General features: G+C 38.2%; 5 protein-coding genes across 18 annotated transcripts; 4 read left to right on the top strand and 1 right to left on the bottom strand.

The window, feature by feature from the left end:
- Positions 1-1212: 1212 nt before the first annotated feature.
- On the top strand, positions 1213-3346 carry tmem167b (transmembrane protein 167B). Its single transcript, XM_051676465.1, has 3 exons — positions 1213-1331; positions 1876-2007; positions 2178-3346. Exons 1-3 carry the CDS (start codon positions 1322-1324, stop codon positions 2258-2260), a joined length of 225 nt encoding a protein of 74 aa, XP_051532425.1. The 5' UTR covers positions 1213-1321; the 3' UTR covers positions 2261-3346.
- An 8557-nt stretch (positions 3347-11903) lies between these two features.
- On the top strand, positions 11904-57198 carry LOC127428240 (mitogen-activated protein kinase 14B-like). 5 transcript variants are annotated; one of them, XR_007895065.1, is made up of 13 exons: positions 11904-12297; positions 22270-22399; positions 39133-39191; positions 43591-43702; positions 46163-46192; positions 46790-46837; positions 47054-47168; positions 48003-48074; positions 50140-50219; positions 51544-51646; positions 52679-52757; positions 52878-53051; positions 55027-57198. XR_007895065.1 is itself a non-coding variant. In XM_051676453.1 (13 exons), exons 1-13 carry the CDS (start codon positions 12285-12287, stop codon positions 55092-55094), a joined length of 1005 nt encoding a protein of 334 aa, XP_051532413.1. In that variant the 5' UTR covers positions 11911-12284; the 3' UTR covers positions 55095-57198. The 5 variants fall into 5 exon arrangements, 4 of the variants coding, with proteins under 4 accessions (XP_051532411.1, XP_051532413.1, XP_051532410.1 ...); XM_051676453.1 differs by lacking the exon at positions 50140-50219 and adding an exon at positions 17141-17165 and having other exon boundaries at positions 11911-12297; positions 51567-51646; XM_051676451.1 differs by lacking the exon at positions 51544-51646 and having other exon boundaries at positions 11908-12297.
- Positions 57199-59456: 2258 nt separating this feature from the next.
- LOC127428235 (SRSF protein kinase 1-like) lies at positions 59457-108758 on the top strand. Of its 4 annotated transcripts, XM_051676443.1 has the most exons (16): positions 59457-59834; positions 60822-60876; positions 92199-92317; positions 93283-93391; positions 93512-93599; positions 93863-93950; positions 95828-95934; positions 96300-96465; positions 99625-99650; positions 99872-100076; positions 100711-101112; positions 102781-102881; positions 104248-104355; positions 104750-104819; positions 106834-106926; positions 107303-108758. In XM_051676443.1, exons 1-16 carry the CDS (start codon positions 59822-59824, stop codon positions 107485-107487), a joined length of 1935 nt encoding a protein of 644 aa, XP_051532403.1. In that variant the 5' UTR covers positions 59457-59821; the 3' UTR covers positions 107488-108758. The 4 variants fall into 4 exon arrangements, with proteins under 4 accessions (XP_051532403.1, XP_051532404.1, XP_051532401.1 ...); XM_051676444.1 differs by lacking the exons at positions 59457-59834; positions 60822-60876 and adding an exon at positions 65966-66149 and having other exon boundaries at positions 100711-100929; XM_051676441.1 differs by lacking the exons at positions 59457-59834; positions 60822-60876 and adding an exon at positions 65966-66149.
- Positions 108759-110693: 1935 nt separating this feature from the next.
- Positions 110694-116589, bottom strand: lhfpl5a (LHFPL tetraspan subfamily member 5a). The gene is made up of 3 exons (XM_051676466.1): positions 116172-116589; positions 113376-113615; positions 110694-111015 (listed from the first exon to the last, which is right to left on the bottom strand). The coding sequence occupies exons 1-3, from the start codon at positions 116581-116583 to the stop codon at positions 111005-111007; spliced, it is 663 nt and encodes a 220-aa protein (XP_051532426.1). The 5' UTR covers positions 116584-116589; the 3' UTR covers positions 110694-111004.
- An 11462-nt stretch (positions 116590-128051) lies between these two features.
- On the top strand, positions 128052-254983 carry kif21b (kinesin family member 21B). 7 transcript variants are annotated; one of them, XR_007895062.1, is made up of 35 exons: positions 128052-128402; positions 173076-173298; positions 174431-174613; positions 177654-177803; positions 178095-178229; positions 178543-178710; positions 183282-183397; positions 187444-187639; positions 188617-188806; positions 194462-194525; positions 194645-194869; positions 195813-195954; positions 200211-200349; positions 200444-200632; positions 200897-201096; positions 202930-203037; positions 205380-205681; positions 206129-206282; positions 208881-209084; positions 209240-209341; positions 209815-209980; positions 210879-210939; positions 211034-211082; positions 211306-211505; positions 211662-211736; positions 212976-213089; positions 231072-231208; positions 236589-236769; positions 236926-237090; positions 237366-237483; positions 239130-239300; positions 242368-242567; positions 245038-245173; positions 249122-249153; positions 249669-254983. XR_007895062.1 is itself a non-coding variant. In XM_051676433.1 (34 exons), exons 1-33 carry the CDS (start codon positions 128362-128364, stop codon positions 245135-245137), a joined length of 4965 nt encoding a protein of 1654 aa, XP_051532393.1. In that variant the 5' UTR covers positions 128052-128361; the 3' UTR covers positions 245138-245173; positions 249669-254983. The 7 variants fall into 7 exon arrangements, 6 of the variants coding, with proteins under 6 accessions (XP_051532393.1, XP_051532397.1, XP_051532396.1 ...); XM_051676433.1 differs by lacking the exon at positions 249122-249153 and having other exon boundaries at positions 206132-206282; XM_051676437.1 differs by lacking the exons at positions 245038-245173; positions 249122-249153 and adding an exon at positions 221360-221398 and having other exon boundaries at positions 206132-206282.
- Positions 254984-256781: the final 1798 nt, after the last annotated feature.

Genomic DNA, 256781 nt, shown 5'->3' with positions numbered 1-256781 from the left:
ATTACACACAATCATACCCCAAACATGAATTTTAAGCCACCATGTTTTATTTTTGTTTTTGTTTTTTAAAGTATGTTGCTAACAAGTAGCTAGATAAGAGAACAAAATGTCCAAGTATCTTTAAGTAATTTTAACTACAGACCTTATTTTACTCATAACTTGAAAAAATGCATTACAAAAACCCATAGGAAATTTTGAGGGAACCCATGGCGAATTACCTTTCCGGGTTCGCCCACAATTTGACGTTACAGTTGAACAGCTCTATTCAGCATAATATGCAAGCACCAAATCTGGGTTTAGATGCAATAAATTAAATCCTGTTCAATCATAAGTAGATGCATTCAGCACTGAAAGCAACAATGTTTACAAAGATGTGTAACGTGTAGCCTACAGATCTGTTAAAGGGATATTTCACCTAAAAATGAAAATACTCTCATAATTTACTCACCCTCATGCATTCTTTCTTATGCTGAACACAAACAAAGATTTTTTAAATAATTTTTCAGCTCTGTAGATTCAATTTGGACCTTTTTAAGGTCCAAAAAGCGCATAAAGGCAGCATAAAGTAATCCGAACGACTCCAGTGGTTAACTCCATGTCTTCAGAAACAATATGGTAGGTGTGGGTGAGAAACAGATCAATATTTAATTCCTTTTGTACTATAAATTCTCCTCCCTGTACAGTAGGTGGCGATATGCATGAAGAATGCAAATCGGCAAAAACAAAAGAAGAATGTGAAAGTGAAAGTGGAGATTGATAGTAAATATTTATTTGTTTCTTACCCACACTTATCATATCGCTTCTGAAGACATGGAGTTAACCACTGGAGTTGTATGCTTTATTTTTTTGCTGCCTTTTTGTGCATTTGGAGTTTACAATTTTTGGTACCCATTCACTTGCATGGTGAGGACCAACAGAGCTGAGATATTCTTCTAAAGATCTTGTGTCCTGCAGAAAGTCATACACATCTGGGGTGGCATGAGGGTGAGTAAATGGTGAGAAAACGTTCATTTTGGGGGGAACTATTCCTTTAAAATCTCAACAAACAAAAAGATTGATTAGAGTTACCTACAAGAGCACATCCTAAATTCAAAACTTCACTGTGTAAAAGTTGCCTATGAGGGTATTCTGGGGGGAAAAAAAGGCATCTCTGTTTGGTAAATTCACATGTTGTAAAGACTCTTCGTTTGTAGGGTAATTTTCCGTATTTCCGCATGTTCCCGGAAGACAGTGTAGTTAATGCGGAACTGATGAAGAGCGTAAATAAAACATCAGTTGCGACTTGCGCCTCATCTCAACGCGGGATATAAAAGCTTTGAAAATGACAAACGGTATGTTAATAAATTGGCGTATTTTGACATAAACTGCCTGAAGCTTTAGCAAGAGGACTCTCGCGACAAGTAATTGAGAAATGTTGACAGTCAGATAAGCTGTGGCGTATATGTGGACGTGGCTCTCAACATCACCGCAAGCTTCCAATGGGATATAAAGAGCCTGATATCCTAATCTAATTTAAGACAAAGTGTTCATTTCAGTTACCTTTATACTTATCATCATTTAACATTGGCAGGAGTGAATATTGGGAGGAACACTTATAGTAGACAGCACTTAATATATGGTAGGATCGCACTACTTAAAAATGCACCTGGTGAACTCATTCTGTGTATAGTTTACCTGCTATAGAAAATTCAAACCTAAACTGGTCTCACCCCTGTGTCTTTAAAAATGTATTTATAAGGGGACTCAAATAAGAAGGTATTTCATTATGGTAACTCATATAATTGCTGCAGACAGACATGCCTGTTCACATTTGCTATGGAGTCTTAGTGTACTCATTTGCTCATGTCACTTTAAATTTGTTTTGTTTGTTTACAGTATACTCTTTCGACGGTATTCTTGTATTTGGAGTTCTTTTCATTTGCACATGTGCATATCTGAAGAAGGTCCCTCGCCTAAATAACTGGCTCTTGTCTGAGAAAAAAGGGGTTTGGGGAGTATTTTACAAAGGTGAGTAATCTGTTGAATAGTTCATTGGACAATGTCTATAATGACAAATAATATTAGACGATAATAACAAGATCAGTGTTATTGTCTGCAGTTATGTTTTTGCATGTTTTGTGTGTTGGATGTACTTTTTCTTGATGTTATTTTGTGTCTGCGTTTTATCATCTCCATAGCTGCGGTAATAGGCACACGGCTCCATATTGCTGTGGCAGCATCCTGTTTGTGTATGGCGTTTTACCTGATTTTTCTGAAATGATCTGGAAGGATTGGATCAGTCTTATGGACATTGGACTATGGAATGCCAAGAGAAATGTAGTACTGGCAAGAGTTGCGAGCTACTGGTGAAGATGCACAGAGACCCTATTCCACCTGGCCCAATGTTGGTGATAGGCTGCAGTTTAGCACTGATGTAAGACCTGATTCTTTTTTTTTTTTTTTTTTTTTTTTTTTTTTAAGTTAAGATTGGATTTGGGAAATGTGGTCTTAGTTAAACGAGTAATTGCTGCTGGAAATGTTGAGGAAAAATACTTTCAAAGTTAAGGACATCCTACTTTGAGATTCAGAATTCACATGTATACAAAGTACTATCTGTTTGTTATGCTCTTCTCTCAAACATGCACAATTATTGCTTGGGCTTATAGGGGCAGAGTGAAGAAGGTAGAATGTTATCTTGTACAATTATTGAAGTGAAATTCTCATGGGTTTTTTTTTTTTTTTTTTTCTGTTTTGTACAAAAACTGGCATATTTAGAAAGAGCCTCATTCTTGTATAGAAGAGTTACCATTGTTTGCAACATGTAAAATTAACAAAAACATTTTACAAAGTTTAATGGACAAATGTAAACACACACAAAAAAAAGGCAAACTGAAAATGAAGCCTGAAGGGATTCAGTCTGGTATGCTAATGTTCTTCTAACACTTGTATAACATCTTTTTTGATACCACGTAAGTACCGAGGTACTTTAATTTTATAAGTAAACCGTCTTGACATTCCCCATATGATTTTATTGTAAAGGCATGTGTTTAATTGGTTTGGTAATCATTGTGTAAATACTCTGTCACAGATTCCAGCTGGACTTAAATAGAGATAAATCACAATAAACATAGATATCACCCTTTCTAAATGGACATGCGTTTATAGTATATATAGAATATATTATATTATTGACCAAAAAAATAAATTACACTACATATTAAGTCTTTAACATCATTATCTGATTTTTTTTTTTTTCCTTATGTTGGTACAGTTGTATCATTACACAAAAGTGTACATGCCAAGATGTTCTTTTGTATTCATGATGTGTTTTGTCATATAAAATATGCAGGCTCCTCTGTCATTTAAAGATCTCATTCTTTTTTTTGCATTACAAGCTATCATGATGTCATCTTATTATAAATTGGTATTATTCTGAATATCAAACTAATGCCAAACATTAAACTAAATTTTCTGCACTAACAAATTGTAGAAAGAGAACACCAAAATTCTGTGTTTATATTTGTTTTTAAATTTCACAGGGAATGCTCCCAGATCTGTATAATAATAGTCCTGTTCTCGGCCATAAGGCTGCTGCAGGTGATTTAGCCTGAAAAGCTTCCAGCATTTCTCACTGTAATTACATTTTGACTTGTCAAAACTCCAATTTTAGGTATTTGTAAGTCAATTGTGGCAAGTAATAATTCACATTCAAGATACAGTTGTGGCCAAAAACATTGGCACCCTTGGTAAATATGAGCAAAGAAGGTTGTGAAAAATATGTCTTTATTGTTTATCCTTTTGATTTTTCATTCAAAATATTCACAAAACTCAAGCTAAATTCCCATAGTCATCCCATCACAATGGGTAAGACCAAAGACTACAGTTATGATATGTGACAAAATGCTGTTGAGCTTCACAAAACGGGAAGTGGCTATAAGAAAATTAAAGCATTGAAAATACCACTCGATGAGGATGGTTCGAGTGGCCAAAAATTCTCCAAGGATCACAGTTGGAGAATTGCAGAAATTAGTTGGGTCTTGGGGTCAGAAAGTCTCCAAAACTACAATCAGACATCACCGACATCACAAGTTGTTTGGAAGGGTTTCAAGAAAAAAGCCTCTGCTCTCATCCAACAACAAACTCAAGCGTCTTCAGTTTGCCAGTCACTACTGGAACTTCAAATGGGACCGGGTTCTATGGTCAGATAAAACAAAAATAGAGCTTTTTGGCAGCAAACACCAGAGATCGGTTTGATGCACACAGAGAGGTAGTCATATGGAAAAGTACCTCATGCCTATGGTTAAATGTGGTGGATTTTTAATGGTGTGGGGCTGTTTTTATGCCAGAGGTCCTGGACATCTTGTATGGATACATGGCATCATGGACTCTATCAAATCCCAACAGATAAAAATAAAAAAAATCAAAACCTGACTGCCTCTGCCAGAAAGCTTAAAATGGGCCGTGGTTGGATCTTCCAGCAGGACAATGATCCAAAAAACAAACATCAAAATCAACACAAAAAATGGTTTACTGAGCACAAATTCAAGGTTCTGCCATGGCCATCCCAGTCCCCTGAACTGAAGCCAGTAGAAAACATGTGGAGTGAACTGAAGAGGAGGGTCCACCAGCGTGGACCTCTGATTATGAAGGATCTGGAGAGATTCTGTATGGAGGAATGGTCTCAGATCACTTGTCATGTGTTCTCCAACCTCATTAGGCATTATAGGAGAAGACTCAGAGCTGTTATCTTGGTGAAGGGAGGTTGCACAAAGTATTGAATAAAAGGGTGCCAATAATTGTGCCACACTTATATTTGACAAAAATATTTGTTTTTTGATAAAACTTGTGTTGTGTTTGCAATTGTTTGATATCCATTAGAGGACAGATTTTTGTGAATATTTTGAATGAAAGTTCAAAAGGATAAACAATAAAGACATATTTTTTGCAGCCTTCTTTGCTCATATTTACCAAGGGTGCCAAAATGTTTGGCCACAACTGTATCTGTGAGTAACTCTTAGGGAGTTAGAAGTCCTCAGGAGGACTTCTAAGCTGTCTTGGGTTTAGGAGCTACTTTTAGCATTAAAATGCTTCATGAATTACTCTTAGATTAAAATTTGACAAGTCCTAAAATTAGGAGACACGCCCCTAATTTTTAAGAGTTGCTCCTAAATGCGTTAGGAGCTACTATTAGCTTTAATATCTTTTTGTGAGCCAAAAAAATAGCCAAACTATGATCTGTAATTATTTCATTTACAATCAGTGTTTTGATAGAAAGAGATCTAATGTTTAGTAGCCCTACCTTTATATGATGTTTATCTTCAATTTTTTTTTGTTTTTTCCAAGTTTGACCTTAATACATTTTTTTCTAAACGATTTAGTGAGAGTTTTGTGTTTGGTAGTTCGGGGAACAGACACAGTCTCTATGTGATATCTAGGTGATACAGCATCGTGTGATAACTTTTATTTTTCTTTTTTTTTTGTCTTTACAAGTACAGTTATTCCATAAGGCTAATTTAAATTTCATCATACCTGTTTACTGTGTTTTGATCTCCATTCTCTTCTCCAAAGAGTTAATTGAAAAGGCCAACTAGTTATTTCCGGTATAATGATGCTAAATTTGTAGATAATTAAAAAATGTCAAATTCCCTCATGTTACACAGGTCACGTAGCATCTGACAACACTTACAGTATGTGATAGGAATTGTTCACTCAGAAATGAAAATTCTGTAATCATTTACTCACCCTCTTGTTGTTCCAAACCTTCATGACATCTTTCTTATGTGGAAAACAACAGGAGGAATTTTAAAGGATGTCCCGTTTGCTGACTTCAATACATGGCAGCTAATAGTGACTCTAAAGCTTAAAAAAGGACCCTTCAGTGTCCTTTTGTGAATGAGCTTCTCTCATGCACTCATGAATGTGCAAAGGAGAGCTATGATGGAAATTAAGATTTCATTCCAAAATAACACATTTCGGATTGTTTCTCACTAATATATCATATGGGCTCAGAAGACTTGGAATATGACACACAAGAGGCATTAGCTAGTTTTATGACAATTTTGGGTCCTTTTTAAGCTTTTTGAAGTCCCACTAAATAGGGTCTAGCAACACCGTCTAAGATAAGCTATATTTTTACTCCACTGACGGTTAAGTTTAGGGTTTAGGAGTTAATCAAATTTGCATTCCTCTTCAATGTATTACTTACATTACAGCTAAAAAAAAAAAAAAAAAACATCACTTTTGGCACCCCTCTGTGGGCATTTCACCTGGAAACTGGAGCTCACTCATGCGGTTACATTCAAAAACACTTCCTGCTTCAAACACTGGGGGTAGTGCTTCAGATTGAGGTAAGCACAGACCGACTTTAGCTCAAGAAAAGTCAACCTTCTGTTTCTGAATTCAGTGTGAGCTGGTGATCATGAGATTCATATACGCTACATCCAGAGATTTGCTCTAGAAGTACTGTATACACAAAAACAATGGATATCTGAACACCAAGGATCTGTGGACCTGTCTGCATTTGACACAGCAGCACAAAATAATTGTTGGCCAGCTGTGGAGAAAGCAAGCAAGAATGGACGGCAAAAGTGCCTACTTCAAATAAAACTAAAATGTCTCAAAATATAAAGCTTTATTTTTATATTGCAAATTTAAAAGTGTGGATTTTTGTTTGAATCAGGAAACGCTTGAATGTTCTTTAGATGCTACATTTTGGAAGAATCAGTGGGAAAAGCAGATTTGGGCCCGTATTCACAAAAAATGTTATCTTACCACTAGGAATTCTCTAAAGAGTTCCTAACTAAGAGTTTTTGCTTAAAAGCTATTCACAAAACTTCTAAGAGCAAGTTTTACTACGGAAATCTTAATTTAAGAGCAAGACTGAGTTGACCTTGTTGCTATGGATGACATCACATTTTATGAGCACGTTCTTTTAAATCGCCCAAAGTGATTGGTAGACAGAGAAGCACTATTTCTCAGCAAATTCCTTATAGACAGATAGCTGAATATATATATCAAATATAATATGAGATAGATAGGTAGATAGATAAGTTAATGAATATTTGTTCATGCTGTGTTGGTGCAATGAATCAAGCGCGTGTCCCGTCTACTGTCTCAACTACACTGGTGAGCCCCGCGATGGCCGTGAATGCCGCCTTTTTTCTCTGCCGCGAGCGCGCATCCTCAAGAAAACATATGAATTGTCGGAGGATGGGCGGTCGGGAGAGTGCATATTGTTTGATAGATGATTCTGCAGACGGATGACAGAAATTCCCAATTCATATTGATTCGCGCACATGACCCTCGGCTGTGCGCGTCGTCTGCGCATGCGCTGGCCATTGACCGCACTGAAAGGCTGTGTCTCCTTTGGAAGGCTGCGTCCTCCGGAGGTCACATTTGTCGGCCGCATACGTCATCGAGGCTGTCTCGTTTCAGAAAAGCGAGTAGGACACTTCAAATGAGACCTTCTTTCACGGGAATTCGGAGGATGCATGAGGTGTATCCTTCATGGGCACTCACACAACCCACAATTCTTTGCTTCAACGGAAATGTCTAAAAAACATTAACGCCAATTTGCCCGTAAATATGATGTTCAAACGCAAGTAATGTTAATTCCCAAGTTGAAGTCCCTCAGTAGATGGGTGCAGAGTATATAATATGTATAATTATATTAATATATAATTAAAATAAAGTATTAGACAAAATGTACACCTGTAAAAATCTATTTTCTTTTCTCTTTATATCTTTATAACTCTCCTAAAATTTACCTCATACATTCCCTTCTAAAGGGACTTTGTTACCATCTCACTCCAAGCACTCGCGCTTGTTAAAGAGTGGCATGCTGTCATAGCAACCATGTTACATTCAGTTTCCATTTGTCCTATGAAGGCCGTCTCGTTTAAACGAGGCTTGTTTAAAGGAGGACGCTCGGTATACTGCAGCCTTCAAAGGATGCGTCCTACCTAGTACGCAGCCTTCAAAACGAGACACAGCCAAAGAGTGTCACAAAGCAGTTGTAGTGCGCATGTGTCGAACGTGTTCCTATTCGTTCGCGGTCAGAAAAGTATACTCATAAAGGTAACGCAGTCGACCAGGCGCGAGGCGATCTGGAACACGCAAAAACGAAGTATCTGCCTTTAGGGATTTAAAAGTCCTCAGAAGGACTTCTAAGCTGTCGTGGGTTAACTTTAGGAGCTACTAAACTTCATGAATTACTCTGATGAAAAGTTTAGGAGTCCAAAAATTAGGAGTGACACACCCCTAATTATTAAGAGTTGCTCCTAAATTTCAGCATTAAGAGCTACTTTTAGCCTTAAGATTTATATATATATATATATATATATATATATATATATATATATATATATATATATATATGGGCCCAGGGGCTGTATGTATAAAACTTCTCAGAAATGCTCTTAAGAATAGTCTTAAGTGTCAAAAAAATCTAAGCAAAGAGTAGGACTTGTGTAAGAGAAGGAGCTTTTAATAAAGGTGCTAAAAGCAACTTTCAGCAAAGACTAAGACTGATTCTTAAGTGCTGACTGAGGTGACACTTAAGTGTTGTGAAATAAGGACTACAAAATGGCCGCCCTCAAACAGTGAATAAGCCAATAGTGAGCCTGCAAGGGTGATATGTTCCAGCTGGTATGACACCATTCATTCATTCATGGTTCAATACAACACATTATAAAACAATGTTTTGATAATAAGTAATTTTTCTGTTGATTAATTATTTGATTAATCAAATGAGAAAGCCAAATCTAATTTCCTGTATTTTAAACATTATTCCACATATTGCTGAATGTTGTCCTTAAACAATATGTAAATTGAAGGCAACATAAAAAAATTCAAAATGCAAAATCTTGCAATATAATCACATATGCTTTTCATGTTATCAAAACAACATTTTTCCACAATTTTAATATAGATGGACAATTTAAATCACACAATGAAATGGTAATAAAACACACTGTTGTAATCCCATTACAGCTACATGTAAGATTTCTGTTAAACACGGTTCCATTTTGGGGGAACTTTGACGTTCAACATATCAGCAATATTTTATCATAGCACAGTATTTGGTTGAGCGGCATTGGCGCACACTCCATGAAGTAAGCCTATTTTTTGTTTGTTTGTTTTTTTGGCCTATGTGAAGTAATAATAATGACTCGCTTGCTGTTTTGGACAAGTTGTTTTGCAAAATGGAAATGGAAATTTGTATGACTTTGAGTTTATAATATTTACAAATAAGAATAAATCAGTAAAATGTAAGTTATGAGCTGGGGTTAAACATCTCTCAAGCACATTAAACCGCAGAAGGAATCTGCACCTGAAACCCCACACAAAACTATGAGCTTATTAATTGTTTTATATAGTGTTTGTGTTTGGGCTATTTTTAGATGCAACTCTGTACCATTTTTAAATGTCTTTTTTCCCATAGAAACACATTTTCACTACTGTAAAGTGGTGTCACTGATGGAGGTTGCAGTGCTAGTGCAAAGATATTCAGCTAATCATAATTGAATTAATTGTTGATTATTTTCATCATTGATTTTTAAAATTTAAGTGATATTAAGATTTCATTAACCCTTGTGCGGCAATTTAAAAAAGTTACTCAGAGGTCCTTAGAGGACAAAAATGTCTGCATCAAAAAACTGCCATAATAATATTATATATTAATATTATTTCCACTTTCAGTGAGTTAATTTTTTTAACCAACATCAGTCCTGATCATAACTACCAAATATTCATTCATTTTCAGGATTTTAACCCTTTAAATATCAGTTTGTTTATACAATGTCACTATTGTTTTTTATGAAAAAAAAAAAAAAACATACAAAAAAAAAAAAAAACACACAGAAATATTAATTATTTTCCATATACTAAATGCTAAGCTTTTGGATTATCACAGTCTGGGATATGTCAGTGATTAGCAACAACATTGATTTTGATGCATTATTATTTTTTGTGCAGTGTCAATTAAAAAAAAAAAAAAAACTCACACTCAGTACCTTTGAGGACAAAAATGTCAGCGTCAAAAAACTGCCATAAAAATATTATATATTAATATTATTTTCCACCTTCACTGACTTAGATTTTTTAACCAACATCAGTCCTGATCATAACTACCAAATATTCATTCATTTTCAGGATTTTAACCCTTTAAATGCCAGTTTGTTTACGTAATGCCATTGTTGTTTCACACACACACACACACACACACACACACACACACACACACATACGTTTCTCAAAACACACATACAAAACACACTCTGACATCCATACCAACACACCCAGACAATTTTAGCTGCATCATTTATTCAATTGGCCTGCAGTGCTCTATAATACAGCAAATAGAAAATAGGAAAAAAGCATGTATTTGCTCCATAGGCTAAACATGAGAAAAATGGTGCCATCTGGTGGAAAATATTAAACATTAAAATTTTGAAGCCAGGGCTCTGGAATGAAAGCATAATATCATAGAATTCATGATTTTATGCTTTATTGGCACTGGGATCAAATATTTTTTATGGGTTTCAATGGGTAAATTTTTGTCCTTAAGGTCCTGAGTGTAACTATTTTGTGAACACAGTATATTATAGATGTATTATAGGAACTGAGGTTGAAATATCAAAATTCCCCCAAAAATACACACCTTTGGCAAAATTTATGACGTTGGCATTAACACAGCCAAAATTATTGAGAAAACAAAAATGAAAAATACACAAATGTCCAGAAGGTTGCACAAGGGTTAATTAGTTATTGCAGCCCTCTCAAAGTTTAGGTATGTAGCCCATCACATTTTTCAAATGCTTAATTCAAAACGAGTATCAATGTATTCATTAAATGAAAAAATGTGCTGCAATTAAAAAATAATATTGAAATTCCACTTTCATAAGTCCAGCACATTGTTCCTTTGTTGTAGAGTGTGTTGTCTCCATGGAACACAGTCATTGCACTACTTCTAACTAGGTTAGGATACCTCTCCAGCACTCTTAAACAGTTTAGGAGCTGAGACCAAGTCTTAACACTTATGAACCTTTATGAATCGCACTTATTCTTTAGTCTAGGAATAAGAGTAAAATTCTTAGAATTTTGACACACTTAAGACTAAAATGTTACTCTAAGCAGCTTTATACATATGGCCCCAGGTTTTTAGTTTGGTAGCAACCAACCAGCAGGGGTCACATTAAGTACTCTTAATTAAGACGTTAAGTACTCTTTGCAGGAAGGCCTTAAAGGAGTAGTTCACCCAAAAGTGAACATTCTCTCAGCTTTCTTTCTTCTACAGAACACAAACAAAGATTTTCAGAAGAATATCTCAGCTCTGTAGGTCCAGACATTGCAAGTGAATGTTGACCAATACTTTAAAGCTCCAAAAAGCACATAAAGGCTGCATAAAAGTATTCCATAAGACTCAAGTGATTTAATCCATATCTTCTGAAGCAATCCAATCAATTTTGGGTGACCGAAATGTAACTCATTTTTCACTATAAATCTTGACATCAGCAGTCTCCTTGGCGATTATGATTTCAAGCTCGATTACACTTCCTAGCGCTATCTAGCGCTCTGCGTATGCATCAAGCACTAAGTGCAATCAAGCTTTAAATCATGATCAATGATTATTAGTTAGCAATATTTGCCACCTCACCTGTTTATTTTTGCTGTTTAATATGTGTAGTCTTTTCTGCTTTCATTTTCTTTATCCTCTTAATTTTATCTTTAAGAGATTATATATTTAATTATGTTTCAGCTGAATCTACCTCACTTGCGATATACATATCATCTGCACTTGAAATAAAAATAAAAAATGGTAAGTTTTTGCCCCAAAAAAGAAAGAAAATAGCCGCTTCATGTCTCGCGAGATTTGCTGCGAAGTCCCGAGAGTTCCTTTTGTACAGTGACGTCAGCCGTGTTCGTCAGAGGAGAACCTGTAACACGAGAAAAAAAAAAAAAAGAGAGAGAGAGAGAGAGAGAATTCCGCATAAGAAATCTTACGCTTCGCCACCCAGCGACTCATCAAGGATCAGAGTTTGAACTTCTGCACGATCTTCAGCCATTGCACCTATGCATTTCACCGATGTCGTTCGATACATGGGGATAAGGTCGTGAACCTAGAGGCTGCGCTTTTGTTTTGTTCATATCAAAGCACTGTGATCAAGAACAGCACAGAAGTTTCCACTCCTCCACAGGAATGTCCCAAAAGGAGAGACCCACTTTTTACCGACAGGAGCTCAATAAGACCATATGGGAGGTGCCGGAGCGGTACCAGAGTTTATCACCCGTGGGTTCTGGAGCTTATGGATCCGTATGGTAAATATCTGTGTTAGATGTAGTACGTAAAGATATTGCATAACAAGATCTGACTGCTCGAACGTTCGGGCCTCTTGCGTTTGTTTGTAGAGTCATGTTGCTGCACTGCTTGCAAAAGATTTGAGCCTAAATGTACTATTTGCGAAGGGCGAGTGTTTTTGCACCAGAGGAGAAATACGTGCAACTGCACTGAAAGTCAAATACTGTTTGTTTTCTGCACTAATATGTAAAGAATGTGTCTGTCTCAAAACCTAGTGAACTGCCTACTAGACAGCATCTTTGGGCTTACACTTCTGTACATGCATAAACCCAGTGAATTGAAATGTGAAATAATCTGAAAAGGAAAATGGGTGGACAGGTTTATCACGAAGTGGTCTAGTGAGAAGTCTACTTTCGTTTTCAGATTAAAGTTACAGTGCATGTAGAGTTATCACTTGTAAATGGACAGAAGCAAAGGCCATACACATTGTACATGCTACAGGAGTCTGACCATGAGGACAAAATGATGTCATTCTCTGCTCTGACTCATACTTCCAGGATTAGGTGGTCTCCTCACCACTGAGCTGGTTAGTCATGCTTGTCTGGACTCAAACGTGTTGTAAATATTACATAAACTACTCCAAAAGGTATATTAATATATTGTGAATGCAAATTTTCATAGTCGATGACTGGGTGTTATTGCCCAGAACTGTAAATCAATGCATCATTACTTTGCAATGAGTGTGTTTGTGTGTGTGTGTGTGTGTGTGTGTGTGTGTGTGTGTGTGTGTGTGTGTGTGTGGTTCCTTAAAGAAATAGTTCAACCTGAAATGAAAAATTTCTCATCATTTTCTCACCCTCATGCAATCCCAGTTGTGTATGACTTATTTTCTTCTGCTGAACAAAAATGAAGATTTTAGAATATCTCAGCTCTGTAGGTCCAAACAATGCAAGTGAATGGGTACCTATATTTTGAAGCTAAACAAGCACATAAAGGCAGCATAAAAGTAATCCATACAACTTCAGTGGTTAAATCTATGTCTTCAGAAGCAATATGATAGGTGTGGGTGAGAAACAGATCAATATTTAAGTCATTTTTTTACTCTAAATTTCCCTCCCTGCCCAGTAGGTAGCGATATGCACAAAGAATACAAATTGCCAAAAACAAAATAACTCTTAGGTGAGAAGAGCGCATAGGAGTGCTGTTTGAAAGTGGAGATTTATGATCAGAGAATTTTCATTTTGGGGTGAACTGTTCCTTTAAGAGAAAAATCTTTGGCATGTGGCTTAGGGACTTTCATGGAGGAAAAGCCCACATTGCTTTGAATGTTAACATCAAGGACGAGCCTCAGAAAACATGCCTGGTTCTAATTGTCTGGGGTCTTCCTAATACCATAATTTTCCTGGACAGTCCCTAAAAATGTGGGTGGATCCTGTCCTAGCGGTGTCCTCTTTTTGGGATATAATAGTCATTCTGTGTTTGTTCCCAGGACATCTAAGCCTGGTAAATCAAGCAGTTCAATTGTGTTCAACGTAAATCATTCACCTACGCGGTACCAGGCATGCAGGAAACACTCTTTCTGTCAAGCTTAAAAAAAAAAAAAAACCCAGTTTCTATAACCCTACACTGAGTATTGCCAAATTACAGTCCTCCTACCGTGCATAGGCATATTGCAGAGTTCTATGATGTATTTGATTTATAATGTAGCCACTTGTACAACTGTAATGTTGTTCAGTTGACATGTTTAAACCTGTTTGGACTGTCAGAGATGTTTTCTGTTGGAGCAGCTGAGGGATTTCTCTATGAGATGCCCAGAAACTTCATGAAACTCCAGATTGAATGTTTGCATACATCCAATATGTCATGCTGTTGTGTTCACACAAGGTCCTGTTGTTCAAATGAATAGATCTGAACTCTGCTGGAAGGCTCTAACTGTAACACTGCTGGCTTTTCAAGGGTCAAAGAGAAAATCTGTACGTAAAACAGAATCAGACTGTGCATAAACTTTATTTTTTATTTGGTTGAAAGAAGAATTGTGTTTAAGTATATCTGTCAAGAACATGATGTACAATCTAAACAGCACATTCAAAGCACGTGTTTTATATAGTCAGTTTTTTTTCTTCTTCTTCACTGGTTTATTCCAAGCTATTTGTGATCTGATGCAGGGCACATGGTGTGCAGTAATTGACTGATGGGAAACTCCTTTGGCCTACTTTGGTCTTGTTTTGCTGGGGTTTGTTTTGCTTTCTTGGGTACAGGTTGTTCATGATCTTGCCAAGGTCGCAATGAAGACATAACTGTGCCTCCCTTGCTTATTGTTTGATAGTTAAAGAAGGAGTATTCTGGGTTCAAAACAAGGTAAGCTCAATGGACAGCATTTGTGACATGTTGAAGATTACACGGACAATAATTTGGACTCATCCCTCAGTTTGTAAAGAACAACAAAAAAGTCTACGGGGCAAATGTGCAGTATCTAAAATTGTCTAAATAGTCTTTATAGCAGTGGTACTAGTCTAGACAGACTATTAACATATGGTTATGTATTTCTGTTCTCTGGGTGGATTTCTCTGTATGTACACAGTCCCTTTCTGTTAGGTCTGGGTATAAATATTGATTTTCCAATGCATTGCGATCTTCGTTTTAACGATTTAAATGGATTCTTAAATCAAAAGATAATTTTTTTTTTTTTTTTTGCTGTATGCAGCAACCCTCTGCAATGTGAGTAAATCACTCACAAATGCAACCGAATTGCGACCTAAAAAAGTCTGTGATTAGCCACTGGAAGGTAAATTTTCAGATTTCACTCACCAGTGATTGAGGTGTGTAGTGGCGAAGAAGTTCAGCACCATGAACCTTTCACTGTGTGCTAAGAGTAAAAGTTTGATTTGACTTGTTCTGTGTTAAATGTGTCCAAAGACGAGATTCACGCAATTCATTTGTCATTAAAGAGGCCATATTATGCTTTTTGGGATTTTACCTTTCCTTTAGTGTGTAATATAGCTGTTTGTGCATGTAAAATGTTTGCAAAGTTACAAAGTATGAAGTCGACGCAAAAGGGAGCTATTCTCTCTCACAGACAACAATGCTCAAGAACTACAAGAAACGGCTGGATTGTAGTTCAGCCATTTCTTCCGTAAAGTATCTACGTCACTATGTAACACATCTGCATAATGCTAAGGGCTGCTTTGGCCCACCCGCCAGGATGAGTTGGTCGAGAAGATGCTGTTTTCTTCACTGCAAAAGCAAAACCTCTTTGTTTGGACTTCCAAAGGCAGACGAATTGAAGAATCAGTGGTTAAAATGAATTTGAATTATTTAGCAGTACAATCACAACCAATGCCGAATTTTCAAGATGGTTACTCATGAAAGATGGTGCAGTTCCCACTTTGTTGGGACATTCTGGTGCTTCAGTGTCACAACCTGTTAGTATGTTTGATTATTTGTGGATTTATCTGCTACCGAGAGTTCAGATGCAGAGTTTTATGTTGTAGCTACGGTGTACACCCAGTGCACAGCTGTAGGCCTCTGCTAACCTGCTAGCTAATGTTATTGTGTTGAAATAGTTTTGCTAATCAGCTGCGGGCCCACTTTTACCTACAGTTGTGTAGAATTATGCAGATTGTTTCTCGCTCTTACTGTCATAAATGGTGTTCAAGTGTGGAGATGGATTTATTTTTACAAACAGTCATTTTACATCTGCAATCCACGGTAGTGCTCGGCTAACTTGCTATGTAATGTTATTGTTTTGGTAAGGGTTTACTATTTAGCTGTGGCCTGGCTTTTACCTAAAACTGTGTAACAAAATGGTCAATCTCAATCTCATTTTAGTTCTCATTTGCGTTGTTATTTACATGTTGTTTTAAAATTGGTTTCACTCGTGCTAAGATATGTAATAATTTGTGTGACTGCGTGTACTGTACCGAAGCCCCTGTATCCGTTCGTTTCAGCCAAATACATGTACGATTGCAGCCCTAATATATATATATATATATATATATAATATACACATGCACACACAGATCAGCCACAACATTAAAACCACCTGCCTAAAATAGGTCCCCCTCGCTAAAACAGCGGCAACCCGCATCTCAGAATAGCATCCTTCTCACCACAATTGTTCAGAGCGGTTAACTGAGTTACTGTAGACTTTGTCAGTTCGAACCAGTCTGGCCATTTTCTGTTTACCTCTCTCATCAACAAAGCATTTCCATCCACAAAACTGCCACTCGCTGTATATTTTTTGTTTTTGGCACCATTCCGAGTAAACTCTAAAGACTGTTGTGTGTGAAAATCCCAGGAGATCAGCAGTTATACAAATACTGAAACCAGCCCGTCTGGCACCAACAATCATGCCACGGTCGAAATCACTGAGATACATTTTTTTTCACATTCTGATGGTTGATGTGAACATTAACTGAAACTCCTGACCCATACCTAAATGATTTTATGCACTGCACTGCTGCCACACGATTGGTTGATTAGATAATCGTATGGATGATTGTTGGTACCAGACTGGCTGGTTTGACTATTTAACTGCTGATCTTCTGGGATTTTCAAATGCAACAGTCTCTAGTATTTACTTCGAATGGTGCCAGAAACAAAAAACATCCAGTGAGCGGCAGTTCTGTGGACGGAAGGTAAACCGAGAATGGCCAGACTGATTAGAACTGACAAAGTCTACAGTAACTCAGATAACTGCTCTGTACAACATGAGGGGACCTACACAATATTAGGCAAGTGGTTTTAATGTTATGGCTGATCGGTGTGTAAATATATACTATACAATATATAATCAGGACATTAATAATGTGAAAAATTACTATTACAATTTGATTTTGGTTTTTTTTGTTTTGTTTTTTTCAGAACTTCTTAAACTCCAGATACTCAGGTGACATTTCACCCCACGCTTCCTGTAGCCCTTTCCATAGATGTGGCTGTCTTGTCGGGCACTTCTCACACACCTTACAGTCTAGCTGATCCCATAAAAGCTCAATTACCTGTTGTCCACTGTCTGTGTTTCTTTGCCCACTCTAACCTTTTCTTTTTGTTTTTCTCTTTCAAAAGTGGCTTTTTCTTTGCAATTCTTCCCATAAGGCCTGCACCCCTGAGTCTTCTCTTTACTGTTGTACATGAAACTGGTGTTGAGCGGGTAGAATTCAATGAAGCTGTCAGCTGAGGACATGTGAGGCGTCTTATTTCTCAAACTAGAGACTCTGATGTACTTTTCCTTTTTAGTTGTATCTAGCCCTTCCACATCTCTTTCTGTCCTTTTTAGAGCCAGTTGTCCTTTGTCTTTGAAGACTGTAGTGTACACCTTTGCATGAAATCTTCAGTTTTTTGGCATTTCAAGCATTGTATAGCCTTCATTTCCTCAAAACAATGATTGACTTATGAGTTTCTAGAGAAAGCTGTTTCTTCTTTGCCATTTTTGACCTAATATTGACCTTAAGACATGGCAGTCTATTGCATAATGTGACAACTCAAAAACAAACACAAAGACAATGTTAAGCTTCATTTAACAAACCAAATAGCTTTCAACTGTGTATGATGTAATGGCAAGTGATTTTCTAGTACCAAATTATCAATTTAGCATGATTACTCAAGGATCAAATATATATACTGTGTGTGTGTGTGTGTGTGTGTGTGTGTGTGTGTATATGTATATATATATATATGTATATTAATTGAAGTCAGAAGTTTACATACACTTAGGTTGAAGTCACTAAAGCTTTTTTTTTTTTTTTTTGGGTGATTTTCTCCCCAATTTGGAATGCCCAATTCCCAATGTGCTTTAGGTCCTCGTGGTGGCGTAGTGACTCGTCTCAATCTGGGTGGCAGAGGATGAATCTCAGTTGCCTCTGCGTCTGAGACCGTCAATCCCTGCGTCTTATCACGTGGCTTGTTGTGTGCGTTACCGCAGAAACGCAGCTCATGTGGAGGCTTCATGCTATTCTCCGCGGCATCCACGCACAACTCACCACGTGCCCCACTGTGAGTAAGAACCACATTATAGCGACCACGAGGAGGTTAATAATTTAATTATAATTGTATTTATTGATCACATGTTATACGTTTGCACATATACAGTGAAATTCTTTTTTTTTCACATATCCCAGCTAAGCTGGGGTCAGAGTGCAGGGTCAGCCATGATACAGCGCCCCTGGAGCAGACAGGGTCAAGGGCCTTGCTCAAGGGCCCAACAGTGGCATCTTGGCAGTGCTGGGGCTTGAACCCCCAACCTTCTGATCAGTAACCCAGAGCCTTGACCGCTGAGCCACCACTGCCCTGGTTACCCCATGTGACTCTCCCCTCCCTAGCAACCGGGCCAATTTGGTTGCTTTGGAGACCTGGCTGGAGTCACTCAGCACACCCTGGATTCGAACTCATGACTCCAGGGGTGGTAGTCAGCGTCAGTACTCGCTGAGCTACCCAGGCCCCCTAAAACTAATTTTTTAACCACTTCACAGGTTTCATAATAGCAAACTATAGTTTTGGCAAGTCATTTAGGACATCTACTTTGTGCATGACACAAGTAATTTTTCGACATAACCTGAAAGGCTGCTCAGCATCACCACACGTTTTGGGTAGTCTTCCACAAGCTTCTCACAATAAGTTGCTGGAATTTTGGCCCATTCCACCAGACAGAGTCAGGTTTTTAGGCCTCCTTGCTCGCACAAACTGTTTCAGTTCTGCCCACACATTTTCTATCGGATTGAGGTCAGAGTTTTGTGATGGCCACTCTAATACCTTGACTTTTTTATCCTTAATCCATTTTGCCACAACTTTAGAGGTATGCCAAAATTTAAGATCTTTGTCCCCATGTGCAATTGCAAACTGTAGCCTGGCATTTTTATGGCAGTTTTGGAGCAGTGGCTTCTTCCTTGTTGATCAGCCTTTCAGGTTATGTCGATATAGGACTCAGTTACTGTGGATATAGATACTTGTCTACCTGTTTCCTCCAGCTTCTTCACAAGGTCCTTTGCTGTTGTTCTGGGATTGATTTGCACTTTTCGCACCAAACTATATTCATCTCTAGGAGACCGAATGCATCTCCTTCCTGAGTGGTATGATGGCTGCGTGGTACCATGGTGTTTAAAAATTACTCATGTCATGCACAAAGTAGATGTCCTAAATGACTTTTAGTGTGCTAATATTAATTCTGTGAAGTGGTTAAAAAATTAGTTTTAATGACTTCAACCTAAGTTTATGGAAACTTCTGACTTCAACTGCATATACTGTATTTAATTATAAAACAGTATATAATACAACAGCATATTGATTCCATGTAATATTTTGATGGGACTTACATTCATCACTTGCAGTGAGACCAAGCGCACCTGAAGTTAAAGGGATAGTTCACCCAAAACTGAAAATTCTCTCATCATTTACTCGCTCTCATGCCATCCCAGATGTGTATGAGTTTTATTCTTCTGCAGAAGACAAATGGAGATTTTTAGGACATTATCTCAGCTATGCTGGTCCATACAATGCAAGTGAATGGTGGCCAGAACTCTGAAGGTCCAAGTATTACATAAAGGCATCATAAAAAAATAATCCATACGACTCCAGTGGTTTAATCAATGTCTTCTGAAGCGATCCAATCAGTTTTGCGTTAGAACAGACCGAAATATAACTCCTTTTTCACTTATAAATCATTCCATTGCTGTCTAGGCAAGATCATGATTTCAAGCTTGATTACACTTCCTAGTGCGTCACACATGCGCTGAGGGCTAGATGGTGCTATAGGAAGTGTAATCAAGCTTTAAATCATGATCGCCAAGGAGAATGCTGTCAAGATTTAAAGAAAATGAATTAAAGTTCTGTCTGTTGTCACCCAAAACTGATTGGATCGCCTCAGAAGATATTGATTAAACCTTTGTGATATTTGGAGATTGCAGAACAGGCTGCCATGGTTACTGCACTTCTGTTGTTCCAAAGATCATTTGGAAAACGAAATCGGGGATGGGGAAATTTTGGCTGGAAAGTTTTCTTGTTAATGGAGCAGAACTTTGCATTGTGTGGGGTTTTAAATTTGTAAGAATAATTAGTGATGTTTTCTAGAGCCCGACCGATATGGGATTTTTGAGACCGATACCGATTTTAGAGGGGGAAAATTCACCGATTACTGATATGGTGGCTGATATAGTTAATTTTTGAGCTGCAATGAAAACAGACCTTTTCTATGTGGGTTGTGCACTGATTTTGCACTGATATGACTGCAAAGGTACTCAGAAGGCTGCTTTCTTAAATATTTTTATCAAAGAATATTTGACATTATTATTATACATTGTCAACAAATTCTAGAAATGAACACTGAGAAAATAAAGAATAAATAAAAATACAATAAACAGCTTAAAAAACATTAGTACTGTATGTTCAGTATCAGTCAGTTGCTGACCATTTAAATAAAGATTAAATAAAAATAATTTTAGGGGTAGGTTGTAAAACAACAAGCATTTATACCTGCTGAGTCGAGAAAAACAGCGGCAGCGGTGTTACACTGTATTCTGCTATACAAGTTCAGGGGAAACTTTCAGTGGTGGAAAACCAGACTTTTAAATATTCCATTTTGTAAATGCAATGACTGTAATTGTTCGGTTGAAGGGGGTACCAAACTGTGAATCCTGAACAAAACAGTTTGGTGAATACATGTTTACAACTTAGCTTCCACTCAGCTGACAAGCAATGAAAGTAGCTACGTGGTTAGCTAGTTAGCTATAAGCTTGTTGTCACGGAGAGTAAAAGATGGACCAGCATTGTGTCTCACCAACTAGGTAACAACATATTGTGAAATCAAGACTCAGCAGACACAATCCACCACCGCACTGTTGTCTGCTGAGCTGCAAAAAGATGCTCTGATGTTTACCTTTCAATCTGCTACATTACTTAATGCACTGACAAACTATAGCTGGCTAACATAACAAACAGATTTGATAAACATGCGTGATATGGTTGTCAGGGACAGGGTTAATGTTATATTGAAAAGGGAAAATGATGGGGTCATTGTTTATTAACTTTCCAGTATGTATTTCACAAACTAGTTAGCAACAAACCGAGAAGACTCCGCTTAACTCCGCCCTGTCCACAGATCCACCGTCAGCTCAGCTCTGTAAACAATGGAGTCGGAGCACGCTCTGCTGGACAAACTACGTTATGACACCAATTCTAAAGCATTGTTTTCTGCATTATATGTTCTGAAAACAGTTTTCATATCTGCGCATTTCGGTAAACATATATGGCGATACTGATGTATCGGTGAAAGGCTAATATCGGCCGACCGATATATATCGGTTGGGCACTAATGTTTTCTAAGGCAAGCACTATTAACGCTATTACTATTGTTGATACATAGGTTGGAGTTATTTCTGGACTGCTTGTGCATTGGACATCAATGATATCTTAAATTGTGCAGCTTGTTCAGTAGAGGTGCACTTTGGTTTTCGAAGCCATTAGATTGCTAATCTAGTAATCACCCTGTGGATGATAAAACTGACAAAGCAACCAGAGCAATGCCTGTTGACAAAAATATCATTGTGTCTTTGGGGCTCTTTTGATTTGGGCCAGTAAGTGACTTAAGCTTCATATTCTGCCTTTAAATCCTCAAAAAGTTGGTCCCATTCACTTTTATTGTGAGTGCCCCGTTGTAACATCGATTTCTGCTTTTTTCTAAAGAAAAAGAGGGATGAGTCTATATATATATAGAGAGAGAGAGAGAGAATATGTATATATGTATGTGTGTGTGTATAATGTTTTTTTTTTTTGTTTTTTTTTTGTGGAAATCAAAAAATATGCCACAAATGCTCTTCATTTAGTGCTAATTTATTAACACTATTAATTATTCTGTATTAATCCCGGAATATCCCTTAAACAAAACTTTCCTCCCATTTTACATTGGTATACTCATGAAATTTGCAGCTAAATCTGAAAATCTCCAGCAATCTTGTGGTCTGCGATGTTGATAAAATCCATAACAAGCTGTTCTTTTTCCACAGCTCAGCATATGACGAAAAGTCAGGCCTGAAGGTTGCGGTGAAGAAGCTGTCTCGGCCGTTCCAGTCCATCATCCATGCCAAACGCACGTACAGAGAACTCCGGCTGCTCAAACACATGAAACACGAGAATGTAAGGATTCTTTTTTTCTGCACAATTACTGCAATGAACCCCTCCCTCACTCTGATTTAAACATGTTCAAATATGTTCAATATAATATTATATAGTATTATGAATGAGAGGTGTACCAGTTCTGTGGGCGAAGATTCAGTGTTAGCAGCATGCATACTATTAACCCAGTTAACTGTCTGAGGCGGTCCGCAATAGTAAGCATACTTGGTCCTGACTCATTGAGCCGTGGAGCTCATACTGGTGACACAGGTTCGAGTCTGGCCTGCAACATTTTCTGATCCCCTTCCTACGGTGGCTGTGAAGTGCAAAACAAAACAACAAATCTAAAAACTCAATGGCAAATCCAAGAGACAAAATAACAATTCAGGAACAAAACAGCAAATAATAAAACACAATGGCAAATCTGATAACAAAAGAGAAAATCAGAAAACACAACAGCGTATCTGAAAACACAACGGCAATTCAGAAAACACAACAGCAATTCAGTCGAAACGGAAAGGGTAGGTTCCATAGCTTCTCACCTGATTGGCCGTGTGAATGAGACCTAGTCTCACTGATTATATACTGTAAAAATCCATGCCAAAATGTCACTGACTGAAAAACAAAATCATTTGGAGTGTTTTCTCTCTTGGGAAAACAGTAACTTTATAACACAGAGTTAAAACAGCGAGCGGGAAAAGTTAGTTTTAGGTACTATGTTCATATAAGCTCTGGTCTCATGGTTCATCAGTGCATAAGGGACAGTCTTAAAATCCACAAACTTGCATTTTCTAACTTAGAAAACAGTAAAAAAAACAAAAAAAAAAAGGTTAAAATCTAAATTATAAAGGTTCCTGTTGCTGCCAATGGATAGATTTTCCAAGTATATCAAATTACAGTTGAAGTCAGATGTTTACATACACCTTAGCCAAATACATTTAAACTCAGTTTTTCACAATTCCTGACATTTAATCGTAGAAAACTTTCCCTGTCTTAGGTCAGTTAGGATCACTATTTTATTTTAAGAATGTGAAATGTCAGAATAATAGTAGAGAGAATGATTTATTTCAGCTTTTATTTCTTTCATCACATTCCCAGTGGGGCAGAAGTTTAACACTTTGTTAGTATTTGGTAGTATTGCCTTTAAATTGTTTAACTTGGGTCAAATGTTTTGGGTAGCCTTCCACAAGCTTCTCACAATAAGTTGCTGGAATTTTGGCCCATTTCTCCAGACAGAAGTGGTGTTACTGAGTCAGGTTTGTAGGCCTCCTTGCTCGCACATGCTTTTTCAGATCTGCCCACAAATTTTCTATCGAATTGAGGTCAGGTCTTTGTGATGGCCACTCCAATACCTTGACTTTGTTGTCCTTAAGCCATTTTGCCACAACTTTGGAGGTATGCTTGTGGTCATTGTCCATTTGGAATACCCATTTGCGACCGAGCTTTAACTTTATGGCTGATGTCTTGAGATGTTGCTTCAATATATCCACATAATTTTCCTTCCTTATGATGCCATCTATTTTGTGAAGTGCACCAGTCCCTCCTGCAGCAAAGCATCCCCACATGATGCTGCCACCCCCATGCTTCACGGTTGGGATTGTATTCTTCGGCTTGCAAGCCTCACCCTTTTTTCTCCAAACGTAACAATGGTCATTATGGCCAAACAGTTAAATTTTTGTTTCATTAGACCAGAGGACATTTCTCCAAAAAAGTAATATCTTTGTCCCCATGTGTACTTGCAAACTGTTGTCTGGCTTTTTTATGGCAGTTTTGGAACAGTGGCTTCTTCCTTGCTGAGCAGCTTTTCAGGTTATGTCCATATAAAGGACTCGTTTTAATGTGGATATAGATACTTGTCTACCTATTTCTTCCAGCATCTTCACAAGGTGCTTTGCTGTTGTTCTGGGATTGATTTGCACTTTTCACAACAAACTACGTTCATCTCTATGAGACAGAATGCGTCTCCTTCCTGAGTGGTATGATGGCTGTGTGGTCCCACTTGTGTACTATTGTTTGTACAGATGAACGTGGTACCTTCAGGCGTTTGGAAATTACTCCCAAGGCTGAACCAGACTTGTGGAGGTCCACAATTTTTTTCTGAGGTCTTGGCTGATTTCTTTTGATTTTCTCATGATGTCAAGCAAAGAGGCACTGAGTTTGAAGGTAGGCCTTAAAATACATCAACAGGTACACCTCCAATTCAGTACACCTCTATCAGAAGCTAATTCTCTAAAGGCTTGACATCATTTTCTGGAATTTTCCAAGCTGCTTAAAGGCACAGTTAACTTAGTGTATGTAAATTTATGACCCACTGGAATTGTGATATAGTAATTAAAAGTGAAACAATCTGTCTGTAAACAATTGTTGGAAAAATTACTTGTGTCATGCACAAAGTAGATGTCCTAAAAGACTTGCCAAATCTATAGTTTGCTAATATGAAATCTGTGGAGTGGTTAAAAAATGAGTTTTAATGACTTCAACCTAAGTGTATTTAAACTTCTGACTTCAACTGTATATGGATACAGTATTCAATTATTTTAGAAAAAACACCACTAAAATTCATTAAGATGTAATTTTTACATACAAAGGTTGTAGCAGGCTGTCAGTGGTGTAAATGACTAACTTACATTGTTTTTTTTATTTTGTATTTTTTTTTATTTAAAAAAATAATTGAATACTGTAAATGTATAATTCCACATCCTGGAAAAATCTCACAAAGAGAAATCAGCATATCTAATTGCAGACTTCTACAAACTTAACAATATACAAATTATATCTTGGTAAAATTTCAGCAAATTTTTTTTCTAAAATAATTGAACACTACTCATAATTGGTAGTGTAACATTGGTTAGTGGAGTGGAAGAGAGGAGACGCAGGAGTAACTTTTCAGTCTTTTATTGGTAGACACTAGAGTGGAACAAATGGCATACAAGGAATCAATCTAGGAAACATGCTGGAGTGGAACAAATCTCTTACAAGGAATCACACAAGGAAATGTGCTGGAGTGGAACTCTACAAAGTAACAACTCAACATAACAATACATAACCTACTAGTAACAATTTAAGAACTGACAAAGGAAGGAACAAACTAGAGGGTATTTATACACAAAGGTGCTGATGAAGGAATGGAGAACAGGTGAGGAGGATTGGGAACAGATGGCAGTGATGAGGGCAGTGCATAATGGGAAATGTAGTTGGGGAAAACTGAAGACAGAAGACAAAAACTATATCAAAATAAGAGTCCTTGGAACAGAACGGTGAATAACTGTGACAGGTAGTGGTACATCAGAAAATTTGAAGCCAATACCGATCTGATTTCTTTTTTTTTTATAGTGCCCTTTGCCACACTTTTGCAAGTTATAATGTGCAGTTTTATGTTTATGCCCCACACAGTTAAATTACGGTAACACTTTACAAAAAGATTCCATTTGTTAACATTATTTAACAACATTACTGTAGTTAACATGAACTAATGAACTTCATGTTAGTTACAACATATACTATTACATTTTTAAAATCAAAAGTTGTATTAGTTAACATTAGTTAATGTACTATGAACTAACAATGAACAATTGTAATTTTATTAACTAACATTACAATTAATAAAGTCTGTAAAAATGTATTGTTCATTGTTTGTTCAGGACACCTGTTAACTAATGTTAACGAATGGAACCTTTGTATAAAGTTACCAAAATTACATTAAAATTACATTATTTGTGAATTGCTAACATTTATTTGTTTTGAAACAGTTATGAATAGTTCTGTTGTCAATATCATAAGGTCATTGTGACATACTTGTAAGCAGTAAAACCATGAGAGCATCACACACAGCAGAGATACGTTCAAAAATAAGAAAAATATATCCATTACAAGCTCTAAAACTGCTCCAGTGAGAAATCATTAATATCTATGATTTGTTTACTATCTTTGGCGTTTTTGCTAATTATTATTTATCACTAATTATGTAGCAAATGCGTGAAGATCTGGTGCCATTATGGTTAAAATGTAATTGCTGTGATTATTGGTAATGTGACCAACATTAATCTGATTTAAATTGGGATTCTCACAGAATAGCGCTTAGATGAGTGACTGATGAGATATTAAGTGCACCTGGAGAGCGCGCATGTTTGATTGACACCGCGAGTGAGCATATTGAAGGGAGTGAAGCTGAAAGTGCTCATGATTGCTTAAACAGTCTCTATTGTTCAACACAACATCTGATTGTCATGACTCACATTACATTGTGTTGTAACAAGTTCAAGGAATGAGGAAGCGGGAGTCATAGATAAATGTATTATTAACAACTCAACTCAACGACTTGATCAACGGGAGGAGGCGCAATGCCGTTTTTGGGGTAGCCGACGGATTTACCAGCTGACATTCACAGCATGCTGCACACCACCGTTGAACATCCCCATGAATGCCAGGCCAATAGAAACAGGCCATGAGATGGCTTAGTGTTTTCCCCTGTCCCAAGTGACCTGCCATCATATTATGATGAGCCGCCTGGAATAACATTTCCCGATGGCTCTTTGGTACCAACAACTGGGTTGTATCTTCCTTTGTGTGAGTGTCCTGTGTCACACTATACAACCGATCTTTTATTATTGAAAAATATGGATAAGTGAGTGTGATGCCTGGCTGAAGACATTGAGCATCAATCACTATCACTCGGTCAGACACGTGCCTCAGAGTTTCATCGCGACTGCTGTAGCTGGAAATCCCCTACCGGAATTCCCTACGGGTGGGGGAGGATGACACCTCCCCTTACCCAGCGTCAGCCTGACACGGAGCAGCTGCAGACGGCCCAAGCCACGCCTTCCCAGCCAGCGCTTTGCACATCCCACACCGATTCACTTTCTCACAGGACCCATCTGCACACAACCCCTTCAATAATGATCGAAAAGCCTGTCAATTAGTTCCCAAAATTAGCGGATGTTTGAGGCGAGGACTAGCCACCGCCTCAATATTATGCTTTTGTCCCCGGAATATTACTGTGATGGTCACTATAGGATAATCATGAATATCCCCGTGCACACACTTCACTTTCACCCATTTATTTGCCTCCAATGCCCCATTTTGAACCAAGCATTGATGAATGGAGGTTTGATTACAACCTGAATCCTCCAAGGCTCAGTATGTACCCCCTTAATATTCACGGATATTTGGTACGTCCCTGCTCAATCGGGGGCGGTCTGTGGGGTGTCGGGGATCTGGATCAAGGCTCCCACCTCCTTTACGGGGCACTGCTCTCGGACAAGACCCGGCTCCCCACAACTCTAGCAGACCGGCCCAAGCCTCCCACCCACACTCCTGGCAGCGGACTCCTTCACCTGAGACTAAGAGAGGGGAGAGATGGGGTTTGTTGGAGCAGGGAACCCCCATGACTGGGGAGCCGGTCTTGGGGGAATGTTTCCCTGTTTCCGGGAAAACGGGACAGGACGGAAGGAAAAAGAGGGGAAGAGCGAACAGGAGAGGAGACTCTCCTACGCTGCCAGATGGTCTTCCGCCAGCTGGACCACTTCGTCCAGCGACGCCGCTCAGTGGCACTGGACCCACTCGGACTTCCCCTTCGGCAACCGGGAGACGAACTGCTCCAACACCACCAGGTTGATGACATCATTGGTGTCGCTGTCCTCCTTGGCCAGCACCCACCGCCGGCAGGGCAAACAGGTGGCCGACCTCGCTCAGAATCAAGGAGCAGAGGCGCTGGCGGTGTTCTTCTGGGCTGCTACCGGGCTTCCCCGGTCAGCAGCGGCAGAAGATGGACTGCCCACTGTTTTGGTGGCCATTTCAGAGCATTGGCGGTATGCTTGAAGAGCTCAAGGTATGCCTCCAGATCATCTTGATGCCCCATCTTGGTGAGCATCACGTGGGGGTGCACTGCTGCCGGGGACGCAGTGGCCGCCCCCTCCTGGGGTACTGCGCTCTGCAGCACCTGCCAGTCCTCCTCCTGGGCCCTAAGGAGCACCTCAAAACGCTGCTGCTGCTCTTTCCAAAGATCAGTGAGGGCTTGGTGTTGGCCCTGGTGGATGCTGGCAAGGGAATGGAAGACTTCCTCCAGCGACAACGACTCCATGACAGCGTATCCTCCTTCCTCTAATCCCAGGTTTTGGCACCAGTTTAACAAATTCAAGGAATGAGGAAGCGGGAGACAGCGAATACAACTCAAAGGTAAATTAATAACATTTGCTTGAATGCGCAATGGTGTAGCTTCAGATGAATCACTCAACAGGTTCTCTAATGGAAACGGCAGCGGCCAACACACATAGCTTGACAGCTGAGCTCTCTCTCCCTCACCCTCTCCCTCACCCGCCCCTTTTTATTCCCCCCGTCTCTCACTGCGAACGTAAAAACAGCAATTACCAGCAATTCATCTCCAGTGAAAACCCTTACCGCTTCCTCTCTCCCCAGACGAACGCTCGACTACGTCCTCGCCTCCACACACGCATGCTCATATTTGTATACGCTTGTTTATTTGGATAATTCATTTTTATACCTGTTTGCAGTCTTTTTATCCTCTCAGTGCTCACAGTGCAACGAGTCAGAATTACTACTGTAATGACTCTAGAAAATGGGCAACATAATATTCATACACGTGTAATTCTTACACATTTTTAAAACCAAACCTGCAGATTCATCTGAATAACAGCATGTCTGAAAGTTTAAACTCTTGAATACTTAAAATTGCCAACAATTCACCCTCCAGAGGCCACACTGTCATGCATCATGGGCTGAGAAACTGCTCATTCATTAGAGTAGCAGTGTATGTGTAATTCCCTGCGTGCTGCAAAAAAGATCGGCCCTGATTCTAGGCACGATCGGCCAATTGCCGATCACAGACTTAAGACGAAGACTGGCCAATTTAGATCGGTGGCCGATCGATCCGTGCACCCCTAATAAATTGGCATGCTGGCTTCAAATGTAGAAAGTGAGACATCACGCTGGTAGTCTACAGCAACCTTTAGAATGAGAAAATGCTTTTTTAATAACAGTGTTTGTTATGTTAGATCATGCAAGTCAATTGAATGAACGCTTGAACACAAGTGTTTTAGCGCAGTTGGTGGAATTTTTAGATGGTCCCTTACACACCGTAGATGAACATCGTACCTAAAACTATCTTTTCCTGCTCGCTGTTTTTGCTCTCTGTGTTATAAAGTGACCCAATACTGTTTTACTGCGTGACAAACCACTCACAATTTTCAGTAATTGAGCATTTGGAATTAATTTTGAAATAATCGCTCAAGGTTGCAGAGACCAGTCCTGAGGATAGGACTAGGTATTCTCCACACAGCAAATCAGTTGAGAAGCAATGGTACCTACCCTTTCTGTTTTGACTGAATTGCTGTTGTGTTTTCTGTCTTGCCGTTGTTTTGTTTCTGGATTTGATGTTGTGTTTTTTCTGATTTGTTGTTGTTTCTGAATTGTTATTTTGTCTTTGGATTTGCCGTTGTGTTTTTAGATTTGTTGTTTTGTTTTGCACTTCACGGCCACCATACCTTCCTCCCTATCTTTACCCTCTGATTTCTTGTTCCCTCTCTACTATGTCTAGTAAATAAAAAAAGCAGTTGCCTCACCAAATCAAAACTCGCCTGTCCAACAGAATCTGCATACTGCTCTTTTCTTTTACACATGATCTGATACTTCCTCTCCTTCCTCTTTCACAATGATTAAAGTTAGCACACATCCTTTGACAGCACAGATCACAGTGGGGGATTCGTCTGTGTATTATGAAACTCTATTGATTGCTGTCTGTGAGCTAACGAGGGTGTGGGGAATGATGGTGCATGGTTACTGCATAATGTGTTCCTTATTTTGATTGAATTATTTCCCTTTTTTGAGCAGCTCTGTGACAGATAATAAGATAATTATCTGGCCTTTGGTTTGAAATGGCTTGCATCGGTTTGGATAACACTGACATGACCTTTTGCCCAAGGTCAAAAGAGAATTAAAGAGCTGGTTGTTGTTTTCGAGGCTGGCATATGGCAGTTCCACTGAAGTGCCGATCTTATTTGCTTGCTGTTGTCAAGGCACTCAACGTGTTTTTGCATAGAAGAAAAGAAGTCCTTGCATTTTTTTGCCTTGTGGCCAGAGTACAGAGCCCTGTTTGTGCGTGGGTGTAACTCTATGCTGGATCAGAGCCACCCACTTCTCACTCTCTCATACAAGTCTTTACTGGATGCTTGCACATTCACAATCCCTAGTACTATGTAGGCCTATTTCTTACAGATGTTAGCGTTTAATAACTTTCAAATGTCTGAACAGATTGGCTCATCAGAAATCGATCATCCCTATTCATTTTACAAACAACTGAAGTATCTGGCAGACGGCGTCGATCCAAGATTGTAATAAAAAAACAAGCTGTTCTTTCCTAGCATTTTTGAATATCAAAGGGGACCCATCTGGACTATTTTGAAGTTTTTTTTTTGTGCATATAACTTGCATTACACAGACGTCTTTTACCATTGTCATCTTTATTGCACCACTTTTAAAAGTTACAATTCAGAAACGGAGATGCCATTCAGTTTCATTCAGCTGCTCTGCTTGCTGTTCTTGCACCCATCTGCGCTATTTTAAATTGTTGGTTTATGTAAACTAGCACTAGCTGGATGTCTTTATTCATCGTGCTATGGACTGTGTATGTGCGAATATCAGCGTGGACTGCTTGTGAACCATTCATAATACGATTCAAGTGTTGCAAAGGAACTGTTATTGAAGAACTGGGCAGTTAAAAACACTTGGACTTGACTGCAAAATCGTGAGTAAACAGTTTAATTCATGAATATTTCATATTTCATGACTGTTTGATAGTTATGTTGCTGATGTGCTTGAGTGAACAGTGTAATATACATGGATGAAATGTGTTGGATGTGCGTTGTGTGTAAACCATGAAATGAAGTTTTATAAAGTTGTGGAGAGCTTGTTTATTCTCTTCCGATTGAGTTTCAAATATGGCTGAATTTTAGGGGCTGCAGGATGTTAGCCAATCAGAACAGTGGGCGTTTACATTGAAGATTAAAGGAGACGCTGAGGCCAAAACCAGACAGAAGCAGGGTGGAAAATGTTCATTTAGCTATTATTAAACTATGACAGTTTTGGTGCAAAAAACTTTACTGACATTATCAGTGGACCTCAGGGAAGATAATAAAATTATTTTAAAAAATCAGAGATAGACCGATAACACTTTTTCCTCTTCCGATTCCGATATCGGGAATCTCGGTATCGGCCGATCCCAATCCGATACCAGTGTTGTCTTTTGCATAATCAGTTTAGAATATCTTTACATTATTGTGTGGAACTAATTGGGTGTGCTCTTTAATATGTAAAGAAACACAAACCTCTAACTACACATTATTTCAATATAAATGTATAGCTTATTAAGAAACACTTTATTATTAACTAGTATACTGGATAATGTAGCAGCAAAATTAACAGTAATTCCAGTATAAGTAGAAAAGAAGCCTTTTTTCTTTTTTTTTTTTTTTGCAAAATATTTTCAACTTGTATCTGGACTTTTAAAGGATTCAGATCTCTTTTTTTTTGTTCAGTTTAGTTGTAAGATATCAGCTCACTTTTCATTCACGGTTATTTTTTTGGAACCCATTCAACTTAAATATTATTATAATTTGTAAACAAATGATAATAATAGTAATATATCTCAATCATGCACCTTTTGTCACGGATCCACCGGTCTCTCTCTCTCTTTTTTCCTCACTGCCATCACAGCGCTCTCTCTCCCCTGAGTTCTGATTACACACACCTGCACATCATTAGTGGCTAATCAAGGACTGCATATATACCCCCGCTTTCACACACAGTCTTTGTCTGTTTTCATCGATAGTGGCTGTGTCTCGTTTGGAAGGCTGCATCCTCCCGAGGTCACATTTGTCGGCCGCATACGTCATCGAGGTGTATTTGTTTGGTTTTTTTGTCTTTTTCTTAATTTTTATCTATTATCAATGCCTTTTATGTATATGCACTTACATTTATACAACTGTTAACCTTTTTTGCATTCCCAATAAAAACAAATAAAATAATAAAAAAAAAAAATGAAACGAGACAGCCTCGATGTCGTATGCGGCTGACAAATGCGACCTCCGGAGGATGCATCCTTCCAAATGAGCCATTATCTCTGAGACTCCAGACCTTTCTACTATGTCAAACATACCTGTGTCTTCATTATTGCCTGCAAGTATCATAAGATTGTTGGGAGTAATCTGTTCATCATGTCTATACCCTGTGTGGATATTACTCACCTGCTGTTTGCCACTCTGCTCAACTGGATTTACTTGCAATGTTTACATCACTGTTTCAATCATCTGTTCAATAAACCCTGCTACTGAGTTCATACCTCTGCCTCCATAACACCTTTAACTTTTAAACCCTCATGCTTTTATTTTGACATTCTGAACTCTCCAGGAAGTCCTGTATGTGTCTGTTTGTAGGAAAGTTCACAGTAGTTTAATTCTCTTCTTATTCAAATTCTGGTAAAAATGCACCTCCGGTGCCGTTCTAAATGCAAATAAGTGAACCAAACTATTGAGCATCTACATCTGAGATGTTGTTCGTGAGTAGCACTCAAGGCCAAAAATAGCCGCGAGTGTGTGTGTAAACAGAGCAGCGCCATTCACTGACGCGCTGGAGCTGCGTGTGCATTTTATATATTTACTTATAAAACACAGCCTTTTGTGATTCACAGAGCTATCGCATGTCTTCAAGTGGCTTTGAATAAAATGCACAAGTCATATGAACTACTTTAATTGTGTTTTAATGGTTCTTTTATGTCAATTTTTGAGCTTGACAGTAACGAACGTGACTAACACACAGTATCAGATTTGGATTGGGCTCGTCGGACCGATACCTGATCCGTTTAAAAACGTCAGTATCGGAGCCGATACCAATCCAGGTATCAGATCGGTGCATCCCTAAAAAAAATATAATTTCATTACCCCTTTAAAAAAAGAAGAAAAATCTTGTTAATTCAAATGATCTAGTAATGGTTTTTTGGGGTTTTCCCCATCTAAGGTGCATGAGCAGAAGAGTTGAACATCGGTAAACTGAAGCGCTTTACTAGTTGCCAGTTAATCATCTTACTCAAACGCATACTTTATAGGCTACATATGAGATTAATCAGCTATATCCACAACATACTGAAGATATGTTAGGGATAGGGGTGTATTAAGGATTTATTAAGGGGTCTATTTTGTGATAACAACCAGCTCACTGTACATTATCCTGCTTATTACACGGCTACTAACTAAATAAATAAATACATGGAAATAAAATGTTAATTTACATTTAAATTATGTAATAATGTGAGAAGAAATAAAACGCTGAACAACTGACATCCATCTCTGGTTTGCATTGGAGTTCTGTTGGAGTTTATTTTGTAATTTAATGACTGTCTGACTGCTCATTATCCAGTTTATTAAAAGAATACTTCCCAAATAAATAAATGCACATGAAGCATTGATTTGAGTTGAAAATATTTTATTAGCTTATTTGTAGAGATCGCAGAGTGATCCGACAAGAAGTAAAGATGCCTCACAATACCTTGATGAGTGGTCTGATATGTGGATATGCGGCTGTGGTTGTTGTAAATTTGGGTTAAAATTAACACTGCTCGCATGTCATGTTCCATGTCTTCTGAAGGCATGCAATAGGTTTTATGAGAAAGAACACGAAATGTAAGTCATTTTTCAGTGAAAATCTTGACATCCATTGCACATTCATCAGCGCTATGATAGAAGCTTGTTCAAAGTGGCTTGGGCGTTTAGTAGTTGTACAAACTGAGGGAAATTATTTGTTTTGCTCAATGACAGAATTTCACAGATGGTGTTCATAGAGATTAATTTGTATTGCACCAAGAACATTCCCCTTTTTTAATTTTTTTATTTATTTTTTTTATTAACATTTTTATTGATTCATAAACTTATCACAAAGAAAAAACCACAACATATATATATAATGAATAACATTTAACATTAAACCCCCACTATTACACCAATGACCAAATGCCTGAGACCGAATGCATAATAATAAAACATAATCTTGGGTAGTCCTAGCCCACCTTTGTGAATCGGCCTACGTAACTTATTGAAATGTAATCTGGGATGTTTGCCATTCCAAATGAAGGACTTCGCAATGCTATCAGATTGCTTGAAATAAGAGAGGGGGACAACTACAGGGAGAGATTGTAACAGGTAGTTAAATTTTGGAATACAATTCATTTTAATAACATTAACCTTCCCAATCATAGATAAATGTAATGAAGCCCACCTGCCCACATCGCTTGAAAACCTTTTTATTAAGGGGTCAAAATGAACTCTAACTAAATCAGACAGATTTGCTGGGAATAAAATGCCCAAATACTTAATGTCCTGTTTAGGCCACTGGAAGGTGCCCGGCTTGAAAGCCATTACTGGGCAGTACGTTGTCAGGGCCAAAGCTTCAGATTTAGACCAATTGACTCTTAGAAAATGAATTAATAATTCTGTGGAGGCAAGGCATAGATCTAATGGGGTCAGAGACGAATAATAAAATATCAGCATAAAGCAAATGCATATTCGCCATACCTCCCGCCACCACCCCTGGAAAATCATCTTCCCTTCTTATTGCAGCTGCTAATGGATCCAGGGCAAGACAGAACAATAATGGGGAAAGAGGGCAACCCTGCCTGGTGCCCCTATCCAGAATAAAATGATCGGAAATTAATCCATTTGTTTGTATCACCACTACCTGGTGTCTATAAAGTAACTTAATCCATCGTATAAAAGACCAAGATTTTTACACATCCTGTGAAGTGTCAGTGTTGCTCTAGGGGGCTTGCACACTTTTGCTTCACTGTGATCAAGGACTGAGTCCATCAATAGATTAAAGTCTCCTCCCAACATTATATCATGAGGGGTGCCAGCGGCTTGCAACATCCCTTCAAGATCTATAAAAAAAGCCCTGATCATCAGCGTTAGGTGCGTAAATATTAGCCAAAATCAACCTTTTCCCCTGAATTTCTGCTAAAACAATAATGACTAATTTATCTTTACTCTGTTTGAGACATTTGAATTGCAGATGTTTACTTATCAATGTAATGACTCCCCTACTCTTACTTGAGCCTGCACTAAAGAAAACATGCCCACCCCATATCCTCACAAATTTTTCAGCTTCCTGCGGGGAAAGATCCGTTTCTTGAAGAAACACTATATCATATTTCTTGCGTTTAATAAGAGAAATAACCTTCATTCTTTTTATGGGGTGCCCCAACCCATTCACATTCCACATGGAGAGAGACAATCCACTCATATTAACATTTGACATTTTGACATATGAGAAAAAATTTATTGTGTGTCAAAAATAAAGTTATAAAGACCACATTCCAACATTAGTGCAACAATCAAACCCCAAACTTCCCTCCGAACCAAACAAACAGAAAAAAGAAAAACATGCGCATTAACCCCGCACACGACAGCGCCAACCGGTGTCCACCCCTCTAAACTCAAACAGTCCATGTACGCCTACGAGAGCCCCCGCGACAACTTTGCCATCAGATTGCTCAAGTCCGGTGTTTCTATACAAATTTTGTGAGACAGAATTACATAACAGAAGAAAATCTATTAAACAAACTCCAGCCAATAGGCAGAATAAACACAAAGAATGTGTAGATTCATCCGCATAACTGCCCCGAAGGTGTGTTCCTCCCCAAAACAAACTCCAGCCTCTAGCAGAACCAGCACACACACACAAAAAAAGCCATTCAGTTTCCTTGGACAGTCAAATGAATGTTCAGTGTGCCGGTTGTTTCATGAGTGCATTAGATGACCTAATCATTCCAATGACCTGCAAAAAAATACTCCACAAAACAAACTCCAGCCAATAAGTGGCATAAGCACAAAGAACGTGCAGATTCATCCACAAACTTTCCCGAAGGAGTGTTACTACACAAAACAAACTCCAGCCGCTAGGCAGAACCAGCATAAAAATAAACAAAAAAGGTGCCCAGCTTCCTCGGACAGTCAAGTGAATGTTCAGCGAGTCAGGTCCACTCGGCTGCAACGTGAGAATCACACAATAACTTACTCAGTCCATTGACTTTATGAAGGACATAGCTTGCTGTGGGCATGTAAATTGTTTGGGCCATCCTTAGTATCTATTCTCAATTTGGCCGGGAACATCAGTGCAAAAGCGACCTTCCATTCTTGCATTCCTTGAATCGATCATGTTTCTCTCTTGTCAAATTCGCAAAGTCTGGGAACAAGAAAATGCTGTGGTTCTTCCAAGAAAGCCTTCCTTTATTCCTTGCCTCACGTAACACGAGATCTTTATTGGATGATCTCAGAAATTTGGCCAGAATTTTTCGTGGCCTGTCTCCCTCTGCGGATCTCCGAGCCGGAACTTTGTGAGCTCGCTCGATTTCCAGCTTATGGCCTGTTATGTCTAGCAGACTCGGGAAGAGCTTGTCTAGGAATTTCACCATATCTCGGCCTTCTTCGTTCTCAGGAATTCCAACAATTTGGACTTTGTTTCACCGGTTACGATTCTCAAGGTCTTCCAACTTTTCCCAAACGCACTCCAAGTCTGTCTTGGTCGCTAGCGGGTTAGCAGCTAATTCCCTCTCTGATGACTCCAGATAATCGATCCGTTTCTCAACATCCCCCATTCTTGTATCCAACTCAGAGAACTTTGTCTCCATGGAAATGATTGATTGACGAATTACTGCAATATCCTCCAAGTCAGCAACGACCTTCGCCAACATTGCTGACATGCTCAACAGTTGACGCTGGATCTTTCCCACCGCACCAGCCAAACTGAGTCCCCGGTCTGTGGCCTTGTCAGGGGCATCAGCTTGAGCACATAAGTGTCTTTTAACCGGTGTCGAATCTCACCAGTTTATGACACAAAAAGTATTAAAAACTAGCAAAGTGCACAGAGCTCGCCATTCACACGTCCGACCCTCGCATGGCACCACGCAACTCTCCAGAACATTCCTTTAACCATAGGTTGCCAGAGGTCAACTGTTCTTGCAATTTGTATTCTGCATGTCACTTTGCATTGTTAACCAAGTTTGACCAAGAAGCACAATGTTACTCCTAGATAGCACTAATGCATTGACAGTGCAACTAGTACGAAATCCACCCACTCTTGGTGCAGAGCAAGAGATAAAGTTGATACCCACTCTTGGTGCAGAGCAAGAGATAAAGGTGATACCCACACAAAATTGTACATGTGAGGATGTACAGTGGAAGCATCAAATTTAACATTGTGTGATCATTTTCCACTAAAGAACCACATTGGGCCACATGCATACAAACATCAAGAAAACACTGATAGTCATCACGGAAGCTTTTTTCCTTGCCCTATTGAGCTGTTCAGGTTGTAGTCCAAAAACCCTGAAGAGAATTAGCATTTTCAAGCCATGGGATCCCTTAGGATTTTTTATGGGTTTTTATAATGACAATTTAGGATTTATAAGTAGATTAAGGTTTGTAGTAAACTTTACTTGAAGATGCATGGACCTTTTGTTCTAAAACATATGTTTTGCTCTTCAACAAAAAGTACACACAGTCATACCTTAAACATGAATTTTGAAGCTGCATTGAAACAACATACTTTTAAAGAAAACACACAGTGGTTTCAAAATTTACATTTGAGGTATGAAAGTGTAATTTATGTTGTTGAACAAAACTTCCACGTATCTTCTAGTAATGTTTACCACAGACCTTATTTTACGCATAAATCCAAAACTGCCATTCTAAAAATGTCCAGAAGGAACCCATGGAGAATTTGGCCACAAATTGACTTCACGGCTGAACAGGTCTATAGCCTGCATTGATAGTATTTGGACTTTTGTTTTTATGCATAGTCTGTCATTTTAGAAGTATTGTTTACTTTTTTCAATTAGTTTTTTTTCTCCCAGTTTAATATGAAGGGACAACTATAACTACATCATTTGTAGGTTGAAACCTCTGAAATATTTAACCACTGTGGCTGTGTGGCACAGTCAAAGCATTGACTCAACAAATGGCATGAGTTTCAGGCGGTACTATGTCCGACCAATAGTAAATGGGGGTGTTCATGAAACTTGTTTATCATCATTATTATTATTTTCATTGATGCAACTGGCATAGAAATTACACACTTCAGCTTTAAATGAATAAAAATAATAATAATATTGAATATTAATAATAATTAATTGTTTATATAGCACCTTTCTTACAAGAAATTAAGTGCTACACATGTCAGAGTATAAAAAGATAAACAAGTAAAAAAAAAAAAACTCAAAACAATACAAATAAACTGAAAAACAACAAGAATTAATTTAGAATAAAAAAAAAAATGTAAAGTAGCAAAATACTAAAAAAAAAAAAAAAAATGTAATGCAATGACTAAAAAGACTTAAAATATATTAATCAAAAGCTAACCTAAAAATATAACTGAAGGCTTTTTTTTTAATGAATAGGAAGGAAATGGGATGACAACCATACATTTTAATGCTATATGTTTGCATCACAATTCATTCAGTGTATTTTACATCACACCTCCAGTTGCACATTTAAATTTTTTCCTTTAGCAGATGCTTTTATCCAAAGTAACTTAAAGTGAGTTAAAATAATGAGTAATAATGACTAATGATAAAAATAAAATATGACTTTAATAAGTTAAAGTTGTAGAAATGCATGCTCACAAAACAGAGCCAGATTCCAGGATGTGATCTTTTTGTTTTAATACAACAATGATTTACCCTGATTGTTTTGTTTCAGGTAATCGGCCTCCTCAATGTTTTCTCACCCTCCACCAGCCTAGAAGAATTCAATGACGTGTGAGTATTTGCCATTCCACCACATCTGAAACATGTGAAAACAAATTGCGACTCTTGGATGCTCTTCAGGCTCCAGAGATGTAGTTGTCAACTGATCTTATTTATAATCAGATTTCTCTGATGAATCTTTTATTCTCCTCTGTACCCATTCCAAGAAATCTTGTGAAAGGTTGATAGGGGATTTTTGTGTGACATTATAGTTGCTTGTATTTCAGAGATGCTCAATCTCCAATTCCAGTTCCTGGGCAAAGTGACAGGGAAAGGCCGCCATAAAAAATAATAAAAAAATCACAGCAGACACACATTTATGAATGAAGCCTGGTCCACATGGTATGATTTTGGTCTTGAATTTGAGGTCTGAGAAAAACTTGGGAATTGTATCTGTAATGCAGAATCAGCATGGTCGCAGATGGCCGATAAAGTGCCTTTTCGACTCATTTTAGCCTCTGGTGATAAGGCTGGGTGTTGATACAGATTTCCCGATTTGATTCCCATTTACAAGCTCTCGATTACAATTGAATTTCTATTTGATTAGATTCTGTTTATTTTGGGTATATTTCATAATGTCCATCTTGCTTGCATCTAAAAGAAATGTTGGTAACACTTTATAATAATATTCCATTCATTAAAGGGATAGTTCACCCAAAAATGAAAATTCTCTCATCATTTACTCACCCTCATGCCATCCCAGATGTTTGACTTTCTTTCTTCAGCAGAACACAAATGAAGTTTTTAGAAGAATATTTCAGCTCTGTAGGTCCATACAATGCAAGTGAATGGTTGGCAACATTTTTAAGCTTCAAAAATCACATAAGTCAGCATAAAAGTAATCCATATAACTCCAGTGGTTAAATCAATATCTTCAAAAATGATATGATGATAGGTGTGGGTGAAATATTCTTCTAAAAGAAAGAAGTCGTTCACACTTGGAATGGCATGAGGGTGAGTAAAACATTTGAGAATTTTCATTTTTGAGTGAACTATCCCTTTAACATTAGTTAATGCATTAGGTATCATAACTTAACAATGAACTATACATATTTTTTTTTACAGTATTTATTAATCTTTGTTTATGTTAGTTAATAAAAGTAGACTTGTTCATAGTTAGTTCATATTAACTAATGTTGTTAACTAATATTAACAAATGGAACTTTATTGTAAAGTGTTACTGAAATTCTTTCTAATATAGCTAATGCTGTTAATTCTGACCTTCTAACTTGGTACATTACGAAAATATTGTAAAACAATTATTTCATCATTAGGTTTTCATCACGTCGGTCACATTTTAGATTTTTAAAATGAACAAATTCCATGTATTCCATCAATTCTATAAACATGCCTTGAAATTGCATACATAGTGCAAAATTTTGTCGCATATATGAGTGATTTACTTAGAGTTGTGCATGGAGTAAAAGAACGATCTTGGCATTTAAGAATGATATCAGAATTGTTCAAATGAAGGTCGTAATTAATCGGAAAATCACTATCTGACGAATTTCAGAAATTTTGGGATGTAGTCCTGCAGTGTGACTGCTCCTACGACGACTGATGTAGAACCTATTGGGAACATATCCGGTCATATTGTGCAATCTGATGTGCAGTAAAGGACAAGAAAACAAATCGCACAGTGTGCACTGGGCTTTAGGTGCAGCTGCCAACTGTGTTTTCCCATCTAATTATTTAGTGTGTTGGTGTCATTGTCCAAGCATGCATTGCTCAATAAAAGCTTAAAGGAATAGTTCTGTAATAATTTACTCGCACTAATGTCATTCCAAACCCATTCCAAACCTGTCTTCTGAAGGTGTAGGGTTGGTTTTTGGTAAGAAACAAACCAGAATTCAAGTTATTTTAAGTGAAAATCTTAACGTTCAGTGCAATTTACCTTTAGAAGACTTGGAATATGATGCTCAAGTCACATGTTAGGGCTGCATAATTAACTGGAAAAATTATCGAGACAAAAGTTACAGCTGCTGCAATAAACTAATCATGAAAAGTGTCATTACAGTATTCCATTTAATGTACTCCCGTTGCGTCAAAGTTTTCAATTTACAACATCGTTTTTGGTCCGTTGTTTGCATGAATGCATTGGCAAATTAGTGTTTAAATGAGTCTAAAGGAAATTGTTTTATTCAGCTAACACTTTTGAAAAGACCTTGGCCCGAATCAGTTTGAGTTTTTAGCAAAGATAGATCTTTTTTGCGATTTAACACTTTTTATTGATTCCCACAAATGAAACAGAACAAAGCAAAACATATATACATAGAATCAACTTTTAACCTCCATTTATCCCTGTGGTCAAAGCCTGAGATACACACATTTATACAAACAAACAAAGAATAAAAAAGATACAAATAAACGACCATAATTTGACCATAAGCATGTTTCTCTCCACATGGTTCTCACTAAGAGTCTTCCAGAAATGTCAAGTATTTGTCCCATTTCTTACCATAGACGTCTAATCTACCAAGCTGTTTATATGACATCTTTTCAAATGCCACCACCCTGCCCAATTCGATGAACCATTTTTTAAATGAGGGAGCGCCTTTTAACTTCTATCCTCTAAGAATTATCTGTCTTCCAATCATTACACTAGTTTGGACCCAGCTTTTTGTATATTTGTCAACTACTTTAATAACCACCCCATCACCCGATATACATAGTCTGAGGCAGAATGAAATTTAAGTGAGCAAAGATAGATCTTAAAAACCTTATATAGATTTTTAATCACAATACCTTTAATTTCAACTTGTTTTTCACCATTAAAAGCCATGGACACTGGCATGCCATTAAATCACAAACAAGCTAACAAACAAAAATGAGTCTCCTGAAACACTGATGGTTTGCCCATTGTGTGTTGAAAGACATGTAAAATCTGGTAACATTCAAATGTCTTGCATTGTCAGAGTGATAGTTGAAAAGCAGCCCTGGTTACTTCCAGCAGAGTTCTTCTGCTACAGGATTGGTGAAGAACATCGTGGCCATGCACGTGTTGGGAATACCCGCAGTTACCATGGCAACAGGACTTTATCCGCTCAGCATAATTTCCTTACAGTACGTGGGCAATAATCTGCAAACTCTTATTGCCTCACAAAACCCTCTCTTAAAACATTCAACACATACAAAAGAGAGTGAATTATAGACAAGATTGCCTTGTTAAGGTATGTTTTGAAGGCTTTTGACACTAAGCTTTACATCTTATTAAACCCCGGGTTTAGCTTAGCTTTAAACTGTCTTTTGAAGCCATTTCCCACTCTTCCCATATCTTTGTTTTTGATGTCAAAGATTGTATATCAAATCAAACTCTATGGTATTTTGGTGCAAATTCATCACTTTGCCACTTCGTAGGAGCTAGCCAATTAGGCAGACACGGACAACAGTCCATATCGTTGGATGTTACGGTCTCGTATACTGCCAAAATGTTGACCCAAGTCTCAGTAGAGCACATTTCAATCAAGCGAGAGAGCCAACTGAGGTCACAACTGCAGGGAGAGAGAGAAAGAGGTAGAGAGAGAGAGAGAGAGAGAGAGAGAGCGAGTTTCCTTCAAACAACAACTCCAGTGTGAAGTTGTGTTCGGCTGTAAGGAGAGTGGAAACAGGAGCTGGTAGGTTACATACATGCACACACACACTCAGGACGAAGGGCAGCACTGTTCTGCATATCAGTGTCAACCTTTTGCACAAGAACTGCAAGATGCATGCAAACTAGAACTAAGAATACTATAATGCTCCTTTAAATACCCCTGCCTCCAAAATCTCCTACAGAATGAGAGGGAGCAAACCAGTTGGGGCAAGAGGGAAGGGCACATTTGGCAAGAGATAATTTTGAAACGCATATATGCGTACAGTTGCAATGCACACACTCAGTGTCAACTGTGCCATTCTTTATGCACTCACCATAAGTGCTCACCTTTATTGGAATGCATTTACACCATCATTTAGTTGTTGTACCCAAAGTGTTTGTCTTAAGTGTTACGAGAGCGCAGCGCAGCAAGGCGTTCATGCTTGTTAAGTTTAATGATTGTGCTCATGGTTGGGTCAGCCGGGAGCCATTTGGATTCCTTTCACAGTTCAGCAGAGCTGTTAGCAGGCAACATTGTGCCCAGCTGGCCCCACACCAGAAACATTCCAGTGTTCCCATTTGTGGGGCTGCAGGCTGATTGGTTGTGCTGGATGCCACTCAGGACTAATAGCCACTCCCCTTTTTCCTTCTGTGTTAGTGCTCTATGCTAGTATTTATCCAGTGGTCTGGTTGCAATGATGGTTTGAGTGTGAAAAATATACTATAGTACTATAGTAAAGGCCTACTTGAAATTTAGCTGTTTTTTTCCTTTAGAAAGTTGAAAAAGTTGATTTGCAACATTGAAGTTGCTGTGTCATGATGACTTGCTTTTTTGAACAGGTACTTGGTGACTCACCTCATGGGCGCAGACCTCAACAATATCGTCAAGTGTCAGAAGTTGACAGACGATCACGTCCAATTCCTCATTTACCAGATCCTACGAGGATTGAAGGTTAGGCCCCGCCCACTCGTACATTTTTTTGCCAAGCTGTACTGGCTTGATTTAAAGGAATAGTTCACCCAAAAAATGAAAATTCAGAATGTCGTTCCAAACCCATATGACAAAAAAGCAGATGTTTTAAAGAATGTTGCAATCCCTGACTTCCATACAATGACAGTTGATAGTGTATCACTTTAAAGCTTTCTTTCAGGCTGCTGTTGATTATTCTACTGTACAAATACAGTAATTCAGTCTTTCTGATGTTATTTTAAGAGAGAACCTTGCAGTGTTCTTAATACTTTCATCTAGAGTATGACGGAGGTCTCCGTTCTGCTGTTAAAGGAATAGTTCACCCAAAAATGAAAATTCTCTCATCATTTACCAACCCTCATGCCATCCCAGATGTGTATGACTTTCTTTCCTCAACTGAACACAAAGAAATATTTTTAGAAGAATATCTCAGTTATGTAGGTCCATACAATGCAAGTGAATGGTGACCAAAACTTTGAAGTTCTAAAAAGTACATAAAGGCAGCATAAACGTAATCCATATACGACTCCAGTGGTTTAATCCATGCCTGCTGAAATGATCTAATCAGATTTGGGTAAAAACAAACCAAAATATAACTCCTTTTTCACTGTACATCTTGCCATTGCAGTCTCTAGACACAATCATGATTTCAAGCTCGATTATACTTCCTAGTGCTTGATGCGTGCGCAGAGCGCTAGATGCCGCTATGAAGTGTAATCGAGCTTGAAGTCATGATCGCCAAGGAGTCTGCTGATGATGAGATTTATATGGAAAAAAGAGTTATATTTTGGTCTGTTCTCACCCCAACTCTATTGGATCGCTTCAGAAGACATGGATTAAACCACTGGAGTAGTATGGACTACTTTCATGCTGCCTTTATATCCTTTTTGGAGCTTCAGTGCTTTGGTCACTATTCACTTGCATTGTATGGATTTACAGAGCTGAGATATTCTTCTATTCTTCTTTTGTTTTCAGCTCAATTTTAAAATTGAGTGAACCATTCCTTTAAGTGTGGTTCATTTAGATGTACCCCCTGCATGTACATTTGAAGTCAGAAGTTTACATACACTAAGTTAACTGTGCCTTTAAGCAGCTTGGAAAATTCCAGAAAATGTTGTCAAGCCTATAGGCAATTAGCCAATTAGCTTATGATAGGCTAATTGGAGTCAATTGGAGGTGTACCTGTGGGTGTATTTTAAGGCATACCTTCAAACTCGGTGACTCTTTTCTTGAAATCATGGGAAAATCAAAAGAAATCAGCCAAGACTTCAGAAAAAAGATTGTGGACCTCCACAAGTCTGGTTCATCCTTGGGAGCAATTTCCAAATGCCTGAAGGTACCACATTCATCTGTACAAACAAACAGTATGCAAGTATAAACACCATGGGACCATGCTGGAGGAAACAGGTAGACAAGTATCTATATCCACAGTAAAACGAGTCCTATATCGACATAACCTGAAAGGATGCTCAGCAAGGAAGAAGCCACTGCTCCAAAACCACCATAAAAAAGCCAGACTACAGTTTGCAAGTGCACATGGGGACAAAGATCTTACTTTTTAGAGAAATGTCCTCTGGTCTGACGAAACAAAAATTTAACTGTTTGATCATAATAACCATTATTATGTTTGGAGGAAAAAGGGTGAGGCTTGCAAGCTGAAGAACACCATCCTAACCGTGAAGCATGGGGGTGGCAGCATCATGTGGGGATGCTTTGCTGCTGAAGGGACTGGTGCACTTCACAAAATAGATGGCATCATGAGGAAGGAAAATTATGTGGATATATTGAAGCAGCATCTCAAGACATCAGCCAGGAAGTTAAAGCTTGGTCGCAAATGGGTTTTCCAAATGGACAATGACCCCAAGCATACCTCCAAAGTTGTGGCAAAATGGCTTAAGCACAACAAAGTCAAGGTATTGAAGTGGCCATCACAAAGTCCTGACCTCGATTTGATAGAAATTTGTGGGCTGAAAAAAACTGAAAAAGCGTGTGCGAGCAAGGAGGCCTACAAACCTGACTCAGTTACACCAGTTCTGTCTGCAGAAATGGGCCAAAATTCCAGCAACTTATTGTGAGAAGCTTGTGGAAGGCTACCCAAAACGTTTGACCCAAGTTAAACAATTTAAAGGCAATGCTACCAAATACTAACAACATGTATGTAACTTTCTGCCCCACTGGGAATGTGATGAAAGAAATAAAAGCTGAAATAAATCATTCTCTCTACTATTATTCTGACATTTTACATTCTTAAAATAAAGTAGTGATCCTAACTGACCTAAGACAGGGAATGTTTTCTACAATTAAATGTCAGGAATTGTGAAAAACTGAGTTTAAATGTATTTTGCTAAGGCGTATGTAAACTTCTGACTTCAGCTGTTGTTGCCTTTTCATTGATTTTTGTGTTTGATTTAAGTGAGTTCATCTGTCTTTCTCTCTCCACAGTACATTCACTCAGCAGGCATCATCCACAGGGTAAGTACACCATGCTTTCTCTCTATAAGATTTATTATTTATCATTAATGTGGGGTATTACTTGTCTCTTGTGCCATTTCAGGTCAGGCAGTGTTATGTTTTGGAAGCTAACAAGATATTTATTGTAAATGCCTCAATAAAAAAAAAAAAAAAGAGCTTCTGGGAAGTCTTGCCTATATAGTTATTACAAAATTCATTTAAAAGATTAATTTATTTCCTCAGATTACTGACTGGATCATCAAGATTAGTGTGGAGATTCAAAATCAGCACACCACGATGAAGGAAAAACTAATTTTATTCACACTTACAGAGCTATCCATCAGTGTGGAAATTAGTTTTTCTCATTAGTACAGAGCATGGGTTTTATTGCTGATTTTGCTCAGGGAAACACATTTGGTTTTAGGGTTTCGTCTGCACTACTGCTTGTGCAAACAGGCCTTTACGGGTTCTAATCAAGGTTTTTTGAGTGGCGACCTCAATTTGGTTCACATGATTACTTTTAGTAGTGTTTCTGAAAGGAATTTGTAGTAAAACCTTATGCAAATTCAATGCGCACCACTCATTTGGTCTGTCTGCTCAACTTTTCCTATTGTACAGGATCTTAAACCCAGTAACTTGGCTGTAAATGAAGACTGTGAGCTTAAGGTAAGTACATGTTTATCAGAGCATGCACTGTTTATCAAAATCTGCCATCATCTGATGCTTTTTCCACTGTCACATCTGAAATTATTATCCCCTGTTGACCAACACTTAGGTTTATAGTTGGGCAAACACTAAGGCACACACAGGGTAATAGGAGTGCTGATAAGTCTCAACTAGTTTATGGCTAATGTCGGAGCTGATATCTGAAAAATGTTGCAGATTCTGGACTTTGGGCTGGCACGACTTACAGACGATGAGATGACGGGATATGTAGCCACCCGATGGTACCGTGCCCCAGAGATCATGCTCAACTGGATGCACTACAACATGACAGGTCAGGATTACCCAGAATCCTCACTTGTATTCTTTTGCGTTCTTGTAATATCTCTTTTTAATTTAAAGTCAACATTAAATGGCATTCACAAAACTTTTAAATTCCATAATGTGTAATATTTAGACGTGAAACAGAACAATCAGTGCAAAACAATGTAGGGTGGGACTTGATTTCATTCATCAGGATTTGACTGGATCATAAAAATTGCATTATGATATTACTGGTTAAAAAAAATTCCACATCAATAGAAAAGTTGCTTTAGAAATGAATCAAGTTATTGCATTGCAACAATTGCTCAACATTGTTGAATTCTTGATTCTGACATTTAACTAATACATTTTTAAAATCTAAAGTTGTTTTTGTTAACATTAGTTAATGCAATATGAACTACCATTAACTAACAATGAACAATTGTAATTTTATTAGCTAATAGTAACAAAGCTTAATAAATGGTGTAATAAATATATTGTTCATTGTTAGTTAATGATACCTAATGCATTAACTAATGTTAACAAATGGCACTTTATTGTAAAGTGTTACCCAAAGTTTCAAATACCTTTTAGAACTTAATGGGTTTCATTTTAAATGAAAACCTTAAACACGTGGTAACGGTATAACAACATAAATGAAATAATGCACCATTGAATTATTACAACAAATGTATGCCCACCACACAATGTGGCTGCATTATCACCTAATTCAATTATCCTTCGTCAGTTCCTTACTTGAAATATTACGAATTTTTCTTTAGAACAAATGGCACTGATCAGAAGAAAGTAAATACATTCATGCTGTTTCTATGAATGAGAACAGTATTTATGTTTTGTATTGTAGTGGACATCTGGTCAGTTGGCTGCATAATGGCTGAGCTCCTCACTGGACGGACCCTGTTTCCCGGCACTGATCGTATCCTTTGCCCCCTCCATTCAACTAGTGCCCAAAATCTCTCTTTCTGGAAATACCCTCTGGTGATCTGATATTTTTGGCATGTATTGCACACACACACACACACACACTCCCTTTCTCCAATCTAAAAGTGTGAAAAAGACACCCACGCGTCTCAGTCAGTTCTTATGCATATGGGGCAGTGATCCCGAGGGGAATGAGTCAGCTAGTGTCAGCACCACAGCCTTCCAGTGAGTCACCCAGCCTGCTGGTACTGTTGGCAAAAACATGAACTTTGCTGAATCTTAGAGCACAAAGTTTGTGGCTCCGGTACGCACTGCTCATGGAATCTTAATATATTATTGTTTCTGTTCTAATGAACATGGTCTTTGAATAAAACCCCCTGTAAAAAATATATCTACACGTACAGACACACACATTCATACCACATTAAATGGGGTCTAGGCCATTTGAAAGAGAAAATATGTGGTCCAAAGGAAATCTCTGCAGAAGAATAGATTAGGATAAACTAGCTGTTATGCTTTCAAAATGTGCAGATAAATCTGTTTTTTGTGTGCTTTTTGTTTTTTCTGTGTGTGTGCAAGTGTTTGTGTGTGTGTATAACTTAATGGGAGTGATGACATATTAGTTAAAACTGTGCGTGTGGTAGGTGGCACATTGTCAAATGCTCAGTGTGTTCCCACTAAACTAAGGAATAGTCTCCCCCCCAACCCCCATCCCCATGTATTTTGTTTTGCGTCCAATTCAAACCTGGCACAATGCATGTTGAGCCGCCAAGTTTAAAAATCTGGAAGTGCGAATGAGATTTAAGGGCAAGAGTTTTAGTAAATAGCTATTTTAGTTGTGTCTGTTCTTTATAAAAAGCTTGTATATGGCTTCAGAAGACTTGGAATATAGCACACAAGTCATATGGACTTCTTTATGGTGCTTTTTGGAGCTTGATAACATCACTTTCAAAGCTTTAAAATTCAACAAAATTTTGCCTTTTGTGTTTTTCACATAAGAAAGAAAATACAAACAGGTTTGGAATGACAAGGTGAGTAAAAGATGACAGCATTTTTGGCTGAACTATTCCTTTAAATACACAAACTCTGTTTCTCTGATTTTAAAGCGTATGACTCTCAAAGACATTCATACATACAGTAAGTCATGTGATGTTCTGTGCTTCTGTTCTATGGCTTGCTGCACTGAAGCTTGTACTTACTGTATTTTTTTATATGTTGGCTTGCCACGTTCTTGCATGTTTCTATCTGAACTGCATTCTTGAATTGCCCTGATCTGTCATCTGTCTTCTTACATCACCGTTGAGTCTTCTAACAGTGATGCCCCATTAACCATCCTCATCCCACCACTAACCTTTACATGATTATTTGTGCTTGTTCAATAACATGCACAGGTGCCAGATGTGGATAGAAGTCACTGTGGATCTGGCCTATAAAAATCACTCACTGACTATATTGTTAATCACAGTTGTCATACACATGCGATTTTTAAACATAATCACAAGTAGTTTCACTGCTAAGGTTTTGTGTAATAAGGCTCCTTGATGGCACTTTTGACTGATTACAGTCACGCTTGGATGTCGTAGTGTGCAGGGTGACCGTACCCCCGTCACAAAGCTTATCTGCCTGACACGCTATTGCATTCACTTACTTTCATGTGCTGATCCATGCTAGTGTACTCCAATCAGGTAAGTCTGATTGCACTATTGAATTAGCCTGCAACCTGTTTAGCTCAATGTGACGATATACAGCTTTTCAAGACTTGTTATTCATGCCAGAAATGAATCACAAATCTGTGATTATTTGTGGCCGTTTGCGCCATACAAGACCCCCTGAAATCCATGGCTTGATGCTGTCAAGTTTTCTTTCCAGTGTTGACATATTACCTATTGAAACAGGAAGTCTGGGAGGGACAAATTGTAACCTTTTTTTAAATGGCCAACAGGCTTTAGTTACGTCAATGCCATGAACCATAGTTTGCTATTTGCTAGTCGGTTGCAGGTGGTATGCCTGCTTTCATAGTCACCCCATTCCCTGCGTTTTCCTTTATTTTGCTTTTAAAGATATTGATCAGTTGAAGCTTATCATGATGCTCGTCGGAACCCCAGGGCCAGAGCTCTTGATGAAAATATCTTCGGAGTCTGTGAGTTTTTTTTGTTGTGCCTGAGTTTGACTCCCTCTGTGTTGCAATGACAGCCTAGTGATCTATTCTGCTTGCTTCAGTCATTCCGACCACACTTCATATTCATGTCACATCTTTTTTATTCTTTTTTTACTGGCATGAACTACTCATGTATGCTAGTTATGCAGTCAGCACATTAATATAGTCAAATAGCTGGCAGATGATTTTGCAAGGTTCTGCTGAAGATCTACATGTGTGTACTGAGTGCATACCAATGCCTTTCACGATCCTGTTGTTGTCCAAAGGTCTCCTGTGTCCTATACTTCCTGTTGCATTTCCTGTTGTTTCTGTCTTAAAGGGATAATTTACCCAACTCATTGATCATGTCGTTCCAACCCTATATATCTTGTTTTTTCAGTGGAACACAAAAGGAGAAATATTTAACAGAATGTCCAAGCTGCTCTTTTCCATGTAATGAAAGTGGATGAGAACCAGGACAGCCTTGAATTGTCCTTTTTGGTTGAACTATCACTTTAATCCTGGATTTATTAAAGGAATAATTAAAATTCTCTCATCATTTACTCACCCTCATGCCATCCCAGATGTGTATGACTTTCTTTCTTCTGCAGAACACAAATTAAGATTTGTAGAAGAATATTTCAGCTCTATAGGTCCATACAATGCAAGTGAGTGGTGGCCAGAACTTTGAAGCTTCAAAAAGCACATAAAGGCAGCATAAGAGTAATCCATACAACTCCAGTGGTTAAATCCATGTCTTTAGAAGCAACATGGTAGGTGTGGTAGACGAACAGATCAATATTTAATTCCTTTAATTCCTAATAAATCTCCATCTTTGACCAGGTGGCAATATGCATGAAAAATGCAGATTGCCAAACAAAAGAAGAAGAATATGAACCTGGAGATTTAACCACTGGAATCGTATGGATTGCTTTTATGCTGTGTTCATATGCTTTTTGGAGCTTCAAAGTGCTGGTCACCATTCACTTGAATTGAATGGACCTACAGAACTGAAATATTCTTCTAAAAATCTTAATTTATGTTCTGCAGAATAAAGAAAGTCGAACACATCTGGGATGGCCTGTTGGTGAGTAAATGATGAGAGAATTTTCATTTTTGGGTGAACTATTTCTTTAACCTGCTTTTGTCTGATATAGCATTGCTTGCATCTTTTCCCCCCTACCATGTCCCCACTCCTGTCCTGTTTTTCCTTCTCAAGCTGCAGCGTTAAATAAAAGCAATTCCGAAGATGTTAAATCAGCTGTATGGTTGAAGTGTCTTTTTTTATTTTATACACTCAATGTGAGTGTATTCTATTTATTGTAAGGCCCTTGACCTGGGTTCCCCAAGATATAAACCAGCTTCAGCAGATAATGCGACTCACAGGGACCCCTCCAGCCTCTCTAATAAGCAGGATGCCAAGCCACGAGGTGAGCAAGGACCTGCCCAAAACCATCCTCATCTGGCCATCTACGGCACTCTGGAATGAGTGGCCACTGGCCAAATTTCACAAAATGGATGCTTTCTATTTGTCCTGGGGTGTTCCTTATTTTCCAATCCCTCCCACCACCTCTCCAAACTACTACCAGCTTTTTGTTGGAGACACATCTTTGACCTAATTTCTACCCACCGCAATTCCACAGTACACTTCAAGGCTTTTAGATGAATGCCACCACTCATTTTAAACATAGACATGTAGTGAGCATGAACTATTTAATCTCTAACATACAATGTAGAATCTTCTATGTGGTACAAAATACCACAGAGGTCCACTGGAAAACCCAAAATACTGATTGAAACAACTGATGAGAAAATGATTCCATTCAGTGGCTGAACATGAACTATGAAGAAATATCAGGTGTTTGTGGCCTTTATGGATGGTAGGAACAGAAGTTTACAGTGGCCCCAAAAAGTATTTGGACACTTTAGCCACATTTAAAATGTATGCATGTAAATGCTTTACAAATCAATCCAACTGGCATTTGCAAAAACATTACGCTCATCAATTTTCAAGGCCATATTTGCGATTACATTTACCCAGCTGGTCCCAAGATCATAGTTAAAGTGGATTTATGATGTCAATTCCTCTTATGTTCACACTGGTGTCCTAGAAGAGTAACCATTGTAGTTCCTCAAATTAACTATGGACATGTTCCACAAAGTTTATACTTTTTTTAAACAGTATGTCTATTGTTTATTTATTATTTAAAACAAGGGTTGCTTAATGTTTTCATTTGCTAACTACCCTAAAATATTTTATCTAATACCATGACATACACCCAAATAAATTTTTGGGGCCAATGTATATCCATGTTTTCTTTACCTCACTGACCTGGTCCTTTTTGCCATCTCTTTTTACCAGATTATGTCCCATAGATGATGCACAATCTGAGAAGTTTAAGCTCTTGTCTCTTTAATCATACAGTATATGCAAACCGTAAATATTGTTTTTCCTTCAAAAGGCAAGGAACTACATCAACTCCCTGCAACATATGCCCAAGAGGAACTTTGCAGATGTGTTTATTGGTGCAAACCCATTAGGTAACAATTTTTTGTACTGTTCTACACCACTTGTGGCTGATGAAACATTTTGTTACTAGTTGAACATTCTTGCTTTGAAAAATGTACTTCATTGTTTGTGGATGTGTTTGATCTGGTTAGCTGTGGACCTGCTGGAGAAGATGCTGGTTCTGGACACAGATAAACGTATCACTGCGTCAGAGGCTCTTGCGCACCCGTACTTCACCCAGTATCACGACCCAGATGACGAGCCAGAGGCAGAGCCCTACGATCAGAGCTTCGAGAGTCGTGAGCTTGAGATCGAGGAATGGAAACGTAAGCTTACAGATTGAAGCATGCATAGTCGATGGATTTACTTGCTGCCACTCATGTGGTCTGCTTGAGAACATTGAGAACAAGTTAAGACCGGTGCAGACTGTACAATTTTGGCCACAATTTTGCCCTTTTTTTCTGGAATCGTAAAAGATTGTTTTTGTTTAAGGGCAAAATCAGCAGTCTATAAGTTTGATCACTTAAGGCGCGGTCACATTTAACTTTGCATGGCAAAATTCCGTGGCCGAAATACAGTCATCTCAATGGGAATCCCGGGATTGTGAAATTCGACTTCTGCTTGCGGATTTCACATGGAGTTCAAGTTTTGTGAACTTTGACAGGCGAATTTGCTGCGCTGACCAATAGGAAGTTGCTTGGTTTGGCAGTGACCTCTGTTTGGGGGGTGCTTTTTACACAGCTACACTGAATATTCATAATGGACAAGGATATCATTTTAGCAGCGAGTTTCGTTTTAAATTCCCTCTCACAGATTGTGAAGTACAGCATTAAAACGAGGCTGCTTTTTGCTGGTTTCAAACGTGCTCAACGTCCACCCATGCCTTCTCTGCCACAGAATTTCGGTGGAGGGTCTGTCTGCCTCTGGCAAGACTACTACAAGACACGCCCACTACAAGTTACGACCCCTTCAAATAACCAGCGAAATGCTCAAGTCTTGCAACAGTTGGCTGTCACATTTATACTCTGTGTTTGTTGTGTTTATTGGAGTCCTGCAGCAGCCCTACACCTATCCATACCACTAAACCTGACAACAAAGATTAAAAAATGAAAAGTTTGTAAAATTATATCACAACTTAAAAGTTCTATTAAATAGAATCATACCGCCTTATAACTTAATGGCGACAGTGAGGGGAACTGTGATGGAAATAAAGAGAAGGAGCTAGCGGTATGCTAAGCTAATTGGCTAAGTGGTTAGCTTGAGAGCTAAGTGGAAAAAAACAGAAAAGAAAAATGTCTAATTTCACCATTTATATCTTTGGTTTAATAATATGATGTGTCACATGTAATTTGAAAGTTATTCTTTGTTATATATACACCGTTAACGTTAATTTAAATTATTATTTTTTTTTTTAATGAATGGCTTTCCACTACACTATGATCAAACTGACCTCAAGTTTGCTTTGAAAAATGAGCCATCTTTGATCTGGTTTTTTTTGTTTGTTTTTTGCTTGTTTTTTCGGCCACAACTGATTCTTGATACTTCAATCTCATTTTTTTTTCTTTTCCAGGCAGAATATTTTCAACATTAGCACTAGGGCTTGCTTTGGTTTGTGCGGTACCATTTGAATGTTGCATTTCATTTAGGATGTCAGAACAGAACACAATTAATTGCCCAGATAACGCTGTCAATCATGACTCAAGTTGTTGCCAATATGCATATTGTACTGTCAAGACATTTAAAGCCGAAGCATGTCATTACTATGCCACCAAACAGAATTGCAAATATAAACTTTGTTTTCAAAACAGATTTCTGAATATGCCCCCATCTGCCATTGGTCAAACAAAGAGAGTCCCGGCCCCCAACTCATGCCATTGGTTGAGTGACGTTGTTGGAGCGGGTCGCTCAAAACAAACAGCAGTTTTCAAAGTGCCACTGAAAGACAGTGCTTACAGTTTTCGATAAACGTACCCTATGAATGGCTTACAAATAGTTGTCTGCATATTAAGCTGGAATATTAGAAAGTATTTTAACACAGAAAAAGTTACATTCTTCAGCTTTAATGTTGCACAGTGTGCCTTGGCTTTCACGCAAGATCTCACTGGGGTCATATCTTACAATATGACGAGCAAAAATTGGACTTAAAAGAATTGCACAGGTATACAGGGCCCTTTGGCGGTTGCATTTGTTCTTTGCATCAGGGTTTCCTGATGACTTTCATAATGCTGTCATAGAATTTCGTGTATTACGTAAACTACAGAATTATCATGGGTAGCTCACAATGAGTTTCTGTCCCCGCAGGGCTCACATATGAGGAGGTGATCAGCTTCGAGCCTCCCGTGTTCGATGGAGACGAGATGGAATCATGAGGAGCCACCCTTTCTGGTCGACTCGCTAGATCTTCATCCACACAGGGAAAAGACATTCAAGTGCCTGCCATTATGAAGTGCTGGCTTCCTTGTGTTCTCTGAGACCGCTTATCCATGCCTTTATACACTCTGTCAAATGAAGGAAACAAAACACACATGCAAAGTTCTTCACTTGAATTTCAAAAAAGGACACCGAGATTGTAATATTTTGTGCACCGTTTTCTTTATATCTTTATATCTTTATTTTCTTCCCCAAAATTAACTATTTTTATGGCCAGACCACTTTCAAATAAGAGTTTAGAAGATAAAAATATGTATTCTCACATATCAGTCAGATGAATATCAGCATTTTAAGCTTGCGGTTTCATTTTTAATACTCTCTTTCTGGGGAAGGAAAACATTTACCTTGACTCCAAACTCTGCTTGATGCCTATATATTGCAAATGGCCAGACAAACTCGAGTGCTGTCAAAATGCTACGTTTTAGATGTGTAAATAAAATGGCACAGCTGTAAATAAAAAATGATGTGTGCCAACAGTTTTATTTAGGATTTGCAGTAAAGTACACCATTACCATCTGGTCTCAGAATGTGACGTGTAATTGAAGTAGCAAAAACGATCTAACAAGTGAATCCAATCAGCTAAAGAGAATATTTTTTCCTATTTAGTGCTCCGTGTAGAATGTAAATGAGAAGGGTATGTCAATGCAGGGTGGTTCTCCCAACTGAGTCTCTGTCCTAGATAATGGTGGATGACAGGATCAGTAATAAATGCTGATTGAATTAATGTAACCAAGTTTGCTCTGAAATATCTTAGAAAATATTAAGAGAAAATCACTTGGTGTGAGTGTGATAAAATGTTAAAATGTAAAAGTTTTTGACAAACTTTTTGACATGAAAATGTTACGAGTGAATCTCAGAAAACTGTCCAGGAACATTATATTTATGACAATTAAGCATGCCGCAAAAAACAAAATCTCATCACTTTACTGCTGAAAAGAAGAATAATCTACCATTTAAATTTGGAGGTATTTCTAAATCATGGTGGTACTTGTACTGCCTTTAATGTATGGTGATTTAAATAAAATGTAATTTTATTACAGTAATTTTAACTGTATTACAGTAATGAGAATTATTATTGAAAATAATGGGACTTGCACAAAAGAAAAAATCTGGACACATTAGAGTAACAAACATTTATGGTTCTTGGGAAATTTGTGCTTGATTGTCATGCAATTGTAATTTTATATTTAATCTGGGGTGAAATGTGACCTGACCAGACGTCGTCTTGACCAGTTTCGTGAGATTCACCCTTATATCTCTCTCAAATACAGAGGTCTCTGCCTTTTTTCCCCCAGTGAGTGCACTCCATGTTACAGGGCAGCTGGTAATCTAGCTAGACTGAAGTGCGGTTTCTTTATCATTTTGTTCCTTAATTTATTATTTATGAAAGTTGAGAGTAATCGGTTTTAAATGGAGATCAAGAATCTAACAGGAAGTTTGTATCATCAGGACAATTCTTTGAGCATTGCTGCGTTATAGTCCATGAAAAACAGTCCCCCATACAGCCTGAGAGTACATGCTTGTGAAAACGAAAGAACCTGAGCCAATACTCTGTTCCATTGCGTGTGGTGATCCTAATTTAACATCCCAGATTAAAAGACTCGCAGAAGTAAAAGACAGAATTTAACTTATTATTGGTTCAATTGTTTGTGTTCTCTTTTCCACTGTATATTATCACTTAATTTTATGCAGCAATATTGTTTGTGTTGAGCATGTATCGTATGTAAGGCAGTGTGTTTCTGTTGCACATTTACAGTGAAAATGTGTCAATAGATAATGTGGTGCATCCAGCAGTAAAATCCATTAATTGTGATTTAATTTTTCATGGAAAAGAGATCATCTTGTCTCTCTTTAGTGCATACAACCAGTTTTTCCTTATTCAGCCATGATAAGCAATTACAGGATGTGGTCTGTAAACAACCATTGCTATACAGGAATAGAGGCAGTTATTTTTCACAATATGCATTCTTTGATATAACTCTTGCAAATCAAGTAGATTGGTGGTTTTTAATTCATTCTCAACAATAAAATTTTTGAAAGAGACTGTGGCATGTTGCATTAGTTCAAAGTAATTTTTAACAAATACTGCACTCAAGTGGTTGATTCTCTCAGAGTGAAGCATATTTCATAATGGTTGTGAAAAGAAATTCATTGCATGGTACACTCCAAAAAATATTTGTATTTTTAGGATTTACGTATTTAAATTTCTTAAAATTACATCAAATAGAATTGTGTAATTTTGAACCAAATTAAATTAACAAAACTTAAAAGACGTAGGTTTTCTACATTTTATTTTATTAAAGAGTACTTGGTTCAATTTGATGCAATTTTGCTAAAGGGATAGTACACCCAAAAATGAAAATTCTCTCAACGTTTATTCACCCTCATGCCATCCTAGAAGTGTATGATTTTTTTTCTTCAGCAGAACACAAACAGATATTTATAGAAGAATATCTCAGCTCTGTAGGTCCATACAATGCAAGTGAATGGTGACCAAAACTTTAAAAAGCACATAAAGGAAGTATAAAATTAATCCATGTCTTCTGCAGCCATCCAATAGGTTTTGGGTGAGAACAGACCAAAATGTAACTCCTTTGTCACTGTATCTTGCCAATGAGAGAATTTTCATTTGTTGGGTGAACTATTCAAGAAATTAAAATGTGTAAATCTGTGTGTGTGTGTGTGTATTACAAATCGAGTCCAGTGAACATTTCTTAGTTTATTTTTGAATGTCAATTTCTGTATAGCCTTGGCTTTTTGCTCCTGTATTGACAGGTTCATTATCAATGGACAGACTTACACAGTTTCCCCATGGTATGGCATTTTTCTGCAAGACACTGCTTCATTGATAATGCATGTTGTTTTGGTGATCGCACACTTGAAATTCTGTGCAGTGGTGGAATCTTTGAAGCACTCCTTCAACAACGGGCTGAAATGGTCTGCTACTGCAAATGGCACATTATGTTGGACCACTGCAACAGCCACCTTCAGCTCTCCTTGTCTGCAACAGAAAGGGTTAATTAAAGCACTAAATCAGAAGCATTCCATGCAACATAAGTGTTTTTTTATTTATTATTAATATAACCTACAATGTTAAGAAAATTCAGCTAACATTACCACCAGTCTTTTGGTTTTCATATGTACCATGTACCTTGGCCTCTTGTGCTGTCATGCCACCAACAGAAGCTGGAGCATAAAACTGTGCAATGCCGCTTGTTGACTGAAGTACCTGTTCTTTGGCCTGATGCCCTTTACTTTTTATATGCCTGTTCACGTCTGTCACACCTTGATGGGCACATGAGTTCTCCTGTCTGCAAACAGCACCAGTAGTAGGAGCTGGTGGTGCCTATGGTGATGATGGCCATTTGGTTGACAACTCACTTTTAAAAGTACACCAAGTGGCTGCTCCACTTAATGCTTTCTTCTTCCCTGTCTTGTCCACTGTCTTCTCTATGGTCTCTTCTACTTTCTCCCCTACTGTCTCCCTTGCTGTCTTCTCCACCGTCTCCTCCTCTGATCTGGCAACCTTTTTAGGGGGCTGACCCTTTGGTGCCCAGAATGAAATAATACTCTTTTGCTTTTTTTCCTGACATCTTTGAAACAGACAAATGCAATGATTAATGTATGCATTGCCAGGATATAAAACATTACTGAAATGATAGCCAGAGCTTTCTGCTTTAAGAGATGTAGTCTTAACATAGCTGAAAAAGAGTATTAATACAGTAGAATTTGAAATAAAATAATGAAATACATCTCTTGTCCTGTCCTTAGTTTCAGGTAGCCTCTAGTGCTTTCCTTAGTTTCAGATAGCCAAAGCAAAGCTAAAGCTTCTGGTTGCAAAGCAGTTGTAAAGTTTTTGACTGTATCAATAATAATTTAGCACGAATTTGGCTATATTCCCCAACATCAGCTCTCACTATCTTTGATCACAGGCAAGTGATTTCGTCCAGGAATTGTAAAATCAAAATGCAAAAAAAAAAAAAAAAAAAAAAATGAAGGGGTTACCTACCGCATTCATCGGATCTTGCTCTTCCAAGTTCCACTCCGTGTGTGTGTGTGTGTGTGTGTGTGTGTGTGTGTGTGTGTGTGTGTGTGTGTGTGCATCCATGTTGCCTGGTAACGAACGTGCTTGCAGCGGGATCACGTAATTTACCCGGAAACAACTAATTCTAATTTCTGATTGGCTGGTAGGTGGCATAACTCTGTATAACTCGAGACAGCTATGAACTCGGCAGAGAACTTTGTTCCGTATGCCCTTTATCTACTGCTCTGTTTGTCCTCGGTGTGAGAGAACACTCCAAACGATTTAATAAACGTGCGATCTGAACGAATCACACTGAATCGCGATTCAATTCAAACCGTTTTGCTCAGCCATTCGGCCAACTCACTGAGAAGAATCGACTCAAAAGAATGATTCAGTCGAGAATCGGGCATTGCTTGTTCTGATTTCACACAGCCGACAGAAATACAGACACAATTAATGATTGCTGATTAAATATTCTTAGGTAAATGTTTATCAGGTCAGCACAGTGCGTACAGCCGGACAGCTGTAGGCGCCACTGTCTAAGGACGAGGGCGATACAGAGTTGTTCAGTTGTTTGGGAAGTTTTGTGCGCATGCGCGGACCGTTACATTTGCGTGAATGTGAGCGCTTAGCCGGTGCAGCATGGAAAGGAAAGGTAAGCATCAAAATTACATAACTGCAGTCCTTCACAACAACACATATGAAAATAGCACTCATATAAACACGAATAAACACTGCACATTGCTTAAGGCGTGTCCTTATTGTCGGACATACGCTCTGTAAGATGTGCCAGTGTTTGGTAATGGAGACAAAAGCCCATGTGTGTTTAGCTGCTGCTAATATATAGCGGTACTGAAGCGTTACAAGAACATCTCGTATTGCACTTGAAATTTCATATACACGCAACGTTTCTTGCTTATATATGACACTTTTGGTATATTTCTGATTGTAGTTTTAGTTTGTTGAGGTCATAATTGTTTATTTCATGTAGTCATTTGTGAGTCTCTGCTAGCTAAACATATGTATTACGGTACATCTGTAACAATAAAACGCTTATAACAATGAAATTGAATCGGTGCTGTGGTAATAACGTTCTCCTTTTTACTGTTGTTTGTGTAAACAAAGTGCTGGCTGCATAAAATGTGAAAAATTTAACACGCACAGAAATTTAAAGTATTAAAATTTTTACAGTATTAAAGTATTTCACGTTCCTTACAAAAAACTTACCATTGTAACCATAATTTCTGCCTCAAATACTATAAGTTGCTATTAGCTGCTAATAGCTACTAGTTGTTGTTGTTGGGTTAAATTAGTTAAATTAATGTGGGGTCTCCTTCAAACATAAGAAACTTTAAGAATATTTCTCTCTTTCCCCCCATGTCTTTTGTTGAGTAGTAGTAATACTAACTGTAGTAACTGATATTTTCGAGATTATGACTCCCATGGTAACTTTAAAGGTTTTATAGCAGAATAAAATCAAAATGTGGTCCTACACTGGTCTCTACAAGTGAAAGGTAAGTTTATTTCAGCAGTTATTTACTTGTTAGAAGACTTACAAGACTAGGTGCAGAAATGTATATAATCAAGTAAATATTTAGTGGGAAAAGTGCTAAAGTTAAACAGATTTGTTGTTCTCTGACAGTACTTGCACTTCAGGCGAGGAAGAAAAGGACCAAACCCAAGAAACCTGGCAAAAAGTGAGTATTTTTTTAGTTTAAGCTTGAACTCATGGTATATTGAGAGAGGTGAGATGTGACAGGAAGCATTATCTGTTTCAGTTACGTTTATCATAAGATATTTAAAGTAAAAGGATTAAATCATAGCCTGTTTCAGTATCTAATTTTCCAAACAGTTTGTGTATCTTCTGGAGACAGGATAGGTGTTTTATAACATGAATTGTAATTTGATCATTCTTAATTCTTTGTATTTTGCTCTTCAACTACAAAGGTGAGTCACACAGATATTGAATGCTGTGTTTAAAAGACTTTTTAGAGTCCTCCTTTCTGACCTGTCAACACTCTGTGCCTCACAACATACACAGAAATGCATGAAGGCTGCGCCAGTTTCCCTCATGTAACAGAGTAAACATGGGGCGAGCCAGAACATTTGCCCTAGAAATAAACTGATATTTGGGTCTTTAAGGGTGTGTTCCCACTTGGCGGGTTTGGTTTGATTAAAACGAACTCTGGTGCGATTGCTCTGTTAGAGTGTGTTCACACTTGTAGTTTGGTTCTCTTGGTCCGGACCAAAAACGTAAATGATACATTTAGTACTGGTTCACTTAGCGTTCACACTGGCATTTTTAACACCGAACCTAAAGATACAAAACAAAAGGCATAAGGATAAGGTCTCAACTTGATTGGACAGCTTTTATGACATATATTTTGCAACGGAACTTGCCGAACATCCAAAACAATGCTGGCTGCTGGGCGAAATGCTCTCGTTGGATTTATGTATATATGGTGGTATTTTTACCAGCTGAGAACAAAGGAAGAGCTAATAAAATGTGTAAAGGAGTCAAAACAGCACCAGAAATTCCTCCGTTGCACACACAAATAAAGATATGCTGCAAGGATGGCTGACGTTGGTTCCGACGCCTGTACCGAACTGTAATGGGCAGCATGGCTCCTATGATGAGAAGAATCAGGTATGCTTGAGGTCAGTATTAAAGGCAAATTACTTCCTGTCCAAAGATGTCTAAACGGACCAATAACAGGATGTGATGTCACAAGATGCGACCCTAAAAATCACGTGATTTGATAACATGAAAAGAGCGGTGTATGCAAAACAAAATGAGCAGAGGGCAAACATGGAGCAATGAGGAGGTATAGTTCCTTATTAACATTTGGTCTGTCAAGCATATTTCCAGTATACTGGAAAAAATGCACAAAAATGCTCAAGTTTTCAAAATGTTCAGTGATAGGTTAAGGAAAAGTGGGTCCAACGAGCACATTTAGCCCAGCAGCCAGCATTGTTTTGGATGTTCGGCAAGTTCCGTCGCAAAATATATGTCATAAAAGCTGTCCAATCAGGTTGTGACCTTATCCTTTTGTTTTGTATCTTTAGGTTTGGTGATAAAAATGCCAGTGTGAACGCTAAGCGAACCAGGACTAAATGTATCATTTTCTTTTTTGGTCCAGACCAAGAGAATCAAGAGAACCGAACTACAAGTGTAAACACACTAAAACTTCTGGGCACACAAAGTGAACCGGGGGCGGGGGGATATTCACCCTTCAGTTGTGGTTTATTTGTGCATTGGTGAACATTGAGGGTGTAACATAATTAGCTCATAATGGGAGAGCATGTGATTTTCGGTCAGGGTTTGACAATTCAGTGTGCTAGGTCTATATTATAAGAAAAACATTTGCCATTTTAGGCAAGCCATATCCAAACTTATTAGGCTATAAAGATCTCTGGAAAAATGTATACTAAATGGTGAATCATTCAGTGATTAAATATTTCTGAATATTGACTGTTGTCCTTTGCAACACGTTATAACTGACCGCTCAATCCTGCATAGCTGTATAGATGTGAGGCAGATTAAAACTAGCGTTGACATCAGAGTATGAAATGAACTTTTTTGCCCACCAGCCACAGCCCCTTTGTGTCTAACAACATTTCTTACAGGTCGCCCGCCACAGTGGCGGGTGAATGAGCAAAATTACTGCGCAACTGCGTATTAAATACCTGCATTTAACTGGTTCTTATTTCATACCCTGGTTGACATTAAACACATTTGTCACAGAGAAGTTCCTTTTAAAAGTGGATTCAGTAATTTGTGGCTTATTTAAATTTTTTTACACATTAACAAATGAATTGTGTTTTTGTGAAGAGTGATCTGAATGGTGTACACTCACATGAGATAAAGACTGGTGCGGGTCACCCCTTCAGTGTGTTTCGCCATGTTGAAATGACATAGTCTGCTGTGTTTCACTAAACATTGAAGAAGAAAATCCTTGTGCTCATTGGCTGCCGCCTATGTAGATACGCATGTCTATGCTTAGTGCAGTGATGTTTGGTGATGCAAAAGAACACAATGGAGCATACTTATTATCATGCTTTAGAAGCAGAGGTAACAGGAGATTCAGTCGCTGTACTGCCGAAGAAGCGAAAAATGTCCGAAGTAAGAAGACAGAAAGACCGGCAAAGGCAAAAAACTAGAGTAAACATCAGTACGGCATACACAAGGTGGAAAGATTTGATGACGGTGAAAAACATGAGTAGTGATGCTGATGTTGCTTCTTTTTTGTTGGACAGGTTAGACATTATTAATTGTTTAGACCGCTCTCTAAAATAGTATCAGTGGAATTTACAGAAAACTCATACAAGTTTCCCTCGAACTTTTTAAAATTACGTGTGTAGTCAACATATGTTAGTAATGGACAGTTTTCAGCTGTATTTACAAACGCAACCGGAAAGCAATGTGTAATTTTATTTTATTTATCACATCTACAGTAATGGCAGCCCATCTACCTCCACCTCTATGAAATGGCATATGGCTTAATTCGTTTAGAAGCTTGGCACAGCGATTGTTGTGGATTTTGAGTCAACCATGACGTTGGTTTGCTTGGAAACAGTATTCAAATACAGTATTCATAGGCATGCTAAATTTGATCATCAAAAACAATTCTAATCTTTCCTTTACCATAGCATTCTGTATCGCTAGATAATTGAGGTTTATTTCACGCTAATCTAATAAAGGTCTTTTATAATAATAAATTGTCTTTAGAAATAACGTGAAACGTAGACAGTCTCCAAAGATTATTGATATGAGGGACAATAATAATCTGTCCTTAACTGTAGAAGCCTGTTTGCTTGAATTCTGACGTTTGTTTTTAGGCAAAGCAATTATATTGTAGTAGTAATGAATAACTTCAGATATTAACTCAAACTCCGACATTTTCCAGATGCAAATGATATTCCAAAGCTGGCGGGAGCAGCAGAGACAGTCATGCTTATCCACATCGATAGATGGCAGTACAGCATCTAACACCACTGCCGTGTATGTACTTAAAGTACATGAAGAAGAGCAATGCTAATGCTAGCTAGAGAACTACTGAATGCCCCTTTAAACACAAGCTGCATCTGAAATCGCATAAGGTCAGAGTATGTACTGCATTTGATGGACTCATTTCTCAGCTGGTAAAAAAGTATGTTCTTTTGGTATGCATGCGAGTAGTATGAATTGATTCCAGACATACTTCATCCGGGAGTGTGGGCATTGTCTCATGACCTGACTATATGACATAATAACAACAACCGTGGAAATAGTCTACTGTGGTTTTGTTAAACAAGCACCATTTAAGCATAATGAGCAGTTTTCTCAGTATCTATATCACTTACAGTTGAATAGAGCCACCATCGGATGCGGCTGCAGTTATGAACTTGAGCCATATTAACAGTTAGCACTCGTGCTTCTAACATGTTGAGCTGTGGTACTCATGTCAGTGATGCAGATTTTAGGCCGGCCTACCATGTGTCCCGATCCCATTCTCCCCTATCTACCCCGAATAAGTTCCTGTCTCACCTTCACAATGTAAATCTTATGAAGAGGCAAAAGCAAAAAAATGAATTGAAAAATGTTAAAAAGTCCCTTAATAATCAAACCCTAAAATGGGGACCAGTGGCAATAATTAAAAATTGTAGAAATCCTTATCTTGGTACAGAAACCATTGTGAAACCATCTGTGAGAGATCCTCTCTAAATTTGGCGCAACACTAGCCGATTTTTACAGTGATTTTTAGGTGTGAGTTTTATTTACATATTCGCCAGCCAGGCGGAGGGAGAAGAAGCGCGCTTTAGCGTCTGCCAATGGGAGGTCGTTAATCTCTTAATCGTCGGGACTCCCTGCTCAGTTCATTTTTACAGCTATGGGAAAAAAGAATCCGACATGACAGAAAAAAATGCTTCTGTCACTCTTGTGTTCTCGTCAAGTGACCAATGAGCTGCTTCTTTTACTGAAGAACTGACAAGTCAAGCTGATCTGAATGTTTTCATTGCACTCGGCTGCATATAATCACAAACGCTGATTATAATACATAGCGTTTCTGTCACCGAGCATTTTTCCTGCATTTTTCTCCTTCACTAAAATCACTAATGAAATCAGAAAACAGAGGAACAACAATCTGTTTATATTTAGAATAATTTCTTTGCTCATTGAAACCTGCATATGAACATAACGTTCTACGGCAAGCCTTCTCTGACTGAAGAGAGAGATCTCATCCAAACAATCTGCATGTGTGACACCATTGGCCAAAGTCGAGTTGTTTAGAGCCTTGCTAGTGTGACGGCAACTTAATATAGCTTCTAAGGTCTGTGCATCCATGTGTGTGCTTGTTTCTCTTGGTCTCTTTAAAACTGGACAACTGAGCGTCTGCCCTGAAGTGAGTTGTTACGTAAGAGTGCTTTGTGACAGCTATCAAGACTGATGTGTTTTATTTTCTCATACACACACACTTTTATATACAGAACGCTAAGGTGAACCGTGTGAAGAAGGGAACATGCCCTCTGGGATCTGTCAGTGTCTTTGAAATATGATGTGATAAACTGACTCTTTGCCTAGGCCCCTCAGCAGGACGTATGAGAGGTTCATGACCAGATCAGTTTTATTCTCTTTAAATCTCTACATAGGCAGTCATCTACTTGCCCCCCCCCCGCTTGGCAGGAGTGAGTAATGATTCGCTTATAAGCCGCCTCCTCCGCTCTTGTTTCTCTTGCCTTTCCCCTCCCTTCTGTGCTGCCTTGTTTTCCAACTCAGTAGTGTTCGATCAGTAGTGTTGGGGTGACCAGTGAGCAGAGAGCATGCAAACGTGCTCTGGGAGATGTGGAGAGGACAAAGTCTGAGCTGCGTTTCAATTCTGGCTCTTACTGCACCATCCTGCACTATTATCTCCTCTGCCATGTGGCTATTTGACTGGATCGTCTCGCTCAACACAGCCGTGGTTAAAATTGCCAGTGGTCTAAGGTGCAAGTGAGTGTCTCTGTGTGTGTGTGTGTGTGTGTGTGTGCGCGCGTGCGGACAACAAGTGGAAGCTGAGGTGGGACTGCTGACTTATTGATGTTTGATTCATTTTTAATCAGGCCACTGATGCGTTCTTCAGGGTGCACGTTAGATCAGTCCTTGTGGAGTGTCTGAAGCCAACAAGAGATATGCGTTTGCCCTGAGGAGTTGGTTCTGCAGGACAAAAAGAGATTTGTTGTCCTGTAAAGACCCCTCACTGCTGGTGTGATGCATGCATGCTTAGATGCAAGAAAAGACAAACTTCTCAACATTATTGACTGCCCTTTTCCATCATGCATCCTGCAGAGGTGGGACTCGACCTTTGTTGGTCCTGTATAGACTCCTCCCGCGTGGTGTGATGCATGCATGAGGTGAATGCATGTGTGTTTGCTGAGTTGGGAAGTTCATCCCCCCAGTGTATATTCCCTGCCCATCACTGTATGAAACTCCCGGTGCAGTGCTGGAAGACTAAACGGCTGTTATCGCAGTTCTAGCTGCATTGTTTTTGTCTAGCTGTGCGGGTACTCATTATGTAAGATGTATCGTCCATGATTGCAGCACAGTGGGTCTGGAGGACTGCGGATTGAGTATGTAGCTCTCTGCACCGGCTGCGTGAAACCAAATCAGGTCACAGGGTAGTGTTGTCACGGTACCAAAATTTCAGTAGTCGGGACCGATACCGGTTCTTGATACCAATTTCGATACCACAGCAAAAATATGCTAGTATTATAATGTGCTATTGAACACACCAGTTTAGTTATTTTTAATTTAATAATTATTTTAATAGTTATAGTTTATTATTATTTTCCAGAACTTTTTTAAAAGTTTAATTTAATTTCATCATCAAAATGGTGTCTAATTAATTAATTGTTAAAACTTTTAACAAGTGAAAATTTTCAACATGTCATTGGATTAAAAAAATATATATTTTTGCCAAACTTTTGTTCAACAGTCTTGCTTGTGATATTTTGATGAATTATTATTATTATTATTATTATTATTACAGTGAATATTACATTTTACTATACAGTTATAATATATTTTTATTCAATTTCAGGCATCTAGATTTTATTTTGAATCGTGCTTTAATTATGGCGTGTGGTTTTTGCCGCAAGTTTCACTTTTCCGGATAAACAGTTTATCACGGCCCAGTGTGATCATTGAAGACTTAAGTCACGTCTGAAATCTCATCTCTTTACACTGGCCTTTGAGTCTGACAAATGAAATGTAGGACACCGTTTTGGACTGTTTGTATTTAGACTACTGGTGTTTCTGTATGTGGTTACTTTGAAATGTTAATGTTTTAAATTGTATTACTGTGAAGCACTTTGGTCAACTCTGTTGTTTTAAATGCGATATAAATAAAGCTGAGCCGAGATTAAAGCGCAAGTGCTGTGATTTTAATTATATAAATATATATTTTACATGTGCTGCATGGTTCACAATGGATAAGTGCTCTGCTCTCATCTGATACAAAGTAAATTATTCTTAATGTCTGTGGAGTTTATAGTGGATGAGCGGTCAGATTTATTTAGGTACGCAGCTCATCCACGGTAAGATTGCAGCCTTTAGCGGTTTAATAAATCACACTAGGGCATGTCACGATTTTAATTTGATTAATTGTCCATTTCAGTGTACAAGGAGTAACAGAGCACACGTTTAAATAAGCCTGTGAGCATTTTAAAGCTGTCGTGTGTCAGTCATACTACGCGCTGGTATTGGATAGAGTCGGTGCTTGGTACTGCAGAAACACTGATATCGTTACATCTTTTTTTTTTTAGTATCGACTTGGTACCATAGTATCGGTACTTTTGACAACACTATCACAGAATTCTAAGCAGCTGAGCACCATGCAGATGCTGCACTGGTCTGTTTTGCAGCAGCAGGGTGGTTCCTGTCTTGAGTTATTTGATCGATAAACTAAAGATATGTCAAATCTTTAAAAGTTTTTAAAAGCATTTCTGACAACAACAGAGTAATTATTATTTAGTATTGTTCTGTAATTATCATAGAGGCTTTGGGGTGTCTTGTGCCAGTAAGCAACCACCCTGAACACCCAACAGCCTTCCATTAGAATTTGTAAGAATATTATGAGATGTCAAATTCGAGACTTGTTCACCATACGCTTGTCACATACGCTTTCTCTCTTTCAAAACCCTCATATTTCTTTCTTGGCACACAAAACATATTTATCAATTATAATTATGGTCACATGGTCAAACAAATTTATGCTTTGGTTTAGGTATTGGGTTTGGGTTATGTGTTAAAATTACGATATATCTCACGATCGCGCGTTCTGAACCTGAAAGGTTCGCTTTCCTTGTCGTACAGAAAAGGACATTTTTACAATACTATCATGGTTAGGTTAAGGGTCTGGGTAAAGTGTTACACTTCTTTGTCAGGTTTACCTTTGCACAGACTTTTTTTTTTTTTTAACAAGGGAGAAACGAAACATCAGGGTCTACACTAGTGAAGCGAATGTGATTGGTTGATGTATAAGTTGTACGTTTTTGTATGAACAAACTTGCACAATTTCTTAAGAATTTGCCACCTCATGAGAATTCGTAAGAATAGTACGAGATCGGGTTTGAAAAACACAACAACAACTCGCTACCAATCGATCAGAAGACCTTAGCAACCACAACAACCACCCACAATGTCCAACTATGCTTATGGTGAGTTTTGCACGTACAAGAACCACTCAAATTTTCTTCTAAAATTTTTAAAATATAGTAGTAGTCACTCTTTTAGAACTTTCAGTATACCGATATAAAACTTAAGAGCCATTCACGCAGGTTGTGTTCTTGCTTTCAAAAACAGCTAGACAGAGCACAGGGGTCTCAAAGTTGAAGTACTTTTAACTTGACACAGCATCTAAAAATGCAATGCTTAAGGTGAAAAACGCTGACAAAAACAACAAGACTTGATACAAAGAATGACACATTTACTGTAAATTTAGATACATTTAAATAGACCAACAATTAAAAGATTTTTCAGATGGAATACAAGAACATTTCCTGTGTAAATGGCCCCTTTGAGTCATGAAATGCATACACTCCTGTGAAATGCACACATACTGTACATACACTAATCAGAAGAGACTGATGTTCTGTCATCATGCTCTCTGATAACCTCTCTCTCTCTGGTTGGCACCGATTGCATAACAGATCAGTTTTAATCTAGTAGGACTGGTGATGCTTGAAGTAAAGGGCAGCTCTCTGTCAGCAAGCTAATTCAGCAGCATCAGTCTTAATATGTCACCCTATTCTGAAACAAAAGCTTTACTTGTTCAGCATACTGCAGAGTGGCACAGACAGAATACAGTAGAGTAAGCTGTTCTTTCTTTGGTTATGCATTGCAGTAAGAAGTTATACTGTATGAGCAGGGCTCAACAGTAAGGATTTTTCTTGCTGGCCCGGACGGGCCAGTTGTTCAGATTTTTACTTGCCGTGCTGACATTTTCCCTGGCCCCACCAAAAAAAATGATACATTATATTTTTAGCAATATATTTTTATATAAAGTTGTTTTTGCATATCGATAACTTGAAATTATACAGCAATAATGTAACTTAATGACTTCATGTATATATCATATGCACTTTTGCTGGAAAGCTTTTGCTACAAAATATTATTTATTGGTTTTTATTCTTAAATGAATGTTTATATTCTATATTATTCTTAATGATGTTTATAAGACTACAACAAGACAATCTCGCAATTTCGATTAAAAACAAGTCTGTTAGCCAGCTAGATAATGTTACCTTGGTGTCAATTTTAATTGTCTGAAAATAACAATGTGGCTATTATCCATGTTTGAAATTAGCCAAGGCCATTCTTACATTGAAAAAGAGTTTTTGTTTGCACCAGAGAATAAAATTTCTTGTTCTAGTGCTTGTATTTTCTGCATGTGTTTGAATAGAAGTGAATGTAGCACAAAGTGTAGTGCCACCGCACATTTAGGCATGATGCGCAGCCATTTTTTGTTTTGTTTTTTGTTAGAAGATATAGTCCCAGACATGTAAACTTTTAATAGGATTTGACAAGGTTAAAAGGTTGCCTCCTATGGGTATAACGGTGAGGTGAGGTGAACAGGTGTTTCACATTATGGCTGTTTCTATATTGTGTATTTTAGCACGGCTGGTATGCAGTATTAGCCAATCAGCATTTATGAGTGTAACTATCTGTTTTATAATGTATCATGACAGTCTGATATATTTTCTCAAACATAATATAAAGAGTGCTTAGGGCCTGTCTTGAAATCATATTTAAAGATTTAATATGTGGCCAGTGGCAAACCGATTATGTGCTTAAGTGTACGTGGTATTAGTTGGTTAATAAACTGTGAATGCTGATCTGCCTGTTTTGCAGTGGAACAACATGAAGAAATGTGGTTGAGTTTCATAATAGCAGGTTATGAAAAGAATTATCAAAGCAACTGTGTGACCTAAATTTGTTTGCCTTTTTAATTGCTGTATGCAGTTTAGTGCTTTTCCTCATTGCTAAGCTGTAATAAGAAAATAGATAATTTTCAAACCCACCTATGTTTTGATTGCACAAATAAGTATAACCAACTTTTAGGTCTCACAACGAAGAAAGTAGATAAGTGAAGTCTTGCTGTTTTGAAGGCCATGGAGCTGCCTTTGAAACATTGATGAAGTTGTTAGGAGATCTGGAAAAAGGTAGACTTTGGCAAAGATCTGAATCTTCCTGGTGTTGTTCCAGAAGTTTTAGGAACTGTCAAATGTAGGTTTAGAAATGTTGCTTCAGAAATAGAAGAATGCCCTAATAAAATGTAAAAAAAAAAAAAAAAAAAATGGTGCAACTCAAGACACTTCTAAAGTCATGCTGTCCTACCAAATTGAGTAACCTGACAAGAAGGATTTGTCAGAACCAGTTGCCAGCTACAACACTGCCAGAGCTCTTTGCCTCCTATAGAAGAATCATATAAACACTAGGGATGTGCAGAACGACTAATTTCATTGACATTTAAACATACGTTTTGGATTCAACTAGTCGATTAGTCTTAAAAGAAACCCTCAGAAAACAGTAAAAAAAAAAAAAAACGTTTATGCGACCCATTTAAAATACTTAATCTATTCCAATAGCCAAATTCGACACTAAATTCCACTGAAAAAGGACATTTATCTGTGACGTGCTTGCCTTAATTTATGATCATTGTACATTAAATATAGAACATGACAAGCATTCACTCAATCAACGTTAGTGAGTACAGGCATATTTATTGAAAACAATTGAATGAATAGTGCAGGACCAATAGAAACCCCAATAGCCCGTTCTAAATGGAATTCCCCAAGTAAAAGTTACTTAACATAACATTTTTTTAAAATAATTAACAGGTAAGCCTAATCTATGGGAGAAAAAATGTGCTGAAAAGTAGCACTTATTTCATGTTTTTTAGTAAAAATAATAAAAAAATATAATGGCATACCTTGCCTAAAATAGTAATTTTCTTTGGCTGCTTACTCGGAGCATTGTTTTATTTATTTATTTATATATTTTTTGGATTTTTTGGAATGCCCTATTCCCAATGTGCTTTTAAGTCCTTGTGGTTGCGTAGTGATTCGCCTCAGTCCGGGTGGTGGAGGATGAATCCTAGTTGTCTCCGCGTCTGAGATCGTCAACCCGCGCATCTTGTCACGTGGCTTGTTGAGCGCGTTGCCACGGAGACATAGCGCGTGTGGAGGCTTCACGCCATCCACCGCGGCAACCACGCTCAACTCACCACGCGCCCCACCGAGAACGAACCACATTATTGCGATCACGAGGAGGTTACCCCATGTGACTCTACCCTCCCTAGCAACCGGGCCAATTTGTTTGCTTAGGAGACCTGGCTGGAGTCACTCAGCACGCCCTGGGATTCGAACTAGCGAACTCCAGGGGTGGTAGCCAGCGTCTTTACAACTGAGCTACCCAGGTCCCCGGAGCATTGATTTTTGATGAGCAAAATTAACATGTCAACATGGTCCGGTGAAAGACGTGACCTGACTCACTTGAGACGATTAAAAAAAACGCTTTGCGGGAAAATAACTTGCAAGCATGCACAGATTTAAAGAAGACTCAAATATGAAAATATCCACAGAGACATGCAAGCCAACTTTTTGGAAATCCGCTTTTTGCACCACCACCAAAGTAATTTCCATAGCTACTTTGCTCATCTTGCAAGAGGACATTTTCCTGCGCAAGCCGCGAGTGAGAGGGGGAAGAAGCATGCATGGCATGAGGTGAAGTGTCCAGGAACCTGTTTGGAAACAGTGATTTTTATTTAATTTTTTTTTTTTTTTGCAATTCCATTTGGTGCTGCTAGTGGTGCAGAAAGTACACACCTCACCTTTTGTTATACTTTTGAATTTGCCAGATGTAATGGGATGACTTAACATTTTCTTCCAAAATGTTTTGTGTTCTGATGAGAATTAGAGAAGATGGAGTAGTTGGGCTCTTGGGTCTAAAAGCAAACTTGGCCCAAACCAAATTGTCAAGCATTGTCAAGCATGATGGGGGCAGCACTGTGCTCTCCTTTATATTAGGAGGAATTGGAAAGCTTGTTGCCTTCAAGGGCCAAATGGATGGAGCCAAATACAGGTAAATCCTTGAGGAGAACCTGTTCAGTTAGCCAGAGATCTGCATTTAGGGAAAATATTTTATTTTCAACAGGACAGTATGGCTTTGCAAAGGCAAAATGCAGTAACTATTTTAACCCTCCAATGGTCTTCATAAATGAGCCCTACCTCTGGTCCTCCCAGTCTGTTTTGATCGGAAAGAGCAAAAGTGTAACTTTTTGTTTTTGTGGGGTTTTTTTTGTTTTGTTTTTTTATGATAATGATGCCATTTCTTCTTCCCTGAAGTAATAACAATAAAATTATGCACATCTTTTGGGATTTTATGCTATTTTGATCTTATTTACATGTAAATTTCTCCATTAATTTGCATATGCAAATTTATGAAACTTTAGTACTATAAACATACACTTTGTTGAAGTTGAAACGTGGAAAAAATATGAGAATGTGACATTGGAGGCAGATTGGTGCTATGTGGTGAACAAAATATAAATAACATGACTTGAAAATCGTGTCGTGGCAATTATAGCCAGTAGATGGCTGCAGTGTTCTATGCAGCCACCTACTGTGTAGTCTGATTGGTTGTTGTAACATTATTTTATATTAAAAAAATATAAGATATATTATAACGTATAAGTTATGCATTTGGATATACATTTAGACATTATCAAACTATTGTCAAATTTTAGCATTTTAAATTTGATTTGAAGTGTCAGTTTTTGCTGTTGACAGAAATGAACTGCAAAATTGTGAAAATGTCAGAGTAAACATTATGCAATTTCCAACTTTCGTTAGTCAAAATGTATTTTGCAAATATTTTCAAGTCAGTGAGTTGAACAGCAATAATGAACAACAATAAAAACAGTAAGAATAGTAAAGAAAGATGCAATGTCTTTATGCATTCATGCAACCGTGGCAGTGTGTAGTTATGAAGGCATGTACCTTGCAGATGGATTTTTTGATTATTTTTTGTTATTTATTTTTTTTTGCTCAACATTCTGGTTTTAATGTCTCTTGGGAGACAGTCCCCAAACCTTTATTCCTGTGTGTCTTATGTTGTGTGTTCTGCCTCCTGGCTGTTATTGTATCACCCATTTATTTCTGTGTGTGTGTGTTGTTGTTGTCTCACCCCCTCATTTCTGAGTGTGTTTGTTTAGCATTGTGGCTGATTTATTGGTTTTATTGTAAAAAAAAAAAAAAAACCAATGCTCTGTGTTATGGTCTTTCACATTCATTTTCATTGGTTGGTCAATTTTGACCGCTAAGACAAAAAGTGTTGCTTTTTTTGTTACGACCACTTAGACATATCGAATCATGCCTAAATTGTTTTTGTATGTCCAGATGGCAAGTGGCGGAAACGTCACCAAGTCTCGACCACTCAGATAAAGGAAACCATTTTTATTAAATCAGCAAAAGTGATTCCGGTCAAAAATGACATTAGACCATTGGAGGGTTAAACAAGTTTACAGCTCAAATAAAACTCTAGTTTTAATAGAAGAATACATGTAAGTTCTGTCTTTTAAGCTCTCCAAAAATTGGCCCCATTCACTTCCATTAGAAGTGCCTCACTAATCTCAATTTATTTTTATTTATTTTTTTAGAAAAGGAGGGACTAGTAGAAATATATATCTTTTTTGTGTGTGGTAATCAACTCTATGCCACAAATGCTGTCAGTTGAGCTTAACGTGCATTAAATCTTGAATATTCCTTTAAAGGAATTATATCTTGCTTTATTTACATGATTTTTTATTTATTTAGTTTTTTAGTAGACAGAATTTAGAGGTTAAGAGAATTTCAGAATTAAGAAGTCTTCTTAATTTTACTTAATCTAAATAGCTTATTGTAACAATAATGGCTGCTTGACATTTTAAATAGGCCATGACATGCCTTTTATTTAAATATGTTCCTTGAGGTTCACTTATGGTATTAGTGAAGACATTTGTAAAAAATTATAATTTTCCACCCTCATTTTGACCCTGTGTTTTGATGCTGCTTCTCCTTTAAGACTTGACGGTAAACGGCCACTGTTATGATTGGCTCTCTGCTCTTGACTTAACTGCTCTTTCCTTGCCATCTCACTGCTCACCAATAATGTGCGGGGTACAGAAGTGAGAAGGTAAAGTAAGTGTTGATGTTTTGTGGATGATGTGGTCAGATACAATTGTCTACCATAGTGTGACATCACAATGTGGAGGAAGTAGAGAACGAGTCCTTTTGGTAGCTTGGTTCAACAAATGCATTAATTATTCTCAGTAATAATGTCATTTCAAAACAGGTGGAGCATTCACAAAGGCCAACGCTGAATAGAAATTAACAAACTCTCAATGTCTAATGAACTTTCAGCACATGTACACACACCTGTTTGCACAATAATGCTATCGTTTATGTAATTCATTGTGCTCCATTTCTGGACGTCTATCATAGCCGGACCATAACAATGGATAATATACGTAATCCCCACTCTTGACTTCTTGCCAATAAAGTGAAAAGGGCACACAAATTATTCCAAGCTTTTTCAAACAGATGTTCCTAAGTCAGTCCTTCTGTAGGCAGCCGATGGAAGAAGCAGCATCTGGGACTGGAGCGCTTTGAGAGTGGTTTCTGATCATAACATTGCTGTTTTAGGGGACTTTTACACGACAACGTTTTCATCTAAAAACGGAAAACTTTTTATGCGTTTTGGCTGTTCGTTTACACGACAACGGCGTTTTGGGGCCTGAAAACGCAAACTTTTGAAAACGGGTTACATGGGTACAGCGTTTTTAGTCGTTTTCGCGGATCCGTGTGAACGGGAATCGTTTTGACAACGTTGTCGTCTGAAACTTTTCAAAAGCGCAAAGGAAAAACGTTTCCGTTTTAGTGCATTGTTGTTGTGTAAACATACCCTTAGACAAAACTTTAGTTTAGTTAGGGATGTGATTTTTCTTGTTTCAAAGGGGGGCGTGACCAAAACAAATTGAGAACCACCGGATTAGTCCATATCAGCATCCTCCCACATATCTCCATCTTGTGGGAAGCCCTTGATGATTTTCTTTGAAATTACTAAGTGGAGAGAGAGTGTATAATGCTCTCTGGTTTAGTACCGGTCTTGACCTGTCTTCATATAAATGATAACACTTTTCACTGAAATGGTGCTGCTGGTGCTTGTGCCAAAGCAGGTGCTAACAGACTACAAACACATTACATGTTTTGTTGAAGGTGAAGTGTTTCATTTCTGCGCTAATAAGAAAAATAATGATACTCCCCCATCTTCCAATGTTCACATAACAAATAATTCCACCCCAGCCTCATACCATTGATTGAACCAGTGTTGCGATGTCACACTAGTCAGGATGCTCATACAAGCATAGCAATGTTTTAATGGGAACAGTGTCACTCTTTTCGGGGAATCAACCTAAAATTGGCTTACTTACAGTTGTCTCTTCATATTAAGCTAGAATAGTAGCAGGTATTTTAACGCTGTAAAAATCACACTTCAAAAACATGACCTTGAGTCTCCTCGCATATTTCAGTTTGATTACTGTAAAGCCAATAATTTTTCCCTTTTCTGAAAGCTGCTTTTGCTCTTCAAGTTTCTGGAGAGAGTGTAGAGCCACTCAAATAATGAATGGAGTTCTTTCATTTTAGATTTTGCTCAGTCAATTAGCTCTTATATAGCAGTGTACGTCTCGGAGGGATGTTAGAGATAAGAGTAATTGATTGCGCTGAGTGCTCTTTTACACACTGTCTCTCCCAGCCATGACTCAGTGCTGCTTACCTGCCAAAACTTATAAGGTTGTAAAGAGGCTTGTTTTGAGTGCAGAGACCTATCTGACGAGTAAATCAGTGTCCGTCAAACCCGCCTTCTTGTGAACTGGCTGCCTTTTCCTGCTGTAATTAGAGAGGGAGAGAGAGAGTGGATGGGATGAAAGAGAGTGTGACAGCCGAATGTACCGTGTTATGAAGGAGAAATGAGGAGGTGACAGTGTTTTTCACCTGCAATGCAGTGCTGGCTTTCCCTAGCCAATCGGAGCACATGGCTCTGAGGAAAGAGGCGGGCTGTTGTTGCTGACAGCAGCGGAGGAAAAGAGAGAGAGAGAGAGAGATAAAGGGAGTGAGTGAGTGAATGCTCCTCAGCATTCAGCCTCAGTGTGCATGTGTGTGTGCGCACTGATGTGGCCTTCCTCTGCCTCTGGTACATGGCTCTGTCTCTAGCCTACCAGCCCCGGTCACCTTCATTAGCACTGTCTCTCATGGGCATCCGAGCATCCTGTAGGTAAGAGACAAACTTGTACTTCTGTGTGTGTCCATTGTATTTCCTTACTGTGTGTTTTTGGGTATGTGCCGTGCCATGAGAATGAATAATTCAATTTGGGTATGTTCATGTAGATCTTGCTTGTGTTGAGTGAGAAATACCTGTTAAGAAGCTGTAAAGGCAACAAATATTTTATATACCTGTATTTACTGGTAGAAAAACTGTCTCAACTATATATATATATATTATTATTATTATTATTATTATTATTATTATTATTATATATATATATTTTTTTTTAACTACGTTATAGTGTTTCCTAATCGGTGCACACTGAAAGCAACGTAAAAAGTAGTATTTACCGAACCAAAACTGAACACAAACCAAATTTAAACTATTGCACCCAATGTTTAGTTATATCACACAAATATCAGTGTTGCAGATATGCATGAATCTCTCTGAGCTGATCCAACTCATCTTATCCTAGCAACACCAAGGTCATGGTTTTGTTTCTTAACAAACATACTAATGAAAATGTATACCTTGAAGTCAAGTTACTTAGGATAATCATCAGCCAAATGCATAAATTGAAATGTAGATGTAAATCTCAAAAGACATTCAAGCTTGTCTTTTAAGGTGCTACTAAGTGTAGGGTGGAGAAATTCTGGATGAAGTTTTTGGATTAAATCCAGCCTTTTTGGAAAGCCTGACTTGGATAAACTCTGACAGAAAGGGTTATGAAAGAAGTGAGCAAGATGTGTTGAATGCATGCTGTGCTTCAGGCTTCTGAATGGGAGCCCTACGATGTTGATGCTGCTCAGCCCCTTACCGTTTTTGCACCTTTCCCTTCATCTAGATTTGTAAGCGGTCAAGATGGACTCACCCTCACATGTACAATTCAATCAGTGCAGGATTTTTTAGTGTGTGATTCTGCTGCACTTCAATAGAAAACCACTATAAAGGTAGTGTTTGAAATTGGCAAGTTCCTCTACTGTGCACATCCTCCATGCAATCAGGAGTTTTTTTATCCAAGCCAAACCACAGGTGGGAGAGACCACACAGTTAATGAAATAGGTACTAAATGAGATTTAAACAACCTTCCTCTGCAATGCAGTCTGCATGCCCGTGAAAACAATGGTAGCACTGAGATTTTCAGATGTTTCTTGATGATAATGGAAGAGAGGAGATTGTTTTGATGCATGTGTGAGTTCTCTGACACAAGACAAGAGAATGTCAGACATGTTGTTGGTTTGTGTGGGTTGGAGAAGTTCTGAAGGCTGAGCTATGTACTAAGATTGAATTTAACCTTCTGTGTGCCAAATGTATCTCCCTCCTACTCAAAACGCTCATACACAGATGCACACAAACCCCTTGTTTTTCCCTTGCTGAATGTTATGAAGGACGTCTTGCATCAAGAGGCTGGAGAGGTGAAGTTTTGGTTTAGATAATAGCCCTTGCTTGTTGCTAAGGATTAATGCTTTTAATAGAATCCTCCCTCACTGAAAAATAACAAAATTAAAGAAGGAACTAAGGAAATGTGATTGACAGTCTGGACCGCATGATAAGGATATATCTTTCTGCAAACTCTGACCAATTTTTTGTGTAAAAAATCTTGCAAGCTTAGTCAAATTCAGGTTTGACTTGTTCTTTTTTGGAAATGCTACCAACCTGATACCTTTTAAACACTACTTTGTTTCCTGAACTTTTTGTGTGTGTGTCTGTGTATTTATTATGGGTGTAAATCGGCAGTTTCATCACGATACGATCTTGTATCGATTCTCTTCGATGTTTGCCAATACCTCAATGTCTGCAACGATACGATTTCGATTCAAGGGCCTGTGATCTATATTACGATATTATGTGCCTATTTTGCACAATTACATATATTGTATAAAAAAATGCATCCAAAATATAATTTTAATATTTTATTGAGCTCTCTGAAAAGTGCAAATCCAGTATCCACATTGGGACATGGACAACAAAATAAGATGCTTCAGTAAAAAAAATTAAAAAATGTATATATATAAAAAATAAAAAAAATAGTCATACAATCACATAAGTGATCATCAATCGTTTGATGACAGCTCATTGCCATGTGGAATGAGGTAAATACTACAGTGACAATTTGTCATCTCTACAACAGTCAAGCAAGTCTTTCAATCCAAAATATCCACGACAGGAGAGTATGTGCTATCCCTGTTTTTTCTTAGCTACAGCTTCCACGGTTGTATTGAAAAATTCTGTTACAGTTTACTCTGATAAGGGTGTTGATGTGAAAAGTCTTGTAATTGATGTGGGTGCAGAGCAGGTGTTTTCTCTTTACCTCATGAGCTCTGTTCAGAATATCGGGGCTCTTTAACCGTTTGACATGGTTTAATTTCTAAAGTGCTATAAAAGTGAAAATGCTCATGTAGAATTCAAAGAGCCATGATATTGAGGGAAGCCCGATTTAATCACTCATGTGAGCCCTGTTAACGTGCGCGCACAGATTTAGAGCTTATAAAGCAAGATGGATATCATGAGGTTGCTGCATCGCATGACGGAAATGAGTACGGATGTGGCTGGCATTAGAGCATTAAAAATAAAGGTGCGTCTTAAAAATATATGCATCGATCTTTACGCGTTTTATAGATGACATTGCATCGTTTGTTAATTAAACGATGCATAGATCCAGATCAATGGATCGTTACACCTAGTTTCATGGTATAAAAAGACGGTCATCAAACCGTTGACATTTATAATTCACGGTATTGCATTTGTGGTATTACTTAGATGTTTTTTTCTAAAATCCAATTAAAGGAATGAAAGTTTCCATTGTAAATATCAGTTAATTTAAGAGTCAATCAGCCATGTCTATGCCATGCCTAGCCTAAAATAGTCATTTTCTAGGCCACTTACTCAGAGCATTCATTTTTGATGAGCAAAATTAACACGTCAGTATGGTCTGGTGAAAGATGCATTATCCTGCATTTGAAAAAGCTAGCACGGTGGGATAATAACATGCAAGCATGCACGAATTTAAAGAAGTCTCAAATGGGAAAACGTACATAGCAACTTGCAAGCCAACTTTCCTGAAATCTGCTTCCCGCACCATCACCGTGTCCGAAGAGATTTCCAGAGATTCTTTGCTTGTCTTCTGAGAGGACATTTTCCTGCGAGCGCCACGAGTGAAAGAGGGAAGAAGCGTGCATGGCCTAAGGTGAAATGAAACTCTGTATATATCCGCTCCATACAGTTGAAGTCAGGAGTTTACATAAATATTAGCCAAATACATTTAAACTCAGTTTTTCACAATTCCTGACATTTAATCGTAGAAAACATTCCCTGTTTTAGGTCAGTTAGGATCACTATTTTTTTATTTTCATTTATTTATTTTTTTACCCCCTTTTCTCCCAATTTGGAATGCCCAATTCCCACTACTTAGTAGGTCCTCGTGGTGGTGCGCACAATTTACCAAGTGCCCCATTGAGCGCGAGAACCACTAATTGCAACCACGAGGAGGTTACCCCATGTGACTCTACCTTCCCTAGCAACCGGGTCAATTTGGTTGCTTAGGAGACTTGGCTGGAGTCACTCAGCACACCCTGGATTCGAACTTGTGACTCCAGGGGTGGTAGTCGGCGTCAATACTGAGCTACCCAGGCCCCTGATCACTACTTTATTTTAGGAATGTGAAATATCAGAATAATAGTAGAGAGAATTATTTCAGCTTTTATTTCATCACATTCCGAGTAGGTCAGAAGTTTACATACTCTTTGTTAGTATTTGGTAGCATTGCCTTTAAATTGTTTAACTTGGGTCAAACATTTTGGGTAGCCTTCCACAAGCTTCTCACAGCAAGTTGCTGGAATTTTGGCCCATTCCTCCAGACAGACAGAGGTTTGTAGACCTCCTTGCTCGCACACGCTTTTTCAGTTCTGCCCACAAATTTTTTTATCTGATTGATCAGGGCTATCAGGGCTTTGTAATGGCCACTTCAATACCTTGACTTTGTTGTCCTTAAGCCATTTTGCCACAACTTTGGAGGTATGCTTGAGGTCATTGTCCATTTGGAAGACCCATTTCGACCGAGCTTTAACTTCCTGGCTGATGTCTTGAGATATTGCTTCAATATATCCACATAATTTTCCTTCATGATGCCATCTATTTTGTGAGGTGCGCCAGTCCCTCCTGCAGCAAAGCACCCCCACAACATGATGGTGCCCCCCCCCATTCTTCATGGTTGGCATGGTGTTCTTCGGCTTGCAAGCCTCACCCTTTTAACAAAACGATGGTTATTATGGCCAAACAGTTCAATTTTTGTTTCATCAGACCAGAACACATTTCCCCAAAAAGTAAGATCTTTGTCCCCATGTGCACTTGCAAACTGTAGTCTGGCTTTTTTATGGCAGTTTTGGAACAGTGGCTTCTTCCTTGCTGAGCAGCCTTTCAGGTTATGTCGATATAGGACTCGTTTTACTGTGGATATGGATACTTGTCTACCTGTTTACTCCAGCACCTTCAAAAGGTCTTTTGCTGTTGTTCTGGGATTGATTTGCACTTCTTGCACCAGACTACGTTCATCTCTAGGAGACAGAATGCATCTCTCCTTCCTGAGTGGTTTGATGACTGCGTGGTCCCATGGTGTTTATACTTGCGTACTATTGTTTGTACAGATGAACGTGGTACCTTCAGGCATTTGGAAAGTGCTTCCAAGGATGAATTAGACTTGTGGAGGTCTTTTTTTTCTGAGGTCTTGGCTGATTTCTTTTGATTTTCTCATGATGTCAAGCAAAGAGGCACTGAGTTTGAAGGTAGGCCTTAAAATACATCCACAGGTACACCTCCAATTGACTCCAATTAGCCTATCAGAAGCTAATTGGCTAATTGCCTAAAGGCTTGACATCATTTTTTGTAATTTTCCAAGCTACTTAAAGGTTAACTTAGTGCATGTAAACTTCTGACCCAATGGAATTGTGATAGTCAATTAAAAGTGAAACATTTAATTGTCTAAAATTGTCTGTAAACAATTGTTGGAAAAATTACTCATGTCAACGACTTGCCAAAACTGTAGTTTGCTAATATGAAATCTGTGGAGTGGTTAAAAAATTAGTTTTAATGATTTCAACCTAAGTGTTTGTAAGCTTCTGACTTCAACTGTATATCTTCTTTTTTAATAATTGTATTAATAATTATACAGTATTTAAAATGTAACATTAACATGACAGTAATTTAAGTGCAGCCTTTGTAAAAAAAAAAAAATATAAAGCCAAACATAAATGTTTTAAAATGTTGAACAGTGGGGGCCTGGGTAGATCAGTGGTAAAAGACGCTGGCTACCACCCCTGGAGTTCGCTAGTTCGAATCCCAGGGTGTGCTGAGTGACTCCAGTCAGGTCTCCTAAGCAACCAAATTAGCCCGGTTTCTAGGGTGGGTAGAGTCACATGGGGTAACCTCCTCGTGATCACTATAATGTGGTTCGTTCTCGGTGGGGCGTGTGGTGAGTTGAGCGCGGATGGCGTGAAGCCTCCACATGCACTATGTCTCCGTGGCAACGCGCACAAGCCACGTGATAAGATGCGCGGGTTGATGGTCTCAGACACGGAGGCAACTGGGATTCATCCTCCGCCACCCGGATTGGGGCGAATCACTACGACACATCGATATATATATATATATACAGTGTGTGTGTGTGTGTGTGTGTATATATATATATATATATATATATATATATAGATATAGATATTAGTATATATAAGTGGGAGGTTGACTAATTGAAATAACTAGTCCCTTAGTTATCAAGTTAATTAGAGAGGCTAAACACTTCTGATGTTACTAATAACACTTTGTAAATGAAAATCAGTGTCATTATGCAGGCCCTCAGTGTTTCAGGATTTTCAATCCTGTTTACCAATAAAAATAGTACATCCTGTCCACTTCTGTAGACATCCACGAATTCGCTGCTTGCATTCCAATCTTCAGCTGAGAGCATTTCTTCAACATCAATGACCATCCATCATTTAGAGAGACTCAGCAGTACAATGAGGCTTTTACCCAGTTATAAATGATATGCTGATGATTGACCTTGTTTAATGGTGCTTTTAGACAGCTGTTCCATCGGGATTTGAAATTGGTGAGAATTTATCAGAAAGAAGTTATTGAGTTGGGCTATTGGGTCTTTGTGCCACTCATCTGAGTGCCTTTACCAGCTCATCATTGAGAGTTTTCAAAGCATAACTTTGTATTGATAAACGATAAGGCTAATATGTGCGTGAGCGTTTATGTAAATGCATGTGTGATAAATGTATGCATCTTGAATGTTTGTGAAAATTGTCATCACTTACCCTCATGTTGTTCCAGACTCGTATGACTTTCTCAGAGAACATAAGCTTTAGGCAGCTATCATTACATCTTTTTTTTTTTTCATACAATATAAAGTGAATGGTGACTGACAAACTGGATTTTGCTATGTTAAACCTATGAAACAAAATGTATGATTTAAAATAAAAATGACAGGGATTCGTTTTTGTAAAAAATAATAAAGATTTTCTAATTGATTGTGATATTTCATTTGAACGATCTCAGAATCCATTCTTAATATCCATATACACTCACTGGCCACTTTATTAGGTACACCTGTACATCTACTTATTCATGCGATTATCTAATCAGCCAATCGTGTGGCAGCAATGTAATATATAAAATCATGCAGATCTGGGTCAGGAGCTTCATCTTCATGAACCAGCCCATCTGGCATCAACAATCATGCCATGGTCCAAATCACTGAGACCCCATTCTGATGGTTTATGTGAACATTAACTGAAGCTCTTGACCCGTATCTGCATGATTTTATGCACTGCACTGCTGCCACATGATTGGCTGATTAGATAATTGCATGGATGATTGTTGGTGCCAGACAGGCTGGTTTGAGTATTTCTGTAACTGCTGATCTCCTGGGATTTTCAAGTTTCCCAAACCCCTTCTGCAATGCAGTGCCCTTTCCACCCCACCACAGTCTTCCATTAATGAAAAAGATTGTCCAGCCCCCAACAGTGGCTTTCAGTGGTTTTTAGCCAGGTTTAGAGTGCAGCATTGGGGTCGTGTCCACTAAAGTTATAGAAAGCAGCTCCAGTTGAAGGCCGCGACTGGATCTTCGAGTGACACATCTCTGTGAGTTAACAAAACCCCATGTGAAAACATGAGACGTGTGTGAACAGTGCAGTGTAGCTCTTACATTATGTGACGTGACTGACAACTAGTTGTCCAATCCAGTTTCGTTCACACAGCACAGGTTTACCCAAAATATGTTTGTGAGTAGAGCCCGACCGATATGGGATTTTTGAGACCAATAACGATTTTAGAGAGGGAAAATTCACCGATTACCGATATGGTAGCTGAAATATTAAATGTTTGAGCTGAAATGAAAACAGACCTTTTTTCTATGTGGATTTTGCACCGATATGACTATGCAGAAGTACTCAGAAGGCTGCTTTCTTAAATATTTTTATCAAAGAATATTTGACATTATTATTATACATTTGTCAACAAATTCTAGAAATGAACACTGAGAAAATAAAGAATAAATAAAAATACAATAAATAGCTTAATAAACATCTGTACTGTATGTTTAGTATCAGTCAATTGCTGACCATTTAAATAAAGAATAAATAAAAATACAATAAATAGCTAAATAAACATCAGTACTGTTTAGTATCGGTCAAATGCTGACCATTAAAATAAAGAATAAATAAAATAAAATAAATAGCTAAATAAACATCAGTACTGTATGTTTAGTGTCAGCCAAATGCTGACCATTAAAATAAAGAATAAATAAAAATAAAATAAATAGCTAAATAAACATCAGTACTGTTTAGTATCAGTCAAATGCTGACCATTAAAATAAAGAATAAATAAAAAATAAATAAACAGCACATGCTGACTATATTAATACTGCCGAGTCAAGAGATAAACAGCTGTGTTACACCGTATTCTGGTATACAAGTTCAGGGGAAACTTTCAACGGTGGAAAACCAGACTTTTAAATATTACATTTTTTAAATGTAATGACTGGAATTGTTCGGTTGAAGGGGGTACCAAACTGTGAATCCTAAACAAAACAGTTTGGTGAATACATGTTTACACAATAGCTTCCACTCAGCTGACAAGCAAAGAAAGTAGCTACATGATTAGCTAGTTAGCTATAAGCTCGTTGTCACGGAGAGTAAAAGATGGACCAGCATTGCGTCTCACCAACTAGGTAACAACATAGCGTGAAATCAACACTCAACAGACACAATCAGACACAATCCACCACCGCACCGTTGTCTGCTGAGCTGCAAAAAGATGCTCTGATGTTTACCTTTCAATCTGCTATATTACTTAATGCACTGACAAACTATAGCTGGCTAACAGCAAACAGACATGAGTGACATGGTTGTCAGGGACAAGGTTAATGTTATATTAGTTATATTGAAAAGGAAAAATGATGGGGTCATTGTTTATGTTTCCAGTATGTATTTCACAAACTAGTTAACAACTTACCGGGATGACACCACTGAACTCCGACCTGTCTGCAGAGCCACCGTCAGTTCAGAGTCAGCTCTGTAAACAATGGAGTCGGAGCGCGCTCTGCTGGACAAACTACGTAATGACACCAATTCTAAGCATTGTTTTCTGCATTATATGTTCTGAAAAAAAGTTTTCATATCGGCGCATATCGGTAAAATATATGCCGATACCAATATATCGGTTAAAGGCTACCGATATATTGGTCGGGCACTAGTTGTGAGTCATGAAGGTGGCCAGTGTTTACACGTTTCTGCAAATGGCATACTTATAATTGTTTCTGCAGCTGACCCCAAAATAATCCCACTTATTACATGGCTATTGATTTGAATTTAAATTATTTCATTATATGGGAGGAAAGAGATCGTAGAGTAATACTAGAGAGCAAAGTAACATAGCAATCATGGAGAATGGTTTCTGGAACAACAGTTGGTTAAAGAGTTTAGCTGTCATTTTACAAAAATATTTGACTGCAGAAATCTGACCAATTAGAATCAAGTATTCCAAAGAGCAATGTAATGAACTGAGATAGAAGAAAGTATTTTAACATCTTGAACTGCCTGTGTGCTCTTTACTGGGAACAGTGGCTGATAATGTAAAACAATGATGGTGCTGTGGTGAAGTCTTTAACTCGAGCCTTAGCTATGTGCCTTGTCTCATTAATTATGTCTGCGAGGATGAATCTTCTGAGCATTAAATACTGTCTGCTCTCAGATTGCAGCTCTCATCGTTATCTTTTAATGAAAGAATGTTTTTGAGTTGTACTTTAACTTATTTTAATAATGTAGGAACTTTATATAAGAAAACGTCATCTTGTCGTCCTGTTCCAACAAAGCAGATATTCAAGGCAGAGACTCTTAAATGGATAGTTAACCCCAAAGAGAAAATTCTGTCATCATTTACTCTCCCTCATGTTGCTCCAAACCTGTAAAAAAAATGTTTTTAATCCGTGGAACACAAAAGGAGATTTTAGGCATTATGTTGGTCTTTGCTACTATTCACATTCATTGCATTTCTTTCATTTTCTCCATACAATGAAAGTGAATGGTGACTGAGGCTAACATTCTGCCTAACATCTCCTTTTGTGTTCCATGGAAAAAATAAAGAAATACAGTGCAGGTTTGGAGCAAGATTGTTTGTACATGAGCTCTTTATGAAGTTCTAAGATTTTGGAGAGGACAATAATAGCAGAATTTGTAAATCTTAGGGATTTAAGTAGATGTTTGCCATGTGGCTAAATTTGTCGCTGATGGAACCTTCATTATTGAAATACTCACTAGTGCACAAAATTGAAGCAGATGGAGATAACAGTTTCTCAATTAAAAGTTTTTTGTTAATGAGAACTATCTGTCTAATGTGACGTTGCCATTGTCAGATGGTGGAACATCTACCTGATAGTCTGGGGTTTGTGGAGAAAAAAAACTGAGCATTTTCCGCTGCAGTGTTTTTTTTTCTTCTTTTTTTTGTCTTTTTTTAATCTTTTCTTCCCAATTTGGAATGCCCAATTCCCAATGCGCGCTCTAAGTCCTCATGGTGGCGTAGTGACTCAATCCGGGTGGCCGAGGACGAATCTCATTTGCCTCCATGTCTGAGACCGTCAATCCGCGCATCTTATCACGTGGCTTGTTGAGCACGTTACCGCGGAGACCTAGCGCGTGTGGAGGCTTCACTCTATTCTCCGCGGCATCCACACACAACTCACCATGCGCCCCACTGAGAGCGAAAACCACATTATAGCAAGGATAACCCAACGTGACTCTACCCACCCTAGCAACCATGCCAATTGGTTGCTTAGGAAGCACTGACTGGAGTCACTCAGCATGCCCTGGATTCGAACTTGCGACTCCAGGTGTGGTAGTCAGCGTCTTTACTTGCTGAGCTGCCCAGGCCCCATGTTATGTTCTTTTTAAAAGTGCCAGACTGTTCTATTTAACAGCAAATATATTTTTCATAATTCTTGCAGGTGCATAGTATAACTTCCCCTTCAGTCTGTTTAGTTTGGCCACATCTTGGCATGTAGCTATTTCAAATTTTAATACCATGGTAAATCAACAGTAATGAACCTAAAGTGGGGTCCGCCTCAGGTAAAACATGTATAATAGCTTGCTGCATTTGATCTGTTACTACTTCAAGCATGTTGTGTGAAGTGTTTATAAGCCATATTGAAAATTACGTATTCAAAAAGGTTTTTCACTGTTTTGAAAGTGTCCTTGTCAAGGCTTAGGTTTTTTTGGACTTGATTAAAACTTCTAAGCTACGGTTCTGAGCCTAGCTTAAGATGCAGAAAATTGCCAATTGCTTCAGAGAGATTATGCTACAGTGCGAGGCTAGCTCATCAGCGTAAAGCTGCACATCTAATTGCATTGATGCTCTCTGCTGGTGTAGCCAACAATGGAATTGACATGGCGAAAAGTATGAAAACATGTTGAAAACAGATTTTGCTCAAGGACCAAGATTTTACTTTGGCCATGAGGTGGCAACCCAAACAGTACCATACTTGTTTATATAGTCTATTACACAACATTACCTTGCATTACTGGCAATAGAAACAAGATACAGAGCTGACCTCAAAACATAACGACGGTGACAATCAACTGATAATGTTTTTGGTCATTCATTTTTAATTTTGAGCAGAAAATAAAGTTCAGACTTCACAAAACAAGAAGCTACCAAACATAAAATCAACAATAAAAATGTTGATGACACATTATAATGTGTCACACATCTTCCACAGTTTTAGCGATAAATGCCTTGAGAGTTATTAATACTAAAAAATGTATAACCTTTCTTATATGCTAAAATGAGAACTTTTCTGACCCATGATTTATATATTTATTTTCATTTCTTCGATTATTTATATTTATCTTATGTATAAATTTGTGTTTGTATTTTATTACATTTATTACATTTTATTTTTATTTACTTTATTTCCTTCACCTGTACTTGTCTTTATGACTCAGTGATTGTATTCATACATTGTTCGATCTGTGTAAGTGTGTGTCTTATTGAACATTTATATTGAACCTTGTGTGGACTTTTCAGACGATCCCTTACCACACCCTCCACAGTGTTTGCATGTTTTTTGTACAATGTGTGGACCTTTCAGACGGGCTTAATTTATATCAATGTTAAATTAACGATCTGGAACGATTTTGCTGTGGCGCCATCTGACCAACCTAAATACACGACAAATCACGTATTGATTCGATACGGGGTGCATCATTACATCTTGACTTTAAATACAGGACGATCCTGTTTTCACAGGACTGATGGCTAGATCATTAATTTTTACATGCTTGAATTTGAGTACAAAATGTAGTATTTATTTAATATTTTCAAGTTAACTCACTTAGTTTCCTCTATATTTACTTCACCACAAAATTCCATGCTCTCAGTTGCCAACAGTTAACTGCATAAAGCACATTGTGATCTGCAGAAACAGAGATATTTATTCTGGTTGTTTTTTTTGTTGTTTTTTTTTTCCCATCACTTTCGAGAATTAGGGCATGCAACCTGTCCATGTTGGCATCTGCCTAATTTGCCGCACTTTCACAAAACGACAGATGCATTGGCTCTACAATTATGTAGACTTTGATTGAACACACAGCTTTTGACTTCAAGGGATAATTCCCCATGTGACTTTTCTTTCCTCTTTGAAACACAAAAGGAGATGTTATGCAGAATATTATACTCAGTCAGCATTCACATTCGTTGCATCTTTTTCTATCCCCCCTACCCATTTTTGAGTCAACCATCCCTTTTAAATAACAAATCTATGACAAGCTATATGGAAAGCATTTTCTTCCTTTTTTAAAGCTGATAAGCCTATTTATTTTGCTATCCTAACTTTGCACAATTATATGGTTAGTGGTTTTTGTGTTATTTGCATTTAGAATTTATTTATTTTTTATCCCTGCTGTCTGTGACCCACCAGTTGAAAATCACTGAACTAGATATTTAGATACCATGCAGGGTAGTGGATCACAAATTTAGGGTATATTTAATCATTTTTGTTTTTTACTCTGAATCTTGACACAAAATTTTTATGATATGCACATATCACAGCTTTTCAGCAGCCATATTCACACCGAATGCTTTAAGATCTCACTCAGCTTGACACCTATTAATATTTCCTGCAGGACTCCCACTGAGCTAGTGTTCGGAGCTAGAGTGAACCTCAGAAGACAGACTAACTAATTCTGCAATGTTACAGTAGTACCTTTAGTGTAGCATCTGCACTTATTTAAATGTTTCATAAATGTCACACATTAGTGAGGCCCAGTGGATATCCATAGAAGTTATGGTACAATATCAAGACAATGATGGTATTATATTGAAAATATAGCAAACCTCCCAAAGGATTTTCAATTATAGTCATTAACTGCATATTAAAAGGCATTGTGTAACATTTGCCTGCCTGCCCATTACTAGTACGTCTAGAATAAGATGTGTGAAGACAATTGCAGGGGTGTAAAAAGTACTCAGAATTTATACTAAAGTGAAAGTATGGATACTGAGAGAAAATTTTACTCAATTAAATGACCATATATCTAGCCAATAGTATTCATATTAAATTGTACTTATGTATTAAAAAAGTAACTTTTTTTCCTAGCTAGAATGAAATCGAGAGGAGATTGTGTGAGAGAGTATGTTGTTGAATTAGATTGGTTTGTGAAGTCGCCTTATTACTGTCTTCGATGACTGTCATATTTCTACCTCAGTGGCATTCACAACTGCCGTCTGCCTTCAAGTGGACCTAGGAAGCATGTACCTCCGAGTGTGGCGTTCGTTACAACGACGTCACACATTCAAGTGTGAAACAAAATACAGAAGAAGAAAAACTCAAACAAATACACAATGAATGACAGCAAAAGCTCTTTTTCTGTTGTACCAGTGAATACAAATAAATGAATACACTTGCATCAGTTATTCACAACATATACTGGCAGCCAAAAGTTTGGAATAATGTACAGTGGCATTCAACTGATCACAATGTATAGTCAGGACATTAATAATGTGAAAAATTACTATTACAGTTTGAAAAAAACAATTCAGAACTTCTTAAATTACTTCAAAGAATCCTCATCAAAAAATCCTCCACGTGCAGCAATGACAGCTTTGCAGATCCTTTGTATTCTAGCTGTCAGTTTGTCCAGATACTCAGGTGACATTTCACCCCACGCTTCCTGTAGCACTTGCCATGGATGTGGCTGTCTTGTCGGGCACTTCTCACACACCTTACAGTCTAGCTGATCCCATAAAAGCTCAATGGGGTTAATATCCATAACACTCTTTTCCAATTATCTGTTGTCCAATGTCTGTTTCTTTGCCCACTCTAACCTTTTCTTTTTGTTTTTCTCTTTCAAAAGTGGCTTTTTCTTAGCAAATCTTCCCATAAGGCCTGCACCCCTGAGTCTTCTCTTTACTGTTGTACATGAAACTGGTGTTGAGCGGGTAGAATTCAATGAAGCTGTCAGCTGAGGACATGTGAGGCGTCTTATTTCTCAAACTAGAGACTCTGATGTACTTATCCTCTTGTTTAGTTGTACATTTGGCCTTCCACATCTCTTTCTGTCCTTGTTAGAGCCCGTTGTCCTTTGTCTTTGAAGACTGTAGTGTACACCTTTGCATGAAGTTTTCAGTTTTTTTTGGCAGTTTCAAGCATTGTATAGCCTTCATTCCTTAAAACAATGATTGACTGACGAGTTTCTAGAGAAAGCTGTTTCTTTTTTGCCATTTTTGACCTAATATTGACTTTAAGACATGCCAGTCTATTGCATAATGTGGCAACTCTTGCTGATATATTGGCAAGTGATTTTTCTAGTACCAAATTAGCAATTTGGCATGAGGTGTTGGAGTGATGGCTGCTGGAAATGGCCTATCTAGATTTGATCAAAAATGACTTTTTTCAAATAGTGATGGTGGTGTTTTTTTTACATCAGTAATGTCCTGACTATACTTTGTGATCAGTTGAATGCCACTTTGGTGAATTAAAGTACCAATTTCCTTCCGAAACGGCAAAATCTGTCCATTATTCCAAACATTTGGCCACCAGTGAAATAAATATAATATGTGTATATATAATATGTGTATATATATATATATGCAACGTGTTCTAATCTGTAGAAGTAGCAGGCGTTTAGAATAAAGTTTAGGACAAAACCATCAGTGTTTCTCACTTTGTGCTCAGTTTTGAATGAATACATCTCATTTAGTCTGGTAGTCACATACGATCTAGTCGCACAAATATTTTAACATATCTGAAGCTCAAATCGGATCTGAAACTTGGCCTCTGCAGATGGTCGGAGCTCCACACAGCCTACTTGCGACACTCCATTTGAACGACTGACCTCTGGTTTGTCGGATGCAGTGAAACGACGGGTTCAATCCAGTAAGACGAAATAAAATGATCTGCAAAAATGTAACGAGAAGTTTAAATAAAATTGTAAGGAGTACATTTATTTGGAAATGTAATTAAGTAAAAGTACAAGTATTCAGTTTTAAATTGTACTCTAGTTAAGTAGAAATCCCCAAAATAATACTTTAGTACAATACTTAAGTATTTTTACTCAATTACTTTACAACCCTGGACAGTTGGCTGTGGGTGGTGGTTGTTACTCCACCGTTGTTGCATCTGTTTTCTAACAATAAAGTTTGTTCCTCCAGGCCTGAGCCCCACCCGAGGGGAGCCGCACAGCAGCCTGACTCCTCTCTACAGGAGCAAGATGAAGAGATCTTGGGCTCTGATGATGAGGAGCAGGAGGACCCTAATGATTACTGCAAGGGTAGGAGTCCTATGCTAATAACAATGCTGGTCAGTCAGACACAGAGATGATTCATGGGTGCAATAAAAACACATCAGATACATGCACAGTATTGTAAGCAGGGTCTAAATTTAAAATAATTCTTACCACCCATGAAATGACATATATTTACCTGTTTTTCCTTGCATATTTGTGACAAACAGTGCATGCCATAGTGTCACTCGCACAATCCTACAAACTAGTCTCGCTGAGAAAATGTACCTGTTAAATAATTGCTTTTCCACCATCGGGCCGAGCGATTCTGAGCATGAAAGGTAATGTTTCCAGTAGCATTTCCACTTAAGCACGGTTCCATTTGGTACAATTATGAACTGTTCATGGCCTGGATTCCTCTGCACGGTTAGCTAGCCATGCTCAGGACAAAGAACTATGCTGGTGAAATGCTTTTAGTAACGTGTCGACTCACAATTGTTCATTTGCTCAGTCAGTCCGTTCTAATCCTGATTTTGGACAAAGAATTTGTAACCGTGTCAACAAGCCCGGATCTGTACTGAGTGGCACAGTTCTGCAACAAGAACCATTCAGCCCGTTGCTGGAAATGTTCCTATAAAGATATCACTAAAGATCCATTATGATTTTGTACCTCATATTTTTGTTTTGGGGACTTAATATGAGAAATAACCCACATATACGCCACTGCATGGAGGTCCAGAGAAGAGATAATTTTAGGCGTCCTAGGTAAACTCGTGATTTCACTAAGGAAAGAAGATGTGTATGTATTTGACTTCAATCATTGATGCAAGGGTCAGATTATCAGTCTTATAGTTTGATTTAAACAATTTATGTGGTTTTCTGCTTTATTTACTTGCCAAAGCAATTTTTACTCTCATTTGGTGCTTGCCTTATGTTATTTTGGACCCTTAATGTTACATTTTGATGCTTTTCAGTTGGTTTTGTTTTCTAATGGCTAACAAATTGTTTTTTAGGTGGTTATCACTATGTAAAAATAGGTGACCTGTTCAATGGACGTTACCACGTAATCCGCAAGCTGGGATGGGGTCATTTTTCCACAGTTTGGCTTGCTTGGGATACACAGTATGTTCACCTTGTTTGTCGTTTTTTTTTTTTTTTTTTTCATGTTTCTGCTGTATCATTCTTGTTATGGATGTGTTTTATGTATGTGAACATAAAGATTATGTATTGTTTTGGTTACAGAGGGAAGCGCTTTGTGGCAATGAAAGTGGTTAAGAGTGCAGAGCACTACACTGAAACAGCGCTTGATGAGATCAAGCTCTTGAGAGCGGTGAGCTACCCCTGACACGAGCGCTGCCATAGAAACCATAATGATAAATTATTTGTGAGACCATTTAGTGTTGCATGAATCTGAGAATATGAAACTCAGGTTTACCACATGGCCTGGGGAAAGCAATTTCCTCGAATGAGAGTGCTGTCAAGGTTTATTTTGTAATAAACCAAAGAAAATGGTTTTGAAATTGAGTGTCTCGCATATTAAAGTGTCTAAGGCCTGAGAGTTATTTTTTTCCTATCCCCATCTGATCAATTCAGGTCAGAAACACAGACCAGAATGATCCCAGCAGGGAGAAAGTGGTGCAGTTATTGGATGACTTCAAGATCTCGGGTGTCAATGGAAATCGTATCCTTGTCATCACAATTTCATTCTGTTTTCTCTGTTGCTGTACTATGTATCGCAGTGTTTCCTGGGAGGTTAGGATCATTTTAGGATGGGATATTTTACAGAGTTGTGAGCTTGCAGTTAGCCAGATAAATTTAAAGGGCCAGAAACCCCAAAATAAAACTAAGACAACATGTGTTTCCTTTGAATTTCCTGTACTGGCTGCAGAAACAGAGTGTGGCCAGTGCAGTCCTAACCAAGAACAAATGACTCTTATGAACGGGTTCTTTTAAAGGGATAGTTTACCCAAAAATGATAATTCTCTCACAATTTACTCAACCTCATGCTATCCCAGACGTGTATGATTTTCTTTCTTCAGCAGAACACAAACGAAGATTTTTTAGAAGAATATGTCAGCTATGTAGGTCCATACAATGCAAGTGAATGGTGATCAGACCTTTTGAAGCTCCAAAAATCACAAAGGAAACATAGAAGTAATCCAAATGACTGCAGTGGTTAAATCTATATCTTCAGAAGCGATCTGTGTAAGAATTTATCAAGTCCTTTTTTACTCTGAATCTTCACTTTTACAAGTCACATGTGGTGCCTGTTTAGTTTCACTTTCACATCTGAGAGTGAGAGTTAAAGTGTAGATTTTAGGTTAAAAAAAAAAAAAACTTAAATATTGTTCTGTTTCTCACCCATACCTATTTTATCGCTTCTGAAGATATGGATTTAAACACTGGAGTCATACAGATTACTTCTGTGTTTCCTTTGTGATTTTGGGGGTTACAAAGTTCTGGTCACCCATTCATTTGCACTGTAAGGACCAATAGAGCGGAGATATTTTTCTAAAAATCTTCGTTTGTGTTCTGCTGAAGAAAATAAGCCCTAAAAATCTGTGATGGTATTAGGGTAATATAGAGTAAATGATAAGAGAACTTCTATTTTGGGGTGACCTATCATTTTAGGACTCCCAAACTCACTGGATTGAGCTTGTATTGAATCCACCACAGAATCCGTCAGAGAGGTTACTGAATTAACATCTGACTACAAGTCAACTTTCATTAATATCTGGCTCGATATGAACCCATAACTTTAACTGTGTTAAGGTTCGTGAGACTTAAAGGAATCGTTCACCCAAACATTTTAATTCTTTCCTTATTTACTCACCCTAATGTTGATCCAAAACTCAAAAATAGTTTTTAATTCGAATATGCTGGCGACATCGTTGTGACCAAACGTCATGACGTCATGTTGCACGTTTGGTAACGAGACTTGATAAGAACTAATGAGACTTGATTTGAAAGGATAAAACAGCTCAAAGTTTGTTCTGTTCATCACACAATGATCATACTGATTCAGAAGACTTGGAAAATAGTGCATGAGTGGTATTGATTACTTTTACTGTTGTTTTATGGTGTTTTTGTCTTTTTTTGAGCTTGACAGACCGGAGTCACTTTTCACTTGTATTATGGCAAATAAACCCTGTGAAGACTTTTTTAAATGTCATCTTTTGTGTTCAGAAGAAAAAAGAAAGTCATGTGGGTTTGGAGCTACATTAGGGTGAGTACATAATGATAGATATTTAATATTGGGGTGAATTACTGTATTCCTTTAATTCAGTATAATCATTGACTGGTTCAACTGACTGATTTGTACTGACTGGTGCAAATTCACTTTTTTGTCATATATAGTAAAAAAAATATTACACATTTTTGAAAGAATGTTTGATAGTGATGTGTATCGCACGGTTGTCATTTTGCAAATAATGCCTCCATACTTGTCTATATAGATCAACAGCTCACAATGAGCAGGAGTTCTTGGCTCGTGTTCCTAAAGGAACAGGGTGTTTATTCTCCTGGGACCATCTTTTTTCCTTTACTGTGCTCTGTCAGATGTGTGCATGGTGTTTGAAGTTCTCGGTCACCATCTGCTGAAGTGGATTATTAAATCCAACTACCAGGGCCTACCGCTGCCGTGTGTCAAGAGCATAATTCGACAGGTACGCTTCTATATGCTGATGATAGAATTTAGTTTTCTCTATAGCCATTGTACATGAATTAACTTCATGGATGGGTCGTCATTGTCTTCAGGTTAAGTATGCCTTTTTGTTACTTCGATTTCTTTTGATATTACAGTACATTCAATTGCTTAAGTACTACATACAGGCACGTTACCAGTCAAAAGTTTGGAAACACCTACTGTTTCTTTATTATTCCTATTTTCTACATTTTAAAATATTAGTGAAGTCATCTAAGCTATAAAGTAGCACACAGTGTCGCATTTGAATTATGGCTGCTGCTTTTCCTTCATAATCCAGTCCAACAACAGCATAAATCTCTTCCCATCTCTGTTTTCTCTATGTAGGTCTTGCAAGGCCTGGATTACCTGCACACCAAGTGTAAAATCATTCACACAGATATAAAGCCAGAGAACATCCTGATGGACGTGAATGAGGCGTATGTTAAGAGACTGGCCGCGGAAGCCACGGATTGGCAGAAATCTGGAGCTCCGCCCCCTTCTGGCTCTGCAGGTGATGGCAGGCGGAAACTCTCCTCTCAAATATGCAACAGCAGAACATTTAGATGATTTACAATTTTCCCACGGTCATGGAAAACCGGAAAATATCATGGAATATTTCAATTGTGATTTTCTATGCGGTCACAGAAATTTATATTTTTATTCTATTTCTACTTAATTTCTACTCTTAAATATTTAATCTAGAAATTCCTTTTTGTTAGTGCAATCTTTATAAAAAATAAATAAATAAAGGCCATTTCCAGTCATCACAGACGACATGAAATTCATGGAAATTCAAAGTGTGGGAAATTAAAAAGTAGAAAAATTGTGCGCTTCCAACATAGCAGCAAACTAAAAGAGTAAATCTCTTTATACTGATATTAATGCACATTCTGTTTAACAGTGTGTGGAGATATATATATATATATATATACACACACACACACACACACATACAGTTGTGCTCAAAAGTTTGCATACCCTTGGAGAATTGGTAATATATGTACCATTTTTAAAGAAAACATGAGTGAGCAGGCAAACCACATTTCTTTTATTTCTTAAGGGATTCATATTCAGCTGTAGGTTATAACAGAATGGCACAATCATAAAACAAAACATGGCAACAAAGAAAAAATTAAATGACCCCTGTTCAAAAGTCTGCATACCCTTAGTTCTTAATACTGTGTATTTCCCCCTTTAGCATCAATGACACCGTGCAGTCTTTTGTAATAGTTGTCTTTGAGGCCCCAAATTCTTGCAGGTGGTATAGCTGCCCATTTGTCTTGGCAAAATGCCTCCAGTTCATGCAACGTCTTTGATCGTCTTGCATGAACAGCACGTTTGAGATCTCCCCAGAGTGGCTCGATGATATTAAGGTCAGGAGACTGTGATGGCCACTCCAGAACCTTCACCTTTTTCTGCTGTAACCACTGGAGGGTCAACTTGGCCTTGTGCTTAGGGTCATTGTCGTGCTGGAATGTCCAAGAGTGTCCCATGCGCAGCTTTCGTGCAGAAGAATGCAAATTGTCTGCCAGTATTTTCTGATAACATGCTGCATTCATGTTGCCATCAATTTTCACAAGATTCCCCGTGCCTTTAGAGCTCACACACCCCCAAAACATCAGTGAGCCACCACCATGCTTCACAGTGGGGATGGTATTCTTTTCACTATAGGCCTTGTTGACCCCTCTCTAAACATAGCGCTTATGGTTGTGACCATAAAGCTCTATTTTGGTCTCGTCACTCCAAATTACAGTGTGCCAGAAGCTGTGAGGCGTGTCAAGGTGTTGTCGGGCATATTGTAACCGGGCTTTTTTGTGGCATTGCCGCAGTAAAGGCTTCTTTCTGGCAACTCGACCATGCAGCTCATTTTTGTTCAAGTATCGTCGTATTGTGCTCCTTGAAGCAACCACACCGTCTTTTTCCAGAGCAGCTTGTATTTCTCCTGAGGTTACCTGTGGGTTTTTCTTTGTATCCCAAACAGTTCTTCTGGCAGTTGTGGCTGAAATCTTTCTTGGTCTACCTGACCTTGGCTTGGTATCAAGAGATCCCCGAATTTTCCACTTCTTAATAAGTGATTGAACAGTACTGACTGGCATTTTCAAGGCTTTGGATATCTTTTTATATCCTTTTCCATCTTTATAAATTTCCATTACCTTGTTACGCAGGTCTTTTGACAGTTCTTTTCTGCTCCCCATGGCTCAGTATCTAGCCTGCTCAGTGCATCCAAGTGAGAGCTAACAAACTCATTGACTATTTATACACAGACACTAATTGCAATTTAAAAAGCCACAGGTGTGGGAAATTAACCTTAAATTGCCGTTTAAACCTGTGTGTGTCACCTTGTGTGTCTGTAACAAGGCCAAACAATCAAGGGTATGTAAACTTTTGATCAGGGCCATTTGGGTGATTTCTGTTATCATTATGGTTTAAAAAGGAGCCAAACAACTATGTGATAATAAATGGCTTCATATGATCACTATCCTTAAATAAAAGACAGTTTTTTTGCATGATCAGTCCTATTTTCAAAATCAATGCCAAAATTTCACAATTTCTGCCAGGGTATGCAAACTTGTGAGCACAACTGTGTGTGTGTGTGTGTGTATGTATGTATGTATGTATATATATATATATATAAGTTTTGCTCCAAAAATAACATAAAGGCAGCATAAAAGTAATCCATAAGATTCCAGTGGTTAAATCCATGTCTTCTCAAGCGATCTAACCTATTTTGGGTGAGAACAGACCAAAATATAACTCCTTTTTCCATTTAAATCTTAACATCAGCAGTCTCTTTGGCAATCATGATTTCAAGCTCGATTACACTTCTAGTGCTATCTAGTGCTCTTTGCATGCGTCAAGCAGTAGGAAGTGTAAATGAGCTTGAAATCGTGATCGTGCCTAGAGACTGCACTTGCAAGATATACAGTGAAAAGGTAGTTATATTTTGGTTTGTTCTCACCCAAAAAGCACTTAGATTGCTTAAGAGACATGGATTAAAACACTGGAATCTTATAGATTACTTTTATGCTGCCTTTGTGTGCTTTTTGGAGCTTCAAAGTTCTGACCACCATTCACTTGCATTTTATGGACCTACAGAGTTTACATATTCTACAAAAATCTTTGTGTTCTGCAGAAGAAAGTAAGTCAAACACATCTTGGATTGCATGAGGGTGAATAAATGATGAGTTTTCATTTTTGTGTGAATACCCCTTTTAGGCTGGGTTCAGATAGCCTATGAATATTCTGCTGTAAGCAGTATCTCTTAGTTGCTATTTTTGCTTGGTTTGAAAATAAACCATAAAAAGGAAATGTGGTGAATAGTATGATGATATTTTACATAAAATGTTATGAGGCTATTATTAGACAATGTGCTGTATCCAGGCCGACAAAGCGTATAAAACTGACTTTGTAACTTGATTTGGCATTATGGGTAGAGCACTTATCCATTGATGCAATATGTAAAGTGACGTGAAGTCTGCGGGGATGCTTCTAAATGGAGAGCAGTGACTCATATAGTTTGCCAAACAAGTGAAGGATGATAAATTCCCACAGTTTGAGTCTCTCTGGAGAACCTCACGTGCACTGTCTATGAACTCTCTGCTTCTGTGACGTTGATCTTGCACAGAAGTGTACTGATTTTTTTTTCTTTGAATCTTTTTTTCCATTACAGTCAGTACAGCTCCAGCCCCTAAACAAGTAAGTTTCCTTAGGAAATCTGCTTGATGAATTTGTGTATGTTTTTTACTGTAGCGTTTTGAAATTTAAATTACCAAAAAAAAAAGTGTGACAGCACTTAGTGATGTGTTAGCTCTGTGTGATTATGCATTTTGTGAGCTGTATTTAACATTCATGCATGAAAGTAAAATAATGGAAGTTTGTTATTGGTCTGAGAAATGGTCTGCTTCTCTCTCCTTCAGATGGCAAAAATGTCAAAGAACAAGAAGAAAAAGATGAAGAAGAAACAGAAGCGTCAGGCTGAACTCCTAGAGAAGAGAATCCTGGAGATAGAGGGACTGGAGAAAGGCCCAGAGGAAGGAGAAGAGGAGGAGGAGGAGGAAGAAACGGAGACCCCCGACAGCACCCCATCAGTCCCCATTACCAAGACAGCTGAGGCCTCACTTGGTGAGCAATGACAATGTGATTACTGTATATTGAACCCAAACACTTGATTATTAGTGTTTTTTGCTATGGTAAACATCAGTATTATTTCTCATCAATGGGGTTTACATTTCTGCATGTAATTTTTCTCACAACGTTTGTGCATCAGACATTAATAATACCTCAAATTGTGTGGCTTGTTGAGGAGAGGTATGCTGTTATATTTGCCTGTTGGATAAAAAGCAGTGAAAAAAATCCCATAGACCTTCATTAAAGGAGAGACCTGAACCCTATCTAGGGACCATGGCCCAGTTGCAAGAAACAGCTTTGTAATGTCAAGTTTTGCATGTGCAAACACCAACTAAATCTAGTTTAGTGAGCAGTTGTTAATTATGCTGTTGTGATTAGATGATACCCAAAGTACATTTTATGACTAAAAGATTTCTTGAATATTGCAGAATTCTTGCTTCTCTTCCCTGGGCGTAATGTACCCAGCCTCTCGGTGGTTTTAAAAAACAATCATGCTTCAAGCTTCTGTCATCATCAATTATAACTGGTGTGGTAGTGCTTCAAAGTCTACTGCATCACGATATATTAGAGAGTATTTTAACTCGGAGGATCGAAGTCGAAAACTTTTATACTGGCCCTGTTTCCCCAGATGCCGTCGCAGATGGTTGGTCTGAGCCCAGAGGTGCCGTCAACGGTCACAGCCAGGGCCCTGAGGAAGAGCAGACCCCAGATCTTCAGATGAAGGACGACACCCCCCTGAACCCTTACGACAGCAGCACGGAGGGGTCCGAGCCTCCTAACCCTTACCCAGCATGCAACGGCACAGAAGAAAAAGATTCCAGTCCTCCGTTCCCTGCTGCCACAGACGGTAATGGACCTTTGAATTGTGGCATGGTTGAGTCACAGTGTCCTAGAGTGCAGGATCCAGAAGGCCCCACGGCAGAGCTGAACGGCTGCAGCTCTGCTGAGGGCCCTAGAGCGGAGATGGGCCTCACCATGGAGGTGGACCCCAACACGCAGGTGGCCCCAGAGGAGGAGAGCCTGAAGGACGGTCAGTGTGGAGCTCCTGCTGGAGGAGTGAACCCTCCCTCTGATCCTCTGTGTGCTCCTTACTAACCTCCACCCGCCTCTGTCCTGCTCTTTCTCTCTCTTTATGCGTGTTGTCCCTATTGAGTCACTGTTGTTTGAACAGGAATCTCCAACACACACCACAGCTTGATTTTGATGTTGAATAATGTACAAGAAAGGGATAGTTAACTTCACATAAAACTGTCTAACAAATTGATAATAGCTTTGGAATTAACAGTGTTCGCACAGGTTTTTCGTCTTGGAAAACTTCCATGTCAGACAATTTCCAAATTGTGATTTCCAGACTTGGAAAAGTCATTGAAATTAATTCAGTTTTAGAAAGGCATGGAGATTTTAGAAGGAAATATGCATTTTTCTAGTTATACTCAGCTCTAAGATATTTCATCAGCTAGAAAAAAAAATATGTAAGCATTATCTTTCATTATTAGTAATTATCATTCTTAAGTAATCTTGAACAGCTAGATAATGTCATGGGAAAATCATGGATTTTCATTGTACAAAGGATGTGGGAACCCTGAATAAAAACAAAAAGAAAAAACAGGGAACTGTTCCTTTCTGTGTTATGTTGACATTCAGGGTCAAAAATTAAGGGGGCTTTGGGAAAAAGTGCCTCTGAATGACAAAAATGCCCCCATAATTTAAAATGTGTGGGCAAAAAATGCATTCATAATGAATTCCTAATGAAATTAGTTTATTTGTAACATCTGATATACAGGAGGTCTTAATATTCTATTCTAGGTCTAGTTATGCATGTTATCTCTTGTTAATGTTAATTGAACTGGTTAAATTTAAGTGTTTAACCTAAAAGGATGTCTCACACCATATTTTTTATATACTGTAGTTAAAAAAATTGTCCACTTAAAGGTAAAAAATGCCTCTAAGAATCAAATGCACAGGGCAAAAATTGACTCATAATTGTAAAGTTAATTTCTGACATGGTGACATCCATTCGAATCAACTTTAACAGTTGCTTATCACACCATGTCCTAATCAGGCGCAACATTAGCAGCAAGCGATTAATAACAGTCTTATAAATAAGAGTTTTCCTGCTAACCAGCTGTGACGGACAACCTGACATTTTGTCAAATGTTAGTTTTGTATTTCAGCAACATTGCCCTTGTTAGCCCCACCCACTGTGAAATCTCATTGGTCTAAAATCCCACTCTACATAGCTGTATATTAATAGTCAAATATGTTTTGATTGGTTAAGACATGGTGTAACTAATAAGTAACTAATATTTACTGATCTAGTAATTGATGATTCATCAAATAATAATAATTCTGTTGATCTGGATACACTTCTTATTTCTGGAAAGCTTAATTCACAAGAGTTTAAAGTCCTTGTCATGGGATTGCATATTTCAAGTTTCCTTCAGTTAAATCAGGAAGACCTTTTGTTTAAGCACGTAAATGCAGGTGTTTTGGCTTTATTGTAATGGGCTTATTTGTCATGGCAGATATTGATTATTAGAGAGCTGCTGTATTAGACACAATGTCCTACAATGCTTTATAAATCAGAAGAATGAATTGAACTTGCTGGTCAGCAGACACTTCAGGATGTGCATGTGTGTGTTTTATTGATTCAAAAACCCATCTCTCTCTTCTTCAATATTGACCTGTTGTACTGCAGCTAAGATTGCGGTGGGGAACCTGCTGGTGAATCCCCTGGAGCCTCTAAATGCTGACAAGATCCAGGTGAAAATCGCTGACCTGGGTAATGCCTGCTGGGTGGTGAGTGTGACATTGTCCTTGCACTTCCAACAGACATAACTCGAAGTGTTTTCTTGCACATATTAGGCTGATTGTACACTCACCTTTACTTTATTAGGTACACCTGTACATCTACTTATTCATGCGATTATCTAATCAGCCAATCATGTGGCAGCTGTGTAATGTATAAAATCATGCAGATGTGGGTCAGGAGCTCCAGTTAATGTTCACATCAACCATCAGAATGGGGAAAAAATTTGATTTTGACAGTGGCATGATTGTTGGTGCTTGACGGGCTGGTTTGAGCATTTCTGTAACTGCTGATCTCCTGGGATTTTCACGCACAACAGTCACTAGAGTTTACTCAGAATGGTGTGAAAAACAACCAGTGAGCAGCAGTTCTGTGGATGAAAATGTCTTGTTGATTAGAGAGGTCAATGGAGAACAGCCAGAGTGGTTTGAGCAGACAGAAAGGCTACGGTAACTCAATTAAACCCTTTGTATAATTGTAGTGAGCAGAATAGCATCTCAGAAAGCACAACATGTCGAACTTTGAGGCAGATGGGCTACAACAGCAGAAGACCAAGCTGGGTTCCACTTCTGTCAGCCAAGAACAGAAAGCTGAGGCTGTAGTGGGCCTACCATCTGTGTACCCCAGCAGAAATCCAGATTTGTCAGAGCAGGCGACGTTTTTCCAGTCGTTTAACGTCCAGTTTTGGTGAGCCTGTACCCAGTGCAGCCTCAGTTTCCTGTTTTAAGCTGACAGTAGTGGTACCTGGAAGGGTCTTCTGCTGCTGTAGCCCATCCGCCTCTATGTTCTACCTGTTGTATGTTCAGAAATGCTTTTCTGCATAGAGCTGTTGTAACGTGTGTTTATTTGGGTTACTGTCACCTTCCTGCCAGCTTGGACCAGTCTGGCCATTCTCCTCTGACCTCTGTCATTAACAAGCTGTATTTGCCCACAGAACTGCAGCTCACTGGATGCTTTTTGTTTTTCGCACCATTCTCTTTACACTCTAGAGGCTGTTGTGCGTAAAAATTCCAGGAGATCAACAGTTACAGAAATACTCAAACCAACCCATCTGGCACCAACAATCATGCCACGTTTCCGCATGATTTTATACATTACACTGCTGCCACACGATTGGCTGATTAGATAATCGCATGAATAAGTAGATGTACAGGTGTACCTAATAAAGTGGTGAGCGTACGTTAGACATACAATAATGTGTGGTAAGATTCAGATGTGGTCTTAAATTGAGGAAATCAATGCATTAAAGGAATTAATTTATTATCAGTTTAATGCCCATGAGGATATTGTCAGCATGTCTCACTCTTGTATAAGCATTTGGTTCCGCTTTATGTAACTCTTGTTTATCCTATTCAGCACAAACACTTCACAGACGATATTCAGACACGACAGTATCGCTCTCTGGAGGTGTTGATTGGGGCAGGATATGGCACCCCTGCAGACATCTGGAGCACAGCATGCATGGTGCGTTTAAAGACTGAGAGACTTAGCTCTGGGCTTTTGACAAGAACTGACTTTTCCATTTTTAGTAATGCTGCAGAAACAAAAAGTCTGTTTTAGATTATTTTGGTGTAAGAGAAATCACCACCAATGACATGCAGTCCCAAAAAATCACAGTTTCGAGTTTATATCTGTTCCAAAACCTAGTGAGCTGCCTTGCTGTCTACTGCCTACATTGGCAGCTGCCTTCTGAAGGCTAGGGTATACTTTATTTTTCGACATGCCATTTATGTCTCGCACACGGTCGAGTGCTCAGCCTTTTGAACGCTGCCTACCACCTAGGGAATTTGATGATTTTAGGATTGTGTTGTCCACACAGATAAGTGTTGTCTCTGAGTCAAAGTGTGTATCTCTGCAGGCATTTGAGCTGGCGACGGGGGATTACCTGTTCGAGCCTCATTCTGGAGAGGATTATTCCAGAGATGAAGGTAATTATTCTTCAACAGGCTCTGTTTCTGGCTGCGTCCGAAACTTGAGGCAGCGGCCCAGTCAGTCAGTGACTTCTCTGGCAACGTTTCCTCCTAGATACCTCCTAAGTAAACTGACAGGCAGCATAGCATGATGTCAAATTATCTAAAACAAATTCCAAGGTAACAACGTCATGTCTAATGATCTATAGCAAATTTATGTAAGCAAGTAAGTTATTAGACATAAAGAAAATATTTTATGACTACTATGTTTGTTTCTTGCCAGAAATGGAGTTATAAGAAAAAAAGAAAAATAAAAAATGGGCATTTGATGGCTTAGTAATCTTATTAAACAGGATTTTATGCGAAGAGTAGTTCACCCAAAAATTTTCATTTTCTCATCAGTTGCCCTCATGTCTTCTCAAACTCGATTCACTTGTTCTGTGGAACACAAACAAAGGTTTTTTTCGAATGATGGATGGGGTGTTTTTGACCATAAAATGTAATTCAGTGGGGTCCAAAACTTTCAAGTTCCAAAAAGTACATAAAGGCATCTTAAAAGTGGAGTGGTTTAATCCATGTCTTCTGAAGAGATATGATAGCTTTGGTTGAGAAACAAAGCAAAAATTCAGTCCTTATTTACCAAAAAGCTTCACTTCCACCTAGCTCTCCTATGCATGTTCATGAGAGAAGCTCGCTCCTAACGTGTACGCGATATAACCAGAAGTTCTCATGTTTCAATGCAACCACTTCTTAACCGCAGTTTAAAATTCACGTTATCAGTTGTGTTGTGGTGCTTGGAAGTGAACAGCCCCTGATCAGTCAGGTTTTATATTAAAGCCTCAATGATGATGACTCAATCTAGGCCCAGCAAAATGCCTTTTTTTCCCTCTCTCTCTCTCTCTCTCTCTCTCTCATTAAATATGTTAAGAATTTCATTGTAAAATGGATAATTCTGGTCCTGGATGCAGGTTAGTCTATACAGCATTCCAATCATACTAAAATATGTGATATACACTCACTGAGCACTTTAATAGGAACATTATGGTCCTAATAAAGTTCCCAGTGTGGTCTTCTGCTGTTGTAGTCCATCCGCTTCAAGGTTCTACGTGTTGTGCATTCTGAGATGCTATTCTGCTCACTACAATTATACAGAGGGGTTATCGGAGTTACTGTAGCCTTTTTGTCTGCTCAAACCAGTCTGGCCATTTTCCTTTGACCTCTCTCATCAAGGCATTTCCATCCGCAGAACTGCTGCACACTGGATGTTTTCTTTCTTTTTGGCACCATTGAGTAAATTCGAGAGACTGAAAATCCCAGGAGATCAGCAGTTACAGAAATACTCAAACCAACCTGTCTTTCACCAACAATCAAACCATGGTTGAAGTCACTGAGATCAAATTTTTTACCCATTATGATGGTTGATGTGGACATTAACTGAAGCTCCTGACCCACATGTGCTTGGTTTTATGCATTTCACTGCTGCCACACGATTGGCTGATTAGAGAATTGCCTGAATAAGTAGGTGTACAGGTGTACCTAATGAAGTACAGGTGAGTGTAGTAGTGAAACACCTGCTTAGTTAGGCTTACATCTTCTATCGGAAGAAACAGTACTCACTAAATTCACATTGTCCTAAGTATTTTTATTATGTAGTACCATTTTATTAATGCAATAATGCACTAGAGACTGTCATATTTTAGGTGTGTGCCTAACAACACCATTTAGCCATGACCATATCCACAATGTTGCATGGCCTCTTGTAACATATTTCATCATTATAATGTTTGGTTCATAATTCTATTGCAAACAAGGTATCTAGTATTTTGCAAGATACAATATGAATTTAAACTGTTATTCACTAAAAACAAATGTCCTCTAGAAAGAACAAAAATGAATTTGTGGATCCCAGGAGGCTAGACCTCAAATTTAGTAGGCCAGTTGGTTTCAGTGTTTCCGTCTTGTTGCTCAGTTTAATGACAGAAGTTGTCTTGCCATCCACTAGATATTTATCTATCTTTCCTTTCCTGAACAGATCACATTGCATTGATTATTGAGCTGCTGGGGAAGATTCCTCGTAAACTCATCCTGAATGGCAAATATTCCAAGGAATTCTTCACCAAGAAAGGTACAGCATGAGTAATTGCTCAGCTAATGTTCATTTCACAAACTTGATAAACTTGCTTGCAGTCCAGTATGCTTGCATGAATGTTATAGCTTGAATAATGAGGTATGTCAGTCGCTCCCATTGTTGGTATGTCCATTACATTTTTCAGTGTGTGTGCCTGTAGCCCATATATCCTCTCCTGTTTGTTGCCTGCTGTCCATTTTAAAACAGATTTATCTGCCTCTAAAGTCTGATTGGATGAGCCATGTTTTAAGCCATTATACATACAGTAAAATAGCAGATGTTCTCACAGCTTGCTTGGCAACTGAAAACAACATTGTTTCATATTTCCTTTTTTTCTGAAAATGAAAAAAAAGTGTGTCTATTTTTTTATTAGGTGACCTGAGGCACATCACTAAGCTCAAACCGTGGGGTTTGATGGACGTGCTGGTAGAGAAATACGAATGGGCACAAGAGGAGGCCCAGAATTTCTCTGACTTCCTCCTTCCAATGTTGGACCTCATCCCGGAGAAAAGAGCCACCGCTGCAGAGTGCCTCCGTCATTCCTGGATCACCTCCTAGTGGACAAAGGACTCCAAAACACACACACTCACACACAATGTTCTTTGGAACTCCTGAATGCTCGCCAGCAACCGATGCTGTCTTAAAGAGCCATACCTGGTGTCATGGCAAATATTAGCTGCAAGCTGCGAGAAGGTCCGGTCAAGCAGATCTAATCAGAATCCTGTTCTTATATTGTTGTCCTTTTTTATGTAATGGGTATAATTTGAGTGTGCTGTCATCTCAATGGTTTGTGCTCATGCTGATTTATTCTAATAGATCTAATCAATTTTGTATCAATTTCCATCATATCAGGATTATTTGAAACATTTCAGATTTGCTTTCAGAATCTCCCCAAGTCCCTAGGCTTCCACTATCCATTTTCTTAGAGCAGGAGTATTCAGTTAATATTACTTAGGACTCATCAGCTGATTGTAGTGTTTCTTTACTGTATGGAAACCATAAAAAATGATTGTTGATCTTTAATATCGCCGCAAGATGGTTGTAGATCAAATGTCTTAATGAAGAGGGAACTCTGAACAGTTTCCACACACGATTGGACATTATTGAAGTTCTGAGTCTGTTTTTATGTTTGTTTGTTTGTTTTAGAACTCTACTTAATGAATGTGCAATGCTAAGCAAGAGAAACATACTCATGCACTTTTACCAAAAACGACTAAAGTAAATAAAACGAAAGAAATGCTAATGTTTCATCCATGTTTCCTTGCAGTACATCTTGCAAGATCTTTAAAGTTCTATTAAAGATTGAAATAACTAATTTTGTAACATTAATCATGTAGTATAATTGATGAAAAATGGACACCAGGGAGGATTCATATTGGTATCAGTGTTTCCTTAACAACATCAGTGAGAAAATCTCAAATATTGTACATACTCATACCAAAGAGTTTGATCTTCACAGGTTCAGTGTTGTACAGTCTTAAGTCCCATTGTTCGTGTACAGTTTTGCCAAGGCTTTTTGAATGAAACTGCAATGATCTGTGCATTTTTTGAGCATTCACAGTGTTGCTTTAAGCAATATATCATTGGTTTTTATTTTCAGAGAGGGTGAAGCGAACACCGCTCTAGTTGAACTTGAATGGCTTTAAAAGGCCTTTGATTTCTCTTTTGGATTAGTTGGTTTCATTTGACCTTTTGTGATACTACAAACACATCCTCTGCTTCTCTGCTCTCTCTCTCCATTTTTAAGAATGTCTCTGCTTTTGATTTTTTCAGCACTGAACTAAAAGGTTTTCTGTAGTAACTACAAATAAAGATTTGGAAATGGCAAATGGCTTGTGAATCTCTGTGTTGATACTTGTCTTGATTCTAACACTGTGTACTAACCAGATGCAACATATTTCTCTAGTGAATATTCATTTTTCGAGCTTTGTTCTGAAATATTTAATTGACTAGATATTGCCTTTTGTAAGCACTTGTGTAGAGTATGACTTGACCGCAAGCCTGTGTGATCACTCAAAAACGTCATTACCCTTGCTTTAAATTTGAGAGTTTTTACAAGAAATGTAATGTCTTTCATTCCGGTTAAGTAGGTTTCATTGAGCCAACATCATTTAGTTGGATTAAGTCAAATCGGTGTACTAAATTAGATTTAACTACATTTCATTTGGTTCATTGAACTCAGTTTATTAAAGGAATATTCCAGGTTCAATATAAGTTAAGCACGATAGCATATGTGGCATAATGTTGATTACCACAAAAAGTTAGGACTTGCCCCTCCTTGTCTTTAATAAAAAGTTACAATGAGGCACTTAAAATGGAAGTGAATGGGGCTAATTTTTTTACTTTAAAATACTACATTTTTCAAAAGTATAGCCACAAGACATAATAGGTGTGTAAACATGATTTTAGTGTGATAAAATAACTTTTCTGTGTGATGTTATAGCCAACTTTAGAACTTGGTTGCCATGACGATGTAATGTCAACAAACCCTAAAATGATAATTTAAACAACTTTAGAGCTCAAATGATACACAAGTTTTAACAGAAGAATTAATGTAAGGGCTTTTATAAAATTATAAGCTTCAAATTTCTGCCTGTAAACCCTCCAAAAATTGGCCCCATTCTCTTCCATTTTAAGTGCCTCACTGTCACCTAAATTAATGCTTTTTTTTTAAAGAAAAGGAGGGACAAGTTGAAATTATTTTTTGTGGTTATCAACATTATGCCACAATTACTGTCAACTGAGCGTAACGTATTGAACCCAGAATATTCCTTTAAGGTTTTATTCAGTTAATTCTCTTATGTTGGTCCAACTTGATTTAAGTAATCATTATTATATGCCAGGTCAGCAAGTGAAAGGACAGTGAAACTGTTGCACAGTCAATTTAATTGCAACTGCTTATAGAGCTAAGCAGCCCTCAAATCAAGTATTACTTGAAAGTGCAAGTCTGTCCTCAACCTAAACACAAGTGACTCTCTTACAGACTCTCTTTTTAAATACCAATATAACCGAATATTAAATCTTAACAAATCTCATATTCTCATCTTACTCAAAAATGCATAAAATAACACTTAATTTCAACACTTGTTCTTCTATCCAGTCCCATGCAAAGCATGCTGGGAAATTGAAATCCCCTGCCCTGTTTTATCAATGCTACAATAACACCACAATATGTAGTCCCAACTCAAATGGATTAAGTAAACTTCAGTTTTACAAATGTAAATGTATTGAATGCAATAAAATCAAGATGTAACAAAATGTTCTAGAATTGTGTTGCTTTAGTTAATTTTAAGTAGGTAAACTGAAAAAGCAGCAAAAATCCTTTTTTGGGTGAATAGCATTAGTTCATCTGTATTAGAGGGTCTTATTGGAGACATCTGTGCACTGGTAAGTGTAATCTTAAAAAGTGCGCCACTGGGATGTTAACATAGAGCAATACGTTTTCCTACTGCCAGGGGGAATCAGCTCTTTGCAGTTTATTTTTGCTTTATTCATTTCAGGTTACAAGAATGCATTGCACACAGCAACAGTGATACGTTAACACCAGTGGCGTAGCCAAAATTAGACCCAGGCCCATCCAGAATATTACAGATTATTCTTTGACTTCAAATATATACATGTATTTATAAAATAATTTTAATGAATTATGATTTCTGAAAGTGTGAAAGAGCTGTTTGAATGCACTGCCTTTCATGTTGTTAAGGATAATTTGGTGAAAAAAAAAAGGAAAAAAAAAAAAGAATTTGGAGTGAACATTTGGCCCATCCATTTTTATTGAGGCCCACCCAAAAGTAATTTCCTGGCTACGCCCTTGGTTAACACATAAGTTGCTCCTAACAAATTACCTTCATTTGGCCTCGGTTTCACAAAGTATAAAATAATCAGATTGATACACTTTACATATATTAGAAATAGTGCTTAGAAATAGTGAAGTTACTTGAGTTATCTCTTAGGTGGCAATTACTTTTACAAACGCTGTGGTGAATTAAAATACTTATTGTCCTGCATATTTCAGAGTCGGTGGCCTGAAAGTGGCCTGTATCCCCATAGGGTCCATTGTGTAGTTCAGGGGCCTTCATGCTTCCTCTAAAAAGAAAGAGATCCATCAATCTATATTAGTTTTTGAACAACGTTTTGGCATTGCATAAGGAAAATAAGAACAAGAATAACATGATAAATACTGTTTTGCAGATTTGTTGCAAGTGAACAGGCATGCAACAGAAAGGCACAAATTACACACAAATCCATCACAGCTGAATTTATTTATATATATTTATTTATTTTACTAACACTGCATGTTTCAAATGAGCTCTTTTTTATTACCTGTCTAGAGCACCACCAATTTTAATGGTCATTATACCGAGCAGAAAGCTTCCACACCTCTCTTAGGTGTATTTAGTATTTTGCAGGTCTCTTTGCACATTGTTAGTTTTACACAGCAGACGATTTATGAACTTATTGTTTATTAAAAGACAGAAGAACATCACACCCTTGAGATTGCTGAAAGCGTTTCTTCTCGGTGGAATGATGAAGGGTAGGACATGAGTTACTTTATAAGCATAACACCCTCTGCTCTCTCTCTCTCTCTCTCTCTCTCTTTAAATAAAGAAATAGTAAATACTGCAAAGTAGAACATTTCAAATACATTGCATTATGCACTGTGCTGCATTAAACTGCCGTTTAATCATTATTTTTGCTATGTAAGTTAAAAAATACACTCATAACTCCTCTTTAAAAGTTTTAATAAGCTGGCCCATTTTACCAGTATCACCCTGTCCCACTTTCCCAATGTGCCTCTGGTAAAGTCGGACAGAAGAAAAATGATTCCATAAACAATATCTTTAAATTACTTGGAATTTTTTCAACATTTTCTTATACACTTTCACATCGTAAATCATTATATGTAACATTTAGTGAAATGAGCTCTGCTACGCATTCCGATGTAACAACATCAACTTAAAACCTCAAAAAGTGAATCGTTTACTTCCCAAAGATTAGTTTAGAAATGATTTTTAACCATTTAGGGCAATACATATTGATATAATGTGGATCAAGCTTTACTGTCCCACTTTACCCATATTCACCCTATGACATGCCCAAAGAACGATGAACTTGAAAGTTTAAATAGTAAAGTGTAGTGCCAGAACGCTGTTCCGAACCTTTCCTGCCCAGTTTAAAGTCGGCATGAAATGAAAATTCAGCCTATCTATTTTCTAAATGCATGTTGTTGATCTTATTGTGAACGATTCATCCATGCATATGTTTTATTTATTTATTTTTTATTTTGACCTTGTAATCTTTAATCAAAGTGTAATAACTCGACAGACTTTTCTCTGGTGATGTATGCAGGACTTCTCCAGTCATTTAGTCCGCTAAACCCTGCCCCTTTCTTACACTGTAAATACCACAACCTTGCGTAGAGTTGAACGAAGTGTCAATCGCAGGTTGGTGAAGCTGGCAAGGTGTATTTTTGCCTGCTTTCCTTCAAAACTATCGTTCCTTAACCCAACGGATTATGGGTTACAGGTCAGCTGGCTTGAATTTACATTTCGAATGAGGAGGAATAATGGCGAATTCACAGTTGAGGTGATCACTAATGAATACAACGCTTCGGATGCCTCTGGAGTTTATTTATATATTTGAATGCAGTTATCTTGGGATGCACAGCACACGTGTTTTTTTCCCTTTATATTTAGTGTATTGTGATTCAAAACGTTAAAAAATCTTTTACTATTTAATCGTTTTTCAACAGCTACAGCCTCTTCGTAAGCAAAGACCATGATGTGCTCATGCGTTCATGTTGTCAGTTTGATAATACATGTGTTGAGATCGCTGCTCAATTTCACCGATAACTGGCTCTGACTCGAGTACCACGGTGGTGGGGGTGTGTGTGTCCGCTGCAACCTCACATTCAGATCTGCCTCCGTTCCGCTATGCAACTCTTTCACCCAGAAATACGTCAGAATACGGAAGTAAAGTCGGTCACGACTTCCGTTTCATGCCGACTTTAACCCCTGGTAATTATGCTGCCTTCATGTGCTATTGGAATTATCGTAAATATGAGTTTAATTCAAACAGAACCCTGATGTAGAGAGTGTTAAATTAAATAATAAATTAACAGGGAAGTAGAGATGGTAAAATAAATAATTTATAATAAGCTCAGCCTTTATTCATTTTTTTAATGCCTGATAGAAAAGTATCTACCTTTGTAGAGCAATACAATACTTTAGGCAATTGCAGAATAGTCCCATTAGTCACATATACACTTCAGAAAATTGAGTACACAACTATTTCTGGGCTTAAAAGATACAAAAACCAAATCAATGCGGAACATTGTATCTCAAAAGGAATACAATGTGGCCCCCTATGCACTTCTTAAAGCCCGATGTGGCCTCTTTGCCAAAATAGTTGCCCACCCCTGCTCTAAACCAATGGGCATCTCTCACCTTTCTTCTCCTCCGCCTGGAAGTCCTCTGGCAGCAGTTTGTCTTGCCGGTTGCCCAGCACGAATGCCAGGAAGGAGAGAGTGAGGGAGTCCATAATGCTGATAATGGCCAGGATGTATGCCCAGCGTACTGTGCAGTTACCCAGTGTGTACTTGTCTGTCCGCTGACCACACATCCGCTTCACCTCTTCTGAGTCCCACCCGTCTGGATAGATCATGCATCCTATGACCATGCAAGTTGCTGAGGAGAGAGGAAAGCTTTGTCAGCTAAAGACAATAAAAGGTGCCACCTGTTTAAATATAGACTGAATTCTAATCAATCACATCTTGTAAGCAAACTCCTATATGCTCAACTAAGGGAGTATAGTTTTGTTGCAATAATCAAACATTAGGCTACTACAGTAATTAGCTTTTTTCGTCTTCTATTTTATTTATTTATTTATTTATTTATTTATTTATTTTGGTGAATTCTAACCTCCAAAGAAACAGTTCACCCAAAAATGAAAATTCTCTCATCATTTATTCACCCTCGTGCCATCCCAGACATGTATGCCATTTTTCTTATGCAGAACACAAATAAAGATTTTTAGAATAATATCTCAGCTCTGTTGATCCATTAAATGCAAGTGAATGGTGGCCAGAACTTTGAAGGTCCAAAAACCACTTAAAGGCAAAGTAATCCATACGACTCCAGTGGTTTAATCCATGCCTTCTGAAGTGATATCATAGGTGTGGTAAAGAAACAGATCAATATTTATGTTCTTTTTTACTATAAATTCTCCTCCCTGCCCAGAAGGTGGCGATATGCACAAATATTTTGAATCACCAAAAACAGAAGAAAAAGAAAGTGAAAGTTGAGATTTATAAAACAAATTGAATTAAATATTGATCTGTTTCTCACTCACACTTATCATATCACTTCTGAAGTCATGGATTTAACCTCTGGGGTCTTATTGATTACTTTTATGCTGCCTTAACGTGCTCTTGGAGCCTCAAAGTTCTGGCCACCATTCACTTGCATTGTATGGACCTACAGAGCTGAAATATTCTTCTTAAAATCTTTGTTTGTGTTCTGCAGAAAAAAAAAAAAATCATACACATCTGGGATAGCGTGAGGGTGAGTAAATGATGATACATTTTTCATTTTTGGGGTAACTATCCCTTTAATAGACCAGTACTTTTTACATTTGATACTTAAGTACATTTGAAAGCAAATACTTTTATACTTTTACTCAAGTGGAAATTTAAAAGGAGTAATTTCACTTTTACTGGAGTAATATTTCATCAGTGTATTAGTGTACTTTGTCCACCACTGCATAAAAGTAATCCATACGACTCCATTGGTTACATCCATGACCTCAGTAGCAATATGATAGGTGTAGGCGAGATAAATATCAATATTTAAGTCCTTTTTTAATATAGTAAATCTCCATTTTCACCTTCACATTCTTCTTTTGTTTTTGCCAATTTGCATTCTTTGTGCAAATCATCTCCTGCTGGGTAGGGAGGATAATCTATAGTAAAAAAGGACTTAGATATTGATCTGTTACTCATCAACACCTATCATATCGCTTCTAAAGACATGGATTTAACCACAGGAGTTGTATGGATTACTTTCATGCTGCCTTTATGTCCTTTTTGGAGCTTCAAAGTTCTGGCCACCATTCACTCACATTGAATGGACCTACAGAGCTAAGATATTCTACTAAAGAAAAAGAAAGAAAGTCATACCCTTCTGGGCTGGCATAAGGGTGAGTAAATGATGAGAGAATTTTCATTTTTGGGAAAACTATCCCTTTATGGCAAGGGTCAAATAATGTGTTGTGTTACTTAAAAAAACAAACAAAACAAAAAATTAACTGGAATAACAAGTGTGACAACTAGTCCTACTCTCCTCTACATCATTGGCAAAAATTCTCTTCAGCTACCAGAAATACACTTTGCATTGAGACTGTTGACTGGCAACTTGAGCCATACTTATCTCATCATTTATTATTCATATGACAGTATACTCTGTACAGGGCAGCTGGTGCTGCTGTGGGTATAGCTTTACACACACACTCTCACTTTCCAACTCACTTTCTTTTAATGAGCAAGCGTAACAATTTAAATGCATTGTTATGTAAGATGATGAGATGTCAGAGGGTTATCTATGTCAACATCAATAACTGCATTAGATAGGGCAACATTTAAAGATATTATATTTCACAGCAAAGCAACATGTTTGCTGTTTGCACAAACGGTGTATAGCTCTTAACTGGAGCTTTTTTGTCTCTCTTTACAGGTATGTTCAAATGATAAAAGGATATTTACTACACTAAATCCCCCCATATTACATACTGTAAAGCAGCATGCATTCTCAAGAAGATGTGGAACTATCCAGGGTGCTGAAGTCTTGAGCAGCCTCATGTCAGGAGTTTAAGGTCTGATATGAAACTTGATTTCTTTGTCCGCCCGCATTGTAATTCTGGGAGGCAGCAAGTTTAGAATATCTGTGGTGACTGACACTTTATAATTTTACACTTACAACTTACAATTACAACACAACTTACAAAACTGTTTTACAGCTCATATAATACACAAGTTTTAACAGAAGAATCACAGTAAGTGCTTTTATAAAATTATCAGCTTTATATTTCTGCCTTAAACCCTCCAAAAATTGGCCCCATTCACTTCCATTGTAAGTGCCTAACTGTAACCTTGATTTTTAAAAGAAAAGAAAGGAATGAGTTGAAATGATTTTTTGTGGTGATCAACATTATGTTAAAGAAAAGAAAATTAGTATGGTGTCACTCACCAGCTGCCAGCTGCATCCACGCACAGATCTTATACACGCTGCCTGAATTGCAGAAGAAGAATAAACTAAAGCAAACAATAGTTCCCACGATTAGTAGCAAAGAAATCCCAACGAAGAACATGGCGGTTTTAAAGGCACCAGAAGGAATGGATCCAAAGTCCAGGGCACTGCCTTTACACACCAGCTCTCCTGTGATGGGATTCCCAATACAATAGTGAAAAAGCCCAAAGTAACCCGACTGAGGTGTATCGACACTGTCTCCAATCCAGTAGGGCTGAATGAACACCACCACACAAATGATGGCAAAGCAGATAGTGAAGATTGTCCACAGCACACCAACGGCCCTCGCGTTTCTCACATAGTTTGTATGATAGATCTTGGCGGCCTCTTGGGCAGACAACATTTTAGTCATGTTTGCTGGAGATGGTGGTCTACCCGAGGGTGGGTGTTCAGTAAATGAATGATCAGAAAGTAGCCAACTGACAACTATTGGGAGAAACGTAGAAAACTTCCTACCTTGTTTAGTCGAAACATGCAAAATTAGTAATCAAACAACCAAAAGTCTTCCATGAATCACACCACTACTTAAAACAAAGATCAGATTATGTTTGTTTCTTCCATAAAAGGGAAAAGTAGCCACACAGACAGCAAACGTCTCCTTATTTCTTCGAGGAACTGTACTACGAATGGTCAGATCTGGTTCCTGAGAGTTGCGTGAGATAACCTAACCCAGAGTTATAGTAACCTGAGTCTCCATCCGCTTCTCAGAACAAAATAACAGGTCAAATGTATCCTCCAACTGTGCCCATTAGATTCAACCAATGAGTAAGTTTGAAAGCTGATGAAAGTGGTAACTTCATTCTCAAAGACATTCGCTGATGCTGTGAGATCATGAGATTATTAATTAATGTAGGTGTACAGTTACTTCCTTGCTGTACCTCAAAACCTTGAGAAATGACTCCTGTGCCATAAAGGGATAGTTCACCCAAAAATGAAAATTCGCTCATCATTTCCTCATCCTCATGCCATCCCAGATGTGTATTACTTTCTTTCTTCAGCAGAACACAAACTAAGATTTTTAGAAGAATATCTCAGCTCTGTAGGTCCATACAATGTAAGTGAATGGTGACCAGACCTTTGCAGCTCCAAAAATCACATAAAGGAAACAGAAGTAATTCATAAGACTCCAGTGGTTAAATCCATATCTTCAGAAGCGATATAAAATGTGTGGGTGAGAAACAGATCAAAATTTAACTCTAAATCTGCACTTTCACTTTTACATCTGAAAGTCACATTTGGTGCCTGTTTAGTGAAAGTGGAGATTTAGAGTATAAAAGGACTTCAATATTTTTCTGTTTCTCACCCACACGTATTATATCGCTTCTGAGATATAGATTTAACCACTGGGGTCATATGGATTACTTTTATGTTTCCTTTATGTGATTTTTGGAGCTAAAAAAGTCTGGTCACCATTTACTTGCATTGTATGGACCTCCAAAGCAGAGATATTTTTCTAAAAATCTTTGTTTGTGTTCTGATAAAGAAAGAAAGTCACACACATTTGGGATGGCATGAGGGTGAGTAAATGATGAGAGAATTTTCATTTTTGGGTCTCTCTATCTTATCTGTATCTCTTTCTCTCTGTCTATCTGTCTATCACAAATCTAATATAAGAATTGCCGGCAAGTGCATGATTTATCCAATAGGAGGCACTGTGATATAATAAAAACAGCAACCCTGCAAGCAACTTGAAGAAACAAGAAGAGTTTAAAGTGGGAATCTCATGCAGTTTCTTTTTGATCACCAATTTACTATAATAACTGGCCCTATTATTCTATTAAAGTCATCTCCTGTGTTCAGAGTTCAGACAGAGTTTTATTAATGCTACTGTTTAACATTCTGTATACAGCTATTGTGTGGCAAATCAGATTAGGCCTGCTTTTAGTGAAATTATATATGCAAGGTACTAAACAATCACCCTGTCAGTTTTAACAATCGTTCCCGTACCATTTCTATAAAAAATGACAGATGGGGACAAATAACCTTGACATTTAGGAGGGAATAATGTCACCATCCCTATCACCTGTCCCTGTGGTGCATAATTGCCCAATAATTCATGATTAAAATATATGAATCAAAGGTGCTGGGACAATAGCACAATACAGTGACCCCCTGGGGTTGAATGTGGAAATCAAAGAAGCGCTCAACTGCCCAATTCAGCTGTTCCCCTGCTTTTGTCATGAATAGCCGCCAGACGCACGTCAAGTGATGGACAGAACATGCCATCTGCTGCTCTTGATAGCATTTAGTAGAACAGAGAAACGTCACTTATTTTATTATATTTTGCTGCTGACTCTCAGACCAGTGAAAGCACTGATGAATTCGAGTGAATAACACAACAACATAGTAAGCATCCCAATGAGAAGAGACTGCTGTATGATATATTAAATGTACTTGGCAGCATTTTGATGATGGTAATGTGATTTCCCTTTGGGACATTTTGAACCTAAAAGCAATAAAATGTAAGCATCATAACAAAGTATGTAAATACATTAATGTTATTAGACGCATCTAATGTTATTTATAGGCTAGGCATAAAATGCAATGCTCGTTTTTTTCAATAATAAGTAACAGGGGGTTCACTCTGTCTCTCTATCCACCAAGGGGTCCTTGGCCTGAAAAGGTTGAAGACTGCTGGACTAATTTACAAATCCCTGACCCCCAAATGCAGAACTCACCCTGCACCATTTGTACTATGGACATGAAGGATGTCTCAAATTGTGTGGCTTGTTAAGGAGAGGTTTGCTATTACTTTCTAAGTGACCTGACTTATGATTTTACCCAGCAGACAATAAAACAGGTGGGGGAAAACCCCTATAGATTAGACTTACATTGAAGGAGGAACCTGAGCCATATCTACTAGGGACTCTAGCAACCGATAGCAACGTGCTAAAGGCACTCAGAACAACTTAGCAACTGCATAGCAACACCGTGGCTGGCAACCACTCAGAACACATGCATTTGCGTTTCAGAAATCGTAACAATTTACTTCATAGATTGCACTGAAACACTACAGTAAAGCCTACATCAGCCAATCAGGAGGTTTTAAATCACCCTGTGGTCATTTATGGTGTGGTCTTTATACAATGTGGCCCAACAGCTGGTGTCCATGAGTGAAATGTATTTACAGTAATGAGCCCTGCTCTTCACCAGCAGCGTTCTATAATGATTTGACCCCTGTTGCTTTGGGGTCCCTAAGAGCTTTGTCAATGTTTCCTTGAATAAGCCAGTGAAATCCAGTTAAAGCTGTTTATGTCTATTTATAAATCTTCCATTTATCTTTAAGAATCAGGTATGTGAGAGCAGAGATTTATAGGCAGTTATTCAGAGTGTTTCACCCGTGGCTTAAGACAGATGCTCATCTCATGATGTTGTTCGCCTCAGGTGGAAGTGAGGCTGGTCTATTCACACTGCACCACTTTGTCGTCATCCTGAATGATAGACTGCACAAAAGCCTTTTTTGTTGTGGGGACAGGGGCTCTACTTATGTTTTTAAAATCGTTTCAATGAAAAGAAGGCATAAGATACTCTTAAAAATAAACTATTATGTATCTGTTACAAAACGGTTGATCAATAGGCTCATGCTCAAAAAGGTCTCATACGATGTATAACTCTTGTAAGTTGAGTCTTAAATATACTATTGTACAACTTTAAAATTGTATAATGCATAATAACACATGATTGGGGTCCAATCCATCATTTGTTTTAAGGTATTATTTGGAATTATTATTTCGGGTTCAACACAAGTTAAGCTCTGTCGACAGCATTTGTGGCATAATGTTGATTACTACAAAAAAACAAAAACAACAACAAAATTTTTTTTATTTGTCCCTCCTTTTCTTAAAAAAGAAAAAAGAAAAGAAAAATTGGAGGTTAGAGTGAGGCACTTATAATGGCAGTGAATGGGGCCAATTTTTGGAGGGTTTTATGGCAGAAATGTGAAGCTTATCATTTTATGAAATCACTTACATTCATTGTTTGTTAAAACGTGTGTAATATTTGAGCTGTAAAATTATCTAAATCTAAATTTATGCGGTCGTTTTAAGGTTTTAGAGTATTAACGACGATTACGTCGTCATGGCAATGATGTTGTAAATTGGATATTACTTAACACAGAAAAGCTTAGTAAGCGATTTTATCACACTAAAACCATGCTAACATGCATATTATTAATGTCTTGTGGCCATCCTTTTGTAACAGCAAGTATTTTAATGTTTAAGGATTTGCCCCATTCACTTCCATTATAAGTGCCTCATTGCTTTTTTTTTTTTTTTGAAGAAAAAGAGGAACAAGAAAAAATAACTTTTTTTCTCATTTTATCCCCCTTTTTCTCCCAATTTGGAATGCCCAGTTCCCACTACTTAGTAGGTCCTTGTGGTGGCGCGGTTCCTCACCTCAATCCGGGTGGCGGAGGACAAGTCTCAGTTGCCACCGCTTCTGAGATCAAGCCGCACATCTTATCACGTGGCTCGCTGTGCATGACACTGCAGATACTCACAGCATGTGGAGACTCATGCTACTCTCCGCGATCCACGCACAACTTACCATGTGCTCCACTGAGAGTGAGAACCACTAATCGTGACCACGAGGAGGTTACCCCGTGTGACTCTACCCTCCCTAGCAACCGGGCCAATTTGGTTGCTTAGGAGACCTGGTTGGAGTCACTCAGCACACCCTGGATTTGAACTTGCGACTCCAGGGGTGGTAGTCAGCGTCAATACTTGCTGAGCTACCCAGGCCCCCGACAAAATTACTTTTTGTGGTAATCAACATTATGCTACAAATGCTGTTGATTGAACTTAACTTGTATTGAACTCGGAATACTCCTTTAAAGTAATCTTTAAATGGATTACCACAGATAGGGAAATTCAAGGGATATTGTACAGTCATTTGGTCATCATCACATTATAAATCCAGATAGGGTGATAATGGTCTTGTATAACTTATTACATGGCCACTTACCAAATAAAAAAATAAATGCCTACTTATTCCTTGGCTACTTACGAAATAAATAAATGAAATAAATAAATAAATAAATAAATGGAAACATTGATTTGAATTAGTTTAATTTTGTTAGAGGAAAAGGAGCATGAAGTGATCCAACAAACATAAAACTAGCACTGTAGGAAATGAATTCCCTAGGACAACGGTTATTCGACAAAAATATTTGGACACAGAAGGTCATGATTTACCAATCAGAATGAAGTATTCCAGAGAGCCACTTAATAATATAATGATTATTATATGATCTAACCACAGTTATAATCACCATTATGGGGTTATCATTATTTACATGAACAGTGATTATAAGGCATTATGAATGCATTTAAGGCATAGGTTATGCAAAAATTGAAATTCTGTCATAATTTACTCTCCTTCATGTTGTTAGGCAAAATGTTAGACTCAGTCGCTATTCACTTTCATTACATCTTTTTCCATAAAAAAGTTTTGAAACAATAAGTGAGTGAGCAAATGGTTACAGAATATTTTATTTTTGGTTCCACAAAAAAATGTTAACTGAATTCACCGAAAAGTAAATTGCCTTTCCTGTCATGTGCACTAATGTGGTTCCAAGTGGTCCAGGCTTGTCTACTCTTTTTACCCATCCCAGACAAAAGAATCCTCCCATCCCTTGCTCTGTGACCTCACTGTCATCCCCTCTACACATCAGATCTCTCTGTCCGTCATGTGGCACTAACATTATCAATAACCATGTCACTGGGGCAAGTCCCACAGGTGATGCTCAACCCCACTACCCCGGCAGAAACCAGGCCCAGCGTGAAGAGAGAGGTAGGGTGAAACAGCACGCGACACAGAATGGAGGCCCCCCGAAGAGGCACTCTTTTGACCACCAGACCGCCCCGACCATTGACTTCCTCTTCACCCAACTGTGCGCTCATCAAGTTCTTTGCCTCAGTGACAATCTTTGCCTTTGTCAGCACTAGATGGGGTAATTATTTACCTCCTTTATGAAATCCATCCATTTGTCTCCTTCACAAACCAGTGATTAGCAGGGCAAGCTAATAAAAATTGTATTTACTATTCTTGAAGTGTCCAACGGGCATGTCTCATCTATTCAGGGTCGGTAGTGCTCGTAAAAACAGTGATAACTTGAAACTGAACCTGCAAATATCCTGATAATATTTGTTTGTATATACAGATGTGAGTCAGCCATCTCAATCACGAACAGAATCAACACAGTTTGTACTTCTTTCAGGCTCTTGCACTGGCTATTGTGTGCAAATTTGCAATATTTGAAGGACTAATTTTTCTCTCAATGAGCAGGATGATACTTTATAGAGAAAATGGAGGAATAGACATTTTATCTCTTTTTTCTTTCCAAAAAAAAAAAACAAAACAAAACAAAAATTTAATTCGTTAATTCTTAAGAAAACATGCCATTTTTATATTACCATTCTTTACATATATGGGTTGATATTGTAATAGGGCTTTAGCCTAAACACTCTCACTGCGAAATCGTAAGGATTCATACGACTTTTCTAAATTTGGCTAATTCGTATGATACCGTACGACTGCACTCATATGAATTCGTATGAATTTCACTACAGCCAGTTACGTCGCTGGACATCGTTTCCATCTAATAAGCGATAATTACTTGCTTCTATCACACAACAGCTTCCTATCATGTCTGCACACTCTACTGATCGGTTAGGTTCAGACAAGGGGTTTGGGTAAGGGCATAATATTAATAAGCATGTCCTTAATGCCTCGTGCGGGAAACTCGCGCTTACGCGATGATTTGCACGTCATGAAATCGTACAAATTCATAGGAACGAACTCGTTCGAAATCATACGAAATTGCCAACTTGTAAAATATGTACAAATTTTCACAAGACTGGGTTGGCTTTAGCAGATCTAAATGTTCCTCCTCAGTTTTCATCATTTGTAAACAATAGCCCTTAAATGTTAAAATGATCATTATGATTTGTTTTGTTTTTTTCTTCCAAGAAAGGTTGCTCAAAACTTGTTTGTTAGTTAAGAGTTTAAGTCATGTTTGTTCTTCAGCCAGATCTTATGAAGGAATTTATGGCCAGACCTTAAAAAATTATAATTCAATATGCAGTATACCCAGTGACTATTTTAATATATATTTTTATGTAACATGTTACTTGCGATGAAAGTGCTAGCTAAGATGAATACAGAAAAAATGTTGGCCCCTGCCAAGTTTTCATCTGGATAATCTGGCCCCCGCAAGAAAGTAGTTTGTTGTAAGCATGACTTTTCACACATCACCAGATCAAGGCGACAGTATCAGATGCTAACCTGGGCTCTTTGGCAAACCCCTTTCCACAAAGATGGTGGTGTTACAAGGGGGAGGATGGATGCAATTTGGGGATGGCTGAGGGAGTCTGTATGTCAACGTGTGTGTGGGTGGATGTGTGTGTTCTTTGTGTAGCCCAAAGGCACAGACACACACACACACACACACACACAAACACACACACATTAGCAGACTGACCTAGATGAAGTCAGAGCTGTCGGCTGTCGACTCTGTGCCTGGCCGTTCCCTACCCAAATTTGCGGCTGCTGTATTCACAGGATAGAAACAAACATGGACTGTGGCTAATCTGCCCCCCTTCACACACACAAATATATGCAAACCGAGTCAACCATACTGCTCCTGGCTATTGTATGGACGCTTTTGTCTGGCGGTTCAGACCGCGGTGTGGGCCAACCATTAGAGTGAAGTGAGTCGGGACTCATCAAACAAGTGCTAATGTAAACCCACTGCAAAAGCTTTACTGCAATGACACACCAGTAACAATGTGTCTAGAAATATTAACAAAATATCTGCTAAAACTGAGGAAAAATGCACAAGACTCCTGTGTTAACCTGTGGGAAAATATGAGTTAGCAAAAACAGACTGCATAATCATATTCAATTCCAGATAATGGAAAAGGTTTCTTAAAGAATGTGAAATCAAGTCAGCTTATGACCTCAAATCTAAATATAGCAAACTGTGAAAAGGGGATTGTGGAAACATCAAAGAAAAATGAAAATGCTTATCACGTTTTCTGTCACTCAGTTGTGGGGCTATCAATTTCTCCTTCTTGCTGGGCGGAAATGCTCTGATTGTGTATAATTTCTATTTTGTCTTATTGCCTTTGATCTGTTCTGTCATTTTAGAGAATTTCCCACGTCAATGATTTTGTGTGATTGAACTGATTAATTATCCAATTTAAAAGGTTTCAAAATCTGAAAGACATAGCTGAGGGTTATATATATATATATATATATATATATATATATATATATATATATATATATATATATATATATATATAACATATATAATATATATATACAGTATGTATATACACTGGCGGCCAAAAGTTTGGAATAATGTACAAATTTTGCTGTTTCGGAAGGAATTTGGTAGGTTAATTCACCAAAGTGGCATTCAACTGATCACAAAGTATAGTCAGGACATTACTGATGTAAACAACAGCACCATCACTATTTGATCAAATCTAGACAGACATTGTGTGAAAAATGGCATTATGTGATGTTTTAAACCTCACAGCATGTTAATTTCATAAAAATGCCCTGAATAACACTTACATAAGCAAACAATCTGGGAGAGGGGTTTTGCTCTGCAAGATTTTTGGGCTGGCAGCTGAAATTTTTCACATTCAAATTTAAAAGCTGCCTGTTCACACATACAGTGGACTAATTTCATAAAAAGGGTCTCATTTTACAGACAACCCCCTAAATTCTAAATTTTAAGAAATGATTGCAATAATTAATAAATTTGTATATGTTTACAATTTTTTGATTAACATATATATATATATATATATATATATATATATATATATATATATATATATATATATATATTTAATAAATCATTTTTTTTATGTCTAAAGTTTAAAAGCATGCCATTTCAGTTCTGTGTCCTCAATTTTCAAGCAAAAATTCTTATTTTATTCCACTGGATAGCAGCAAAAAATATATTTTTTTTCCTCTATCACCTTCCTTCACATTATACTGATCTGAAATGTAGGTGGTGCTCTAAAGCATTTTAGCCCTCATCCATAGACAACAAGTCTTTTTTTGAAGTGCTGAGAGCTTCCACACAATTTTTTTGAATATCTTGGCTTCTGAGTCATCTAGAAGCCCAATCTAGGTGTAATTGGAAAGCAGAGAATCCCAGCTTTACAATAATGTTTAACATTTCATCTTCTATAGATGAGAACCTATTTTGCTGATGATTTGTATCTCATACTTTTTCTACCGAACTTGATATTTTGTTCGAATTTGTTTTGACACAACATTGGATTATTCACCCAAGCAAGCTAACAAACATGTAAACAAGTAATTTCTTTAACTCATTTTAAAGCTAACAACCCAAGGTAAGATTTGATATAAAGTTTGAGGCTATTTGGGTCTTACAGATCAGTGGTCAGGAAAGAAAATAGACGTTTGCATTTTATGCCTTACCGAAATAAAATTTCACATTGTGATGTTTTTTAAATATATTTCAAACTGTGGTAAAATGAAGTATACAGTCACCTTCCTGAGAATGAGAGCTTTCATTTGATATATGGCTTGTCTATTTAAGTGCTATGTAAAGGAATTTTATATTCATTAAAAAAGTTCTACAACACAACCTCTAGGTGGGCCCGATTTGTGACACAAATGTTTTCAGGCCTTATTTTGTTATTTTATGTAACTAAATGCAAAAGTGAAAACTTTTCTCTGAAAAGTTCAGATTCTAAGCTTTCAAATGATACCACATATGCCTAACTTAAGCATCCAGGGTCTTCTGTGTTTTAATTGTTAAAATGGCTTGCCTTTAGCGCCTCCCCAAGGACCCGCCGTCGGGTCTGCAGAGTTTAAGAGGTAAACATTCATCTCCTTTAAGATATGATGGAACATTATGTGAATGATCTGATACTTTGTAGGTTTAATCCTATAAAATGTTTAGATAACTGTTTTGAATAGGGCTCATAATGCCTCTTATATACTTTGGATAGTGGGTGGCTGCCCTGCAATATGCAACATGCTTTAATATATATGACACAGATCCTATATGTTTTAAGTGCTATTTGTACAGTACTGCATGTGATCCTTCTGCAGGGAAACTAATCCTCATGGGAAAATGGCACTCTTGTGAAATATTTAGTGGTCATTTGTAAGAAGTGCAGTTCCCGCATCATAGAAAATCTGCTACAGTACATGTGCTCCCATGACAGCTCCTTCATTGCTTTGAGCTCTTTTTAGTACAGTAAAGATTGATGGTACAAGCCTGAACTATTTGGTTTCTCTTTGGGGACAAAGAAACACAATTCTTCATACAGTATGTCTCTAGTTTTGTTAAAAATGTAATTATATAAATCATGGTTTTGTTCCTCACACTCTATATTTTCCTGACAAAGTTCACTGTTCAAGTTTTGAAGATTTTCTCTGTATTTCCTAATCTTAACGTGCTATAAATCATGCCCCTTGAACCTTTTTTTTCAACCCCGAGACATTTGTCAGCCATTAAAGGAGTAGTTCACCCAAAAATGAACATTCTTTCATCATTTACTTACCCTCATGCCATCCCAGATGTGTATGACTTTCTTTCTTCTGCTGAACACGAACAACATTTTTTAGAAAAACATCTTAGCTCTGTTGGTTCATTTAATGTAAGTGAATGGTGGCCAGACCTTTGAAGCTCAAAAAGCACATAAAGGTAGCATGAAAGTAATCCATATGACTCCAGTAGTTAAATCCATGTCTTCAGAAGTGATATGATAGGTGTGTGTAAGAAAAATCAACATTTAAGTCCTTTTTTTTTTCTTTTTCTTTTTTTTTTACAATAAATGTCCACTTTCACTCTCACAGTCTTCTTCTTTTGTTTTTGGTGATTCAAATTCTTTGTGCATATGCCATCTACTGGGCATTGAGGAGAATATATAGTCAAAAAGGACTTAAATGTTGATCTGTTTCTCCACCCACACCTGTAATATCACTTCAAAAAACATGGATTAAACCACTGGAGTCATATGGAATACTTTTATACTCCCTTTATGTGCTTTTTGGAGCTTCAAAGCTCTGGCCACTGTTCACTTGCATTGTATGGACCTACAGAGCTGAGATATTTTTCTAAAAATCTTCATTTGTTTTCTGCAGAAGAAAGAGGGTGAATAAATTATGAAAGAATTTTCATTTTTGGGTACACTTTTTCCTTTAAATGTGTTTCAGACGAACGAATCGTTCTTTTGAGCTGGTACTATTTTCAATGATTCAGTCAAACCGATTAGCAAAGTTTATTATTATTATTATTATTATTATTATTATTATTTTAAACTAATGTGGATGATATGTTGCAACAATGAACAATTAAATATTTGACATACATTTCTATTAATCTTTTTTGAGTATGCAGGAAAACATCCTTTGACATTAAATACAGCTAAATACAACCTAATGTACACAACTTAACATGGTGATAACAGCAGTATACAAAATATTCACTTAACAACAAAAGGAACACGTTAAACAAGTTCTCAGAACCCTTCAGAAACTACTCGTGTCAAATGAATCACTGAATCGCTTTTGAAGAGGTTCAGTGGCAGGGACCGTTCAAACGAACCAAATCATTAAAATGAATCGGACCTCTCAACGTTTCAAATGTGTCGACTGAAGTTACCGCTGTGTCTGTTTTAAAAGGTTAAGCCGCCGCTGAACTCTAATTGGACTTATTTCCATCTGTGGGCGGATGCAGCAGGTATGTGTGGTCGGGAGGCGTGCCAATCATCTTGGAATGTGCACGCCCACTCTTCTCTGAAAGTGCTGCACATTCAGTTTGCGAGGACGCTCTGTGTGTTGTTTCGGATGTACCACACATACACATGACAGGATACAGGCTCGGAGCCAGGCGACAGAAGACAATATGTCAGTTTTGGTCATGTTTTATGCGATGAGTATATTACTGCCATGGTTTTTAGCAGTGTTACAGAGGTGAGCGGCAATGTATGGCTGCGTAGCGCTGTTTGACGGACCGTAGCGGCTGCGCTTATGTTAACGCACAACAATCCTTTTAGTTCGCACTTAAACTTTGTGAGAACTTTGCGGCATCTCTTCTCATTTTGACTGGCGAGGTGAGACAGCGCGAAGCATGGCGACACAAAACGACTGCTCTGTCAAGGTCTCTTTAAGGTAAGCCAGACTGTCTAATCTGCCGACTGTGGCAACATGCAACCAGCATTTCCCATTGTTTGTAGTGTATAATTCGACTTACAGTGTCATTCATGCTTTAAGTACCATGCAATATATAACTGCATTTAAAACAAAGACATACAGGGCTGTTGCAATCTATGGGTGTGTGCTGCGCAAGGTAACCCCGGGTGGACACTCACACATAGATAAAACTCACAGAATGTGTAGCATAGTAGACAATCGTCAATAGTGTTGTTAAACACAGACTCCTGTGCACGAACTATAGTTACACTTCAGGGGCATGCTTAATTACCTCAAAATGCACAATTGTACATACGTTACAGTTTGGTTTGGCTTGGTTCGTCTCTATGCATTGTAGATGAGTCTGGAGAAGGGTGCATTGAATTGCTTAATGAGTTTTGCATAACTGCTGAAGGACATCAAGTGATGCAGGAATGTCTGCAAGGTGATAATGACACAGAGACGCGCGCGCGCGCTCACTCTCTCTCTATTGTTTATTTTCTTTGTTAATACATCGCAGTATAGGTCGGTATAGGTCAATATTTGATAGAGGCACCATGACGCTGCCTGTCTTCGCCTCCATCTGCAATGAGCATCAGAATTGCCAATCACATTATTGCTATTACTCAAGAGCGGTGAGCTCGTACAATTGAATCGCGTGTCAGCAGTCAGGAGAAGCGAACAGCGAAGGGCTGCAGCATGACTCGAGGCGGTGGTCTGACTGAGCATTGTCTGGCAACCTGGAGAAAGCAGAGCAGTTTAGAGAAGCAAATCAAGTGTTTGGTGTGTTATATCCATACAGTCCCATTTTCATTCTGTGAGCACCTCCTGTGAGCTGCATGCAGTTCCCCTTGTTTTGATTTAAAGGGCCAAATGGAAGTACTGTTTGCAGAAATGAATAAAAACATTGAAGTGGCTCTTTTGTGTTTTCTGATATTAGGAGCTGAGTCTGCAGGTGCATGCTACTGATTTTTGATGCACAGGTTGTATAGTGAGGGTGCTTTACTTTGGCTGCTGCTTACTCTGGGTCACCTGCAGATGGGAGGGGGAGCATTAAATCAATGAATGAAGTAAACCCACATGTTCTGTGGAGCATCACAAAGACAGACTGTTATTTAAAGCCATATTTAATCTACACACCAGAGGGTTGTGTGAATGTAGTTACAGTGCTTTTAAGGCAGCACTGTATTAATTAGGGTTGCCAATACAGGTTCAATACAGGGCATTTCGCCATCTGATCAGGGTCCCGCTCAAGCGTCTTCCTGCTGAAATACAGGACAATAGGCTTCCCGTATGGGACATCTTCATTTCTGTCGAAATACGGGACGTCCCGGCTAATACGGGACAGTTGGCAACCCTAGTATTAATATTCCTCAAACAAGGATCACTGTTATTATTGCTCATTATATTTATGATTAGAGAATAAACCCTGAACCCTAAGTATTACAGTTCGGCACATAAAGGTGCATTCACACTGACTGCAATTTGCAGCAAGAGGTCAACTGGAAGTCATTTATTTTTCAATGACCTTTGGCAATGCAACAGAGCTGAGCAGAGTTCAACTTGATGAGCAGCAACATGATGCGGTGACCAGGGGCGGACTGGCCATAGGGAAAACCAGGAGTTTTCCTGGTGGGCCGGCCACGAAACGGGGCCGAACGGGCGGTGATAAGCTGAAACGGGCTGCCGTGTTATGTCGAATGGGCCACAACTGGCTGAAGAGGGCCGCAAAACAGCGCCGCGGTATGCTGAAGGGGGCCGTGACAACAGCCCCCCAGACTCAGCTCCTAATACCAAAAAAAAAAACACAAGAGCCACTAAATTTTTTTTATTAATTTCTGCAAACAGCACTTCCATTTACGATGCAACAGAGCTGAGCAGAGTTCAATTTGATGAGCAGCAACACAATGCGGTGACCAGGGGCAAACTGTCCATTGGGAGAACTGGGACTTTTCCCGGTGGGCCGGCCAAGAAACGGGGCCGAACGGGCGGCGATAAGCTGAAACAGGCTGCCGTGTTATGTCAAATGGGCCACGACTGGCTGAAGAGGGCCGAAAAACGATGCTGCGATTTGCTGAAGGGGGCCGTGATATGCAGAAAAGGACAGTGAAACAGCCCCCAAGACTCGGCTCCTAATACCAGAAGACACAAAAGAGCCACTTAAATTATTTTTTTTTTTAAATGCTTTTGGCATCAAAAGCAGATAATAACTGGATTATATCAAATCTCATGTAAGTGTGGTTTTCTTGCTTTGTCTGATTTGTTTTAAATAAGCGTATTTTTGGGAGTTATCAGCATTTTGGTGTGCATATAAATTGGCCAGAAATTGGCCGCCTAATACGTAGGATAATGTGGTCGAGTAGAAACACCTATTAACAGTACGTAGACTTAGCTTACTCCAGTGATTTAATTGCAGTCAGTGTGAACTCACCTTAACTTATCTCACATTAGCTCTACAGATATGTGGCAGTGGGGGCGTGGTCAATTATCCATCTGGAGAGAGAGAGAAAGCGGTAAGGGCGCTTGCACCTGAGCTAAATTATGTCTAACACCTGTCTCTAATTACAGTGAGCACGGGGAGAACGGCATAAAAGAGCCACACCGCCAGCAGACCAGAGAGAGAGAGCGAGCCTGGGTCCAGAAAGTGATTGTTGTGAAGCTGAAGAGATTATTGTGAACTAAGAACTTATTATTGTGAAGCTAAGAATTTATTATTGTGGAACTGAAGAGAATAGTGTGTGAAGCTGTGAGCGCTGAAGTGTGGTCATTAAAATCCTTACCTGTGAGTGGAGCAACCTGCCTCCCGTGTCCTTCTTATCGACTGCCGTTACAGAATAGTACCTCAAATTGTGTGGCTTGTTAATCGTTCGTTGTTGTTCTTTTTGTTTTTTTTATAATCTATATACTTTTTGAGAAATTTAAGATAAAAAATTAAAAATCTCCCATTGACTTTCATTGTTGAAATTTTTGCCATTGTAAATCTTGCCTTTTCGTGTTGTCTGCGTGTGTCAGGAATCTACTAAAGAGAATCACAAAGCAGCTAATGCATTGAACGCAGCCGTACTGTACAGGCCCACGGTCAATGGGGTATCCTTTGAAAGGCTAGAATGCTTGACCGCATGCAAGACGTACCTGCAGACGAAAAAATAAAGCATTTCCTAGGCTTCACACTGTATAGACTGTGTTGCATTATGTCTTGATTTCTGTGTTTAGTCGACAGAAAACAAGATGTGTGCTGAGTGTCATGACAGCACCAAAGCAGCTCTGTGGTGTTTCATGTACACAGAGCCCAAGCCTGAAACCTTATCTAAAAATTTAAATGCAAATGTATGTATAGTTGCATTTGCTGTATTACAATTGTCTTTTTCTACTTATGTTTGAAGAAGTGAAACAGTATTGGCAAATTATGCTTCATTAAGCAATGGCACTCTTGTGTAGACCTCTTGGGGAGCTTGAGATTTTCAGCACTATAAAATCAGAAATAGGAAGCAGAAAAATCCTCAAGAAATGGCATCTCTTGCATAATTGGAATCTCTTTTATGGAATTTCCCATCAGAATCAGTGGATTAGGGCAGGAGGGGTATGATTTGGCTGGGTTGTGGAGAAATAGTAGACATCAGCCAATCAAATTGTCCATTTTACGGACCCAGGAATTTGCAAAGGCCCACACAAGTTGGCAGGCAATTGGTTTCCAGACCTGTAAAGCAAGTCCACATGCCTCTTAACAAGTTTGTTTTTCAGGAAGTCCTTACCAGTAACTTCAGGATTTATAGTATTGCGAATATGAATTGCACTGCTTTACCAGTATGTCACTGCATTGCTTTTCTCTGTGAAATATCTACTTCACCAGTACTACTGACAGACGAAATGTCCTAGCCACAGTGAGAATGTGTGACCAAATGTCCTCAGTTCTTCAGTAGCAAGCTCAGCTTCTCATGAGTTGACTCTTTTTCTACCTCATTTCCTCTTAATCACCATTAAAGTGTGGTTGAGAGATGGATTGTGTTTGCATCTCTGTGTGTGTGTGCTGTCCCCTGGGTTGTATGTCATCTGTAGGCCATCGTTCTTTGCCTCCACCCTCTTGGTGTAGACAAACGAGACTTTCCCCAGAAATGTTGAGTCAACAGTGCTGTTAAAATTAAACACAAAGTGAAATTTGTTTTGCTGATGATTTTTTTGACTGATAAAAGAAGGTTATCCATAGTGAGGAGGCAGGCTGTCTGTAGATGTATGGGTCTGGTAGGGATGCCTTCAGGCTTTTGAGATAGGCTAATGCATGTTTGATGATGTCACCGGGAATCTTCCAAAAGCTGTAATCATTTTTAAGAATTTTTCCTCCTTTTGCTTTGAACCAAACTATTGATTCGCCGTAATGAAATTTCTGGACACACTGGGCCCGAAACCCAAAATGCTAATTTAAATTGGGATGATATGAACTTTAGCTAGCTTATTTTATAAAACCTGGATCATTTTAAATGCATGCTGCTTTTTCATGTCAAGCTTTCTATTATCGGATCTGTTAAAATAGTGTTTCTACTCTTATTTTAGGTCAAGATATTTGGCCTATTTTGGTTTATCCCTAAACCAAACTCAAGCATAATGGCTGCTAGATAACTTTTATGTGGCTGCATTTGACAATTTGAGAAGCGCATGACCTGTATATGTGTATGTTTTCTATTGACATGGCCTGATCTTTTCTCAAGGGTCTGGCTGAGAATGCAGAGGATGTTGGGGGGTCTTGCTTTAACAGTTGAGCTTTCTGGGAACCAGACACATAATTGCCTCATTATTCATGGGAATAGCTTCCCCCTTTTAAGACTTTGGAGCAAAACGTTTTGGACCTTTTAAGATTCATGGATTTCACAGAAGCTACATGGTGGCCAAATGGAGGTCGTCTCTGTGACGTTCTCATTGGGTTTATTGAATGTTTTCTGACCTTAGAAAGGCAGTAGTTGCATTACTTCCAAGTAGGCACTGAACATTATTTTGATCCGGCCGGTTATCCATTCATTGAACTATGCTAAAGAGGAACTGTAAAAGCTAAATTGCAGTGTTCTTTGTAAAGGTGATCTTGTAACTGCCTGTTTTGTTTCTGTCATGCTGTATAGACTAATTCCTATACTCAAATGTATGGGCCTTTTCTCTGTTTTCAATTGGGATATAAAGAATGGGGGTTATCTAGATGGGGCTTGTTTGGTTAAGCTGCACTTAATTAATGTTGCAGATCACACGATTAAGTCGATAAGCTAATTTAGGAACTCAGTGATGCACTCAAGTCTGAAAAAGGGCTAAACCATTTTGCCGAATGGGTGCTCATCTTTATTTATTTATTTATTTATTTTTTTTGGATTTTTCCCCTTTTTCACCCAATTTGGAATGCCCAATTCCCAGTGTGCTTTTAAGTCCTCGTGGTTGCGTAGTGATTCGCCTCAATCCGGGTGGCGGAGGACGAATCCCAGTTGCCTCCGCGTCTGAGACCATCAACCCGCGCATCTTATCACGTGGCTTGTTGAGCACGTTGCCACGGAGACATAGCGCGTGTGGAGGCTTCACGCCATCCACCACGGCATCCGCGCTCAACTCACCACGCATCCCACCGAGAACGAACCACATCATAGCGACCACGAGGAGGTTATCCCATGTGACTCTACCCTCCCTAGCTACTGGGCCAATTTGGTTGCTTAGGGGACCTGGCTGGAGTCACTCAGCACACACTGGGATTCGAACTAGCGAACTCCAGGGGTGGTAGCCAGCGTATTTTACCACTGAGCTACCCAGGCCCCCCAGTGCTCATCTTTTAAGTTTCAAGATTTGATCTGGTTTCAGGGAGTAGCATCTTGTTGATTGTGCACTTAAATTTGAGTTATTATGGACAGTGCTTACAATGACAGTCGCCACAGCCACATGGGCTGTAGCTTTTTCAATCTGTCGCTGTTTCTCTACTTCCTGTTGGTAAAATGTTTAGGCCTGTCTTGCTCACCCTGGGGAGGACGGGTGGGGTCCCGTGAGCCTTAAACTCATATTTTGCCCCAAACCACAATATGCACTAACATTCCCTTGGCATACACAGACCTTGTCATCACATGCACCTAACTGCCTGTCAAAAAAGTCCTTTCATTCAGCTAATAGCACTCAAATTCTTAAATTAAAGTTGTCAGGAAATAATTGCATGCTATTTTGAGAAAATCTCACTATGTGTGTGTTGTCATTAGGACTGCATGATTATCCTCTTGCGACCCCGCCATGTGTAGTGACTGCACTTGTGTGGACGTTGTATTTTGGCTTATATGCAACGCATAATTTAAATTCATTTAAACTGACTGATCTCAGTTCAGAAGACTCTGGGCTGTCAGTAAAGGGTTAAACTTTTGATCCGATCACATGTGGTCAGGGGCCACAACATTGTTTACACTTGGTCGCTTAAATGCGTCTCCTTTGACCACATGTGATCGGATTTGGAGGGGAGGGAATCTGTTTCATGAAGACATACTGTACATCAATCATGTAGGGCTTTACTGGTTGTTTAGATCAGTGTTACTATCAGAAATAATTAATAATTATTTCTTTAGTTATTAATATTTAAATTAATTAATTTAATCTAACTCATTAAAACCTCATATGGGGCTCCAGTAAATGTAGTGCGCTACATTTAGGAGCGGGTTTGGTTATTAGCAATAATTAATAATATCAAAGATAATTGTTAATGGTTAACATCGATGAAACGTTAATTAAAATTAACACTAGCTTATTGATCATTCAAATTCAACAATCATCAAAGATAATTATCAATTATCAAAAATCAACAGAATATTAATAAGGATTAACATTGATGGGGCACCACCCTGGAATCAGGGACTAATAACCAGATAGTATAACAGTCTCAATATTAGATTGTTGCTTAGGAAAATCGACATCCGAAGAATATAGATTTTCGGGAAAAAAAACAATGAATGAAGGTTTGAATCAGAGCACTGACATCCCGTCAGCATGACACAGGCGTATGCAAAACAAACCAAAACACTTCTCTTCATAATATAAACAAAGTTTATTTATGCAGTAATATCAATTAATAATTAATACAATGCAGTCAAACTTCCGACTTACAACTACTAACTAAACAGTGATATGATTAGATATGGAAATCAAAATAATCCTATAACACATGAGGGTGTGAATGTTTGTGAGAGGTCGCGTGTGTGTGTGTGTGTGTGTGTGTGTGTGTGTGTGTGTGTGTGTGTGTGTGTGTATATGTGTGTGTGGTTAGTACGAGAGAGAGAAAGAGAGAGAATAAAGTGACGGCCCTAAAGCCGATTTCGCAATCGTGGGAGAGAAAGCAGCTGTTATTTTATCATTCAGAGACGCGTGGACGGCTCGTAAACAGTCCCGCATTCTTTGATTCTTTAATGGATAAACTCAGTTTGCCGGTCTCACCTGCGATGGTGGAAATGCACAACAGCCCACTGTGGTTGGACCACGATACAACAAATCTCATTCGTGATAATTAATACCCTGAGTATTAATAATGAGCGGACATGGCAGTCCGTAAACTGTACAAGCAAAAACCTTGAAACACAAGAATAACACACTATAATATTCTATCTCTGCCCAGACGTAAACCTCTTACTTGAATTGTATGAGGATGTAGAATGTGTGTTCATCCGTCCTTTAACTCCGACCCGGTTCCTTGAGGCTCGGGTGATGACGGGAGGCCGTTTCCTCGCTCTGTTGGTGGGCACGGCTGCTGATTCTCGGCGGGCTGACGGAGAACTCAGAAATGTCAACTTGATTGAAGATGGAAGAGAAATCTTTAATCTCTTCACTTCTGCAGGCAAACGGATGAAGATGCAGATTGCTCGGTGGTCTTCTTCGGATCCATTAGAGTGTTCGGTTGAACACAGAGTAATCTCAACTCGTCCAGCGAGATGGAGATTGTATGGCCACAGTTTCAAGTCGGATGTTACTTCCTTGTGCCACGAAGCTGCACCTGAGAGCAGCGATGAGCTGCGTCTACACCCGGCAAGCAAAGTTGCTGGAAGCAAATCCCAGAAGCATTTCAGAGGTGATGATGTCATAGTGGAGGGACGTTCTGTTGTGTGCCTCATCCAGTAGGAGTTGAGAGTTCGATCCTTTAGTGAGCAAGGCTTCATGGGATTTGTAGTCTGTTTTGGACTCCCTTTGTTTGATTTTGGCTCGATTTTTATCAGTAAGATTTGCGACTTGGTATGTGGGGGCTTGAGTTAGGTTTTTACGACTGTGTTAGGCCTGCCTTTGTCTTCTATCTGAATACATGAGGCCCAACAATCACTGTGTCAGTGTGTTACTGCATGACATTAAAGTGCAACAAAGTCAGAAAAGGCAAAGAACATGCTGCATTCATCTTGCCATCAATTTTCATAAGATTCCCCGTGCCTTTAGAGCTCACGCACCCCCAAAACATCAGTGAGCCACCACCATGCTTCACAGTGGGGATGGTATTCTTTTCACTATAGGCCTTGTTGACCCCTCTCTAAACGTAGCACTTATGGTAGTGACCATAAAGCTCTATTTTGGTCTCATCACTCCAAATTACAGTGTGCCAGAAGCTGTGAGGCGTGTCAAGGTGTTGTCGGCATATTGTAACCGGGCTTTTTTGTGGCATTGGTGCAGTAAAGGCTTCTTTCTGGCAACTCGACCATGCAGCTCATTTTTGTTCAAGTATCGTCGTATTGTGCTCCTTGAAACAACCACACCGTCTTTTCCAGAGCAGCCTGTATTTCTCCTGAGGTTACCTGTGGGTTTTTCTTTTGTATCCCGAACAATTCTTCTGGCAGTTGTGGCTGAAATCTTTCTTGGTCTACCTGACCTTGTCTTGGTATCAAGTGATCCCCGAATTTTCCACTTCTTAATAAGTGATTGAACAGTACTCACTGGCATTTTCAAGGCTTTGGATATCTTTTTATATCCTTTTCCATCTTTATAAAGTTCCATTACCTTGTTACGCAGGTCTTTTGACAGTTCTTTTCTGTTCCCCATGGCTCAGTATTTAGCCTGCTCAGTGCATCCATGTGAGAGCTAACAAACTCATTGACTATTTATACACAGACACTAATTGCAATTTAAAAAGCCACATGTGTGGGAAATTAACCTTTTAATTGTCATTTAAACCTGTGTGTGTCACCTTGTGTGTCTGTAACAAGGCCAAACAATCAAGGGTATGTAAACTTTTGATCAGGGCCATTTGGGTGATTTCTGTTACCATTATGATTTAAAAAGGAGCCAAACAACTATGTGATGATAAATGGCTTCATATGTTCACTATCCTTAAATAAAAGAAAAAGAAAATTTCACAATTTCTGCCAGGGTATGCAAACTTTTGAGCACAACTGTGTGTATGTATGTATGTGTATATATATATATATATATATATATTAGTTTACATGCAGAATCTGATACTGATTATGATTAATAGGGCAAACAATGTGTAAAGATATAAACTGTTTAAAAGTTCAATTGTTTCAAATCAAAGTTTTCTTGTAATATCTGATATTTAATTTGAGCTGATTTTTTTTATTGTTATCAGCGTTTTGTTGTACATGTAAATCAGTGAATGCACAAAAAATCCTGTAGCTCAACAGGCTATCAGTGCTAAGGTCACAAGTTCGATTCCCAGGGACCATATACTGATAAAATGTATAGCTTGAATGCACAGCAAGTTCCTCTGCAATTACACTTAAATGTACAAAAATAGCTGCTGTTTCACTTTCCACAGGAAATTGTTAATTCTAAAGTTATTTTTACAGTCTTTGACAGCATTAAGTTCAATGCACTTCACAGGAAGTGATAACTGTGGAGCTTAGAGGTATGTTTCTGTGACCTAGTTGTGACACTAGTCTCAGTTTCTTGCAGGCAGGAAGATGTGGGATTAAATGCACACAGTAGCCAACTCTGCACAAAACACCAGCAGCCAGTGAAACCACCTTTCATGTTTGCTTGAGGGCGTCCCTTTAAAACCCCTTCCAGAGCCATCTACCCTGTTTCACTGAAATGAGGTGGAGACAGTCAGTGAAAGAGAGAGAGAGAGAGAGAGAGAGAGAGAGAGAGAGAGAGAGAGAGAGAGAGAGAGAGAGAGAGAGAGAGAGAGAGAGAGAGAGAGAGAGAGAGAGAGAGAGTCAATTGATAATGTGTTTCTGGGTGAATTAGATGCTGTTTATTGGAACATCGTCCTCTTTGAAAGAAAAGCCTGGTTGTGTTTCAGATGAAAAGGGGAAGAGACTTGGAGGGAGATGGAGTAGGGTAAAAGAGAAAAGGAGAGCGAGAGAGCAACAGAGTGGGCAAGAGAAAGCAGGAAGTGTCTTTTTCTTTACCAGTGTCAAAGGGCTGCATAGGAAAATCAACATTAGCTCTCAGTGTAAGCACACAGAGGTCAATTTATTAATTTTTTGTGTGTGATAGCTTGTTGTGCTGTGTGTGTGTCTTGAGGGCACTGATAAAGAGCTATGTATGTCACAGACTCTCGCACAGTGCAATGTCATTGTGCCATAGAGTAAAGTCATTACACAAAGCCACTATGTTTTGTCTTCAGGATATTTAACACATCAGATGCTCTCAGACAGAGCATGCATAAACGGGACAATATTATAGGGATAGTTCAGTCAATTCTGTCATCATTTACTTGCTCTCATACATCCAAACCCATATGGCTTCTTTCCTGATATGCAGAAAGGAGGTGATTTGAAGAATGTTAATGATTCTCTGTTACATAAAAAGTAGCATAGATGCTCTCAAATTTGATTTGCGGTTGAGCATTATAAACTTTACGAGTGAAGCAGACTGATCTCATAGTGAGATCGGAAACAGTAGGTTGACTTTTCATTAGGGCTGTGTATTGATACAGATTTCCCGATCAAATTCGATTCCGTTTCACAAGCCCTCGATTCGATTCCAGTTTCGATTCAGTATCAATTCATATAGGTATATTTCATTTATAATGTCCCTTTTGCTTATAGATAAAAGAAATTCTAGCTAATGCTGTCAATTATACAGGGGACCTTTTAACTAGGTTAATTAGGAAAATATGTAACTAAATATTTATTACTTTTTCATCATTTTGGTCACATTTTGGCTTTTTAAAATGAACAAATATATTCAGTCAATAAATAAGATATTATATTTCATATATAATTTTTGTTAGATATTTATTGTTAAATTGCATAATTTGTACTACTTACAAGTATTTACATTTCTGTAAACAGCTCCTTTAAATGAGTGCATGTTAACTAGTGAGGACTTAAATGACTTTACCTCATCTGTACGATGCATGATTAGAATGAAATGGTTTTTTTTTGTAGTTGTTTTTGATCAACAACTGACTTTAAAGAACAGAAAGGGTATTAAACGAGACAGAATTCAGTGACAAATGGGTTGCATGGATCTCGTCCTTGAACACACATTACACGGAACAACTTGTACTCTCAACACACTGCTAAAGGATCTCACTGCTGAACACTTCACGACTGAACTACACAATTACTGGTGAGTGAAATGTAATTATTTACCAGTCAGTTGCCAAATATATACGCTTTAGTTGCATAGCGCAAAATTTGGTTGCAAATGCGAGTGATTTCCTCTTACTGTAGTAGAGGTTTGCGCATTGAGTGAAAGATCGATCTTGGGATAGTTTAAATTTGTGGTCAACCGATATATCGGCGAGGCTGATAAATCGCCCGATATTCTGACTTTTTTAATTATCGGCACCGGCCGATACATTTTCCCATTTGGCCGATTTGTTTCTTGAGGGCGCTGAAAATCGACTGCTTGCATGTGAAGTGACTGAGACATGTAAACGACCAGTCACGGTTCGTTTTGTTGTTTTGTGCCATCGTATTGGTACAATAATAGGCCGGTGTGCAACACAGTGCCATTTAAACGGTCCGCATATTAGAGCCGCGGCAGAAGCATTTGAGCTCATAATGTTAAAGTGCTTACCTGTTTCATTCACCTTCTCTCTCCTCAACAGTTCCCTGTAACTTCTAACTGTCTTATCGAATGATAAAAAGGCAAATATCAATAAAACTAATATCATATACCGTCTTCAAATATGCGCATATCTCGTTAAAACAAACTTGAGCAGATCCAGCATCCTGTGGAGTGCTCAGAAATCTTCCTCTTAAGCACATATTCTTACAGTCTCTCCTCAACAGTTCCCTGTAAACTTTTTCTAATGATAAAAGGCAAATATCAATAAAACGTCTATTATATACCATCTGCAAATATGCAGATATCTCGTTTAAACAGAACCTCATGAAAATCCAGTGTTTTCTTCCATTCAAGCGCTCATCTAATATCTTCCACTGAAGTGCGTATTCTATCAGCCAGAATCAAAAACTTCAGGATCAGGATCAAAAGTTCCTCTGATACACAAATCATGATGGTCACTCCGTGACAATCCAAGCAGGCATTCCAGGCCATTTAAACTGCCAGGAGATTGCTTCTCATGCTGGATCCACACGAGCGCATGAGTGCAACTTCGATGTAAAAGCGCTTCACGTGTGCTATAAGTAAATGTCTTGTTCACTATGCACTGTATGTGCAGTTGGTTTGATTTGGCATTTTTTGGAAAATGCAATTGCTAACATGGAGATGCCATTCATGGTTGCTGGACTACTGTGTGTACTGTTATTTCCTTCATAATGTATTCACAATTTCTTCATGTGCAAATAAATTACTAAAATTTGATGACTAAACAGTAATCAGAAGAAACTGCAATCTACCATTTAAAATACAATATTATTTTTGTTAGATTATTTTTACAAAGTAAAATTTTTGTGTGAAATTGGGTAAATATAGTGCTAAATAAAAGTTTATTCATTTTTTAAGCAATTTTAATGTTTATGTTATTTACTGTATTAAATTGTGTGATATATAGGCAGTGTATCAGCCTATTGGCCACCCTAATCTCTGGATATCGGCATCGGCCATTTAAAAAAAAACATATTGGTCGACCACTAGTTTAAATGAAGATCGCAATTAATCCTAAAAAACAATATTTTTAACCACCCCTACTTTTCATTTGCTAAAATCGGTGTGTGTTTACTGAAATGTGAAACACTGCCCCCAGTTGCCAAAGCTGTAAGTGTTGTTTGATGTATGGGCACATTTAAGCTCCATTTTCTGTTTGTAATCTCCACGGTGGTGCACCTAAAGCGAGTTGTGAAGCAAGTTTTTTTATTTATTTTTTTATTTATTTTTTTTAGCTGTAATGGTTGTAATACAGTGAAGAGGAAAGCATATTTTATAAACTCTACCCCCAAACCAAACCTAAACCTAACCATCAGTGGAGTAAAAATGTAATTTTAGAGGTAAAAATGCAACCTCAGAATCACGCTTATCACTAATTAAGCTAACGTGATTACTTCCTGGTTTCAACATGGGATCTGAACCTTGGTCTCCAACTCTGCTGATGCAACATGCTTCCGGTCGCGCCACAAGGGAAGTTAAACACATTGGAGCCCATTCGAAAGTCTCTGAATGTCACACTTCCCATGTGATCATGTTAAGTGAAGATGTGTTGCATCAAGTTTGATATCAGTGATGGCAAACTCCATTGCGTCTCTTCTATTTAGTAACCAATATTGACACCCCAATTTTGAATATGTAGAAGTGTGAATGAGGCTTGAGAGCTGCAACAAAGGGAAAGTTTTCAGTGCATAGCAACTTAAATGGTCATCTGTTATTCACACAAATCTTTCGAATGGCTTCAGAAGACTTAGAATAAAAAATAAAAATAAATAAGAATCATATAAACAACTTTAATTGTAGTTTTGTTGGTGCTTTTTTTTTTTTTTTACCCTTTTTGAGCTTAACAGTCCTTCGTCACTATATGGTTTTGTTAATAGTGATTGATCTTTTTGAAATGTGTTAATGTGAAGCAGAGGTATTTGTGTGTGGATGTGAGTGTGCTTGCAGTGTGCATACAACTATAAAAAAGTTTAATTGGGATCAAGGGAGCATGGCATAAGCAATTCCCAGTTTATTCTCACTCGTCAAGTTTAATCTTATCACAATTGTAAAATAATTAACCTAGAGGACTAATAATCATATTTGGATTTTGTATTTCTGAACTTTTTGCTGCCAGAAGCCCTTTCTGCTCCTTGCACTTAAATGAGTAAAGGTTCCGAAAAAAAAAAAAAAAAAAAAATTGATATATAAATACACATACATGGGCTGTTTTTCTGTTTTCATGCTCTGCTGATCTCTCTTGGCTCCCTGCCGGAATGTCCAAGGGCCGTGCGGTAGCGCGGAGGCCGCAGAGTGCATCCCCCTCCCTCAGACACTGGACCTCATTCTGTGAGAGCTCCTACCCTGGCCTTTGAATTCAAACTGACTCCCTGCTACACTGTCCAGCCAACAGCCCCCTCCATAGCCCCTCTTTTCTCTTCTGTGAATTGATGGGGGGTTGAGGGGTTGGAACAAAGAACTGAATAGATTGCTGGTTTTGTTACCTTTGCACTAGGCCCATCTTAACCCCTTATTCTGTGCTTTTCACAGCAAAACCAGGGCCTGGAACAATCACACAGGCTCACAACGCCCAGGTTCTGGAGCGCACAGCGAGGGCTAGCCCACTTTATTTAAAGGGACCTGCTGCATATTACCCAGCTTGTAAACAAAAAAAAACAAACAAAAAAAAAAGAGATGTTTTAAGGGATCCAAGGGACCAGATGATGATTAGGTGCCTTAATCTTTAAGGAGCCGTGTCCTGAAAATGCAGCGTTAAAGAAACAGTTCACCCAAAAATGAAAATTCTCTTATCATTTACTCACCCTCTTGCCATCCCAGATGTTTATAACTTTTTTCTACCACAGAACACAAATTATGATTTTTAGAAGAATATTTCAGCTCTGTTGGTCCATACAATGCAAGTGAAAGTTGGCCAGAACTCTGAAGGTCCAAATATATCATAAAGGCATCATACAAGCAATCCATATGACTCCAATGGTTAAATAAATGTCTTCTGAAGCGATGTAGTAGCGATCTAGTCGATTTTGGGTGAGAACAGACCTAAATATAACTTATTTTTCACTGTACATCTTGCCATTGCAGTCGCTAGGCACAATCATGATTTCAAGCTTGATTATGGTGCTATACGAAATGTAAATGAGCTTGAAATCATGATCGGCAAGGAGACTGGTGTCAAGATTTATAGTGAAAAAGAAATTAAATTTTGGTCTGTTCTCGTTTAAAACAAATGGATCAATTCAAAAGACATATGGATTCATATGGATTACTTTTACGATGCCTTTATGTGATATTTGGACCTTTGGAGTTCTGGTCACCATTCACTTGCATTGTATGGACCTACAGAGCTGAAATATTCTTCTAAAAATCTAAATTTGTGTTCTGCAGAAGAAAGAAAGTCATACACATCTGGGATTGCATGAGGGTGAGTAAATTATGAGAGAATTAAAATTTTTGGGTGAGCAATCCCTTTAATGCCTGAGACTGAAGGCCAATGATACGCAATGTAACAACTGTGAGATGCTCCAAAGTGTCCATCTGACATATATGTACATAGACTAACAAAAACAGTGGAGACAGATGAAGGAACGTGTCATGTGAGAATGCCCCTTATGTCTACCTCTGACAAATTGATGAACTTAATGGCAGAATTGATTGCTGTGAACTGTAGGCCTCCAATAGGTTTATGGTCAATGATATTTCCAATGATATTGAAATAAAACAAACAATATATTGACTTCTGAAGCAACTTTTTTATTGTCTAATAATGCGATTGCTGCAATGATGTAATGTCCTTTTGAATGATCTGAATTATTTTATATATTATATTTATTATTATTTTGATTTTTATGTTGTTTTCTTGTTATTTGGGGGGCTTTTTCAACATAAATAGAAATGTGATTAATTTATCTCATATAATTAATTTAATACAAATTTTAATCCATTGACAGGCCTTCTAAATGTATATAAAAGAGTTAGTCAGCCATGACGGTAGTTTTTTTTTTTTCAATTTGGAATACCCAATGTGCTTTTAAGTCCTCATGGTCATGTAGTGATTCGCCTCAGTCCAGGTGGCGGAGGAAGAATCCCAGTTGCCTCCGCGTCTGAGACAGTCAACCTGCGCATCTTATCACGTGGCTTGTTGAGCGCGTTGCCACGGAGACATAGCGCGTGTGAAGGCTTCACGCCACCCACCGCGGCAACCACGCTTAACTCACCACGTGCTCCACTGAGAACGGCCCACATTATAGTGACCACGAGGAGTTTACCCCATGTGACTCTACCCTCCCTAGCAACCGGGCCAATTTGGTTGCTTAGGAGACCTGGCTGGAGTCACTCAGCTTGCCCTGGGGTTCGAACTAGCGAGCTAGCGAACTCCAGGGGTGGTAGCCAGCGTATTTTACCATTGAGCTACCCAGGCCCCCGACGGGAATTTTTAGGCGAACTTGGAAGGCTAGTTCGCAATGGGTTCCCTCTGGAAGTTCCAGTGGGTTTTTATAATAGTTTTTAAGTTGCTAGATAAGGACCACAACGGTTTTGTTTCATCAGACTCATACTGTACACTCACATAATTATGGTAGTTGAAGACCTTATTATACAGAGCATTAATTATTTAGGATCTTGTTAGCAACATATATTTTTTTTAAAACACAGCGGCTTCAAAATTCAAATTTGGGGTATGACTTTGTAATTTATATTGTAGAGCAAAATGTCCTAGTATCTTGAAGCAGTGTCTACCACAGACCTTATTTTACACACAAAGGACCCATCCACACAAATTTCCCTCAATAAAGTGGTAAACGCCAGCCAATTTGTACCCAAGATTAGCGGATGGGTGAGGTGAGGACTAACCGCCACCTCAACACTATGCTTTGTCCCTAGAATTGAATAGTTAGGGTCACTGCAGGATAACTGTGGATATCACCATGCACACACCTCACCTTCACCCTGTGACTAGCACCCAAATCCTCATCTTGAACCAGGCATTGATGGATGGAGGTTTGGTTGCAACCCAAATCCACCAAGGCCTGGTATGTACCCCCATTAATACTCACAGGTATGCGGTACATTCCTGCTCGATCGGGGGTGGCCTGTGGAGTGTTGGGGACCTGAACCAATGTCCCTACCTCCATCGCTGGGCATTGGTCCTGGAAATGACCGGGCTCCTCGCAGCTTCAGCAGTTCACTCATGGATTCACTGACCTGGGAGAGAGGGCGGAGAGGGATGGGGAAACCGGCAGGTTGTGCAATCCCCAAAGCCGGGGAGCTGGTTTAGGAGGGGGTACTCCCCATTTCTGGGTAGGAGGAATAGAACTAGAGGAAGGGGAGGAGAGAGAGTAATGGGAGACAGGAGAGAGAAAAAAAAAACGATCTCGGGGCTCGCTGGCTCCCGAATATGCTACCATATGGTCCTCTGCCTTATGGTCCTCTGCCAGCAGGATGGCCGTTTGGAGCGACACCGGCCGATGGCACTGGACCCACTCCGCCGTCCCTGTTGGAAGCAAAGCAATAACCTACTCCAGTACCACAAGGTCGATCACAGCCCGCCGTTGCATTGCTCAGCCAGCAACCACCACTGGCAGGCGTCCCGGAGCTGTTGGGCGAAACGGCCGGCCGTGCTCGCCAAAGGTCAGTGAGCGCAAGTGCTGGCACTGTTGTTCTGGTGTCCGGCCGGCCCTTTGCAGGATGGCTTTCTTGAGATCGGCATACACCAGGAGGTTTTCTGCTGACAACTGCTGAGCTGCGAGTTGGGCCTCCCCAGACAATAGCGGTAATAAGCGGACCACCCAATGGGTGCTTGGCCAACAGCATGCCCCGCCATCCGCTCAAAGAGTTCCAGGAAAGCCTCTGGATCGTCCTGGGGGACCATCTTGACCAGTGGAACATGGGCCGGGGCTGTCGTGGGTTCCGGGGTCGCAGCAGCATGCCTCCTCCTGGGGTGGCAAGCTCCGGAGCACCTGCCGGTCCTCCGCTTGGGCCTGGAGGAGTGCGATAAACCGCTGCTCCTGCTCCTGCTCCTGCTCTGTGCACAGCTCAAGAAGTTCTGCATTCACATAGGGAAAATCAAAAAAGGTGGGTTATAGTACGTTTCTCCTCTTTTTTTTAACCTATAGGTCACGCAACATTTCGAAAATTCTTGTAGGCTAATAATATATCGCGCTTGCAAATTCCCTATGGATTATGCACAAACATGACATGGATTTATATAATTGTATCCAATTGTATCTGCTGATTTCTATTAAAACGTCCCATAAATACTTAACAAGCGGGGTTTCTCAGAAAACAGTGAATTGGGGTGCGAGAGAGGAGAGGACTATCTCATTAGGCCTTCGTAATAGCAGTCACACGATACGACTGCGAGGCTAAATTTCTGACACTGCCAGAACTTTGTCGGAGGTTAAAGATCATCGCAAAGTCTATTAATCGGCTGTTGGTGAGCATGTCACTCTAAAAGTTGTAAGATTGCCGATTTTGCCCTATAACTACAGCCCTATAATAATATAAATATTAATTACAACCTGGCTTCTCATAATTGTTATTGTATAATATATAAACTGTTCCTTACCATGTACATTGAGTTCGGTAGCAATTTCCGACCACTTTTTTTTCTTGATATGTCATGATATGACATATAAGATATGTCATAGAAACATATGTGCTGGCTCCAAAGAGCAATAAACTACAGAAATCCTTTAGGATTTACAAAATTTGTCTCCGACGGCAGAATCGTGGCCAAAATCATACTGGCTTTAGTCTCTGAGCCAGTTTTAGCTGAGATCTGTATGTTCCTGGATTGATTACACTGTCATAAGGGCTGTGTTTTTCCACTCTCTATGACATCCCATTTGTACAGAACATGGATCATGTTTCTATTCTTTACCTTGACCTATGGTGACAGACCTGACTGTGTTTGATTATGTGTGTGTGTGTGGAGGTGTGTTTACCCCTGTCTGACACAGACACACACACCTGCACAAATTAAATGGATGGCATGTAGCTTATTCACCCCAGGGAGAAGCTCCAGTCTGACTCTGAGATGTGTGCCGCTCATTCGGACTGGGTCATGCTGGGTCATACACTGCTGTCTGGCCCCTCAGCCGGGCTCCAGGATTACTGAAGGATGCTGCTCATTTAATTCAGGCAGAGCGAATGCCAATAGAAATGATGAATTTATCACACCTATGCAGAGGTTAATTAGCATTTTACTTTGGTTAACACTGCAGAGTTGGTTACTGTTTTATTTAAAGTTAATGAATTGACCTAAAGTCTATACAATTACTAAACCTGGCTCTACACTAGCAGACTCAGAACAACTCAAATTGGGAGGGGGGGTGTCACATTTAATGACGGTTTTCACTCATTTTGCCCTCCTACTCAGTGAGCCTGTCACATTTACCGATTAAAAACGGAAGGAAGGTGTCACACTTGATGACTGCCTTTGACTTTGTTCTGTGCCTTATGAACTTAGCAATAATATAAATATTAATTACAACCTGGCTTCTCATAATTGTTATTGTATAATATTTAAACTGTTCCTTACCATGTACATTGAGTTCGGTAGCAATTTCCGACCACTTTTTTTTCTTGATATGTCATGATATGACATATAAGATATGTCATAGAAACATATGTGCTGGCTCCAAAGAGCAATAAACGTCTCCTCCAAATGCACCTTCCACGAGCGCTTTCCAGACTTTTCTGCAGAAAAAAAAATGCTTCTGTCCTCTGGCTAAAAAACACTTTATACATGAACTGCACTCATTGGTCACTCACTGCCTTGGTGGTGTGTTCCCACCCCACCACAGCCAGTGATAATTTCAATCAATCCGGATGTGTTTTTTCAGTGTTTCAAGACATTATCTCAGCTGGGAGTCCAGACAGTCAAGGGATTAACACCTCCCGCTGAGAGGTACTAATGGGCGCTCTGTCTGTGCTAATGGCTGCTCTGTCTCCCACTGCCTGGCCAGCGATTATGTTAATGAAGCTAACACCTGAAAATCATTGGAAAAATCAGCTAGTGTAGATCCAGCTTAGAAGTTACCTTTTACATAGAGCTTTTTACATGAATACTGTTAAACAGGTCTACTTCACAGAAAATATAGATATTTATATCTCACCATAAACTTTCATTCACACGCATACTCTGTCACGCACAGGTACAGTCATCTAGGCCATCTTACCTTGAAATGGCCGTTGAGTGAAGAGAGACTGAACCAAGTCTCTTGGAATTCACAGATATTCCAAAATCAATTGATTTTAAACAGATCAGATTAAAATCTCAACATGTGCTTCTGTGTAAAAATGTGGTGCAAGGTATACTGCTTTTAATCCAATTTTGTAAGAATTTTTTTTTTTGCCAGTCTCATTAAAGAATGTGTCAAGAAAAATATATAAAAAATGGAAGACTCGTTCCTAGAGCTGTTAGACCCAAACCCACAGATTTCATGATGTGTAAAGTCCATCTTGTCTTTCCCACCTTTTTGTTTATTCAGCAGGCCATTATTCTACTTTTTCAAAGTTGATCTTCCCCTCAGCCTCCCTGCCAGGACTGCACATGAGTATATTGAGTGCAAAGCTCTCCTAAGATCTCTGTAAAGGGGGTAATCCCATCCTGAAGTCTTAACAGATCGCTGAATGGCCCTCTGGGAATTGTAGACCAGACGAAAATGGGAGGTTTGAAATCAGAGCTCATAGTCTCTGTAAACTTTTAATTAGGCCTGTTTTAGAGGGTTTAGAGAGTTTCCTTTAAATTGTTGGACAAGAAGTTGCCAGATGCCAAAATGGGCTCTGTGCTAATTAAGCCACTAGCTTCATTTAAAAACCTGGTGAGCTGCATAAATCATTTAAAGCCTTTAAAAATGTGTGTAATATTTTTGATGTTAACTTATTCCAGCTTAATAAGTAGATTCATAGGCAGATATCCCTAAAATGTGTAAACATTGTTTGTTTGAGCATCCTGACCAGCCAAAAAGAGCAACATTGGCTCAACCAATGGCGCAAGTTTGGGGCCGGACTATTGTTTTTACAACCAATGGCAGATGAGGGGAATGTTCTGGAAGCCTGTTTGGGAAACATTTTTTACCCAGTATTTGTGTATGCCATTGAGAGTTCACATTTTTAGCTTAGCAACATGCTAACATCAAACTTTATTAGAAATAGTTGAATCTCCCTCGCATTTCTTATGAAAAGCACTATTTGTGTGGTGCGCAGAGTTGCTATCTATGAATACCGCTCCAAACAGTCATTTGCGAGGTGCAATTTCATTTAGGGGTCGTCGCAAATGGTGTATTGTTGCATTCAGAAAAAGGGAAATGCTGCACTGTGAAATGGAACAGAACACAGGCATCTCCAGATTGGTTGATTGCGCATGTTTACCTAGACAACAATTAAAAACATAGTGCAGACAGATGCAAGATTGTGTCCTGTGTGAACAGCCCCCTTGGATTCTTCCTTAGAATGCTGCTACGTATGTGGACAGTAGACGACAAGGCAGCTCACTAGGTTATGGAAATGCAGCTATGTATGCTGGATATTAAGTAAGAGTTAACATGGAAAATCTTTTGGATTGTGATGTGTTGCTCTGTGGTTCTGTCTTTTTGTATGTTTGCATGCATGTATTTTTAAATGTGTTGGATTTGCCTGCGTGTGCATTTGCTTGTGAGCCAGTTTGAGCACAGGGGAGTGCTTGGTGTCTAAAGGTGCTAGTCAGATGTTGAGTTATGGAGATTAAACATTGCAATCTAACAAAGTGACGAGAGAGAGAGAGAGAGAGAGAGAGAGAGAATGCAGGTACTATACCTCAAGCTTTTCAATTAGAATCACAGGCTGGCCTTAGGGCTGACCATGTTTTTGTGAGACATAAATGTGCTGACTGCAGCACAATAAAGCCTATACTAGTAGGGCTGGGTGATCATATTGAATATTGAGTATTCAGCATGATATTTTTTGCAACATTGCAAATGTCACTATAATTTTCGTGTGCTTTCTATTTACCCATTCAGTTTCTTAAAGACTGTGTCTTTCGACTAGTTTTGTGATCCTTGTCTTTCAAGTATGAGAGCATTAAAACATGGCATCTCTGATTTAAACTTGGCAAAAATGACATTAGAATGGGTATGTTTATTTCAAGGAAAATTAATCCATTTCAATGAAGTGATTCCAAATGCTAATTCAACGATTTGTTTGCGTCATCAATAAAAAATGTTAAGGGAAGTCTATACAAGGCATCTTTCATATATGAGTGCGTTTACATGCTTATGTAAACGGCGTAAATGTTTTGTCTTTGTTGGGGTGAGGTCATACACAGTTTAAGCACACAACGATCGCCACACGTAGATTTTTGGCTATTACCCTGATTTTGCGTTGCATTTAAAAACTGGCTAATCCAAAGTACTCAAGTGTTGTGCTCATGCCTTTACTAGTGATTTCAAAAGTACCAGTATTTCAGTACCAAGCTGATACTAAAATGAAAAAGATATAACAATACCAGTGTTTTTGCAGTACCTAGAGGACTGAATACAGACTCAATTCGGTCCCCGCGACTGTCTGACTGACAGATGGACTGCTGCTTTAAAATGCTCACTCATTTGAGTGCTTGTTCTGATACTCCTTTTACACAGAAATGTGCAATTAATCAAAATAAAATTGTGATCTGTCCTAATGTGACAATTAAACAGCAAATGGATGTGATTTAATTAAATATAATGTCTGCATGCAATGCAAAGTGATTGTGTGAAGCTGCTCATATGCTGAAAACACATTTTATAAGCATCAAACGCTGTACTTATTGTAGTAGATAACAGAAGAGAGCGCTCATTCACTGTGATTCTCGCAGCACCTGCAGACTACATATTTATGTAATTAAATCGCAGCATTTTGCATTTCAGTAATCACACTGGGTCATATGACCGTCTTATCCAGAACTGGGAATCTACCGTCAAAAACACAGAACCAGAAACACCTTCACATTCAAATAAAAGTTTGATTTAAAATAAAAGCTCAGAAGTAATTGTTCTTTTTTTATTTGATTGAAGTTTAGATTCATTTGATTAGACACAATTTTGATAGTGAAATTGAATTAAAATGTAAAATGGAATTCAGAAAAAACAAAAAGGGAAAATGTGGAATTTGGGAAATAATTTAACTGATTGCAAAGAGTCCTATTTAAAAAACTTGAAGCAAGGTTAACTTAAGAAACACTTGAAGGAAACATGCTATTGTTTTAATTTATTATTGACATTAAAATTAAACATTTTAATAGGCTAAGAAAGAATGTTAAATAGCATATAACCTATTTTTTCTGTGGTATCGGAATTGGTGTATAAAATCTTGAAATTTTACTGGTATCTGTACCAACTACTGAAATGTAGGTAACGTGACAACACTAATCTCTACGTTTTCTCGTTGTAAAAAGAGAATGACCTGATTATTTCAGATTTCATGTAACATGCTTTTCTTACATTGTTTTTCTTTTCTTTATTTTTGGAATAAGCTGATTTTTGGTAGTTATAAGAGTATTGGTGTGCATGTAAACATGCTCAGTGTTTTGTAAGAATGTATGTAGGTAAATTACATACAGCTGTTTAATAGCATGCACTGTTGGTGCATATAGATAAAAAATTAATAAATATTAATCCTTGGGTTAATTTAGTGAAAAACAATGAGGAAAACATGCCTTTATTATAAATGACTATGGGTAGATGTTTACTGTGTTAAAGTTATTTGGAATCTTATTGGCAACAATGGCTTTGTTTTTGGTCAAAATGTTGGTGTCTCTGTTTAAAACAAAATAAAAAATAAATTTGAGATGCATAAGTATCAAGATCAAATATCATCAATAGGCAAACAAATATCAAGATATCACTTTTTAGCCGTATCACCCAGCCCTTACCCTATAGATATGATTTCCATCCTCATTCAGTGCTGCCTGCCTTTGCTCTTACTAGGGATGTGCACTGTAATTGTTTGTAAAATTCGGTTACCTGCGAGGGTTCATGTACGGTTATTTGGTTATTTAAATATTAAATATTTTATTTTTTGCAATGGATGTGTGTGTCAAACACTACTCAAAATAGCAGGGAATGAAGTCCACAGTGAGCCATGAGCTTAAATGGCAAAACAAATAGATTTTCAAATGATAAAATTACTCACATTAAAGTCAAACTAAAATATTCACTGTCACTGCCTGCAACAAAGTACTGTTAACCAATGGAAATTACGTAATTTAAGTGTAAAACCTGATATGTGCTCCACCTGGGCAGTTTGACATTTTCGTGAGGCAGCAAACACTAGAATTGTAATATGCGTGATACACTGCTGAGGTTTATTTGCCTCTTTGCAATTTTTGATTTGATCAAATGATCAAAAGTTATTTTTGATTTGAAAAAATGCTTTGATTTTTAAATGGTTTAGGATTAAAATTAGAGATTTAACTCTAATTAGGATTAGAGCAAAAGGGAAAAATGCTGGCTTACCATTAGTGTTTCCGATTATGGCAAAAACCATAATCACGATTATTTTGGTCAATATTGAGATCACAGTTATTTAACACGATTACTCATTGACTTTGGAAACATCATGCATTTATTGAACTTTAAAAAAAAAAAAAAAAAAATGGCCCTGATCAAGAGTTTACATACCCTTGAAGTTTGGCCTTGTTACAGACACACAAGGTGACACACACAGGTTTAAAATGGCAATTAAAGGTTAATTTCCCACACCTGTGGCTTTTTAAATTGCAATTAGTTTGTGTATAAGTAGTCAATGAGTTTGTTAGCTCTCACATTGATGCACTGAGCAGGCTAGATACTGAGCCATGGGGAGCAGAAAAGAACTGTCAAAAGACCTGCGTAACAAGGTAATGGAACTTTATAAAGATGGAAAAGGATATAAAAAGATATCCAAAGCCTTGAAAATGCCAGTCAGTACTGTTCAATCACTTATTAAAAAGTGGAAAATTCGGGGATCTCTTGATACCAAGACAAGGTCAGGTAGACCAAGAAAGATTTCAGCCACAACTGCCAGAAGAATTGTTCGGGATACAAAGAAAAACCCACAGGTAACCTCAGAAGAAATACAGGGTGCTCTGGAAAAAGATGGTGTGGTTGTTTCAAGGAGCACAATACGACGATACTTGAGCAAAAATGAGCTGCATGGTTGATTTGCCAGAAAGAAGCCTTTACTGCGCCAATGCCACAAAAAAGCCCGGTTACAATATGCCGACAACACCTTGACACGCCTCACAGATTCTGGCACACTGTAATTTGGAGTGACGAGACCAAAATAGAGCTTTATGGTCACAACCATAAGCGCTATGTTTGGAGAGGAGTCAACGAGGCCTATAGTGAAAAGAATACCATCCCCACTGTGAAGCATGGTGGTGGCTCACTGACGTTTTGGGGATGTGTGAGCTCTAAAGGCACCGGGAATCTTGTGAAAATTGATGGCAAGATGAATGCAGCATGTTATCAGAAAATACTGGCAGACAATTTGCATTCTTCTGCACGAAAGCGGCGCATGGAACACTCTTGGACTTTCCAGCACGACAATGACCCTAAGTACAAGACCAAATTGACCCTCCAGTGGTTTCAGCAGAAAAAGGTGAAGGTTCTGGAGTGGCCATCACAGTCTCCTTACCTTAATATCATCGAGCCATTCTGAGGAGATCTCAAACATGCTGTTCATGCAAGACGACCAAAGACTTTGCATGACCTGGAGGCATTTTGCCAAGACGAATGGGCAGCTATACCACCTGCAAGAATTTGGGGCCTCATAGAAAACTATTACAAAAGACTGCACGCTGTCATTGATGCTAAAGGTGTCAATACACAGTATTAAGAACTAAGGGTATGCAGACTTTTGAACAGGGGTCATTTAATTTTTTTCTTTGTTGCCATGTTTTGTTTTACGATTGTGCCATTCTGTTATAATCTACAGTTGAATATGAATCCCATAAGAAATAAAAGTAATGTATTTTGCCTGCTCACTCATGTTTTCTTTTAAAATTGTACATATATTACCAATTCTCCAAGGGTATGCAAACTTTTGAGCACAACTGTATATATACATATCTTTTTTTTTTAAAGTATACAGTATATACTGTACATATATTATGGAACATAGGGATTCTGTCCTCTAGCTCCTATGGACTTTAATGTCTTTTGTTGTCATCCTGTTTCAGTGCATTATTTGCTGTGCTCAAAGCTCTGGTTACCGTGGCACTGAATGGACTCATTCCCATCAGGACAGTATCACATTCACTCTTCTGTGTACCCACCCTTAATGAACTCAACAAAATTCTCTCATTCTCTCACTTCAAAGACCGTTATCAATGCAGTGTCACTGCTGCTGGTGTGTCAGATTCACAAATCTTCCTCCGTTTCCCAGGGCCAACATTTTACTGTCACACATTTGCATTGTTTTCTGGGCAGGCATGAATGTGGCAGTCAAAACACACTCACCTTGGTGACTCTATAAACACAGAAGACAGGAAATGTTATGACGGAATAGTCCCCCGCTTTCTATTCCTTAACCTGTCTGAAATAAACAAGGGCTTTTTTGACCCACTTGGAAATAAATTAGAAAGGCGTTTACAAGCAGTTGCTTAGAGATAAGTCAATGAAACAGTTCTTGAGCCATGACACAATTGGTACCTTTTAATGTGAATACTTTTGAATATCTCATAACTGAAAACTTTAGGATAAATTTGTTTTTCTTCTGTTGACATTAAAAGAATATTCCATATTATTTTCAACTTAATGTCTATGGACTGTTACCTACTGTTGGCCACGTAGCAACCTCCAACCTTTCAAATGCTCACACACGAATTTGACATACCACTATTTGGGAAAAAATTAATGCACAATTAATGTAATTAAAATCGTGAAAGGTCCTGTAACTATTAAACTGCATAAGGATGCGATTAAATTAAATATACTGTCTGCTTGTGCTGAGTGCTTTGCAGTGAATCTGTGAAGTCACTCATATGCTAAAATCACAGCATTAAAAGCATCACGCACGCAGACTGTTTATATATAATTAAATTGCAGCATTTTGTGATTTTAGTAATCACACTGCCATTTAAAAGACTGCTTAGGTGTGAAGCTACCATCAAAAACTTATACTGAAAAGCCTTCTTGTCAAAATAAAACCTCAGTTAAACTTGTGACAGAGATATGTACACACTGTAATGTAAAATGTAATATTCACTAAAATGTATATTCACAATAATTATAATGTTTAAGCAAAATCTCACAAGCAAGAGTGCTGTTGAACTGAATAAATGTTTTTATCAATGTTTTCAATTATACTGTGATGCTCTGTTGTGCAGCACATTATTTGACAAAAAATAATGCAATGGTATGTTGAAAAGCAATTGTTGTATTTTCATTTGTATTCAAATATTATGAATTCATTTGATTAGACACTATTTTGTTATTTAAGTTGAATTTACTTTAAAACATGGAAAAATGAATTGAAGCAATGTTTACTTAAATGAAAAACACGAAGGAGAAAAGGTGTTTTTTAAATTTAATGTACATTGATACTTAACTTTTTAAATGGGCTAAAAAAAAGTGCGTTCAATAGCATATTATATATTTTTGCTGTGATATCGAAATTGATATAGATAATCGTGAACTTTTACTTGGTCCCGACTACTGACATTTTGGCATTGTCACAACTCTAGAAAGGACGGAGGGTTTTTAAGGGATGAAGGTTTTTTATATTTAAAACTCAAAGCATTAAACTTACAAACGTATTTGTTTGGGAGAACATTAAACTCGCTTTTAGCGCCACACTGTGGACATTTCACCTCAGCTGCCACAATACGTGTCACGAACCATGTAATATAATTTGTTAAAAATGTCGCCACAGTCACATAATTTTCATGAGATCAGGTTGGTAGATTCACTGTTTTGGACTGCCACCATGCACCGCACCGACACGTTCTGTGTGTGATACCCATGCGTTGTCTTGTCTGCGATGCAACGTGGCATGGTGTTTCTCATTTCGTATCAGTATTGTCAGTTAATTTTGAAACATTCGATAGATAAAATGATTGTTGCTAGAAAATTTGCTCTTTAGGGTTGCAGAAATCTGCATGTGTTCATTAGCTTGCCTCACTGAATTCACCTGCCCTCAAAACTAACTGCTGATATAGCTCATATAAATATTAACATATGACAGTAACGTGATTATGTAACATGTTTTCCTGCAATATGTGGATCAGCAATAAGTCGCTCCACAGTCAGTCTGTGCTGTAAGATGACAAAACAGCACAGACTAACAACTACATACTTCAGTGGTGCAGGCAAATTGAGTAGGAGCTGGAGTGAATTTTCCGTTTAGTTAAATGTAGATTTCTGCTAACCTCTTCTCTTAAAGGTGAGGAGGAGGAGGCGCTGGTTTATGTCTAAGGTGAAGCTCCAGACAACATCCTCTTCCTTCAAAGAACCAAGAAACTCATACAAACTCTCTTTAGTCATTCTTTGTACCTCTCCATAACACACAAATTGACATATGCACATACTTTACTGTCGTACTGTTTACACTTTCATGCTCAGTATGATACATTGCCCTCCTTCTTTAGAACATCAAACTACTGTATTTTGCCCAAGTTAGATGAAAAACTGCAGATTTGTGTGTGTGTGTGTGTGTGTGTGTGTGTGTGTGTGTGTGTGCGTGCGTGCGTGCGTGCGCGCGCGTGCGTGCGTGCGTGGCTTTACATAACTGTGCTTTGGGAACAAAATTGTCTCCAGAAATGTGCTTAAATGGACAAAGCCTCCCCTTTGGGGATGTCCTTAAAGGTAAAAATGTTTCATTAATTTATGTTATTTTAAAAATGAAGAAAGTCTTCTGTTAGTGGAAGGTTTAATCTGTAGTATAATTAGCTTTATACATTATAAAAACAATAGAAGTCTATGGTGTGTCCCTGTTTAGCTAAGTAAAGTGTATATGTTTTATGTATTATTATATATTCAGGGTGCATACGCTTTTGGCTGCAGCTGTTTGTGCTCATCACCAGGTGTGTGTGTGTGTGTGTGTTTATGCGCATGTGCATGACAGAACAAGTTAATCCTAATCTCTAAAACACATTTGCGTCATCCGCCTGGATCTGGAGGACAACTGCATGACTCAAGGGGGTAGAGAGAGAAGATATAAGAGATGGAAGGGACTCAGTTTGGAGGATTGTTTTGGAAAGAATGAGAGATGGAATAGAGGACAGTGAGGTAGTTTAGAAGTCACTGGTCTGATTAGAGAACAAGCAGCTAAAAAAGTGTGTAACTGAGGACAGGATGTTCAGAAAGAGAAGGGGGAGGCTGGTAGAAGCAGATTTGTGTGGGTGGTGCTGGTTTGGGTTGGGGAAAACCGGACTGTTTGAAGGAGATTTGGCATCTGGAAACACATACCACGCTTTAAGTCTTCAAAAAGGGGCCCGCAGGGCACGGAAAGGGTCTAACACTCAATATTTTTTTTCTTCTCACACACACACACACACACACACACACGCACGCACACACATTTGTTCCACTATACTAGTGACAATATCTAATAGACTTATTGGTTTTTATATATTGGTAATGAAATTGGCTATATCCCTACCCCTAAACCTAACCCTCACACAAACCTGTTAATAGCACTAGATGTGAAGTTGAACATGATATGGTTTTTAAATTCTTGAGGACTAGTGGTCTGCATGGGCCTTAAAATGAAACCCGAACATGACCCGTACCGGAGAACGTGTGACCCGGCCCAAACGATACCGTCAAATTTTAAGCCCAAACCGAAATTGCTCACTATCATATCGTTCACAATATCTTCTACTAGCAAGTACTGTTGCAATAGGCTGTATTTTATGAAAGCAAATAGGCAACATTCGTAACAGTATTGAAACTGTAAACATACACAGTTTTAACAAGCCACGGCAGCCCCTTTGTACACTGGAGAAGAAGGGGAAAAAAACATTGCCTTAACCGTTCGCTGAAACTTTGCTTGGTGCAGAACAATCTGGAATATTGTTAAACAATGCAACAGTTCGCTCTATACAGCCTGAACTTGTTTAGAACATCGAATCTTTGTGACACCTGCACTAAAAACAATCTAGATGCAGCGAAAAAATGAAACTGAGCTCTCGACGTGCGTTTTTTAAAATTTGAAGTTCTTTTTAACTTGACGCATTGTTTAAAATGTTCAGGTTCTGCGTGAGATGCTGAAGAAACAGCGAGATGTGCATGTGTTTACATGGGAAAACAATGGGAAAACTGAACAGATGCAAAAACATGTTCGGTGTGAACGTCCCCTAACTCATCCGTCCGCGTGTCAGTTAGTGAGAGCGTTTTCATTAATTACAAACCCCGCCCCCAACCCAAAGTCCTACTTGAAAAACTGACACAAACCTGGTCCGAAACCGGTCCTGTTGCAGACCTCTATTGAGGACTGCTGAAAATGTCCCCACTAGTTGGTTTTTTAATCATGTTTTACTACATTACTGAGGACATTTTTTTTTTTATTTGGTCCTCAGAAGAAGGGATGTGCACAAGTAATCGATTAATCGAGTACTTGTTCCACTTTAAATATTTCACTAGTAAAAGCACTGCTTAAATATTACAAATATTATGATTTTGTGCCTTTGCCTACCGTCTGGCCATTCTCCGTTGACCTCTCTCATCAACAAGACTTTTCCATCCGCGGATCTGCCACTCACTGGATGATTTTTGTTTTTGGCACCATTCTGAGTAAACTCTAGAGACTGTTGTGTGTAAAAATCCTAGGAGATCAGCAGTTACAGTAATACTCAAACCAGTCGAAATCACTGAGATTATTTTTTTGACCCATTCTGATGGCTGATGTGAACATTAACTGAAGGTCCTGACCTGTATCTGCTTGATTTTATGCATTGCACTGCTGACACGATTGACTGTTTAGATAATCGCATGAATAAGTAGGTGTACAGATGTACCTAATGAAGTGGTCACTGAGTGTATGTTTACCAGCAGGAAGCCCAGTTTTTGTACCTTTTACTAGAGACTGTAATGGATGCTACACTATTTGTTAGCTTCCTTCTCCACTGTAGTTTACCTCAGATATAGGGCTTTCACGATTATGAAATTTGGCTGACAATTAATTGTCAAACAAATAATTGCAATTATGATGATTAATTGTCTTTTTCAAAATCAGAATCAGAATGAGCTTTATTGCCAAGTATGCTTATACATACAAGGAATTTGTCTTGGTGACAGAAGCTTCCAGTGCACAAACAATACAAGAAGACAGAGATAATAACAAAATAGAATAAAAATAAAAAGTGAATAGAAAATATATGTAGAAATACACAATAAGACTATATATATATATATATATATATATATATATATATATATATATATATATATATATATATTATTATACGTATGCACAAATACAAATCTGTTATATACAGATGTGAGGGAATGTATGGCAGAAGAGTTAGGATATGCTGGATAAATATAAATAGATTAAGCTGTGTATTTTACATAATTATTGCTCAATGGGGCAGTTTTAACTGTTCATGAGATGGATAGCCTGAGGGACAAAACTGTTCCTGTGCCTGACAGTTCTGGTGCTCTGTAGCGCCTGCCAGAAAGGTAGTGGGTTGGGTGTGTGGGGTCTTGAGTGATATTTCCAGCCCTTTTCCTCACTCTGGAAGTGTATAGTCCTTGAAGGGAGGGCAGGGGGCAACCAATAATCCGCTCAGCAGTCTGAACTGTCCTTTGTAGTCTTCTGATGTCCGATTTCGTAGCTGAACCAAACCAGACAGCTATTGAAGTGCAGAGGACAGACTTAATGACTGCTGAGTAGAACTGTATCAGCAGCGCCTGTGGCAGGTTGAACATCCTCAGCTGGCGAAGGAAGTACAACCTCTGCTGGGCCTTTTTCACAATGGAGTCAATGTGGGTCTCTCCTGTGAGATGGTAGTGCCCAGAAACCTGAATGACTTTACTGCTGCCACAGTGCTGTTTAGAATGGTGAGCGGGGTCAATGATGGGGTGTTACTTCTAAAGTCCACTATCATCTCCACTGTTTTGAGTGTGTTCAGCTCCAGGTTGTTTTGACTGCACCAGTGAGCAAACCGTTCAACCTCCCTTCTGTATACAGACCATCGTCATCTTGGATGAGGCCGATGACGGTAGTGCCATCTGCAAACTTCAGGAGCTTGACAGAAGGGTCCTTGGCGGTGCAGTCATTGGTATACAGGGAGAAGAGTAGTGGGGAGAGCACACATCCCTGGGGGGCACCAGTGCTGATTGTTCAGGTGCTGGAAGTGAGTTTCCCCTATCTCACTAGCTGCTGCCTGTCCGTCAGAAAGCTGGTGATCCACTGACAGATAGACGTGGGAACAGAGTGTTGGTGTATTTTAGTCCGGAGAATAGCTGGGATGATGGTGTTGAAAGCCGAACTGAAGTCCACAAAAAGGATCCTTGCATATGTCCCTGGTCTGTCCAGATGTTGCAGGATATGATGCAATCCAATGTTGACTGCATCATCGACAGACCTGTTTGCTCGATAAGCAAATTGAAGGGGATCTAGAAATGGTTCAGTGATGTCCTTCAGGTGGGCTAACACCAGTCTCTCAAATGACTTCATGATCACAAACGTCAGGGCGACGAGTCTGTAGTCATTAAATCCTGTGATTTTGGGTTTCTTTGGGGCAGGAATGATGGTGGAGCATTTGAAGCAGCAGGGAAATTCACACTGCTCCAGTGATCTGTTGAAGATCTGTGTGAAGATGGGGGCCAGCTGGTCAGCACAGGATTTTAGACAAGTGGGTGAGACGCCATCTGGGCCTGAAGCTTTCCTTGTGTTTCGTTTCCGGAAGACACAGCACACCTCCTCTTCACAGATCTTAAGTGCAAATCGAGTAGCAGGAGGGGGAGGAGGAAGGTTGCAGGAGGTGTTGATGTTTGTGTGAAGTGAAGGTCAGAGTGGGTGTGGGGTGTGAGACTGGGCCTTTCAAATCTACAGTAAAACACATTCAATTCATCAGCCAGTTGTTGGTCCACCACAGTGTTGGGGGATGGTGTCTTGAAGTTAGTAAAGTCTTTCAGGCCTCTCCACACTGATGTAGGGTCGTTAGCTGAAAACTTGTTTTTCAGCTTATCAAAATAGCTTATTTTAGCCACTCTGATTTCCTTTTTCAGTGTGATCCTGGCCTGATTGTACAAAATTTTATCCCCTCTTCTGTAAGCATCCTCTTTGGCATTGGTTATACCACATGTCTTTGATTGAGTGGACAAAAGTTTTTGTAAATATTAGTCATATTTTAAAAAAAACTATTGTTTGACTGCTTTTTAAAAAAAAAAAAAAAGAAATCTAAAAGATTCTGTACTACTTGTGCTAAAAAAATTTTTATAAATAATTTCAGCTTTTAATGAGACTTTGATTTATCTTATTTTTCATGACATTGTTTATTGTTTTGTTTGAATTGCATTTTTTATGTTTTTATTAATAATTTAATTGGTTTTTACATGAAAGTCCTAAAGGTCCAGGAAAAAGAGAACTGGAAACTATGAGAGTGAGAGAGTAGTAGTAGTAGTTGGGCATTACCAATAAACATGGACAAGTCAAAAGTGATAATGTTTCAAAGAAAAATTGTCTTGAGGACAAAAAATATATTTTTACACTCGGGGGAACAAATCTAGTCATGTTACTAGTTTTATTTATCTAGGTCTGAAAATTTTAGCCTCTGGACAATTTGACCTAGCAGTAAAAAACTTAACAGACAAGGCTTGGCGGGCATATTAGAGCATAAGAAAATCACTATTTAAATTTAACCTCCCTTTTAAATTGTGGCTGAAAATCTTTGACAGCATCATCAAAACCCATCCTTCTGTATGGCAGTGAAATCTGGGGCCCCAAAGTTCAGTTGAAATCTTCCACCTTGAATTCTGTAAAAATATCCTGGGAGTTCACGGAAGTGCTTCTAACCTGGGCGGTAGGGCAGAACTGGGCAGGTTCCCTCTCTTGACAGACATTCAAAAGAGAGCCAGTAAATTCTAGCTCCACCTATCAGACTCTTCCCCAGAAAATCACCATCACTGTGCGTTTATACACAGAGCAGCACACCCAGAGAGTGACCCTTTACAGTATTTAGTAGACAAACATCACCTAATGTATCAATTCAATTCAGATAGGCAAAATTAAAACAAATACAAAACACGACTTAAGAAGAATATATTCATCATTGGCAAAGCACGCTCAAAGAAATAAACAAATTATCCTATTTCCAAAAAATTAAGACAGAATATAAATTGGCATAATATCTGACCAGAATTAAAGACTACTGTCACAGGAAGCTTCTGACGAAGTATCGTGTGAGTGAGCACAGTCTGGCTGTAGAGACGGGTCGGCACAGACAGAACTGGAGACCCAGAGAGAATAGACTACTGACACTTTCAGTCTTTAGTGAGGTGTCACCCTCTCTCCCTCAGATCATGACAAGACGACACATATTCTGCACATATATTGCTCACTATGTTGAATTCAGGCAGTATCTGTCCTATGACTTTAAAATATGTGTGTCTGATGGCCTCATATTTACTGCACTCAGTGAGGAAGTGAAGTTCATCCTCTATGAACCTCTATCATCCTTCATGACCTCTATGAATTACTGGTACTCATTGTTCTCTGTAGTTACAATTCTTTACATTTTGTGCACTTACCTTTATGCTTATTATTATTGTTATTATTATTATTATTATTATTAAAGCTGCACTATGTAACTTTTTTTTGTTATTTTATTAAAAAATAAAATGTTTTTAATGAGAGTATGCAACAAAAATCCATCTTACAAACCATGTATTTACTTTACCCAAATACACTTTAATAAACCTATAATAATGATATTATAAATATTTTAGAGCTGTCGGGACAGATTTCTTGGGAAATTGCATACAAACGTCATTCGCCCATGCGTGTTAACATCATATCCATACACTGAGAAAATAAGATCCGACTACTGTAGCGCATGTGTGTGAGTAGCTGAAGCTGAAAGTTAAATTGACCATTGATCATTCAAAACGGCAAACCTCCAGGGAATCACTTTGTAAAAACAAAGAAACCCCGAACAGAGCAGAGTCTACAAGCAAAAAGGGAAGGTGACCGAGTTTGTAATAAAACCTGAATCAACATTGGCTTGGCTTTTCAGAGGTGGCGACAACTCCGAGATCTGAAAGGATTTAAAAGCGTCCCAGAGATGGCTGTGTGTGTGTAGTGAAATACAATAATTATACTGTAATCGGTGCAGAACTTTTCACTTGCTAGCACACGTGTGTATTTTTCTTTATAACGACAATCATTTATATAAATAAATCCTTTAGTCCTAAGCTTACCAAGGACATGTGAGTCTTGAAATGATGTTGACCACTGATTGGTAACAATGACAATCTATAAATTAGTTACTACTGTAGTCTATTTGGCCAGAATATCCTGCAGTTATAAAAAATGTACAACGTTTGACCTTATCAGACTAGCAATCGTTATGTCTAATGTTAACGAATGTTGCCTAACTTCTGTAATGTCATTGATTTCAAAACATCAATGTTTCCGATAAGTCAAAACAACAGCATAAGATATGGCACTTATCTGCTCAGATGACATGTTTTCGGATATCCGTCTTTTCCTTTCTTTCGTTATTTATTTGTCCATTCGCTCTGATAAGATGTCCTGTATTCATGTGTACACCGGTGCCTCGAACCACATTCATCCATGCAGAGGAGCAAAGCCGAACCACAACCTAAACAATGTTCTTCCGCAAGACGCATGCAGTTTTATTTTTTAACCTCTAGAGGGCCAGAAGTTACATAGTGTAGCTTTAATAATTATATTTTATTGTTTGAATTTATGTATGTAATACATTTTCTTTATGATGAGTGCTTTGGCAACATTGTATATGGTCATGCTAATAAAGCTAATTTGAATTTAATTGAATTAAATTTAATTGTGTGAGAGTGAGAGAGTGTGTTTGATGCAACAAACTGTAACTAATTTTATAAGTTGACTTCAGAAAAAAATAAATAACAAAAAGCATATAATTTTACACCTTTAATGGTGGTAGTTGTTGTAATGTGTTTTCCATTATGGATATTATTTACTGTAAGTATATTTAAATCAGTTTCAAGGGAACTGCATAAGAAATTAGCTTTCTTGAATGATCTTATGAACCACTTACCCCTGGGGGTGAAGGCTTTGCATGGTTGAATGCAAATCTTCCCCATCCCCAGGCAAATGATAGTTTAGAGATGTATTGACTGAGAGACAGTGCTGCCCCATAAGGGCACTCAGTGCAACTCTCGAAAGCCCTTCCTAAGTTTATCTTTCTCTGTTCTTGCCTTAATCATAACACAGACACATTCAGAATGTAGGAAAACAGGCAGCATGTAGCATATATGACCACTTTTGAATATGAAAACTTTGTTTATTCAGAAATACTTTGCCGGCGTGTAATGTTCTCAATATCCCATTCCCCTCACAAAAGCAGAGATTAGGAGATTAAACTTATGCCCATTATTGGTGTGAATGGACTAAAACTTTGATGGAGTGAATGCAGTAAAACTTATCAGCCAGACGGCTTCCGTACGGCATTGGAGATCTGTCAACGGCTTATCAAAAGACTAAAGCGTTTGTTTTGAGGAAGAACTGTAACTGCTGAATGATGAATTTGACAGCCTAAAAGTTCAGATGTCGTCACCCATTATGTCGTGCTTTGGTTGACGTGAGTTCAGTGTGTGTGAGAGATGCGTGTTGAGAGTTATAGTAATTGTGTAGTCGAGTACTCTAGCGCACATTAAATAATATGAGTACTATAAGTAAATCATTTGTAGGTTGATTTCACCTTAAAGTGTAAAACTGCGACTCTGCAGTGGCGATATCAAAAGTTCTTCTCTTTGTTTGAGCGTCCTATGTAGCCCAACACAGCAACATTGGCTCGACCAATGGTGTGAGTTTGTTCAACTGAAGTTTTCTGGAATCTGTTTGAAAACAGTGATTATTTTTGCAGTTCCATTTAGTGATGTTAGTGGCACAGAAATTACACACTTCAGCTTTAAAAAGTTAAAATTTACATAGATAGTGAAAGACAGAAAGACTGTCACAGAAAGCCAGATAAACCGTCAGATAGAGAGAGAGAGAGGATCTGGACAATCCAGATTTCCACCTTCGATATTATAAATTGTAAAGAGTACAAACAAACTCTCAGAACAAAAAAGGAACAACATACAGGACAATTATTCAAAGTAATAGAGGAGTCAATACATACAAATAGCTTTTGGAACAACTGGAACAAGCTCTATAGACCACAATAAGACAAATTGTCTATCCAGAATGGAAATATGTGGAGGACACACTGAAAACCTTTACAAAGAAATTGAACTAAACCCTGCTTGACATGAAATAAAAACTAAATGAGAAAGCTTGAAAGAAAAAATTTAAGATAATCAGAACCCCCTGGATTTCCCAATCACAGAAAAGTAGCTAACAGGTAGAATATAGACTTTAAAATCCAATAAGGCCTGTGACATTGACAGAATAATAAATGAATTGATAAAATACACAGACAATAAATTCAAAATTGCCATACTTAAATTGTTCAACATTGTTTTGAATGTGGGGTATTTCCTGAAACCTGAAACCAAGGCCTAATTACACCGATCTTTAAAAAAGGGGAAAAATGTTCTTGCCCAAACACCGAACATCTGACCACATCTACACCCTCCACACAATCACTGACAAACAAGCACAGCAAAACCAAACTAAAGTCTTCTCTTGTTTTGTGGATTTTGAGAAGGCATTCGACTCCATTTGGCATGAAGGACTCTTCCTAAAACTACTAGAAAGTGGAATTGGAGGGAAAACATTTGACAATAATGCTAATAAAGCTCATTTGAATCGAATTGAATTGAACTGTGAGAGAGTGAGAGAGAAAATGGTCGTGAAATTTGACAAGAAAATCAATGTATTAAAACAACAAATGTGCTGTAAAAATAGGAAATTGACGAACAGATTTTTTTCCCCAGAAACGAGGTGTAAGACAAGGTTGCCATTGAGACCCACCTTATTTAATATCTAAATAAATGAATTGGGTAAAACACTAAACAAATCAACATCCCCTGGTCTACCCCTGACCCAATCTGAAATGAAGTGTCTTTTCTTTGCTGATGATTTGGTAATTCTGTCAAAAACAAAAGAGGGATTACAGCAGTTCCTTGATATCATACAAACATTCAGTCAGACCTGGGCTCTGAAAATAAACCTTCACTATAGTAGTACATTTTAGGTGGTCTTCACTAAATTTTTGGCACTCACAAATATAGGAAAAATTTGGCACTCACAAATATAGTGAAACCTGTAGACACACACACACGTGCACGCACCTTTTTGTCTTCTCAAGAGAGGCTGTTTTTAAATGAGTGCTCTTATGTGTCTCCAACCAGTGAGTGAGGTGAATACAAAAACGTCTCAGACAGAGAGAGACAAAAAGTGATGCAGTAGGCAAACGGTCATTAAACTATTTAAGCATCAGATTATGTATAAGGGGGTGTGGGGGAGAATTTTGCTGTGTATAAAACGGATTGTGTGTCTGTTCGTGTAATCTGGTGAGGGCAATAATGTTTGTGATCTGGCTGTTAAAGGGTCTGTCAAGAGAGAGGAAATGGAGGTCTGTTACCTGCACTGCCGCCCCTCCCTCATGACCCACTGATCTGCTTTTCCAGGCGCCGGTCAGAGAAAGACATTGAAGGAGTTGTTTACTTTGGAAACGGAGGGGGAGGTGATGATATCAAAACAAATACAGCTCCTCGTGCTTTCCTACATACATCTACTCAACATCTCTTTTACTCACATAACTCCTTTAGTGCCGCTAGACTTGAAAGTCTTGGTTGTAACAAAGAGTTTATGGGCTTGGCTTGCAATAGTGCCTTGTGGACCAGAGCCCATATGAGAATACCCATCAATAAACTGGCTATAATTGGCAATACTCAGCTGCCCTTTTGTGTGTGCAGCTTTGGCATATACAATAGGAGATATCAGATGGAGTATTTCCCTAAAGTTGATAGTGGTCAAATTGCAAATCATGTGTGTTTAAGCACTTGCACTTGTAGTCACAAATGCACAGCCCAATTGATCTCAGAAGATGAGAGGAGTATGTGTGCCCGTGTGCTCTCATGTGCCACCCTTGTGTGTCCTCTTTCTCCAGTGAATTGTCATGTGATTCGACACCCATCCCTGCATTTTTCTGCCTTTCAGATCCTGTTTTCATCATGAATGTGACTTGTTTTTGCAGCCCACTGGTTGATCGTACCCTTGCCCTCTTCAATATCCTGAATTCAGAACCCAGGAATGTGGGCGTTCAGATATGCATACAAATAAATGTTTCTCTTGGCCCAAAAAAGGAATGTATCTACTATGAAGTGACATAGAAGGTTCGTCAGTAAAGTCAGAAACGGATGGGATCATATTTATGATTAATTCATTCTTCAAAGGAATGTTCCGGTTAAAAATTAAGCTCTATTACTCATCATAGACAATAATTTTGTCCCTCAAAAATCATGTACTGTCATGCAATCTTAATGGAAGTCTATGAGGCAAGGTATTTCAGTGGGTTTAACAGCAAAAATGTGCATCTTAAAATTGTTGTTGCAGTGCTTCTATGATTTGTTCCTTAAAAATGAGCTGTGACGTTCTAAATCATACTTTTAGCAGACCAAAAGGATGTAGACATCCTTTTTGGACTACTGTTTTAGGTGGATGCACTTCTGGTTTTCCATAACCAATGTAATTTCAATGCAATAGGTAGAGTTTGCTGGATATAAACAGTAATTTGCAGATTGTTATGTCACGTCCCTTTCTGATATTCTTCCACATAGCTATAGTACAAAAGTTACAGTTTATCGGCTTTACATGGTCAAGACAGGAGGTTTTGGAAAACACAATATTGGAATTAACTTTTCACAGACATGGTTCATACGTATTTGTACATTCAAACCTTGTTTAATCTTGTAGCTATAGTTTCAAAACACTGTTGATTTTAACATTCATCCCAGTACCTTTCCCAATAGACTTCTATTTTAAGTGCATTAGAGTAAACACAATTATAATTTATTTATTTGTTTTAAAAACTGATGTACAAGTCACAATTTTCTGCTGTAATGAGACAGCATTCCACAGATGCTGTTAATAGAACTGGTACTAAACTTCTGTTGAACCCGGAATATTTCTTTAAGGCACCGCATTTTGGAAAGAATGTGATTTCTTTTAATGTACAAAAGGTTTTTTGTTAGTATACAAGCAGAAAGAACACTGTCAGACCTTTGTGGTTATTACCGCCTCAGAGTTCTCTTACACAGCTCTAACTGAAGGATGTGGCAAGAACTTCCCTCTTCAGGCCAGGAAGTTCTGTCGGAGCTGACTGATGACACACTTCCTTTTGCTTCTCATACACTCGTTCACAAATAAACAAACACATACACACAGAGGCAGCAGGCAGACAGATGTCTCCCACTGTCATGTGTGGGTGTCATTACTGTTGGATATGAATGATGGACTACCTTTTAGGTATTAAAATGGCTTCAGTGGGCAGGACAACATCTGATCTATTGTTTTGGAATCTAATTTGGGGCTCTAGAGACAGTGAGAGTGTATGAGAGAGAGAGACATGTAAAACAAGCTCATACTCAACGAAAATGCAGATGCTTGGCCAACCCATCCCAAACGTGCTGCACCTTTGTGTATGCTTAAAAGACCCCTTTTAGTGCATATCTGTTAGCATGTCTGTCCTCTTTATGCTAATGTATTGTTAAAAGTTGACATAATTAACTTTTAGCAGATAAATGAATTTAAAATTGACAGTCCTTCCAGGAAATTGCCAAAAATAATGATGATTTATACAAATATTTGTCCAGTCTCTCTTCGTCCAAATGCTCTTTAGAATGTCCCTTTAATACCAACTGCCATGACTAACAAATCATGGGTCATGGGACTCATGGCTGTGACGTAACTAAAGCCTGTTGGCTATTTTTTTTTTTTTGCAAAGGGACGAGCCCTTAGATATGCCTTGCCAAAACCTCCGGTTTCAATAGGAAATACGTCTACACAGGCCATACTACAACATACGTCAAGCGAATTTAGGGTTTTTAACATGCGTTCTCACGTTACTGGCGGTAAAAAAGTACTTAACAGGGCGATAGAGTTACCTTCTAATGTCTGTGCCACCCATTAAACTGTATGCATTATTATTATTGAGGGAGCTAGCTAGAGTATAAGCATTTTATCAATGTAACTGATTTTAACTAAGCAAGATTCACTTCAAGCTGTTGCTCTGCAATGACTGTAGATGCGGCAGTTTATGTAAATGCCCACTTTGAGGACCTTTGCGGCAATGTTGTGAATGCAGCATGGACTTTCACTGCCTTATCAATTTCATTCTGACACATTTCGGGATGCAACAGCATGTGAAATCAAGTTTGAGTCTTTTAAAGCTTATGTTCTCACATGCTTGCATAGAGTACTCTGTTTTGGGCCTTAGTCACTGACTCATCCAAGGATTGTGTTTGTTTATCAATAATCCTTTTCCATAATTAAAAAAATGATAATGACACAGATAGCAGCAGCAGTACTTATGTGGAGCAACCAACCCCATTAAAACTCCAGGGCCTCTGGGAATTAAATTGTTATGTGGAAAATCAACAAAGTTATTTAGCAAGTATTAAAGGAATAGCTCACCCATAAATGAAAATTCTTTCATCATTTACTCATGGAATTATGCTATCCCAGATGTGTATGACTTTCTTTCATCTGCTGAACTCAAATGAGGATTTTTAGAAGAATTTCTCAGCTCTTTTGATCCATACAGTGTAAGTGAATGGGTGCCAAAAACTTGAAGCTTCAAAAATAACATTAGTCAGCATAAAAGTAATCTCCAGTAAGACTCCAGTGGTTAAATCAATATGCGATATGATAGGTGTGGGTGAGAAACAGATCACTTTCACATTCATCTTTTTTGTGCTTTTGATGATTCACATTCTTCATGCATATCGCCCCCTACTGGGCAGGGAGAAGAATTTCAAGAAAAAAAGGACTTAAATCGTTATCTGTTTCTCATCCACACCTATCATATCACTTCTGAAGATATGGGTTAAAACTCTGGAGTAGTATGGATTACTTTTATGATGCCTTTATGTGCTTTTTGGAGTGTTGGCACCCATTCACTTGCATTGAATGAAACTACAGAGCTGAAATATTCTTCTAAAAATCTTAATTTGTTTTCTGCAGAAGATTGAAAGTCTCTGGAGAGTGCCTCATGTGTTGTGTTTGTCCTCCTGATCAATGTGCTATAGATTGCAAAATTGTTCCCAAAAGATAGCCCATAAGAAGTCTGGGAATACCACCTTTTGTGGATGTCTGGGAACTTCTTTTAATGTAAAACTGATTCATACAGTAAATACGTTAAATTGAATGTTTTTATTTAATTTTATTAAGTTCTAAAAATTCAAAAGGATTAGGGTTTGAGTTAAGGATAGTCTGTAGTAATTTGAATATATATAATTAAATAATATAATTAAAATATATAATTATTAGCTTTATATAAAAACAATGAAAGTCTATGGAATGTCCTCATTTAGATGACTAGGTGTACAGTATATGAAAGAGAAGTTGGTCAGTCCACACATTTTTGAAGTGTTCCCATGTCTCTTCAGGCCCCTTCTATGTAACTGTTGGGATAAACAGACGTGTGTGTGTGTGCTTGTGTTATGTGTCAGTGTGTATCAGCAAGGGAGGACAATAGAGCTGCTGTGCTCAATATGAGGGCTGGGGGATCAGTTGGCAGTAATAGTGTCTAATTTAACTCCAAATTAAAATTACCAAACAACAAATTACCAGCAAAAAATGAGTATCGGAGATTTTTTCTTGAAGGTTACCGAATTAAAAAAAAAAAAAAAAAAAAAAGGAAACAAGCTCAAAACTATTTGATTGTAATCATAATTTGATTTCTTTGATGTTACTCTTGTTAGGCCTGATAGATTAAAAGATCTTGCCAATTCACCTAAAGTCAAAAAGTGCATTTACATGGACACCAGAAAGCAGCGCATTGCGAGAACGCGGCTTACACCAGGTTTACACATCCTCCGTGAGTGAGGCGCGAGTATATTCCACAGTTGTTGCTGTGTTTGTTTCCTTAACTTTCTGTTGCAACCTGTAGCGGAATTGCGCAGCAATAGTGGGGTTTTCTTTCTTACGTAAAACACCGGTATTCCCCCAATGTACGAGCACGTATATGCAGAGGTAAGGGACAGTCGATAATTTACGCTGGTGTTTATAAATGAGTATAGTTTATTGTGTATGTGCTTTCCCTACTGTACTCCCGAAAATTTTGAAGACTTCCTGCTTTGTTTACTTCTGGTTTGGCTCCATCTGATTACATGTGGTACCCTGTCTGTTCACGCACATGCGCACTCTTCAAAAACCTGTGAGAACGCCGCTTATGTGTTTACATGGCCAGATAAGCCATGTTCTCCGGGAGAAACCTAGGTGTGTTAAACCGCTTTCTCTTAATCCCTAAAGTGGCTTAAGGAAACCAGCATTCTCGTTTACATGATGCTTCAGAGCGCCGCTTTCTGCAAAAACCCTGAAATAAACCGTTTTCTTAAGTCCATGAAAATGGGGTCAATGTAGATGTGTATCAGCAATTCGGAAATTACATGAGCAAAAGCTAATTAACTTGATTTTATTAATTGATTAATAAATTAGAGGGTTTTTAGCCTGAAGTCTTCATTAACCTTTACATTAACTTGTCATCTGTTAATGAAAGTGGTTTATCCTTCCCGTCCTTTTACCCCAGTTGAAATATTGGTTCATAGTCTATTGAAGTGTGGAATACACCAGGTCTACGTCCTTTTTACTATTTGTACATTCGTGTCATGTCCGAATGACCTTATTTATGCTAAAGAGACTGTGTGTTGTGTAGTGTATGTGCTCCGACACGCACGGTAATGGTTATGTGCTTATTGCTCGAGTCCGAGTCTGGCTCAGGTCATTTCCACACTCTTTAAAATCTTGCACTTTTACAAAAACTTTACTATAATTACTTTAACTAAAAACTCAGAATTATAAGTTAATTTAAGCTACACTACTTTAGGAAATCAACAAAATTCTGCAAGTAACTTACAATTTTATGTTTCAACCACAGAAGTCGAAAGAGAGCCCATAATTCTGTTGTGTATTTTTAACTACATTTTATGAAAGCTCTGACTTTTCCCATTTGTCCATTTGTCATGTGAAAACAAACAAAAAATATCGAAACATTATATTTTTCTTATAATTGTACTATTTGTAATGTCGCAAAATTTAAAGGATCCTGTATTATCTGAAAACTTACCAAAGGCTTACTATCTGATTCTCTGTTACCGTAGATGGAGCAAAAGAACTGGCTAACTTCCAACTTTTTGCAGTTACGTACGTTGCCATAGAAGCTAATTATTCCGGGATGTGATGTGAACTGCTAAGAGTAAAGTTTCAGAGTTGCTGTTTCATAATTCTTGTAATTCAGACACAACGTAAATGCAGCATTTCACTGTTTCTGTGTACTCTTCCTTCAACAAAGTGTATTTGTTTCTTTGTTGTTTTCATCAGGATTCGGCCACAGATGGCAAAGGAAAAGATTGAGGGATGTCACATCTGCACCTCCGTGACTCCCGGCGAGCCTCAAGTGCTCCTGGGAAAAGACAAGGCCTTCACGTATGACTTTGTGTTTGATATGGATGCCCAACAACAACAAATCTACAGCGCCTGTGTCCATAGGCTTATTGAAGGCTGCTTTGACGGATACAATGCTACTGTCTTCGCTTACGGACAAGTGAGGTCTACCAAACACTTACACCAATACACAGATAAATTGATACAAAAACCTGCAGGTTTACAAACACATAGTAATCCAGAATAGCATGGTTTGTGATGCTGAATAATAGTAATGGTTCATCAAACACCATACAGTAATAGTAACTGATGCGAGATCATACGACTTGTGCACTATATTTTAAGTCTTCTGAAGCCATAAGATCACTTTGTGAGATTAATAGACCAAAATGTAAGGTTTAATGTTGTTTATCTCTAAAATCAAATCATTGGTGGAATATAGTGCACAAGTTTCTCATAATCTCTACAAAAAACACACCCCAATTTACCAGTACCTGGATCAAATGGGGATACTTTTGAGCCTAATGTCATTCATTTCTTTAAATGTGAATACTCCACTGTCAGACTGCTGTGACACCTTGACCTTTTCCCTCAGAGCTATACGTGATGCGACAGCTGTGCAGAGTGTCTTTGTGTGTTGAACACAGGCCTCTCGGTTCCACTCATCACACACCATCGTCACACTTAGAGTGGCCATTGTACAGCGGCCAGGGTTTATTGCCCAACTGTACTTCTGTGTCAGTGTGACTGAAGATGAACAAAAGCAGATATGATCCAGATAAAACATGATTGCATTTACATTTAGTCATTTAGCAGATGCTTTTATACAAAGCGACTTACAAGTGAGACACATAGCAAGCAATTTCTCATACAGGGTTTAACAACGTCTGCAGTATAGGACTGCCAAGTTCTCACAGTGGCTGGAGTAGTAAAGATGCTAGCACAGCAGACAGAGACAGACAAGGATTGTTTTCTTTTGTTTTCTGTACATTAAGTGCAATTATTGGACACTTGTACACCTGAGAAGAATATTTCAACTAGTGGGCTACTCCCATCTTTACTGCAAGAGACACAGAATCTTGATTAACAGAAGACGCAGTAGTTTTATTGACTATTTACACAGAGAATTTGCCTTTTGAAGGTTCATGGTTGTTAGTATTGGTCCACCAATATGTTTTTTTTTTTTTTTTTTTTTTAAGTGCTTTTGTATGTTGTGTTACGAATGCTTTTATTGAATTTATGTTTCATTGGGCACTTTGTGTGTATTGTGCATGTTCTGTTCTGTCATGCAGACTGGTTCAGGAAAGACCTACACCATGGGCACTGGCTTCGACATGACTATGGCAGATGAAGAGCAGGGCATCATCCCTAGAGCAGTGCAACAACTGTTCCAGGGCATCCAGAAACGCAGACTGGATGCACAGAGTGCAGACATGCCCCTGCCAGAATTCAAAGTCAGCGCCCAGTTCCTGGAGGTGAGACTTGAGCGAGGTTGAATGGAAACTCAATTGGAATACGGCTCTCAATAGAGCACAGCAGTCAGCTGCCCTGGTTCAGGAAGTATTTTTTCCAAAGGCTTTTTATAAAAGTCTTCATGAGAGCGTTTTAAGGCATGAACCAAACTAACCAGCTTCGACTTTAAAAGACAAAGGTACAAGACTGTGTACTAATCGTCTTTAATGAGAGAATGAACTACAATCCCATGAAGCATTGGGAATGATGTAATTGAATATTTTCTTTGGGAAATAAATAAAACTATTGATTTAAAGTTGTTGATTATAAGTGTAGAATCAATATACTTACAGTATATTGCTAAATATTCAGATACATACCAATAAAGAAGTTTTCCGAGAGTGTATAGGGTCACTGACTCGATTGCGTCATTCACAATGGTTGATGGTAATGGGCGGACGCTACCGTGCTCGTTTGGTGGGCATTGTTGACTTTGATTCTCTGATTGGTGGATCTTTCTTTGCTGGATCATGGGTAGTGTAGTTCTTCACCGGGAATTTCACTATTAAACAAACATTTTTTTAAACAAAATTGAAACGTCATGGATTGTTGGCTTCAGCAGAAGCATAAAGCATACCTCAGAGTTCACGGTAAATCTGTCTTTAAAGCCTTATTAGTTTATTGTAAAAAATGTATTCGCCTATTGAAAAAACGAATGGGATTTTTAGATATTATTTCAAATGTATGTTCATCAGCTCTTGATGACATATGCATGCTTGCTTTGTTCCAGGGAAAGAAATTAACCAGGACATAGGGCAAAAGTGGCAAAAAAGTGACAAAAATGCCACCTAAATTCAGAAATTGGTGGTAAAAATTCAATTGTAGGCCTTGTTAATTATTCTAATTATGAGATAGATAATTTATATTACGTATTTCATATAAAATGATCACATGCAATGTGTTTTTACATGGTATTGGGAAATATGTCTTTTATAAAGGTGAAAAAAATGCCCCTGAGAATTATCTCTAGGGGTAAATATAGCCATAATAAAAATATTTAACTTGTGACAGTGCAACATACATTCTACAGCAAAGGGTTGGACTATGTAGTCTCCACTTTATTAGTTTGACCACACTTATAGAACTGTGGGGGTTTGTAGTTTTACTGCCTTTTAAATACTGTCTCAGCATGGTCTTCATTATGATTATTGTTAAATGGTTTTAATTATGTGCATATATAATAAAGCTAAACTGGTACAGGAGCTGACCAGGGCAGATGGCTGGAGTCCCACTGTCCTCACTCCATTAATCTAGCCTGCAATGGTGTTGTCAAGCAGACTCAACTTAAATCACTAGAATGGAGGGAGAGAAAGAGAGTGTGATGAGTGAGCCAAAAGACAACTGACTGTGATAACATGGAGAAAACCCCCTTGAGGTCCATATTTATTTGATATCAGTCATTACAGCTGACAATAGGCGAGGAGGAGGTGCTTGGCTGCCAGGGTAAGCAGACAGCAGTGTAACTGTAAACTGATTACCCCCTGTCTCGTGTAAAGTCCTGGCTTAGGTAATGAGTTTAAAACCTGCAACGGGGTGTTTTAACGAGCCGTGCTGCTCACTGTCTGGCACAGGCTGCTGTTTGTTCAGCAGAATCAAGGCTTGCTGTCCGGAATAACTGGGCAGATTTGTCTTAAGCTCTGCGGTTGTGAATGGATGGCCTTCCCCGGGACTGCTTTAATAGGCTATTAAAATGCCTTTTTCAATAGTCTCGTCTTTTCCAGAACTCCTATGTGCATTTGGTACATTTCTATGTTAGCAGTTTGATTTATTGTTTTAAACCCTAAATTTATTGAATCAACTCCCTCTTATTTTTTATTCCCTCTACCTCTTCTATAGAGTACTACAGTCAGCTTCTTGAAGTAAAAATCCCATTCATTTTCTCCTTGAAGAAATTCATTTATAATGATAACTTATATACATTTTAATTGTTATTGGGTTAGTTCATCCAGAATTAAAATTCTGTCATAATTTACTGATCCTCATGTTGTTTCAAACCTGTATTACTTTCTTTCTTCTGTGGAACTCGAGAGGTGAAATTTTGACGAATGTTGACGCTGATCTTATTTTTCATACAATAAGTGATGATAGAGGCTGTCAGTCCTTAAAATTCTACTATATACGTATATTCTTTTGTGTTTCATGGAAGAAACTCATACAAGTTGGAAAAACATGATGGTGAGTATGACACAATTTTTAGTTTTAGGTGAACTTAAAAATAAGTGATGGTAAGTGCTCCTGTAGAAGCCACAAGTCGTGTGATATCAACTTTGCTGAATTCATGATGAACTACACTACCCACAATCCTAAAGAGAGCTCCACCAATCAGAGAAGTCGCTGCTACCATTAAAACAGAAATTGTGGCAAAAGAGTTTAGCAATACCAATCCCATGAAGCATTGCAAATATTTAGCAATAAAGTTTTATATATATATATATATATATATATATATATATATATATATATATATATAATTTTAATAATTGTATATTGCTTTTATACTTAGAATCTGACTGTTTGTCAATAATAATTATAGTGTGTATCAGTGCTTTTTATTTGATTCTGTCATTCAAAATGCTTCACGCAATTGTAGTACATAAAAGACGTTAAGTGCACTCTTGTACCTTTGTCTTTTTTTCAGATTTTCATATAATTAGTTTGCTTCAAATTACAGTTTGTAATGTTGTGATTTAATCTTGGTTCAGCTGGTTGATTTGTTTCATGGCTTGGAACTCTTTATTGAAGATGTTTTTTTAAACCCCATGGGGAAAATAAATGGGAAATATGCTTTTGGTGGCAGCTGAAAAGTGAGCGTCCTCTGTTGCGCTCTATTTCAGTTTTACTCTTTGTTGTGAGGTTATCACTATTTATCACTGCAAAAACCTTGTCCGTCAGCTTGTGTGGTCTCTGGCCTTCTCGAGGTCGAACACGCCAACTCTCTCTGACCTTATGACCTCATGACTTTTGCCCTTAGTTGGTCAGAGAGCATGTGCATTTGTCTTTCAGCTCTATAACGAGGAGATCCTGGACCTATTTGACAGCACTCGTGACCCTGAGGCTCGAGGCAGGAAGTCCAACATTAAGATCCACGAGGATGGGAGCGGAGGCATCTACACCACAGGCGTGACTTCACGGCTGGTCAGCTCTGAAGATGAGGTTAGATATCTGGCTGGCTGGTCTATCTTTGGGAATATATTTGATATTTTTCTTAAAAGAGGCTTATGGGCATTAGATTTGACATATCCCTATATATGGTAATAATAATTAGTCATTATAAATTCATTATAATTTTTATAATTTATAACATACAAATAGTAACATACTTTCAAATAGTTTTAGATAGAGTGTAGCTTGTCACACTGCAGGACGCTCAAACATGGAAACGTCAAAATGACAAATACACACTCACATGTACACTTTCTCACACTGCCTATACTCTCTCCTCAGCTCCTGCAGTGTTTGAAACTGGGCGCTCTGTCCCGCACCACTGCCAGCACACAGATGAATGCCCAGAGCTCCCGCTCTCATGCCATCTTCACCATCCACCTCTGCCAGATGAGGGTGTGCCCACAGCCACACCTGGTACGGTCCTTCCAAACACTACAGCATAAGAATAATAAGCCCCCACTTGGTTAGAAACTTACCAGTGCTTGCCAAGAAGATCTGTCAACAGATGTGAATGTTAATTAAAACTGCACACATAATGTTAAAAGATGTAGTGTCAAAGGTCTGCAACATTTGTTTGCAGTTGCCACTTTTCATATTTTGTTATCTAATACAATGATGTTCATAATTTTTTTAAATGTAACTTAACTGTTCAATTTTTTGGGGGGCCTCTACATCATGTTTGTAGCTTCCAGTTGTCATGTTTTTTTTCTCCCCTCTCCTGTTCCAGGTGAATGGAGAGATGAACGGCGTATCTGATAGCTCCATCTCTCAGCCCGAGTATGAGACGCTCACTGCTAAGTTTCACTTTGTAGATCTGGCAGGCTCAGAGCGTCTCAAACGCACAGGAGCCACGGGAGAGAGAGCGAGAGAGGGCATTTCTATCAACTGTGGCCTGGTACGGTGACAAGTTCACTCATAATCTATTCAGTCTCCACCTGTATGTAATTTGTTTTCATGGAGCACAAAAGGAGTTGGCTAGCAGAATGTCCTGGCTGCTCTTTTTCATGCAGTGAAAGTGGATGGTGACTAAAGCTGGCAAGGTTTTCATTGAATAACAACATAAATTAAATACAAAGCTATATATATATATATGTGTGTGTGTGTGTGAGTGTGTGTTTGTGTGTGTGTATACTCTATATATATGTATGTGTGTGTGTGTGTGTGTATATATATATATATATATATATATATATATATATATATTAGGGCTGTCAAACGATTAAAATATTTAATCATGATTAATCGCGATATCTTTATAAACATGAGTGGACAAAATATGCTTCATCCAGATGTATTTTTCAGTCATCCACACAAAACCCACCCCACCAACAGAGTTGAACAACAGAAAATGAACACAACACAACTCAACTCAATTCAAATTATGTACAAAATATGGTAGTTGTAAGTGTATTGTGACAGGATTTATTTGTTTCTTTTTATGGAGTTTTGGCAGACATAATCTTTCCAGGAGCACAGTGGAATTAAATGGCTCTGGTCATGTGACTATTTGCACCAATCATGCAAAGAATTCTGCACTGTCATTTACATTGACACCTCTGTGCAATATACATCAAAAACTCCTTTAGCCCCCGGTCACAATTGCAACCGATGGGGTTAAATGGACAGTGTAGATTACCTGCAGGATTCCAGCAATGTCTCCAGCTTCTGCATTGGCTAGTGCACTATCAAACAGAGACACTGTGACAGAACCTTGAAGACAGCAGCAGGGTTTCCGTTAGCCGGAAATACCGCCGCTCCCAGTCTGTGTAGGTCAACAACTCCCTAGGGGGGCACCAGAAACTCCACCGGCTGCCTTTACTGGCACGTTATACGTTAATCATGGAGCCGGTAGCAGTCGCGGAACACAGACGATCGCCTCACGTTCACATTTTCACTTCGAGCATTGCACTGCGCCTCGCAACTTTGGACCCCGCCTCGCAGTGCAAGGCAGGTGTTCAAATGGCAGCTGTCTTGCCGCTGCAATCATGTTGCAAAGTTCCGCGCTCTATCTGTGCTTTGCGGGCATGTTCGTTCTACTGCTGTGCTACATTGATCAAATACTTGCCGCAGGTATCAGCATAACGTCTCTGAATATGTTACTGACCTTGAGTAATCTAACACAATATGTTACAAATTACATTTTACAACATGTATTCTGTAATCTGTAGTGGAATACATTTCAAAAGTAACCCTCCCAACCCTGTGTGTGTGTGTATATATATATATATATGGAAAAAATTAAGAGACCACTGCAAAATTATTCGTTTCTCTGGATTTACTTTTTATAGGTATGTGTTTGAATAAAATGAAAATTTTTGTTTTATTCTATAAAGTACTGACAACATTTCTCCCAAATTCCAAATAAAAATATTGTCATTTAGAGCATTTATTTGCAGGAAATGACAACCGGTCAAAATAACAAAAAATTAATATTCATATTCATTTTTAAACAACACAGTACTAATGTTTTAATTTAGGAAGAGTTCCGAAATCAATATTTGGTGGAAAAACCCTGATTTTCAATCACAGCTTTCATGCATCTTGGCATGCTCTCTACCAGTCTTTCACATTGCTGTTGGGTGACTTTATGCCACTCATTGCTCAAATTCATGCAGCTCGACTTTGTTTGATGGCTTGTGGCCATCCATCTTCCTCTTGATCACATTCCAGAGGTTTTCAATGGGGTTCAGGTCTGGAGATTGGGCTGGCCATGACAGCACCTTGATCTGGTGCTCCTCCATCCATACCTTGATTGACCAGACTCTGTGGCATGGAGACATTCCCTGTCTTAGGTCAGTTAGGATCACTAATTTATTTTAAGAATGTGAAATATCAGAGTAACAGTTCCAGACAGAACTGGTGTAACTGAGTCAAGTTTGTAGGCCTCCTTGCTTGCACATGCTTTTTCAGTTCTGCCCACAAATTTTCTATCGGATTGAGGTCAGGGCTTTGTGATAGCCACTCCAATACCTTGACTTTGTTGTCCTTAAGCCATTTTGCCACAACTTGGAAGGTATGCTTGAGGTCATTGTCCATTTGGAAGACCCATTTGCGACCAAGCTTTAACTTTCTGACTGATGTCTTGAGATGTTGCTCATTTCTCATGAGCAAAAGCTTCCAGCTCATTGACATTCTTTGGTTTCTGTGCTGCCACTGCTTCCTTGAAATCCCAACAAAGATTTCCAATGGGATTTTAAAGATGGACTGAAAGGGCCATTCAAGGACTTCCACGACCCATCCCTGAACCAGATTTTAGACAACTTGGATGTATCCTTGGTGTTATTGTCTTGCTGGAAAGTCCAGTGGTCACAGAGCTTCAATTTATACACTGAAGGCATCACATTTTTGCCAAAATCACATAGTCAGGGTAGCCATTTCCTGCAGCCGCAAAACACCCCCGTAATAGGACTGACCCACCTCCATGCTTGACTGTGGAGATGGTGTCATTCTTGCCATTACATTGCCTTTCTTACTCCAGATGTACTGCTGAACCATGGGTCTGAAACTAATTTTCAGTTTAGTGTCATACGTCCATAAATCCTTCTTCCAGGACTCGACAGGTCTTTCCAAATTCCTTCTTGAATATTCAAGTCAACATTTCCCTCGTTGAAGTTTTGCTTTCTTCCATACCCAAGAAAGTTGCTGTTGTACCATATTTTAAAAATGTATGAATGGTGCTGCCAACTTTGTCTATTGGAAATTGAAGTGCCTTGGAAATGTACTTTTAGCCATGACCTTTCTTGTGTAATGAAATAATCTCCTCTATTAGCTTTTGTGACAGCTAATTTTTAATTGCATTTTTTGCATAGAAATACATTTTTGCTTATGACACTAAACTTAAATTTTAAAATTTAAATAAGTGCCATTGCAGATTGATGACTTCATTTTGTTTTAAAACAATTACTTGTGTAGCCTTACATATTTAAGACACAGCTACATGCAGTAGAGCTTGAATAACTATGACATGTTTTTATAAAATCCTGCTATTTAGAAATATTAGGTTATATATTCACAATATGATTTTGAATGTGTCAACTGATATGGATGTAATGTTTAAAACTTCTGGGTCATCAGAAAACCTTACCTTTGTAAATCCTTACTGTCTTGTGGGGGTTGAATAATTTGTGTGTGCATATATATAATATATATATAGTAGGGCTGTGAATTGATCATTTTTTTTAAAAACTAATTAATCGCACCATTTTAGCAACAGTTTTTTTGTTGTTGTTTTTTTTTTTGCTGAGAGTTAATTAGACACATTTTTACAGGTGTTAATCTTTCATGCAAGTATATGTATACATGTCATAAAATCAATGGACATGTTGTAGTTACAAGTTTTTTAGTTTTTTTTTTAAATAATAGTATCAAATGGTCAGATTCAATTCATACCAAACTTTATTGGCAAGAGAAACTTAAGTATACATTGCCAATGTGTAATTAGACACTAGACATACAGATATAAAACATATTGAATGCTGAAGTTTAATTTGCTGAAGTTTAAAATCGTAAAAAAAAATAAAATAATAATAATAATTTCTGACTGCCGTTCAGTCTCTTCAAGTATACCTGTCTGCCGCTTGCTGAATGACCAGGTCCTGACTCACGCACATGCCGGGTCTTACTCACGCGGTTTCGCTTTTGAAACTACTTCAGATGACAGTAAGTGAGTTTTCGGGCAATGCGAAGAGATACAGCAGCTTGCCCGTATCTCTCGCATGCCTGGTTCACCGCTTGCATTTGAAGTCTTCATTCTTCAAATTATTAATCACAGAAATGAACGCGATAAATTTCCCAACCATATATATATAATATAATATACAGTTTATGTACTGTAAATATATTGCACAAGTCGTAATTTCATTGTAATTTATTGTGTTATTTTGGAGTTTGACAGCTTTAGTCGCCATCCTGTTCTTTGTATGGATAAAGCAGTCTATAAATTCTGCAAGCTAACTGCTTTTGTGTTCAACGACAAAGGTAGCATCAAACATTATTCGATGGACATTTTTAGTGAACTGTCCCTTTAACTATTTCTAGAGCAATCACAAGCTGACACCTCTACCAACACCACACTTGGTCAGGGATTTTTCAAGTCAAACTTACCCTGGACTTCATTAACATGATAAGACAGCCCTTTTAGCCGAGTCATGTTCTTTTAAAGTTATGATAGTGATATTAATATTACCATAACTACTCAGTCATGCAGCCTTCTAGATTCATTACTGCAGTCTGTTTGAAGTTGTCAGAGTAGTAAGTAAAGTTAATTACATTGTGAGAGAGTTCTGAAGAAAAGCTAAAACAAAGCCATGAAAAGCTATTGTTTTGAGAGCTTAGAGCCAAATAGAGTTTTATTGTTTTAGAGCCTAGTTACTCTATTGTAAGAGGACCTATTTAAAAGCTTTTAATCTTAGATAGCAGTGTGTGATGGAGCATGACTGGGTCTCTACCTCTGTGTGTGTTTGGCAGCTGGCCCTGGGTAATGTGATCAGTGCATTGGGAGATCAGTGTAAGAAGGCAGGCCATGTGCCTTACAGAGACTCCAAACTCACACGCTTGCTGCAGGACTCGCTGGGAGGAAACAGGTAACAAAAAATATACATTCACATCCTTACATCTTTTATTCTCTCTTTCTGCCTCACTCTTGCACTACCCTGCTAGTAGAGAAATAGAATTGTTACATAAAAGTTTACATATTCAGTGAGTGAGCTTCCTACCTTGACAACATTTTAAGTTAACATCCTGGTACGCAAGCTGTTCTAAAAATTTGGCAGCATAATAATACGTTTTAAGGTGTATAAATTGTAAAATGCCTTGTTTGCTCTTAAGACTGCATCGCATGTGTCCTTTTCAGAGTGAGGTAATCCCAAAGGTGTTCCAAGTTCAGTGGAAAAATTCATTCAAGATAGAAGACTGAATCGAGATAAATTCTGATTGTTTTTTTTGTTTTTTTTCATTGAATACTGTTGTATCTATGAATATAACGTTCTACTAACGTTTAGAAAGTTTCTGCCCATATAGAGTGTTTCAAAACAGTCCCTTGTTTGGTTCCATGATGGTTAGGATGAAGTCTTGCACAGTGTCCTAACCAGATGTGGCACGACACTGTGACACGCAATAAATATGTTGCGACATGCGTAAATATTTAGCTTCAAAAGGGACTTCTTCGCAGGGACTCGGGTGAGTCAGGGAATCGTTTATTTGAACCAGGTAATTTTACAGGAACTGTCCAAACAAATCGATTCACTAAAATGAATAGGACTTCCCAACGCTACATATCAAAAAATCGGTGAATCATTTATTTGAACAGGTTCATTTACATGAACTGTCTGAATGAACCGATTCACTTCAGTGATTTGGATATGGTGTAGATGAGTGCAGCAGTATATTGCTGTATTGCTGCGTGCCCGATACAGTATGACAAATGTAGTGTTTGTGACGCTACACTACTACTCTTTGGAAAAAGTAGCTTGTTACTGGAAAAGCTAAACTATTGTGAAAATAGCTGAGCTACTGTCATGCTACTGAAAAATGCAGTTGGGTTAGTTGCGTGGCTACTTTTAGGTAATTACTCCCCAAAACTGGTAAACAAGTAAAGTACATGTGTGTTTTTGTATCATGGTGGGGACCTCCCATTGCCTTACATTGTTCTTAAATTAAGCTAATTAGTTTAAACATAGACTAACCTTAATCCAAGCCCTAATTCTTGGCATATAAGGTGTGAAACAAAACATTATTTAGGCCCTAAACATTATTACACCTATAACATTATTATAGGTGCCCAGAATGCAAGTTCTTCAGGTTTTACTAAAGAACCTGACACACACACACACATATGCATGCCATGTTTCTATTGTTCTAAAAAATATGCTAATTATAATTCCTATAGACCAACCCTAACCCTACCCAATACAGACACCTCTTGACATTTTTATATGTGAAACTAGTTTTATAAATTTTCTGAAGAAAAACTGAGTGGGTATTGCATGTGCAAAACTTGCTGCCATGATACTAGAGTGCTGTGGGTTGTTGCCAGGATATTGCTGTGCGGTTGCTAGGGTGCTATGGGTAGATGCTAAATGGTTACTCGCTGCCCCAAATTACATGCTGAAGTTTAATACTTAAGGTTAAGGGTTTGTTTAGATCCCTTTAGGGTTAGGGTATTAAAGGTGAGTTTGTAAGTGTGAGCAATATGAATAATGATGCTTGGCTTGTAGGATTATTTAGTCTCTTTTTGAAGCTCTTTTTTTTTATTTCCCCTCCCCAGTTTAGAATGCCCAATTTCCAATGCGCTCTAAGTCCTCGTGGTGGCGTAGTGACTCGCCTCAATCCGGGAGGCGGAGGACAAATCTCAGTTGCCTCCGCGTCTGAGACCGTCAATCCGTGCATCTTATCACGTGACTTGTTGAAAATGTTACCGTGGAGACGTAGCACGTGTGGAGGCCCACGCTATTCTCCGAGGCATCCACGCACAACTCACCACGTGCACCACCGAGAGCTAGAATCACACATTATAGTGACCGCGAAGAGGTTACCCCTTGTGACTCTACCCTTCCTAGCAACTGGGCCAATTTGGTTGCTTAGGAGACCTGGCTGGAGTCACATCTCAAGGGGTGGTAGTCAGCGTCAATACTCGCTGAGCTACCCAGGCCCCTTTTAGAAGTTTTTTTAAATGGTGGTCACCACAGTTAAGGTTTCTTGAGTTTACTATTGTTGTACAGACATTTGGTCTTATGTACACGCTTGGCATGTTTGTTTTCGAGTTTCAGATTGTCCAGCGCAAATTCACATGCTTGTAAACACCACTGTGTACAGTGCAGTCATTGTCTCTTGAAGGTTAATGCATGCTAACAGTGCATGGCATCAGTGTGTGTGGATGCGCAGTGTTGGGTCACTCAATCCACAGTGGACGCCACTGGCTGGTCATAGATGCTCATGATGTGGGATCGTGGGGGAGTTGATTGAATTATACATGAGGGACTGCAGACAGTGGTGTTCCTTAAAGACATTCAGTGTCAGCAGCCAGTGTGTGTGTGCAGACAATATGCAGACAGTGTGTGGAGTCCATGAGAGCATGTGGGTGTTTATCTCTCATCTGTTTGTGTGATTATCTGTCACGTGTGTGTGTGTGTGTGTGTGTGTGTGTGTGTGTATGTTTCTGAGCTCTTTTAGAAGTTGTTTTGTCTGAAAATGATCTCTCAGACCCTTAAGAATTCACATTCTTGCACTAGCAGAAGGGTTGTTGCTAAAATTCTTAGGGCCTTAATTTTTTAAGGGTGGGCACTGGGCACCCTCTTCTGCAGGCCCATTAGCCCAATGATTAGACTATACTAGTAAGGACCTGGCGCTAAATTGGAGGGGTTGAGGGGGGCATTTTATGGGGCTTTTCCACTCCACTGCACGGTACATCTCGACTCGACTCTGCTCGCTTTTTGGGGGTTTTCCACTGTGGATAGTACCTGGTACCTGGTACTTTTTTTAGTACCACCTTGGTCGAGGTTCCAAGCGAGCCGAACCGATACTAAATGTGACGTCAGAACCCTGCAGATCACTGATTGGTCAGAGAGAATCGTCACTACCAGCGTCACTGGATTTGTGACACGGGATATCAACCCGCTAGTTTTAAAGTTAGCAAAAGCGATAGCAGTATCATTTGTTCATGCGACTTTTGAATTGTAAAAAGAAATGGCTGTGCGCAAAACCACGCCGTGGTCAATAAACGAGGTGCAGACGTTCCTCTCATTAGCAGCCGAGGAGAGGATCCAACGAGAGCTAGATGGGGCGATGCAACTATGACGATAAGCCTATAATCCCATCCACATTGAGGCTGCTCTAAACTGCAGTGGAAAAGCAAGCTCAGAAAAGTAAAGTGAGCAGAGTCGAGTCGAACCGTAACGTGCAGTGGAAAAGTGCCATTAGTGTTTCCGGTTTTCTACTCTCTGAAGACGACCCTGACTTTTAATCTTCGATAGCAGTGTGCAATGGAGCATGATGGGGTCTCTGTATCTGTGTGTGTGTGTGTGTGTGTGTGTGTGAGTGCACACTCACACTCACACTCACACTCACACTCACACTCACACTCACACACACACACACACACACACACACACACACACACACACACACACGGAGACTACCAGTCAACACGGGCTCTGCCAATTATTGTTTCATCTCAAAGTAATTTAGATGAAACTATAAGATGAATAGAGATGAATTGATGAGATATTTAATACATTCAGATGTAATTAAAAAAAGTATGTTATATACTGTAAGTATAAACATGCATATGACTGTTCATCAAGAATGATTATTTTAATGGCTTTGCATTGTATGCATCATAACAAAGTATATAAATACATTAATATGGTACTATACGCATGTAATTATGGACCAGGCTGAAAACGCAACACACGTTTTTTTCTTTTTTTTTTTTTTTTTTGTACAATATGTAGCGAGGTCCCTGCTCTGTCTCCCTATCCACCAAGGGGTCACTGGCCACTACAAAATTACTGTACTTCCATTTGTGTTATTTACACAAGTACTGCCTTGAGTATGAGTATGTATGTATCATCTTTTGACTGGTAATATATATTCTAATTTTCTTTTCCTTTACACTCCTCTCTCCATCTAGTCGGACAGTAATGATTGCCTGTGTGAGCCCCTCTGACCGTGATTTTATGGAGACCCTGAATACCCTGAAGTACGCTAACCGGGCTCGAAACATAAAGAACAAAGTGATCATGAACCAGGACAAAACCAGTCAGCAGATCAATGCCTTACGAGCAGAGATTGCACGCCTGCAGATGGAGCTCATGGAGTACAAAGCGGTAAGGAGGAGGAACGTGAAGGTTGAGGAATTCTGGGAAGAGTTAGAAATGTTGCATATAAACAAATTTTCCCAACTGGAGCACAACAGGTTCTGAAAGTAAAAATCTCATTCATTTTCTCCATAGAGAAATTGTTTTGTAGTGCTAACGAATATACCTTTCAAGAAAGACCTACAATGAGCTCTGATATAAAGCATGGGTGTTCACTGGGTCACTATTACACAGTATTCCCATTATTTATATATATATATATATATATATATATATATATATATATATATATATATATATATATATATATATATATATATTCCTTTCGCACAGGAATATGCATACAAGGATCATTTCACTTCATCCATAATGTTTTCTATAATGATTTGTTCCATGAAGGTTTATTAGTTTAGCAGACATATGCCATGTCAGGATGTGGAAAGCTGTGGAAACTAGTTTACAGTGGCAGAATTGACTGAAAATGGGAAACAATTTTATTACTTGTTCACTTCACTAGAGAGGAAACAATTTAAGTTGACATTGAAGCATAATCGAGCAGCTCAACAATTACTTCCTCTGTTAAAACACCAAATACCCTGACACCAAATACAGAACTTTACAGATTTACAGTAGATAGTGAGTCTGCCGTAGATAGGTGACCCTATTTCAGCCCTTCACTCAATTATTTTCCTCTCCCTCAGTAGAAACTCTAGCTGTTTATGTAGTAATTTGAGGAGACTTGGAAGGCTGTGATGGGCGGTTGGGTTGTGGAGCATGATAACATGGTTTGTACAGGGTCGGCTCACAGGAATTTGCTACACAGTGTTAATGGAGCATATCAGTAGCTTAGCGCCTCAGCCTGACCTGGATGCTAAATGGCCACCAATAGCTGTTACCGGTTTAGCTATGATGACACCGAGAGAGATAAGTCTCGCTGACAGATGAGAGGGGGTGTTGACACAATTTACTATTTGCATTTCTTTCAGGGAAAGCGAGTGGCCTGTGAAGATGGATCCGAGGGCTTTAGCGATTTGTTTCAGGAGAACTCAATGCTCCAGAAAGAGAACGATACACTGCGTATGCGGGTCAAAGCCATGCAAGAAACCATTGACCACCTCAATACCCGAGTAACCCAGCTACTCACCAGCGGAGTTAATCTGCTGCTCACTAAGACAGGTGAGTGACGCTTAGTAATGACAACTTTGCAGATCCTTGGCATTCTAGCTGTCAGTTTGTCCAGATACTCAGGTGACATTTCACCCCACGCTTCCTGTAGCACTTGCCATAGATGTAGCTGTCTTGTCGGGCACTTCTCACACACCTTACAGTCTAGCTGATCCCACAAAAGCTCAATGGGGTTACCATAACACTCTTTTTCAATCATCTGTTGTCCAATGTCTGTTTCTTTGCCCACTCTAACCTTTTCTTTTTGTTTTTCTGTTTCAAAAGTGGCTTTTTCTTTGCAATTCTTTCCATAAGGCCTGCACCTGAGTCTTCTCTTTATTGATGTACATGAAACTGGATTTGAACGGGTCTATTTGTCAAACTAGAGACTCCGATGTACTTCTGCTCTTGTTTAGTTGTACATCTGGCCTTACACATCTCTTTCTGTCATTGTTACAGCCAGATGCCCTTTGTCTTTGAAGACTGTAGTGTACACCTTTGTATGAAATCTTCCGTTTTTTAGCAATTTCAAGCATTGTATAGCCTTCATTCCTCAAAACAATGACTGACTGATGAGTTTCTAGAGAAAGCTGTTTCTTTTTTTGCCATTTTTGACCTAATATTGACCTTGAGACATGTCAGCCTATTGTATACTGTGGCAACTCAAAAACAAACACAAAGACAATGTTAAGCTTCATTTAACAAATCAGATAGCTTTCAACTGTATTTGATATAATGGCAAGTGATGGCTGCTGGAAATGGGGCCTGTCTAGATTTGATAAAAAGTTGAGTGCCACAGCAAAATCTGTCCATTTGGAATAATGGAGAGATTTAGCTGTTTTGGAAGGAAATTGGTACTTTAATTCACCAAAGTGGCATTCAACTGATCACAAAGTATAGTCAGGACACTACTGATGTAAAAAACAGCACCATCACTATTTGAAAAAAGTAATTTTTTATCAAATCTAGACAGGCCCCTGAAGATTTCTTACAAAGCTGTACACTACAGTCTTCAAAGACAAAGGACAACTGGCTCTAACAAGGACAGAAAGAGATGTAGAAGGCCCAGATGTACAACTAAACAAGAGGATAAGTACATCAGAGTCTCTAGTTTGAGAAATAAGACGCCTCACATGTCCTCAGCTGACAGCTTCATTGAATTCTACCCGCTCAACACCAGTTTCATGTACAACAGTAAAGAGAAGACTCAGGGGTGCAGGCCTTATGGGAAGAATTGCAAAGAAAAAGCCACTTTTGAAAGAGAAAAACAAAAAGAAAAGGTTAGAGTGGGCAAAGAAACACAGACATTGGACAACAGATAATTGGAAAAGAGTGTTATGGATCTTAACTCCATTGAGCTTTTGTGGGATCAGCTAGACTGTAAGGTGCATGAGAAGTGCCCGACAAGACAGCCATATCTATGGCAAGTGCTACAGGAAGCGTGGGGTGAAATGTCACCTGAGTATCTGGACAAACTGACAGCTAGAATGCCAAGGATCTGCAAAGCTGTCATTGCTGCACGTGGAGAATTTTTTGATGAGAACTCTTTGAAGTAGTTTAAGAAATTCTGAAAAGTTTTTTCAAATTGTAATAGTAATTATTCATGATATTAATGTCCTGACTATACGTTGTGATCAGTTGAATGCCACATTGGTGAATAAAAGTACCAATTTCTTTCCATAAGAGCAAAATCTGTACATTATTCCAAACTTTTGGCCGCCAGTGTATGTATGAATGTGTGTGTGTGTGTGTGTATGTATATACTGTAAATATAGATAGATATATAGATAGTAGGCATGTAATGACACACAAATTTCATATGATATGATGCATAGCCTAACGATATGATACGAGCACCCACAAATGTTTTGCTCAAACTTATTCAAGGATTCGACATAAATGTCTTTTAAATCATTAATGACACAACAGTGTCTGACATTGGCAACAAAAAGCAGAGCTCTATAATAATGTAAACAACAGTACTGCATTTATTTTGTTTGATTGCTATGAGAAAACCTAATATGAACTCACAATTTTCATGTTTTTCTTGAGAAAATAAGTTTGTCTACACTCTGGTCATTTTATTTGTATAACACTTTTCACAATACACATAATTTCAAAGCAGCTTTATAGAAAAACATGCCTTTAATGTCAGAAAGCCCCCAGTGAGCAAGCTGAAGTTACTGTAGCAAGGAAAAAACAGTTATTTTGTGGTGAAAAATTAACTCGAGAGGAACCTGATCTCTGGCTTTACTATATTCAGTATGTACATAATCCAATGTTATTTAGACGTTGGAGCAAAACAAACGGTTGAGATATTGTATCCTTTTCATATAGTTGTGCTCCAAAGTTTGCATTCCCTTGGAGAATTGGTAATGTATGTACCATTTTTAAAGAAAACATGAATGAGCAGGCAAAACACATTTTTTTAAATTTCTTATGGGATTCATATTCAACTGTAGGTTATAACAGAATGGCACAATCATAAAACAAAACATGGCAACAAAGAAAAAAATAAAATGACCCCTGTTCAAAAGTCTGCATACCCTTAGTTCTTAATACTGTGTATTGACCCCTTTAGCATCAATGACACCGTGCAGTCTTTTGTAATAGTTGTCTTTGAGGCCCCAAATTCTTGCCGGTGGTATAGCTGCCCATTCGTCTTGGCAAAATGCCTCCAGGTCATGCAAAGTCTTTGGTCGTCTTGCATGAACCGCACGTTTGAGATCTCCCCAGAGTGGCTCGATGATATTAAGGTCAGGAGACTGTGATGGCCACTCCAAAACCTTCACCTTTTTCTGCTGTAACCACTGGAGGGTCAACTTGGCCTTAAGCTTAGGGTCATTGTCGTGCTGGAAAGTCCAAGAGTGTCCCATGCGCAGCTTTCGTGCAGAAGAATGCAAATTGTCTAGCAGTATTTTCTGATAACATGCTGCATTCATCTTGCCATCTATTTTCACAAGATTCCCCGTGCCTTTAGAGCTCACACACCCACAAAACATCAGTGAGCCACCACCATGCTTCACAGTGGGGATGGTATTCTTTTCAATATAGGCTTTGTTGACCCCTCTCCAAACATAGCGCTTATGGTTGTGACCATAAAGCTCTATTTTGGTCTCGTCACTCCAAATTACAGTGTGCCAGAAGCTGTGAGGCGTGTCAAGGTGTTGTCGGCATATTGTAACCGGGCTTTTTTGTGGCATTGCCGCAGTAAAGGCTTCTTTCTGGCAACTCGACCATGCAGCTCATTTTTGTTCAAGTATCGTCGTATTGTGCTCCTTGAAACAACCACACCGTCTTTTTCCAGAGAAGCCTGTATTTCTCCTAAGGTTACCTGTGGGTTTTTCTTTGTATCCCGAACAATTCTTCTGGCAGTTGTGGCTGAAATCTTTCTTGGTCTACCTGACCTTGTCTTGGTATCAAGAGATCCCCAAATTTTCCACTTTTTAATAAGTGATTGAACAGTACTGACTGACATTTTCAAGGCTTTGGATACCTTTTTATATCCATTTCCATCTTTATAAAGTTCCATTACCTTGTTACGCAGGCCTTTTGACAGTTCTTTTCTGCTCCCCATGGCACAGTATCTAGCCTGCTCAGTGCATCCACGTGAGAGCTAACAAACTCATTGACTATTTATACACAGACACTAATTGCAATTTAAAAAGCCACAGGTGTGGGAAATTAACCTTTAATTGCCATTTAAACCTGTGTGTGTCACCTTGTGTGTCTGTAACAAGGCCAAACATTCAAGGGTATGTAAACTTTTGATCAGGGCCATTTGGGTGATTTCTGTTATCATTATGATTTAAAAAGGAGCCAAACAACTATGTGATGATAAATGGCTTCATATGATCACTATCCTTAAATAAAAGACAGTTTTTTTGCATGATCAGTCATATTTTCAAAATCAATGCCAAAATTTCACAATTTCTGCCAGGGTATGCAAATTTTTGAGCACAACTGTATATACCTATTAATATGTTGATGTATCACATAAAAGAGACGCTTGCGTACAATACGCCTTTTTCAAGATGTCGTTCCGCAAGTGTTCTGCATGTGATCGGCACATCCTACCGTCAGATGAACATGAGAGCTGCGTTCGCTGCTTGGTCCGCGCCCACTCTGAATCGGCTCTCAAAGAGACAGACTGCCCTTGCTGCGAGGATTGAGGATCAAGGATCGCCTTCGTTCTAAGGGATGGTCCCGCCTACTGCACCCTCCTACAAGCCTCTTCTGTGTTAGATCACGAGGGTTCACACAGGGAGGTACGGCTGGGCCGTGAGGTTGATTTGAAGTCGAGGAAGATCCCGCGCCAGCGCAGCCCCGCGATCCCCTCGATCTCCTAATGTAGCATCCGCGCCAGTACAGTATACACGTATTGAGCTCTGGCCCTCTATCAGAGCGCATAGCATTATCACGTTAGCGGTTATGACTATGGGGATGACGTTGTGTCTCTCGCAGCATCAAATATGAGAGAGTTGTCCACAGAGGATGTCGCCCTCCCTTCCCCCAGTGAGGGTGAGGAGCGTGCGCATGCCACTGATAAGGGCTGATTTGCGCCCCCTCACAGGTGGTTTAGGAGCTCGGTTTACAGTGGTCCCCTCCAGTCGAGCTGGAAATATCTCGCCTGGATGAGTGGTCCTGCAGTCTGGCTGCCGGCAAAAGACTGCATCTCAAAGGGCAGCACCATCCTTTCCAGAGATCCGGCTTGCATGTTAACACGCCTAATTAACTGTTGGCCTTAGAGTCAGAGGACCACAGTTCAAAACCAGCCGTCGACTCAAGCTGATACGTGCCATGACAGAGTCATGGATGTGACTCGAAATTTTGTGGTTGCCTCAACATGGTGCTGCGGGTCACAAAAAGTCACCGGTGAATCAGTCTGATGATTTACCACTGTATTTCAAATCAGCACTCGGCAGAGAACCCCGCCTCCGCTGCTCCGCCAAAGACAGCCGAGCCATCGAATAGTTTCTGTGTTGTGTTCAAATAGAGAATGTTCTCACAAGAAACAGAAATGCCCTCGCTGCGAGACGCCACATTCATATGCTGCTCATTCCTTGCCGGGTATGCTGGGATGATAGACAAGTGTGTTCTTTTGTGTTGTGTTCACATAAACAATGTTATCACACAATAGAGAAAGCGCTGGTTTTTTGGTCATCCACTGTTTTATCAGAGAAGGTTAACAACAGTTACGGGTGGTGTTAACAATTTAGAATTCTTTTTCTTTTGTTATTAATTGTAATAATTTCAACTTTTTTAAAATTTATTATTTTTTATTCTTATTTCATGTTCTTAATTGGTTTTTAAATGTATTTTTTATGTATCTTGTATATTCTTTATAATTTTTATGTAAGGCCCTTTGAATTACGATACAATCTTCTTCTTTCGACTGCTTCCGTTAGGGGTCGCCACAGCGGACCATCCGTAATCCCCATTTGTAAGCCATTTCATTTAAAAAATATTACGATTTATATTGAATATTTTCAAAAGGCTAAAAAAATCTAGAATAATAAAAAAATTAAAAAATAATTTATCACCTACCACTAGTAGTCAGATGTGGCAAATAGCCCACTAGTTTGGTTGGCCACTCATGAACTTGAAGCATTATCTCATTAATCTATTAATTTCTTCTGATAAATAAATCTGTTATTCCTTGCACAGGTGAAACAAATGAGGAGATTGGAAATCTAATTCAAAATTACATCAGAGAGATTGAAGAGCTCAGGTAACATGTTTGCTCTGTCCTTGAAGTGACATCCTATTTAGACTTCTTATCATAGCGATTGAAAACAATGACTCAGTCCTCTCGCTGTCTCTCTCTCTCTCTCTGTCTCTCTCTCTCAGGTCTAAGCTGTTGGAGAGTGAGGCCATGAATGAGTCTCTGAGACGCAGTTTGTCTCGCCTCTCTTCCCGCGCTCTGTACCCTGCCTCCAACCCCGCTGCTCCGGGAATCTCTCTTGGTTCCTCCCCCTCTGTTTCCATGGATGCAGAGATGACAGATGTGATTTGTCAAGCCAAATTAGATGTAGAGAGGCTGAAGAAGAAGGAGAGAAATCAAACCAGGAAGAGGTGAGGTCTGAGGGTGGTGCTAGAACATCTCCAAAAATCATAAAGCACCAAAAATGTTTTTAAAGTACCTTTGGATTAGAGTTCACCAGGCACACTTTCAAATTGTGAAATCACCCCATTTTTAAAGCAACAGTGCAAAAAAACAACAACAACATCTTAAAAAAAGTAAATAGACAAATTTTTTTCTAAATTACTATCCCATCCCTAATAATGACTTTAATGTAAAATGATACCTTTTTTGGTTAAGTCTGGCTTGCATGCCCTCCTGTACTGATGATGTTCTCTTTGGAAAGATTTATTTTTGAGAAAATCATATTTAAAATTAAATGTCATCATACTAGTAAATTTGTAACAAATATACATTTATTAATTATATTATATAAGTCATCCATGCACATATTCCATAAAGTTTCTTCTTTTAAGACGGCCCAGTTTGTCTTAACACTGGTTTTTTAAGTGCCTGGCACTGTCTCCTGGCATAAGCAGAGGTATTATAACATTTTACGCTGACTGTGTATCTGGAAGACTTTAATAGGCTTGTCCTCTCCTGACTTTTTTTTTCTTTGTAACTGAGCCAATAAGAGTGTGTAAAATATGCCGGAATTAGATTTATCTGTGTTTGTGTGCATGCCAGTATGTCCTGAGCGACTCAGGACAGCAAGCTGGCAAAGATACAAGTATCTCATTAAATTGTGCGGTATAATGAGTATGACTGAAGGAATGTCAGCTCTTCAGAATGGCTCTAATGCGGCCGTAATGGGAAAGAGGGCATGTGTAGTTTCTGAACCTCAACATGACAGAGTTACTAATGAAAAACCAAATCTGATGTCCCAGCATAAATCTCTGCTGCATGAGTCCCTGTGGTATGATTATAAGACGATTAAATGACCATTATATCTGATATTCCGTATGATATTCCACCTGTGTTTTTGTCTCTTTATAGTCCTGAGAAAGAAAAGGGTTTGAAGAAGAGACCCAAACTTCATCCCCAGGAAAACGGCGAAAAGAGAGAGAATGGACTGAGCAGAGAAAATGAAGAGAGACGAGAAAACGGAGACGGGGATTCGGATAATGAACCTGAAGAGGTGAGGGGATACTGCTGGAGGTGTTTACTAAGGCACTAGGTACTAGTACACAAGTACTATTGCACATACTTAGAGTTATGGATTTCAACAAACACTCATGCCATTCTAAACCTACATGACTTTCTTTCTTCTGTGGACCACAAAAGGAAATATTTAGCAGAATGTTTAAGCTGCCTTGTCCCTGGTCACCTTTCAGTTTCATTTAATGGAAAAGGACAATGAAAGTGACCAGGGACAGAGCAGATTGGACATTCTTATAAATATCTCTTTTGTGTTCCACAGAAAAAAGCTGTCAGGTTTGGAATGACATGAGGGTGACTAGATGAAGGCGTATTTTACATTTGTGGGTCAACTATCCCTTTTTAGGTGATCAGGCGTATGATTTTTGCCTGTTGGATGAAAAAAGGGCAAAAAATCCCATATACTCACAATGAAGGAAGACTTGATCATAGAGACTTGATGAACGGCTTTTTAGACTTGGGCCATCACCCAAAACAACATAGAAATCTGGTCTGCTGGGTATACAACAATGTTACAGAGACACTATTTTAAAACATCCAGTTGGATTAAAATTGTAATATATAAAAAAGGGTCGAAAAATCAAGTTGTAAGACATTGACAAGATGTTGAGAAAAAACTTTTAACTCTCTTATTGTCTTAAGAAACTGCACCCTCCTTTTGTCCTTCCGGTCATTTCTGACCCGTATTGGAAAAACTATTCTAAATGCATAAATTCTTGATTAGTGGACAATGCCACTAAAGACCCCACTTAATGAAAATCTGTTTTATTGTGAATGAATGTTGCATTTATATAGCGCTTTTTCTGATACTTCACACAAAGCTCTTTACACAGTGAACGGGACTCTCCTCAACCACCACCAGTGTGCAGCATCCACCTGGATGATGCGACAGCAGCCATAGTGCGCCAATATTGTGATCCCACAATAATCATTAATAAGTAAATCAGTATCTTAACTTAAATCAGTAAATAAATAATTTTAAGTGTAAAATGATAGGGGGAAATTATATGTATTGAATATTAATGTAGTAAAAAAAAAAAAAGTAAGATTTAAAAAAAAATAAAATTATGTAAAAGCTTAGAAAACATTGGCCAAGGATGTCTCAATTTATATTTATTTAACCGTAGTGTCATGAGTGTTTCTCATGAAAACACTAAAAACTACACAATTCTTTGTCACAATGACAGTCATCTCCAGCACATCCTGGTCTGTTGTCTGGATCATCATCATCTGACCACTCTGATTTTGACTTTAAAGCCATTATGGGTTTCTCACTGAGCATTTCCAAAGCCCTTTTGCTAATAGTTAACTTGATAATAGTTTGCTTGTTAGCTGATTTAGAATATTTGAATGTCTATGTTTTAAAATCTGTCATATATACAGTGTATATATATATATATATATATATATACAGTTGTGCTCAAAAATTTGCATACCCTGGCAGAAATTGTGAAATTTTGGCATTGATTTTGAAAATAGGACTGATCATGCAAAAAAACTGTCTTTTATTTAAGGATAGTGATCATATGAAGCCATTTATTATCACATAGTTGTTTGGCTCCTTTTTAAATCATAATGATAACTGAAATCACCCAAATAGCCCTGATCAATAGTTTACATACCCTTGAATGTTTGGCCTTGTTACAAATATACAAGGTGACACACACAGGTTTAAATGACAATTAAAGGTTAATTTCCCACACCTGTGGCTTTTTAAATTGCAATTAGTGTCTGTGTATAAATAGTCAATGAGTTTGTTAGCTCTCACGTGGATGCACTGAGCAGGCTAGATACTGAGCCATGGGGAGCAGAAAAGAACTGTCAAAAGACCTGCGTAACAAGGTAATGGAACTTTATAAAGATGGAAAAGGATATAAAAAGATATCCAAAGCCTTGAAAATGCCAGTCAGTACTGTTCAATCACTTAAGAAGTGGAAAATTCGGGGATCTCTTGACACCAATACAAGGTCAGGTAGACCAAGAAAGATTTCAGCCACAACTGCCAGAAGAATTGTTCGAGATACAAAGAAAAACCCACAGGTAACCTCAGGAGAAATACAGGCTGCTCTGGAAAAAGACGATGTGGTTGTTTCAATCTAGCCTGCTCAGTGCATCCACGTGAGAGCTAACAAACTCATTGACTATTAATACACAGACACTAACTGTAAAAACCAAAAAAAAACAAAACATTAGTTCCGTGTGTGTGTGTGCGCGTGCGTGCGGAAATGTGCATCTGTGCACAAACCCCATTTGAGATGTATATTGTAAGTTTGTTGTATGTAACTTTTGGGAAAGATGCAGTACCCAGTGAAGCAGGAGGGGAAGCAAGAGAACATTATGGAGCTAGATTTAAGAAAATTTGAAATAATTTTTTTTTTTACTCATTTACTCATATGTACATTTGATTCATAGATGTACAAAAACCTATTTAAAGCTATATATCATCCAGAACGTCTGAAGGTGAATGATCACATCTGGTTCTTCCCATAGGGGTAAAAATTGACAGTTAAGACAATGGAAGGAAAATGTGTTTTAAATTATTTATTTTAAACAGTACTGTGCAAAATTTTTAGGCACTTGTGAAAAGTGTTGCATAGTGAGGATGTTTTCAAAAATAATGCCATAAATAGTTTTAAATTGATCAATTAACATCATACAAAGTCCAGTAAACATAAAAAAGCTAAATCAATATTTGGTGTGGCCACCTTTGGCTTTAAAACAGCCCCAATTCTCCTAGGTACACCTGGACACTGTTTTTCTTGGTTGTTGGCAGATAGGATGTACCAGGCTTCTTGGAGAATTCACCTCCAACATTTCTTCTGTCTCTTCATGTAATCCCAGACTGTCTCGATGTTCAGTGGGGGGCACTGTGGGGGCAATGCCATCTCTTGCAGAGCGCCCTGTTCTTCTATTCTAATCTTTTCTATTTGCAAAAGTAATGTTTGGGAGTCTAAAATGAATATTTTCTATTGACCCACTAAAGCTGAAGATATAAATAACCATCTTAAAACAAATGTTTTTGTGAAACATCTTAAGTGCCTAAAACTTTTGCACAGTACTGCATGTACAAAATTGAGTTTTCTTTTTTCTTTTGTTTGTTTTGATGGTCTTGACAAAGTCACAACATTTGGTTCCAGTATTAAAATTTATGTGGTATTTATTACGATTCTTTACCTGCTCCAGGTCAAAAAAGACCCTAATATAAGAGGACCGTTAAAGGAATAATTCACCCAAAAATGGAAATTCTATCATAATTGACTTGCCCTCATGTTGTGCCAAACCCACATGTCTTTTTAAAAAAAAAAAATAATATATACATATATAATTTTTTATTTTCTCCCCTTTTTCTCCCAAATTTGGAATGCCCAATTCCCAATGTGCTTTTAAGTCGTCATGGTGGCGTAGTGACTCGCCTCAATCCGGGTGGCGGAGGACAAATCTCAGTTGCCTCCGCGTCTGAGACGTCAATCTGCGCATCTTATCACATGGCTTGTTGAGCGCATTACCATGGAGACATAGCGCATGTGGAGGCTTCACACTATTCTCCGCTGCATCCACGCACAACTCGCCACACGCCCCACCGAGAGCGAGAACCACGTTATTGCGACCACAAGGAGGTTACCCCATGTGACTACACTTCCTAGCAACCAGGCCAATTTTGTTGCTTAGGAGACCTGGCTGGAGTCACTCAGCACACCCTGGATTCGAACTTGCGAACTCCAGGGGTGGTAGTCAGTATTTTTACTTGCTGAGCTACCCAGGCCCCCTCTGCATGTCTTTTTTAATATGAAACACAAAAATAAATGTTTTAATAAATATCGCAGACTGTCTTCTCAAAACAATGGCTAAAATATAAGAATCATAAAAGTAGTCCATGTGACTTTTGCATCATATTCCAAGTCTTCTGAAGCCATACAATAGGTTTTGGTGAGAAAGAATTCGAAAATTAAGTCGTTTTTCAATGAAAATCTTTCACCTGTTGTGCGTTCATGAGTGTACGACAGGAGCGCATTCACAGTGGCTTGTGTGCTCACGCAGGTACTTGGGTTGTTTAGCGCTAACAACAACCCAACCCAAGTTCTCACGTAAACTTGTGCTCACTGTGCCACTGTGAGTAACTTATGACAGAATTTCCATTTTTGGGTAACTATTCCTTTAAGCAAAAACCCTTTCAATCAAAATTCAAAATTTAGATAACATACAAATCTCTGCTTCATCTTATTTAATCTTGTGTAGGATGGCATGTATCCTCTTCAGGAGGACGATCAGGGGGAGAGTGGCTGTGAGGAGGAGGAGGAAGAGGAGATCAGGGAGGAGGAAGAGTTTGATAGTGACGAGAGCCTTGTGGACTCTGATTCTGACTCCGACGAGAAAGGTGCATTCTGGCATACATTTGTTACTAACATCATGTGTATCTCTTGCATGTAAGCCTAGTCTTACTCCTGTAACCCTTTGACCTTTGGTCACAGTGAACTTGCAGGCAGATCTTGCAGATCTGACATGTGAGATCGAGATCAAACAGAGACTGATCGATGAGCTGGAGAACAGCCAGCGGCGATTGCACACGCTGAAGAGTCAGTACGAGGAGAAACTCATTCTGCTTCAGAACAAGATCAGAGACACACAGCTGGAGAGAGACCGCGTGCTGCACAACCTCAGTGAGCATCTGTCATGTCTGTGTCTGCTTTCAAAGTGTTGTCTCTTTGTGTCTTGGCTAAATGTGTTTTGATTCTTTGTTTCCTCAAAATTTCAAAGTGCAAAATAATACGCCACAATAGGCTGTGGGTAACATTGATTTCACTATGGTAAAGGAATGTTGTTAGAAGTGTTGTTCGAAACCTTAAAGGTATTTAAAACCTTTAGCTTATCTTGGTTGTGTAGAATGTGCTGGAACTAAGACTCTCACTATTTTAATGAAATAGTGTCCATGGAGAACTACACTGAAGAGAAGGCTAATAAGATTAAATCAGAGTACGAGAAACGTCTGAAAGAGATGAACCGAGATCTGCTGAAGCTGCAGGTTGCTCAGAAAGAACACGCTCGTTTACTGAAGAACCAGGGCCGCTATGAGAGAGAGTTGAAGAGGCTGCAGTCTGAGGTTGCTGAGATGAAGAAAGCCAAGGTGAGAGCTTTATTTCTAAAGTTATGATGCCATCTATAGGCTGCCAGCAGAAATGGATGCTGAACATTTGAGTCCCTCCAAGAATTGAGGCAATTGGTTGTTATTGAAATGTATGTAGTTGAGAATGAAGACATTCACTGCACCAGTTTTCTATTTTAAGACAGTAATTAAAACAGTGCCAAATTTCCCATGAGTGGAGAATATTTTTACTGAAAGTACAGTAGTTAGTCCCTTAAATATAGACTATGTCCCAATTATCTTGAAAAAATGAACTTCACAGGTGATGGGAAAGTACATACTTTTGAGTGTGTAGTAAGATGCTTCAGTATTGGGAAATAATGTCATGTAAATAAATTGTCTGACACCACAGACCTTTTTGTCATGCACTGTTAGAGTTTTACATGCAAGAGCTTTAAAATGATAGTTCACCCAAAAATAAAAAATTCATCATTTACTCATGCTATCCCAGATGTGTATGATTTTTTTGAATAATATCTCAGCTCTGTAGGTCCATACAATGCATGTGAATGGTGGCCAGAACTTTGAAGCTCAAAAAATCACAAAGTCAGTATAAAAGTTATCCATACGACTCCACAGGCTAAATCCAAGGCTTCAGAAGCAATATGATAGGTCTGGGTGAGAAACAGAAGTGATATGGTAGGGATGGGTGAAAAAACATAAATATTAAAGTCCTTTTTTACTGTAAATCTCTGCCTTTGACCAGCCCCGACAAGTAGGTGGTATGCACAATATGCACAAAGATTGCAAACTGCTGAAAAATAAAAGAAAGTGGAAGTGAAAGTGGAGATTTATAGTAAAAAATAACTTAAATATTGATCTGTTTCACACCCACACCCGTCATATTACTTCTGAAGACATGGATATAACCACTTGAGTCGTATGGATTACTTTTATGCTCCCTTTATGTGTTATTTGGAGATTCAAATACATTAATACTTTACTCAGTTGTAACAATGATACATTTAATAATGGCCATAAAATAAAATATATCATAAAATAAAAACAGAAAAGATCAGATGCTATTAAAAATATTTTTTTATACCTCACTTCATACTTTTCAGTTCTGCTGTGCCTTGGTACATCCCTAAATATCAAACTTTTTATTACAAACTCTCCTTTGGCTGACGTTTTGTGCTTATCACATAATATTTTGTATGGATGGTATGTGAATGCACTCAAAAATATGTTTTTGTCTATTATTAAAATTTACACATTTCAGCTTCATAATAAAATTACTTCAAATTGAATTGTGTAATTTATAACTATATTAAATTATGAAAAAAAATATTTAAATGTTATTTTTTTGATTTGTTTGTTTTTTTGCATTAGGCAGTTGCTTTTATCCAAAGTGTCTTAAAGTGCATTCAGAGTATACTGTGTACATTTTATCAGTTTCTGTGTTCCTGGGAATCGAACCAGGAATAATTTTGGCATTGCTAGTGCCATGCTCTACCAGCTGAGCTTTATGAACCCCTGACCTGTGTTCTTGTTCTCTTGTTCTTCTTTGCCATTGTGCTAGCTCAGGATCATAAATGCATGAAAACTGATGCGCAGGATCAAACACACAGAATGTTTTATAATCCTAATTGCAGAGAGCACATCAATATGAAGACAAAAACAAATCCCAGACATTTTTAGCCAATTTTGAAATTCCGGCATGACACTTTTTTCAGGTCCGATAAAGAGCACATGTCTGGGAAAAAGAGGATGCATGATCACCATATGTTAATTCAGATGCAGGGCTAATCTTTATCAGACACTGTTGCGTTGGAGCAGTGGTTCTCATTGTGTGTTTGGCCGTCCCACCAATAGGTGGCGCTGATGAAGCAGATGAAGGAGGAGCAGCAGAGGAGGATGATGATTGAAGCCAAGAGGAACAGAGAAATCGCACAACTGAAGAAAGAGCAGCGACGACAAGAGGTTTAATTCTGATTGACAATATATTATCATAACCAGGGCTTGACATTAACTTTTCGGCTCATTGGTCACTGTGGCTAGTGGCGTTTCAAAGTCACCAGCCACTCATTATTTTCACTAGCTAAAATCGTATGCTCCACATTAAGTGCCTAGGGTAACTGAACAGGCCTAAGGATTTAAAGGGATATTCCGGGTTCAATTCAAGTTAAGCTCAGTTGACAGCATTTGTGGCATAATGTTGATTACCTCAAAAATTTATTTCGACTCGTCCCTCCTTTTCTTTAAAAAAAGCAAAAATCGAGGTTACAGTTAAGCACTTAAAATGGAAGTGAATGTGGCCAGTGAAAGTGAATGTGGACAATTTTTGGAGGGATTAAAGGCAGAATTGTGAAGCGTATAATTTTATAAAATCACTTACATGAATTATTCTGTTAAAACTCATATTATTTGAGCTTTAAAGTTGTTTAAATTGACATTTATACAGTCATTTTAGGATTTTAGGGATTGGTGACATCGTCATGGCAACGAAGTTGTAAAATTGGCTATAACTTTACACAGAAAAGGTTAGTAAGTGTTTTTTATCACACTTAAATCATCTTTACACACATATTGTTTATGTCTTGTGGCTGTACATTTGAAACAATATTTTAACGTTCAAGATTGCCTAGATTCACTTCCATTGTAAGTGCCTCACTGTAACACATATTTTTGCTTTTTTTAAAGAAAAGGATGGACGAGACAAAAGGTAATCAATGTTATGCCACAAATGCTGTCGATTGAACTTAACTTAAATTGAACCTGGAATATTCCTTTAAGGTACCTTTAAGCAAACATGACCAGCCAGAACAGGAGTTGGATAGAACAGAAGGAAAACTTAGTCAATAATTTGTCCATAATTCATGGAAGTCCACACTTATATCCCTTTCTTCAAAACTGTACAAGACCTGCACTTATGAATGTTTACCGTTGTTCTTCCATTGTTTAACAGTGGTATTTGTAATAAAAAGACCCTAACCACAGGTAAGATCATTGATGGCTCCTCATTACCACGGTTAGGGCAATTTAGAGAGTCTTTCTAAAAATGTAAACCGTAGTATTTGTTATTAAAAAACTATTAGCCTAAACATATTTAAAAACTGTATCTACAACTTTCACAGTTGTAATTAAAGTCTAATAGATTCGCCTTAATAGATTTAATATGAGTCTGTAACATTTCTGTCATAATATCAGTTAGTGTTACTACAAAAAAACTTGATACATTTTAGTAAGGGTGATGATGTGTAGATAGTCTAGTCTTGTAACATACTGTATGTTGGTACATGCCACAGTGTTGTTTCCACTTTTCCTTGTTAGAAGTGCTGTAGCTAATGGGGTGAAATGTGGTAATGATTCTAGGGGCCCACAGGTCCAGGAGGGCCCCACCACAGATTTTAAACAGTATTTTTTTATATGAAAGGGGCCCAGACCAATATACAGTCGTTTGAGATGTTTGATTTCCTTCAAACCACCGTAATGTACAATCTATGTAAAATCTTTAATGAGTTGCATAAGTTTTGTGGTCTGTGCTGCAATATCAAGGGAAGTGTGGTTAAATTTAGCATATTATCAGTTCTGAGCTATTCATCTCTGGAGCGCTGATAATGATAAAGCGTAGATAATGAGGGAGGCCTGTTTGACGCGCATGCTCCAGAGGGCAGAGTGGTTCACTCGCACAAGTAGGTCTGTGATGACATATTATTAAGTCAACAAAAATAAAAAGTAGTGGCAACGCAGCTCTCGCCTGATTAGGCAAGTGACCGCTTTGTCAACTGTTGCGAAACACTCGCACACTGGCCCCTAGTCATTGTGCCATCCTTATTGTTAAGCCCTGACTCAGCTGGTCATGTGATCATAACATGGCTGCCCCCATCGGGGGGACCCTCTCCATGAAGAACAAAACAGCTTTTATACGACTTCTGAAATGACATGAGTCTTTTTGTCATGTGAGTGGTCATGATTTTATACATATGTTTCAAGATACATTTTAATTTATTTTGGAGTACAATTTTTTAATGAGGATAAATGATTGAGTGCACATTTACAGTTAAAGAAGCGTTATAGCTTGTTTGTGTCATTTTCTAGATGATAAAATTCTCATATGCCAGCTTGATATGCAGTGTTAGCTACGGAGCAATTTTTATAGCTATAGTTTACAGTTTTCAAGAAAGTTAACCTACGAATGGCTTACTTATAGTTGTCTCTGCATATTAAGCTGGAATAGGAGAAAGTATTTTAAGCTTGAGGGGGTCATTATCATGTATTATCATAAGCTTTTACATCAGATATTTCTCTGCATGCTCCATCAGTATCAGATCCGAGCTTTGGAGTCTCAAAAGCGGCAGCAGGAGATGGTGTTGAGGAGGAAGACGCAGGAAGTGACGGCCCTGAGACGTATGGCCAAACCCATGTCAGAGCGTGTGGCTGGACGTGTGGTCCGCAGACTCACCAGTGTGGGCTCTGGAACTGAGCTCTCCGCTAGCATGACAACGGCCTCCTCTGAACCTGAGTCAACTCGCTCGGTGTCCAGCATCATAAGGCATTGGAACACCAAACTGAATGGATACCTTGGAGAGAATGAGAGCAATGGGAGTAGAGGAAGTCTGGCCAGGTCAGTGAGAGACTGTGATTTACAACATAAAATCAAAGTTGACATGATTTACTTTCTTAATAATTGTCCCTTTTCTTATTGTGCATAATTCATCATTTATTGAATTTTGTAATGCCTAAATAACGTGTAGCATACAAAACTATTTTATTTTGTTTGACTAAGAAGTATGGATGTATAATATGGGCCATACAACAGTTACCGACCATTTAAAACTTTTCTGTATTGGCTAGAATTGTAATATTGCCGCATTCCTAACTTAGAGATACAACAAATTAGATAAGTTATATACACTGAAGATGCTTTCTGGTGTTGTCTTTAAACAACTCATTCAAAGGCTAAAAAACATTTACATAATGGTTCATCTTGGATCTTTTAGTTGACATTCATTAAAAATAAATGTTCACATGTTTTATGAGGTGTAGCTTACACTTTGCTTCTTGTTATTAGTAGTAAAAAGAAGTTCCAGCGGAAGGGTACAAGCACGAGTTTCTCAAAGACAGCCCGTCAGAAGTGGCAGGCTTTAGAGAGGAGAATCATGGATATTGTGATTCAGAGAATGACCATCACCAATGTAGAAGCTGATATGGATCGCCTTATTAAGGTGACTGGTGCATTATTTTCACTGTTCATATAGATGAAATTTCACATCAGGGACTAAAAACGGTTCAAAGAACGAGAAACTAACTTTTTTAGCAGAGCGTAACCGAAAAAGGGAACCAAGTCATTTTCAATTGTTCCAGAGTGAAAAAGTTATTTTTAAATGCTGGTAACTGGTTTTAACCATTTAATTTTGTTCCAATAATTTTTTCATGAAGTCAAAGGGTTTATCACAGTACATTTTTGGGATTACATCACTTTGTGTTGCCCGAAAAAAAACATGTGCTTTGATCCTGAAGGAAACCTCTGCATCACACGTTTCTTTGCCTAATTGCCCATTGTGGATATAGCGTTCTGCGAATGAAAACCTTTTTTAACAAATATGTATAATTACTACATATACATGCATGGTTAATCCAGGTACAAGGAAAAAACTATTAGAGGTAAAAAGCAGCCATATCACCCTGCAGCTCTTGTCTGGTTGCCAACTATAGCTAAGCAGGGTTGAGCCTGGTCAGTACCTGGATGGGAGACCTCCTGGGGAAAACTAAGTTTGCTGCTGGAAGAGGTATTAGGGAGGCCAGCAGGAGGTGCTCACCCTGCTGTCTGTGTGGGTCCTAATGCCCCAGTATAGTGATGGGCATTATATCAATATATCTATATCAATATATCTATATCAATATAGACACTATATTGTAAAAAGGCACAGTCTTTCAGATGAGATGTTAAACCGAGGTTTGACTCTCTTTGGTCATTAAGGATCCCAGGACACTTCTCGTAAAGAGTAGGGGTGTAACCTGGTGTCCTGGCCAAATTTCCCCCATAGGCCCTTCCCAATCATGGCCTCCTAATAATCCCTATCCATTAACTGGCTGTATCACTCTACTCTCTCCTCTCCACCAATAGCTGGTGTGTGGTGAGCGTACTGGTGAACTATGGCTGCTGTTGCATCATCCAGGTGGATGCTGCACACTGGTGGTGGTTGAGGAGAGGCCCTCTATACTATGTAAAGTGCTTTGAGTGCCTAGAAAAGCGCTATATAAATGTAAGGAATTATTATTATTATTATTATTATTAAAAGTAAATTTCTCTGGCTTGTTTTTCCAGACCACATTGCTTGTTCCTCTTGCGAGATCTGGCAACACTCCAACTGGTATTTCACCCACCCTTAGCTCAGAGTACTGTAATTTTAAAAAGAACGTTCTTAACCGTTCTTTTATTTTTATTCTAACTGGTTACCATTTGGAAAGGAGGCTGTGGAACTTCCGAACCGAAATGAAAAAATACTGTTTTTGCTCAGAATGAACTGAAATGAAAAACATTTAGTTTTTAGTCCCTGTTTTACATACAGTGGGGTCCAAAAGACTGAGATCACATTTAAATCAGGGTTTCAAAGGATTAAAAAAAGGAAAAGATTCTTGATTATTTCTAGGTCACTTATCAAATGTAAGAAAATTGGTGGTATTGAGCATGCAAACTCCTTTGTACAAAATGCCAGACTTCCTTGCTTGCTTTGAAGCACACAATATGCTCTTTAGAACTTTCTACGATCATGCTGGGATAACATGGATCATCAGGTTTTTGTAGTCCAAATATTAAAAAATTCTGAAATCCATGTTAGTTTTTCAATTTAACTTTTCACTCAAATTGTAATCCTGAATATATGTAATGGTAAAACCTTTTTATTAAATTAGGACAAATGCAAAATAGCAGCATTTTTACTAGTGGACATTCGGACCCACAGTATGTGTTAAATTGATAGTTCACCCAAATATAAACATTTCCTCATATGATTTACTCACCCTTCTGCCATCCCAGATGTGTATGAATTTCTTTCTTTTGCAGAATACAAATAATGATTTTTGGAAGAATATCTCAGCTCTGAAGGTCCATACAATGCAAGGGAATGGGTGCCAAAATTTTGAAACTCCAAATATCACATAAAGGGAGCATAAAAGTAATCCATACGACTCCAGTGGTTAAATCCATGTGTTCAGACACTATATGATAGATGTGGGTGAGAAACAGATCAATATGTAAGTGATTTTTTTTATCATAAATTATCGTCCCTGCCTGGAATAGTTATTTTATCACAAATTATCCTGATATGCACAAAGAATGTGAATCACCAAAAACAGGAGGAGGAGAAAGTGAAAGTGAAGGAAAAAGGACTTAAATATTGATCTGTTTGTCACCCACACCTACCACATCACTTCAGAAGATATGGATTTAACCACCAGATTCGTATGGAGTCCTTAAATGCTGCCTTTATGTGCATTTTGGAGCTTCAAAATGTTGGCACACATTCACTTGCATTGTATGGACCTACAGAGCTGAAATATTCTTCTAAAAATCTTAATTTGTGTTCAGCAGAGGAAAGAATGTCATACTCATCTGGGATAGCATGAGGGTGAGTAAATGATGAGAGAATTTAAATTTTTGGGTGAACTATCCCTTTAACATTCTGAAAACCTGTATTTTTTGTGCTTGAATAGACCTAGATATTCACCAGTCAAGAAGGATTGTAAACTTCTTGATTGTGCTGTTTAATCGATCATTGTTATCATCCAGTGCATCATTTGTTTTAACTTTTGTGCTCCAGAAACGTGAGGAGCTGTCCATGCAGCAGGAGGCACTGTTGCGTAAGAGGGAGAAATTACTGCACGAGGGCTTTGGAGAGGAGGAGGACGAGAGAGTCCTTCAGGAGATGAATGAGGAGATTGAAGTTCTCAATGCCAACATCGACTACATCAATGACAGCCTGGCAGAGTGCCAGGCCACCATCGTACAGATCGAAGAGACCAAGGTAAACGCCCTCTCACTGGTTTATGAAAGAATGCATTGCCAAATGACACTATTGATGTGGCCTTGAAGAGTTTTTATACCTGAAGGAGCATAGTTTGCACATCGGAGGCAATTATGTTGTTGTTTGCAAGGTCTGAAATCATGTGTGTCCTATAGGATGAGCTGGACTCTGTGGACACCTCAGTGGTCATCAGCTCCTGCTCGCTGGCTGAAGCTCGTTCTCTCCTGGACTACTTCCTCAAAGCCTCTATTGACAAGGCGAGTATAGCCAGACAATTCCATAAAAACTGTTTAATTATTTGTTCAGAAATGTTGTCATTTATGGTCAAGCGGAGGATCCTACAGGTTTCCCACTGTCATTGAAAACCTGAAAACATCAGGGAATTTAAAAATTGTGAGTTCCATGCCTGGAAAAGTCATCTTTAAAAGTTATGGAAACGTCATATACATTTTTATGGTGCATTTAAAATTCTCTAGATATGCTCTGCATATATTTAATAATATTTCATTAGCTAGAAATAGCTTTAGATTTAAAAATTCTCATCCGGTTGTTACAAAAGTTTAGAAAAGTAATGGAAATGTCATTGGTCAAACGGTGTGGGAACCCCGAATCTAAGTATGCTTATAAATGACATTAATTGTCTATATATTGTAAAATGTACAGATGAAAACATTAAAAGTAGATTTGCAAAGCAAGAACTAAATGGAGGTGTTTGTGCTTGTGTGTATAGGGCTTGCAAGTTGCTCAGAAAGAGGCTCAGATTCGGCTGCTGGAGGGTCAGCTGCGGCAGACAGACGTGATTGGCTCTTCCCAAAATCACATGATCCTGGACGCTCTGAGGGAAAAGGCAGAGTGTATCCCTGAGTTACAGGCCTTAATCCACAATGTCCAGCAGGGTGAATATTCACTTTAAATAGTGTAGCAACTTTATAAAATGACTACTTTTGTGAGCTCTCAAAAATAAAATGTAAATAAAATTTCGGACATTTAAATCATTAAAGGAATATTCCGGGTTCAATACAAGTTAAGCTCAATCGACAGCAATTGTGGCATAATGTTGATAACCACAAAAATGTATTTCAACTCATCCCTCCTTTTCTTTCAAAAAAGCAAAAATCGAGGTGACATTGAGTCACTTACAATGGAAGTGAATGGGGACGATTTTTGGAGGGTTTAAAGGCAGAAATTTGAAGCTTAAAATTTTATAAAAACCCTTACATTAATTCTTCTGTTAAAACTCATGTATTTTTTTAACTGTAAAGTGGTTAAATTGTCATTTTTATAGTCGTTTTAGGGTTTGTTGACATTACATCGTCATGGCAACGAAGGTGTAAAATTGGCTATAATTTTACACAGAAAAGTTTAGTAAGTAATTACTACACAGTCAAATAATGTTTACATGCATACTGTTTATGTCTTGTGGCTCTACCTTTGAAAAAGTGATTATTTTAATGTTTAAAACATTGGCCCCCATTCACTTCCATTGTAGGTGCCTCACTGTAATCTAGATTTTTTTTAAAGAAAAGGAGAGGCAAGTTTATAAACGATTTTTTGTGGTAATCAGTATTATGCCACAAATGCTGCTGATTGAGCTTAACTTGTACTGAATCCGGATTAATGTCCCTACAGTTCAATTTGATCTCCAGCTTTTAACCTCTACTGATGATATATCCACACATGTACCACACAGTCTGTTTATGTTTATGGTGAGACCTTTCTTACTCAAAGTACACTTAGAGTTGCTAAAAGAGAGTTTATTGTATTAAATAGTTATTATTCTTGTGAATGCTTCAGAGAATGGTTATGCAAGCACAGATGAAGAGGCATCAGAGTTCAGTCAGGCATCTGAGAGTGGGTATGACTGCATTCCACACGGACACACTCTCTTACTTCATAATGTGATCTAATCATTCAGTTTGAGATTGAATATCACTGTTTTTTTGTTACAGTTTTTGCCAAATGAAGTTGTCGGCGAGTCAAGATGACTTTAAGATGAAGGTAAAGCTCAAAGTGTCTTTAATCAAGTAGCAATTTAAGAACTTCTATTATTAGTTTACATGGCTATTATAGACTTACATAATGCATAAGTTAGAGAAATGTATTCTTTTTATAATGTTATCAGCTTTGGAATGCAGCACAGCCTCATATTGTTGCTGAAGTAATGACCAGCAGGTGGCGATTCAGTATTATTTTTAAATACGTACTGCGTGTCCTCTCGCAGGTTGAACCCCTGCTCTCGGCACAAATGAAGGCAGTGTCTGCTGAGTTCTTGGGCCCCATACTTGACCCCACCTCTAAGAACATCACAAAGTCCTTCGCTTCACTGTCAGAGATCCACAAGAACGGCCTGGTCCTCAAAGAGCTCTATTCCAGAGAGCTGGTGTCTCGAACCATTAGCCTGCCTGTCAGAGGACACACCTTGTGAGTGAAACTATGGCATGCATGCTCCTCTGATACAGTATTGAACCATTTTCTTTTCATGATGTTGAACGGAAACATTTTGTGTTTTGGGATCTGTCCTTATCAATTAATCCAAGTTATTTAGAAATGAAAAGAGCTTATGTGTGTATGATTCAGTCCAAGACAATCCAGAGGGTCAGACACATCTCCATTAACAAGGAGACCGTCATATGACCGAGGACAGCCATACAGGTAACCTCATCACATGAAACTTCCCATGTATAACTATAATAACTGTTGTTCAGATTGCAATCTTCTTACTGTATACTGTGATGTAAACACTGAAAACAATGTGCTTTTTTAAAAGAATAGTATGTGTAAGTGTGTATGATGCAATTCAGACAGTAGTTTGCTACACTGTTTACATAACATTATTACATATGCATTTTAATTCAGCATGTGCCACCCCAGTTATCATATTAAAAGAATGTTCTGGGTTCAGTACAAGTTAAGCTCAGTTGGCAGCATTTGTGGCATAATGTTGATTTCCACAAAAATTAATTTCGACTTGTCCCTACTTTTAAAAAAAAAAAAAAAAAAAAAAAAAATCAGGGTTACAGTGAGGCACTTACAATGGAAGTAAATGGGGACAATGAAAGTGAATGTGGCCCAATTTTGAAGGGTTAAAACACAGAAATTTGAAGCTTATAATTTTATAAAAGCACTTGCTGTAAAGTTGTTTAAATTGTAGTTTTTACAGGCATTTTAGGGTTTTAGGGTTTGTTGACATTACATCATCATGGTAACAAAATTGTAAAACTGGCTATAACTTTACACAGAAAGGTTAGTAAGTGATTTTATTACACTAAAAGCATGTTTACACGTATATCCTTTATGTCTTATGGCTAAACTTTTGAAACAGTGAGTATTTTAATGTTTACGGATTGGCCCCAATTCACTTCCATTGTACAGTAAGTGCCTCACTGGAACACAGATTTTTGCTTTTTTTAAAGAAAATTAATTTGTTTGGTAATCAACATTATGCCACCAATGCTGTCGATTGAGCATGACTTGTATTGAACACAGAACATTCCTTTAAAAGTAAGTAAAAAGGGTTAGTTTGCATTTTTAATCCAATTTTGTGTTAAAACATCTTTATTCTTAGTAGTCAACCAAATAAGATGTAAAAAAAAAAAAAAAAAAGATCTCGTAAGATATTACTTTTAAATATATACTGTACATTTTGGCAAATGTAGGATATTTGGGTTTTCTATGCATACAGAAAATGTTCTTATTGTGCACAGTATACATGCACACTGTAGAAGCAGTAAGAGTGGTATGGTAGCATGCTACTCAGAACATATTCAGCCTGTAAATCAAGTAATTATCATATTAATGGCTTAAAAGCATTGTAGAAATATAGTATACAGTAGGTTATACACTTTCTTGCCATTAAATATTTTGTTGTTTTGTGTTTATTCTTTATGTCAGAAGTCCTGATGTGGGCTACACCCCACCCTCCTCCCCTCCTCTCCGAACACGCAACGACCGCAACGTCTTTTCCCGTCTGACCAGCAACCAAAGTCAGGGCTCTGCACTGGACAAGTGAGTTGAACACAATCATGGAATGAACTTTTATCTTGTTACATAATCTTTTTGTTATCAAAGACATTTGATAAGGGGTTTGGAACGTGTAAGTAAACTTTTGTGGGGTAAATTTCTATAGCAGTGAATGGGAGACCACCACATATATTATTTTTGCAATACCATTTGCTGCAGCAGCAAAAGTTAAAAGCCACTATTACGTTTCCACGGCTTTCCTAAAGAGAAAAAATAAATAGAGAGCGGTGGATTACGGTGGTCAGAAGAGAGAAAGATGCCAAATTTACTATGACTCTCTCAGCAGCTGTATTTGAAATCCCATCGCAGCTGTGTTGATTAGTTTTTATTTAATTCATGCCAGGGTAATATAACACAAAGAATAATGTTATACATTAACACTAGATAATTAAAATAATTAAAATGTAAAAAAGTTTGCTAGTTGATTTACACTGCTAAATAAGGTGGAAACATGTTATATAGAACTCGACAGATAGTGGATTTTGGATTTTGAGTATGACTTTCTTCAGCAGAACACAAACAAAGATTTTAGAAAAGTATCTCAGCTCTGTGGTTCCATACAATGCAAGTGAATGGTGATCAGACCTTTGTAGCTCCAAAAATCACATAAAGGAAACATAAAAGTAATCCATACGACTCCAGTGTTTAAATCCATATCTTAAAAAGCGATTATAATATGTGTGGGTGAGAAACAGAACAATATTTAAGTTATTTTTTTCTGTAAATCTCCACTTTAACTTTCACCTTCAGAAGTGAAAGTGAAGCTAAATGGGCACCACATGTGACTTTCAGATGTAAAAGGACTTACATTTTTATCTGTTTCTCACCCACACCTATTATATCATTTCTGAAGATATGGATTTAACCACTGGAGTCTTATAGATTACTTTTAAGGAATCTTTTTGGAGCTACAAAGGACTGATCACCATTCACTTATATTGTATGGACCTACAGAGCTGAGATATTCTTCTAAAAATCTTTGTGTTCCGCAGAAAAAAGAAAGTGCTACACATCTAGGATGGCATGAGAGAATTTATTTTTGGGTGAACTATCCCTTAAGGAGGCTTCAAGAGTCCAAAATAAATAAAATCCTAGATGCAGTCAACCAAAATCCTAATAATAAACAGAAAAATTAAAAATTGGCACATAACTTTGGACTTTTAACTATAAATAAGCCCAAAACACACCAGGGACTCTTATTTTGCAATAATGTAGACTTGGCTCCATTACAATACTCTATATTTGAGTGTTTACTAAATTAAGCCTTCTATAGCCTATATACATTATTCATATATCTCACCAGATTTAGATTTAATGAGGAATATTATTATTATTTTTTTTTTAATGAGATTTGAAGTTTGAGACATAATGCATGTGTTGACAGGGCACATTTCCATAAAGTTGCATTTTTCTTTGTATGCCCTCCCTTCACTTAAGAACACTTTAATATCTAATCAAAATATGCATTAAGGTGAGGATAAAAATATGGATCAATATTGTAAATGATGAAAGCCATTCCAACTGTAGAATCCTCTTGCGCCGGCCACAGAAAAAAACAAACGATCGGCATAGATTTTTGCAGATAACCGATAGCTCTAAAAAGCAACTATTGCCACCGATTTATTGGTAAAACCGATATATCAGTCTACCTCATCACAGTCTGTGAAAATGTGTCGATTGCACCATCATGACTAGGCATAGTTTTACTTTACACACCTTCATATGTTCAAGTTTTATTTAGCTGTTTCCACCCAACTAGTTATTTTCCTCCTCCAGCTATAAAAAGGATGATTTTGCTTTCTACTAGGTTTCTTTGTGAGTGTTTTATTAGAGTATTATTAATCCAGTAATTCAGTAGCTCAGCTTTAACCCTGCGCATGCCGTAGGCAGTATTGATCTCTAATTGCACTTGAATCGTTAGTATAAGTCAAATCCGACAGCTGAATCTACAGTGAGTTCTCCATCTCCCTTGAATTCTCATTATAACACCACAAGTGGGCACATTAGGGTAGGATAACCAATTATTCCACCCTCTGAAGATGGTTTTTGTTTGCACTTTCTTTCTATTATTGAATCAGCTGTGCCTGATATTGCCATAGGGAACTAAATTGGTCATTTGATGCGCCTGTCAGGGATTTATCTCATTATTTCTCCAACCCCTTGAATATTGTGCTCTCTGAGAGAGAGAGAGAGAGAGAGAGAGAGAGAGAGTGTGTGAGTGTTTGGGGGAAGCTACACATAGCATTGCAGACTGTAGGTTACTCTTAATGAATTATCTTCCAGGCCTTGCCATTCCGTAGTTTTGTTAACAACGTTTGGGGTTGGTAGTCATTTGACCAGCTTCAGTAGAGTAATTTTGTGTTCCCTGTTTAATCAACATAATTTGACATGTGCTGTATTACTATTGCTCATCCTTAGGGTTAGGGATTTAAACAACCCCCTGACCCTAAGTATTAAACTTAAGCATGTACAGCATTCATCCTGCACTGTTTGTGCCTTGGACATGGATAAGGCTAGCTCAAACCCTGCGGCTACGCAATTAGACTTAATTTTGCCTGGCGGACACTAAAACAGGCAATAAAAAATCCCATAGACTTACATTTTGACCTTGGTCAGTAAGCAGCCAGCCAGCCAGACATCAAATGCAACATCTTAAAGGGATAGTTCAACCAAAAATGAAGATTCTCTCATCATGTACTCACCCTCATGCCATCCCAGATGTGTATGACTTTCTTTCTTCTGCAGAACACAAATGAAGATTTTGAGAAGAATATTTCAGCTCTGTAGGTCCATACAATTCAAGTGAATGGTGGCCAGAACTTTGAAGCTCCAAAAAGTAGATAAAGGCAGCATAAAAGTCATCCATAGGACTCATCTGAAGCAATCCAGACCGTTTTGGGTCAGAACAGACTAAAATATAACTCCTTTTTCACTATAAAATATGAAAGCAGTCTCCTTGGCGATCATATTTTCAAGCTGGATTACACTTCCTATAGCGCCATCTAGCGTTCTGCACATACGTCAAGCACTATGAAGTGTAATCGAGCTTGAAATCATGATCATGCTTAGGGACTGCAATGGCAAGATGTACAGTGAAAAAGGAGTTATAATTTGGTCTGTTCTCACCCAAAACTGACTGGATCTCTTCAGAAGACATTGATTAAACCACTGGAGTTGAATTGATTACTTTTATGATGCCTTAATCTGCTTTTTGAAGCTTCAAATGTCTAGCCATCATTCACTTGAATTGTATGGACCTACAGAGCATACACATCTGGGATGGCATGAGGGTGAGTGAATGGGAAGAGAATTTTCATTTTTGGGTGAACTATCCCTTTAACGGAATAGTTGACAGAATGAAAATTCTGTCGTTATTTAAACGCCCTAATGTCACTCCAAACCTTTCTTACTTCCATGGAACACAAAAGGTGAATATTTTAAAAGTTTTGTTCAAAACTTATTTACATCCTTTCACATGACTGCTGGTGCTCCATTCATTAATAATCTCATCTGCTAATATGCATGTCAATCTCAACAAGTGTGTCTGTATCAGAATGCTTTCTGTAGTCTGAGTTTAATTATTCTAGCCTGTAAGACTTGTCTCCACTTGATTACTGATTGGGCCCTAATGAGAGAGTTGATGAGGTTGGAATTCTGACAGCCTTTCAGCCTTTGCTTGGGTTAACACAGAATAACAAAGCTGGACAGCAGACACAAGACATTCATGCAGGCCAATATTAAAATCCTTCATCAACATTCAAATCACTGTTAGTTTCAGAGGGACAGAGAATCAAAGTGTCCTTTCAATTGGTCACAAACTCATCTACTCATCTACACTCAAAATATCTACTTCTCAAACAAGTGTCTTTGTGTCTTAAAGGAATAGTTCACCCAAAATCATAATATAGTAAAAAGATGCAATAAGGTGAATGGGATATGTTTTGCATTCATTCATTCATTCATTTTTATTTATTTATATATTTTTTTTATTATGATTTGAACCTTTGGCAAAAGAATTGTTAACTGCTTGCTTTGTTTTATTTTTGTGCTATTTTTTTTAGCTAATGAGTATAAGCTTAAATAATTAATTTGCTCATATGGGTGGACCTGAAACACATTTGGTCAACTCTGCAAATAGATTAGTCTAATTTTTTAATTCTCATTTTTATGCATACAGTATTTACTGCAACTATGCTATCACTCATAGTGGGCTGCCAGATAAATCCATTGTCTGGTTGCTTAATAAGAAACGGCTTAGTTGCAACTGGCAAACATTCGGAAGAAATGTTCATGTTCTTAATTAAAAATGAGACTAATCTGTCTGCAGAGCTGTCTTTGAAATGAAAAGAAAACCCATGTTATTACACTTTAGTTTCTAATCAAAAAATGAATGAACGCAGTGTACAAGGATGGAATGGTGACTACTTTTAAGAACTTGTCTTTCTGTCTTCAGCAGAACACAAATTAAGATTTTTGGAAGAATATCTCAGCTCTGAAGGTCCATACAATGCAAGTGAATTGTGACCAGAACTTTGAATCTCCAAAAAGCACAAAAAGGTAGCAGAAAAATAATATCATATCACTTTAGAAGACATGGATTTAAACACTGGATTCTTTATGTGATTTTTGGAGATACAAAGTTCTAGCCACCATTCACTTGTATTTTATGAACCTCCAGAGCTGAGATATTCTTCTAAAAATCTTAATTTGTGTTCAGCAGGAGATAAAAAGTCATATACTGTACATCTGGGATGGCATGTGGGTGAGTAATTTATGAGAGAATTTTCAGTTTTGGGTGAACTATCCCTTTAATCTGTATTGTAATGTAGAAATCATGCTTGAAACTTTAAGATTTCAGCCAGATTATTATAGGCACTGCCAGTGGTTCATATTGTTTTCATTTGTACTCTAGACTCTGCCCTGCCTTCATTGAATGCTATCGCATGTAGATATGCAATCTGAGGAAGTTTAATGAGGTTGACCCTTATTACTGGGGCCACATGAATCTGTTCCTGTTCAGAATGAAAAAGATCTAAAGCCCATGTGGCCAGTAATTCTTATTCTGAAGATGAACATGATATTGCTCTGATACAGCCAAATTGATTTGCATTAAAATACCCTGTTAACCTGGTAATATAAAGTTTGTTAGGAAATTAAAGGAATGTTCGGGGTTCAATGTGTTAAGCTCTATCGACAGCACCTGTGACCTGCTGTCAGTTACCATGGAAGATAATTTTGACTCATCCCTTAGTTTGTAAATACATACCAAAAATAAAAAAATAAAATAAAAACATCAAGGCACTAACAATGGAAGTCTAGGCAAGGCGTTGTGGTTGGTTTAAAAGCAGAAATATAAAATATGAAAAGCTAGTAGTTTTGTTAAAGTGTTTGTAATAATTCTTTCACACAAAAATCTGTTATTTGAGCTGTGAAGTTATCTACATTTTCCTTTTAGTGTTAATGATTACTGTTGTAGGCAGTTGCACTTCATTTTGATGCATTACAATTGTTGGTGTGAATGGGCTTTCTGGATGGTTTGTCCTTTCCGATATTTTTCATGTGTATTGTGCAAAAGTTATCGTGTTTACGGCATTCATATGGTCAAAACAGGAGATGAAAAATGGATGTAAATTTGCCCAGACAAGGTAAGCTTATCACACTTCTCCATACCTGCCAACACTCCCAATATTACCAGGTTTCTCCCGTTTTTCCACCCCTCCTCCTGCTGTACTCCAGATTTACCATTTCTCCCAATAAACTCACGATTTTCCACATCAAGAGCCACACTTTGCTAATGAGAATGCATTAGACCTCCAGGTAGGGTTGCCGCCCGTCCTGTAAATACGGGTTCATCCCATATTTAAATATCAAATGATGAGTCCCGTATCGAATCAGAACTTGACGTGATTTGTCCCGTTGGCTGGTCAGATTACACAGATCCAAAAATGTATGAATACTGTCACTAAATCATAAAGACAAGAAGTACAGTTTAAGGAAAAAAAATAATTAAAACAAACTAAATAAATAAATAAATAAAACAAGTACAAATACATATAAACCAACACAGATGTACAGTTGAAGTCAGAAGTTTACATATACTTAGGTTGAAGAAATAAAAAACAGATTTAATATTAGCAAACTATAGTTTTAGCAAGTCATTTAGGACATCTACTTTGTGCATGACATGAGTCATTTTCCCATCAATTGTTTACAAACAGATTGTTTCACTTTTAATTACAATATCACAATTCCAGTGGGTCAGAAGTTTACATACACTAAGTTAACTGTGCCTTTAAGCAGCTTGGGAAATTCCAGAAAATGATGTCAAGCCTTTAGACAATTAGACAGTTAGCTTCTGATATGAGGTGAACTGAATTGGAGGTGTATCTGTGGATGTATTTTAAGGCCTACCTTCAAACTCAGTGCCTCTGCTTGACATCATGGGAAAATCAAAAGAAATCAGCCAAGACCTCAGAATTTTTTTTTTTTTTTTTTTTTTTTTACTACTAAATAGACTTCTACTAAATGCATTATAGTTAATGTGATTTGAAGTCAAAATTATTGTATGTAATCAGTCATTTTCTGTCACTTGTTGTCAGTAGATCTTAACTTGTATTGAACCTGGAACAAATGTTAAATATTTTTACACAGTATAAACAAAGCATAGGCTATAAATACACTGATCAGCCACAACATTTAAACCACCTGCCTAATATTGTAGGTCCCTCTCGTGCCGCCAAAACACTGCCAACCCGCATCTCAGAATAGCATTCTGAGATGCTATTCTTCTCACCACAAGAGTACAGAGCAGTTTTCTGAATTACCGTAGACTTTGTCAGTTCGAACCAGTCTGGCCATTCTCTGTTGACCTCTCATCAACAAGAAATTTCCGTCCACAGAACTGCCGCTCACTAGATGTTTTTTGTTTTTGGCACCATTGTGAGTAATTTCTAGATACTGTTGTGCATGAAAATCCCAGGAGATCAGCAGTTACAGAAATACTCAAACCAGCCTGTCTGGCACCAGCAATCATGCCAAGGTCAAAATCACTGAGATCACATTTTTTTCCCCATTCTGATGGTTGATGTGAACATTAACTGAGGCTCCTGACCCATATCTGCTTGATTTTATGCACTGCACTACTGACTCACGATTGGCTGATTAGATAATCGCATGGATGATTGTTGGTGCCAGATGGGCTGGTTTGAACATTTCTGTAACTGCTGATCTCCTGGGATTTTCACATACAACAGTCTCTAGAATTTACTCTGAATGGTGCCAAAAACAAAAAACATCCAGTGAGCAGCAGTTCTGTGGACGGAAACACCTTGTTCATGAGAGAGGTCAACAGAGAATGGCCAGACTGGTTCGAACTGACAAAGTCTACGGTAACTCAGAAAACTGCTCTGTACAATTGTGGTGAGAAGAATGTAATCTCAGAATGCTATTCTGAAATGCGGGTTGGCGCTGTTTTGGCGGCACGAGGGGGACCTACACAATATTAGGCAGGTGGTTTTAATGTTGTGGCTGTTCGGTGTATATCTTTATTTAACCACTAAATAAAAATCACGTAAAAGTAAAATGCTAGGTGTTTATTTGTTTATGAACAGTTAATATTGATGAAGGAAAACATTTATGTGTGTACCTCTTACATTATTATTTGTCCTCATATCCCTCCATTCTTAAAAAACTATCCAAAGCTGTAGAAATAACACTTGATATAATGTGTGACTCATGTCTGCAGCCTGTGCTAAAGGCTGTGAATCTCTCATGCTTGTCAATAGTCCCTGTGAATGGTTGGAGCCATTTAGCCGAGAGTGCTATACAGTAGTGTTTTCGTAATTTCAAAAGAAGATGCAACATGGATGAAATTGGATAAAACATGGCCTTTATTTATAAGAGTTATGGTTTATTACTTAGATCACTTAGTCACAATAAAAACAACTCAGATCAAAATAACAGCCAAGTGAATTGAGACATTATGTTTTTATTAAAACAACAACAAATGCTGTGGAAATGCATGACTGTGACGCTAAGGTTCTGAACTGGGCTCTTCCTGTTAACTTTCAGTCTTTTACCAATAACCCTCCCAATGAACTCTGCATAAACCCTACTGCTATCCCCTCCCCCCTTTCTCTAGCCCCACCCCTGCTCCTGCCTGCTTCTTGAGGGTGCTCCCCCTTGCAAACCCCTCCTTATGTTTTCTACTGACATTTCCTACCTTCCCCTAACCCAACTGCTGTTCTGCCCTATAGGTCGGATGACAGCGACTCCTCTCTCTCGGAGGTGCTCAGGTAGAGATCTCTGTCTGTCATTCTGTTTCCTGTTTGCCTTGCCCAGCCACATGGCGTGAGCATGCATGTTCCCTTTTCATTTTAGTCTTGAGCTGTGAACTTGTGAGAACTGAATGAACCTTATGGACATGTTTCAATAGCTTTAACAATCTAAGAGTTCAGAGGAAGGAAAACAAGATTTCAAAATGGAACTTTAGATCTGAATGTACTTGGTTAAATGTAAGCTTATGACAAAAAATCTTTGGTATGATTGTTTCTTGCTGGGCTGTTTGGAAGGCTTTTTTAAAAACCCTATTTGACTCTTGTCGACAGCACTGGACTTGTATCTGAAGGCAGCGTTCCACTAGCTGACTCAAAACAATGTTTTGGTTGTCGCATCTACCAACTTCTTTTGCTGAAATCTTGTCCTTTTCTATCTGAAGTCTGTCACAATAACCGATTAAGAATAAAGAAGACAATTGCAACAAGCAATTGTAATAGACTGAATTAGGATGCAATTCGTGGAGTGAATACATTCAGTAAACACAAACTGTTCTATCTCGGCATTAATTTATTAGCCATGTAACTGCAAGAGAACCCCAGAAAATGGCATCTGTGTTCACAATATGTACCTTAGCGTTTGCTGAAGAAAATGTCTGGATCAGATTCAAAAAGAATAATGGATTGTCAGTTTTGCTAAGGCCATGAGAATCCGCTCCAGCGACTTTTTTCTAGATAGATTTTACACATTTCTCCAAACTCAGGTCACTGCTCTCAAAACAATTAGCACAGCCATCTGAACACTTTGTAATTGTCCTAAACAAATTGTACATTTTTCTTGATTTCCATAATATTCTCAAAACACTGCACACTACTTTCTCTGATCAAAGATTCATGCTTTCAAAATAGTCAACGCAGACAACCAAAATGAAGTCATATTCTCAAATGCAGTTTGTCAAATCCCTTCATATTGATATTTGCTGTGTTAGTAATGCACACAGAAAAAAAAAATGCAATTTACTAAATTTTTCACACAGTTTTCATGACATGCCATCTATAAAAGGGGTCAAATAGGAGGAAGTAGAGGAAGAACAAGACAAAGAAGAGTTGCAAACTGAGAAGAGGTAGAGTGGGTAAATGATGATGAAATAGGAGGAGAAAGTGATGAGAAAAGGGGAAGGCTTTCTCAACTCTTTCAGGGGTGAGCATTGAAAAAGTTGAGGAAAGACCAAATGGAGATGGTGTAATGATGGTGAGCAGAGAGAAAGTGGACAGCAGGGTGGAAGAGTAGAGTAAAGAAGACACGGAAGAAACTCAAATAATCTTAGTGTCCCTCTAATTGATTATGTTATGAATCACGGTCTTCTGAAGCACACAAAAAGTTCGGCCTTGGTGAGCAGATCTACAGTGACTTCAGTCTCAACAGAAAAGGATAAGGAGGAATGGCATTGGTCTGCATGCCACAATCAATGTGTACAATTACTGTACCATCTTTGCTTACAGTGCTGTCTTACATAGGTCTATACAATATAGCAAGACTGCAAATTTATTTTATTTTTTTTACAGTAAACTTCCTCATCCTCTTTCCAGAGGAAAAGCAGTAAATAACTAGACATTTAGAGAAATTGTATGAAAACACAAGGAAAAATCCATTATGGATTTTTATGGTAAATGTGTTATTTCAATAGTAGAGTTGTGAGTCTATAGCTGAAAATGTTATGAATTCAATAGAGAACACATCTGTGGTTTTGATGTTAGTATTTAGTTCTAATAAATGCTTTATCAGAAAAGAATACATTTCTTCATTATGCAGTGAAATTGAATTGTTTGCAAAATGATATGTCTGTTTCGTCAGCTGTGTGAATTGTCTGGAGAGCATTGACTATAGTTTGGAGAAATGTGTAAAATCGATCAAGAAAAACTATAACCATTAACGCCCCAGATGAGAGACACAACTGTGTACATGACTTTATATATGAGGCTTACATTGAAAATCAACTGAAATCAGATGGTTAGTTGCCGGCCTTAAATGGGAAAGGTGACCCAGGTTGTTTCTGGCAGGGTACTAAGCCTAACAGGCTTCATATGGTTAGGATTACGGTGGGGGCAGGGTTAGGGTATCTGCTGCCTGCCAGGAACAAACTTAGGCCCCTTTGTACAATGTGCACACATTGTACATTTGGTCCTTGGAACCAGTAATGATCAACAAAACAGCATGAACATGATAGACTTCACACTGTTGTGTCTTAGTTTTTCAGCTAAATTCTCTTATCCAAAGTCAGTTGAACTGGACAATGTGGAAGTGTGTTTTTAAATGTTTGCGTTTTTTTATTTTTTTAGATTAACACCTTCTTTGATCAGCATAAGCCCGAGTATGACAGTATGGAGGGCTTTCATTCTCTGAACCGTGGTGGTATGTTCTAAATCCCGCTATGAGAACGGTCCAATAAGGTTCATTCATAACAACACCCCTCTCGGTTTATTCATGACATGCACAGAACCTCCATATCTTTGTATTCTCATACTCATTTTCTCCATAGAGGAGACTTGGAGAAAAGAAAACAGGATACCCCCCACCTTCCCCCTTACATGCCTTCAAGTTTTTCCCTACTGCATCTGATTTCTTTGCGTCCGACCCAGTGGAAGGGTCCAAAACCACAAGCTCACTCCTCATCGGTTATGTGCTGCATGAAAAGTTGGATTTTTAAGAACATAATTTCTTAGTTTTTCAAATTTGCTGATGTCATTTGTTGTGATTTTTGCACTTTTGTGGTTTTTGCTCTTGTGTGAAAATGAGTTTGCCATTTTTATACCCGTTTAGGATTTAAGGAATTGCATGTTGTTTGTGGCTATGTGTGTATAGACTATGATTTTTAGTTTATTGCAGTACTCTTCACAAGGCAGCATGGCACTACACCTTTGAGTTTGATTGGCACTCAGCAAGGAGTAAAATGGCAAGCATTGTTTATTTCCTTATTTTCAATCACTCTCTAGTCTACACTTGTCTCCTCAAAACCTTTTGCTGCATGGTGTGTTTGTGTTGTGGAATTATGCCGTGTTTATTAGAGGAGCTTGTTAAGACAAGCATCAATATTACAATTGCTCATACTCACGGTTAGCGTTTTTTCGAAAACCCTAACCCCACACAATTGTTTTGCCTGCTTCATGATAAAGCAGGTGAAAAAATCCCCATATTTAAGGAATTGGTGGTGCTCTTTTTCTTTACTTGGGCTAGTGTATAACCACCCAGGACATATAGCATTATTATGGGGAGTTTTGCATGGATAAGAATCTGATAAAAATATAGTTTAATACAATTTTCAATTTATAGAACTTAAAATGTTAATGACATTCTAATGCAGTTTTAGTTAAATCTTCCTTTACTGTAGCTTGTAAGTCAGTATTATTTATTTAGAGTTCACAAAGACATAAGCAACTTTTACAGATACTTGCATTTAAACTTATTGAACAGCGTTACTCATGAACTTGCTCTTCATCGGTTCCTGTTCACCCGGGACCCCCCCAGAGTTCCCCCCACTTTAGTGAGCACAAATGTGCCAACAGCAGCCTCTTGCGTTTCATCCGTCCTCAGAGAGCCGAGATGTCCCAGTTTCCTCTTTAATCAGCCATCCTCTTGTCACCTCTGTGCGACTGTGCCAGCACAGAGGCTTTGACGGCTCTACCATCATTAGAACTTCACAGGCATTGAGCCGGACAGAGGCAGCGCTAGGCCCACAGGAGACCAATTTCCCTTCATCCCAAACTCCAGCTTCATTTCCATCTTGCTCGTTCGGCAGGAAAGAGTGCTTCGAGACCGGGCTGGTCGGGAACGCTGTCAGATTGAAGGGAAGAGCCTCATTATATTTTTAGGGGAGGGAAGGCTTGTTTTGCCCTGCCAGGTTGCCAATGTATGTGGGCTAATTGGCAGCCACAGCTGGAGTTGCAAAGCTTCTTCGGCAGGAAACATTTACACCAAAAATGTTTTTTTTTTTTTTTTTTTTTTAAAGTGATGACTAATTTGTTTTTCTTCTGACATGTTTTTGTGAGATTCACACATCTACACTTTCAGAAGCCTTATAGCGACACACCTTTGCCAAAAGCCTCCTCTGAGATATCCGTCATAGTTAAAAATAAATACATTTTGACTGGAGAATGAAATGGGAAACGCTGCCAAGATTCTTAGCATAGCCATCATGGCCTTTAGAGATAAACGTTATACTTTGCAGCAAGTGAACACTGAAGATGTTTTAAAAACAGACCCACGTCTTTGTCACACTGCAAAGTCAGCAGTGACCAACTAAACGACTTTGAAATGCGTATTTAAGCTTCTGAACCCGGTGTGCAAAATGATTTCAGAGCATGAAACGAATATTGCCATTGCTAGGTGCCAATATTGACTAATATTGACTTGCGGCAAAATGCTGAAATACCGTTGCCCCCAAAAGTATTTGGGCATTTAAGCAACACTTGAAGTATGTCATTGCAATATATAACAAAATATGAAACCAGTGGCATTTATTCTAAATGAATAGTTCACTCACTAAAAAAACTAAAATAAAATACCACAACCTCATATCTTTCAAAACCTATATTACTTTATTTTTTCCTTAGGACAAAAAAAGAAAAAAGGAGTTATCTAGCAGAATGTCCCAGCTGCTCTTTTCCATACAGTAAAAGTGAATGGTGACTACGGCTGTCAAGCAAGATTTTCAGTGAATAATAAACTTAGATTTCAGTCTGTTCTTTACAAAAAGTTATCATGTGACTTCAGAAGATTTTGAATACTGTGCACATGTCGTATGGACTAGCTTGATAGCCTTTCATCAGCATCAACTTTAATTGTATAGAAAAGAGCAGCATGAACATTCTTCAAATCCTCACAGAAGAAAGAGTCATGCTTTTGTTTTGGAATGACGTGAGGGCAAGTAAATGATAGAATTTTCATTTTTGGGAAAACTATCCCTGTAAAGAAAGATAGCACAACCACAGTTTTCAAGAAAAATTTCTTCTTACTGATTACTTCCACCTGTTTACTCAGAAATTACTTCAAATTTTTCCAAGAGGGGCCAATACTAAGTTGAAAACACCCCTGCTTTTATGACAGACATATTGCATCCTCTGCTCTGCACAAGGGTAAATAAGACTTGAAAGAAATGAAAGGATAATCTCGCAATCAATTTACTTCGGTCTTGGTCCCTCAAGTTTTATTTCTCATTTCGTGAAGGTCTGGAGCCTCTCTCCTCCATGAAAACAACGATTGTTTTAGCCTGTGGCAGCGGTTCATCATAAATCTAACCAGATATTCAGCTTGCCAGCTGTCAGTCCACGTTACATCCATTCACAGAGGGCTCTGTGGTGCTTTTACGATGGATGTGATGATTTTCAATCGCACAAGCTTGTCTGTGCTATTACTGGGGGGGATGCAGGGATGCAGAAATGCAGAAAAAGCTAGTGGATGGTATCCAAGACTAGACATTGTTCGCTCCACATTGTGATAAGAGCGACGTTGACAGGTGTCATGTGATGGTTATGCCGAGTCTGTCAGCTGTTAGACAATACATGTGGGGAGGTGGAGGTGGGGGTGGGGTGAATCTATAATTCAAAGTTTTGCCACATTTTTCCTCACTTTACTGTAGGCCTATCAATATTCTAATGCCAATAATAGATATATTTAGTTACCTTTTCACACTAATATTTTTTTGGGGAAAAAAGATTGAGCACCATTCAAAACAAATGTTTGAGAAGACAAAACCTTGAAACATACTGCGTCATTAGGACAACAAGCACTCAGCTATTTCTATTTGACCAAAATGTTAATTTGGAGTAAGCTAAAAATATAAGTCTATAATGCAGGAACTAAGGTATGCTATTCACTGACATAATTTTTTTACAGACAATGACATGCCTGTCCTACACTAGTTCTGTGGCTCTAAGATGCACTAAAGCACTTGTTGTGCAAAGCACATTGAAGATAAATGAGAAACAATTGAGTAAAATTTTGCAGTTTTGAATCATAATACACTTAACTTAAAGAATCCCAATATTATTGTATTGCGACCTAAATATCATATCATATCACCAGGCCACTGCTGATTCTCACCACTAAATAGTGACATCATAACATGAGCTGACCAACATGTGCTGACCAACAGCCTTTCCATGCTCGCCTCTGTCTCGCTGCGATTCCATGATTGATGTATGACCTGACTTGTGGTTTGACGGTGTTCGTACTTTAGAGGTAGAGGTTTGAAGTGACTTTTGGGAGCTCCTGGGAAAATCTGTAGTTCCTAATTGGGAGTATCTGGCTCACATACAGCCTGTCAAATGGAGGAAATGCGCTCGTCTCCAGCAAAGTGACTTTTAAACAATTTATGTGGATATAAATAAGCTTAAAAAGCCCTGCATCGCTCTGCATCTTCAAATGCTTAGGGTTCCTTCTTTTCATCCATACTGGAGCGCAAAGGCTTCTGTAGAAAACTCGCAAATTTGGTGCTGCATAAGCACATGTGTGCCAGCACCACACACAAAGTCATACTTGCTTCTTGATACTTACTTGATTCCTGTTGTACGCCTACAGACTTGTGCATATCGACTTTTATAGTATCAGAATGCTTTCAAGAGTTTACACAAAGGTGTGCCTCATACCGACACTCCTTTACTAAAAGCTTTCCCAGAGATATCCAAGTTATAGTTTAAGGTAAAGTATGTAATTTGTGCACCAATAGCGCCACCAAACAAAATTGCAAAAGTAATGACTGTTTTCAGACGTGTTTACCGAACACTCCACCCATTGCTGTGTTGGCCTGGTTGGGATGCTCAAACAAAATGGAATGGTTTGATAGCACCACAGAGCCACTTTGTTTACAGTTTTTGGGGAAATCAACATACAAAAGGCTTATGGGGGGCTTGGGTAGCTCAGCGAGTATTGGCGCTGACTACCAACCCGGGAGTTGCGAGTTTGAATCCAGGGTGTGCTGAGTGACTCCAGCCAGGTCTCCTAATCAACCAAATTGGCCCAGTTGCTAAGGAGGGTAGAGTCACATGGGATAACCTCCTTGTGGTCGTGATTAGTGGTTCTCGCTCTCAGTGGGGCGTGTGGTAAGTTGTGCGTGGATCGGGGAGAGTAGCATGAGCCTCCCGTGCTGTGAGTCTCCGCGGTGTCATGCACAGCGAGCCACGTGATAAGATGCACGGATTGACTGTCTCAGAAGCGGAGGCAACTGAGACTTGTCCTCCGCCACCCGGATTGAAGTGAGTAACCGCACCACCACGAGGACCTATGAAGTAGTGGGAATTGGGCATTCCAAATTGGAAAGGGATAAAAAAAAATTAAAAAATGGCTTATGGATAGTTATCTGAGCATGTTAAGATGGAACTGGAGAAAGTAGTTTAACAGGGAAAAAATTATACACTTCACCTTTAATAATACATTTGTTTTGACTGGAAGAAATGGGAAACGCTGCCAAGATTCCTAACATAGCCATCAGTCACAGTCTTTGGGGACTTTAAAGATAAATGTTAAACCTTGTGGCAAGAAAGAGCTGATCATATTTCTATAGAGCAGACATGTTGACACTGAAGATGTCTTAAATACAGGCCCATGACTTGTGTCACGCTGCAAAGTCAGCAGTGACCAACCAAACGGCTTTGAAATACGGATTTAAGTTTCTGAACCCAAGAACGTGCCCAACAGAGAACTTGGCTGCAGTCTGCATCAATCAAGGAGGTTTGCCTTTAAAGTATGCATTCAGCCCGGCTTTACAGATACAGACGTCACATGTACTTCTCTTCTGCTGCTTGGCTGCGGTGCACTGCAACAGGACATATTTAGCACCTGTTATATATATAGTGTCTGTTCTATTGTTTTCACTGACTTTATATGCCTGGCTGATGATCGTATCCTGGGCAACCCGTCGAGCTCAGAGAGGAAGACGCTGTGATGACTGAGTGCCGGGCATGCGTGCGGGTGCTGTTAATCACAGCTGGAATCTGATAAAGCTAATTAAATATCACCATGTGGATAATGAACTCCAGGGAGAGCGGGCGGTGGTTGGGGGCCTGAAGTTTGCAGGGTTTTACCGCAGGATCTCACCCAGGAGCCATCACTGTTACTTTAGTGGCTTCACAAGCCTGACATGTGCCTGGAATTAGGCAAATGAAATAGGAATTATTATATAGGAAGACCTTTCTTACCATTTCTGTTTTCTCCTCCTTTCTCATGTAAAAATGCAGGAAAAAATATGTGAACTCTACTTGAATTTGATCAGATATTCAACTAAGTCACAACAATGGACGGAGGGCCCTATTTAAAGAGCGCTAGTACTAAGCGCACTGCTATGCAATAAATCATAAGCGCAAAGTCAGTGGGTATGGCCATGAAGTTTTGGCATTTCATGCAAGCATGCGCTAAGTCTAGGTGCAAGTGAGTTTGGCGGAATTGCGTGAGCAAAGCGCTAATGGGCGGGGTCAAGTGCTTTTTAATTCTGAAGTACTTCTCCAGTTATTCCACTATCTGCGTCCTATTGTATAGTCCATTCTCTGTGAAGCACCAGGGATATAAACAAAGACAGCATATTCATAAGAAGTTGGTAGTGTAAATGGACTGTATGCAATGAGTTAGTGGAATAGATATACAGACTAACTTTATTTTGTGCATTAACTTTGACTTTGTTGAATGTCTGACAAATTTTTATGACAGTGATACTGTCCTTTTATACGCTTGAAAAATGTGATTCTCATCAAGATTTGGATGTAGTCTTCGTTAAATTATAGAGAATGTAAATATTATTAATCACATTGATCAAGTGACACAAATCATTGCTAGTATTAACAGTTATTTTACTGGCCTTCCAGGTTAGGCTGTGGATCGAGTGATCGACTTCACTTCTACCAGTTCTACCGTTTATTGAAACACAAAAAAACTTAAACCAAAAATATGACTAAAATTCAAATTACATTTCAAACTAAACTAAAATATTATTTAAATAAAGAAGTGGTCAAAAATATAGAAAATAATCACTTCAAATCCAACAATTTTACCCTCTCCAACTTCTTCCACTGGCCTCATTTGCAGTGACTTAAAAATCGCTCTACGACAACAGATGAAAAATATTAATACAAATTAGATCATAAATACAAATACAGTGATTGTCAGGGACATTATTTGATGTTCAACTATATTTTCAGATATATATTCTGCTGGTGGAATCTCCAAACTGCAAATGCAGGAACTGATTTTAGACTGTGCTGTGAATAGAGGTGCTTCTCAAACGTCTTAGCGCAATCACCTATTTCTCAGGAAAATAGCTAATTGCGCTTTGCGCCACTCCATTTACATACAATAAACCACAGTTTGCGTGCACACACCCACAGATTGCACAAACTATAACTTCATATGCAGACTGTGTTTGTCTATTGTTGTGACTTAGTTGGAGATTAAAGTTTTATGACCAATTTCCAGGTAAATCTAAAGGGTTCACACACTGCACACATACACTCGTTGATTGTTACAAAAAAGGCTTCTTTGTCCATCTGTGTGTAACAGATGTTCTGCATTGTATTTAGACACTCAAGCAGAAACGTTCTTTGTTGTGTCATCCTCCTTTCCACCTACTCACTTTTTGCTTGGAGTTTGTACCTCTCAAACATCCTCAAATTACAGTCAAGTTTCAAAATGCTGCTTGTCTTTGTGCAGGGGTGTGATCACTCCCACAGGTGGGCTCAAGGGGGCCAGAACGGCCCCTCTGCAGTGCGTGGCAATGGCCGAGGGCCACACCAAACCTGTGCTCTGCCTGGATGCCACGGATGAACTGCTTTTCACTGGATCCAAAGGTACAACATGCACCATTACCCTCCATTAATCTGCTTTTATCACACAGTGTGTGTATGAACCTGTTACAAGCAAACGCACACAACCATAAGCACGAACACATGAGCCAGTTTGAATTACATTCTCTCTTTGCTTGAAGGTCAGACTCTGTGTGCATTATTGAGCTGTTCAACAGCCCACTGATGTAAACAAGGCTAAACTGGGGAAGCTCAAATGAAATATCTTGGTACATCTTTAGATATTACTCACAATGCTGCAGTAATTTTTTTATATTATGTGAGCGTTATGTTACATCAGGGAACTAGAATCACAATGGCAATGCATCAAATAATGTTTTTTTGTGTGTGTGCTTTGGCGAGAGTTTCGGGTAAACTTTTGACAAGAAGTGCCATTTTTCCTTTTGTAAAGTATTGTTTTAAAAGCAAAAAGTAAAAAAAAAAAAAAAAGCAGACCACGTGCATCACCGCTGAATCACAGTTGTGCATATGTGGCTGCGCTATACAGTAGATTAAATTACTGTTACAAAAAACTGCTGAATAAATGACCATCGATTATCTAACGGGACTCTTAGATCTTGCCTGCAAATATTACTTTTGAAGTCGAATGTGTATTTTAGCAGTAAAGACACACATCATTCTTCTGCTGAATTTTTTTACTTCTGTTTTCTATTTCACATTTTCCTAAAACGTTGCGTTGTACTTGGGAGAATGTGTATTCAACAACCTTTTGCATGTAGGTCAAATTAAAATACTGAATTAAGTTAAAACTAGTTTTGTCAATAGTTCAAAAATAACCTATATATGCAGTATTTCTTCACTATAAACCATAAGTATGACTTTATAATAACTTCAAATAAAATTAACAAAGACAACCCCAATTCCAAAAAAGTTGGGACAGTATGGTAAATGCTAATAAAAACCAAAAGGAGTGATTTAAAAAAAAAACTAAAAAATTATTTTTATATATAAACACATTTTAAATCAGATGATTGCAACATGCTTCAAAAAAGTTGGGGCATTCAAGTGTTTACCACTGTGTGACATCATCATTTCCTCTAATAACACTTTTTAAGCATTTGGGCACTGAAGACACAAGTTTGTTAAGTTTAGCAAATGAAATTTTCCTCCATACATCCATTATTCAGGTCTTCAGCTGCGCAATTGTACGGGGCATTTGTTGCCATATTGTGTGCTTCATAAGGCACCACACATTCTCAATTGGAGACTGGTCAGGACTGCAGGCAGGGCAATCTAGCACCCGCAGTTGCTGTTTACGCCGCCATGCAGTTGTAATCCAGGCTGTGTATTGTTTGGACACCCTGGAAAAGACAGCGTCTAGATGGGAGTATCTGTTGCTATATCTTTCTGCATCAAAGGAATAGTTCATCTAAAAATTTAACTTCTCTCATCATTTACTCACCCTCATGCCATCCAAGATGTGTATGACTTTCTTTCTTCTGTTGAACACAAACAAATATTTTTAGAAGAATATTTCAGATCTGTAGGTCTAGACAGTGCAAGTGTATGGTGGCCAGAATTCAGAAGGTCCAAATATCACATAAAGGCATCATAAAGGTAATCCATTTGTCTCCAGTCTTCTGCAACGATCCAGTCGGTTTCGGATGAGAACAGACCAAAATGTAATTCCTTTTTCACTATAAGGCTCCTTGGTGATCATGATTTCAAGCTCAATTACAGTGTGATCAAGCTTTAAATTATGATCGTGCCTATAGACTGCAATGGCAGATGTACAGATAAAAATTAGTTATATATTGGTTTGTTCTTAAAGGGATAGTTCACCCAAAAATGAAAGTTCAGTCATTGTTTACTCGCCCCTGTGTTGTTATAACCCAATATGACTTTCTTTTTCTTAACACAAAGGGACATTTTTTTTTTAAATGTTGTGCACAGTGATGTCATGCAGTGGCAGTTTATGGTGTCCACCTCTTTAAGCTTCAAAAGGATGTAAAAGTATAATCAGAAGTCTAATAAATTATTCCATGAGACTCATGATTTTCATGAAAACATATAAACTTAAACGATAAGGTTTGGTGCAAAACAAACCAAAATATAATGTATTACTTAGTGAAACTGTTGACCGACCGTTGCTGTCCTCTGTGCTTCATGAGACTGCACGAGACCAGTAGTTCACGCAGCCTGCTGGTGAAAAGGGGGTTCAGGCGAAAACGCATTTTGTTTATCTAAAAACAGGTCTGCCTCAGTGATACTAAAGAACAGAACACAGCTGCACACAAACCAGAGAAACGCACTTACAAAACATGTCTGAAGAGTTTTTAGTCCAAGAATAGATGCATTTATATGCCCAGCCTGATTTTTATTTTACCAGAGTATTTAATCAAACAGAGAGTTGTCTGTCACCTGTTCTCCATTCTGAACCTCCATCTGAAAAGAGTGATACCTCAGCAAAACATTAGGTAGGTGTGACATTCTTGGCCAAAATCAAGTAGTTTGTAACTGTCTCATGATATGCTGGCTTAAATATACTGTTATGAGAAAGTTTTTGGACCGTTGCCAGTTCAAAGCGGGCGGGGTACCCAGTGCGATGATGCCGATAATAAAAACCAAGCGAACGACAGGTTGTACCGTCGCTCGTCACAGCTAGTTAGGACAGAAACTCTTAATAACATAGAAAAGATATCTTTATCGCATGTCGTTTGTCATCAGGTTAGGAAACTGTGTGACTGTGGCTGCCTTCAGCCTCCTCTATCTATGGCTGCGTCCGAAAACTTGAAAATGCTGCCTTCGGAGGCTGTATACAGAGGTGTGATGAAAATAAGGTGCTCTTCAAACTGTCCTGAGATCAGTTCCCTTAAGACTTCCATTCATTCATAAACACTGTCAGTTAAGCCATTAACTGATTACGTATGCAGATCGGATGCAGTCTATCTCTCTGTTTAAATGAGTACTCCGGCTAAAAAGAATAAAATAAAATGAGGCTGGGCATAGAAATGCATCTATTCTTGGACTACAAACTCTTCAGACATGTTTTGTAAGTTCAGTTCTCTGGTTTGTGTGCAGCTGTTTTCTGTTCTTTAGTATCGGTGTGGCAGACCTGTTTTTAGTTAAACAAAACGTGTTTTCACTTGAACGCCACATTTCACCAGCGGGCTGTGTGAATTACTGGTCTCGTGCAGTCTCATGAACGCACAGAAGAGAGCAACGGTCGGTCAAAACTTTCACTAAATACTGTAATAGAGTAGACTTCGGTTTGTTTTTTCACCAAAACGTATTGTATGCTTTCATTAAAATCATGAGTCTCATGGAATAATTTATTAGACTTCTGAATTATATTTTTGCGTGCTTTTGAAACTTGAAGAGGTGGTCACCATAAACTGCCATTGTATGACATCACTGAGCACAATTGTTTTCACAATTTCTTCCTTTGTGTTAAGAAAAAGAAACAGTCATATTGGGTTATAACAACACAGGGGTGAGTAAACAATGACTGAGGGTGTTTGGGTACCTAGTTCGTTTGAGCACTCCCAAGCGGTATAACGTGTATATGTGAACAACCCAAGTGGTCTCAGACCCCCTTAAAGGACCCAGAAGTGAACCGTACTCAGTCCACCTCAGGGGGTGGTCTGAGTATGGTTCGTTTGTGGGTCCTTTTGTGGTTCGATTTGATTTGTGCGATGTGAAAGCAAAGAGGTACAAGTCCGCTTTGCATTTTATGACATAAGTACCTCGTGGCTTGCCATACATAGCAGCATTACATACTTCATATTCCAGTCACAATTTACTGTCCACATATGGGAATTTTAGGTGAATGTAGATATACCATGATTACCATGATGTGTTTTTGTGTCTCGTATTCCGTTCTTGTTGTATTATTTGAGTACCTTAAATGAATGGACCAGCCGCATTCAGAGCAGCGCAGCGCGTTAAGATGAACCGCTTTAAAGTGCTCTGATGGGCGTACCGTCTACGGAGGTTCCCGCCAAACTGACGAAAATACAAGCGAGGATTGTTATAGTTTCACTGTCATTTTATTTGAGCAGTGGCAAATGTTCTTGGCTCATACAATGTAAATGACATGCAGGAGGAGGCGCTTGCTTGCTCCAATACTCTCGAGATGATAGATAAAGAAACATATTTTCAAATGCACATAGAATCTCAAAGTTTTCATTCATGCGAAATAAGGGCTTGTAGGTTTTATCGCAGAGCCTTAACATAACGTGAGAGAGTGAAGAACTTAGGACAGAAATAGAGTATACATTATTACTATTGCATAATGTAATATCATTGGCAGTGTTGTCTGGGTTTCATAAATGATATACCATATAAAATATAACTTTTTATGTAATTCTGTCCCTGTGCAATAATTGTTAATGAAAAATTCTATATTTTTTAAAGCCTTAAAAGTAATCGTATAGCCCCATTTTATTATATGATTTCAAGTTAAATATCAATAAATTACTGCTTAAAGTGTAGGCCTATTTGTCATAAGCATACATACACCTTAAGAAGCATGAAAATTGCTTATCATAATAAGCGCAATTATTTGTGAAAAATTATTGTCAGCCAAATTTCAGAATCCTTTAACCAAAACATAAGACATTGATTAAATGATGCCTTTATATGATATTTCAGAGAGTGTGATGTCACGGTAATATCGTCTATTGAAATGGGCAGCGCGACCCACATTTCTGAGAATTCATTTACATGCACAACCAACTGTTATTGCCATGGTTTGCAGCGTCAGCTTCAGTTCTCTTATGGACAGTTTGGCTTTACACATGTTGTAACTAAAGACGGGCTGGGTGACTGTGAAGGGCGATTTCTACAAGAGGTTTTCATGCTGATGTGATTGACTTCTAAAGTAAAATAACAGGCAGTGCATTAGTGATTTTACCACAGGTAAGGTGTATTCTTAGAGGGTGTGCTTCCCTTACCCATGGTAAAATCACTGTGATGCATGGTGTTTTTAACGGCACAAACAGTGCTATAATAAAAGACAAAAATGTTCAATAAACAGTTAAATTTATTATTAATAATTATCTGAATAAACAAACCTTTCGCCAAGTAAAATAGTTAATTAGTCTAACTGTTGGCTGTTTGTGTTTGCCAAATGACATAGCAATTGTTGCATGAAAACATAATGTGAAGTCACAAATGTGTGTCATTGTACAACAGCTTTGGATGTGGCTCATCCAGGTGTAACTTTCTGTTTTTATGAAACTAAATGGAAAATGTAAGCAAACAATATTCCTTTTCTTTCAGTCTAATGGTAATATTTGTAATGTAATGTTAAGAAGAGTTAACATTTGTTTGTGTGCCCAAGGTTCTTGATGCTGGCTTTCGTGAGAGTATACAGTCTTGATTGTTTTAGGAGTAGTGGTAATATGTTATTTTTGGTGTTCAGATCGAACCTGCAAGATGTGGAATCTTGTAACTGGACAGGAAATAGTGACGCTGAGGGGGCACCCTAACAACGTAGTGTCTGTCAAATACTGCAGCAACTCTGGCCTTGTCTTTACTGTTTCTACGTCATTTATCAAAGTATGGGACATTCGCGACTCTGCCAAGTGCGTCCGAACATTCACGTGAGTATCTTTTCACCTTAGGAAGTTTGCAGTTAGCCGTACTATGAAATGCAGTTGAGACAGATGGATCAAAAAATCTGGAATTTCCGGCAGAATAAACGGCCTAGAATTTCCTATAGCACAACATTTTTTTTACTTTGGTTATTCTGTTTTCAGGTCATCGGGTCAGGTGGTCTCAGGTGACGGCTGTGCTGGTACAACCACCCGCACCATCACCACAGCCCAGGGCGAGTACCAGATCAACCAGATCGCCCTCAGTCCCTCTGGATCAATTCTGTATGCTGCTGCAGGCAACACTGTCCGCACCTGGGACCTCAACAGGTGCATAATTCATTGCTTGGCCTGAGTTCAATAATCACAATACATATGTAGAGGTGGTATTAGCATTTATTGATGGTCATTTATTAATGCAAGTGGGTAGGAAAAGTGTTTTTTTTGTTTTGTTTGTTTTTTGGTTCCCATCACCATGTATATTTTATTTTCTAAAAATATTAAGTAATGTTTAAAACCTTTACAAGTTTTTCAGAGTTTTGATGTCTGCAAAACATTGAAACAAGTTTTGTTTCCGTAGACTGATTATAAGATTTTATGTGCAGAATGCAGGCCACAGGAAAGCTGACAGGACACACTGGGTCAGTGATGTGTCTAACAGTGGGTTGTTCTGGTGGGGGCAAAGACCAGGTCATCACTGGATCCAAAGACCACTACGTGAAGGTGCGTTTTAGCCTCTTTTGTCATTTATTTCATTTTATATTTGTGTCTCTGTTTTCTGACATGTAGTTTTTCCGAAATGGCATCCAACCTACATAAACGGCAACAAACCAACCCCCCAAAAAACATAATTTCTCATTTGTTCATATAGTGCTGATAGACTTGTACATACTGTATATTCAGTGTTGGGCAGTAACCAACTAAAAGACGCGATGCTAATAAATTAACTTTTGCAGTAGTGCTACAGTAGTTTAACAAAAAAAAGTGTAGATTTTCCAGTAATAAAACAAGTGGCATTTTCAATATTTAATTTTTTTTCATAATAAAATATGTATTTATCACTATGTTGTCAACATTTTATTTGCTGTATTTATTGTGCGGTACATTTATCAGGTCTAGTGCTGTCGGCTAAAATGAGTTAAAATTAATTCAAAAATTCAAAAACACTCCTTGATTTTGTGCCAGAAAACAGAATACTTTTATTAAATTATAAATTGCATCATCAAACTGTTGCATATTTGAAAAGACATTGCCCCATTAGTAGCTTCAATGTAGTGTGCTACTTTTTGTCAGTAGCTTGTTTTGTAGCTAACTCCTTTTTCAAAAGAGTAACTTGACTGTACTTGAATTACTTGGAATTATGAGTAGCTTGTGGCTTGCACTTAATTTATTAAAGGGCCAGATGTTAGATTGTTAGATGGCCAGATGTCCCTTTGTAAAGCTGCTCTGTTTACATTTTCAAGGAATGATTCACTATATACAAGATTAACTGTCCTATTGCGTTCGGGTCATTTTTGACCTGGGAGAGGTTAATAATAACTTTTAAATGCCACATAGTTTTTAGTACAGGAACCAAATTTGTGACTTTGTCAGGACTATCAAGATGATTTATTTTTATTATTGTTTAAGAGATATAACCATTTAAAACAGTTAGTTACATCTATTGTGTTTGCAGGTCAGTTTCGACCCAGGCATTATGCAGATTTTTTTTGTTTTTGGTACATCTGTTAATTAGATATTTCCAATAACACACATTCACATTCAGTAGTTTATGCAAATAAACAGAATAGATTTAGTTTAAAAACACTGAACAGAAATATTGATGTTGTATAGCTGTGATGTACTGTTGATTTGATGTTGTTTAGTTAGAAAAAGAATATGTTGGTTTCAAAGATTTTGACTATTAAGTTGTTTTGAGCAGTTATTAGTTAATATGAAATTCATTCAAATTACTTGTAATCCTCAGATTAGTGGTAGAAATCTAAATAAATTTTACATAATGTTAAATTCACATAAAATTTAATGTAACAATTCATAAAAATCTAAATCTTCACATGTATAACTGCTTTGGCTGTAGTAATTAATATTTTTTAATGTCAAAGAATTTCTAAAATGTTTATTTAAAAAGAAATGGAATACTACATAATAACATTTTTATTTCTCTGTCAGCATGACAAATATATTTAAATGTATGAACAACTAAGAACTTAATAATTGATTGCAATATGGATTTAGATGAAAACCATTGGGATATGAATATTTTATAAGCTAAAATTCTACCGGGTCAAAATTGACCTGCTAATGCAAAAGCTGTATGAAGATTCTGAATGCAACAGGAGGGTTAAGATAATGTTTTTAATGTAATGCAGATTTTTGATGTTGCGGAGGGCACTCAGGGCAACATTGGACCGGCGCATAACTTCGAGCCCCCTCATTACGACGGTATTGAGTGCCTTGCCATACACGGCGACATCCTGTTCAGTGGTTCACGTGACAACGGCATTAAGAAATGGGATCTGAGACAGCAGGAACTGATTCAGGTACAGGTTAAAAGAATATTATTGCATGTACACTATCGGTCAAAAATTGAGATACGTTTGACTCCTTATTACTATTTCAAAAGCATCCCAGGTGGCATCCCAGAGAATGCCCAAAATGTACAGAGATGTAATCTAGGCAAAGGGTGGTTACTTTGAAGAAGCTAACATGTAAGATATTTTTGAATTGTTTAACATTCTTGGTCACTACATTATTCACATACATCCATTAGACTGATTTAATAGTTTTGCTGACTTTGTTAGTGGTCTGTCCACATTTTAGAACAATAGTAAAGAATGAGTAGGTATGTCCAAACTTTTCACTCGGAGTGAATGCTCATATAGATCTTTTTTTTATTTATTTTTTTATATGTATGATGTGACGTCAAAATGTCAGATGGCCTTACAGCAATTTTGCTAATTTTTGATGTGTACATCAACATTGGACACCTGTTGGATTGGTCAAGTCAAGTCATTTTTATTTGTTTAGCGCTTTTCACAACACACATCGTTTCAAAGCAGCTTTACAGAAAAATTGGATTGTTGGATTGTTCAGCCAGCATGCATGTTCGTTTTGTAAGAAAGAAAGTGTGTCCCCACTTTCTACTTTCTAACTCCCCTCCCTCCCACATAATCTTTTCTCATACTGCTTATTTATATGTATTTACATTTTTATCTGAAAAAATAGGCCTCCTGAACAAAGTAGGTTTTAGGCTTAGCCTACAATTAATGACTTTTTTTTTTTTTTTATCACAAATGCCTTATTTTATTGACAAAACATTATTTTCTAATCCTGACGCTCTTCTTCAATGTGCAAAATAAAACATTTATTTTGAGTTATACCAGTATCTTAAAATCCTGCACCTCTGAACATAGTCGTTCAATTTTTAAAGAGTCTTAAAAATTTGTCTTGGTGACAGGAGCTTCCAGTACACAACAATACAACAACAGCAACTAGACTTTTAAAAAACAGTTAAAATTGAATAAAAAATAGATAAATATTGAAAAGAAAAAAGTAAATATAGAATACACAATAGACAATATATATATATATATATATATATATATATGTATATACACACACACACACACAGATATGTATATACACACATACACACACACACACACACACACACACACACACACACACACACGCATACATACACATACATATATACATACACATATATATGAATCAGAAGATCAGAATCAGTTTATTGCCAATTATGCTTACACATACAAGGAATTTGTCTTGGTGACAGGAGCTTCCAGTGTACAACAATACAAAAACAATACAAAAACAGCAGCAAGACATAGATAATAATAAAAATAAAAAAGAATTATACACATACGTACAGACACACACATACATACACACACACATACACATAGGTAGTGCAAATCTAATACAATCTTATTAAAAAGTACGTTTTGTTTCATTATTTGATCACCTGGGCTGTGTAGTTACCATAGTAGGCACTCAAATCAATAACCACTTGTGTGGAGATTGCTTTCTCCACTTCAGATGCACAAATGAGATTTAGTTGAACTTTCATAGTGTTACTTTTGAGTTAATTATTCATTTAAATAACCAGAAAATATTAGTGAAAAAGAAATGAGATAAATATTAAGCTGTAAGTGTATTAAAGAGTGTTTTAAAGATGCAAGATGGGATCACATGTCTGACAGCAACAAAATGAAATGCAATCAAATATACGAACGTGAAAAATGATGTTCAGAATGTAAAAGCCCAGCATTAACCCAAAATTTCAGTGTCAATAGATGTACAATGGCTTCATTTGACAGAGCCGGTTGACGTCATCACAGTCTAAGAGTTCTTAGTAATAAGTGAGATTTTAATGGTTTCTCTAGCTGTAAGCCTATTGCTGATTGAATATATCAGACAAGAACACCTATCAAAGTTTCCTGTCATCCAGACTGAAAAGGTCAAGAATAATGGGAGATTATTATAAGTCGATGTGAAAATGGGTTTTACAAAACTGAGCCTTCAACTTGCCAAGCGATGTCTGAATTATGTATTTAACAGTTAAATTCTGTTTCATGTTGACAACTTCAGCAGTTTGATGTTAATATTTTATAGGAGGAACAAATATCTACAGGCAAAGTATTGTGTCAGTTCCACAGGTGTTTTCTATAGAATGAACCCACCAACCTTCCTCACTCCTAGCTATTATTAAACACACATCTGTTAAATTAGACCACAGCAATGAATGCACATCAACACCGTTTTTTTATTGATTGACAGTGTACATGACCCCTCCCCCTTTCAATTGCACTAGCAAGATATTTAAGTCCCGGGAGCATTAACATTGTTTAACCAGTGTGCTTATCTAAACACACATTTTACTAACTCGCCTGCCCTCTATGATTTCACAGCTGGGCAAATTTGCCCATATAAAGTGCTTTGGTTGTTCTCTTCATGAGAATTTCCATCTGATTCCCCACAGATTTGTTGGAGAAATCAATCAAAACTTGGTGTTAAAATAAGCGAAATGCTTCTTGGTGACATGTAGGGCTTCATAATTCTTGAAGACATTTGTAGTCTTGTTATTAGCGGTGTTTGCTAAGGCAAGCATTGCTGTTACTATTGCTCATCTTTAGAGTTTGGGATTTTTCAAACCCCCTTAGGCATAATTAAAGAAATGTTTGGTCTGTTTGTGCTACGGACATAAATGATGCCTTTAAAATTGTTGTTACTTTTATAAGAGATCAAAAAAATTCCACAGACTTACACTGAAGAAGGGGCTGTGGCCATATCTAGTGACTAGAATATCATAAAAATATGTAAGTGGGATCTTGTGACTTGGGTCAGCAGCAACCACTTTGCAACCACACAGAACACCAAAGCAAGGCCCTAGCCGCCACCCAGAACTCCCTAATAACCACATAGCAATGTGTGATAAATACACTCAGAACACCCAACCACCTGGCAGCCACCCACAGTACCTTAGCATCATAGTGGCGAGTTTTGTTCGGACAAGCACCACTCAAATTTTCTTCAGAAAAGTACAAATCAAGTTTTACATGTTAAAACTGTCCATCCCCACAGCAAATCCCAAACGCCCACAAGGACTGGGTGTGTGCACTGGCATTTGTTCCGGGGCGGCCCATGCTCCTCAGCGCATGCAGGGCGGGCATGCTCAAAGTGTGGAATGTGGACAACTTCACCCCTATTGGAGAGATCAAGGGCCATGACAGCCCCATCAATGCCATCTGCACCAACTCCAAACAAATCTTTACAGCATCCAGGTATGTACAACAAGCAAGAAAGAGCGTCAGGGAAAAGACTAAGGTACTGGGAGAAACTTGTAGGAATGTGTCATGACGGTCGACTAGCTGACCCACAACCGATTAGATGGTTAGTGAGGTTGACTAGTTTATCTAGATTTTTTTGGTTTTTTTTTTTTTTGTATACGTTTATTTTAGTTTTGATAATTTTAGCAGCAGCACTAACTGACAACATGCTGTGTTTCATTGTTAAAAAAAAAAAAAAAAAGTAAATGAAGGAACCGCACACTTTAAGAACTCCCATAGACTGGATTTAATAAGTTGATGTTTCAATCCATTCAGCTTTTCCTCAGACTTAAAATATACTTAAAAACACTCCATCTTTTATAGTAAAAGTTACATGGTAATTCAGGTCACATGCTTCGACACAAACAATGCATCTAAACAACAATAAATGTAAACAGTTCACAGATATCGTTATCAAATCATACTCTTAATCAAATTATACTCATTTTTGGCACTAATATTAACAAAACTAGCGACATCCTGTGCAAATAATTAGAACAATTTTAACAAAGTTGAATTTAAACAAACAGATTATTAAACAGTAGTAATTTAAAAGAATGGTCTAATATTAAAATCTTCATTAAAACTAATAGTTTCTAAAAAATAGAAACATTACATTAGAAACTATCTGTGGTACAATTTGTATTGAGTCATGTGATCTGAATTGCCCTGTGACTTGTAGTATTAAATATGGTGCTTTTTAAGTATATTTTGCTGAATGGCTCAAAACGTCACTTGTTAAATCCTGTCTATGGGAGCTCTTGCGGTGTGCGGTTCCTTTATTTACTTGTTTGTGATGTATTTTGGGATCCTGCACCCACATATATACATTTTTGGATATGCGTGGCATTGACAGTTGCAAGGTAAAGCCCTCTCTGTGAAGTTGCATCTTAAAAGGATTATTTCACCCAAAAATGAAAATTCTCTCATCATTTACTCACCCTCATGCCATCCCAGATGTGTATGACTTTTTCTTCAGCAGAACATAATGTTTTTTGGAGGAATATTTCTTCTCTGTAGGTATGTAAAATCTTCTGAAGTGAAATGCAAGGTATGTATAAGAAATAGATCAATATTTAAGACGTTTACTAAAAATTCACGAGGGTCGAGGTAATGCAGCCTCTCGCATGACGCAAGCGTGTTGGCAAGTTCACGCAAGAAATGAAGCGTGAGATACAAAAAAATATAGAAGCGCAGTGTTGTTTACAACAGAGGAGCATAGATATTCATACATAGATGCCTCATTCGGCTGGTTTGGATACGTCAACTGCGACGCCATCTTGGAACAGTCAACAAGTAGAGCTGTTTGAATCGGTTTGAATGCAAGTGGATGGAGGAGCCATTGCTCAGTCCACTGCACAAACTGCTTTTGTGTGGAAACAGCATTGCGGTCCATAGGAACAGCTGCTAATAAGGTATCTGCGTATGAATATCTATGCAGAGGAGGCTTTTGTGCTTGCGTCACACAAGAGGCAGTTTGAACTCAACTCTTGTCAATGAGCTGGCCAGAAGTGAACATTTTTAGTAAACACACACACCTAGCGTTTCACTTCAGAAGGCATTAAATAATCCACTGGAGTCGTATGGATTACTTTTATTATGGCTATATGTGCTTTTTTTGGAGCATCAAAAATTTGGCACCCATTCACTTACATTGTATGGACCTACAGAGCTGAAAGATTCTTCTAAAAATCTTCGTTTGTGTTCTGCTGAAGAAAGAAAGACATACACATCTGGGATGGCATGAGGATGAGTAAATGATGAGAGAATTTTCATTTTTGGGCGAACTTTTCTTTTAAATGCATCCCTTTATTTTATTTGAAAATGTTAAATGCATTCCTTTTAAAGCACAATCGCTGCAGCCCTACACGTTCAGACAGACGTCTTTGGCTATTGTTTAGTGTCTCATGCTCTTTTATTTCTTCTTTTTTCTTTTTTTTTTTTTTTTTTGCGCATTCTGAACATGCATATGTAAACGCCACATAATTAACATGTCCGATCAAGGTCAGGTTAACCTGAAACATAAACCCGTCATTCAGGCAACACACTGACTAGTCTATTTTTGTTTAAATTAAAATGTAAAGGTTTGTATTTGAGTCGTCAATTGAATCTGTCTGTTATGAGTATCTTGTCCATTTCTGTAACCCTCTTCAGACTCTGCTCTCTTGTAATGTCTTTTTCCAGAGAGTAGACCACTTAGAAATGTTAAGTCAGACTAGTATGTTTTTAAGACTACTTTTGTCTAATTCTAGGGAGTTTTTTTGTAAAGCAGATGGTGCGGGCAAGGGATTTGGGGATTGTTTGAATGGTATTCATTAATGTGACTCTAACAAAGATATCCTGTTCCCTCATCTCTCTCTCTCTCTCTCTCTCTCTCTCTCTCTGTTTCTCCTTCCCTTCTCGCTCTGGGGCCTAATAACTACAGCGACTGTCGGGTGAAGTTGTGGAGTTATGTCCCTGGGCTCACACCCTGTCTGCCCCGTCGGGTCCTGGCCATCAAGGGCCGGGCTACCAGCCTCCCCTGAGCCTCCACTAACACCTCCTGCCTCTGGTTCCCTCTGGTACTGTCCTTTTTCTCACTTTACCTCTTTTCTGTTCATTTGACTCTCTGCTTGAGTTAATTTTTCCCTTTTCCCCTGTCCCTCTGTCGTTATTTACAAAAGTTCCCTTGCAACAAGTGCACATATCATATAAAAGTGGTCAGTTGAGTCTTAGATGGTGCACCAAAAGACAGATCATCGATCGTCTGATGCATTTTGCACACACATATGGCACGGTTCAATCTGATTGGCTGGTGGCTTCGCAACTTCTAGCAGTCAAAGTGAATAGGTTTTTTATCAGTCTGCAAGGAAGCAAAATTGTTTTCAGGAAGAATTTATTGCTGGATTTATGAGGTTCAATAAAGGGGCGGGCGATATTAGTAAAAATGTATATTGCAATGTAATCTTAGAGTCCATCAGTTCTGCCTGTGAAATACTCTATTTCTGAAGGATGGGATTTCTAAAATTCCTTTGGTGTACTTGGACGACACTTTCTTACCAAGTGACAACAAAGTGTACATATCACATAAAAGCAGTAGTCTCTGCCTCAAATGATACGCCCACAGACCAGTCACGAATTGTCTGATATACTTTGCACACAAAAATGATAACAAACTTCTAAAACTCCAATCTGATTAGCTTGCTGGCAGCTGGCTGCACAACCTCTGGGAGTCAGGGGGTTGAGACAAAATTGAGATATAATTATGCACAACTGAATGTCCATAAAATAGCCAGTAGTTGTTATTTCTTAAAGGAATAGTTCACCCAAAAATGAACATTTTTGTCAATATTTGCTCATGCTGTCCCAAACTCATATGACTTTCGTATGTGGAACACAAAATAAGATATTTTGAAGAATATCTGGGCAGTTCTTTTCCCCCACACAATGTAAGTCAATGGGGTCCAAACACTTTCAAGCTCCAAAAAGGAAATAAATGCAGCCTAAAAGTAATCTAAATGGCTTGAGTAATTTCGTTTTTTCAACTTATGAGTAAAATAATATATTTCATGATACATGGACGTTTTGTTCTACAACATATATTACACACTTTCATACCTCAAACATGAATTTTGAAGCCCCTGTGTGATTTAAAAAAAAAAAAAAAAAAAAAGTATACAGGGGCCTGAGTAGCTCAGTGGTAAAGACGCTGGCTACCACCCCTGGAGTTTGCTAGTTCGAATCCCAGGGTGTGCTGAGTGACTCCAGCCAGGTCTCCTAAGCAAACAAATTGGCCCAGTTGCTAGGGAGGGTAGAGTCACATGGGGTAACCTCCTCGTGATCACTATAATGTGGTTCGTTCTTGGTGGGGTGTGTGGTGAGTTGAGCGTGGATGCCGCGTGGGTGGCGTGAAGCCTCCACACACGCTATGTCTCCATGGCAACGTGCTAAACAAGCCACGTGATAAGATGCGCGGGTTGACGATCTCGGACGCGGAGGCAACTGGGATTCGTCCTCTGCCACCCGGACTGAGGCGAATCACTACGTGTCCACGAGGACTTAAAAGCACATTGGGAATTGGCCATTCCAAATTGGGAGAAAAAATAAATAAATAAATACATAAATAATAATTATATATATACATACACAATTCAATACGGCTTCAAAATTCACGTTTGAGGTATAAAAGTGTATAATAGATATTGTAAAACAAAACGTCCACGTTTCGTTAAGTAATATTTACCACAGACCTTATTTTACTCATAAATCCAAAACTCCAGAGGGAACACATAGCTAATTCCCTTCCGGGTTTGTGGACAACAAACTGAACAGCTCTATAGCTTTAGGTACGAAACAAACCAAAAAATGCAGTCCTTATTCACAAAAAAATCTTCCCTTCCACCCAGCTCTACTATGCATGTTCATGAGAAGCTCTTTCACATATGTTTGCACTTGATGCGTGCATGTTTGCAAGTTCATGCGAGAACATCTGGTTGTATCGTGCATGCGTCAGTTCTTGCATGAGCAAGCAAACACACATGCGTCAAGCTGAATTTTTGATTTGTGTCATGTTGCTTTAGAAGACATGGATTAAAACCACATAAATGGTATGGATTAATTTTATGCCGCCTTTATGTGCTTTTTGGTGCTTGAAAATATTTTTACATCGCATAGACAAAAACAATCTGAGATATTCTTCAAAATAAAAGTCATTTGAGTTTGTGATGGATGAAATTTCTGAAATTCCGAAATTCTGCTCACATTTTCTAGTATTTTCTTTTTTCTTTTTTTTTCTGTATTATCTTTACCACCTTTTGCTGTGCCATTATTTAAAATATATAACTACCACTGTTGCATTGCAGTCTGTCATTATTGTAGCAGATTCTCACAACCTTAATACGTAAAAATATAAATATGCTTAGCCATTTTACTTGTTGGTCAGATGGTTCTTCCTGTCAAAGTGAGTGGTTTATGGACAGTATCAGCTACAGCGTGGATTAGACCTTATGCTGACGTCAAACATCTGGCAACATGATTCATTTACTAGAACAGGGTAGCTAAGAAATTGATTCAAGTGCTAAGGTTAGACCTTGGTGCTACAACAATTACAAATTCTCAAAAGATTGTGAAAGTTAGCTGGATTGTTAGTTATACAGACTAGTGGTCGACCGACATGGGTTTTTTAAGGGCCAGTGCCGATATCCAGAGAGTAAGGTGGCCGATAGACCGATATAATTGCCGATATATCACACAATTTAATATAGTAAACAACATGCACACACAAAAAATCATATTTAGCATGATATTTACTCAAAATTTCACACAATGCTTTTATTCTGTAATAAAACGAAGATTGTGTTTTAAATGGTAGATAGCAGTTTCTTTTGATTTCTGTTTAGTCATCCAATTTTAGTAATTTATTTGCACCTAAATAAATAGTTAATATATTAGGAAGAAGGAAATAACACAGTTGTCCAGCAACATCTGATGGCATGTACTCATTAGCCATCACATATTCTCACAAAAGACAGAATTAAACCAATTGTACATACAGTGCGCAGTGAATATGACACTTATAACACACATGAAGTGCTTTTACTTTGAAGTTGCTCTCACACACTTGTGCGGATCCAGCAAACCACATATTGCTTAGAAAAATTCAAAATAGAAGCATTTTCACAAGTGGACTTTTGAACCCCACTGTATACACAGACAGATATGCATTGTGCTGAGAAGCCAGTTGCAGTGGCCTGGATGTGTGTATACAATTTGATGAAGAGTTCAGTGTTATGAATGACCAGGCCATTTTCAGCAGTGTTTCTGGCAGCTAGAGGCAGCCAGTGTAGAGACTTGAGCAAAGGTGTGACAGTTCCTGAAGGTTAAAGACAAGTCGAGCGGCAGCATTTCAAATGCATTCAAGGGGACGCGAGCCGCGGAATGCCTGAGAACAAACTTCACAGTTCAGTGGTGTCATTTTATTGTTGTCGGAGTTGTCAATTATTTCTTGCTCTGTTTGTTATTTCTCCCTCTGTGTATCTTCTTTGCTCTCTCACTGCACCAGTTTCTTTTCATAAGCCAACTTTTTTCTAGATGTTTTATTCTTCTCTTGATCCCACAGAACTTCTCCCAAGTCCTTCATTTTCTTTGGGCCAATAAGGAAATTGTGATTAGGCACTGAACTAATTTTTTTCCTGTCTCAGTGTGCTGAAGTTAGATCATGTTTTAAGAACACAATTAAAGCCTTTTGCAACTTTAATTGCGTTCAACATCAGTGGCATAAATCCTTTTAATTGGTTCTAGTTCAGGTCTAGGTACCACCAGATACCTTCTTCCTCGACACCCTTTGAGACCTGGTGCCATTTTCCCCATTCCCACTGCAATATTGGGGTTTTTAACCAGTTGTATATTCCTGTTAAGTCAATGTACTTTTCCACCAAGTGGTTTTAGCGAGATCTAGCAAGTTTAGAGAGTTTGGTGAAGATTTCCTCTATAGAGCAATGACTACATATTTTTCTTTTTTTTTTTTTTAGACTTATGGATAAAACAACTATTTGCCAATGGGGTAAGATAAATAAACTTAATTTCAGATATATCATCTTAAAACAATCTTGTCTTTTGAAAATGTATGTTGTTTAAAGGATGTTTTGATTTTTTACTGGAAAAAATACTAATTAAGACAAAAATACTGATTAAGAATAGGATTTTTTTTGCAGTGAAAATTTTATTTGAACTTTCTCCCCAGACCAATGACCCATTTATTTCAATCGTACTGCAATATAAAAGTATTTGTCATTAGAAATACCGTGTGCTTGTTAAGATGTAAGCATGTGGGTCTGGGGCTTGATTTGGCAGCAGGGTTTTGATTTTTATTTGGGATAAAAAGGTGCTTGCACATAATTGGTGAGAGAGGCAGGGACTTGTGTGGCGGTTTCTCTTTGTGAACTCCTGGTTTTGATGTCTGTGCCATCTCTTCAGTGTGAGGAGCTACAATGACGGTGTCTGAAGATTGTTTCTAATTATTGGCCCTGTGCCTCTCCTCCACCGCTCATTTTATATCTCACTTTTTTTCTCCCACAGTGACATGACAGTAAAAATCTGGCATCCGAAGATGGGGAAGAAAAGGTGACAATCCTGAGTTTGGAATCATTGTTATCGATGGTGCCCTTTGTTTGAGCTGGCTGCCAATTGAACACGACAGTCCAACTTTATGGTGCCCAAAGCTGACCTTGCCATGAAGTCCCTGGTTCAGAGTTCTCGTTCCAGAAAGTCGGTTAGATGGACCTGCCCTAAGGAGATGAGACACAGCTATGTTTATAAGACAAAAACCTTCAACATCTCAGAGCCTGATATATCTGAAATGTTCGAAAATGAAGCCAACAGTCTGTCCGAGGAACTGCCATTTACCATCTTCTAGATGTTTTATAGGTGCCATTTTGGTTACACCACATTTGACACTGAAACTGTAGCATCTGTACTAATGAAGTGTCATTTTGCATTTCCTGTCTAGGAAAAAAAGTCCTTGTGACAACTTTATCTGCAGCTGCTGTTTTTTTCTGCACATTTCCCATGTCAAGGACAACAAAGAATACAAGATGAAGGAAGGCTACTTCAGAGTTGCACTGGCATGAAGTTTTTTTGGGGGTTTTTCGTCCTAGAGAGCCATATGACTCTGGTCTGAGGCTTGTCACTAGAAGCTAAACCATTGCCAGTTAGTCTCCAGAACATTCCATAATGACTGTAGTTGAAGATGAAGATGCTAGATGAAGAAGAGCAGACGCAACCTTTTCAATCTCAGTTCTGAGACATTGTGCAATAGTACGGTCCTCCACTTATTTCAGTGACCTCCTCTACTGGAGCTTTCTCTGAACATTTCAAAAGGCTAACGACTTCCTTAAAACTTCCTTAAACCACAGGCAAACACTGGGCACCACTTTGTACAACCCTTCTGACAGGCTTCCTTTGCTTTTGAAAACCATTGTCTCCCTGTTGCTGTTGCCATTGTTTCTCTGTTGCTGTGAAATTTTACTTTGTCTACCTCAGGTTTAAATTACATTTCGGTTTGCCGGATCCCAGCTTTATTATCCGTGAAGTGTAGATAGAGGTCTCAGAAGTGGAAGCAGAATTTAGAGTCTGCTGAGTGGGCATTTTGAGGGTGTGCACGTAATATGCCCAGTTTACCAGGGGACTGTTGGGTTTAGTATCACTAACAGGATGTTCTCCTCACGGAATTAGAGCTGCCTCAGACTCAAGCATCTGATTATTAGGCAGCGATCCCCCTGTGGACACCAGAAAATGGTCCAACAATGTTGCTGCACACAGTTTTGTATTGGAATGATAGAGGAGATAGCTTTAACTCACAGTTATTATTGCAGAACTGTTTTCTAACAAATTTTAGACAATCTGACACTGGATTGTTAGATGAAAAGTTGGTAATTTATTTGCCCAATCTTTATATATATATATATATATATATATATATATATATATATATATATATATATATATATATATATATATTAGGACTACTCTCCCCCCCAAAACGACCAAACAATACATTGCTTTGGACAAACCATACCAACCTCTACCACTCCCACCCCCGACATACCCTAAGATTGCATCCTAGTACTGGACCTGCTACTCTATATAACGTTTTAAAACATAAGTGTTAAATAATTTGCAAAACATTTGTAGGTTCAGATGCAACTTTTGATATTGTCTTGCCAGTCCTCACCATGTCTGGTCCATGTTTATGAAGTCACATAATGAGAGAAGTATAACCATGCCAAAGTTATATTTCTCCCCAAAATCAAAAGAAATGAATAAGAAATTATATATTTGCCTAAATACAATGAAGCCTTTTTTAAGTACCATTAAGATTTACATTATGACATTATTTTCATGACAAATAATCATCCCCCTTCCCCCAATTCTCATTACCACAATGAAAAAAAAATCTCATTCTCATTACTGCAAAGTTATAAAGGATTTATACAGTACAGCATTATTTGTTGTACAATCTAATGGGAATCGCCATTGAGAATAATGCAAATTGCAAAATGAACTCTAAATGTTGAAGTATGTCACAATGTAAAAAATGTTAATGGACCTAAAAATAGGTTTATTTTGTCTTTGGGTGAAATGTGACCTTTACATGTTTTTGTGATATTCACCCTAATAGAACACAAGATATACAAGTTGTACAATAGCTTAAATATACACAAACACAGATATATTGAAATGTATCTTTACAAGCTCACTCCTCTACAAGCATCCAATGATAAGCAAAACAGCAGTGTTAAACTAGGTCAAATTTGAGACTGTTTTTTTTCTTTTCTCTATCCTTCTTGAAAAAAAATCAAATAAAACAGGAAGCAGCCTCTTCTGTATTGAAGGATATGGCATGCCTGGTGGGGGTATGTGGGCGTTGGCAAGTTTGTCTTGGAAGAACACATGCAACTTTATTTTTAAGCCATCAGTCTTGCTGTGCCTCGTGCTGCTCCCTTCCCAGGCTTTCCCAGATTTACAGTCTTTTTTTAATGAAACATATCTATCACTCTTATCTGCACAACATTTCTAGGTGGCCACTGGCAGTTTTGTGCCTATGTGCAGCAGCCTCATACAAGAGCCACTGGAAGGAGGAAGCTCTTATTTCCAGGTGACAGGGATGTGGTTTATCTGATGAACGACCCACAGCACTGTTAATCACACGTCAAGTGCTGCAGTGGGGATTCCCAAGCTCCGAAAAGAGCTTTATTGTGTATGAAAGATATGATAATAATTAGTCATGAAGCCAAAAGGATTTAATCAAACGGTGCGATTGACCCTTTTTTGATGTGCAGCAAGCACTGTCATGTTTCTGTTTCATTATTCCTTTCAAATACATTGCAATGTCAAACACAAAGCTGTTAACGTCATCTGAAGCTACATCATGTATGAGCATCCACAGGACTACATAATGGATCTGAAACATTATTTGGCTTGTGACTAGGGATATTTTAGTAGTAATCATCTTAACAGAGAAATCTGTTAGCAGGATCCATTTACATACTGTAAAGCTCATATATATGCATACATATTCATGAGGAAGAACGCATTAGGGGCTTCTTCACCCTTAAGATTAGTACTAGATCTCCGCCAATGGATTGCAGCTTAGGCAGTTTGCCTTTTTTTATTTGACAGTAGGGGGAGTATGTTCTGCACCCTCATTAAATCAGTATTTCATCCTTAAGACTGTATATGGGTTACAGTACAGCGCTGTAGAAACATAACATTATAGTGTGGAATTTGACCAAATGACCGGTTTTTTGGTCCTCTCTTCACTGCAAATAAGTAATACACTCATAAAATGAAATGCAATTTTGATCTTTTCTACAAATTGACAGAATTTGGAACAAGGCCAAATTTATTAAATAATGATCAGAGCCTCTACTTCAAAGGATTTTTCTTTTCAAACAAAATGCTGCTTTCTACAATCGTGCATCTCTTTTTATATGTGTCGGTGTATCTTGCTCTTGAAAGAAAGCAGCTGAAATATACAGCATCAAAATATGTCGCCAAAGTTTGATTTAAACAATCATTTGCACATTGTCCTACATTTTCCCTGGATTAATAACCTTGCAACATTTTTTTAAACGTTATGCTCAAAACTGATCTGGTTATGGAAAGTATTCTATTACAGGTTGAACCCCCTTTTTAATAAGTGCCCTCATTAGCAAGATTACAAATGACTCTTTAAAACTCTTTTTGTCCTTAAATAATTTCATTTAAGAAACAAAAAGCGTGTTTTGAATACCGCTGATTTTATAAATGGGGGAGGGGGATCCACACTGATCATTTTCAGCCTCTCAGCTCGCTCTCGCTCTCTCTCTCTCTCCTTTTGTGTCTAAAAGCTCATTGGTTTACAAGACTGCTTCTAAGATTGACAGTTACAACCTTAAATACCTGCTGCTTTAACAGTAATGCCAATCAATGGCCTGCAATTCCTGGTGCTCAGCTCAAAGACAGTCTTTTGCAGTGTTGACTCACAGTATTGGAAGCTTTTGGGCTTTTATAACCCGATCTCGTACATCATTTACGAGTTGGCTATTTCATATGGTCTTGCACGATGTTGTTTGCATAAACTCGTACGACTTCATCAAGTGCAAATTCCCGGATGTCTGATGCGGAAGTAAGCCCGAGTTCTGTGCACGAGATGTTAAGGACATACTTATTAATATTATGCCCTTATCTAAACTTAGCCAGCCAGTAGAGTGTGTAAACATGATAGGAAGCTGTTGTGTGTGACAGAAACAAGTAATTGTCGCGTAATAGATGGAAACGCTGTCCAGCGACGTCATTGGCTGTAGTGAAAGTCATAGGAATTAAAACGAGTGCAGTCGCACTGTATCATATGAATTAGCCAAATTTAGAAAAGTCGAACAAATCCTGACAATTTCGTCGTGGGAGTGTGTTAGCTTTTATCTTTTTCACTGCATTCAGCTTCACAGCAGTAATTTACCAGTACGTTTAGTCAGAGCTTAGTTGTGGCTTTAAGGTGCTCAGAATTTATATTCTAGGCCAGTGATGCATACCACTGACTACATAATCTTCTACATCTGTGTGTAGTCTCAAATAAAGGCTTTTCTGTACAGGGGAGATTGTAGACACCTCTGCCTTTGATTAACATAGTGTTAACCTGGACTATTGAGCAGCGTTGCCCCCTGTAATGCCAAAGGTAAGGAGGATTTCACTGGCAGTATATCTTTGTCCAAGCTGCCTTACACCCTCTATCTCTGTCTCACGCCCTGAACCGCAGGGCCATACTGCAATACGCAATATGCTTTCCACTTCTGAGACCTCTATCTCAATTTAGAAATGTAAGCTCGTTTCAGCATGTGGAACATCATGCCACCTTGAAACTTGGTTTTTAAATGCCTTATGCATATTTTGGAAAAACAAATCTATTTAAATGAGGTGCTTTCCAGTTACCTGGCAACCCAGGTATGCACTTAATATACAGATTAAAGAAAGATGTTTAAGTAATAGAGAAAACGAGGCTGAATGTAAAGGCTTTGACAGAACAATCAACTGACCCAGCAGCAGTTTATATGCGTTCATCTGTTCTGTTCAAGTCATCGTAAAACTGCTGACTTTTAGTTTATCTAATGGTTTATTGATCTCGGAACAGGTGGAGGCAGGTGCTGAGAGATTGTAAAACACAGTGTGGCATACCAACAAAGGTTTCAGGTGCCTTTTATTGCTTAGACTTCTCCCAAGCAATGTAAATGTTTGTACAGACTTTGAATTTGTTACATGTGCATGTGACCAAACTGGTTGTAAAATATTTGACTACATTTTGTACAGGTTTTATTTAATGAGCATTCCTCCAGATAAATAAACAAACAAAAAATATATGTTGTGGATTTCTTTGTCCTTTTTTTGTAACCATATAAGAGTTAATTCAGTATGTTGTTATTGCTCTGTTTTCATGCTGTCTATCTAAGTGATACGGTTTAGTTCCTGTTTCCTGTCTGTGATGATCCTGCTGATATGATCTGTCTGAAATCAGTGCTGTCGTCGGTAGCTCAAAAACAGTTTTGAAGCATCATACAAACGTATCGTACTACTTGCAGGGCTGAATCACACGAAGACGTGATATTAAACCAGTATTTCACCCTTATTTAAACTGTATATGGGTTACAGTACAGCACCGTAGAAACATAACATTATAGGGTGATATTAGACCAAATTATATTTTACAACAAAATCAAAAAAGACAAAATTATATTTTGTTTAAAAAAAAATAAAAAATACAAACTTTGCAGTGACAACACTGCAGTGTGCACATTTCCTCAACATTTTTCATTTCTGTAAAGCATCTGTACTTTGTACCTCTGTGTTTTTAGTTTAGTTTAGTGTTGTGTTTTTTGTATTTTCTATTTTTTGCGAATGTCATTCTTATTAGATTAGCAATAGCTAAAAAAATACTACCATGATGCTTTTTTTTATTTTTATTTTTATTTTATTTTTTGCAATTCCATAATGAGAAAGTAGGAAAATTCACCTAATTGTCATAAAAACAATGTCAGGATGCAAAAAACTTCTTGGCCCCAAAAATGGGTTGCATTTTCTGACAGGTTTCGTGAGATTCCCCCACAGATGATACAAATCGTGTCTGCCATTCAGAACATGGACAACCCTTGAGGGAATAAACGATATTCATCACAGAAACTGTGATATTTCCCTTGCTAATGATGATAAAAGACACAGACGTGACATTTCTAACGGGGATTGATCAAGCTTTCTTTGTCCCACCGGATATCTGCGGAAATGCTGAAATTTTGAACTTGCAAAAGCATTTTGTAAAACAAATCAACAACAAAAACAGTATAGTAAGAACCTTTTATTGACTATGTGGGAACAACTACTCCGCTGAATTGCGTTGGCCCCTGATGCTGTTACAGAGTGCAGAGGGAGATGGGGCTTTCCAGAAAGACCAGTGCAATTTAAACAGAGCTCATATGTCTTCATTTCGTGTGTAAATCTAGTGTGGGCGTGCTTGTCTTTCTTTCCTCGGGATGACTGTAGGGAGATGATGGATGATGGCTGTCAACATGTGATTGAGACTATATGTCCCTGAAATGGTATATGATCTTGTAGACTGTTTACAAACATCCTCCATCATACATAACTAAATTTAATCATCTATTTAAAGGAATAGTTTGCTGTGTCATTCCTAACCCATATGACTATCTTTCTTCAACAGAAGACATTTGAGAATAGAGAATTGTTGAAGAATGTACAGGCCTCCCTTTTCCTTTTTGTGAAAGTGAATGGGTACTTGGGCTGTCAGGCTAAAGTTGTCAATACTGTTTTCCAATCTTCTGAAGTTATATGATACATTTGTGTAATAAAACTGACTGAAATTAAAAAAATTATTCACTTAAAGTCCTGCAATTCACTCTTCACATGTTATGTTTGATGTGCTGATGTGCACCCCTGTGCTGAAATGATTTTCAGTGAACAAGAACTTACACCAGTCTGTTTATCAACCCAAAGCTTTCATATGGCTTTAGAATATTTGGAACAATAAAAAAAAATGTTGTCCTCGACAGCCCGAGTCCCCGTTCACTTTCATTATATGGAACAGAAAGATCAGTGAATCCTTCAACAATTCTCCTTTTTTGTGTCACAGAAGAAAGTAAGTCATAT

The sequence above is a fragment of the Myxocyprinus asiaticus genome, chromosome 37 (assembly GCF_019703515.2).
Source record: "Myxocyprinus asiaticus isolate MX2 ecotype Aquarium Trade chromosome 37, UBuf_Myxa_2, whole genome shotgun sequence".
In the NCBI taxonomy this organism is placed as follows: Eukaryota; Metazoa; Chordata; class Actinopteri; order Cypriniformes; family Catostomidae; genus Myxocyprinus; species Myxocyprinus asiaticus.
Note: the sequence above shows the minus strand (reverse complement) of the source record. Positions and strands in the feature narration are given on the sequence as shown.

What these genes read in the sequence shown, in the direction of transcription:
- tmem167b (XM_051676465.1), top strand. An exon ending in TTGGGGAGTATTTTACAAAG is followed by an intron (nt 2,008 to 2,177) that starts GTGAGTAATCTG and finishes TCATCTCCATAG; the next exon opens with CTGCGGTAATAGGCACACGG.
- LOC127428240 (XM_051676451.1), top strand. Translation starts at nt 12,179, where the DNA reads ATGTCCCAAAAGGAGAGACCCACTTTTTACCGACAGGAGCTCAATAAG. An exon ending in GGAGCTTATGGATCCGTATG is followed by an intron (nt 12,298 to 22,269) that starts GTAAATATCTGT and finishes CTTTTTCCACAG; the next exon opens with CTCAGCATATGACGAAAAGT. An exon ending in AGATCCTACGAGGATTGAAG is followed by an intron (nt 43,703 to 46,162) that starts GTTAGGCCCCGC and finishes CTCTCTCCACAG; the next exon opens with TACATTCACTCAGCAGGCAT.
- LOC127428235 (XM_051676441.1), top strand. Translation starts at nt 66,001, where the DNA reads ATGTGGAGAGGACAAAGTCTGAGCTGCGTTTCAATTCTGGCTCTTACT. An exon ending in TCAAGAGCATAATTCGACAG is followed by an intron (nt 95,935 to 96,299) that starts GTACGCTTCTAT and finishes TTCTCTATGTAG; the next exon opens with GTCTTGCAAGGCCTGGATTA. An exon ending in TCTGGAGCACAGCATGCATG is followed by an intron (nt 104,356 to 104,749) that starts GTGCGTTTAAAG and finishes GTATCTCTGCAG; the next exon opens with GCATTTGAGCTGGCGACGGG.
- lhfpl5a (XM_051676466.1), bottom strand. Translation starts at nt 116,583, where the DNA reads ATGACTAAAATGTTGTCTGCCCAAGAGGCCGCCAAGATCTATCATACA. An exon ending in GTGGATGCAGCTGGCAGCTG is followed by an intron (nt 113,616 to 116,171) that starts GTGAGTGACACC and finishes CTCTCTCCTCAG; the next exon opens with CAACTTGCATGGTCATAGGA.
- kif21b (XM_051676432.1), top strand. Translation starts at nt 128,362, where the DNA reads ATGGCGACACAAAACGACTGCTCTGTCAAGGTCTCTTTAAG. An exon ending in TCAAAGCCTCTATTGACAAG is followed by an intron (nt 209,342 to 209,814) that starts GCGAGTATAGCC and finishes TTGTGTGTATAG; the next exon opens with GGCTTGCAAGTTGCTCAGAA. An exon ending in AATCCACAATGTCCAGCAGG is followed by an intron (nt 209,981 to 210,878) that starts GTGAATATTCAC and finishes TGAATGCTTCAG; the next exon opens with AGAATGGTTATGCAAGCACA.